This window comes from Phyllostomus discolor, chromosome 1 (genome assembly GCF_004126475.2).
Source record: "Phyllostomus discolor isolate MPI-MPIP mPhyDis1 chromosome 1, mPhyDis1.pri.v3, whole genome shotgun sequence".
NCBI classification, from domain to species: domain Eukaryota; kingdom Metazoa; phylum Chordata; class Mammalia; order Chiroptera; family Phyllostomidae; genus Phyllostomus; species Phyllostomus discolor.
In genome coordinates, this window is record NC_040903.2 from 26179070 (window position 1) to 26467427 (window position 288358).

At 41.4% G+C, this 288358-nt stretch overlaps 2 protein-coding genes, 1 long non-coding RNA gene and 1 pseudogene across 6 annotated transcripts; 2 read left to right on the forward strand and 2 right to left on the reverse strand.

Annotated features, from left to right (window-relative positions):
• Window positions 1-5448: 5448 nt before the first annotated feature.
• On the forward strand, window positions 5449-11947 carry SHISA3 (shisa family member 3). The gene is made up of 2 exons (XM_028506884.2): window positions 5449-7857; window positions 10476-11947. Exons 1-2 carry the CDS (start codon window positions 7581-7583, stop codon window positions 10913-10915), a joined length of 717 nt encoding a protein of 238 aa, XP_028362685.1. The 5' UTR covers window positions 5449-7580; the 3' UTR covers window positions 10916-11947.
• A 7850-nt stretch (window positions 11948-19797) lies between these two features.
• On the reverse strand, window positions 19798-236310 carry ATP8A1 (ATPase phospholipid transporting 8A1). 4 transcript variants are annotated; one of them, XM_028505406.2, is made up of 37 exons: window positions 235967-236310; window positions 206559-206673; window positions 205251-205350; window positions 204207-204305; window positions 197504-197549; window positions 183229-183269; window positions 173430-173503; window positions 170805-170874; window positions 168989-169116; window positions 166605-166716; window positions 165096-165261; window positions 163430-163557; window positions 161033-161110; window positions 159298-159386; window positions 151819-151863; window positions 143563-143635; window positions 140301-140406; window positions 138879-138961; window positions 134177-134226; window positions 129416-129485; window positions 123919-124003; window positions 121499-121638; window positions 106866-107004; window positions 103427-103491; window positions 85821-85993; window positions 67891-68074; window positions 67690-67800; window positions 61420-61494; window positions 61193-61315; window positions 57723-57801; window positions 52365-52426; window positions 50987-51043; window positions 49891-49998; window positions 33624-33712; window positions 32786-32878; window positions 25325-25416; window positions 19798-24128 (listed from the first exon to the last, which is right to left on the reverse strand). In XM_028505406.2, the coding sequence occupies exons 1-37, from the start codon at window positions 236013-236015 to the stop codon at window positions 24031-24033; spliced, it is 3495 nt and encodes a 1164-aa protein (XP_028361207.1). In that variant the 5' UTR covers window positions 236016-236310; the 3' UTR covers window positions 19798-24030. The 4 variants fall into 4 exon arrangements, with proteins under 4 accessions (XP_028361207.1, XP_035875981.1, XP_028361208.1 ...); XM_036020088.1 differs by lacking the exon at window positions 173430-173503 and adding an exon at window positions 176921-176994 and having other exon boundaries at window positions 235967-236309; XM_028505407.2 differs by lacking the exons at window positions 151819-151863; window positions 173430-173503 and adding an exon at window positions 176921-176994 and having other exon boundaries at window positions 235967-236308.
• LOC114493641 lies at window positions 183100-183195 on the forward strand (annotated as a pseudogene).
• On the reverse strand, window positions 183831-190315 carry LOC118499376. The gene is made up of 3 exons (XR_004901875.1): window positions 189809-190315; window positions 189629-189631; window positions 183831-186345 (listed from the first exon to the last, which is right to left on the reverse strand). It is a non-coding gene; the product is annotated as an uncharacterized LOC118499376 (long non-coding RNA).
• Window positions 236311-288358: the final 52048 nt, after the last annotated feature.

A 288358-nucleotide genomic window follows, 5' to 3' on the forward strand; every position in this document is an offset into this window, starting at 1 on the left:
TTACTATTAAGTATGTCTGTGTCCAGCTTACACTAAGACACTGGCAGAAAGAACCAGTAAATGGTGTTAGGAAAGTACCTGACCCTTGGGAAAAAGGGAAAGCTTGTGCTCCTCGGCCCCAGGGGAGTATGGGTAACAGAGGGCACACATTTAAGATGTAATTGGTGAGATAAGTGTGTTCAGGTTACTCCTTACCAATCCCAAGTCCCTGAGGGAGCGGGGAGGTGAGGAAGAGTCAGAAAATGCAGGGTTGGATAAAAAGCAGAGTGGGGTTGCTCCTTTCTCTCTTTGGGACTCTTGGCGGGGGGACAGCCATGGTGTGTGACCTTGCTCCGTGGGAGGGAGGAAGCCAGTTAAAATGGCAGTGAGAGGTGGACGGACAGAGAGAGAGGGAGTATTGTAGAGGGATCTAAAAGGTCTCTCATGCTCTACGGGTGACAAGGACAATAGCTGATGGTGCTGGTTGGCGGGGTTGCCACACTGAGCACTATTTACCCTGCAGCCGAGGACTGCGGATAGACAGCTCCTGACCAGCTAACCCTGAGGAGGGGAGCGGGAGGGTGGAGGATCCACAGCACCCATGAGAGCCAAGGCAGGGCTGGGAAAGGGAAGGTCATGAGCCCTTTCCAAGCTTAGAGAATAAGTCATGTGCTTGCCAACCACGCAGACTTCTGCTCAGGCCCAGAGAAAACTGAAGAGAGACAGAAGACATAGAGACAGAAAAATAAGCCCCGTGTGAGGAAGTAAGTCACTCCATTATCAACAAAATACACAAAATTTGGTAGCAGACTCTGTGACGTTTTATGCTTTCTTAGGAAGACCGGGTGGGCAGTGAAGATTTCCTGTGTTTCCCGTCTTCAAGAGAGCCGAGGCTGCCAAACGAGTTCTAAATGGAAGAGACAGAATGGCACGTGAACTGAAGAGTTACTGCATCCTGCTTTCGAATACGCAAAACTGGAACGGCCCTGCAGACAGCTCACACGTGATCCCTATTTCAAGACCAATTCAAGGGAAGAAGCCAAAAAAAAAAAAGATGCCCAGGATGAATTCTCTTCTTGTCCTTGATTATAAAAACTGTGCTAAAGAGGAATGAAGTGGCGTGATTGTATAAATGAACAGCTGGATAAAAGCTAGAGCGGGTAAAGCAGAAAGGATTCGATGCAGAGTTCTGAGGACGGGGTGGTAGGCACAGCGGTGCTCGATGAAGAACACCGACATTCGGGGGAATGACACTGTTGGCCGTTTGCTGAAGGTGTGGATAGCACTGAGTCCATTTTCCATGCTTCAGATTTGGTCTTGTCATTTCATCCAAATTCTCTGGCTCTCACCCTCCAATAACTCACAGCAGGTGTTTGTGAGCCAAGGTCAAGTGTGCATTCTGTATTCCTGAGAGAGAGGAAGCTTAGCTGACCCACAGAGGGTGGAAGTTAGGACCTTTGCCCCATTGGCCCCTGACGTTACCAGCAGAGCTAACCAAGTACAGGCTATTTGAAAAAGGAGAAAGAAATTAAAATAAAAGCAGCAACTTACCACTTTTCCAGGGTCAGTTCACTTTCTGTGCTGCTTTAAACCCTGCTGAAAGCCAGCTCCTTGGGGAGCCTCAGGAAGTGGGGCTGGCCTCTCTTCATTCCGCAAGCACTCAGAAGGAAATGCCCCTTGCTGAGTAAGGGGTGGCCTTGGGGGAGAATCCATCTACTGTCAAGGAAGTTTCAATTAAATATGGATGCCAATTAATTTAATTTATATTTCTGTACGAAAAAATGTCTTTCTATTATACATGCACTGGAAAAATGCCAGGAGCTCAGGTTAATAAATTACATCTCTACTGACATAATATGGAATTGCAGACTAACTGGATACTTATTAAATATTAAATGCCCACCTGTTCTTGGGGGCTACACCTTATAGAAATCCAGCTGTAATAAGGTCTGTCCAGCAGGGTCTGTCCCTACTCTGTGGTCATCTGACACCCACCCTTATCCTCCTCTGCTCCTAGCTTTAGGGCACGTCGCAGGAGAACAAATCTAAAATTGAATAATCAATATTCAATTGCTAGTGGTTATGAATAGGCATATTGAATGAATAAGGGAATGAATGATGGAGAACTGTAAATAATCCACTCAAATTAATCAGGGCATAGGCCTATTCTGGTCAGCAGGAAACTTACTGTGATTATTTGACTATAGATTCAAACCAGCTGGTGGTGGGTAATACCTACTGGTTCTGAAATCCCTACTCTGCATCAGACTTGCTACATGTTTTGTTTCAAATCCTACAACCTTCCCGTAAGGAAGAAGCCATTCCCTTTCACCCCCTTCATTTTAGAGCCACAGAAGTTGAGGTTCAGTAAGCTGAAATGACCTTGTTCAAGGTCACATGATCAGAAAGAGGCACACTCAAACCCAGGCTCGTCTGACTCAACACTAGAATATTCTTTCTGCTGTGCTGGCTGATTTTCTCTCCATTATAACGCTGTTCTCTCAGACAGTATCACCACCCTCTCCATGGGGCATCGAGGGGTGACCGTCCCATTTTAGCAGCACTGACACGCTGGATGGCTCTTGCTGAGCGACATTTACAAAGAAATCTTCAGGAGTTGACCTCCTGCCTGGGGAAGTCACCCAGCTCTCCACTGGCCCAGCTCCCAGAGACTCACTAGTGGCAGCTCTAGACAGCACAAGACGTGTGTCAGTTGTCACGGGTTCTCAGCCAGTCATCTGCTGTTTGTTGCCAGTTACTGACTCAACATTTACCGAGCACTCACTGTGTACCAGGTGCTCTGCTGGGTTCCAAGGCATAATAAGGAAGAAGGAGGTCAGACTAATGGGGAAGGCACAAAATTACAATGAAATATGGTAGATGCTGCAGAATTACTAAGGGAATGCACTGGTTTTGTCATGTATTCAACCGTTCACTGATTCCCTCTATGACTGTGTACTGAGTCCCTGTGATGTGCTAGGCAACAGGCCCACTCTACTACCTGCCAGGGTTAGAACAGCGAGGAGGCCACCAACCTGCACCTGCTCTGTCCCTTCCTTCTCATCTCCATCCCCAACTCCATCTTGCACTGCAGGGGACCTCTCCTGGACCTATTTGAGCACCCCCATCTGAGTTTACAAGTTTGTAACCACCTTCCCCAAGAACCACTTTAGACCAGGAAGAGACTTCTGCGACCCTAGAGGCAAGCTTGGGTTTATTTGAACAGGACTGCTGGGATCGCATGGCCCAGAAACTGGTACGGAAAGGGAGGGAATCGGCTTTGGGTGGCCATGTCCCTTGGACTCAATTCATTCCTTCCCTGTGGTTGGAGGCAAGGGCCAAGGGCACAGAGGATGGGCTCAGACCAGCAGCCTCCCCATCACCTGGGAGCTTGCTGGGAATGCAGAACCTCAGGCCCCTCCACAGACCCTGGGGATCAAATTCTGCATTTTAACAAGGTCTCCAGGTGATTCATATGCACGTTTGGTTTGAGAGACACAGCTCCAGGAGCCCTGTGTCTAATCCCCTCTTTATAAACCGACAGTGTGAGGCCGCCTAAAGCACAGGCGGGGGAGGGTCCAGCTTGTGTCTGGGAGTATGCTTCTGGGCACCTTGCTACTCCCTAGATGTGAATATGTTCCAAAGCAAATTTGAGAAGAAATACCTTTCCAGTAACTCAGATTGGCTTGGTCCCGGAAGAAGAAATTTAGAGTGAGTGATCCAAGGTAGAGAATTCCAGTAAGTCATGGGCAACGTGATTGAAGGAAATTTGGTGATAACTCATTGCTAACAGGAAGGAGGTTGAGGGAGGGTTGAAAACTTCTTGTTTTCTATTTTATTTCTGAATCCAGTGCAAATCAGCTGGAGGAATTTCCATAGTCAAAGTTAACTGTCATTTTTAATTTATTTTTTCACCTCAGTATTCCTGCAGCCTTTTCTCTCCCTTTCCTTAGTAAGTTTCAACCCCCTTCTGAGGCAACCATGTTGCCCTGTTTTTCTTCGCTTCTCTGCTTTTGCTTTTCTCAATTGTTCACTTTGCTCCAAAGAAAAACAAAGAGAAGTGAGTAAGACAAAGTTTGAAAGCGGTTTGGTGCTAGTTTCATGCTGTTGCAGATTCCTGTTGATTAACAATAAAAACATTTTAACAAGCATCTTTCATTCATACACAAAAAATAGAATTGCATGTTGAGTTTTACAAGTACCTTTCACCCAGCTACCATTCTTACCTTATTGCCAATTGTTGTGTTTCAGGTTTTTCTTCTCCATCTTCACACCTCCACCCCCCTACCTTTTCTTTTTCCCTTCCTCTCTCCCCTCCTTCCTTCCTCTGCCTCTTCCCCCTCTTCTCTTTTCTTCCTCTTCTCCTCCTCCCCCTTTTCCTCCCCTTCTTCCTTCTCTCTCTCCTTCCTCTTTCTCTCCTTCTTCTCCTCCTTCTCTCTCTCTCTCCCTCCTTCTTCCTGGCGTTTATTAAAGCAAATCCCAGACATCATATCATTTAACTCATTTCCTATACAATTTCCTGGAGGCAGGGCCACAAGAGAATGTAGGCTGAAGAAATGACCACTTATGATCGTGTTCTCCATCCAAATATGGCAAATATGGTATTTCTTCTCAAATTTGTGATAAGGAAAAATACAGAATTTCTAAAATCGCTATATAATACCCCAGATGGTGTCGATTTTGTCTTCCATCTCCATGTCCTCCCTCTGGAGTCTTTGAGGGCGGTCTATGAGAACTTTCTCATCTTTTCTTACTACTAAAGTAGTAACAGAATAACAGACACTTTGAGTATTTATAAACCTAAAAAGGAAGTATATATTCTCTTACTGTGCTCAAAGAGCATTCTGAAAACATCCCTTTTGCAGTTAAAATTTGCCAGTGTAGAGTTTGAGAAGACATTCTGGGTGAAGGAACCAAACACACTTCCCCTTCGCAGGCCCCTGAACTGACACAATAGGTGAAAGGCACTTGGGATCAGGACCTGGACAAGGAAGCATGGAGCACATCTGATCCACCAGGCATCCAGTCATTTGAAGGCCTGGTTATTTTCCATTTGTAAATATCCAACTAAATTTGAGTTAAATACCCTCTAAATAAGTCAAAGAGACAGAGGCTTTGAATGAGGGAATTAATTATAGCTGGTGTCCTAAGGAAAAGAATCCCACTGTGGCATGGAGAAGGTAATTAATGGGAGGTGAGTGCCAACAAATCACTCCTTAAAATATTAGTGCTATCAAAGAACAGCTGGATAATGAGAAACTTGACCCTTGGGGGACTAGCGAGGGTTGCTGCTTCAGAACTTTATGCAGTTGTGATGTAATGGAATTCCTCTCAATTTAACAAAAAATAATATTAAGAGGTGTGGTTCTGGGAAAGTTATTAGCCGTAAACATGTCTTTGTAGTTTTATCATCTTATTATAATCGCTATGTCTCACCTTTGCTGTGGTTCTAAATGACTTTCCCTCTTAATTGCTCAGGATATATATAATCCAAACAACCCTCCTAAAGAGCAACTTTAAAAAAGCCCTCCACGTCTGGCAAAACTTTTTCCTTGTAAATAAAAACACAGCGTCTAAGCAATTTCTGCAAAAAACAATTTCCATATGCTTAAATTTTAAGTCAAGAAAAAGTGTCCCATTGTTTGTGGATGAAAGCCTGAACTTAATTGGGCTTTACTTTACAGCTCGTTACTGTCCGGAGACTAGCTAAGAGAGCAGGACAGGCAAGCACGGACTCGCACAGCCCTCCTGCACGTCTCGAACGTGGGGCCTGAGGTTTGCATTCGCATGGCTAAATGCTAATCCCAGTGTTTAAAATCAGAAGTCATCCTTCACCTGGAATACACTTTAACTGAGGTTTTTAAAATCAGAAATCCATTTCCCTCAGAATTTGTTTCTCAAACCACCGGGAGCTGCGGAAGCTGCAAACGTGGTACGTGCTTGCGACCGCACGTTTTTATTTTTGGGCACAGCAAACGCGGACTCTTCCTGTTTCACTCAACTTGCCAACATCTAAATCAAGGACAGGGACATTCGGCGTGTGTGACACACAGACGGAGATACGCGGAACACATTCACTCACACCGGTGCCCGTTGAGAGGAAGTTCGGGATGCAGTAAAAGTACATTCTCGAGCTGAGCCCAGGTTTCAAGTAACGCCCGTTTCACAAGGCACTTACGCCTCTAAAGGAGCGGTGCCCCTGAAAATAGCACACCAGGGACGCATCATTTAAATAAATGCTTTTCTTTGCCCGAACAGAAGTTCAGATCTGCTCAATGATCATTAATTTTGTTCTTTGATTTCCTTTGAGAGCATGAACAGAGAGAACTCGTGCCCTTTGAGGCTGCTGGAGCTGCCCTCCGCAGGGTGGTGTGACCCGCGATTTCCGCCCCCCCCCGCCCCCCACCGCCGCGGCGCGCAGATCAGGGGATGGGGAAAAGAGTGCTTGTGTGTGTATATTTGTGAAAATGTGCCAACTCGCCTAGAATTAAAGAAAAAGTGGAAACGTGGGTGAAAAACTCAGTGCACATGTTGGCAGCATCTAAAAATGATGTTATCTGTCCAGAATCCTCAGAACAGGTGTCCCAGGAATGAGTCCGGAACCGTGCAACAGGCGACAGAAGAGTCCACAAACCTCAGCCACCGCGATCGTTTTTTATTACACCCATAAAAAGCAAACCCTGGGTTTCCACCCGTGCGCCAAAGCGCGTGGATAGACGCGGAAACCCAGTAGCCCTCTCCTTCATCCTGCGGAGTTTTCCAAGCTGTGCGAGAGTTGGGGTGTGTGGGGCAGGGTCTGCAGTCCTCAGGTTTAGGGTCGAGTCGTGGGGGAGCGCGGTGGGCGGGGGTGGCATGCGGAAGGCGGAGGATAGCGCGCAAGCCAAAAAGCGCAAAAGGCCCGGGGCTCACGCGGTACCCGTGGCGATTAGCTCCAGCAACGCTACCCAGGAGGGCGGACTCTTTCTTCACTCTCGCCGTCTCCCCCGCCCTCTTCCTTTTTAAAGGACGCCTTGCAGGCAGAGCTGTCAGCTAGCGGGAGGTCGTTTGTACTCGTCCGCAGTCAGGCTGACTCCCGCGCTCTTGATAGACAGGGGCGGGCACTGAGGGGCCGCTGGTCCAGGGACCAGCACGTGGGGATCTCAAATACTCCTGCCTTCCGGCTCTGTTTGTGAGCCGGTGACAGCCCCAAGTCCGGGCACTGTGCGGCCCGGGAGTTGTCAGCCCCGGGCGCGATGGCTCCCTTGAGGAGTGGAGAGGGAGGTGGTCAAGGGTTCCGCGCTCCCCTTGCGCTGGGAGCATTATGAGCCGGGCAAAGGACAGCAGCAGCAGCCCCAGCAGCACCTTCTGCAGGCGCCTCCCCCGGGCCCTAGCCCTCTGGCCCCCACGCGCCATGCCGACCCCTGGACTGCGGACCCCGCAGCGCAGTCCCTGCTGCCTCCCTGGCCCCTGCTAACCCACGCGGGAGTGGCCTCAGCCATCGAGGCAGCTGCCCACGCCGCACCCCGGGGGAGGCGGAACCGCTGTGCACGCAGAGCCTCGGCTCAGCAGCCCTTGGCTCTCCAGCTGCGTCCCCATCCCGGCCGCCCACCGCGCCCGCAGCCATGGGGCCGCTGCTGGCGCTCTACCTCCTTCTGGGCTGGCTGCGCTGGAGCCCGGCAGGCGCCCAGCAGTCCGGAGAGTATTGCCACGGTTGGGTAGACGTGCAGGGCAACTACCACGAGGGCTTCCAGTGTCCGGAGGACTTCGATACGCTGGACGCCACTATCTGTTGCGGCTCCTGCGCGCTGCGCTACTGTTGCGCCGCGGCGGACGCCAGGCTGGAGCAGGGCGGCTGCACCAACGACCGCGGCGAGTTGGAGCACCCAGGCATCACCGCGCGTAAGTGAGGACCCCCGGGCCGGCACCCCCGCCCTGCAGCTCTGGTTGCTGTGTGCGCAGGCGGGTGAGCGCGCTAGCGGGCGCCCAGGCCTTCCTGGGTCTTTGAAAAGTGTGCACAACGAGGTGGGGGGTGGGAATCAGGAAGGAGTGGGTGGTCTTGTTTCAGATCAGGGAGCCTATTCCTTTGCAGTCCCGATTCCCGCCACTCGCAGTTTCCGCAGGTCAGCCCCAGGGAAAGTTTCAGGGGACAGCGAGGACCAAGAGGCTTGTACAGGGTGACTCTGGGGAGAACAGCTGGGTCACCGGGCGCTCGGGAGGCTGCAGGCAAGGGCTTTGGGGGCAGCACCTGGCTGGGCTTGGCTTTTCGGGGCGGCCAGGGCGCTGCGTTGAGTGCCCTGGTCACTCCGGGAGCTCCGAGACGGGCCGGCGGCGCAGGAAACGCGGCGCTTGGGGTGCGCTTATCTGAGCCCCACAGGGCTAACGAACTTAAGCCACTTTCCCCCCCTTTTCTGGTCTTTTGGTAGCGTTTCCAAACCTGCTACTCCATTCCTCCGACTTCCTTTCACTTGCCTGCATCGAATTACCCTCTCTGGCCCACCCCCTATTGTCACGCCTTTCAGAAATGCCCAGGTCTTCGAGGTGGAGATTTAGAAACCGGGGTCGCAGGGGCTTCCCCGCCTCCTATTCTCACGTCGGAAAACAGGGGTCAAATTTCCGCTCACTTCAGAGCGGAATAAATCATGACCCCAGCAGAGGAACTTTACACGATTTAAAAAAAAAAAAAAAAAAAGCTTTCCACCTGAGTCAGAACATCAGGGAAAACCCTTTAGAGCCCGAGGTGACGGTTTTACGGCCTGGAAATCGGAGGAGCCGCTGAGAGCTGTAACTCCAGCACGGAGGTCTGAAGCAAGAGAAGGTCCCGGCAAGGCTAGGAGAGGCTGCAGAGGGAATTCATGGTGCTGGAGCTCATCCTCACCCGCCCCCGCGGCCCCCGCGAAGACACGGATAACCCAGAGGAAAGGGGAGCCTGGGTCTTCCTTAGAACTCGGACAGATTGGCAACAAATTTAGCTTCGGAGGTCAGAATACCCAACCTGACCTCCAAAGCGTTTGCGAAGTGGCTACTGGAACGGAGATGATCAGTGGAAGGGAGAAAAGTCTAGGCAGTTGTGGCCTGTTAGAAAAATACTCTTCTCACCATGGGGGACCCGGTTGCTCTCTACAGAGTTAGTGTAAGTGGCCAGTGTACAGCGGGGACTCCTTCCCGGACCCCCTCACTCTGCTCAGAGGGTTCAGCCTCCATACTCACTGAGGCTGGGGTCTGGCAAATTCAGTGGACTGTGGCTCTGACGCTTGCCAGCTGTGTAACCTTGGGCAGCTGTGCTCTGGACCTCTGCTCAACTCTAAAATGGGCATATTCCTCTCAGAGGTAGCTTGTGGTTTACCCGAGGGGGTAGGCATGCCTGGCACAGCGCTCAAGAAATGGTTGTGGGTTGCTTCTGCCCTGCCTTCCACAGGGTGTTACTAACGTGGGGGACTAGGTGGTCCACTGAAGAACTTACACCTGGGAGCCCACAGCACTTGCAGGTTGATAGTTACGTGTCATTCACTGTCTTTGGGAATGCCAGAAACTGTCTAATAAATTTCTACGTCTGGAAAATAGAGCTTATCATGCCCACCTGCGAGGGTCTCCATGAACTTGAATCAGGAGACAAATACAAAAGAGCCAGGCATAGGCAGGGCCTACTCAGTGCAGGTTTTCTGTCTTCTCCCTCTGAGCTGCAGGTTACCTGTGAGTGTGGCTTAACCAGGCAGGGAAGACAGCTGGAGAGCTGCCCAGGGGGAGCCGCCGGGGTGGGGAATTTTATGTGTGCCTTGTAGAAGGACAAGGAAGTTCGGGTTTGCTCTGTCTGAGGGATGCTGTCCCATAAAGTCCGGGCCACCAACACCAAGAGTCGCAGCATGATCTAAGGTTCAGCCCGCCCTTCCTAGAGTTTGGGTGCAGATGGAGAGGCAGATGTGTGGCAGCTGGAGTAGGCATCCCAGATTGTTTTTGGAAACATGCAGAGATGACACTTGGGATGCGACGGGAGACACAGTTAATTGGGGCCCACTATGGATTTCTTTACGCTGTTCTTTCCATAGTCTGCTAAATTCCTGAGGGTCTCATTTAACAGGCCTAGTTCTCTTTGCTTAGATTGGAGATTCTGGGATGGGAGATGGATTTTCCGCCTCAGATATGGGTCAAAGCCCTAAATGCCCCACCGTGATAAAACTCCTAAAACCCGGATTTAAAACCAAAGTTCTAGTAACCAAGGAAAACTCACTATTTCCTCTCCTCAGTGTATGGATAGGGTAGAGTCTGTTCCTTCTGACTTCCAGATGTGCAATATGATGGCTAATTGCTAACAGAGGCTACAGTATCAGTTTCCTTCCTCCCTGCTAGGAGTGAATGAATATTCTGATATCCCAGTTTGCACCCTAGAAGTTACCAATAACGAGGTCTGAGAAGCTGGGCTGGCTAGTGGTTGTATGGAGCCACTCACCTCCCACCCCTAAGCTGCCTGGAGCTTGGGAGACCCCTGTCCCAGCATCTGTCTGTCTGTTTTTGCCTTTTAGAGCCTGTCTACGTTCCTTTCCTGATTGTCGGCTCCATCTTCATTGCCTTCATCATCCTGGGCTCTTTAGTGGCAATCTATTGCTGCACCTGCTTGAGACCCAAGGAGCCCTCCCAGCAGCCAATCCGCTTCTCACTCCGCAGCTATCAGACAGAGACCCTGCCCATGATCTTGACCTCTACGAACCTCAGAGCACCTTCCAGGCAGTCCAGCACAGCGACCAGCTCCAGCTCCACAGGGGGCTCCATCCGAAGGTTCTCCTTTGCCAGGGCAGAGCCAGGCTGCCTGGTGCCCTCCCCGCCTCCACCGTATACCACAGGCCACCCGATCCACCTGACCCAGCCGTCGAGTTTCCTGGTGTCACCCCAATACTTTGCTTACCCGCTCCAGCAGGAGCCCCCACTGCCTGGGAAGACCTGTCCAGACTTCAGTTCCAGTTGACAGGCCACGGCCATAAAGCCACCATGTAGTACTGTGGCAGACAGGTGGATGCCGCTGCCATTGCCACAAGTGTTTCTGAGGAAAATCTCTTGAACCCAGCAATGGCATGGAGAGAGTGCTAAGAAAATGCGACGCCTTCTGGTCTTTAAGTTTCCTGGCTCTGATCACAGAGCAACTGGGTTAGATAATTGCTTTCTTGCTTTGAAAACATGGTGACCATTACATTTCAATGTATGCTACTTTTATTCAAAATATACAGCAGCTCAACTCTAAAGTTGCAAACAGGCTGAAGATTTTTATTGGACAACTCAGCTATACTGTTTAGAAAAGGTCTACATTTTTTTTTCATTAGAAGTTGTTCAGTGAGTTATAATACAAATATATACTTAAATAAGCAAAGGAAAATACCTGATTATAATTACTGAAGGTTCACTTAAAAGAATTAACTACCAAGTAGACGGAGTGGACCATGAACAACCTATTTGTGACTTTGGAAGCAAAACCTAACCAGGAGTAATGTTAGCATCATAAGAAACAGTTACTGTTTAATAACTACATTTTGTTTAAAATATGAGAGCTTTTTCAGAATGCAAGATCTCAGTAACCACAGGAGGAGTTTACAGTGTTAAAATATTTACTCAGATGCTCACTGTAGCACAGAGCGTATATCAAGGCATTTCCCTACCACCTGAGGGGATATTTATGGCAGACTTTTTGTTCAGCAATATTTCATGTTTAAATGAAAGTTGGACAGTTGGGTCTTAAAGCATTTACATGTAAAATGAGTTATGTACAAATGTAAAGATGTGTAATTTAATGGATTTACCCCATGGACGGTACTAATTATTTAGTAGTCACACTGTAATTTTTTGTATTAATAATAACTGTGGAGTCCAAAGTCCAGCTACTGGTTACAATCATCTAATATTGCGTATCACAAATGCCACTGAATTCCATGTCTGATGGCTACATATTTGGGCATATATCCTGCTGGGTGAGAATAAATAAAAATACTTTGTTTTCATGAAACCTGTTTGAAATTTTAGATCAAAGCGCTTCATTTTATCTCCTTAACAGTGGTCTTTGCTATTCGATAAAAGGAAACATCTTTACTTAACACTTCATATTTGAAATGCAAAGGAAAAAGATCTTACACTGCCTTGAAGTACATTATAAAGCTAGTTCCCGCACTGGGGCTCCTGAAAGCAGCAAAGGAAGTGAATTTTTCTAGAGTGCCAGCCTGTGGGCTGCTTGAAACCTCAGCTAGGTTGGCATTTCTCATGAGAATCTGGATTTCTGGTTTCTCCTGACCCTAGAAGATGTGGTGCCAGGAGTCCTGTACTGCCATGGGGTCACGCCAGCCCTTTTCGAACCGAACCTGATATTCACCAGCCTCCTGCCTGGTCTTCCCCGCCTGGCGCATCTCCCTCAGTTTTGTTACATACCTGGCCCCTGCAGGTGTTGCTTGGAATACAGGTTTATCTGAATTCATGCTATCATAGGTCAGTCACCCTTAGCAGCGCTTTTCAAATACAGCTGGTTAGAGGCAACATTCTGACCTAAGAGAGTCGTCTGAGCCCGCCTCTCTGAAACAAGCTTGGAGATATTGGGCCTGTGCCCGGCTAAGGGCCAAGGAGCTCTGACGTCCTGTCTCCTGCTTCCTTCGCATCTCAAAGTGGCCTGACTTCCAGTATCCCAAATTAGCCCACATAATTAAGGAACAAGAGGAAGAAAGGAAGAAGGAAAGGAAAGAAGGAAGGGAGGAGGGCAGCGAGGGAAGGAGAGAGGAAACAGAACAGGCTGAGAGGCAAAGGAGAACCATTTGAGAGATGCTCTGGAACATGTTCATATGTCATCAGGCTGGTTTTTTAACCATTTTGTTTTATTTTTGATTTTAGAGACAGGGGAGAGAGGGTGAGAGGGAGAGACACATCGATGTGAGAGAGAAACATTGATTGGTTGCCTTCCGTACGTGCCCTGACTGAACCTGTGACCCGGGCATGTGCCCTGACCTGGAATTGAACCTTCGACCTTTTGGTTTGTGGGATGAGGCCTAACCAGCTGAGCCACACCAGCCAGAGCTACACATATAATTTAAAAAATCAATACAATGCCCTCATGGTAAATAGGAAGGAGAAAGAAAGGGAAAGTAATTAATTTCAAAATATAATGGCTCGGGCAGACTAAACAAAGGATTCAGATGCAAACCATTCACGCAGAATCACTGACACATGACAATCCCAAATCCAGACCGAAGCAGGGTTGCTAGCCTGGCGGCTCCAACACCATAGTTGCGCTGCTGCCGTTAATGTGATTGTTGCGAATAAAGCAAAGTTTCATCTTCCTTTCATTTGCACAGTAGTTTTATATCTGGAAAATTCAGTGTATATTAAGGCGGTGCTTGTATTACTCTCAAGGGAAAATGGGATTAGGTTTTTCCGCTGAAAGGAATGGTGGACATTCCAAAGTCATGCCAATGGACATCAAGTCTTTTGATGTGCGTACTGTCCCATGTGTTGTGGGCGCTCTCCAGTGACCGCCCCTAGCACACCTGTCCCACGTACTCGGAGGCCAGAGGTGCACCCACACGATTTCACACTGTCCTCTAGAGGGCAGAACTGCCCCCATTGAGAACCACCTGGGTTGTCAGGTTTCTCTAGTAGCTGAAACTTTATTTGCCGTTCCTTTGGGAAGCAGTGTGAATCGATTAGGCAGAATAATGTGGAAGAACTCTGGAAGGTCCCGTCTGTGACCTTCCCTGCTTTAGCAGCATGCTCCCCTCAGCCCAGGTCACTGGCTGTAAACTGCTCAAAATGAAGGAGACATTGTGTACTTCATTAATCAAATCATATCCCCACGTACTTGCCGACGTATAGTACATGCCTTTGAGCTTCTCTCCGGAAGCTAGATAGCTGATAATATCATTATTCACAATTCCAGGGCAAAAAGGCCAGCCTGTGGCAGATTTGCAGATATCATCCCATTCAACAAGCGTGTGTTGGACACCACTGCTAGGTCAGGCACCGAGCTTGGGGGAGGGAGGACCAAGATAAATGGCATGCAGTTCTGATTCAAGGACCCACTTTTTCCTTGGACACAGTCATGACAGCAAATACGTGCGATGGTGTGCATGCTTCATAAAAGAAGTGTGCTATCTTCCCCACTCTCCAGGAGCTCACGGTCACGTAGCGGAAGATGAACTCATAAATCAACACTTAGACTTCCTGATGGTAATGGCAATGACAGGGCAAGTGCACACAGAGTGTGCTGGCAGCACAGACCCCTAGCCCCTCTGGAGAGGGCGAGGCTGGGCCTGAGCCCCGAGAGATGAATGGGAGTTTAGTGAAGACGACTGGATGGCGGGAGGGACAGGGGCTGCAAGTGAGGGGACGAGCAGCTTAGGCAAAGCACAGAGTTCACAGAAAGGCAGAGAAGCATCCACAAGGGTGAAGGAGCAGGGAACGTTCTGGAAACTAAGACAAAGAATTCAAAGAAGAGAGAGTGGAGAGACACGCAGGATCAGATCAGAGATCTTGAACACCACGGTGGCTGCACATATACCTAAAGCAAAGGGGCGTCTTGAAGAATTTGGTAAGAGAGAGTGATCTGACTACGTCTTCATTTTAGAAAGACTAGACAGCCAAGGTAACATTAAATCACTTGAAATTTCCAAGGAGTCGCTCACCACACCCTGCCACACTGCCAGAATGCAGAGACTTGTCCGGTTAACGCTTCGTCACCTTCACAAAGCATTTGAGTGCCAACATCCTAAAACCATGATCATTTTGAGAAACAGTTCTGTATTTTGAAAGGCAGTTATTCAAATAAGTGGCAGCATTTGTCAAGTACCACCTGTGTCTCGAGTGCTTTAGGAATGATATCTCTTAGTCTTCCCAACCCTGAAGTCGGGACTATGATCATGCCTGTTTTGTTGATGAAGAAATCAAAGCAGAAAGTGCCCATGGCCAGGGAGTAATAGCAGAGCAACTACTGGCTGGGCAGCTCAGTTGGTGAGAGCGTTCTTCTGATACGCCAAGGTCACAGGGGGTTTGATCCGTCAGGGCACATACACGAATCAACCAACAAATGCATGAAGAAGTGGAACAACAATCGACGTTTCTCTTTCCCTCTCCTTTCCTCTCTCTCAAATTGATAAATAAAAATTAAAAAAAAAAAGAGCAGAGCCAGCATTTAAACACAGAAAGTCTGCTTTGACACTCTACATTCTTTATGACATCTACCCAGACGGCCCAATTTTCTCAGGAAAAAATATCTAGCCTATTTTTCAGAAAATCTATCTGGGGGGGCAATGACTGGGGGAATCAATGTGTGGGGGAACACATCCTATAGAGGGGATTGTAATGGTCAGTGGAGTTTGTGCTACGTCACGAGAACCTAGGATGATACAAAGCACAAGCAGAACCATAGAAATACTACATGGCAAACACCTCTCCCGTCACACACGAGAAACTTGAGTCTAGGAGGCAAGTCAGCACGGATTTTCGAGTCATGGGGTCTGGGTTAGCTTTCTGCCTGCTGCTTATAAGCTGCGTGACTTTTGGCCACTTCCTTAACTTCACTGTTTTTTCTTCTCATTTGTAAAATGGAAATATTAATGGTACCTTATTGTAGGGCTGTCATGAGAAATAGGAGGTTAGAGTCCCTGTCTCAAATCACTTGCATCCTAGCGGGGAGGGAGCTGTGTCGTAAGTTAACGGTAAGTAATAGAAAGCAGATGACATACCCTAAGATAAAAATGAAAGGTTAAGTACTGTGGGAGGGTGGACGTAACTGTGGAGCGGAGTGCGGGGGAACAGAGAAAATGGTCAGGCAGTTTGACGGAGCTAGCCCAGGATAACCTACGGCCTTCCCTAATACCTGGCGAGTTTACTACCATTGGCTGGGACGGAGCACACCGCCCACCCTGCTGGTTACACATGGCCTGTGAATTAGTTTATCACCCGCATAGAAAAGCACATTTAATACAGTCAACTAGTTTCAAATGGGTGGACAGTTCCCTCTCATTTTTCCCACTTCTCTACTCTTCACTGATGTTATTATTAGTTTCTTCTCGTGGAGAATTTGCCAGATTGACTTAAATCCAAAGGACACTTCCTGCCTAAAATGAGACAACCAAAGAGGTTCCTGAAAACATACACAATCACAATTAGGCATGTAATAAATTTCAATGGGCCAGTTTATCTTTGCATAGCCTAAGTAAAAAGTTTACTTAGTGTGTGTTTAGGAAAATTAAGAATTTACAGGCATATTAAACTATTAAGGAATGACCAGTTAACATATTTTTATATGTACATGGACATTTTAAAGCTGCAATTAAATATTAGTTATTAATAAAATTATTCTGACACATAATTCTTATTTGAATTTCTGGTTACATAGTTTGAACTTGAAATAAAAACTAACTGTACCACAGCCAACATCATACTCAGTGGGCAAAAACTAAAAGCATTCCCCTTAAAATCAGGAACAAGACAGGGATGTCTGCTTTACCATCTTATTCAAATAGTACTGGAAGTTCTAGCCACAGCAATCAGACAAAAAAAAAAAAGAAATAAAAGGCGTCTGAACTGGGAGGAAAGAAGTAAAACTGTCATTATTTGCAGATGACATGATACTACGTAGAAAACTCTAAAGGCTCCACCAAAACATGATTAGAACTGATCAAAGAAGTCAGTAAAGTAGCAGTATACAGAATATTCAGAAATTGGTGGCATTTTATAGACCAATAATAAACTATCAAGAAGAGGAACTAAGAAAACAATCCCATTTACAGTGTCACACACACACACAAATAGGGTATATAACTAGGAATAAATTTAACCAAGAAGGTAACATATACTTGAAAAGTTTATATGATACTGAAGAAAGAAATTGAGGAAGATACAAATAAGTGTTCATGGGCAGGAAGAATCAACATCATTAAAATGCCCATACTACCCAAAGCAATCTATAGATTCAACACAATTCCTATTAAGACACTCACACCCTTATGGTTAATTAATATTTGATAGAGGAGGCAAGACATACAATAGAGTAGAAAGTCTATTCAATAAACAGTGTGGGAAAATGAAATAGGTACATGCAAAAAAAAAAAAGAAAGAAAAGAAACTAGACCACCTCCTTAATCCACACACAAGAATAAACTCAAATGGATTTAAAGAATATATCCTATGTTCATAGCAGTGTTATTTACAATAGGCAATCTGAAAGCAGCCAAAGTCCCCATCTGTGGATGAATGGATAAAAAAGGCTGTGGTACATTTACATAGTGGAATACTACTTGGCTGTGAAAAAGAAAATGTTACCTTTTGTGACATCATGGATGGACCTGGAGAATATTATACTAAGTGAAATAAGCCAGTCAGAGAAAAACAAGTACCATATGATCTTACTTATATGTGGAATCTGACAAGCAAAATAAACTAACAAAATAGAAACAGAATCATAGATACACAGGACAGACAGCTGTCAGAGGTGAGGGGGGTCTGGTGACTGGGGGGGAAAGGTGAAGTGATTAAGCAAAAAAAACCCCACCCTTATAAACACAGACAATAGTATGGTGACAGCCAGAGGAAAAGGGGAGGGGGAGGTGGAAGAGGGTAAAGGGCCATAAGTGGTGGCAGAAAGGGACTTGACTTTGGGTGGTGAGCACACAATGCAGTATGCAGACCATGTTACAGAACTGTAGGGTTGAAACCTACATGGTTTTAGTCACCAATCTCACCCCGATAAATGAAATAATTCTAAAAAACCTGAATGGTAAAATGCGTGATATTTTCCAACAATTTTTAGTAGGTTACTAGTGAAATTACCCAGGTTAGGAAGATCTTTCTTCTTTGTGAAAATGAGTGGCTTTGTGTTGCTGAAACGGAAGCTCCAGGTTAGAAATGCCATTAGCGTACAAACGCTTTAACATGGGGCTGATGTATTGAATTCATGGGAATGTGTTTTAAGGTTGCTCTTTCCTTACACTAGAAGGCATCATACACAACAGGGTCAGTATAAACAGTGCTCATTTTGAGGGCAGTAAAGTTGAACGTGAGAATCACCAGACATGATTCACAGGGAACTTTTCTGTGGGGACACTGTTTTGCTGTGGTGTTCCTTGGGGTGCCCTTACCCAGTTGCTGCCCCTGGGAAGACTGTGGGGAAGGACGGGGGCCTCAGACAGCTGAGCACACACTGCCTCCCTCTGATAAAACCAGGGGCTCCTCAGATGGCTTCCTCAGTGCCTCTCTGCGAACTGATCTCGCTCCATCCAGAAGGGTACCTGACTGCAGCTTTTGTCACCTCTTACTCAACAATGCTCGTTTTTGATAGAGCTATTGTCCTCATTTCCGATGTTGCCTGTACTTCTGTACCACATGGCTATTATATTATTTTCCTGGTTACTTTATTCAATTATTAATGGCTAAAATTGACCACATTCTCATAAACTTAAAAGAGTTTGGTGGATTTAGATACCCTAAGAAATTTACCCTACTTGAAAGATGGCACCATGAGTTAGCTGTTGAACCGTAGGCTGATTTAAATATCAAAGGGGGACAATCCTGGAAGGCTTCTCTGACCAAAGAATCAAACATAATAATTTCATTTAAATTATTCCTTTTTAGTAATTAATTATCAAAAATATAAAAACAAAAACAAAGCAAACAACTAGAACAGGAATAGAATCACAGAAACGGAGATCATATGGAGGGTTATCAATGGGAAGGGGAAGGAGGGGGGGAGAATGGGGGAAAAGGTACAGGGAATAAGAAACATAAATGGAGCCCTGGCTGGCGTAGCTCAGTGGATTGAGCATGGGCTAAGAACCAAGTGTTGCAGGTTCGATTCCCAGTCAGGGCACATGCCTGGGTTGCAGGCCATCACCCCCAGCAATCGCACATTGATGTTTCTCTCTCTATCTCCCTCCCTTCCCTCTCTAAAAATAAATAAATAAAATCTTAAAAAAAAAAGAATGCCTGTTCCAGCCTCAGGCAGAGGACTGGATATATATATATATATATATATATATATATATATATATATATAGAAAAGAAACATAAATGGTAGGTACAAAATAGACACGGGGAGGTTAGGAATAGGATAGGAAATGGATAAGTCAAAGAACTTACATGTACGACCCATAGACATGAACTAAGGGTGAGGAATGCTGGAAGGAAGGAGGGAGAAAGGGAAGGAGGGAGGGAGGGGGATGCAGGGTGGAGGGGGATAAAGGGGAGAAAAAATGGGACAACTGCAATAGCATAATCAATAAAATATACTTTAAAAAACTATCCTTCTTGCTATACTAGAGTTAATAATTTCCACTTCATGCTTGATTTAGCTGAGTAAAAATGAGGGGTTATTTTATATATCACTGGGATTATAAACAAAATATGTTAATAATGCCATTAAATAGATAATACCTTCTCAGGTTATATAGTAGAGTTCCATGGATTGGAAGTTTTATAAAACAATACAGTTTCTAAAACTAGCAATTAAAACTAACAATTTTCTTTATGTAATGGTAAAGTTTATTTTATTTTAAATAACAATTAGAGGACAAAATGTTTAAAATTTGCAGTTTAAAACATGCACATTCACAGAAGGCCAAGGACACAGAACGCCGCACCGAGTTGGGTATTACTCAACTTGAATAACTATTTACAAAACACAGTGCATCGAACACCGAGATGAACAGACCTGAGAGAACTACTACAGTCACAGACTCAGCACTCCCCACTCATGCAGCTTCACGACTCTACAGCAGTTTCAGCGGAATGGTTTTTCATGGAGCTGAAAACACTATTTTATCTTGAATGCAAACTGCACTTTCCCATGGTACAATAGCTGCCTTCCAAGGCTGCTTTTTTAAAAATAACCTAATAAACTTGAAAATGTGAAAAAGGAAGCTTCAAGTAGTAAAACAAACAACAAACAGTATTTACTGCATTTATGGCTTCTATTCTAGAACCATGAGATGTAGAAATATTTACTTCTTTAATATTCCACTCACATCTTTGCAAGAGGAGATTTACCTAGGGAAAGTTGCTGTTAATTCAAAGTAAGCAAGTACGAACTCTAGCTTTTTTCCTACTTAAGGGAGATTTATTTGCTGAGAAGTTCTGTGAGTTTTATTAAGAAAAATTCTCAGAGGTAAGCTAAACAAAAGTTTCAATTAAATTTGTTCAAATTTGTTTGTAAAATAATTTACTTATTAAACAAAAGTTGTGCAGAGGACCAGTTAATTTGTCCACTGAATATTAAATTCCAGGTAAGCCATGATAGAATTTTAAAAGGCAAAATAAACATCAAAATTTACAGCAATAGCCATGCATTGGCCTGGACCACTTTAAATATGAACTCATGCAAACCACAAGCCTATCAAAAACACAGCTGCTCTCCTACAGAAAATAAATCGAGATGGAAAATGGAAAACATTTATTTCCTTTCCTTCAACATTTAACTTACATTCCACTTTAATAGCTGTTGAAGGTTAATTAAAATGCAGAAAAGTATAACTAAGTTTCACAAGTGACTGCAGTCATTTTAATGTGAGAACAATCAGACTATGGTCTCTTTAAGAGGCATTATAGACATAGTCATCATTCAAAAGCATTACTTAGGTAACAGACTGCATGGTGTTACATTGAATAATCAACAGAAAGGATTCACGGGCTTGGCCTCTATGACTGAATGGGGTGGGCCTTTTCTCAGTAAATTTTGTAGATGATTATGAGAGTATAGACTTATTTGATAATATGCTTTAAAACTGGGAACTGTCAAAGGTCATCTGCACAAAAATAAACACTAATGATTATTCAGGTTTCATAACACTGACATTGTTATAGATAATTTGAAAACTACAAACATACAATCTATGACTTTCCGACTACCATTCCTTTCCTGAAAGAACGTCGGAAATGACAGACTACAGGTGAGGGACAGTGTGCAAAATGCTCCGCCCACTATCACATGACTCGCATCTTGGACATTTAGACGGCTGAATTGCAAAGTTAAAACATAAAATGTAACGATCGGAATAAATGCTGATTTCTTGAATTCATTTTTCCCCTCTGGAAATTTAGAGGAATCACTGGTTCCATTAGGTGACCATACAATTTATGTAAATGGCTGATATTATGGAGCTGAATACACATTCACCTGACTTGATTAGAAAAGTCTTCCATTAGCTTTGCAACACTGCCGAAGCAGGCTTACATCAGACAGAGCGGGGCGTGGGAGGGTGGGCAGCACATACATCCTTTCAAATTTACTACATTCCTGAGAAACACCATTTTCCTGCTAATAATTTCTACCATATAGCATCTTTCTGGGTGTGAAACACCAATATATTTCCATATGTTATATAAAACGTTTAGAAAGTTCAGGCACAATGTCACTGTGTCCTATTCAACATTAATGAAGCGACTCCCAGCTTTTCCACGCAAAACAAATGAGGATTTTCTGCTGTAAGTGGTATTTTCTGAATTGTAAACATTGTAAAGCAGTGGTGTTAGCAATACCATTAATTGAAGAGTGCATGTCCTCTATTTCAGAAAATACTTGTGGAAAGTCACTTCAACTGTTTATTGGAATCCTGGTAAAACTGTTTCATTTTTTTCTCCTTGGGAAGGTTGAAAAATCAGAGGGTTTTCTCTAATTTAACACCATAAAGTCATTGCCTTGCAATCTGTAAGTTCTGCCATGGAGATCGCTCCCTGATGCCCATCCCCCACTCCCACCAAAGAAGTGAAGAAATTGACTTAATATTGATCATTCAAGTAGAGAGCCACGGGGCAAAAAACACCCCATAAATTAGTCATATTTCCGATCCTGATTCTATACATTATTAACCATGAACATTCCACTCACATTGAAGAGCTCCATAGAAACAATCCATGTTTCAAGATAAAATAAAACTTTGTTTTCTTAAGTCATAAAATGCAGTTGTATTACAGTCATCCTATTTTGCTATTGAAGTTTTGGAGCAAAATGCCCCTGGTGAGGTGAGGGCAAGTGGAAGCAACTGTTGTCTGTATCTGCCATTGGGTTTTCTCTGGAGGGAGGCACGTCATTCTTGTTTTTTAGTTTTTGTGGTTTAACCGTAACCATCACCACTGGGAAGCCCAGAAAAGCCACTCTAAATATCCACTCGGTAGACAGGTCAAGTCTGTGACTTTGGAATTCTGAAGATGAGCTTACACCTGTGGTCTTGTGAGATGTTTTGATTCACAATCTCTTAATCTGAACCCCGAAAGGCAAGGGTCTGGGAAGTGAAGTATGTCAACTCCTTGCCCCTTTTAGGTTAGAATTATGTGTGTGTTACAAGCTCTCTTATTTGTAGAAAATGTGGGAGGCATGCTTGTAACCAAATAGCTAAAAACACTGAGAAGGAAATGATGTATAGACTCATTTTAAATCTAGATTGAGAAAAAGGGCAAAGAGAATGTGAAATTATTAACCTCAAGGAGTGATTTGGAAAAAATCACCTCTCAGTTCTAGTTGACTTTATTTTAAAGAGGAACTTCTATCCATTTTGCTGGTAAGTCCACTTAAAGGCAAACAGGCTTTTGAATAAAAGGCAAAAAGTTTGCTTCAATCTCTGAAGTGTATCTGAAATCTAGTACTCCTTTTTTATTTTTTCCTAAATGAAAGCATTATTTTAAAAATAGTGTAGAAAACTGGTTGTGGTTTCAAAACAGCCCCTTCACCATTTATTGTTGGTAGCAAAACAGGCATTTTTAGATGTCTTGAAAATGCAGAAAATAATCAAACTGAACATACATTTTAAAGCATATTAATGGAACCAACTCACGATGAAAAGTGTTCTTTGACTGTAAAGTCATAGGCTTTCTGAATACAATAGGTATTTTTTAAATGGGGAAAATGTACTATTTATTTGTTCCAATTAGCAGTATGTGACTGATTTTGGCAGCTGCTTGACAAGTGAACTGTGAAGTAATTCTCAGTCGTAAGTAGAGGGCGGTCAGCATAACACAGGGCGTGCTACATAAGACAGCAGGCATCTCTAGTGGGAACGAACAGGGAGAATCGAAACACAGTACAGAAGCCCATGCATTTACCCGACATGATGTTTCAAACATCTCGACAGACAGGAGCATTAGAAATGCCACATGAATAGGTAAGCATATTTTTCTTAAGAGAGAAAACTTTAAGACAAAATGACATCACCCGATCTACAGCAGAAGCCGGATCTTTAGTAAAATCTAAATGACGATGAAACCTCATTAGAAATGACTGAGACAAACAGTTTTAAAAATCAGTATTGTAACGACAGAATCACATCACCACGTGTGTCCTCTAACTTGACACATAAAGACGACAAACAAGTGAGAAGCATTTGTAAGGCCAAAGGTGCAACATCACAGATTTTAGTAGCAAATGCCTTGAAATACTCATTTTTTTTTTTGTTTGCAAATCAGTCTTATATTTGAAAAGTCAAGCATGCAGATCTCATAGCAGAATTGGAGGTAAACTTTCTCTCAAATTTCTGGGCAAATGACTACTGAATGAAAAATACATTTATTGAACTTCTTTGGCAAACATTTATCAAGATAATTTTTGACACAAACACTTATTCATGTCTTGTTTAGGAATTTTTCTCAGTAAGTTGAGTCAGTTCCTTAAGAATGCTGGTTTTCTTTTTTGTCAGCATATTCTGAAATCTAAGTCTGGATATCAAGAGTCCTGTTCACTTATTCCCATTTTAGAGTTTTTTTTTTTAAATGGTTGGTCATCGTGTGGTATATCCACTAAATTGACAGTTGCAGCCCCAGAGTAACAGCTTAAGAATACCGACCTATTCTCCGTTTAAGAAAGCACTCTGGCAAGATACAAGGTCATTTCCAATTTCTGTTTACAAAGGCTTAGCAAAAACTTTGAAAAATCTGAAAGAGATGGTGTTACAGTAGAGTCGCACAGTGCTTATGTCTATAATATACATGAATCTGAATGTCAGTCAAGGACACGAGCTCAGATCCACCTTCCGCCTCCATGGACCAGGCTGGGACTGGTCGCGGGTTCCGGTGGAGACGTGGGAGCTCTCCTCAGAGACGCAGCAGGGCCTGCTCGGCGGCCCCTCCCCATCACCATTCATCAGGCCTCTGCTTCGTGGTATCATAGGCCCTAATCACTTCTGACTGCGAGACGATTCCATTTTCATCTTGAGAGAAAGCATACCCGTCTGCAAGTTAAAGATAAAGTAGAAAGGATCATCATGAAGTCACTGGGAATCTCGGCTCCTCTGAGTTCTGAGTGCTCATTTTCTAACTTGGCACACTCATGCATTCCCCGCCACCCCCCACCCTCCGAAGCATGAAGACACTCATTTTTAATGTTGGGAAAAAAACACAGAGTCGAGCGTGCAGAATGAAGAGGGGGATGGATGACTGGCTTAGATCCTCCAAGTTCTGCTCCCTAGACAAACGAGCAGGCACTCCCAACCCCTCTCAATTCTCCGTTCAGCATCCCAGGGCCAACCCATCTAGTTTTTGCATCCCGGCTACAGGAGGGGCTGGAGGGCCGAGTCAAGTGGGCACATGAGTGCCTGCACAGATCAGGCAGATGAGAGGGAAGGAGGAATAAAAGGGAAGGGAGAAGCACCCATAACTACGAATGGTGGGAAATGGTCTCCTTCCCTCAGACAAGACCCTGCCTGGCTTTGGGCAACTGACAAAGAAACTCGCTCAAGCCCCAGCAGGGTTGGCGGGGGCCTATGGACGAGAAATGGCCCCCAAGGGGATCACATCTTGAGGAAAGGCCCCTTGAAGTATAAAGAGCAAAAGCCATTAAACACGAGTATATACAAGTGAAAATAAATTGTATGTGGAAACAACATGAAACAAAAGATATATTACTAACACAAATACATTTACTAGAGGGCTTTATATATTATATTCTTTTTTAGATCCTTGAAATGTTAACAGGGCATGATACCTAGTAATTTGTTACAACTCTAAATGTTCATAAATATTTTCAAAGGGGGAAATATATGTTTCATTGTTCTGCATGAAAGCTGAAAAGGCTATTGCAAAGTTATTCAAGTAGAAAAGATAATACAGAGAGAGCTTTTAAGACTTCAGATTTATTTTACCGGTTCTTTTTAAGATTTAAGGAAGCAAGGGGCATGTGGGAATATTTTTCTTTAAATGAAAGCTGCAAAATGTTACAGTGCTCTATCTCCTCTGCTAAATGTGAGAGGATTGAGGTTAAAGGACTCTCTAAACATTTGTTATTCACATAACATGCTGCAAAAGATGCAAAAGTGGTTTCAGGTGCTAATTTTAAATAGTTCAACATCCCTAAAGTCAAAGTACTGTTCTCATGAATGCCATGACGTAAGGTAGAACTTTTTATAGAAGTAAGAGTTCAGGGACTTACGGAGCAGGTTTTGTTGCAGCGATTCAGACCGGTACAGATTGACGTGGTTCTTCTTAAAGACGTTCTTGAGCAGTTGCGCCCTCTCGGTGAGGCTGCAGAGCAGGTGCGAACGTGAGAAGTGAATGATAAGCTCAGCAGAGACCCCCGTGTGCCCACAGGACCACCAGAGAGACTCAGGCTCAGACAAAAGACCGCCCGAGAAATCTGTAGTCTGCTGATTTCTTTTTTACCCCATTTTCTCAGATAATGGGATTTTGAGAGTTTAGATGCAGGGCTATTTTGCCCCCAATAATCCAGTCAAAAGACTTCCCCACACCCCAGTTATGTTATAGTCAAATGGAGCTATAGAACCTGCACAATACAATTAATAAGAAATTAAAAAAAATCTTCCAGTAGTTTATTAGCTTCTAAAATCTTAGTTGACTTACTGTGTATATTTTAAGCATGGAATTTTTAGAATTAAAAAAATCATTATATCTTTTTCCTGCTTTAAATATATTTTGGTGCACAGTATTTTTTTTTGTTATGTAAAGAAATCCTAGAAATTACACAAAGAAGAAATTTCATAGACTTTTTAATTAGAAAAATTCCATTACCACTAATATGGTATGAAATATGTCCCTTAGTTTCATTTTAAAATAAAAGAACTATTTGCAGAAAGTAATTATAGAGGTAAAATATGACAGCACAATATTTATTTTTCAATAAATGTTTAGAATAATCTTTTCCACAGGAACAAATTCATGTGATTAATTATGTAACTTCCAAAAGCACACTGTCAGAAATAATGCACCTATTTTTTTTTTCACTACATGCAGAACTGCCTTATACAGTAGGGAACTCCAATACTGGCTGAATTTGAATGATAATTCTGAAGTGCTTTTTGAAACACCATCAATCCTCCCAATCATGCCGTTTCTCTACTGGCTGATTTCTCAAGCCTTGCTTTGATATCAAAGAACATAATAAGCATGAAGAGCTAATAAGTAATCTATATGCGTTGCAACAAATGTTTATACAACTTTGTTTTAATCACTGGAACTAACTCAGCTGAAAATTTTCCATCTTGTATTTTCCCCACTATAAAAGCTCTGGTTAAACTGCTGTAAGTTATGCGAGGTCAGTATTTTGCCAGTGATTCTGAGACCCTGACATGGAACGATTTTTATCACACGGAAAACAGAGAAAGGGTCCTCTGCAAAACGAACTTGTAATTATACAAATATTTAGGCTTTGGCTAAAGTAAAATATTTAGAAATGTTGACATTTGTAGTAATCTTCCACACATATTTTTTAAAGTCTAGGGATGTTAACTGGTAATTATTAGACATACTTTATTGTCACTGGGAATTAGCTACATTAAGGCAAGAAAGCGAATTCATCTAAAACTCCAGTGGGTTTGCAAATATTTGTAAAACCTGTTTTTACCAGTGAAATAAACAGATTTAAGGGGAAGGAAAAGGGGCCATTTTTACAGTCACTTTTTAAAAAAAAATTTACTAACATTACAGCCCCGGGACCCTGAGGGGCATTAAAATATGTAACTGCTTTGGGGCAGTTGGGCAGCTTTAGCAGCAGGTGGTCAGATTTTGTTTGCAGAGCCTCGGCGGCTGGGGTGCTGGGAGGTAAAATGGAAATGACTACATTAGACCACAAGATCGTAATGCATCATTATAGAGCTGCCTCTTCCCAAAATACGTTTTCCAGGTTTCAGGCTGGCCTTTCTAGATGCATAATACTCAAACACGGCAACGCCGGAGTGTTAAGAAGGCAGACAGGAGAATTTTGTTTTTCATATTATGGCAATTTACCTACCTAAGATAATGCAATTTTGTTTGGTAACATTTTCATATAAGGCTACACTGAATTTTGTTCAGCTCTTATATCAAGCTCATGTTTAGTGTTCCAAAACAAAAACAAACAAACAACCCCCCCAGAACAAAAAAGCACTAAGAAAGTCTTTTTTGGGAAAGGAGCATATCACTGTGGAAAAAGCACAGGCTTTGCAGACTGACTTCGGTTTAATTCTGAGTCTGTTACTTATTAGCAGGGCCACCTTAGGCAAACTCTACTCAAGCATTTTCTGTACAACAGGGGGACAGTCCCCACCCCTCAGGCCATGGCGTGGCGTCTGGCACAGTGACGGGCACTTAGAAAGCACTCCACAAATGTCCTGCCCCTCACCACTCCCCGGATCCCCAAGAACTTACCTATAAAAAATCAACAAGAACAGAGATCATCACCGAACAAAAGATGCTTTGTGAGGATCATGATGCCTTGGTTTTTATTCAACACCAGATGGCTACTGCTACATGAGTTTAATTTATGATACCCCTATTCCACTTCCTCAGGAGAAAACTAGGTGTTTTTTTTCTTTCTCTTAGCTACCTATTACTTTAGTTCTTATGGAGCAGGGTCCCCTCTAGAGAACATAAATGTCACTCATAGGCAGATGCTTAATAAATAGTCAGTGATGATGAGTTCTATTTTTCTAGTGTTATCCTACCTAAATTAGGGAACTGCTCATTAGGTTGAAATAATGCAATTTTGTGCCACTGATGTTTACGGGTACTAATATTACTATCAAGTCACATATTATAAAATATACTGGTACCATGTTAACCATTAATAGATGTGTTAAAAGTTTTGTTGAATGGCTGAACATAGTGTGAGAAGAAAGTCTCTAGGATCCCTTCTCAGAAAAAAACGCACGTTCTTCCCGACTCTTAGTAGTTTCACTCAGGCTTGTGTGGTCTCTTTCATTTACATACCAAGCTATGCAAATTCTGAATTTGTTTAATGCGATTACATACATAACAACTACCACTTAATTATGTGACTTGATTTTCAAACCCACTACAATTTTGCAACTTAAGTATCTGGTGGAGGTGAGGTGGCAAGATACCATGTTTTAAAATGGTACTTCATTTTGGAACATTAAAAAAATATAGGTAAAAACCATCACTTGCCCTGGAACACATTGTCACAGGGTATTTTCAGTAATCCTTTAAGAGTGGCAAACTTGCATTTGTCTTTATATTGGGTCGTCAAGCTATTTTGGTTGACTCGTTAAAATGGGTAAAATGGATATCCTCTGGAAAGTAAATAACCCTTCATTCACGGGCTGTTTTGGTGTGCAGCACGTGACAGCTGCCCTGTGCAGGGCGGCATTATCGGTGGGGACGTAAACAATGAGTGTGTCAGGCCTGATCTCTGCCCTGGGAGAGAGAACATTTCATTGCTCTCTGCCTCTTCTTTGCAAATGCCGGCCAGGACCTCGGTCACAGTGACGGGAGAAGGCTGGGGAAACGTTTGACGTGTCTGCCTCGCCTAAAGCCCAAGAAATTGGTGTAACACTGGCATGAAATCCAGTGAGAAAATGGAGAAATAGAGTTTCTTTTCTATTAGTTCTTGGGCAATGTTATATTTGCTGTTTTATCAGGATACACAACACAGGAGAGACTGGGAGAGACCATCATCACCACCTAGATGGCCAAATTATGTGGCGTCCGTACTCTCCCATTCTCTTCTTTAAAGCCCAGGCTATGGACCAGACAGAGGTCCGTGTGGGCAAAGTAGGGAGAAAGGAGCTGCAGACCCTGGGCTACATCCTACTCAGTGATGGCTGGTGGTGACCTCCTGGTTAATGTCTACGGTGAGATATGAAAAATTATGAGTCTTGCTATCATATTTGCCTGTCTGTAGGATGTACTGCTTCATACGCATATAAAAAATATCCCCCAAATAACTGCCCTGTCTCCAAGGAACCCTGAGTCTACAACCCCTTATGTTAATCCTTTGGGTTTTGAATTTCCATTTTTTTCAACAGCAGGCAAGATGTTACACGCAATTTGTGGATACAATACCCTCAAGTGGGATCTGCGAGGCCCCCCCAATTTAATATTTCTGCTATAAAATGTATAAACATTTACATTATGGAGAAAATAAACACTATTAATGTCCTTGTATTTACAGAACAAATGTTTTTGTTTTTTTTTCAGGAAAGGTCTGCTATAAAGCTATGGGAAAAACTGATTTTTGACACAATTTTTTTTTGGATTTTGGAATTGCAGAGGTTTCTGCCCCTAGTGTTGGAGCACGTCCACGCAGAAGTTCCAGCAGAACCAGGGTCTCACTGACGGCCTTTCCTTATTTAAAAATAATTAGCCACCGCCACACCCTCATCAGGAGGGAAGTTTGCATTTATTCTGCCAGTACTTTAGGCTTAAATCAATTTCTACTACAACCCATGGCTCCAAAGCAGTATATTTAAAATGGTGAAACACACTTTCCCCACAAAGTGTTGATGTAAAATTTGAATATATCTAATTTGCTGGATGATATGGTAAGTGGCATACTATTTCCTCTAAAAAGGACTCATTATTTTAACTAAAATGTTTTAACTTTTGAGAGTGAGTAAAGATGAAAAATAAGTGATTGCACATATTGATCTGGATACCGGCTTACAGGTTACAGTTTCTCTAGCAGAGTTCCATTCTGTGTATAGCTTGACATCACAGCATCTCTTAGTGAAGATGAGAGAAAATTAGGGCTGATCGCCTCTAACTGAATCATTCTATGATAAAACATGTAAACCATCATTACTCTGGACATAACTTGTTTGGGAAGTGTAACCTGTGTATCAATAATTCTGTGTTCTTACGTATTCTATTTTTAAATTACTATCCACAGGTCAACCACCTGCTTACCACCCACTGCTGTGTACTTTCACCCTACCCTACCCTTCCCTTCCCTTCCCTTCCCTCCCTTCCTTCTTTCCTTCCTTCTCTTGACCATTCATTTATCCTTTCACCAAATGTTTGAGTCCTCCCTCCCCACCTCCTTCCCTCCCTTCCTTCCCTCCCTTGACATTCCTGGCACTGTGCTAGGTGTTGGGTTGAGAGGACTAAGACAGAGGGTCTCTCCTTCAAGGAATTCAATCCAGCAGAAAACAAACAAATACAGGGGAGACAAACACATTGTAATATAGGTAATAAATATAAAAACAGAAGAGTAAACAAAGTATGGATTAAACAGAGTAGCAATTAATTGTATTTGTGAAAAGTTGAGGTAATTGCACTGAACTGGGTTTTGAAGGCTAGGAATCAGACCGTCCACTCTGTACCAGGGTGCCAGCTTCCAGACAAGGGAACAGCACGGGCAGATAAACACTGGGAGGTGTAAAAGAACACCGTGTTTTGGAACTAAAGGAAGTGTGATACTGCTAAAACACAGAGAAATCACAATTTCTCCCTCTTTGAAAGCATAGATAAAATCAGTGAACTTGAAAAAGTTTGACATCGATATCATTGTGCAGGATTCCTAAAATAATCCTGGCGGTAAAATCAATCTGACAGTTTCTTTCTGCCTTAGAATGCAATTAGTGTAGCACGAAGACTTTACCAACTAGTTTAGATTTTTCTCCTTTCCCAGATCTTTTCCCTTCCCCCTCCCCTAGCGATCACCTAGCAGGCAGACACTGGGCTGGCTGAGCATCAGCATCCTTGGATCGGTAATGGGCAGCGGCAGCGACACGGGGTATGTGTTGTTCCAGGGGCTCTCGCCTGTGGTGTTCAGCTGACAGCCAACTCATTTCTGAGCTCTTGAGCTGAAGAGCTATTTTAGGCAAATGAGCTGGGCTGGAGAGTTCACTCTATCTGGTGCATCTTCCATGCAGAGGTTGGAGGTCATGTATGGCAGAATTGACTTCCTTCCTTTCAGACTCTCTTAGTTTATTCATGGGAGTGCTACATACATCACAGACTTACCACATCTTTAGAATCTAGAGGTCATCGCATCAAACCCTCAGCCTGATTTATGAACTGACTCTGATTACCACTACAAACCACAAAAATTGAAAATCACATGGAGGGTCTTAATGTAAGTTTTATTAACTTACACATATGAGAAATTTACTCCATAGGTTAGTGACAAGGACCATGAGAGGACTTTCCCTAATAATTGTTAATGAATGGTTTTATTCACACTTTTGTGAACTAGAACTCTCAGCACATCCTTTATATAGCTAGTGTGAAAGAGAGAGACAACATTTACTGAGGGGCTATTTATGCCAGGCCATTGTCGGAGCTGGAAACTTGTAGATGAAAGAACAGAGACTGAGGGGAAGGCTGAGAGAGGAGGAGAATGTCTCTAATATTGAAAACTGTACTATCATCCCCATCACACGCACAGGCACACTGACTCAGAGAGGTCAAGAACTCTGTCGGGTTGCCTGTTAGGGCAGGCTGTTTGTGCTGCTCTAACGCATTCTTGACAAGGTAGCGCGAGGAGGCAAAACAGTGAACAGTTGGGAGCAAGGGTCTGAGAGTCCACAGACATGGGCTGAAGGCCCAGCTCTGTCACTTCTGACTTCGAGAACTGAGTCTCTCCTGGTCCCGGTTTCCCCATCTGGGACACGTGGGGGTGATGGATTTGTATGCTGTTGCTATAGGGCCTCAATGAGAGATGAACATGCAGTGACGAGTGTAGCACCTGGCTCACAGTGAGTGCCCCACAGAAGCCAGTGCTAGTGTTTCCAGAGAGGCACAGGCGGCGGTGTGAGGGGCCCCTTAGGCCACGTGGAAGCAAGTGAGGCAGCCGCCGTCTCAGCCTATGTTCCCAGCCTGACACTCACTCCACTGAGTCAAACAACAGTGAGTCATGATGAAGGCGACACAGACCAGAGCAAAATATATCTTACGGTTTAGACAAAACTTTAGTGTGTTTTAGTGTGATGGAAGAGAGGAATATAAACACCTGGCATCATCTTCATATTTGTAGTTTATTACGGATGGCTTCAAATAATCTTACTTTTCTTTCTTTAATGCTTTGTGAATGTAATGAATTTGATTAGCTTTCCAATCGCTTTTTTGGAGGTGGTGGTGGGGAGGAAAGGACTGGAAAGACATTAAGTAAGTCCCTTCCCAATATATATGACAGAGGCCTAGGTCAGTTCTTACTCACACACCAAGACACACGTGCAACTGCAGGGCGCTCTGCCCTAAGTCAAGCTCTGATTTTCAGGACACATGAGTGTGTTCAGGACACATGGGTACTGTTTGAGGCTGAAAGTCTTTTTCCCTTTTTCAGTTCAGTGATACAATACTATCTGTGACTTCCACTTATTTACTGCTCATTAAGCACCCGACATTGAGCTATCTGCTTTATCGATGGTATTTTATTCAATTCTCACAACTAGCCTGAGGTAGGCATCATCTCCCCCATTGTAGAGATGAGGAGACTGTGGCTCGGAAGCACTAAGCAACGTGGCTAAGGCCACACACAGCTCAGTGAAATGACAGGTCCGATCCGAATCCACGTCTCTCTGATTCCCAAATCTGTCAACGACAACGCTGGCTCCTTGTAAACTGATAAAATACAAGTTTTACCACTGATTTCCAATCTCTAGTAAAAGGAAAACTGAAAGTTCACTAGGAAAAGACCACATTCAGTGTAGTTTACCTTTTTCCAAGCACGACTGCTCCTGGGTCTTGAGATTTCGCTTCTAGCTCCTGAACTTCGTCTACTAATGTTTTAAAAGCGGTCCTCTTGATACTGCAAAAAAGAGTTTGCATGGAAATATTTGTGTGAAGACTAAAGACCTCACAAAACTGGTGCATTATCATGCTTCTAAAAACAAGAGTAACCAGAGTAGAAATAATAGTTTTTCGAAAGAATCTAAAAATTGCAATGATTTTGAGCATTAATATAATTAAAGAAACAATAAAGTAAATGGCTCAGGTTTATAGCATTAAAACTCTCATAGTTATTAAGTAAGCATCCTGTAACTAACTTTAATGGTAACGTTTTTTGTGGGAAGAGATAACATATTCAAATTTATAATCCTTCAGTAAATTATTAAAGTTCTATAGTTCTATATTTTATATATGTTTAGAATCAGGCAAGCAAAAAAACCCTTCAATGTGTATTTATATATGTTTGGAATCAAGCAAGCACAAAGCTTCATTTCACAAGTATTGTTCATTAACAAGATATATGTACGTGTATTTGAAGAGAACAGAATTTTTCTTCTACCTTGACTGGGTTTTTCAGGGTAATTTCTAAGAGTGTACTCTCTAATATTAACTGAAACTGCCTGCTTTACTTCTTATTCTGCCTTTTAAACTCATTTAATTTTCTAGTTCTTCAATCACTCTTTTCTTCTTTATTTATGTAGAATACATGACTATTGCTGACTCCTATCCTGGAAACTTCCCATTCTCAGGTCGATGTTATGAGTAGAGAAATTGGTGGGCTGGCACCCATCTGTGTTTTTGTGCACGCAGCGGGCCCCACTTACACCTTGCACGCCACGTCGAGCAGCAGGGACGCCACGGGGATGAAGAGCAGACCCGTCCAGAAGACCCCGGAGCCGAACAGCATGGCTGCCTGAGAAAACCGCCAGAAACAGTGTGACTTTAAAAACCAGCAAACACAGTATTCGTGTTTAGCTTTATAGCATTTTAAGTAAAATAATTTTAAGAATCTCATTCTGAAAGAGAATATGATAACTCTAAATTTAAACTTGTGAAATTAAAAGCCAAATGTGTTAATCTATATATATACTGCATTTATTTTTTCCCCTTTGAGTGTCTAATCTAGCAAGTTTTAGCATGTGGCAAGTCTTGTCATAATTTTATGTGAGATTTTTATTGTTGTGGTCAATACATGGAGAAATAAACTTTGACATTCTCTTATAACTTAGAATTATCTCTGACCTTCGTTTATATCTTTATAATATAAACATCAATCTTTTTGAGAAAATTCAAATATGTTCTGGATTAAATTCTCTTATAATACAACATGTAAAATAAATCCTAACTTCATTAATTTGCAAATAAAAATTAATTGCTTTTATAAAATATGACACAATATTAAAAAATCATCTAGATAAATCACGAATATAGTATAATAAAATTAAGATATCTATAAAAATATTTTACTATTTTCATCTGGTATTATATATGATAATCTTAAATTTTGTTCAAAGATTTATATAATTTGTATTGCTACATTCTGTTACTGCTAAAGTCAACCCAAATATCTAGCATGTAAAACTCAAGTAGAAGTATATTAAAAATAGTTTTAATCATTATTTTGTATCAAATCCCAAACTGCTGTATCAATTTTGTGTTGCAAAAAATGTTTCTACGATTACGAAATTAATAAATTCTATGGGTTATTTGCAATTATAATAAAATGTCCTTTGTAATATAATAAGATTACACAGAAGTTGAAAGGAATATGTCATACAATGAAACCAAAAGGAATATTTTGTTTCACTTCAAGTCGATTTGTTTACTGAGAACAAATTTGCAGTACATGTACTGTTATAACCCCATTAAAGTGTAGCCCACTAATGCATGCATATTTACACTCTGCTAACAATCACCGACTTTTGTTTTTAACCATGTGTGGTTGGGGAATTAAAAATGATCTAGAGTTTAATTCTTACAGGCAGTTTCAGAATTACACACGAACACTCCTAATCAATCCTCATCACATAAAAATATTACGCATTTTAAATTATGTTTCAAATTACCTGTTCATTTTGACTTTCAACTGAAAGCCAGGACCTGCTGTTTAAATTTTTTTTACATAAACATGGGCTTCTCGATAGAGTGTTGGTTCAAGAATGCTAAGATTTTTTTTTTTCCCCTTTATAAGATCAAATAGCTCTGAATACCGTTTTCATAAAAATGTGCTATTACAAAAAATTTCAGAAAATAGACGTTGCCACGTGGATTCAACGACATAGCACCCACATTCTAGCCGCTGACACCATGAGAAATATTCACATAAAAGTCATTTTATTTTATAGGCAAAGCGTGATCTGAGACGTGTTTGCTGACATCCTCAATAGTGAAAACCGCAGTCACTGTGTAGTAGGAAATGTCTGTCAGCTCAGGGGGTTTTGTTTAGAGCGAAGGAAGCTTTTTGGTCAGGTAAGGGCTGTGAAACACCACATTTCTCTTTCCTCCTGGGGGGAAAAGGTAAGATTCGACATTCTAAGTCACGTCGCTGAAAATGCCTCATTGACCCGGCTTAATTTTAACCTCTTTTAATTGAGGGGGCAAGAGGAGAAAAATTTCTTCTTGCCTCTGCCACCTTGTATTAACTGTCCGCTGATGGAAAAGGCAAGAGTGGTGGAGGGGGGAGGCCGGCGGCTGCTAACTCTGACCATTGTGATGTTAACTGGCGCTCACTATTCAGGCCACCAGCCTTTGGCTTTGCAAACCAGCAACATGAATTGAGGGGAAAAAAAGTTTTTCTGTGTCATATCTGAAAGCCTGTCAGATTTTTCTTTTCTTTTGCAGAGTTAATCCAAACCTAAAAGATTTAAAGCTGGCATTCGCATTAAAGACAGAGAGTCTCTGTATTTTTTGGATGAAGAGCGGGGGAAAAAATCCCACAGAGGTATTTCCTTCCTTTCTGTACAAGAACGCTCCCCCTCCCTCTGCAGAAACCATTTTTGTCTCTTAACTTTTCACATGTCTCCACTCGCAGGCAGGTCAGCTGGGGAAAGGCGCTCGACCCCCGCACACAAAGGGGGAACAGGAGCAGCCTGTTCGGGGCTGGGCTCGAGCTCCCTCCGGGACGGGTTTGCAAAATGCTCCTAACGTGGGAGATCGGTGGGCCTTGCCAAGCGGCCCCCCCACCACTCCTCCAGCCCCTGTGAGACCAAAGGGAATGGGCCACAAAAGTGCCTCCCTGGGACTGGAGAAAGGATCATCCCAGGGAGCCTTGAAGCCGGTAACTGGAGGGCACAGGCCCTGGCCGGACAAACAACCACTTGTCTCTGTGGAGTGAGGCTGGCTCCAGCTCGGACCACGCGGGCTTCCAGAAATGAAGCAGCCCTGCCTGAAAATGCAAGATGCAGCAGAGGCATGAGGGACTGTTCTGAAATTTCCGTGTGAACTCGCAGAGAAGGGACGTTTGAGAAAATGTGAGCTCCCATGCATTTAGCTAGGCCAAGGGCCTTGACCAGATCAGAGGAGCTCACCTCTGAGCAACTACGTTCCCACACCAGAGACAACACCCAGTCCTTCACCTTCAGAGTCTCCAAGTTCAGTTGTGTAGGAGAAAGAATTTCAAGTGCTACCTGCCTACAGCCCTTCAGCAAAGGGTTCCTAGTTTACCCCTCCTTTCACAGCACACTAGAAATATCAGAGTGCTGCACTGTGACTCATTCTTGGACAGAGTACAGATACCGTCTAAACAAGCAGGCCCTCTGGGAACCAAAGGCTGTATCTGTGGACCCCAGCTGGAGCAGGACAAGGATGGCCAGCCCTGAACCCATCCATCCGGCTCTGCCCTTCCCAGCTCCCAGGCTTGGGATAAGTGACTTCCGAGTCTCTGCTTTTTCTCAGCTGTGAAGTGGATTGTAAGAATTAATCCGATAACATTGGTAAAGTGGCTGCTTTTATTAGTAACACTGGTTAGTAACAAACTTTTCCTTTCTTCATCTTAATTTTCAAATTTCTTTAAACACACCAGACTTCTTCCTAGTGGCCTCTCCCATGAGCTTCAAGGAAGGAAATTTTTATTGCCGCATCAAATTAAATGTAGGCCAGTTTATAAACATCATGGTTTCATCGCATTAACATCACAAAATATGCTTGTCGTAAGTCTGATACTGGCCAAAGTAACCAACCACTAATAAATTCTCATTTATCTCAATTTGCTAATTTAGGAAGTGTAGATAAATTATTTTCTCATAAAACTATTGAAGACTGCATGGTTATAATATATTAATTTGGAAAGGGAAAAGTATTCAGAAACAAGTGCTATAAAACTTAGTTTTTGGGGGGTGTGGAGAGAAACAAGATAAATTAATATAAATTCCAGAGGGGTTAAGAGTTAATGTGAATAACAACAAAAAACCTCCAAGAAGTGATTATTGAGTGTTTAAAGGTTTACGTAAGGACGTTCTTAGCTTAAAAACTGTGATGCTTTAGAGAACTGACACGTAAAAAATGTAGAAGGTCCACATGTTCAAAAAGAACATCACTAAAAAGCACATGAAAAACAAGAATGACTGCTATACATATATACAATTCTACCACAACATCGGATTATAAAAACAGACCACTTATCTTTTTGTGAGAAAGGACTCACAAAAGCAGCCGCAAGTGATCAGTCACTTGGAAAAGGGCTGAGTCTCCCGGCAGCTACAGAGACACAACCACATCAGGTCAGATTTAAATTCACTGCCACAGCTGAGGGGGGTATGGTGAAACAGGTCTTTGTAACAACTTATATATCAGCAATGTACTCGCCTTGGGGAATGGCATTTGGCAATATGTATCAAGGACAGACGTTGAATCCTGTTACTATGATAATGCAATTTCTGGAAGTACGTGTGGAACTTGGGGACAGCTTTTACACTTAACGTTTGTATCCTGTAAAACTATTCTGCTGTGGTCACTAATCCTGAAAGCATTTTCCCTAGAAAGCATGGCATGGTCCAAGGTTTAGTAGAGGTATAAACAAACACAGCAACACCCTCTAGGAGAGTCACAGCCAAGCGGCAAATTTAAAGCTTCGAGAAATCACAGTAAAGGACCCTGCAGAATAGTTTTTTAAACCAAGATTTCTAAATGTCCCTATCGACCTATGCACCCTTCCCGCACACACTGCTTACTAACAGTCCGTGGAGCTAATTTAGGGGAATGCGACTACTCATTGTGGGTTTTTTAAAATAGTAAAACTTCAGTGAAAACTAACAGGACACTACGTGGCTGTTATGTAAATGTGTATGTGTTAAGAGAGTATTATCCAAGCTGCTAAAGATGCTGTTCACAAACTGTAGTTAGAAAACTGAACTAAGGGGAAGGTAAGATATCTGGCTATCCTCTCAGGAGCCTTCTGTTATCATAGAAACACTCCTTAGGAAGGTTAGCGGCTTCTGTATTCAATGTAGGGATCAGTCACAACCTCTCTCTGTGGCTTAGATCTCTTGCCCATACTTTACACGTAACTCCCTAGCTGTGAACTTCACACGGGTCCTTCAGATAGACGCGCCCCAAAGGGAACACACTGTCTTCCCCCAGACCTGCGTTTCCGCTGTGCAGTCTATCCAGGGAACGGCTGCAGGGCCAGTTTAGCAGCTGAGACAGAAACTGGGTGCTATGAGGTGTCTCCTGACACCACATCCAGCGTATCCCCATGTCCTGTTGTGCCTATACTTTCGGAATCCTTCCTTTTTGCCAACCCTGCTGCCATGACACCAGTCCAAACATTTGCCTGTCCTCCCAACAGCCTCCTAACTGGACTTACTGACTCAGTTTGCTCTGCTTCTAGCAAGCAGGCACACTGCAGCCAGAGGGACAGCTCAGAAGTGCAAACCAGGTTTTAGCCGTCCTTGGATTAAACCCTTCCAATGGCTTCGCATCACCCTTACAGTAGAGTACAAAGCCCTTAATATGATTTCAGGACCTGTCCTAGCGGACTTCCGGTCACCTCCCCCACACCATCTCTCCAGCCAGGCCCATCCCTAACTGCACCACGGGTTTCAGTTCCTGGACTGCGCCCATGCGCCCTGCCTGAACTCTCAACCTCGGGCCACTGCATCTGTGCCTGCTGTCCGCTCCTCGATTTTCACATCAGATGTCACTTCCTGCCTTGGACTGCGGTTAGCTGACCCTGCTTTGGGCTTTCTTTTTGATGGCACCTGTCACCCATTTTCCAGTTGCTCCTTTGTCTTCCTGTAATGTAATCTCTGTAAGAGGAAGAAATATATCTTAATAAATTCTCACAACGCAAGTGCTCAACAACCACAGAGCAGGTGTTCAATAAATAATGATTGAATAAATAATGCCTTACAACCGAGTGTTTGGAGAGATTAAAGGTCAAAACGCCACAGCCTTGGGACTATGCTCCTGAGATGTGGTGGTTACGGCTTGATTGGTTTTCCCGTGTCTGGCATGGAATTATTCTGGGAGCAGTTGTAACTACATGTGACTTGGAGAGAGTGGGGAAGAGGCTGATCCAGCTCCCCAACTATCCTTTGCTAATGTAGGTTGTCTTTTCTGGTCAAAAAGCTGAGTGACATGTATTGAAAGCTGAAGTGTATTAAAGTACCTTCCTCTCCCTTCCACGTGAATAAAAAGAAATACTTCCATGAGCTAGGGAAAGGATGATAACTGGAAGCAATATAATTTGTGTGTGTGTGTGTGTGTGTGTGTGGGGAAGGGTGAGGTGAGGAGCAGGGATGTAGAATGGCCAGGAAGAAAAAAGGTCTCACGCTAGTTTACCTCTAGCATTTAGTTATCACGTCCTCTGATCAAAACCTTTATTCTACGGCTTCAAGTAGTTTCTGAAATGCTGTGTGGTTTGTAATGAAAAGTGATCTGTTATGGCTTCTAGCAATTATGTTAATGACATTTGGGAAACTTTCTGTGACCTGGTCTTTGTGTGACTTTTCAGTTCTAGCTCCAAACATCACCCGCCTAGGAAATCCCAAACTCCCTCTGCTCTCGCTGTTCTCTCCTCGGAGAGCCCTCCTCACGCTTTCCTCCCTGGACGGCTCAGGAAGAGCCGTCCCAAGAAACCTTTGCAAACTACCCAGAGCCCGGGGATCACATGCCCTCTTCTCCGAGGGCCCCTGTGCATCCTGATCATACTCATTAGCATCTTACATTCTAGTTATCTGTTAATCTGTTGGTTTACTCCATGAGACTCAAGCTTCTCACGACTTTTGTTTTTCAACTTTTGTGCCGCTGACACCCACTGTAGGCCCCAACACACAGGCACTCTGTAAATCTCAGCTGACTGGAGCTGAGCGGAACGCTGATACAAGATGAATGATTACATTCTTCATAAAGACAGACAGGACAGAACACCCAGAAAATAACTATGGAGAAGGGTGTTTCAGATAAACCCCAATGTGCTTGCAATTATTCCCAGAAGCTCTTGATTACTCAGAGACAAAGAAAACCCTTGGCTTGAATTATCCCAAACAAACAAACAAAAATCGTAGACAATATGCAAATTGCTTCAAACAAAGAAAATCTTAGACAATATGCAAATTAGATACCAGGTCACAGTATTTCTGTGCTTTTTCCCTGAGATATTTCTGCCCGTGCACCTGTGGGACCTCGAACCGATATTCCTTCTGGCTGTGTGATGCAAGAAATAATCTTTGAATCTCCACCCTCTGGCAAGGGAGTCAGAAGGGAAGGCGCAATGAGAAGAGATACTCAGAGGCAAAGGAGGAGGGCTGGCTGGGGATGGGGTCTGTCAGAAGTCCAAGCTGACTAGGGACCCACACACACCGAGACCCAAACATGCACAAGGAAATGGTCCTCCTGAAAAAGAAGCCAAGGGCATGGGGACAGGTGTGGCCCTGAAACTTCCTTTGCTGGGGACACAGTTTCCAGAAGAGTAAAAATAAGGGAGAGCAGAATTTGGTTTTTGTTTTACTTTAATCTTTTCTTATAGTGCTGTTAAAAGAGCTTAACAGTACCAGAAGAATGAGGATACAATTAGCACAAAATATCCTTTTTATTGTGAGAAATATGATTTTAAAATATTAATGGTGATGCTGAGTAAGCTGTGTAACATAGGGTGAGTTACCTCAGTGCTCAATGGGTTTACTTGTTTTAACATTCTCACGGGTTTTTATAATTTTTGTGATGGCTCTGTTTCTATCTTCTGAAAAACCACCTCCTAACACATCCAGTGCTCGATTACTAATAATTCAATCTGTAAAACATAATGAGCTACATAACGAATGACCTTTCAGATTGTAGGGAATTATCTTTTAAAGTGATTTTTAATTTATCTTCTAGCTTTATTAAGACATCATTGACATAAAGCAGTATGGAAGTTTGAGGTGTGCAATGTGATTTGACACATTTATATATTGCAAAGTGATTGCCCACATAGTTTTAGCTACCACCTCTATCCTGTCACATAATGACCATCTCTTTAAGTAAATTCTTTTTTAAAAAACTCAAAACTTCAAAAAGTACTTGGCTATAGAAAGACATAAAAGCTAATGCAGCTTATGTAGAAAAATTACTGGCTTTCAGAACAGAGACTTCTATTTGCCTCCCTTCTTATATGCAACCACTTGATTTGTAGCTGACGCCCTGTCCTCCAGCTCAAAGATTCTATTCCTCTGGCTCTCTTGCTGCAGCTAGGTGTGGCCATGTGACTTACTTTTGGCCAGTGAGGTTTAAGTGGAAATGCGGTGGGGCGAGGTCTAGGAAAGAACCTCAAAGAGAAAGAGTTCTTCCCTTTCTTGCTGGCTGGAATGTTGGTCAAATGGTGAGAGCTTAAGCAGCTATTTTGGGCTGTAAGGAAGCTCACTACAGTTGGCAATGCTGTAAGACAGAAGAGATCTGGTCTTTGATTGTTTAGCTGCCATACCTGTCCTGGCTGCCTGTGGCCACTGGATTTCTTTTACACAAGAGAAATAAAGTCCTATCTTTAGGACTTTAATGTGGTTACCTTTTTTTAAATATCAAAAACATGCCATAAACTTGCTTTGGATGATACATACTAGGGAGAGAAAGTAGTAACTGGAAATAGAGCAGCTTTTGACCACCACTTGCTAAAATTGTGTCCAGTTATGAGCTTTATTAAAGCAGATGGCAGTGACATTCATGCTTTCTTTCAGGAGCACTTCTGATAGAATCCCTGGCATACAGCTCAAAAAAAAAAAAAAAAAAAAGAAAGAAAAAAGCTGTATTGGTCTTATGGGCTAAAATGCTGAAGTTGGAGGGGTGAGCCACCCTCTGTCTATCTCACAGGCTCTTTCCCACCCTCTGCTCCATAAACACTGGCCTTTTATTCCTCGAACTTGCCAGGCTCATTTCTGCCCCAGAGCATGGTACCTGCTCCGACGTGCTCTCCTTCACCCAACAGGTACCCACCCCCACATTGTTTACGTTTCTGTTTAGTTGTCCCCCCTTCAAAGGTTCCCTGGAGCACCCACCATAGTCCCTGTTACATCATGCCACAGTGTTTTTCTTTGTGACATTATTTTTAGTGATGCATTTTTTAATCATTTGTTAACTGATTTAGTGATCATTTCTCCTTCCCATCCCATGGTTCCCTCAACCTGAATGTTAACAGGGACCCTGGCCAAACTAACTCATTACTTTGACACAGGACCTAGCACCGAGAAAGCACTTAACACGTATTTATGGAATGAGTGAATACAAGAATGAACTGACTCCAGAGAAGAGCCAAAACTCTGCCACTGTAAGAGCAGGCTTCGTCCAGCTTTCCGTGCCCTGGCACTGTGGGCACAGCACAGCAGGTCTCACATTAGGGCACCAACATGTCATCATTCACAACAAGATACTTACGGACAAGGACCAAGCCTGCCATCCCTGCATCCCCCAGAGCCTAACGCAGAGCCTGGCAAACATTCGATTCTCCGTGTGCACTTGCTCCGCACTGGAGGAAACGATGCTGCGTCTACACACGCAACGCCCAACCTCGCAGTGACCCTGAAGAGAGCTCCAACTCTGCGCTGTGTGCACGCGTCCCGATCCGCCCTGACATTTGTCACATCCGTGTCTTTCTTCCCTCACCAGCCTTTCCACGCCGGCTTCTCTCTACCAAACGGGCTCAGGAGTGGCTACACAGCCCGCTGCCCTAAGGACCGTGACAGTCTGCCTGTCTCATTCACTGTCAGGGCCAGGAGGACTGTGATGGTGTTTCCCTGGCCGGGCTCACAACCGCTGGTTCACTGAAGGACGCCTGACAGAGTTTAGGGTAGTTGCTCCCTGCAGGCCACTTGGCCAAACACAGCGATCTTGGATGAAACGCCATCATATCATAACACGGCCCCGGCCCATGTGCAAGGGCCGGTCTTGTGACCAATAAATTATCACATGCTATCTAGGTAATTAAAGGCTGAGAAATGAGTAAGGACTATTTTAACCAGGAAATTCCTCATATGTAAAATAATTTATTATGTCGGTAAAATAGGTAACAGCACCGTTTAGGAAAATCATATCACTAATGTGGTTTATTAATACCTTTCCTACGGGGGTGACACCAAAGGGTTCAACAAAGATTTTTATTGTTTTTTCAGAAAGACTTTACAAACCTCAATCAAGAGATCTGAAATTCTGTAAAACACATGCTTGTTGCTTAACTTCAATTTCCTTCAGTAGTTTTATAGATCCCTTAGGCCAGGGAGAGCAGAACCAGATGGCGCTTTTGGGAGGACGTGGCGGTGCGCGCCTGCAAACGCTGCGATAAATTTAGAGGTTTTGCCGATACTGCGCTTCTGGTATTAATCGTGATATGTAATGATCCTTGATGTGGCTGGCTTTTATTTTTTAATCCGGTGCGGTAATCATAGTGGCTAAAATATTTTCTTCTGGAAATTCAAAAAATACCCAGTAACATTATCTAGACAAGCCGGAAAAGCAGGCCAGCATATGTTTATATAACACAGCACTCCTCCCCAGGGTCTACCTTGCCCCATAAATTGTTGTGCTGGTGTGAAAAAGCACAAGTCAGGTCTGAAAAAGAAAAAAAAAAGTCCTCCTCTTAAATCACAACCATATTTGCGAGAGGAGACGAAGACAGAGACATATTTAAAGTCGCAGCCAAGCTTGCTACATTATTTTCTCTTTCTTAATTTCTTATCATCGTAGTTTCTACCTTTGGAGATCCCACTCCCCTGCCCCACCCCCGTCAGAAATCCCTTTGTTACAAATAATTCAATCGTTTGTGGTGCTGGGACACTTGTTAATCATTACCATTTGCATCATTATTATGGGATGTAGAATTACTGTAATGGAAACAAAGTGCAAAACTATAAGGAGGAATGTTTCCCAAATGGGAACACCCTGCCCACCAACTGAGCATGAGCTGCTCTAAGTGGCTGGAGGAACTGAAGTTTGCACGACACCGACACCATGTTTGGGGGTGGATTTCTGGTAACTTCAGGCAGCAGAATGTGCTGGAGTAAGGGAGACAGCTGAGCTCATCTGAGGACGCCGATAGTACATGCAGATAACCGGCTGCTTAGTTGCCCAACAAGATAGGAGTACTTGGGTGGCACTGGCGCTGAAAGGCCTCTACACCTGGAAAATTGATAAGGCCAGGAGGACAGCCTTTAGTGCAGAAGAATGAAAAGGTGAGACCAGAAATGTAAAAGGAACAGCAATCAGTGAGTGGGGTGGTGGAGAGGGTGGATTCTGGCTGGCTTTCAATCATAGCTCAGACAACTACACGCTGTGTGACCTTGAGAAAATGAGTTAACCACTCTGTGTCTGTGAAACAGGTAATGGGACAACCCTCACAGTCTTCCCACTAAATGTTCACAGTGTTAAATGAGTGACAGGTCCTCAGTAATGAGGCCCTGTTATTATCTGAGTGGCACCTGTCCATTCTCAGGATGTGGGATGACTGAGTTTTCAATTTCATGTATATATTTTTTAAGGAGATGGGTATTATTTAGGCTGTTAAAAAAAAGCAAGAGGCTAGGATATGTAGTGGATGGAATTTCTATCCATGTGCTGAGGGAGTTAGGCGGGTGTTGAAGAGGGAGAATTAAAAATCTGGGCACTTTCAGAAAGAGATGGGAACACCTCGCTACCTGGCTAACTTAGGGAAATAGCAGGGAAATCAATGCAAGGAAGACGGTTGCAACCAGGAAGAAAGAGTTCCCATCTGGGAAACAGGACTAGCAATGTCCCCCACCCCAGAGTGTTTAGCTCCTCAGGACACTGGAGAAAACCAATGGGAATTGAAAAAAACAAACAAACAAAAAACCTGGGACAAATTCTCTGGGCCCCTTGCTTTGCTTACCAGGAAGGTCTGTAATAATATGGATTGACAGGAAACAAGGACTGCCTGGGACCAAACAGTGCCTCCAGGCCATGGCGCTGCGCAACAAATAGTGATTCTCTTCCCTCCCCCCTCAGAGAGCTAAGATGAGAGAAAGGGCTCTGTCTTCAGACGGGGATCAGACGGGGACGGCAAAGATGAACTAAGAATGCAAACTGGAAATGACTGAAAAACCAGATCTGGGTGTCAATATGCACCCAGCCAAATATAGAAGCGTGACACCTGTACCCATAAGATGCCTGATTTGTGCATCATTCACACCCTGAGATCCTGTTAACCAGAGCAAGACAGTCTGTGTCCGATCAGTATGTAAGATGTGCCTCTGGGGAGGACACAGAGTAGCACCCTCGGGGGTGCAGACCAGCGACAGCTGGTGTGCCACAAGAATTTTTTTTTAAGATTTTATTTATTTATTTATTTATTTATTTATTAGAGAGGGAAGGGAGGGAGATAGAGAGAGAGAGAGAAACATCAATGTGCGGTTGCTGGGGGTTATGGCCTGCAACCCAGGAATGTACCCTGACTGGGAATCGAACCTGGGACACTTTGGTTCCCAGCCCGCGCTCAATCCACTGAGCTACGCCAGCGAGGGCTCCACAAGAATTTTTAAAACCTGCAGGACCTGACTGTTTAGTCAGGGGCACTGACCTCTTTTCCCTTAGAATGTCAAATCCAAAAATGACATTAGCAAATACAACAATAGCCATCTGGTATGAATGCCCTGTCTTGAACCATAAATATGTAGGTCACATAATGGAGTTGCATCTTACTGGCCATGTCCCATAATAAGGTTGCATCTGATGGGTTAAATATTGGTACCAGAAAGTCTTATATACAAGCATAGGCACCTGATACACTTTACTACTGTACAGCATGTCCTTGGGTGACATGCGTAATTTTTATCACAATCCGTCAAAACAATATCTGTTTTTGTCAGATTGGCAAAAATACATTTTTTGGTGTGTTGCAAAATTTTAGTAAGTAGTTTCTGCATGCCATGAGATGAATAAGGTTGAAAATTGCTGGTGCAGACAAATAAGGCTCTTCCTAAGAATCACTAGTGGCTGGCCAGCACAGAAAGGGTTGGTTAAGTGAGACCAGCATCCTGTTCTGCTGCTGGGAATTGCTGCATGTGGATCTCCGTATGTTAGAAAGATGTTCTATTTGAGCTGAAATCTGGCTCTCTGTCACCTCTACCCCACTGTTTCTCATTTCTTCAAAACAAACAAGCAAGCAAAAAATTTTATTTAATGGTCATTTACTTAATGCTTATTTACGGGGCTGTGGGAGCCCAACACTGCTAGGCTGGAGTGAATGAGTGAAGAATGGAGGGGCAGTGGACACTTGGGAAGGGCTGTAAGCATGCTGGAACGGTCACTGTGGCTCGGAAGAGGAGCGCAGACTGAGGAGGAGCGAGCCACCGAAATGTCTCGAGACAGAAGCAATGTGGCGGAGGCGGTGCCATCAGGAAGGCAGAAAGCAGAGGTTTCCCCTTCTACACAAATCCCTGAAATCCCTGCAAGGAGAGCTAGGTCCTTCAGATGTCCGACGTGCAGATGACCTACCATGGGTTCCTCAAACGACTGTGATCAGAGAGTGCACGGCCCAGCATGTAAGGCAGCGGACTCAGGGACCAGACAGCTGAGTCAAGTTCTTGCCTGTCACTTAGTGTTAGGGGGTGTCCGCGAGGTCCTTCACTTCTCTGTGTACGTTTTCTCCTCCGTAACAGGGTGATAACAACCAGTTTGCTGTGGGATGCAGAGTGTTGAGGACAAGCATATCTAATGATGTCTGTGGCCGAAGCCATGGAGTCTGCCTTGACCCGTCCTCTTACTGCTCACCGCCAGTCTGCCGACAAGTCCTATCGGCTTTACTGCCTGCAAAGTAGGTTCAGAATCTGACCGCTTCCACCACTGCCACGCTCCTGTCCCAGGCCACCGTTCTCTCTCACCTGGTTATTGAGACACCCTCACAAGTGTTCCCTACACAGCAGTGAGGGTCCTGCTGTGAACACCTAAGTCAGACCATGAGACCTCTCTCTCAGTTCCCTCCCACGGCTCTTGACCTCACCATGAGTACAAGCCACAAGGCTCTGTGGGGAGCCTGTCAAGTCAAGGAACGCTAATATTTATGTTCATCTTCGTATTATTGCACGAATACATATGTTGCTATATAGAATATATCTTATTATTTTAATGATTTTATTTATTTATTTTTAGAGAGAGGGGAAGAGAGGGAGAAAGATAAGGAGAGTAACATCAGTGTGCAAGAGATACATCAACTGGTTGTCTCATACATGCTCCCAACTGGAGACCCGGCCTGCAGCCCAGGTATGTGGCCTGACTTGGAATCGAACTGGTGACCTTTTGGTTCTCAGGCTGGCACTCAATCTACTGAGCCACACCAGCTAGGGCAATATATAATTATATTATTATATATGTAATACAGATAATATTATAATAGTACCATACTGTATATAATACATAATATATAATAGATACTATATATACAATAAATATATTACAATGGCACTTGCCATGGAAGTTAACAGATGAATCACCAAATTTTATTCAAGGTGGTTGGACAATTATATATATATACACACACACACAAATATAAATAAATTTTTCATATATATGTACATATGTATGCATGTAACTATACTTTTGATTAAAATATAGTTTTAAGATTAGAAAAGTATAAACCTAAGGGTAGTTACTTCTATATGAAATTAACTGGATTGTAACAGAACTAGTGATTCTCTACATATAAGAAAAATGTTCAAAAATTGAGTATTGCTATAAACATTTTTGGGGACCTTTTACCCCAGTGCCCAGGAAACAGTAAATGTAGAATAGCTGCCCCTGAGAATTTGAGTGGCATTCTCACCACCCTCTTTTTCTGCAGTTACTGTGAGACTCATTCACATATACACACATACATATATCAAAATGCTTTTCAAGCACTAAAGAACTACATAAATTTCAAGCATTATTCTTTTCTTTGAATAAATCAAACAGACACATTTTGGACAAGCTAGTCAAGCCTAATGCTGATTAATCTATTTTCACATTTTCAGTGGAGCAAGCTATTTAAACATTATATTCAAAGTATCAGAAGTAATAAAATACTGAGGAAAAGAACCCCTGTTAGCACTCCCCTCTGTATGTGACATGAAGAGAAACGTGATGGAATACGGACATTCATTCCCTCCGAATTAAACACAGCAACACCGCAAATCTCAAGAGATGAGATTAAGTTTTGTGTTTGGTTAATACTGGGAATTCTCTATAGGCGAGGGTGGAATTATATTTGGTTGGCAAAAAGCCAATCAAACTCCACACTTGTCATAGAAGTAGGTGGACAAAAACTCCATTCTTGTCATTGAAGCTACTGGTTACAGTTGCTTAAGCCATCTGGATCTCAAAATCTTTTGTGTCATCCATTTTGAAGATAAAACATCACAAAATGAGATAAAATTAGGCCAGTAAAAAGATATTAAGTTGGAATTGACCTCGAGGAAACAGCAGGTCCAGGAGACAGAGCACATCAAAGAAAAAGAAAGAATAGAACTGGCATATGCAGTCTTTGATTTTATTTCTTCAGGACAAATGGACTCAGAAACCAAGGTGAGAGGGGGATGCATGCACATTCTTTTCTCTGTTCTCAAAATACGTGCCGTCAATTTTCTAGAGTTCATAGCACGGGTTCCAGTAGAAGCCTTTGCCTTTTGGTGGAAGGAAGTGCATGCTCTTTGATATGCCTGGTTTTGCTGTAATAGTATATAATGTCTCTCTAATAAATTTAACCATGAAAAAAAAATTTTTAATGTGTCTGCATTCTGCTAATTTATAAAAAGCAGGATGCTGTCAGATAAAATTTCACGAACATGATCTACAAACCAGACTGTCAAAAGTGAAAGGTGCTCCGGCAGCACTCAGGGGCCACGAATGCATGAAACCGCTGGGAAGGTTTCCTGTGACTTTGGGAAAACAATGTACGGTGAAGGGGCTCACGTTACCTTGATTTGCAAGTTACTGTGAGGTCACAGGAAATCCTGAAATGTTTTCCACATTTTCTTTTATACATTTTATGTCAAATTTCCTGCAATTGAAATCATAAACCCTCCTACTGCTGGGATCTCTTCTGAAGGAAAGGCGATCTTGTGACATTCCCCCATGAACACCTAATAACTCAGTTCCTACTAGTGCAACAAGAAGCTGAAAGGCAGGACTGAAAATGGACGACGATAAGGCTGAAATGTCAGATGCCCTCACTCTTTCAACATGGAAACCAAACTGATGTCATTAAGACAACCCTAAAAGTGCATTTAATCTAATGACAGCTGACTTTTCTCTAGAATGAGAGATAACAGAAGAAATGATAGACTGTCCCACAGACATAAGCCTACCATTTCCCCAAATCTCTCATGCAAAATGTATTTGTGGATTTATGCTCTAATTTTAAAACGGTACTTTCTATACGGATATTCGTAACATGATTCACACTTCTGACAACCATATTTTATTGTCCTCATGATGTTTATGATAGGCTAAGTCCGATTTAAGTAAAATGTCCAAGTTTAAAATATTCCCTCAAGATTTATTACAATGGTGGAATTTAAAAATAGCTTTTAAATGGTCAAATGCTCTGTTCTACGATAAATCCAAGCTGAACAATTCAGGTTCATTAATGAATACTAATGTTTAAGGCTTGTGGCATGGTGAGTTATTAAGCTGCATTACCTCTCCTGACATGTCAGGGGCCATCGGAACAGCGGGCCACAGAGATGAGTAGATTCCAAAAAACACCACCCAGAGTGCGATGCTGCCCCAGATCGCTATGTGGCTGAACTGTGAAGGAAGGGAATCAGAGTCAAATGACTTTCAGGTAGACGGAGTACACAGACATGAATAAAGCTTTCACAAATTCCCTTATTAATTTTTTACTACAGCCATAAAATATTATCTATGGGCATTTCCAAATAATTGGGCCTCTGTTTTAACTGGATCTTTCATTAAGTGCTAATCTCTTTGCATAACAGTTAGGATGCTTGTGGTGCTGGCATTTGGGACTGGTCTTTCTCTACCTCCTTTGGTGGGTCTCTCTTCTTCTACTCTTATTTTTGTAATCTCATACCAGCTTTGAGCTTACTTGATTTTTTTCTGGGCATGTTCTCCCTGAAAGGTGTCAGACACTTGTGTGAATACTATGTGTATACTCACAGCAGTCAAGTCCAAATTTTTAGTGCTAGTCTTTCCCCTGAGTATCAAACTTAAATTTTCTTTTCTCTCCTCCCTCCCTCCCTCCCTCCCTCCCTCCCTCCCTCCCTCCCTCCCTCCCTCCCCTCCCTCCTTCCTTCCTTCCCTCCTTCCTTGTTTACTAGGTCTCTCTACCTGGATGTGAATATACTTCAACGCAAAGGTATCTAAAATGGAACTTGCTTTATCTATACTGGATATTTACAACCATCTGAGGACAAATCTTTTGCTAATATTATTATTAATCTCCAGAATCATTTTGCAATGGGTTTTCTTCCAAATGCCAGTCCTGTGACACATTCTATGAAGAAAAGCTTCCTTGCCAGAAAGCTTAAAAGCCTCTCCCCTTTCTGGGGTCTAAGAAGTCTTCTGGCAAATAAACTTGCTTTACTCAGTGTTTCCAAACTAGAATCCCCGGTTCTACCTCCTCCATCCCTGACCCACTGCAATTAGCAACCTCTAGAAGGAACTAGGGTTAAAGGATCCATAAAGTCAGAATACAAACTACAAAAATACTTCAAGTGTCAATAACACATAAGTAAATGTGACATTTCTTGGTTGCGATTAGAGGCACGCTTACCCATGTCCAATAAGATGTTTCCAATCCAGCTTTCAAACACACAGTTATCACCACAAACTACAACAGAAGGGAAAATGTTATTTTTAAGTAAATAATGATAGTTTGTAGAATGACTGAAAGTGAGATTTATAAGGAACAGGTATCTCTGAAGTAGACGATTGAACTAGATTGTTCACAGAACCTTGAACGTGTAACAAGCAAAGAATCGAGTGAACTAGCTGGTGGCTGAACGGTATGATTGTGACTGGCCAGAACTGCTGCCCATCGGGTAGCACCACACTCCCGCCTCCCCCACAGCCTTCCAGTCCATCCGTGCGGCACTGGGGCATGTGTCCGCCTGCTTTTGGACACTTCAGGAATGGTGACGGAGGTGACATCTGTAGGAACTTGCGTTTTAAAGTTTGCTTTAATTTTGTTTGTACCATCTTTAATATTTAGGGCCCCTAGTTTCTGAATTTTAAAGAAAATTCTAAAAGTAATATAACCGGATATTTAGAAACCTAAACACTTACTTTGACTTAGTTTGTAACCCTACTTATTGGAAACTCCTCGGAGCAGGATATAAGAGCTTGTTATGTGATGTAAACACCCACTCATCACTGTCGGTGACTGTGCTACTCATTCTGAAGCAAGGGAACCAGGTTTAACGGACCTCCCTCTTTTCCATAGGACGGCTAATGGTTAAGTAGACTTGGCCTGGAGTCAGACCATTTCTGCTTAAGCCTCCATCATTTATTAGTGGTTTTGGTTAAGGAACAAGGTAAGTTACTCGACATCTCTGTGTCTCAGTTCCTTCATCTGTAAGCTGGGACTGATAAAACCCCTTATTGGGATTTGAGTATAAAACACCAAGAACAGTGCTTAGCATCTACTATTATCATCTATTTATCATTAATGAAATTTCAAACACTGTTAGCAGTGAAGGGAACTCTGGGCACGTTGCGTAGTTTGCAGCGATGGGAATGTGACGTTGGTGAAATGTCCCCAAAGAGTGGAGATGTCTTTCCCATTATAGTCACAAGACTCTGGAATAATCCATGAATAATAGTAAAAGCAAAAAAGTGTTAACAAGGACAGTACAATAAAATTGAGGGAACAGGGAAAAGGAAGAGAAGAGGGCAAAGAGGGGGTAATATGAGTAAAGGGGGAATAATGAAAACAATAGCAACCAGAGTCCTATAAAGCCAGTGAACCTAAATGACAGTTTGATAAGCTAATATATAATAGTCTCTTACTAATCAAAACATCTCATTTTATTCTTAAAGGGAAGCACAGCCAACCCTTAAATCCAGAAATGCATGCATTTAAATTTGAAAATAACAGCACATACAAATGGATTCCACTTTACATGCAAACTAGGCAAGTGTCCTGCACTCACAGTGTAAACAAAGTTTCCCAACAGCAGATAATCCGAGGTTTTCCCGTTTCCAAACACAGTACCTGCACGCAAAGAGAGAGAGGCACGTTAGAAGAGAAAATGAAAGAGTTCCCTTCAGGGCTGGAAAGAAGTACTCGAAGTCATGAAGGGCAAGGGCCTATATGCAAGATTGATAACTCTATCATCTAAAGCTATTGTTTAGAATGGGAGGGCAGATAAACTGCTACCCAGAAAAGGTCAAGGTAAAGGAGTTCATCATCACCAAGACCTTAATACATGCAATATTAAAGAGACTTATTTAAGAAAAAGAAGGTCAGAAATACGAACAATAAAATGACAACTCACGACTATCAACAACTGAACTTGAAAAAGCAAAAATGAACTAAGCAAACAACTAAAACAGGAACAGAATCACAGAAATGGAGATCACATGGAGCGTTATCAGTGGGGAGGGGGAGGAGCAGAATGGGGGCAAAGGTACAGGGAATAAGAAGCATAAATGGTAGGTAGAAAGTAGGCAGGGGGAGGTTAAGAATAGTATAGGAAATGGAGAAGCCAAAGAACTTATATGTATGACCCATGGACACGAACTAAGGTGGGGGGATGGTGGTGGGGTACAGGGCAGAAGGGAATAAAGAGGAGAAAAGATGGGACAACTGTAATAGCATAATCAATAAAATATATTTAAAAAAGGAAGCGTTCCCTTGAGAATCCTTTCAAAGGTAAATCAACGTGGAAGTAGTGAATCAACAAAGGGAGCCAAGGGCCACACAAAGACGGAGCTAGAAATATGGCTAAAAAATACTGTAAGGAGTCTCACAAAGTTACTAGAAATCGGGGTCACACGTTAAACACACATTTCCAGTGGCCAATATGAAGAAGGGAACCTGACTTACTAACCAGCTCTCAGGGTCCATGAGATCAGGGAAAAATGAAACTGACTGTTCAAGCCGAGCTTGATGCTCTGAGCGCTGAGACGGGAGAGGCCTCTGAGCCCTCAGCAGAGAGCTCTGATCACAACGCCGACGAGGGGCTCAGGGGGCCTTTTTACTATCTCCTGATAAAGCCTGGCATTGGACCAAAGGGACTCGTAAGAGCAGCCCAGAGACAGCTGAGGAGCACCACATGATTCCAGGCGTACGGCTCTCAGAGGATCTCGCTCAATTTCGGGCTATAGCATAGGTATTTCATAATTCCAGTAGTAACGGATGAACATGGCTTTAGATGAAGGGAGTGGTAGCTCACGTGTGAAAGCACTAGTACTGATGTAAAAAAATCACATTAAAGTTAAAAAAATAACCGAATAATTCATTGGTATCACCAAACACTTTAAAACCCATAGTATGTGTGACATACTATTTTATACATACACACAGTCGATGATATTTATTCAAAGCCTGATATGTAAGAACAAAACACGTTAGACTGCAGTGGGGGCTGAGTCAGGGAGAGGGGTGCTGGGAGAGAAAGGCGAGACGGGTAGGCATCGGAGGCACAGAGTCTGGTCCTGTCCTCTTGGGTCCTCCTGGGTAATTCATATTCAGTCTCCGTGGAACTTGGTTTCTTCACGTAAAAGATGGGGTGAGACTCCCTACCTATCAGGCCTTTTTGGTTAAAATGAGGTGACATATGTAAAGGACCAAGCAGGATGCCTGGCACATGGTGGATGTTCCAGAATGTGACCCGTCCCTCTCTAAAGCGTTCAGGTCAAAGAGGCTGCCTGCCAGGAGCCCAGACATCCAGGAGACCACCTTTCTCTATGGGGGGATGCCATGATTATGGGCGTAGGGTCTGCTGTGCTACGTCTTGTGGGTATGTTGCAGACGAACTTGCAAACGTTTGCAATTAATCTGCAAATTTCCATGAAAAAAATCAACAAACTCAGAAATCTCTAAAATAACTGAAAATATCTTGATTACCTCTGCTGATTACTTTGGTTAGCTCCCTTGGCCAATGTAAGCAAGTTATCAAAAATAATCATAGTTGGGCCCAACTAAGCCTTCTAATCGCCATTGGTTCATCACAAGGAAAAAACAGAAATTCATTTCAAGATCACACTGAGGAAAAAAAAGCCTCCTTTTGGGTTTGTTAGGTATAGCATTGGGATGATTCAGGTGAATCATTCATTCTCATATTTTCTGGTCTCTGGACCCTTAAGAGTCTTAAAAATTATTGAGGGTGCCCAAAAGCTTTATGAAATTTCTAGCTATAGTTACCAAATTAGAAATTAAGGCAGAATGTTTAAAAATATGTACTGATATGTTTAAAAATAACAGTAACTAACCCAATAAATGGTACAATGAATAATAAATTTTATGAAAAATATTTTCCAAAATGAAAAAGAGGAAAAATAGACATGGTTTTACATTTAAAAAATCTCTTTAGTATCTGGTTTAATAGAACTCAACCAAATTCTCATTGTTTTTCTGAATATATGAGGGAAATCTAACTTCCCAGTGAGATAGTTATAAAGGCGGGAAGTATTTTAGCAATCTTTTCCAATAACTGGGCCTTCTTTGGTAGCAGATCAAGACTCAACAAGCAGTTTCTTAAAGAGGCAGAGATAGTTCCTTCAAGGTTAGTTGCAGGGTGGACTTTGGGTAGTCTCTTACATTAAAGTGCATCGGTCCACTTGGCACTCGGCATGGATCTTTTACCCTGCATGACACTGGAACCCCAGCTCACAGCTCCAAGGGTCCACAAGGCTCTTGACCCTGACACACCGTGGCACTTTGGTATCCAGCGGAAGTGCTTCAGGCGTACTTCCCATGTTGTCACACAGAATATGAGTCAGATAGGTACGAAGTGTAGAGACTTAATAAAAGTACTAGTTTTAGAGTATCTTCAAGAGTACTCTTAAAGTGAAACTGACCTTTTTAGTGGCTTTTTAAGTGTGGGTACTTGGCAATGAGGAATATGACGACTGTGAGTACAGTGGCATCTGTTGTGCCAAAATACCAGCAGTTTTACTCACCACTGCTCTTGTGTCAGCAGTGAAAAAGATGAATAATATCTTGATAATATTATAAAAAATGTGAAGCTATGAAATTCTGACCTCATGGACCTACCGGACCACCCAAAGGTCTTCGGTATTCCCAAGGGTCTACAGACCGTACTTTGAGAACTGCTGAAGTATGTGAATAAGTAAGCTTACTTGAAAAAATAAACTTTAACTGGAGAACTTGTCTAAGGTCAAGAAATTCTGAATTGTACCCTGGCTTTCAATATCCCATAGCTCCAAAAAGTAATCCGACTCTCCATCAACTGGTAACTGGGTAACAAAACACGATAGAGCCATCGAATGGAAAGTTTTTCAGTCACAAAGAGGAATGAAGTACTGAGTCACGCTGCAACACGGGTAGACCAAGGCCACACATCGCATGCTTCCATTTATATGAAAGGCCTAGGGCAGAAAACTCCACAGAGATAAAGAGTAGTGGTTACCAGGGCCTTGGGGGAGGGTGGGGAGAAGTGGGAAGTGACTGCTAATGGGTATGGGGTTTCCTTTATGGAGTGATGAAAATGTTCTGGCATTAGATAGTGGTGATATTTGCACTATTCTGTGAATATACTAAAAACCACTGAATCGTGTAATTTGAAAAGGTGAATTTTATGGTATGTGAATTGTATGTCAAGAAAAAAAAATCCCATTGTGGTTCTCCTTGCCTGTGGAGTCAGTATTCTATACTTTAATCAGATTTCTTGCCACACTTATTTCCATGGCCTAAAAAATGAGTGGTATTTACTTCTGTACTGCAATGAATAAAGGCACGAGATAAAAATCTCTGATGTCAATAAAATAATAAAAAAAATCTCTGACGAGGACATGAAACCGCCACCTTCTGCCGCAGGCTCTCGCTAACTAACTTGTTGTGATGTTCCAAGTGTCTACACGGAGCCGGGCTCTGGTTTAAGTACCGTACCTACAACAGGACACTAAATGAACAGCTTCCCGACTTTCTGGAGCTCTCGTTCTAACAGAGGAGGAAGACAGTAAGAAATAAGCAGAGATACCAGACCTCGCTAGACAGGTATCGTGAAGAAGATACAAGACGACAAGGGGAAGGAGGGACAGGAGCAGTGAGGACAGTGTTGGTGGCTCTTTTGGATAAAGGGGACCTGAGACGGCCTCTCTGAGCACAGACCTGGGGAGTGAGGGGGCAAGCCGGCAGGGCTGTCAGGGTGCAGAGTGAGGAAGTACACGGGGGGCCAGCAGGGGGAACAGGGAGGGGGACAGTGGGGGGCAGTCAGATGGAGGAGCCAGCCAAGGTTGGGGCTATGGATTCTGTTCTCAGTGTGATAGAAGTCTGTGGGTGTTTTAAAAAGTCCTCACCCGAGGATATGTTTACTGATGGGAGAGAGACTGTTTGCCTCCTGTACACTCCCTGACCGTGGATGGAACCTGCAGCTTAGGTATGTGCCCTTCTGGGATTTGAACCTGCAACCTTTTGGTGTACAGGACGATGCTCCAACCAAATGAACCACCCAGGCAGGGCAGTGTATGGGTTTTTGAGGAGAGAGGCACCTGGTCAGATGCACTTATCACAAGGACCACTTTGGCTGCTCGAGGAGAATCGACTGTAGGTGGGCAAGGACGCAAGGACCGCCCTGTCTCCTGTGGGCAATCATTAACTCACAGTCAGGGAGGCATGGCCTGTATCATCGAGGAGCTGACAAATTCTTGGGTGGAGTTTTCAATCACGATAGTTCCGGAGCAGAGGCCCTGGATGGTCGGCTGTCTTCCTCAGAATCTTAAGGCAAGGTCTGCTAGCAGCAGCACCAGCTTAAGCATCGCAGAGTCTTTTTCTAAAGTGGCTACTTAATCATTTTTATGTATATAGGAAATTCACCATGATCCTACCTTTCAAAACTGACAGAACAATGCCACTTCCTTAAAAGAACCAGAGGAAAAGCTTACGCTCCAAGATGAACACGAAAACAGATTGAAACGCTTGTTCAAGACAGCAGCTCCTGTCTACTTGAAAATATCAGCATGTCTGATTAGGTTCAGTATAGAGAGCGTGATACAAGCCTCATAGGTGTAATAAAATATTAGCACTATTTTCTTCAAACAATACATCAACACAGGACCAAAAAAAAGCCCTAAAATTTAATTCTCTGCAAGTTGGGAAAACATGAGAAGTAGAGAAGAAAGGCTTTGCATATATTAAATCACTTGGCTCCCAAAGGAATAATAAAAATCTTCAAAGTGCGTATGACTTTTGGATGCATGTATTTTAGGTTAAGGAATACCATATAATGAAACACTGCCATAACTTTTAACATATATTGACAATGAATTATTTTTCTAAAAAAAGTAAAAAGTCATCTCTTAGCATTCATATCCTTTCTACTTACCATACTGAAGGGCTTTTAGTGGAAACCAAAACAGAATAACTGAGTGGAAGAGGCCATTTAAACAATGAACCCAGAAAACCTGAGGGAAAACAAAAATCCATGAGAACCACTTGCGATCAACTAGCTCCGTGAACTCTGACCTTTCTTTTTATCCGGGAGCTAGATTCACAAAACGCGCCTCCGTCGGGCCACCACTGTGAATTCATAGAGCTGACAGGCACTTTCTGCCTCTTAGACCTTCATGGGTCATTTATTCATTTTTATGTTTCTCAAAATGTTTTTCCAGCTTCACTGACATTTTTTTCTACCTTTTAAAACCAAGCATTAAACATTTAAAATTCTGCTAAAAAAGAAAAAAAAAGTAAGATAATGCAGAACCTGGAATTCTTTTGACTGGGACTATTTTCACAATTTCAGAAGAAGAGACTTTTGGAAAGATCTCACTGGGTGAAATTCTTACTTTCTCTTTCCCATGTGCCGTAGAAGTGTAAAGTTTTCGATGGTAAGGATAGAATGCATTCATATTCTTTCTCTCTCCATATATGTATGTGTTTATGTATATATATTCACATATTATATACTAAAAGTAGCTGGTATTACATTTAAATTGTATCATTCCCCAGTAAAGCACTGTACTAAGAAAAAATATAACTGAATTTATAAAAGGCTTTCATAATTTTTAACACCTGTCAACATCGAACTTTGCACAATTATAATATCATTTAATAGTTATTCCTTTCGACATCAATTGTATTTTAAGAGTAAGAGAGCAAGCACCACTGGCACTTTCTTTTGCTTTGTAACCTGAATATGAAGGATTAATTTATAGGAACATTTTAGAATTCTTATGGCCCTTTGAACAATTGCAGTTTGTCATTTAAAAGTGATTCTTGCAAACAAAACTTATGCTAAATAAAACTGTCATGTATTAATAGTTTTAAGCTGTTCAAACAACAGAAATTAAGTTGCCTGCCTCCCAAAATTTTCCACTGTGATCTCAATCTCCTTTGTTAGTTCATACAGCCACACTGGATTGTATGATCCAATTTACGCTCCAATACATTACACATTTGAACTTGTGTTACTCATTAACCTTTGTCTCTTCCCCTCACTATGTCATTACCACAAGTTTTTATTTGACAGAAAGCACAGGTGGGTGCAAGAAAAATTAGTTCTACTTTTCCATTTTCCTGACCGCTACTTATTGTCACATGCTAATCCTTTAACCCCTGTCATGACCTCTGAACCTCCGACCCTTTTTACCATAACAAACGTAATCATCGTCATTCAGGGTGACAATGCCTCTCCACTGGGGACCCACAGCAACCGCCGGGTGTACAACTCTGCATTTTGTAGCCATTTGTCCCTGAATTTTAAAACACTGCCATGGGATTTAATCAAAGAATTTTCACTGAAATCATTAGAAAGATCCATAAACCCTATTAAAAAAATGGTGGGCAGCTCCTGTATATGTAAATACTGAAGTAGATACCGAAGTAGCGGGGTGGGCAAAAGTAGGTTACAGCTGTTCATATGGAGGAAGACAAATGGTAAGATAAATACAACAAGAAAAATCTCTAGCGGACTCACAACTGTGAATCTCATTTTGCCCAGCCCTGTGTAGTCTATCTGGACTGATCTGATGATTTTTGGTGATGCATGGGCTCTGATAACAATGAGATACTTTGTGAACAACAACAACAACAAAAAATAGTAAAGTTTGCAAGGACAATGCATCCACATTAAAACTATACTACCTGCTACACCTTCTCCCTGGCCACAAAACCATGTCGACACTGCGACATGCAAAGGGCATGAAAGGATGTACCTTTCTAGGACTGGCTTTGAGTAATCCTGTGAGAAGCTGTGATGATAAGTGAGAGCCCCATGGCCAAGTTTGCGGCTGAGAAGTTAACTCTCTAGAGAGCACTGTGGTGCCCGAGTCACAGTAGTTTGGGGACCTGGGGCCGAGGTGGATACAACATTCTCGGTCACTGAGAGTTACTGTTAGTACACCAGCACGGCTGGACCATTCCTGGTTCTTAGGTCACCTCCTTGGCTCACAGACCACTGTGGCCTGCCATTTAAAAATACCCACCATAGGTAATGGAAAACATTATGGCAAGGTGGTGGAATTTAATACAATTGGGTTTCATAAATAAGTTTAAAACATCCAGAATGAAAACATTCAAAAATAGAAGCATAGACATTGCATATCATAAATAGCAATAGTTTTAAGAGACTAATAAAAATACTTTTCAGAACCAACGGTCTAAGTCCAAGAATGCTTCATTTTTTTTAAATTAACCAAATTCAGGGATTTAAAATAATGCCGTGAAGTTGTGTGTATGCGCACACCTGGATGTGCATGCACAGCGCATTCATGAAGACCTCGTCTCAGAAGGTGAGTAACATCCTGGCTGTAAACTCAACACTGACATTTATGGCATGAGGTTAGAGGCACTGCAACACCTGTTTCATTTTATTCTCTTGGTATCCTGAGAGGAAATGTCCTTCAAGAGCTTTAAAAATTAATAAATATTTAAAGTATCCTACACTAACTGTCCTAAATTCAAAACACTGAATTGAGGTCACATACAATTATTACCAACATGCTAACGAACATAGACTATACTAAACGGGAAAAATTCAGGGAAGATGTATTATATTTGTTACTTTTATTATAGTTTCCAAATGGCATCTATTTAGGCTGTTAGAAAACTAAAAGTTTTTTTCCTCATACTAATCTGAAACCAGAATTACTAGAAAATGCGACTGGGAACACTTTCAGGGAAGTAAGCTGTGTGGAAAATGAGCAGTTTCTATCGCTGGGATGAACCAACCCCACGGATCAGGACGTAACAACAGCCCATGCCGCGTGAGGCCGGATGTAAACCCAGAACATGGTTTTAGATAAAATGGTGGGTATTTGATCTTGTATTTTAAATTTTATGGCCTGGAAATACTGAGAATGCTGACTAAGTGAGTTATGTTCCAGAGACTATACTTTTTAATGCTCAGTACAAACAATCTAGTATTCTAATAAGGACAAAGTCAGTTCCCACAACTGCGAAGTAACAGAGAATGCTCTGTCACCCTGCACCACTGTGCACATGTAAAGACCGTCCTTGCCTGTCTTGGGTGACTGACCCTTCTGAACGGCGGCCACCTCCCCACAGCGCTGCCAAGACAGACAGACAAGTCAGGGCTCCAAAGACACTCCCGGCTGTCTGCCAGACCCAGTTTCCTGCTGCCTGGCAAATCCCAGTGAATCGTGGTTACATTTTCATTTTATAACAAAATGCACCAAAATCTTATCTGTCTGTATCTGAACCTTAGGCAAATCTGCCTTGCCAGGGTAGACACCCTGGAGCTGCTCCCTTCACTTTGGAAGAGGACCAGATGCCCGAGCAATCTGAGCAGTAAAGTGAGACCCCTGTGCCCACGCGTGCCGGGACATCGAGCCCTACCTTGGTGTTGAAGTCCAGGGCGTTCTGAGACGTTTTGTACAATTCGGGGTACTTCAGCATGTTCTCTTTCCTGCACGATCTCTCAAAGATCCCGAGAGTTAAGGGAGGCATTGCTGTGAACATCTGAAGGGCACACACAGGTCATTACACCAAGCAGCCAGAGGCAGGGTGAACCTTCATCCCAAAGTGCTGGGTAAAACAGGAAAAGCCACAGGTCCCAAACTTACCACATTATAAAGACCTATACACCATCTCTCAAAGAGGATCTGTCCTGAAAAGCCATTAACGAAGGCGAACCAGATCTGGAAAGAAAGCCCAAAACCCCCCCAATTAGAACACACAGAAATGAGTGCATTGTGTTGAATCTGTTGTGTACTCAACACTGCATAACAGCCTAATATGTGCATGCCTGTCTGGAAAATGGCATTTCTTTGCTTTACTTTTTAATTTGAAGGAAGCTTTCACGAAGGATCTTGTTATTTAAGTCAAAATTGGTTCCACTTGTTGAATAAGAAAACCAACAACATCACTAGGCAATCATAGGTTTAAAAAGTTTAAATATAATCTCATTTTTAAAAAGGCCCTTCAGGGACTATGTTTTATGCCATTAAATTTTTAGAACTTTATTTCCCTTTTAAAATATGTCCTGATAGTTATTTGAAGATTATTGTTTTTTTATTATAAAATAACATGTTTATTTAGAAAGTAAAATAATTTCTGGTAATAATACCATCATCATCTGTTTTCTTCTGTGTTAACGGTATTCGTCTAGTTCATTTATGTAAGTTCAGAAACTGACCTGACAGGAAACCTGCCGGATGTGGATCGCGCCGTGTCCTGCTCCCCTGCCTCCTAACATCACGTAACACACGTTTTCTTAAGTTGTTACGTAGCCTTTAAAATGATGTGAATGGATGTATGATCTCTATAGAGGGCTATAACTATGTCTGGATATTTAGCTCGGTTCCAGTTTTTGCTATTATATATAATTCTGAACTGAATATTCGTATACAGAAGTCCCACACATTTCTATTTCTCTAGAATGAGTTCTTTTAGTTAATAAAAGGCAGCTTTATTGAAATATAATTGGTATACAAAAAACCACACACATGTAATGTATATACCTTGGCGAGTTTGAATATATATATATGTGCCTGTGAAACCGTCACCATAATCAAGATGACAGACATAACACCACCTCCAAAAATGTCCTTGGTGCCTCTTTGTTTTTGTTCATTTGTTTCTGTGGGTTTTTTTTTAGGATGAATTCTTAAAAGTAGAATTAATGGGTCAAAGTATATGGACTTTTTAAATAGTTCTTGATAATTACAGCCATCAGAATATGAAATATAAATTTATATGTTAAAATATTTTATAACAGATTTATGCTTTGATAAAAATAGATTTTTATAGAGCATAATGTTATATATTTTGTAATTCTCTTAAAAACAGAAATCTTAATGTTGGATACAAAATTAAGAGGGAATATAGAGAGATTTTACCCAATATGTTTAAGGCAAATGGTAGCTTAGAGTGATATTAGTAAATCAATAATTCCTACATTATTTAAAATGTAATTAAAATCACATTGACCTGGAAGACCAAAAAGCTGGCCCAGCAATGAGATTACATAAACACAAACACAAAACCAAAACATCAAAAACAACAAAAAACCTGTTTAGAGGAAAGCAGGCTCGACATGCCCGTCAAGTGAATTTTTGAATTGGAGTTGCAGGGACTTCGCTACACTTCACGTTTCATTTAACCTCATTATGGAAGCATGAATTGCTACAAATTCACCATTTATCAATATGTACCCAGGCGGGCCTCCCCATGAACAGTTTCTGCACCCACATTGATCTTTCTCCTTTTTATAGCGGAAAGGAATGATTGAGCATGGATAAAAAAACGAATGTTTACTTCATGTGATGAAAAAAAAACAAACAAAAACAAAGTAGCAGTAGCACATGAAAAATAAGCCCAAATTGTGTTAGGGTTGTAACACACACGCACAAGCACAATAACAAAAGCACAGAAACTGGAGACAAATCTGATGTTGTTGCTTGCTTTGCCACATATATTTACAGAAAATATTTGAACATTTGTCCTAAACAAGGAGCCACATCATTCATTTGTGCATGCAAACTTGGAAAGAATTTAGCATCTTCGTGTGAACTTAAATTTATTCTTTAGGGTGGTGCTGCTGATTTTACTCTTTTTTTTAAGTGTTAAATATACATAAATTGACAAGACAGACTTGCTATTGGGTTTTCACGTCTGGCCTTTGTGAGATGTGGATTATGTAAATACATATTTGTGATGCTCTGAGTGATGGTAATGTTCTCTCTGAAGGTGACTGTGATCTGTTGTGGTATCACACTCAAAGAAGCTCTTAGGGGTTTCCTAGGGTATGATGGAAATATAAGGACTTTTTAAACCCAAATTTTCAATAATGGCCTCATTAGTCATAAAAATGCAGCCTAATCTTTGTTGGTCTGAAGAAAGCCGAAGTTATGTGCACAGCAAATTAGTCTAATGGGTGTGCCTCAGCTCAAGCCATCTGCAATCATCATCACTGAGTAATGTAAAAATTTATGTTAATAAATTTATTGCGTGTGAGTAATATTCACAAATGTGAACAATCTCCCAGCTTCTTCATAAAAAAAACAGAGGTGCTGATTCAAATGTGCTACTATGAGCTTGGAATTTAAGAGCCTCCCTTAATCTATGACTATTTACAAAAAGTTTCAAACTCCAAGCAACTTGCAAATAAACCAACATGTCTGTTTTTCATAGTTCATTTTAAAAGTGCATGAATTTACTGCTTTATGACAGAAATGCAGAAATTTTTAAATGGGTAGCAACAAATACATTTTTACCTTTTTATTTTTCCTACTGAAAGATGAGTACTTTTTAGAATTTTTCTTCCTGCATTTTAAAAATGTTAGTATTCTAATTCCCTTTTTAAAGAAGGAGACACCTTCCAACATAGTACCCTACACCTTCCTGCAAACATTTTGACATTCAAAAACAGAAGGTCTTTAACAATGAAGTCTCCCAGAAAGCTGATTTCAAGTTAGTCTGAATTTGTAGTTAAAAGGTATATTAGAAACACATCTCGCACTAAATAAAACAACACGTACATTACTATAAATACATAAAAGCCCCTCCTCTGACTCAGCCAAAACCAGAGATGCAGAAAGAAGACATCAGTTCCTCTGGAGAGGTATCTATACTATTTAAATTCACAGGAACCCACACCCCAGCGCAATGTGTGGGAAAGATATCACCTCATTGACTTGAATCACAGCTTCTAGAAATTAGAAACACCACATTGTTTTGGGATCTTACCAGAAAATCTGAATGCAACCAATCGATTAAAAGAAAAAAAATCTTATTTTGGTAGGAAGGAGTCAGCTGTCTCAAAGAAATTGGACACAAACCAAGTTAGAAAGAGCCAGTCATATCAATGCGCACCTAAAGCGGCAGCTGGGCGGCCACCGTTAAGCAGGCGTCTTATTCATCCACCTGCCAAATCTGTATTTATTTGTTTGGCTGTAATTTATGGCCACGAAGTAGCCAGAGAGTGGCATTCCTGGCAACATGGCAATGGGAAAAGCAGTTTTCACAGATAATCTGTAAAACCCATAGTGTTCCAGACTATTCCTTTATTAGCAAAGCAACTTCAGACCTGCCCCTCCTGGTGTTATTTCCAGAGGTCCGCGTCCCAGCAGAGGCGTGGCCGCGAAAGCTTTACACACAGTTTCCTGATGGAGCATTTCTGCATATTAAACAGCAGCTTACACACAGTCAGCGACTCCTCTGCTCCCACGCCTGATCAGCACAAAACACTGAAAGGGGAGACTGGAGACTGGCAGTTGTCCTCACTAGGGACATTCAGTGATGTGTTTTCTGTCTATTCATTCCCAGTATTGACATGAGCCATTAACATCTGCAGGGCTTGTTTTAGCTGGCCCACGTCGGGTATCTGGGAATTGATGGAAAAGGTCAATTTGGTTCCAAGATAGTTGAATTCTATTCAAAGTACATTTCCTTAAAGTGCTAAAAGAAAAATAACTAAAAAAAAGAGAGTTTTCCAATAGAGTGTAGGACTTAACTTCTTTTTCAGCATTTAAAGAATTTGGTCAGTGTTAAATATGAAGGGGATTTAAAGGCAAAGCCAAGTGAAATTTAGGGCTAATCAACCACAACTCGTATAATGCTGGATGAAATGGAGAGTCAGTTTTCCATCTGAGTTTAGTATATTTTATTTCCACTATTCGTACATTAGTTTTACCCACTTCACTGCCGATTGTCAATGATCTAAATTAAAAAAAGTTGAATTGAGTACTTTTATTTCATTTTATAAAATTAAGTTTTTGTAAGCAGACTTAATTGTTACCCATGGCTTTAAAGTCCCAGTATCTTCAAAACTATATGAAAATAAAGTATATAAATAGACATTATTTTGAAAGAGAAAAAGTATAATCAAAAGTAATTATTTCAGGAAAAAATCACAAATTTATATATACAAAAATAATATATATTTATATATACAAATATATATTATAATACATATAATAATTATTATATTATATATAAATATTATATTATCTTTTATATATACAAAAATAATATATTTTGGATTTCATAAGCTATTTTGGAGGTACATTTTGCTTCAAAACACAGACCAGTACAGGCCAATTCAGTGCAGTGAACAGTAAGTTTACAGATTGTCCTGTTGGTGTTTCCAAGTATTTGATTATTTTACCTAATGGGTTGGAACCTAGTTACAGATTTTTAGTGACCAATCAATAACACTGCCCGCACACCTGACAACGAAGTTTCAGTTTACAAGCTGACTCACGATAACAACTGTGCCCAGTCAGTGATCTGACAAAGAGATAAGCACCCCGACAGAGGCGCAGAGAACAGCGGAACCAAACACATGGCCGTTCCAGCTAACCTGCCAACAGGGCACATGTGAAATCTAGATTTCTTTTCTGTTTGTTTACAGTGTTACTTCTCTGGTGTCAAGTATGGGATGCTATTTTTATACAGCAACGGTTAGGGTGTGTCTCTTCTGACAGATGTGCGGGAACACCCAGCCGGTTAGAAGCTGAGGCGGCATAAACGACATGGGCAGGGAAGCCCTGGGCATGTGCACCTCTGGCAGGAGGGGCGGTGGAGGGTTTTCTTAACAAGCTACGGAGAGCCCACCTGCGTGCTCCGAGGAGCTGCAAGAGGAGCACGAAACTGATAACATGTAGAGCTTAAGTATATTACAAATACTCCTTCTGATGATAAAGAACGCATTAAGAACTTTATAGTGATTGTACATTGAAATGATAATACCGAATATACTGAGTTAAATAAAATATCATTTAAAAGTTAATTTGGGCTTTCATTTTTACTTGCTACTAACATGGCTTCTAGAAAATTTAAAATTATGCCCGTGGCTTGCATTGTATCTCTCTTGGTAAGCACCTGGAGGACAGGCAACAGGCTTGATTTACTCTGTGGTTGCTGAACGGAGCCTGGTGCCCGGCACCCACTGGGTGCTGTGTGCAACACTGTAGGACAAAATACACCCCTTTGGAAGTGCTATTCCTGGCCCAGGTTAAGTTTTCACTTAAAAAAGACATTTAATATATAAAATAGAATTTGGAATTTCTTGCTATCCAGACACAGGAACTAAATATTCTGGTAATTTTTAGATTAATTCCTCGTTATCTAACCTCTTGCTACCAACCAAACTCAGAAACCAAAACAGATTGGTAGCAAGGGATCCTCATATATACAATTGCCTAAGTTTGAAACGTAAGAACTACAAGATGACCAATACTAAAAAATCTGCTGATGTAGCCTTTCTGATTCTGCTTTTGCTCCCCCTGCCCCCCTCCCCCCATAGAACTGCTATCCTCAGTTTTATGTCTTTCAGTCCCTTCATTTTCTTTTAAAATACAACTTCTCTGTATGTATCCTTAAACAGTATATTATTTTCTCCTGTATGTTTTTGAGCTTCATAAAAATTCTATATAGTTTATAGTCTTTTTAAAATGGAAAACAATATTTCATTAGCAATTCTAAGTCAACATTTCTTACCAAAGCAATACCCCTTTTTTAGCCAGAATTTAAACATTAATTATTCTCTGTGGCTGACAACCATTTGTTCCTGGGGTGTCCAACCTTCTGATGTGTCTGGGCCACACTGGAAGAAGAGTTGTCTTGGGCCACACATTCAATACACAAACACTAACAAAAACAAAAAAATCTGTTATCGTTTTAAGTAAATTTATGATTTTGTGTTGGGTCGCATTTCTGGTCATCCTGGGCCACATGCAGTCTGTGGGCTGTGGGTCGGACACCCCTGTAACATGTTTGGAATTTATATAAAGTGGGCAAAGGGATTAATTGAGATGAGAACATGTCTTTATAAGAAAACTTCCTTACATTCTATGCAAGTAGCAAGGAATTAAAACTTAACCTGCTATTACCTCGATGATGTAGAGGACTATGTTCTTGTAGAAGCAGTACAAAATGCACTTGGAGACTCTGTTGTAGTTCCAGGCACCATGGACCATCAGTAAATTCTTCAAATACTTGAACTAAAACAAAGTGGGAAATGTCAGTATTTTCCTTTGCTGCGTGTCAGCTGACTGACACGACCGGTGGGCTTTGCAGAAATGATGCTGTACCTGAGCTATGGAGTAATCGGAAGAATTGGCTGCCTGGAGGCCTTCGTTACCGCTGATGCCGACACCCACGTGTGCCGTCTGGATCATGCTCACGTCGTTGGCTCCATCGCCGATCGCGAGCGTTATGACTTTGACTTGTTTCTTGACCATCTCAACGACTTCAGATTTTTGAAGAGGAGAAACCCTTCGATTAGAGCAAGTGATCAATTAGCTCTGTTTTCTGGGAGGAAAAAGGCATTCTGAAATGTCAATTGTCTTGAAGGACAGAAGAAGCAGGAGAGCCAAATGAATATGTAATTCTATGAAGAACGATTATGTTAAAGTCTTAGGTTTGCAAATGTTTGGTCCTCTGTGAACCTGGATGCCACTTCAAGGGAAAAAAATAACACTGAAGTCTTAGAAGCAAACCTCTAGGAGGCAAACCAAAGCTATGATAGACACCTTGTTAAGCACTGGTGTACCAGTTTACCAGTATTAGTTTATTGTTTTAGCAAATTTGCATTAACTTGTTAGAGAAATAATATCTGAGTTCAGAAATTCCATTACTTCCTAACAACATAAGCATTGCTTATTTTTCACTTTTGGATGAAAAAAGTCAGACAGGCTGTGGAACCGTAGTCCAAATACAACTAAAGCCCATACCATTTATGGAAATCAAAAGCTTTGAGCCACTGAAAGCTGATCATAGGCAATGTAATACACATTTAAAACTACTTAAAACTCTACTTAAATTATCAGTAGGAGATTGGCTAACCTCTTGACCTGTTCTCAGACACCATGGCCAATCAACCACAGTAAACACCAAACGCTTGGTTATGTAGTTCATGCACCTCAATTTTCCTTCAAAGCTACTAACGGCCAACTAGAGCCAAACGACCTTCTGCGTAAATGTGGATCAGGGACAGAGAACAGCAGAGCCCATACTAAAATCATCCTTGGTATTAACTTTGGATCAACTTATCACAGACTCTTAAGAAATAAACCCCACAATGACAGAAGGGTTCAAAGACAGAGTGTGTCATTGCACTGAATACATTATGTACTCTGCCTTGGCGATTTAGGAGAAAGAAGGAAAACCAAACAGTAAACTGGCTCGGGAAACTATAAAGATAGTAATTAAATACTGAGAAACAACTAACAAAGAGTATTTGTGAACAAGAAAAAAGAACTCAGAGCTAAATTCTTCATCAAGTGGAGTAGGTGTCTCAGAACATCCCCCGGAACATCTGGTACATCAGTTACTATTCTGTTTAAAAACGAAGATCATTACTCTGAAAGAGTCAACATCTTGCTCACTTCCTGGATTATTTCTTTGGGACGAATCCCTAGCAGTGGACACTCAGCACAGACACGCACTTTCAATAGGCCCTGCGGCCCTTCCGAAAGGCTTCCTTCAGCAGGAGCAGCTCTGGGTTTTATTTCAAGTTTGAGAATCATCACCTAAGGCTCTGAGTTGCGTGCAGGGTGAACCAGTCTCCTCATTTTGTGTACCTAGTGCTGATCCAAAAGAGGTGCTCAGCAAAAGGCTGCTATACGAAAGACTCATTTTCAATGTTTCTTTGGAGTTCCCTTCCGAGTCTGGCAATCGTGCGAAGTGACACAACTGTGAACACAGTCGGATGGGTGAGTGTCAGCCCATGCATGGATGGGCTTTTTCACTGTTAGCCCCTGTGTTTCTTTGAAGCAATTTTCATGTCATTTCCACATTTTATTTAATTTTTCTTAGCAGGCTAAATAAACTGGTAACCCTACTAGCTCTAGGCCAATGTTGTAGACCTGGAGTGTAGATGACATTCAGTAAAGGTCGATACTTAAATGGACTAAAAAAACAAATGGGGAATGGGCATGAAAAGAGAGGCTCATTTGACAACATTCATAGAATTTTCTTCACAATTTAACAGCCCTACAGTGTAAACACATGTGAAGTCGTGTCATCCGTGGGGCTAGAAAGCAGTGGCATCTGTTTCCTAAGTGAATGTGTCACAAAGGAGCCATCTCCACACCATAGCTAATGCTAGTGGTTTAAAGAAGCATCAGAAAAGAGCTGGATTAAACTTTGTTTTCTTTCTTTGTGGTTACTATGACCAACCACTGCTTTCTCTGCTGGACACTGCAATTTTCAACCCTCCCAAATTTAGAACTGGCTGCAAATCTTCCCCAACTCTTGTGGGTGTGGTTAACTCAGGTGTTAAAAACAGAAAACAAATCCCGGTGGCAAGAACAAGGTCTATTTTTTAAAAAATATCTGATGATGAGGTGAGAGACATCCCCCAATCACACCGCTCCTGTTACTCACTAAGGCATCTGCTTCTGTCATCAAGTTAAAGGAGACAACCGGGTTGGAAGAGGACTCAAGACACAGTGGAAACCTCGTTATCTGAAGGGTGTGACGTAGCAGCTGGATGCTAAATAGATGTCAGATTTAAGTGGGGATTCATAAAAAATAAAATATACCTACTTCGAATGTTAACTCAAAATATAAATGTACTCGCATGTGATGCAGGGCAAAGAACCTGACTTTGCCTAGGGGTCTGAGTTTCAAATTCTGCATATTTTGGTTGTAGGAGCCTCCCTCATGAGGTACCTACCATCCATGGCTGCTTTCATTAAAGTGAGGACCAGAATGTAATGCTGCCCTTCGCCCAGGTTTATTCATCACCCACCCCAAACTCCACAGCAGATGTTTCAGCAACTCAAAAAGTCTTTCTAGACTTTATACCTGGTTTTCCTGGCAACAGTTTTGACCAGATTATTATTTTGAAGACTCAGGACATATTTAAGTAAGGGAGGATGACTTTAAGAAGCAGCACAGGAATAAACAGATTAGGGAAGAAGCACCCACTGATTTCCGGTGAACACCCTGTCCGCCCACAGAAGCCAAGGCAGGGGTGCACTAACAAGCACCCTCCCCACTCTGGCGTGATGTGCTGGGGGCACCCGCCAGCATGCCTTAGGAAGACCTGTGGTTTAAGGGGGCTCTGGGTACCCAAGCCAAAATCAGTTAAAATGATCCTCTATGTTTTCAAAGCATCCATTTAAAAACTTGTTCCTTGCTACAAAGGGGCTACAAGATGGCAAAATAAATGACAAGACATTAACAATGAGTGTGGCACAAAGATTTTTGATATAATTTGCAGTACTTGATAATGTTGGAGGACATAGAATTTAGATTGATGAGCTAGAATTTGACTTGGCCCTGACAAAGAAAGCTCATGGCAGGTAAAAGAAATAGCATATTGGCCCTGGCTAGCATAGCTCAGTGGATTGAGCGTGGGCTGCGAACCAAAGTATTGCAGGTTCAATTCCCAGTCAGGGCACATGCCAGGGTTGAGGGCCAGGTCCCCAGTGGGGGGCCACATGGGAAGCAACCACACATTGATGTTTCTTTCTCTCTCTCTCCCCGCTTTTCCCCTCTCTAAAAATAAATAAAATCCAAAAAAAGAGAGAAATAGCATATATTAAAATTTTTTTAACAACTCCATGTTAAAAATGGTCCACAATATATTCCTTCCCACTGTTTCATTCCTACCTCATAAAAGGTCACATATTTCACTCATGAGAGTTTCTTTTCTTTTCTTTTGTACACTTGCTTCCACATTTGTACAATTTCCATAATAGTCTAGAATGGCAATTTTCAACCTTTTCCTCCCAAGGCACACACAAACTAATCACTAAAGTCCTGCAGCACACCAAAAAACAGATTTCTTGCTGATCTGACAAAAAATAGGTATAATTTTTATTCATTCATACCAGACAGCTATCGTTGTGTTGGCTGTCTTTTTTTTTTTTTTTTTTTAATTTGACAATCCAAGGGAAAAGAGGTAAGTGTTCCTGACTAAGTAGCCAGGTACTGCCTGTTTTAACAATTCTTGCGGCACACCAGTTGAAAATTGCTGACCTAGAACACCCTCACCATGCAAGTTAATTCCTCCAAATGTCTGTCCAAATCCGCACATCCATGGTTGAGAATATTTAAAACCTTAATTTTATAAATACCCACAATGGCCTATGTAAAATCCAGAAACATCGTACAAGCACTGTTTTCTACCCTAGATATATGTATATTTACCACTCATGGATCTGCACTAGGATTTAAATTATTCACATCTCTCTTCTCTTCTACTGTTGCTCTTTATTCTCCAGGAGAAGTCAGAGCCTCTGTAGCAAAAGACCACGTACCCAGCATGTGCATAAAGGTCTGGTTTTCTTCCCTGTGGCTCCACAAACAGGGGGTGGTCCTTTGCGATACAACCTAGCCATGTACTGAGCGCAATGTGCTTTTCAGATATTATTTTGGCTGTAGTTTCTGCACATGTTACTCATTACTTTCCTTATTTGCTATGTAGTAACTCTCATGGCCCTGTGAACATTAGAATGTAGCACTAGAAGTTTTTTACCATTTAAACTAGAAAATACATAGATTGGCCCAAATTATATGAGCCTCATTTCACACTCTTTCAATGAGATTAGCTAAATGAATCACCCTTCTGAATGAAATATGGGTAAAAGTTATAATATGCAGGTATACACATAGACACATAATAAGGAACATTTTAAGGGACTTTCTATAGGTAGCCAAAAGGGGTACAATAATTTATCTTACTGTATTGTATTTTAGATTAATGACCTTAAAATATCTTCTACAGTAAAAATTATGCTGATGATACAATCTTACCTCAAAAACTTACACAGTGAACATAAAAGGTATTATAAAGTTGTCTTTAGAAGGTGAAATCTAGCCCTGGCTGGTGTGGCTCAGTGGATTGGGTGCCAGCCTGTGAGCCAAAGGGTCATTGGTTCGATTCCCAGTCAGGCACATGTCTGGGTTGAGGGCCAGGTCCCCAGTGGGGGGCGCATGAAAGGCAACCACACATTGATATTTCTCTCCCTCTCTTTTTCCTTCCCTTGCCGTTTCTCTAAAAGGCAATTACTAACTGGCAATTACTAGTTGCCCGAATTACTAACTGGTCATATTGAAAAAGGCACTAAAAAGAAAACTGCTAGTAGAAATTTTTATTGTAGTATTCATATCATAGAACAATTTGTCCAATTGTGCTTTTTATTTTTTTAATGAATAAACAAATAAAAGAAGTCAAATCTAGAAAAAAATAAAGAACATGGAGGGATACAGTAACTCCTTATTATCCTGAAGTGTTTTTACAGTGACTCGGTGCGGACAGAGCCCCTGTGTTTGCTAAGCTCGAGGCCTGCTCCTGGGGACTATTCAGAGATCAGGGTCATTAGCGTGCGGATCTGCTGCACTTTCTTTCGCAACAAACTTCCTAAGATTTCTCCTTGGGAATATCAGTCCATTCCCCATTGAGTCATATTCTGCTGACTAATAAAGAAATTATGAAAAGGGAGAGAAAAGCCTAAGAGAAAAACTTAGGAGATCTTACTTGATTCTTTTTTGAACTGAAATTTGTGAAGTTCTTAAAAAGTTTTAAACTGAGGAGGAACTAAAACATGGCAAAAAAATTATCTTCCAAGTACCAAAATTGCACAAGGGTTACAACCCTCCTAGAAACTCGCCACCAAGTTTATTACTGGCATGAAAACAGCCACTTACATAGCAAACCTGAAAAACAATACTTAGCATATGGGACCTAATGCAACGTTCAACCATTTCGAGGTCAGAGAACTGTGTTATTCCAGTGAACGAAGAGTGGGCGCTCTCCTCACCTCCAGAGGCAGCATCTGTGGGTACTGCGCTGCCAGGGGCATCGGGGGCCTCATTACATGGGGATGGAGGCTGCAGAAATAAAATACAGATGGCCTTTCCATGGGGTACAAAAAGGAAGGTAGCTTTAAAAAAGATTTCCCTTTGCAATGCGTGTTTAGACGCAAAACTTCTCTCTTATGGATTTAGGTTGTTGTAGGTAAACTACTACTCTTTTCCATTTCAATGGTTCAGATAATATTTAAAATAGTGATTGATCATATTGACAGTATATATTTGAATATGCATGAATGTCCCTGTGTTGGGTATATGTGCATAGGCACCTGAATTACTAACTGGCCATATTGTAAAAGGCACTAAAAAGAAAACTCCTCCTGGTAGAAATTTTTATTGTAGTATTCATATCATAGAACAATTTGTCCAATTGTGTTTTTTATTTTTTTAAATATGTATGTCAATCATCTAGTTTGTCTGGAACCTAGCACTGTACGCAGCACGTAACGGATGTAAAAATGGTAGTGGGACTGAATGGAAATTTTGCAAGAAAAAGAAATTCATCTCATCATCTCATGACACTAACTGTGTAACTCCTTCGTTTCTGACTGTTCGCGGTTAGGGGCAGTCTGAGTACTCTGTCTGGAGTATGGAGGGACTACACTCTAGGACTTTGAATTCTCCAGGCTTTCTCACACGAATGGGAAAGAGGTGAAAACTTATTAGGTGGAGAAGAAAACATACTCCTAATTCACATGGAAGTGGGTATATTCAGTAGGGATTAGAGCCAGATGACAGGGGCCTCTGTATGTCATGATGAGCGTGATTGTCACAGCTTCTAAGCACTAGATGTGAGGGGAGACAGGAAGTGGTGGGCACCTGTTAGAAAGCAAATGGCTTAGAGGGAGAGTGGTGTTTCGGGGACCGTGGGAACAAACAGGTGCACCGTCCATTCCCCACGGTGCCCGGTGAGGGCCTAGGCTGGCCAGTGTGAGGGGCGTGAGACTGGGCTGGCAGGAGCTGAGGGGCACCTCTCTCATCACAGCCGTAAACTCTGGCTTAGGCTTGGAGCTGTGAAAACAGAAAGTCCCCCAAAATAACATGCTTGAAGAATAACATCCCAGTTCCAGGAGTATCCCCAACCCCCTAAAGCTAATAAGGCCCCAGGAAGATTCCCATCATGCCTTGAAACAGGAAAATCAGAGGTTTCTGGGCAACCTCAGGGCATGCATCCAGGCAGGGACAGGTGCCACTGTCATGCGTGTGATGACGGACACTTGAAAGTTACCTCAATTCTCTCAGACTGTGGCTGCCTCTAATGACAGCTGTGGTGGGTAAAGAAGTAGGGGGAAACAGAGATTCACTGAGCTCAGGTTCAGCCCTGTTTCAACTTTACCTAAGTTAGGACCTAGATTTTACCTTTCTCTCATTTGGGCAAATGGAGAAACATGTTCTCACTAGGAAAACTTTCAAGACAGGAGAAGATCACAAGCACAAAGGCGATAAATGACTTATAAGAAAGTAGAACCAGTAAAACATGTATCAGAAGAATTTAAGAGAAGTGTGATGAAAAAAACCCTGGAAAGATATGGGAAGATAGAACCAATTGGATACTAAGTCATACAAAAATGTAACAGCTAAAAGAAAGAAGCCAATAGTAAAGTGAGCAGTGAACAGGATAGAGTTTAGAAGTTCAAACAGAACCAGAGACTTGGAAACAAAGAACAAACTGACAGTGATCAGCAGGGAGGGTGGAGGGGGATAATGGGGGGAGGAAGGGGGAGGGGCAAGAAAAGGAACAGGAATACAGGACTCACCTGTGCAGACAAGGGGGGGGGACTGACTGTGGGAGTGGGGGGGGCGGGGTAGGGGTGAGCAGTGGGGAAAAGGCGGGACAACTATAAGTGAACAACAATCAAAAAAAAGTTCAAATAAATAAACTATCCCAAAAGAGAGCAGGAAATTAAAGAAATTAAATGAAAGCTCCTTTTCATTTAAGAAAAATGAAAAGATACGAGGAATAGAGATGAGTGCATATACATAATGCGAGTCCAAGGAGAGAATAAAAAGGGTCACAATGAAAAAGAATGAATGATACTTTCTCAGGATTAAAGAAAGACACGTCCTTCAATTGAAAGCACTCATACAGTGCCAAAAAGGGATATAAGACAAAGGCACCTACTTGTGGACACATTATGGTTAAATTAAGGTTAAGAAAAATTTCCAAAAGCTTCTAGAGAGAAAAAGCAGGTTACTTACAAAGAAAGAAGATCTAACACTCGATGAACACACAAAATTACTTTACTACCTTTGAGGGGGCAGGGAAAGGAAGACACGGTAACACAGACAATGAGTAAATATGGTCATCAAAACTATAGAAATAACCAGGTAGAGATTGGACGCAGACTGTAAAGCTTTCAAACCAGCAGCAGAAAATCTGATTTAGACAGTGTGGGAAGTAGGGGGAAGAAAACAACAACAACAAAAAGCAGATACATGAAAAACAGAAAATAAGGTAGGAGAAACAAGGCCTAAAATAGCAATAATACAATAAATATACATGGGTTAAATTCATTGATGGAAAGACAGAGTCTTAGGTGGAATTAAAAACAAACAGCACTAGGGATGGTGTTTAAAAGAGACACACTTTATAACAACAGCTAGTATATGTAACACAACACTTATTTGATCACTGTGTTCTAAGCGCTTCAATTCTCAGAAAAAGTCTATGTGAGATACAAACGAAGGCAAAGAAGAACTGGATGGTTATATTGCTTATGGTAAAACAGCGAGTGAGTGGTGAAGTCAGGACTCAGCCCTAAGCAGCATGGATGCAGAGACAGCATTCTTAGTCACTATCTTATACGGAAGGATTGAATGTAAACACTTGGGGAAAAAAAAAAGACAAGGCACATATGAAACAAAGGAATGCCATGTTAGTGGTTTTAATAACAGGCAAAATAGAGTCTAGGACACAGGAGAGGCCATAAGGCTCAGAGAGAGATCTTTATGTATGATAATATTCCTCTTACCAAAAATACTCAAGTAGGCCACATAGGGGAAAATCTGATAGTGTTTCTAAGAATAACATAATTTTTAAGAATAGCTGCCCATGCTTTAGATACATATATTAACCCATTCATTCCTCACACCTTTATGATAGCAATTATTTTTATCTCTATTTCAAAGAGGAAGATGTTGGCCATGTGTCACTCAGCCAGTAAGTGGTGCAGCCTGCAGTTAGGTTCTGGAAGTCTGGCCTCGGAGCCCGAGTGCCGGAGCATGTGGCACCCCCGCCCAGGGCGTGGGGGGCTGTTGGTGAGCGGCACTGGGAGAGCTTGTTCACGGTGCGGAAAGGAAAAACACTGGATCCCTCTCCTTCATAAGATACACAAAAACAGACTTCTAATATGAACGTGAGACCTCTATGGAAAACAGAAAGCTCTGAAATTAACAGAAGAAAAAAATAGAATATCCTTGTGAGTGGGATGTTCTTGGTATTCAAGAAGAACAAACCGTAAAGGAAAAAAATTAATGAAATTTGACTATATCAGAGTAAATGATTTTTATTTTATTTTATTTTATTTTATTATTTTTTAAAGATTTTATTTATTTATTTTTAGGGAGGGAAGGGAGGGAGAGAGAGAGAGAGACAGGGAGAGAGAGAGAGAAACATCAATGTGCGGTTGCTGGGGGTTATGGCCTGCAACCCAGGAATGTACCCTGGCTGGGAATCGAACCTGGGACACTTTGGTTCCCAGCCCGCGCTCAATCCATTTATTTTATTTTTTAAAAATATTTTATTTATTCATTTTTAGAGAGAGGGGAAGGGAAGGAGAAAGAGAGGGAGAGAAACACCAGTGTGTGGTTGCCTCTCACATGGCTCCCACTGGGGGCCTGGCCTGCAACCCAGGCATGTGCCCTAGACCGGGAATCAAATCAGTGACCCTCTGGGTTACAGCCTATGCTCAATCTACCGAGCTACACCAGCCAGGGCAGAGTGAATGATTTTTAGTCAAGGAAGAACATCACAGGCAGAATTAAGAAGGGAGCCAGACCAGAACATTTTTGCCATGTCCACGATCAACAAAGAATCACTACCCTGAACACATGAGAAATTTTTGTACGTAAGCAGAGAAGTACGACAAGGAAACCCAACATAAAGTTCATGTCCTTGTCCCCCTTCAGTGTGCCACCTCTTTCCACAGCCACTGTTACCATTCACTTCACAGAAGTCTGTCTGACACATAATAAATCAATCGTCAACTCACACATGGCAGTGGCTGCCTTTTGAATGTGTATGTGTTTATTTTACTGAACAATAGTCACAACGTGAAGGCAAGAACTACTTTTTCCTCTTGTTCACTGCTCTATTTATGTATGGCACCTTTAAAGGTGCCTGGTACATAGCGAGTGTTTGGAAAACATGCATTGAATAAATGAAGGAAAGAAAGAAGGAAGGAACTTCCCAAGTAGAAATACAGAGAGGTGAACAGTTCCGTGAAGAGATGCTCCATCTCCCTTGTCTTCAGAGAAATGAAAATCAAAGCAACAAGGGGCCACTGTTCACCCATCACACCGACAACGTCATAAATTCAGGAACGCTGAATTTGGGGTGAGGTAGGGAAAAGCCACCCTCCTACGTGGATCTGGGAGGACACGCTAGTGCGGCTGTTTGGGAGCGATGTGGCAATTCTGATCGAAATGAAATACGCACGTAGCCCACAGCCAAGCACTCCCATTCCTAAGTGTGTAAGCTAGAAAAACACTCGCATGGGTGCATCGAGAGGATACTCATTTCAGCACTTTCCGTGGTAGCGAAGATTTAGAGGCGACCTCTGTGGCCATCGCTACGGTAATGGACAGATACAGTGCTGCCTGTGCGTTACTGTCATGTACGTAGTAGTGAAAACAGACAAACTCGTTCTGCAGCTAGTAACGTGGACAGGTCTTAAAACTGCAGAAAAATCAAAACAGCAAAAATTTATGGTGAAGTATTATTAGAAACATGTATCTATCCCTTAATTCAACACACATATAGCAATATTATATATTTTTGGTAGCTACATGTGTGTACAAGTGAAGTATGGAAGATGGGAACACATAACTACCTGAGATTGTTCTCCTAAGGCGGAGTGAAGAGCAAGTGAACAGAATGAAGAGAAAAATTAAATGACAAAGATACGAGAACTTGTTTCAGTTTCAAACTCCAGGGTGCTCGCAGCGTCGGGCGAAGGCCAGCTTGTCCGTCTTCCTGCCTGATCCCACACTGGCATTACCTGGTCTCACCTCGCTGGCCCTTCCAGGACAGAGGAAGGTTGTTTTGGGGACAAAGCAAGATCTGATGTTTGTGGTCCTGGGTTCCTCTTATTTTCCTGGCTGAGATATATACATACTTATTGACACCTCATTCAAAAACAAACTGACTGCTGGAACCATCCTCATTTTAGGGTGTTATCTGGCATCCAAGAGCACAGAGAAGTCTGATGGCATCTCTGGGCTGTGCAGCTGTCGCCACAGAAAGAGAGTCAGTCATTTTTGAGGAAGCATGGAGAAAGGGAAACGTGCCAGGTGAGACGGGGAAAGGTCCCTGTTTTCAAGTAAAGAGTCTGGAAATTACTGGTGAGGGCACTTGGAACAACGCCATCAATATGCAGGTGAGCCTGTCAGAACGAACTCCCTCCACACTCATTCGTAGCAGCCACAGACACTCCCCAGCAGGGGCTGGCTGGCTGACCTGGCCCCAGGGCCAAGTCCAGACGGCCGCCTGTTTTCTCCATCAGTTCACACTACAGTGGCAGAGTTGAGCAGCAGTGACAGCCACCGTATCGCCTACAAAGCCTAAAATATTTATTGTCTATCCCTTTACAGACAAGGCTTGCCCATCTCTGCTCTATATAATACTGCCCCACTCTAAGTGAATGCGACCTGGAATCCCCTCCTCTTTCATGCCTGAACTTGAAGCTTATGTCCATTACTTGTCTCTCTCTGTCTGACCCCGTGGTAATATGCCTTTGGCTCTCCAAGACCATCTCTGCCCTGGGATGCTGTCTCTCCTCTCCCTTTACTCCGTGGCTTGCGGCTGTTCGACACTCGTGGCCCACATCCCACCTGGTCTTGACTCTTGGATCACTAGCCTGGCCCCAGACACTAAGCCTTTAACGTGCCCTAATTCGGGCTGGCTCAGACAGCTTTACGAAATGGATGGTCATCACTAGGAACCACCGTGGGTTTAAGGAGAACCCGAAACGCCAAACTAACTCAATGCTTCCCTTTCCCTCACCGTCGGGTCAGCAGACTGACAGATCAGAGAAATGTGGCAGGTTCCGTATATCACATCCTCAGCAAACCGGAAAATGAAGCCCTTTCATTCTGTCACTGAGGAACTGAAGGAGAACTGTAAGCGGTCCATTAGGTGGATTTGCATTTGACTGGAGCATTAGAGTGCTGATGTATGGATTTATGAGAAGCTTTTGGGAGGCCTTTCCTGGAAAGCTGCAGAGTTCTGTGTGTATGATTGTTGAACAGAAAAGAATCATCAAAAATTGGAATGCAGTTATAGAAGATCTAGACACTTATTCCAAGTTAGGAAGACACAAAACAGAAAAAGGCTAAATGAATAACATATCATTTAAGAGGCTGGTGATGGAAATAGAGATAGCAGTTACCCTGGGGAGAGTTGGAAGTGAAAGGAGCGTTAGGGGGTTTCTGGGCTCTTGGCAGCTTTGGCTGCTGGATACGGGCATGTGTTCACTTTGTGAACATTCACTGACCTGCACGCTTACACATCATGTACTTTCCAGTATAGGTCTATTCTGTCTATCAGAAAAGTTATATAATCTGCGGTTCTGGTGTGTGTGTGTGTGTGTGTGTGTGTGAGAGAGAGAGAGAGAGAGAGAGAGACAGAGAGAGAGAGACAGAGAGAGACAGAGAGAGAGAGACAGACAGACAGACAGACAGACTGTGTTGGTCATGGTGGTCCATCCTAACTGAGTCACTTCTAAAACTATGTAATATCCAATTACAGTGAGATTCTACAGCGTTGAGATTTCTCACCTACTTCAGGTATGTTACTGTCAAATACGAACTTCCCCAGTGGTGTACATCGTAACTGTACACCACGCAGGTCCTTTAACGTCACTCAGCAGAGACAGAATAGCAACTAAGATCGACAGGGCTGAGCAACTTAATGTTATGTTAAAGAAAAATATGGGCATTTTAAGAAACCATAAAATGTATTTGTTATGTCCTCTTTTAGCCATGTGTGAAAGAAATACTCTCTCAACAATTCCAACATTTATTCATATTATCTTGGAAGCAAGTGTAGGGTTGACATTCGTTAATGGTCTGTGAGTCTTCTCACAGCCAAACATCTGCTTTGGCATCCAACGATGTTCTCAAGCTTTTTTTTTTTTTTAATTTAAAGGAATGTCTGTCAAGCATTTATTAGCGTCATTTGTGCTTTATGACGACTCTTTCTTCAACCAGAACATTTATTCAGAGAACTCCTTAAAGTTTAAAACAATCTCAAAACATTTTAGAAGCAGATTCAAGAAGTAAAGAAATCCTTTATTTAATGCACTGGAGCTACGACAGAAAGTATGCAACGTGTCCCCTCAGACCTCTTCTTGGAGGGTCCCTCGATGGGACCGAGGTGAAAGGTTTTGCCTGGAATGCAGCTCCCGAGTGACGCCGCTCACTGAGGTCAAGTGTTTTTTTATGCACTGTGGGGACATCGCCTAAACGGGGGTTAAACTTTGATTAAGAGATGTTGCAAGTAGGGAGAAATGCTCACTTCAATTTAACTCCTGCTTCTCAGAAGACATGAGTACATAAATTATGGAGAAGAACGGTGATTACTAGACAGTCTAAAAGCTGGAGGCTCTAGTCCAATTTTCAACCAACTGTCACAGAACATAAGTTTCAATATATGTTTAAACTAAACTGACAACTACAGAAAAAAATGTGAAATTCTTTGAGAGGCTGGGTTATGTGAACTGACGAGGATCTCAGAAACCACATGCGATTTAACACACGGCGATATTCCACTATGACGTCCCCACTCTCTTCTGGAGGGAGTATTAAGAGAGGGGGAACAGATGCTTCCCCAAATTAAGTTAATCCAAGCAGTAGACAGTCCTCCCAGAACAGAGTGGCCAACAGAAGTATGGTTCATCCAAAAAAAAAAAAAAAGGAAGAAAGAAAGAAAGGGTTCAGAGAAATCTTCTGGCCCAGAAGCTCCTGCACTAGAGGGAGGTGACCCGGGGAGCTTGTGTGTGTGCAGGGCTCCCCACCGCCCAAGCCAGAGAGGCCCCACTCTTAGCTGCTTCAGACGTCAGGCTCCCTGGAGGACTTGAATGACGGCTATATGCCACGCTCCACATTTCACAGGTCACAAAACGGAGGCCCGAGAGATACCATTAGGTATCTGCAGTGCCAGAGAGGGAGCACTAGAACTAGAATTTTGGGAATCCCCAGCTAAGATGTCAGGACACCAATAATATAAGCTGTAAGAATTTAGGCCATAAAATATTGGTAACTGAGAAGAATTATTTTCTCATAGTTACTTTGCAGATTAGCTCTTGACGTTACTTGTGTACACAAATCTCCATGACTCTTGGAGTGAGCCTTTTTCCTCCTCTACCCATCTGAGGAGTTTCAGGGAGTCTGTGAAACCCCCCAAATGGTGCATTTACTGTTACACATTTGTGTGCATGTGTACATTTTGGAGGAGATGGTCCTCCGCCAAAGGAGGATGCTTTCCTTTGTTCCTCAAAGCATCTGTGATCACGCCCAAAGATAAGAATCCATGTACTCGAGTAAGAGAACAGGAGGGAGGAGGCCCTCGAGGCGTAGTTTATGTTTATTACCAGGAAAACGGATCAGAAACTGCCCTGGCATGGGATGCATGTTTTCCATTAAACTGCTCAGGTTACACAGGTAAATGTGCACAGAGGTAAAAAGAAAGCTGCATGGTAGTCATGAACATACAGTACCCGGTAGACTGATAAAACCAGATTTCATTTTACTTCTTGGATTTTACATACTCAAAAAAAAAAACATTTGAGGAATAACATGCAACCTCCCCTTTGTAAACCAAAACCAGGACTCCAAAGCCCTGAATAATTTGGGGGCGCGGGCATTATTTCTGTCTCTGAATATTCCCTTCAGAAAATGGTGGTAAGAGACTTCGTGACTGCGACGGAGAACAACTGTTTCTTTCAATTCCACTGCAGACTCCTCAGGGAAAACGCTCATCTTCCATAACTGTGTCAATTAGGCGAACACTAAAAACTGCCTTCTGCCCTTTGTGCTGATAATGGCAGGGCAGAGAGAGGCTGACGTAATGCTGAAAGATGTCACTAGTATGAAGGGCCCCCTTCTCCATTACAGGAAGGCCTTCCCTCCACTGCCTTCCTGCACAGACTGACAAGGAATAGATCGGAAAGAAGTCTGAGGGAAAGCCCATCAGGCTAGAGTGAACATAAATGAATTTGGGAAACAGTACTGTGCTATATTTTGAAATAATCTTCAGTATTTATCGGGAGCATCTCTTATAATGAAGTAAAATAGAGAATTTCCTGAGGCTGGGAGATGGTAATCATCTAAAAATCCAGGAGTGACACTTGCATGTCACGGGAAAGAGTGAGCTACAGACTTTCTCACCTACGCCTGCCCAGGGGGAGGAGCATTATCGTGGAGATTACACTTCGAGGTCAGTAAGCTCAATGACACGAAGATGGTCTGTGCCAACTGTTAAATGCCAAGAGGCACCAGGCCAAGAAGGTGCAGAGACATAAATTGGGCAGGGGCACTGATGTAATTATGGGCTTAGATGAATTCTCAAAGCCAGACCGGAAGCTGAACCACAGTCCTTATGGGAAAAGAGAGAGTATGAAGGCAATTAGAAGAAAAAAAGCTGAGGAAAGATATTTCACTTAAAAAAAAAAAGCAAAATGAGAAAGCAAGCCTAAAACTCTAAATAAACCTCAGTGTCTGCACAGGGGCCTCCGTGGTCCTCCAATGCGCTTAAGGCAGGATGGAGGGAGGGAGGGGCCACACACATCTTTATGGGCCAGGCTGCAGAGCTGAGCTGCACGTGCACGGCAGGGTGTGAGTCCCTCCCGGGGACCTGGAGGAGCCCCGAGGTCCATGTGACTCGTGAGTGTCCAGAACAAGGATCTCGGGAGGGAATTTCACAAGCACAGAACATACTTTCCCTCCCTTGACGCTGCTTGCTAGTTTTTCTCTCCCTCTGCTATTGTTTAATTTGTGGCTCAACTTTCTGAAGAATGGTGGGAGGTACTGTGTTAAGCAATGCTGTAAGAATGGGGCTCAGCTGCTGGGACTGTGTTTTGAAAACTGGCCTCCCACGTCTTTCAAACCAATTGTGATTCTTTCTACTTGAACAGAAAGAAAGATACTGGAAGGAGAGCAGGCGGGAGATCTTATCCATCTTGTGTGTGCTCCATCCACATCTAGCACACAGTAGGCACAGGGCGGATGCTGCGGACTCAAGGGAACCAGTCCTTTTATCTAAATAGCTCTGGGCTCCGTTTTGTTTCCACACAGATGCCAACAGTCATGTCGCTTAATGTGTTTTCAAGAAAACTTTTCTTGATCCCTGTGATCCCATTAGTGACAATGATTAAACAACCCAGTCTGGCACAATGCCATCCTGATGAAGAGTGTCAGGGTTGCACATTACTAAGACTTCTAGAGATTAGCAAGGAACCAAGAAAAGTTACTGGAAACACATGTTTTAAAAAGCATGAGGTCCTGGCCAGTGTGGCTCAGTTGGTTGGAGCATCGACCTGTAAACCAAAAAGTCCCTGGTTTGACCCCAGGCAGGGCACGTACCAGAGGCCACCAATTGGTGTTTTCCTCTCCCATCGATGTTACTCTCCCTCTCTTTCTCCCTCCCTTCCCCTTGCACTCAGATCAATAAGCATGCCCTTGGGTAAAGATAAAATAAAAGAAAATGCATGAGGATACCAAAGTGAAAATGACATAGTGAAGATAAAATAATTTCTAATTCTTTCTCCATGATTAAGAGGGCCTAATTGTTACTAACATTAATTATCTGTGCAATATTTTCCCAGAAACGTTATAGTAATTTTTTAATTAATACATGCAACTGAGAACAAAAAGCAACTCAATTCTGTGATTATGATACAATTTTATAGGCTGAAATGGTGCTCAGAAAGGGTACTTATGGAGTATGATTTAAACTGTATTTCACAGAGCATATTTCAGTTGGAATTTGGGAAATATCTACATGGCGTGGCTTGTAAGTTTGGAGACAGTATTATTATACACGGAATATTTAGTGACTAAGCCTGGAAACCCCCCCCCCCCCCCCAAAAAAAAAACCCCAAAAGGTTGAAGACTCATAACATTCTTTTTAAAATAAATACATTTTAAATAAAATAATAAAAGCAAACAGTACAGTTTTAAAGAGAAAATTAAAAGCACAGATTCTAAGAAATTCTTCAGAAGCTAACAGTTCATCTCCCAGAAAAAGGGAGAGGAATTGGAGGAACTGCTACTCTGGACCGAATCTGACCAGTTTGGATGCTGAAGAGGAGAATCCTTAGGTGTCATGGTGACCAGACGGGAAGAGACTGGGCACAGTCACGAATTTACCTTAAGTTTTAGGAAGACATCGTTTAAACAGTTTAGAAAAAGAGATGGGCAAGAGTCTTTGACAAGAAGTTCAGGAAGGACAGGATGGTTTACAAAAAATACAAGTCTACGCATGAAGACCTGATAACTCAAAATAGATTTTATTTTAGGACACAGGCAATACTATAAGTTAGAGGGTGATATTATAAATTAAAGGACCGTGCTGTCAATAATTATTTTCCAAAGAGCCAAGCCTTCAGGAAAATGTCCAGCTATTTGGAAAACAGTTCAGTGTACACCACCCTTCATGCCATTCCCCAACATAAACCCTGGCAGCAGGGTCAAAGATTTAGGTGCAGAATGCAGAACCTCACAGAAATAACTCTAGTTGGGAACGCAGGTGAAAAATGGATTGTAAACAACAACAATAACAAAACAACAAGAAATCTGCCAATCCTAACTGTGAGCAGTAGGATTCTACCGCGGTCTGGGAACCTTGAGTCTGAGTTACTAATAAAGAACCTGACGTTTACAAATTCTGGGTAGAATAACTTTAAGAAACTTTCAGAGTCAGGGAACTTAGGATAAAGTCACTCTCCACCAAAATTGGACAGTATTCAGGAGAACTTACCTGCAGCAAATAACAGCTTTGCACGACAAAGCCAAGTCCAGGAAATAATGCCGAACCCCGAAAGTTAAGGCATACTTGAGGGTTTTCCCATCAATGATGAGAGCAAAGTCATTCTCCTTCCGAAGAGCATCGCCGAGGGTAACGCAGTGACGACTGAGAGTTTCCCTCGTTCCCTGAAAATTAAACACACGAACAAAATGCCCATTTGCTCCACATTAAGGATGTTCAGCAACCACATTTAGTTATTTTTAGTGCCTTTTCTGCTTCAAGAGGTTTTCATGTACCTCCACTCATCTAAATCCCCCAAAAGCCCCTCAAGGGAGACGGGGCAAACATGGTCAGGAGAAGCAGGTAACTTGCTTGCAGTCACACATGTGTTCCCCGCAGGCTTGGGACTAGATCACAAACCACCTATTCCTTTACGGCATTTGCTTAGCACTCTAACCACACACGCACGATCCTGCAAAGATATGTTCAGTAAATTGTCTTATTAAAAAACAACATTGCCCTAATTTATGAACTCGTCCAAACTGCTTGGCCAAAAATCCGGGAGAGAGCTGGGGAATATAATTTAAATAATTTATGGGTATTCTTTCAGAAATCCTCAATGCTACTGAAACTTAATTCCCAGTAACCAACAGGAGAAAATGCAGCATCTATAATCTCCTGCCACTTCATGAATTGGCTTCTGCAACTTTAATCATTATTTCATGACGCTGTGTTTTTGCTGGGGATGGTGACATATGGCTTGGTAACCTTGACGGCTCAAATAAAACCCCCTTCCATCAATGAAGAGTTCACGTTCAGGCACAATACAAACCTTTAGTGTCAAGAAATGCTTTGTTCACCCCAACTGCACAGAGCAGCTGTATTAGTCTCCCTCTGTCAAGAACTGCTTTCCCAGCTCTTCAAAGGCAAAATGTTTCAGGATATTTAGTTTTTCTCTCCAAATCCTATAAATTCTTCCTATAACCTAATGGGACCCATTTCCTGTTTCACAAAAGCCCCAACACTGTGAAGAAACCGAGCGCTCGCTCCGCACAGGGAAAAAGGAAGGAGGGAGTCCGTCCTACCAGAGTTTCGTTCTGAGTGCGAATATCTGAGCCTGCAGTTGCTTGCGTAATAAACACAAATATACATATGTCATATATTCATATAATAAACTACACCTTCAATGAAAATACTCATAATACTTTTTATTATGTTCATGGGAGACAGAAGTATTGTTCCAATTTAAGAATACGGTACAGTCATTTCAAAGTTATTTTCACAAGGAGGGAAGCAAAGGCACAGGTGATTAAAATTTTATATTGGGGATTTTTGAAGGTGTTTCCACAATCGTATTCAAATGTGGTTCACGCGATGCTCTGGAATTTCAGAACCTGTTTATGGAAGTCACAGAGGCAGACTGCAGTGTAAAGTAAGACCGCCCAATCTTCCCAGCATGGGGCTTGCCTTAACACTTCCCCCGTCCCCTGTCGCCCTCTGACACCGAGGACCACCTTGGTGTCACATGCACCAAGCGTCACATGGTGCCACAGCAGCATTCTTCACAAAATTTTCTGTTCACACTTCACACTGAGGGGAAGTGGCTGTTTTCATTTACAGGCTTCACCTTCTTATTTCCTGCCGGACATTTTTGGCCCAAGAGGAATTAAGAAAAGGAGGTAAAAAAAAAAAAAATGGCAGTGAAATGCTTCAAGCAAAACTTATCAATGACAATCTGTAGCAGATTAGCCTGGATTGTCTTAAAACTGGCTGTCTTCATATAGGTTAAATGAACAAACAAGGACATCAATGAACTGACAAACGATAAAAGTGAAATGAGGCGATATTCAGCATGGACCCCACCCTAGGCATGCTTCTAGGGGCTACACGTACAGATACAACGTTTCAGTTAAACTGATTACCACCGCAGGCAGAAGGCTCTGCTGTCACTCCCATTCTGCAGCTGGGAAACAGGAGACAAGAGTTCAATTTCCTTGCCCACGGACACACCACACGGCTACTAAGTAGTGAAATGAAACTGAGAATTAAATTTCTTTGTAAGCTTGTCCTTTCTCTGCACAATCCAGCAAAAACAGGTCCAACTTCAGACAGCACCAGGCCGAGCAAATTATAAGCGGAGGGCCCACGCATACCCTCTGCTGTTTCCCTAGAGGCCTCATCATCGGTCATCTCCTTACTGTCAACAGAGGTTTCTCCTTATAAAACAAATTTAAAACACAGATCATGCCTCTGTTTGTTCTCTTTTCCATGGCTTCCTCCTCTCTACACGATGTATTCCAAGTGCTTTAAAATGGCATTTAAGGCTTTCCACAATGGAAGCCCTACTGACATTCATTCTCCTTCCCTTCGCCACCTCAGCTCCTTTATTTCCTGTCTCTGGAATGCCAGGTCTACCCCCTTCCAAACTGAGCTCAGGCGACCGAACCTCCCACACTCACTCTGCACTACCAAGGCCCTTGGGTCCTGAAGGGGAGAGGCCACGTCTAACCTGCTTCCCAGCCACAAACACAGCTGGCCCGCGATTACAGAGACTGGGGAAACACAACTTTATTGAGTGAGAACACTGATAAACTCTGATTTCATCTTATTAACATCATTCCATTTCCCCTTTATTATCACTTCTGATTTGAGAGAGACAGAAAGACCGAGAGAGGGAAGAGAGAGGGGAGAGAGAGAGAGAGAGAGAGAGAGAGAGGGGGAGGAAGAGGTAAGAGGTATTCATTCCCTTACTTGCTCCTTAACTTTCTAGAGGAATAACTCATTATTACGATAGTCTTTCAAACCAATGCACTGCTCACTAAAATGCCACTGTATTTTTTTAAAAAGCTTTTGCCCAAGTGTCTCCTGAGTTGGAAACCCAAGTGAAACCTGAGATGGGCCTCCGGAGGACCTCAAACTGCTTAGAGATCGGCTGCAGGGCAAGGCTGAGAGTCCAGTCAGCCCTGAGCCAGGCCGGCTCCCCCATGAACCAGCCGTGAGACAGCCTCGTGTGCCCCTCTCCCGGCGGTGGAAGGTGCTCTCTAACACCTTAACATTCGTTGAGAATTCTCTCATTTGTGGCACCAGTACCCCTGGCTCTCCTTGGTGAATATCACAGATCTTCAGCAAATCAAGAGGTGTCCCGGAGATGTAACTGAGATAAAATTTCCAAAGGTGAGTCAAAAGCTTCTCACTGTGCCTTCTCCAGCAGGCCCACCTAGGGTGCAAGGTAACAACAAAAAAGCTGCAAACATTTCCTTATTTTAGTTCGCAGTTTTCCTTCTCAAGTAGCGCTGGTGTTGGCTGTGCATTGCCAGTTACAAGTTATATTTTACTCTTATTTATACTGCCAAGAGTATTTTAAAATTCTTTTATTTATAAAAGTTTATTGCTTCTCCCCTAAGCCCGGGAGCCGTACTTTATGGCCATATTGCATTGAAGCTTATCTCCTGTAGCTAGAAATAAATTTATTATGATATTAGCTGTTGCTGTGTTTTCTTTTTGGCTACTGGAGGGGGGAAATGTTTAAACATTTAAACTTAGTGTCATGTGAAAGTGAAAATATATAAATGAGAAGCTAAATCTGGACAAGAGTAAAACACCACATAGTACCACAAAATAAAAGCTCTGTATTTCCTCAGGCTACACAGTCTTCTTTGTGGGCTGAAAGAAAAGAAGCAGCTGTTGCCGTAACAGGGAGAGCCAGCGGTAAAGGCAGTTTGGGGAGACAGATGGGCCAGGGGACAAGGCTGGGGTTCAGGCGCCATCCCAGGCAGTGGTCCAGGTACGGGAGGGAGCCACAGGGAGAGGGGGAGTTCCTTGTGCCTCCCATGTTGACATGTCAGGCGAGCATTCAACCCTGCTCTCTCTACCCACAGACAAGCGCTCACGAGAAGCCCTCAGTCCCCGGACCCCCTCCCATGCTTTCCTGCCATGCGGTTCACAATGTAGGCCACAGCCAGCCCTCTCTTCGGTTCTGTCCTGACAATGAAGGAGGGAAAATGCTACCACCCCAAGAGGACAGGCTCTACTCCACTTTCTTCTCTTCTATGGGTGCTCGCTACTACCGAGCTCAACTTTTCTCCATGGCCACCGGACTCCATACTTCCCAGAGGTTACTCCAGATCTTCTCATGATCCCAAATTTGCTTCAGCAAACATCTACCTGCTTTACTGAGCACATTTATACCAGGAAGAAGTTCCTCAACGATCTCTTCTTAACCCAAAAACTCCCCTTTCCCTAATCATCCCTAATTCTTGAGCCAGGGGGAAGAACTCTCTTGCATCTTCATCTTCCCAATGCCATTATTTATTTTCTTCTTCAAGACTACATACTAAAAACAACATACAAATAAATAAACCAAGAAATGGTCCCCTGATCCAACTTTTCTGAGTCCTCCAGGTGACATGAATATTTCCATCTTTCAGATTCTTCAAATACTTTGTTTATACTTACGCAACATAGCATGATGTATAGATTGCAGCTTATCTGTTTATGTCTCTGTTTTTCCCTTCTGGAATGAGGTCCCCGATGAAGAGATGAAATAAAATGAACGAAAGCTTGGTAATGCAAGAAAAACTAAACTATTAATGAATGGAGAATATACCTTGTGGTAAGTTACAAGGGTTTCCTTGTGTGACCATTCTGAGGACTGCTTTTCACTGCCTATAAAACTCATGTATAATCTTGGATACCCTTAATAGGAACAATAAGAAAAATGCTAATATGCTTATCTTATTACAGGAAAAATGGAGAGCAAAGTGGAAGAGTGGAAGCTATGGTCCAATGCCTACTTCTGTCTTAAATAATATAAACTGTCTAAAGAATATGACAGAACGAACACCTTGACGAGCTACTTGGTGACCAAGCCAGGCGGTGTAACAGCAGGGTAATGGAAAGCAAGCAGTATACATTTGGTTTATAGGACAGATGCTTGGAAAAGAAAAAGAAAGAAAGGCATGTGGCAGATACTTAGGCCAAGCAGAATTCCTCACAAAGATAACTCTGACCAGAAACTTTTAAAAAAAGTTCCATTCGAATCTTCAGAGTATAGCCTGGAAAAATAGGTAACGAGTTCATAAGACAACAATAATCTTAAAGAAATCAGAGACGGGCAGCTTTATGGTAATCTGTTTCATTACTTTTACATGACCTTCACCAACAAAAAAACCCTTGATAAAAATCACAGAGGGCACCGAGACAATGAGATCTGACAGTTTTATAGTGAAATGAATCGAAAGCCCCGGCTTCTTTGGAAAGTATCGCAGCATGCAAGATGTCATTTTCACCTTGGCAAAAATCCTGCTTGGAACCGTCTAGAGAACCCGGAGGCCAGATGTGCAAAGAACATGCCAGGCCACCTAAGCACAATGTTTTTGATGGCCCAACGCACAATGCTGCGCGGAGCACCTGCATAAAAACGGCCCTTGCAGCTTCTAGCCTTTGGGGTTTTTTTTCCTGATTCTTTTCAGAAGTTTATAGGACAGACGGGCTTACTTAGGAAGATGTCCAAGGAACACCCTCGTAGAGAATGTGGAAATATCCCCGAGGAAAGGAAAAATAAAAGCTTCTAACACCTGACTAGAAGACTGGTTAGCCAAGTCTACAAGCAGAGAAGAGGTGAAGGTTACGGAGAAACAGCCCAACACGCAACACCTAATGGGAGCGGCTTCCACACCTTGCTCAGGGGCTGCGGTCACCTACAGTGACAGAACTGTGCGGTTACTAATCTGTTCCAGAGGGTGTCATCAGCAAGGCTCAGCCCAAACAAAAGGAGTTAGAGGAAAATAAAGTATTGTACTATCTAGTGCAAAGTACAGGTTGGTATTTGGGTCTTAATACGAATACGTACTTGGCATTTATATTTATTCCTGGGGATCTGTCATGGGTCTGCAGGTCAAAGGATAAACTTGTATTATAAGGAGGATTCCATTCCCAGGAAGAAAGAAATAAGATCAAAATTCTAAACTACACTTTGACTTCCAGAGACAGTATTTAACCATGTATTTCATTGTTCTTGGATTGGTTCTTTTCCGTCACAAGTTAGCCACCAGTTATGTGAAATAAGCCCTCAACTGGGGCTAATGATGAATTGATTTTGGGAGATACTCAGCTGTCACCCTTGACAGAAGGGACTTAAGTTTATGAAGCTTGTACTTCAGTGTCAGCACCACCAGTTTCAGGTTTCCATGGAAAGGGCAAAATGCGATACGGTATCGGAAAACACCTGCAGGAACCTGGCTGAGCAAAGACGGCGACTCTGCACAAACAAGAAGCCTGCTGGGGGCTGGGCCACTGTGAAGGGTTACTGACTCCTTAGAACTTGTCAGCGGATGTGCACCAGTCCCCGTCAGTGCAGAGAAAACCACTGTCCACAAAGAGCGCTCCCCTGTGCGGCCATAAACAGGAGGGATGTTAAGAAGTCAAGGCTGGCCACGGGGCTCCCAAAAGGATGGAGCCGCGTCGTACAGCACTCCAGTTCCAGAAGCCACAACACACCCTTCGGCTGGGCCCTCAAGGCCATCCGCGGCTCCAGGTGGAGGTAGGGAGTGGGGAAAAACAAACGAACCAAACGTTTTCTACCTTCTTTGAAAAGGAAATTATTAAATGTTTCATTTTGAAAAAAATTCCTCAGTGATGTAAAAGGAAAAAAAAACTAAATGAGAAATAAGAAACAGTTTCCACCACTAACTTAAGAAAAGACACCAAGAACTCCAAACCTCTTTTGGATGAGGCGGCTTCACAGGGTCAGTGTTCTACAAGACTTACATCACGCATTATATGAAAAGGCGTTACAGTTGAGTTTGTTTCATGGTCCATCAACACGCTTTTGCACCAGGAGTAACTGCACGTTCCCGTCTGCTGCCTCATTAGTTTTTCCATTTGACTATCTCTACTGGATGGTCAGAAAGGCTTGATTTGAATCACTGCTCAATCACCAAGCGAATCACCACTTATGGCTATCTTCCTTCAGGCAAGTTACTTAACTTCTCTAAATCAAATTTTTCTCACGTATAAAACTGGGTCCACACGTCTTTTGCAGGGTTATCGTGGTGACGAAATGTGCTAACTCCTTCGCTTGTGAGTCAATTGCCCTGTGCAGTGCCCTAGCTCAGAGTCGACATCTGAGAAACATTAGTTCTTTCCCTTCCTCTGATTTCAGGTTTGCATGCTCACGAGGAGAAAGGATCTGCATGCTGTCCAGCAAAGCACCACATGAGGGCAACCCAAGGGGTATATTACTGAGATAATTTTAAGTTTACTTTTGAAATTGTCCAATGGCTGTTTTATTTCAGTCCACTGCCGACACTCCACTCTATCAGCTACTTCTCCCACTACATAAAAAGTATGTGAAACCTGCCATTCCCTCTGCTCTAGGAGAGAGCATTCCCTCTTCTCAAATGACACATACCTTTTAGTACATGGTAGGAAGGCAAATAATTACTTACTTGAACTGTTGTCTTTATCTCTTAATTTTTGCTGTCTCTAACCTGATATAACTCTCAAGCTGAAAAGAACTGGAAAGTTACAAACTGATTTGGTGTTCCCTTTTTTATTATCTGTATGTTGTTGGCAACGATGACCATATTGATATGTATGTTAGACTTTGAGTGCCTATAAAAATATAAGATTGTATATATGAAAAATTACATAAAAGAGTATTACATATACGTGAGTGCTTCATAAGCACTAGGTTTAAAATAAGTAATGCTAAACAAAACACAGGGGACTTGTTTGCTGGCACGTTCTTCAGATGAAACACCATCAACTTACCTTCTTTAGGTACCGATTCTTTTTAAAAGAAGACAAGTAAATATATTTATTGGGGAATGGGGTTGAAAACATCTTACTTTAGTTTGCCAAGAGTCTACCATAAAAAATCTACTACCGATTCATTTCAAATGCCAACTAACGAGATAGATAAGCATCTTAAATGAATACCTATTTTATTAGTTGTTTTGGTGGCCTGTGACCCCCTCTCTTCATCATTTAAGATGTGAAATATTTACAAACTTTTGACCAAGGAATGCTTCATTTTTCTCAATTTTTATACTCTCCAAATGTTCACACCCTAAAATGACAAATTAACAGGCCAGTCCAAGAACTTTCTTCATAATACATGATGACCATATCAAGTATGGACAATGCTCGCACATTCTTGGAGAGTGACTTATGACTTCCATAACAGCAACATGAATAAACCACTGGGTTTTACCATTTTCCAGTGAGGTGTTGATTCAGCGGAACTCTGGGCATTACATACACTCCTGTGTCGCGCATCTACCTGCGGCTCCTGGGGCTCCTGCAGGCTGTGGTGAGTTGTGCAGAGTTGCTCAAGAGCGGAGAGAAACCACCTTTACACACAGCCAGTCCATTCAGCACTCATCTCCATTGGGATTGCTACCTCTCTCAGACATAGTTTTTGATCAAAAAGCTTTAGTGTTTCTGAGCTCCCAGCCTAGAAAGTAGCCTTTAAAAATATATTCTCATAGAAACAAACCAACAGAAAGTAATCTTTCCAAAATGGGTAAGAAAAGATAGAGGTGAAATCATTAAAAACATATGGCCAAAGAAGTCCTCCAAATCAGCTAGTGGAAGGCAGCCAAGCAAGTGCACTGAGTCAATGCACACTGCTAAATATAATGGCGAGGGGAACAGACAGAAAAACATTCCATGCTTTGCTGATACACAGACATGGGGTTCCTGGGATGGGAGCAGATATAAAGCACTGCAATTGAGGAAATGGCCCAATATCCCAGTGGGGTCATGCCATCTGAAAGAGGTCAAGGGTTACCAAATGGAGGAAGGTAAGAAGAGGAAGTTACGGTGCTGGGTAAATTGGTCCGGCCCCTGGGCAGAGGTTTGGGATTTGGGATTATGATAGGTTCCATCAGGCAAATAACTCCTTGAGAGGCGCCCAGTCTCACTCCGGGTACTGTGGAGAGAGACAGAGGCAGGGAAGTGTGGAATCTGGGTCCAAGTTTACGTTTCAGTGTTGGGGCGGGGGCATGCAGCAAACGGAGACAAGCCCAGGGGAAAGAAGGAAGAGTGAGGTAGGGGATATAATTGTATAATTTAAACAGTTTTGTGGATAAAGGCTTTTACCAAAGCCCTCACGGTAATTGTTTTAAACCACCACTGAAAGGCCCCTAAACACTTATTCCAAGCTTGATATTAAATACGCCCCAGCAGCGGCAGGGAGTCCGACGCAGGAGGAGGCACGCTGCAGGAGCGGGCGGCAGCCGTCCGGCCTCTCCTGCGGCCTTCAGTCCAGCCAGGAAGCGGCTGCTCAGAACACGCAACCAAGTTCTTGAAAATTAGCAAATTACCAAATCAATGGTTTGGAGACAGTAACAACTGGGGCCTGTGAGAAATTATCACCCAGAACCACAAAGAAAGCTAATGCTGGGCCCATTTTCTTAATCATTTGAATTAATTAATGTAGGAATACAAAAGAACATGCTGTGCATCAGGGCAAATCCCAAATGCACATCATTTCTGTTATCCTTGTACATGCATTCAATAAAACCTTATGTTCAACTGTATTCGTAAAACAAAATAGAGGGTCTTTCCTAAATTCCATAAATGCAAGACACTCCAAACCCACCCTTTTCCAGAAGGACATCCCTCGTTCAGCTGCTTTGCAGTCCTGGTGATGAGTGGGGAAGGAGGGAGGGGCAGGTTGGACAATGTGGGGGATGCCTCCCGGAATGCTTCCTTCTGTCACCGAGTCTCAGCCACCACTGGAGAAAGTGTAGCTATTTAAAAGCAAAAAGAACTACCAGTTTTGGACTTGGCACAATTTAGGTTGAGGTTCAGGCTCCTGCACTGGCTGGCCGGCTATGTGAACTCAAAGTCTCTCTGTGTGATTGAGCAAACCACACCAGCCCCACAGGGGCACAGACTAGTGTATGCAGATACACCGGGCACACAGAAGGTTTCCTATAACCTGTGCTGGCTCACCAAAGATATGGGATGCAAAAAAGTCACAAGGCATGGCCTGCTGCCCTCAGAAATGTCCACAAGCTGTGGGGTGACTGGCAAGGCGGCAGACTGGTTAGAAAGCATTTATCGGTAGTTCTAGGTCACAGGGAGCTCTGGAAAGAGTTCAGATGTTTAGAGAAAGAGAGAGAGAGAGAGAGAGAGAGAGAGAGAGAGAGAGAGAGAGAGAGAGAGAGAGAGAGAGAGAGAGAGAAGGGAGTGAGAAGGAGGGAGAGATAAAGAATATTCAGACTTGGGAGAGAAAGTATTTCTCAAAACAGAAACACTATGAATTTGCGAACAACTTTAGTTAAGGTTTTGCACACAAGCCAAGATGACTGGGTTTTGTTTAAGAAAAGGGACACACTCAGTTCTTAGGAGACCAAACAATGGGTGTGTGATGGAAGTTTTTACAACCACATACTTTGGCTTGTGGCAGACACCGTCTTAAATCAGAGGGAAAGAGAGGAGATCATTTTGTCCATGTTATTTTCATTTTCTGCAATGTTTACATTTTTTTACTAATCCATTTCTTTCGAATGTAACAAAGCTGGCTGTCTTCCCTGCGAGGCGCTTGGAGTCTCCGTGTGCCGGGCCGTCCTCAAACGGCCATCTTGCAACAGGACACGTCTTCACTTCTGATAGGGGATACATTAACAACTTCAACTAATATCTTAACATTTTCAGGCCTAAAAGCCAAAACAGCTTTGCTAATAACGGTAAAAGAAAATCCACGCTGCTCCAGCCCCGATGCTGGCAGTGGAGGAAAATGCAGTGTGGTTTTTTAAAACCTGCCTAAACTGTTTTTCAAAGCAGTACAAAATGTATCGCATTAGACTCGTGGGACGTATCAAGACAAAACCTGAAGTAGCCCCAATTCTCCTCCCTCCCCTCCTTTTCTGGAGCCAAGTCAATAACTTGCTTATTCTGGATTCCTTTCAGAGGCCACTCAACAGTGGCTAGTTCCCCAAACAGTGAGGTTTGTCTGCATAATACATATAAGTCGAACTTAAAAGGATACAAATGACAACTTCACCATTTATGCCAGAATGGTCTGTAAGTTATATCTGACGCTTACAGGGTGTTAGAAAACCAAACTCAGCTAGAAAAAAAATGAACAATCCTGTAAAGCCTTTCTTTTACCACAGCGTTGAAATCTATATATATGCTTAGGCTTGTTAATATCAAATGCTGCTAACAATTCATTTTCTGTAAAATATATCAGTGGAGGTGTGTGTGGGGGGTGGCAGCTGCTGGTATCCATAACCAATCTTAAGCTCGCTTGGGGTTATAGCCTCAAATTAAGGAGAAAATGTAAGTAAAGTACAACATCAAGGAACTTTCATCCTCTCTCTCTCAGAATAATAATGTATAAGAAATAACAAAAATAATCATGATCCATTTTTCTTAAGTGCTTACTAAAGGCTGGGTATTGTTTCTAAGTATTTAAAATATACTGCTTTGTTTGATTTCCATGACACCCTACAGATGAGTGTTATTATTATCCTTTTGTAAGAGTAGCTGGTGGCTGAGGCCCAGACATATCTGTCTGCTTAGCCTCTGGAACCCAAAGGCCAATATACACCCTCCAGTGACACTTAGCACTGAAGGTCAAGTTAACTTTTCTAGATTGGTCAGAATAGCGTCTGCTCACTAATGACTTTAGGTGTAAATGTGATCGTCCATGTCAAGTCCTTAGTTCAATGCCTAGCAAAAATATTAAGCGCTTCATAAGTGGAAGTTAGGAGGGTTCTTAAATTTAATTTAATTTAATTTTTTATGACTGAAATAGCAGTACATAGAACCCAGCAGGGATGGGGAGTTCCCTTTTCACAGAAAGTCAGAAACCTGCATTTTCCTTTGGGATCCACACACTGCTTCCCATACACGATGTGCTGAATCCTAGTCAGGCTGAATGTGAAGGCCGCAGTGGCAGAGACTGCCCGCAGAACCTGCGCCCAGATGGCGGAGGGAGAGGTGGGCACGGCCCTCCTGCAGGAGTTCAGCTTGGGAACCCTGGAGGCCTCTGACTTTGAGGGGAGGGAATTTACTTCTCCAAGGTCTCTACATACATCCTTAATCATCACTCCTGTGGACTCAATAAGTACACAGTAAATAAATTGTCCTCTCTCTTCTTTTCTTGGTTCCCAGGAGAGCCAGACAGGAGAAAGGAGGGGGAAAACCAGTAAGAATGGATTTAAGATCCAGCCCTACTGCCCGGGACAGATCCCATCTCTCTGTGTGAAAGAGATGCTAGGAGAGACCAAGCATCTAAGACTCAAGAAAGGTCGCTTTGGCACCTACCGGGTTAGTGACTTAAGAAGTTATGCTTCTTCCCACCTGCCCAAGACTTGACAGATGAGGGTAGTAAAATCCTGAGCTATCTCAATGAAACAAGTCTTCAAAAGATAATATTCTGAGTCACCTGAAAGTATCTGCAGAGGTTTACGGAGTTGGTATACTATGGGGCTTTGAATAATATAACAGTCATAGTCCTTAATGCAGCACAAGCCCAGTCCTGACAGAATTGTTTTAGAGCCTCTTGAGATGTTAGGTAGCCACTGGGAGCTAAAGAGAGGTCACACACGAGTCTCTAGTGCCTAGCTCAGATTTCTACATGTTTCCAGTCTTAATAGGCTTTAAACAAATCTGTTTGAACAAATGACTTCATGACAAACTAAAGCGATGAAATAGATGCTAGAACCATCTCCTGGACCCAGGTCATTAAGTGGAAGGGATTTCTAAGAAGTTCTGGGTGGAGTTCGGGAAGAAGTACAACAGACCCATTCAAGCCACTAATTAACTCAACACTCCTGCTGTGTTAGACCCTTAAGGAAATGTCTTCTACCAAGAACATAATCAGAATCCCCCAATAAAATGGTTCAAAGTAGCATGATAAAAAATTATACAAATTACCTTAATTAAATCATCTTAATTATTTATTATAAGTATCTAATAAATTTTGATCAACTTTAGATGATTCTTAATTATGCTTATCCATGAAAGTCTTACTTTCTAAATGAAAAAAAAGAAAAAAGCTCAGCTTTCTAAGAAACACTTTTGCTGACTACGCAACATTTGACACTAGCTCGCAGGTGCCTGCCGGGTGGGGACACCAGCTGCGCATCGGGTACCGGGCTGGAAGGGGCTGCCGCTCTTGTCACGAAAGGAGCCGGGTGGGCGGAGGAGGCAGGCCAGTCCGACTTCCTCGCTGGGTCTGCAGATCAAGACTTCCATTCTGTTTGTTTGCATTTCCAACTGTAGTTTGGTTTTATATGTTTATTTAAAGGTTTTTAAAAATGCAGCCCTGGCTGGTGCGGCTCAGTGGATGGAGTGCTGGCGTGGGAACCAAAGGGTCACAGGTTCTATTCCCAGTCAGGGCACAGGCCTGGGTTGCGGGTGAGGTTCCCAGCAGGGGGCTTGTGACAGACAACCACACACTGATGCTTCTTTCCCTCTTTTTCTCCCTCCCTTCCCCTTTGTCTAAAAATAAATAGATAAAACTTTTTTAAAAAAGTCAAACAGCCATTAATTTTTCAAGAAGGATAATCATATTGAAACTCAAAATGAGAAAATTAGAAAGTCAAGTGGCATTTCTTTTTGAGATGAGCTAGGTTATGAGAAGACAAAGATTTTTTTTTCACTGCCAGGAGAAAGGTTTATCTATTTGGAAATCTAGGAGCCTTAAGTAGGACAATGTATTTGTACAAGTTCAACATAATAGAAGAGTCTGCTTTAAAACTTGAACAGTATTAGAGGTAATATTTTGGTAGAAAATCTGACCACTTCATGGCAATATGCATCACTTATGCAAAAGAGGATCTACATTTATAAAGTGCTATCTTAGGAAAATAATGAAAAGATGGGAAAATAATATATTGTTTAAAATAAAAAGATCATTAAGCAAAACAATGTGTAAGCTATTGAAATATTCTTTTTCTACAAAGTTTCATAACATCTCATCTTTATACGTGCCATGTGCTGTACTAATTGTACGCCAAGGGTAACATTACCCATGCTTTATAGGCAGCGAAACTGCTTCAGAGAAGTTATCTAATTTCAGCTTGCCCAGGGTCCCCCATTCTGGTTAGGGCAGAATAGCGCTCTTAAACACTGTGTAATTTCAGGGAATAATTTGAGTACATTCATGAAAATTGTCACTTGACAAAACACACATCCACAATGTATTTCTCCTTATAAGATTTCCCGAGACATTATGTTCCTAAATTTATTATTTAAATGTTAATTATTCTTCTTGCTGATAGAATCGCAATCCCGTATTTTATCATCATCAGTGCAGTCTGAACACATAGGACACTCTGCTCATCCACGGCAATGAAGAAGTGAACGATCGTTTACTCGCAGGCATTCTAGCACGTCTAATGATTTGCCTGAAGTCTCAGCCGAGGAGTTTATGACATAAGATCTGAGGCGGCTATGCAAAGTGATGTTTCCTTTCCTGCTGGGAAGCAAATGAGTGCTCCAGAGCTGGCCTGACCCTGAACAGCCAGACTCACTGAACTCCCTGGGAGGAAAAGTCGACACTTCGCTCCCTGGGAGCACACCCTCCCCCAGGCAGCAGTGCCAGAAGGCCTGGCAGTCCGGGAGCTGGACAAATGAGTGCTAATCATTCAGCCAGAGCGTCTGCCTGTGATCTTCCACACCACACTGTCACTCGGATTGCAAAGGACATTGCTAATCACTTTACTTTTTAAATATCAGATATGGTTGGTTACTACCAAATTTAAAACCGATACACAACTTTCTTGTTTTTAAAGAAAGCCCCTGATTAAAATTACTCAGCGACTGACTTCTCCAGAGTTTATGGAGGACTTTCTGCGTGCTGGGCAATTTGCTGAGCACTGAGAGAGAGTGGTGAACCCGCGGAGAAAGACTCCGTTCCTGCTCTCCCCAAGACTGGGCGTTCCCCTGGGACCCCTATCTCTGTTTCCTGCAGTCCAGACACCTTTGAGGGGTTTATGACTTTGGAGTGTACCCTCTTGGAAACTTCAGAATAAAATTAAAAGCCACTGTCTTAACAATACATGATGCAGTACACTGAATGTTTTTGACATTTCACTTTTCCCCCTTGAGATTCCTATTTACATGATGCTTAAAATACTTAAAGAACACATTTAGCCAAGAGTTGCAGGAAAATGATGAAACAGACAACGATGAAAGAAACAAGGCCACCACTTTCTGCAGAAGGTGAAAACCTGACACCGAACCAAAGGAATCACGTGTCAGAGCAAGCATGGCTTGTCGCACCTTTGTCTTGATGTAATGGGTCCTACCTCTGATTTCTTTCAAGTGACAGAAAAACGGTGTTCTGTGATGACCCACGTTGCTGACAGAGACGTAACTAACTGCCTGCAGGGACTATGGGAATGCTTCTGCTGAGGTTTTTGCAGAGCTGTGAGCTATTGCAACCCAGTTCCAGAACCGCCTGGATGGCTCCTTCTCCAGAGGCCACGTGGGACAGGTCTGTCCGAATGTCTCTCACCCCACATCTTGGTGCCGGTGCCCCCATTTCTTCTTATTGAGCCCTCATCTTGGTCTTTTGCCTGCACCCCATGCCTCCCCACCCTTCCAAATATGCCTATGTACACTCGCTCATGTGCATCTTACCTCTTTCAAGAGGCTGATGAAGTCGCCCCTCTTACCTGTGCGGGCAAACTGTCAATGCTGGTCCAGCTTCCCACACCTGCCCTCGGCCTGCCTGTCCAATTTTAACTCCCTGGGCCACTTCTTTCCATTACCTTACAAATACTGAGCCACTGCTAAATAGAATTGGGTAGCATCATACGAACTATAATGGAACAATTGCTAAGATACGTTGCACGAGAAAAACAAAGTATACAGCAGTATGAACAGCACACTGTAATTTGAGTTAGTGGCAGAGGATGTGTGTACAGACACACACATGTCCTTAGATACGGCAGAGTATCTCTGGATGGACACGAGAGACTGGAACTTGTGGCCGTGCCTAGGGAGGTGAACTGGGTATACGGGTGGGAGATCCAGTTTTTTACCATCTGTACTTTTCCCTTTTTGTCACTTGAAGTTTACATTCTGTGCCTATATTTATTCAAACAAAAAATACGTAAAAAGTCACAATCTTGTGTTCAAGTTCAGCGTACCTCCTTCTAGCCCCAAGTATGCCTTGAACTTGCTTGCAATGACTTTCTGCTTCAAGTACTCCCCCCTTACTCATTAATTCACCTCGACCTAAATGCCACTTATTTTATAGATACTTCCCTCAACTTTGCGATATTTTCATAGCAATCTCCCACATTTTCATAGCTGTTTTGTACCGTTACTTGCATGCATTTTATTTCTTTGATTATTTATAAGCTTTTGGAAGGCTGGGTTTTCTTAAGTCATAATTTTTATAGCACAGTAACTTGGGTAAACAAACCCAAATTAACACATAGGAGGCGTGGAGTATGGAGACAACCGGAAGCCCTACGGGGGCAGAGTCCAAGGTTCCCAGGGCCTAGCAGGGGGCCTCCTGAAGGAGTAAATAGGGAGGCAAGTCTTCAAACAGCAGGCTGGCTTTCTTTTGGTTTGTGTTTTTAGGAATACAGCTTGGTTCACAAAAAGTATTTCTCCAATAGGTAAAGGTGTAAGCAACTTTCATGCTTGCAAAATCATGTACTATTCCTCAGGTGACAAGTTTGCTCAAAGATGTCACGAGAAAGGGCAAGGCATCCCAAGGACTGTTCTGAGGACTAATAGTGAAGAGACCATCATTCCAGTCTAAAAATCAGAAGCCAACCACTTCTTACACACAATTTCTGATCTACACTGGACTTTAAACATTCGCTTATTCGCCACCCCTTCTGCGTGCTTGCCTCTCGGCCCGCCCACACACGGACGGTCAGGTTTGCTCTGCTCTGCTCTTTGTGCCTCAAGGACTACTTCAAGCCCTTGTATAACCACTTCTCCCATTCATCCTCCGCCTTAAGTTACAAATATTCACCTTTAATTCAAAATATTTACTGGTCATTTGACCTACGTAGTTCTTTGTTAATGTCTATTTCGCCCTGTGCACCTAGCCAATCCTTCCCTCTTTCCCAAATATACATTCAGGTGACCACAGCCATGAAAACAGACTTCCCCGGAATTTAGAACATCGACAAAAACCCTGTAAAAAATGAAAAAACAAAACAAAAACAGAAAACCAAAAACCCAAAAGCTTTTCTATAAGCAACGGTTATTTTGTGTTGTTCAATAGTGCTTACAACTCTTTTAAGAAAAGAAGCAAAACGTATATTATCACTGACAGCTAAAGCAGAATTTTACTAGTAAATGCATCAAACACAAAACACCCAGACAGATAGGAACAAGTGGCCGTTGCTCAGCAGCCCCCAGCCACGGTGCTGCTGTAACACAGTGCTCGTGTCTCGCCACATGAGGCGCTCTCCTTTGGCTGTTGCGGGCATTGAGGCTAGAGTCCACTCACATCACCGTGGTTCACACGGTGCACATTATGTCTCAGCAGGACAGTGGTAACAAGGTATCTTTTTACCTCAGGAAGATAAAGTGTTCTCACAGCTATCTGAATATAAAACACAACACTACCAGATGACTAAATTGTTAAAGGATTTTTTTTTTAAAAAGATGGTTTTACTTACATCAAGCGAACCTTCATTTATAACAATCATTCCCATGTTCTTCCTCAGAAGTTTGCAGGAGTGTCCTGTGTCCAAACATAAAGTGAATTAATTGATGCCATTAATTTCTCTGGCAAGAAGAGATGTTGAAGTAATACTATAAGAGCAATACTATAAAATTGCTTTCTCATCTATTTTCTTATATAAAATTAAAATGTATCCCATTTATTAAGAAGATGCTAGTCGGGTCTTCTCCAGGTTTGCAGGAAGTTAATGAAGAGGTGCTCCAGCCTGCTGTGGGAAGGGGACGCTACCAGGACAACACCTGGCAGGAGACAGCTGTCTCATCAAGGGTGGAAAGGACTGTGATAATGATTCTCAGTGTCCTGAGAACTGACACGAGGACAAGCGACATCCTTCATGATGACCAACGTGAGGAGCAGAAGGTGGGCCGATGGCTGGCTGGAGAAGGGCGCAGGGGGGTCGTCTGGCTATGCCGTGGACAAATGCTCACACCACACCCTCCTCTGCCCTCCTGCCCTCTCCAGCTTTGCTCTACTGGCTGCAGGGAAAAATCACCGGCTGGCTAACCCATCCCTGCTTCCTCTGAATCCATCTGCCTACGGTTGACTGTGTTTGGAGAAAAACAGGCAGCCCTGTGGACTGCCCTCCTGTGTCAGGTACTACCACCACATTTTGAACAGCACAGTCTATACTCACTCCGTGATTTCTTTCCTTCCCATGGTTTTAAATACCATCTGAATGATGGCCATTCTGGAACTCCTGTCTCCTGCTAAAGTCTCTTCCCTGAACTCCAGACTCCACATCCCAGTGCCTACTCAACAGCAGACACTTAGGTATAGAATGGGCATCGGGAAGTTAACATATCCAAAAAACAGCTTCCTGAGTTCCCCCGGGAAACCTGCTCCTCCTTCAGTCTTCCTCATTTTGGTTAATGGCAACTACGTCCTTCAGTTGCTACGACTAGAAATCCTTGGAGTTACCCCGGATTCCTCTGTCTCGCACTCTGCGGGTAATCTACCAGTCAATCCTGTAGGCTCCACTTTTAACATACTGGGTCTGGCAGAAGTAACGCCTCCTTGAGTGTGGTTGGCAGGCTAATAACATGGGTGTAATAATGTATAGTTTTAATTTGAACATGTTACCTAAAATGTCATATGGTGTGCTTGAGTGTGATAGTGTTATGTTACAGAATTGCATGCTTATGATTTTGTAATAAAAAGGGGCACTATTTGTGCCGGTCCCTGTATATCCAGAATCTGACCATTTCTTGTCACGTCCACGGTAAACGCCTGTGTCCAACCCACCAGCATGTCTCACCTGGATTAATCATACAGCCTCTTCCTTGGTCTCCCTGCTTCCACATTTGCTCTCCTTTGAGTGGTTCTCAGTCTAGCAGCCACATTGACTGTTTTCATGGGAAAGTCAGATCACGTCTTTCCTCTGCTCAGAACTGTCCAGAGGTTTCCCGTTCACTCGGAGGAAACGCTAAGTCTGGACAACCTCCTGGAGGCCCCATCCAACCTGAGCTCAGTTCCGCTGCTGACCTCTTCTCCTGCTCTGCCCTTTCATATTTCTGCCCTTTCAGTCTAGAACAAAGGACAGCCTCCCCCAACCACCCAAGTGACAAGCTCCCTCTCCTCTCTTACGTCATTCCTCAAATGTCACCTTCTCAACGAGGTCTTCCTGACCTCAAGATTTGAAACTGAATCCCTCTGTGCAAGGCCCTATCTCCCTTTCCTGCTTAATTTTTCTTTGTAGCAGTTATTGCATCTAATATGCTATGTGTTCTCCTCATGTACTTTATTGTCTGCCCCTGTGACTAGGGTGGAAGCCCTCCAGGAGGGAAGATTTTGGTTTGCTTTGTTCCTTGCTTTTTAGCTGGTGCCTGGCATGGCAGGTGCCATACCCATTTGCCGAATGAATGAATCTTACCCATCCTTTCCTAGGGATTCTAGGTGTAACATCTGCCCGGAAACCACCATCATACTCTTTTCATAGGCTACGTATCCTGAGCTCTTTTACTCGATTTCTTCTTTCCCCCACATATCACTCTTAACCACCATACATTCTCCCTCTACATGTGGTCGGGCTCTGTCACATTCGTGTGTTTCAGGGAAGTCCCAGTGCAGACTGACTGCTTACACTTCTTCCTTCCATTTCGTCTCTGACACCGGTGCTGGTGTTCATCACCAAAAGGAATAATCTGTGTGGCTTGTAGATTTCAGCTCTTAGTGTTTTTGAAAATTTAATTTCACTCTATTAACATCACTCTACTGTAAATTTGTGGTGCGTTTATAGTATTCAGGGTGTGTTATCCTGAATACTGTGATCACTGACACTTCTGAAAGGAATATTAGCTAAATGTTTCTGGACAGACGATACTTAATCATGACTGTCTGAACATGCGGTTTCTTGCTGTGAACATCTCTGAAAGGGTCTGTTGAATTCTGGGGGAGTTTTGTGTGTAACCCGTATTGTCCCTGTCCAGAGGCTGAGTCGGAGTCAAGGTTCACGGTGCTCAGGAGACCTACCATTACCGAAGCTGGAAAGGGGGAGTGGCATTTCCCTGCATGTTACATGCATGTTACTGCATGTTCCCTGCAGGCCTCTAACGCCGAATACTACCACCGAAGAAGGTAGTATTCTTCTGAATCATGTCCCCCCGAAATTCACACACTTGAGCCCTAACCCACATGTGACTGCACTTGGAGAAAGGGACTTAAAAGTGTTAATTAAAGATCATAAGGGTGGGGCCTGATCCAGTAGGACTGGCGTCCTTGTAGGAAGGGACAGCAAGACTCCTGTGCGCTGGGAAGGCCATGCGAGGACACAGAGACAAGGGGCCGCCTGCAAGCCAGGGAAAGAAGCCTCAGGGGAGACCAAACGTGCTGACACTCCGATCTCCGACTTCCAGACTCCAGAGCCGTGAGGAAATTTATTTCTGCTGTTTAAACCACCTGACCTGTGGCATTCTGTTATGGCAGCCCGAGCTAATAACCTCTCTCCAAAACACAGAATTAACTGTAGAAGAGTGCAAACTGGCAACCTTCTTACTTCCTTTCTCGGAAATGACCTTCGGTCAAATAAACAAGCATCAGTACACAACCCGCTACGATCCCAATTTCTAGACTTTCACAGATAACTGCAGAAACGTTACCTACACATGCCAACTATGGATGGAAGGTGGGGGCAGGCAGCGACAAAAAGGGGAGAGCAGGTATTATGTGGCTGCAGGAGCGAGCTATAGTTAGGTCAGATATGTAACCACTGCAGTTTTAAACAGTCACCGGGGCCACACACAGATATGCCCAATAACATAAATATGGAAATCAAAATACCAAATCTTTCAAATCTTGGCAGATCCAAAATTTATCTTCTATAATGTATCAAGCTGTTTAAAAGCATCACGAGTTAAAGTTGGAATTAGGTGAATTACCAATGTTAATGGCAGTTTCTTGCTTGTCCCCTGTGAGGATCCAGATTTTGATGTCTGCTTTCATGAGAGTTTCTATGGTTTCAGGCACTTGATCTTGTAATTTATCCTCAATGGCTGTAGCTCCAAGTAGCTGAAGATTCTGGGGAAAATAAATGGTACACATTTTAAGATTAGACCAGTTTAGGTTCTCTAAGAACAAAAACACTGAAGTGTGCATATGCTTTTAAGACAAAGGTGAATGCTAATTCATGGCCACTGGTGTAAACTCCAACGAGCCCACGGAGTTTCCTCTCCTGAGGACCCTGGCTGTCCTCTGGGCTTCTGGCAGGAGACTGAGGCCACGAGTTTTACCTGACTTCTGTCTGAGGTAAGAAATGGATTCCAAAAACAGCAATAGCATACAGGGGCAAATCGAGTCAGTTTAAAAGAAGCAGGCAGTGACTAAAACCCCACCTTCCCCCAAACCCCAAAACTATTGAAGATCACCACAGTAATCTTGCGGGCCTGTTTGAAAAATAAGGAAATAAGCCAGTACTATTAAATTATAATTTGATGCAGTGTTTAGAAATATATACATGTTACAATCAGAAATGATGAAGAACAATAAACAAAATGATAGCATTATTAGTCTCTGTTAAAAAAAAAGGAAGGACAGGTTGAGTGTTTTTCAGATTGTTTCACATTTGCACAGTAGAAGGTCAGAGTCCATTAAAGATCTCCAGCTCACGAGACGGTACGTTTCACATGAGACTGAAGACAACTAGTATGCTCTGTGGAGAGTCGTTCTAACCTCTCCCGAAGAATGGCTTCGACTCTCATCTTCCTGAATGGAGAAAAAAGAGAACGACCTCTTGGCTGTGAGGGAGACCTGGCTTGCCAGGTAGACACAGGTAATGGTGTTCTTGTTCTTAACCACATAGGAATGCACTGTGATAGACTAAGATTTAAAACTTTCTCTGCGTCATGCGCCCAGCCAGTGAGTGGCACTGCTGCGGTCATACCCCATTTTCCCCAGTCCAACCTCCTGCATGACCTGCGTCGACGTGTATCTTTCTTCTCAACCCTTTTCTCCATTCTCGACTTCATTTTTTATTGAAAATACAAGACAAGGACTGAACAGAATCAAGGGAAAGGAAGTGCTAACAATAGTGGCCAGCTGGTAATAACAAACAAAGCATTGCATTTCCTATTTTCCTCTAATGTTAAGATCTACTTACTTATCACCAAATGGAAGTCTAAAATTAGTCCCAAGTCTTGCTAGGCATGGAAATAAAATTGAATACATATTCAAACAAGTAAGAATGAGTGCATGTGTGTTTACTGTATGAGCATATTAATTAGGAGTGGCTTTTGCTATACATAGAAAAATCTAACAATAGCCTTAATAAAATTTTAGTTTTCCTTATGGAAGCAGTGTTGAAGTAGGCAGCTGTGGCTATCTGTTCGGTGGCTCAGCCTTATCTCAACTCATCCTCTAGATCTCTCTCAATGTCTCCGGATGGCTGTCCGGGCTAGAACTGTAACAGCCACAAAGAAAAGAAGGGGGTAATACCAACCATATCTGTGTCTTCTTTGAAAAGCAAAAATGTTTCTAAAAGTCCTCAGAGTATTTCTCAATATGTCCAACCCTAATTATTAGTATTTAGCTTTTCAAGCTTCCATAGTGGAGGTGACAGGCAGAAGGGGGAGGGGCATGGTGATAAATTAGCCAGCCGACTGTCTCTGCCACATGTTTAAATATAGATGGGCGTGCACAGCATTACTGTTTGTGTGTCCACGTGTGCATGTGTGTGTTTGTATGTGGATATACACACCCACAGCTCCCATTGTCTTGTCTGGAAACACTTGGCTTGTTCTGTAAGGCTGAAGTCAAGGTTACTGCTTCTCTGAAGCTTTCTTTCATTTCTTAAAACAAGTTTTCCCCTCTGCCATGCTGACAGAACTTTGCTCTTCTTTACACATCTGAATTTATTATATTAAGATTAGCTGTTTAAGTGTATGATCCTGGTAGTCTCGTTCAAGATTGGGGGCCAGGTCTTGTTCATCTTTATACCAGCATGTGTACTGAGTGAGTGAGCAACCAAAAGAAAAAAATCTAAAATCCAAATGTTATTAAGTATTGCTACCCTCTAGACCATTTTCTTTCCAATATATTCCAAATAACTTATACAGCTATTTAGAAGCACTTGATGCATGACTTCTCAGTATATAAAACATAAGACAGGAAGGCAAATTTCCTTCATAAGAAGACAGGATTATTTTGTTATCTTTAATGGAAAGCAGACTTGAAATCTATCATAACCTGATGAATAATTATCATCAAGAAGTTCAAGAATGAAGGAGAAGGACAGTTCAGTATCAACTATGCCAACATCGCAATGGCTACATTTCAATGTTCAGACAATGATTCTATCAATTCCTTTGTCTACTGTTCGGGAATTTGATCCTGACTCATTCTGGCCCAATCCCAGGGATGGTCAGGGTACAGCCGTGTTCAAATGCCGTACAGTCTACTGAGGCCTGATAAGATTTTACGGTGATCATGGGGATAGTTTAGTAGTACAAGCACTGAAACTTTTCTAAACAACAAAAGTATTTTTTGTGACATGTTTCACAAATAGACAAGGTAGATAATGTGAGAGGCAAGATGTGAATACATTTGTTAGAAATACATAAACAAGTATATTCATATGTTTTCTGGTTCTCTGGGTGGATAAATAAGCTCAGGAAGCACACAGGTCTACACTACCATGCACAGATCTAATGAAAATAAAATGCACTGAGAAGGTAACATTGAAAACATATTTGAGAGAAAGAGAACACCTGGTTTCACACAGGTAAAAAGAAAAAAATGTTCAAAACAGGCAAAAATAATACACAGGACCAAGGAGGTTGGGCCAGCAAGGTATATGCTGATTCAAGTTACAGGGAAGGTGAACTTGAAGTCTGTTGGTGGCCAGAACAGGATTTCTGAAGGGTAACAAAATATTTCTGAATATTCAGCAAAACTGCAATGGGTTCACTTTGATGCTTATAAAGGAAATAATGTGTTCCAAAGCCTGCTAATTTTCCTTTCATCCCAAGAGCTCTTTGAGTCCAGCACTTACTGATTTTAGTGGAAGTCTCTCCGGCCTCCTTTCCGTGGGCCCTGGTGTCCCTTTTTGTGAGATTAGGATCTTGAGTGATAGGCTGTCCTGCTCTGGAAATGAATATCTTTAGCTACATAATGATCATTAGAAAAAAAGATGTGAACTTTGCATGCTTTTCCTGATCATAACACGGGAGTGTTTAGGCCATAATCAATTTCATCCCAAACATGTATTACCTTACACAGATGGCCACTAATGGGCACTATGGGAATTACATATTCAGCAAGTGTTGAAACATGATAAAATTCCCATGGCATTTATGGAATTAAAAAAAAAAAAGAACCAAACACTACTTTAACTTTCAAAATGTCACTCTGCCAAGAGTTATAAAGGTTTCAAGTTGATGACTCCTTGACATAATAGAGATTTACTTATCACTGAATAATCACAAAATAATATTTATTCACCTAGTAAAGCCCTCAATAATCTTATTTTCTTTTTCACATGTTCATAATATATGCAGAGTTCTTCAAAAGGCATATAAATGTAAAACCTCAGCCCCAGTGAATATGAAAAGCTTCACACAGAGTTCTTGAAAACTGTAGGGTGAAATGTATCATGATAGATTTAGATATTCTATTTTATACCAACACATGTATATTTTGCTAAATAACAGAACCTTAAAGTGACCTATTTCCATATTAGCAAATATTTTTTTAGTACCTTTTTTTTAAAGTTTGCGATATGTTCCTAAGTGGTGAAAGGTATTTTAAAGGTATTACACTCAGAACAACTTAGGCTTTGGATTGCAACGTGAACTGTTTGGCAGAAATCTCTTTAAAGACAACCAAAGAAGTAATATTGATGAGCAAAGTTTTACCACTGGAGTCAATAATGGGTAAAATGCTAGTACTATTTGGTGACCTTTTTTTTTCAACGTGAAATAAGATGGTGACTCGGAATACGACAAAATATTTCCTTACTAGGGGAAATGCACCAGACGCTGAGTGCTTCCCATTTATTAGTTCAGCTAATAGTTTTGGGAAGCCTGAGTAAATCATCTAAGGTCAAACGGAGGTACAGCTGAGCAACGATGGTAAACACAAAATCCCCGGGACCGACACACAGCCCGAGGCAGGGAAGGGGAAGGACAACTGAGGTTAAATGAAAGAATTTTATTCAGTTTTTAGACATGCCTCTGCTCTTCAGCCCCTAGTAATATCTTCTTGCTATAAATGGGTTTCAGCCTCAGTCCTGAGCCACACCTGCCAGGTGTACCTCTTTCCCTGATGCCACATGCTGGCCCCAGAGTCACATTTTGGGACCAGCCCCATTCCAAGCACGCATTCATTCACTCATAGACACACTTGCAGGTAGTGCTGGGACACAACGGTGAGCTCCTTCCTCCATGGAGTTCATGTGCAGGTGCATCACTAGAGATTCTCTGGATGCCCCTCCTCACACCCCCACCTGGTTTCCTGATTGCATCCCCTTCCTTTTACTGATCGCTGTTTCTCCTGGCCTCTGCCTGGGGGGTCACCAAGCCCACGTCGTGACCGAGGGGCCAGGAAGCCAGATGGGAGGGTTTCTGAGTCACCTGAAGGGCCCCACGCCCAGGGGTGCTCCCTGCATGGGTCTGGGGGTGTGCAGTGGCAGTGATGCTACCAGCTTGAGGACTGAACTCTGGGAACTGCTCTCTAGAGCAAGAGGGACAGTTTGTTTTTTTCCTGTAAAGTGACAAACAGTAGATATTTTAGAGTTTGAGGGCCGGAATTTCCCTTCTGCAACTACTCAATTCAGTCATTCAGCACAAAAATAGCCAAACAATTTGTAAACCAATGGGCAGAGCTGTGTTCCTGTAAAACTTTCTTTATTCAACACAAAGAGGGGCAGTGGGTGGATCTGGGTGCCACTCTGTGGTGCGGAATGCTTGTGAGGGGCTGTCTCTGCCCTGGGCTGGGCTGTGTCGGGAGAGACAGCTGCACACACACCCTTGTCCTGGCAGGCCCTGGCCTTCCCTCCTGGCCTCAGGTTTCCCGGCCCCTGTCCTCCTTCCTCTCCTGGCAATCCCAGACTACGGGCAAAGCCTTCCTGCCACGGGAGAGAAGCCTGCTCCTCTCCCACTGATCATACCACTGCACGGTACGCACGGTCTTCAAAGCAAACACAAACTTCTCTGTGTGGACAAAGGATAAGCACGGCAAAGATGTATCTTCTTGGGCTGGGTGTCTCCAAAACCTACCCAACGGGAGTTAACACTTGACCTGAAGTCTTAACTGAAGAGTTAGGAGTCCGCCAAGCAACCAGGAGAGGCGGGGGAGGGAGAGGGCAAGGAATTCCAGGCGGAAGAAATCGCACTGCAGGGACAGAGGTATGCAAAAGCATCCTGTGTCTGAGAAGTTGCCGAGTAGTCAACATGGAAACAATAAATGGAAGTGAGAGTGGCGCTGGCTTCAGTAACACTGCTTCGGCAGGGCTGTTTGGAGGGCGGACGAGGATCAGTCCTTTCAGACTTTTCTGGGCAGTCTGTGGGGAAAAGATGAGCCTACAGAAGCCAGCAGGGAACGGAAACTGAAGGGGCTGCATGTGACGCTGAGGATCCCCAAGCAGAGGCAAGGTAGGGAAGGGTTTTAGAAGGGGAGCGACAGAATGAGACGTGGGTTTCCGACAGCTCACTGGTGGCGCACCAGGGACGGATTAGGAAGAATGGAGGCCACGAGACCAGGTCACAGGCTACTGCAACCATCATCCTCTTTAGCTTGCAGATAAGGTGACCCTAGGATGGGGGTGTGCTGGTGGCTCTGCGATTCTCAGTCACTGTAAGAGCTCCTCCGAAAGGCTGGTGGGCTCCTCGCTGCTCTGCCTGCCGCTGGGCACCATTCACCCTTATGCTTTTCCTTCTCAACATCTTCTAGCACACAACGATGCGGGTTTACTGAAAAGAGGAGAACCTCAGACCTGGCCCGGTTAGGCTGGACCAGAGTACGCGCAGACTGACGGTGTCACATCGTGGGAACGGCTCACCGGCCTCTTTCTGGAGGATGCAATCGGTTAATGGCTTCAAGGCCAAGAAGTACATCGTAGCTTGGCGCTTTTTGAACCACAGAAATCACATTTGAACTCTCACACAGCCAAGGGTTTTCCGAATAAGGCCAGCATTCACACGCCCAGCTGAAAAGAATCAGGACTGGAGAGGCGATGGGTGTAGTCTGCAAAAACAACACATCCATCTTATCTGAGCTGAGGGAGAGGACAGTAATACCCAGGGTGCAAAGTCTGCCACGAAGCGCTCCTAACGAGAACTCTATCGGGCCAGAGGGGAGCCGCGTGTGATTAGAGTTCTAAGGAAATCTTACGTATTTTAAACAAGATTTTAGAGACAAGGGGAGAGAAAATTCTGAAAAACATATGTTCCCCTTCATTTGAAAGGAAAATTGCACATCTCACTCCATGCTGTTGAGCACACAGAGGCCGCCCCACTTACTGAGCGGGGCGGGGGGGTGTCCTGACAGGTCAAGGCCTCCCAGTCCCAACGCCCACCCAGGGACCCCACGACTCCCCATTTGGTTCCGTTTTGTTTTTCACGCTGACTACGCTTTACACACATTCTTGCTTTCTTCTAAACCCAGTTGGCAGAATAACAGGGCATTAAGACAGAACCGGGCTTTGAATCCCCCCTTCTCTGCCAACCTCTGGCTCGTGTGCTTCAGCAAGGAACTAACTTCCCTGATGGTCTCTGCACCAGCACATTCGGGCCAATGCTACAGATTTAGGAAAGTCGTTCTGAGGATGAAATCAGATCTGGCATTCAACGCGTTTTTTTCTGTGTGTATGGTATGTTTAGAGAAAACGCTGAGTACTTATTTGTGAGGTTGCGATGCTTTTGTGTAACATATTTGTTTTGCTAACATTACTAAATTATATACATCGCAAAATGCAAAACAGAAAGTATCAAAGAGATGAGATCGAGCTGAAGCAGAAACAAGCTGTCACACTTCCTTGCCCACCCCAATGGGTCATCTTGTGTGCACCAGTTCACAGGCCCCTGAACTGAGCAATCAGGGTAAAGAGCAGAGGGCCTGGAGCTTAGTCAGTACTCAAAAGGTTGCAGGTCTGATTAGGAGATGAGCCCACAGATCGCAAGTGTTCTTAAGCAAACAGTAAAATAGGAAACTACTGGAATTTTAAACCACCAAATCACCAGTACATCATGTAAATTTTCAGCTAGTACATTTCACGTCTTAGTACAAACGAAAGTGATATTTGCAGCTACTAAGAATAGAAGTGGTAGTTTTATCTGAAAAGGCATTGCATTCTCACACAGAAGTTGCTGTGGGCTTGGCAGTCATGAACGCTCAAGAAAAGCACTGTTTTCTATTAAGTTTTGTATTTCTTTAGGAATCCTCTAAACCACTGGCTGCCACGTGTTGTGAAGGGTGCTAAACTGTTGTACTTAGACACACTGAGTGTGATGGTTGATCTCTACTATGCCACATCAAAGCAGTCTTTAAAAAAATCTCAGAAATGTCAACCCTATTTTGGGGATGAGTAAAGGAACTAATGTAAAAAGATCACTACCTCACAGCCTGATCTTAGTGCTTTACCTAAGTGCCCAGGGCACTGAGCCCTGTCTGGAATTATATTTTCAGTTTGTAAGTTTACTGCCCATCTCCTACCAGCAAAATAAAGATACAGATTTTTCTTTCCTTCCCCCCTGCTGTGCCCCAGAGCCCAGAACAGAGCCTGCAAGGGTTTCGCATTGGTCATTGAATCTTTCTAACCATATGCTTCTCACATTCATACATGACATCACTTGAAAGACAAGTTTTTAAAACATGATTGAGTCTCAATTTCTAAAGAATGCATTCTTTAAAATTACTAGCTCCTTTTGTAACATGTCCCCAAATGAATCCTTAGTGGACGACACAGAGATGCCAACATCCTCCGTGTGCGGAAGGCGTGAACTTCATCAGCACCGGGAGTCAGGCTTTCATTAAGCGAACGCCCACTAAATACATTTAGCTTCTGAATCCATCATTTAATGGAGTCACTCACTCATTTGTCAGCTATCCAGTCAGTGAGGCACGCAGGCCGGAGCAGAGCAGACCAGGGCACTGGAGACACAGAAACGAACACCACGGAGACAGTCCCCGCCCTCATGAAGCTTCAGTAGATCAGAGAATACACTTTCATCATGTTTCAGAATGGGTGGAAAACACAATATTGCTATCGGATTCAAAGGACAGGGAGACGCTGCCGAAACGCAGCCCTCTGATTACAGGCATGCCAGGGAGATGCTGCGGGTTCGGGTCCAGGGCATCACCATAAAGTGAGTATCCTCACAAAGTGAGGCACATGAATGTTTGGTTTCCCAGTGCATATAAAAGTTATGTTTACACTGTAGTCTATGAAGTGTGCAATAGAATTATGTCCAAGAGACCGTGTCCATACCTTAAAAAATACTTTGTTGCTAAAAAATGCTAAACATCATCTGAGCTTTCAGAGAGTCGTAATCTTTTTGAGGGTCTTGCCTTGCTGTGGATGGCTGCTGACCGAGCAGGATGGCAGTTTCTTAAAATAGGACAGCTATGAAGTTCGCCGAATCGGGTGACCCTCTCTTCCATGTGAACACCTAACCCCTGCGGGGTTACTGGTTGACCTAACTTCCATACTGTGGTGTCTCAGGGAAGAAGAGGGCCAGAGGAGCGCGACAGTTGGGGACGGCTGGTTGGGGACACTTCCACGTGTCAGCTCAGTTCACTGCCTTCCACTGGCACAGTTCTCGGCACCAGAAACAATGACAATAATAACATCAAAGATTGCCGATCACAGATCAAATAACAACTGCTATAATAATGGAAAAGTCTGAAATACTGCGAGGACTACCAAAATGCAGCACAGACAGATATGAAGTGAACAGAGACCATTGGGAAATGATGCCAACGGACTTGCTTGACGCAGGGTTGCATGGACCTTCCACCGGTTCGAAACCGCTGTGTGTTGAATCTCCGTGAAGGGAGGTGCCCTAAGGCCAGGCACGCCTGTATGCTCTTTCAGCTAAGAAAGGATCCTCTGACCCATCATCTCTTTCAAAAAACTTTAACAGATGAAAGTATTGGATACATTTTCATTTTTTAAAGACATGTTTCACAATCCATTCCTCAGAACAAGAGGAAAAGAATAATTTCATCACTGGGAAACACGGCTTCAATCATTGCCCAGCCTAGACAGGTGTAACGTCTCACTCTGTGGTCTGTAATGCTAAATAATTTGCTTTCATAGACAGGAGAAGTGATTAATTCGTAATTTATGCAATGCTAAAGATACAATTGAATTTGTCTACTGAAGCAGATAAACATAACGAGGATTTCAAAAAGCTGTTTACCAGGAAGCCTTACCTTCTTATTTCAAACAATGATTTTTTAAAAATTTTATTTTAATCATTGTTCAAGTACAGTTTTCTCCCTTTTACTCCCATTCCAGCCCACCCATCATCCCTCCCCACTTCCCTCTCATTACCACCCTTCCCGTAGTTTTTGTCCATGTGTCCTTTAAATTTGTTCCTGTAAACCCTTTCCATTCTCCCCTGAAATTCCCTCTTCTCTTCCCTCTGGCCACTAACAGCTTGTCCTCTATTTCAGTGTCTTTGACTATATTTTGCTTGTTTCTTTGTTTTGTTGTTTAGGTTCCTGTTAAAAGTGAGATCACAATTTACAATAGCCAAGTGTTGGAAGCAACCTAGATGCCCATCAGTAAATGAATGGATCAAAAAACTATGGTGCATTTACACAATGGAATCCTATGCAGCAGAAAGAAAGAAGGAGCTCCTACCCTTTGCAACAGCATGGATGGAGCTGGAAAGCATTATGCTAAGTGAAATAAGCCAGGCAGTGAAAGACAAATACCATATGATCTCACCTTTATCAAACAATGATTTAATTATAATATCTTCCCTGATAACTAAGATCACAGCCCTCTGTACCACTGATTTTCAAAGGAACCTAGCAGCACAAGTATGAGGCAAAAAACAAACAAACAAACAAAAACTGCAAACAAACAAAACCCCCTGTGTCTCAAAAACATGTTGGAATGAATGGAAAGTGGCAGATCAAAGAAGGTGGGTAAGAAACTGTAGAGAAACCCTTGGTATTGAAGCATAAAGTTTCACCATTATTGTTACTCATTTGATATTTTTCCTGACATAGTACAAATAGATAAATGCTTAATTTAGTTTGAAAATATCTGAATTTTAAAAATACAGTCTACGGAAGGCATGGGGGGAGGTGGAGAGCAAAGCGGGGATGGGGACAGAAAGCGACTTTGCTTGGCGGGGCGCGCGGTGCATGGGGCAGAGGGCATTCTGCCGAGTTGTGCACTTGAAACCTGCGTGGTTTGGCAAAACAACGTCACCCCAAGAAACTCAATTAAAAAATACAGATGGACATGATAGCGGTTTCATAATCTAAAATTACAAGTCCAGATACATTAATTATCTTTCAAAAGAATGAGGTTAAAGAAGGAAAACAGGTCAATTGTGCTGCCTGCAGGCATGAGACAACTGTGAACGCTCTCAAGCTGGGACCGAGAGAGACAGGGAGGCGCTGCTGTCCCCATGCCCACAGTGAGGCGACAAGCCTCCTCAAACTGGGCCAGGTCACCTCAAGTACCTGACAGGCCTCTCACGACCTTTTTTCTTGTTGCAGTGTTCTCCTTGTTCCTGAATAATTCTCGTGCCTTCCTACTAATAAATGTCACCTCTTGGCCTATATTTAGGAACAGAAAAAAAGATGCTTCAGGAACATCTTGAAATAATATAGAATTTGACTTATTTTTTAAATTGCGAAACGTTGACCACTGCGATGAGCCCAAACTGCACAACCTGGTAGCAGAGAGGACATTTCACAGATGGATGTAGAAATCCCATCTCACGGTGGCCGTCAACAGGGATAAAAATACCTGGAGGACTTTTTCACAGTTCTCCCCTCCTTCCTTTAGCGCGCCCCAGGGTGGAGGGAGTGCGTGCTGGCACTTGGAAGTGACAAAGCTCTGAACCCAGGGACAAATGCCATGGTCTCCTGGGATGTTCTTGGCCTATTTGCATATTTTTTTCAGCTATGCTAAAAGTTATAGCCCCCAAAGGAATAAGGTTTTAACTACATTTCAAAAACTGAATTGCTGGTCTGAACAAAGACAGGAGGGACAAGATAGAGACCAGGGTTTAAAAGTACAACCTTAATCTTATGACAAAATTTTCACTTATTTTGCTACAGATGGAAAATACTCCTGTTCCCAGGAAAAGCGCCGCACGGCGCTCACACTGTGGATGTCTGTACTGCGGCACCGCCACGAACCAGCCCAGGGCACGCGGCGTTACTCCCTGAAATGGGCTCAGAAACACTGTGTCCAGCACAAGGATGTTCTGACCTTTTCCTGAAAAGTGAGGGAAAATGTCCATAGCGATTTTGAGAGCACACTTTCTAGAAACTTCTGCCATGGATGGAAGAGGCTTTGGTTTTTAAACTGTGCCAAGTGGACCCCAGGGTTGTGCTCGTGAACCACGAAGAGGGCAAGGGCAAGGTCGAGGCAGAGGGGAGAGACAAGCTGGGCTTCTCTGCACCGCCCCCCCCCCCCACTCCTTAACCAGAGCTGCCGTTCTTTCATCTCTCTCTCTCTATCAGTATCTGTAGATTAGGTATAAATTATGATTCAGGCAATATTTTGTTTGGAAAATGGGAGGGCGAGAGAGGGAGGGAAAGAGAGAGATTTGAGAACCACTCTCACAGTTTAAAATGCACTCTCTTACATGGTAAGTCCACTATTATGTTCTACATAAAAAAAAACATTCCAATTGCATTTAAAAAGATTATACAATCAGTATGTCTCAATTAAAACAGCCAAGGAAAGAGCCACAGTGGATGAATCGTGCATTGTGACAGCTGCATTTAAAGCCAGGGGACACACCGGCAGGGCCTGTGGTCTGACAGGTGTGTGGCACTGCCTCCCTAGGGTGGCCTCAACAACAGTCACCACCGTCCTACCCGGCTTTGAGCCCAGATGGGCTCAAAGCATGGAAGCTCCGACTCACGAAGACATAGTGTCATCCTGGCTCTAGAGACACTATATGATCAGGGTTGGAAAGAGAATTTTTCAGAGAAATGGCTGCCAGTTGCAAAGACCTCCTTCTTGTCACTGTGCCTATTCTCCACCCCCCCGCCCCCCCAAAAGGCCTCTGCTCCCCTGTATCTGGTAAAGCAATCTTCTGAGGCTCATTGCAAAAGCGACCCTGAGGAATCTGCTCAGACCAGGAATCTGTTTGGGCCGTGGCCCGCAGCTCCTTACTGACTTGTGCATACTAACATCTAGTAACCACCCAGTGTGAATAAGTGAATGGAACTATGGTGTCAGGGACGGATTAGGAAACCTGTCCTCCTTTGAAACCTGTTGGCTGAGTAAGAGAACTGGAACCTTTCTGGGTCTTCGATTTTTCAATAAAACTTAGAGACTATGGCTTACCATGAACTAAAGAAGAATCAGCTATAAATAACCCTTTCCACTTATTTCAGGTACCAGGTAGTTGTAAGCGAGACTTCTGTATTTGCAAACTTAAAATATACACAGAAGTGTCGTGGATTTCCCCAGGCAACCTAAATTTCAACATGACTCACAGTCGCCATCTGCTGGTGAAAGGTTGAACATCTACTTCATGTAGAGACGCAAAGCACAAGGCTTTTAATAACAGGGATTACAACACACACACACACACAACCACCACCATTGTTTAAGCAATAAAATTTAACCTACAAATTCTAGGGCATTCAGATTAAAATGTGGGGAAAATGAAACATCCAACTCCAGAGTTTTCTATGGTATGCTTGATAGAGAAACAAAATTTAGTATCTAAAATCCACTTTCAAATATGTTATTACATCACTTATCATATATCAATCCCACCTCATTAGTATGGAGAAAAAAGCTGGCTACATAATATTCAGGCTGTGTAGAAAGGAGACAGGAGCATTTCCAAATGGTAAATTTCTACCTTTTTACTTCTTAAAGGGTAAGAAAAGCAAAAGATTCAAAATCAACACTGGTAGTGCTTCAAGACACGTGACTTTGGCTGGAGAGACCAAAAGAGATTATAGTCATGGTCTCATAAATAAAATATGATTTTATTTCTCTACATCATATCCCAAGACATAAGCATTTATAAATATGTTCAGAGAGAGGGAGATTGATTCAGTGAGTTAATAGAATAAGCCCCATGCTATGTGTGCAGATGTAAATCTGGGGGTGGGGCAGGTATCAGGTTGAAAGGTACCTCACATGCTATCACTAGTGCTCTGAGAAATAAGCAGGATGCAAAAATAAACTCAAATATAAGGGAGAGATGAGCAATGAACCAGCTCCTGAAGTGACCATTATCTAAGGGCACAGGAGGACGGAACTGAGAGCCGCCTATGGCAACTGTAGGCAACACAGAGAACCACCTGTGGCCAGAGCCTGATGTCTCCCGGAGGGGTGGGTGCACAGGTGGTGGAGGGCGGAAGAGCATCCTTGGCTTTTACTCACCTGGAAGCAGATCAAATGACCTGCAGCTAACAGGAGGCTTGATTCCATGCAGTACAAACATCAATGCAGTCAAAGGAAGTTATTGAATGGAAAGTTAAAGGCTAGAATGAAGATATTTGAGTGGCAAAGAGCATGAACTCTGGAGCCACACTGAGAATACTGGTTTGTCCTCTTATGAGCTGTGCAATCTCAGCTAAATTACATAACTTCTTTGTTGCCCAATTTCTTCATCTGTGAAACTGAATTAAGGGTACCTACCTCGAAGGGATGTTGTGGTAGGTAGTTTTTTAAATCTATTTAATAAGTTAATAGATTCAGGTGCTACAAAATAGCACCTGGTGCACAGTAAGTACTATGTGAAAATGTTTGCTATTCTTGGTTAAGGAAGCAAGATTTCTTGGTATTTATACAGCATCAATCATAGTATGTCCATCATTTGGGGGCTGGACAGCCTTGGTCTCTTGGAGAGTAAAATGAGGATATTTTTAGTTGTGACAAAACTGATGGATGCATAATTTCTGACTGCCACATTCTTCATTGTTAGCTACAGAGGTACATAAGCAATATATTCATTCTATTATTTTGAATGACGTATTCTACTCCTTCCTTAACGATATGTGCATGTGCACTGTAGCTTGGCTGCCATGCCTGCGTGTGTGGAGGGGGCATGTGGCTCTCCGGTGGTGCAGAGGCAATGGACTCAGTGCAAGCGCAAGGAGAATGCTAGGCTACACTAAGTTCTAGTTTGAGCTCCGAAACTATGACATGAGGAAAGACCCATACGCAGTCATTCCAGAGACTTTTCAGCAAAAATGTTAAGTGGTATTAAGATTTGTCAGTGCTTAGACCAGAGGAGATCCAACAGTAAGTGTTATGTCAAGACATTTTGATTTCTAGTTTATTGGCCCCCTGAGCAAAGGCTGCAGTTGTCTGGAAACCATGCTTGCTGTCTGAGCAAAACAGTCTTCCACGTACCTTCTCAATTAACTCGTAACTCTCCTCGAGCTTGAGCTGCCTGTTCTGCACGGACGTCGACGCGCGATGATAGACCGCGCGCCACTCCTGAAAGTCGCTCTCCGAGATCTCGGCCACGGCAAAACACAGAGTTCTTAATCCTGAAAAAGGTAGCGTGCACCCCAACACCACATACAATTTTATTTAGAAGTCTGACACTTCCATTTTTACATAACAAAGTCTCATTTAGAAAACATTCATTTAATTGCAACAATGTGTTGAAGTCTGATTCCAGTACGACAAAACCTCAGGGTAAAATGTATGTTCGTGTTGCCCTAGCTTTTAAAGCTGGCACCCTGCTTCTAGTTCCCAGCTCCTTCTATCTGTCCTCTGGGCCTGGGGTGACTTTTTTAAAAACCTGATTTTACCAGGTTATGCCTCTGCTTGAAGTCTTCACTTGTTCCCCCAGAATGAAGTCCAAACCCTGAAGTCTGGCTCATTTGCCGTATAGCAATTGTTTTTCAGCCTTGCTCTCTGCCAACTACTTCCTGCACACCAGCGTCTTCGCACGTGCCGGTCACTTCTTCTCCATCCTGCCCTCTCCAACTCCCCTCCCCTGTCTGTTTTGCATCTACTTTAAGACTCACTTCCTAACATCACGTCTTTAAAGCACCCTCCTCTCACTCTGACCCCCAGGGCAGAAAACCCCAGACACTGCCAGGGTGTGAATGACAATGTTTCGTTGTTTTTCCTGTGGATCTCCTGTGGTGGCTTAGTTCTCCCGGATGGCAGGGGCCTGGCCAGACTGTGACTCCAGTGCCCAGCACAGTGGCTGGCTCACCACACTGGCTCCGCAGACACTGAGGAAGGGAAGAGACGCCGCTGAGGCCTCCTGGGAGAGCCGCCTTCCTCTCATGGGATATGGGGTTGTGTTTGTCACTGCTCTTTCCCCCCAGAAATTTGTAGTCATAACAAAGCTTAAAAATGGAGGAACTGCGACAGAAAAAACCCCCATGAGGAATGCCTTGGGGAGAATATTAAAGGTGACACTTGAGGTGACCTGCTCTCAGTCCTGGGTGTCCATCGACTTCGTAACTCACTTGGGGGCCACCTTCTGCCAGAAGGAAGTCGTGGGGTTGGGACAAGGAAGAGGCAGAGACCCTCCGTCAGCCACGACAAACACAGTTATCGAGGTTCCCGAAAAGACAAGGCCTTCGCTCAAGTTCACCTGAACTCTCGGAACAACTAGGTGCTAGCGATCTTAGGTCAAATAAAACACACCTGGGCAACCCGTCCGAAATGAGAAGCAAAGGACAGAGGACGTAAAGAACCCAGGAGACTTGACCTTCCAAGAAAGCTGTTGGGATGTCTACTGCCAGATCACGGAGAGAAGAACTTAAATCTTGGGGCCCACAGAGGAACATGGTTTTCTCTTTTGGAAGCTTGGCTGGAAACTCACTCGGGGGTAACTATGGGGTAGAAGTGTTGTTCAAACCTGGGCAAGAAAGAATGGGCGGAGGTGGAGGCCATGCCAACCTGAACCTGCCTAAGAGCCGCGTGCCTGTGACATCACAACCAGAGAGGAGGAGATGCGCCAGGAATCTGAACTCCACGGACGGGTCTCTCTGTGCTCCCGCATTTCTGGAGGCAAACTGGGAGGAGGTTATTTATGTCCTCGCTTTTCAGAGCCCAGTGCTTTGAAACATTCCTGTCTTTCCACAGTTTGGATTAAGAAGACAAAGGATTTGATCTGAGGCCAGGCTTGGTGTCACTGGCACCAGTTCCAGCCCAAGAAGATGGGAGTGAAACCTTAGACGGGAGGTTGAGCTACAGTGCTGGCCACTTGCGTTGAATGCAGAGCTGAGACTCTGCAAATTCCTGTATGACTGACCCTGATGTCTCACGGCTCTTGCTTCCTTCCGTCTACTCTAGGTCCTCTGCCCCCACTGTGCGCTGCCTTGTCGTGCGGATCGTGTAGGTGAGTGGGGAAGAGAGAAAGGACTAAGCTTGTTTTTCATGGATTCTTGGGCCCCACATGGAGGCTGAATAACTATTTAAATAGTTATACGGGTTCGCTTATTTCTTTTCTTTTTAATTCAGATTGGAAGACCCAGGTCTTTGCCTCTTGTTTCTTTTCCTTCTGCACAGCTTGAGGTACAAAGTGAAGCATTTAAACTCTAAATAGTATCCATTCTGAAAAGTGGACAAATTTATAGACCCTATACCATCTAACGTGAAAGGGAAAAATCTCTTAAAATATTAAAGTACAAGATGGTAAAATAAAAATAATTTACATTATATAGTATAATGTAAATAATCAAGAATTGCTACCTTGCTTTAGGAATCTCTGAGTAAAACAGTAATAATGATCTTGCAGGATGTCAGTAGTCTATGACTATGTTAAAATTTTTAATCGTGCTTTATCATGACATTACACTCACCTTCTGTAGCAAACTGCTCTAAATGTTTCAGGGTAATTTCTTTGTATTTTGAGGTCTCTGCCAGTCGATCATAAATGACGGTGTCCTGGAAAACAAACAGAAGGTACACACTTGCACTGAGCTTTCTGACTTTAATAAAGTTGACGTTGGCAGCATTATTAGCAACAAACTAGTATGACAGCAACTGTTTTTAGTGTTGGTTTTAAGGCATAAAATGTTTTCCCTTCTCAACACCGTTTCCCTAAAGACACTAGCCAATAAGGTTTCAGTCTGACATTTTTCATCTTTCTCCTCTGAATAGATCTGTAGGTACTCACTCCAGTGTTCAAATCTCGCATTCCGGCCACATCGCACCTCCCGTGTGCTGCGGGATCTGTGCCCAGCCCTGAGAGCTGTTGTGCGGAAAGAGCACTGACTGCTGTGCTCTCAGGGGCTACGAGGGAAACGGTCAACCTCAGGGAGTTTGAGGAACCGCTGGACCGGACAGAACTGAAGAGCCTGCCTGCTCACAGAGCCTTTCAAGTGCTGTCGTGCAGGGTGGTGCATCCCTAGGGGGGCCACGTGCATGTGCCCACACTCATTCACCACCGGACCTCTCAGGTGGGAGGGGGTCATGACCCGGCCGTGCTGACGGGGAACAAACTCCGAGAGGCACAGGTGTAAGTCTGCTGGGAGGGCTCATGGGCAGAGGAGGAGAATCTTGGCCAAACCTAGCTTTGCCACAGAGCTGAATAGTTCCGACTGTGTCCCTTTAGCTTTACGGCTTGATTTACTTAGCCTGCAAAAATCCGGTTACTGGATTATCTTTGAAGTTCTTTTCAGCTTCAGCTGTACACACCACTTATGTTTCTCTAACTTTTGGCCCTTTATAGACTGCCTATTGTCCCTTCAGCTTTTCTTTGGCTTGGGTTTAACATTTTCAGAATTTTAGTGCTTGGCCTTCATGGTTTTATTAGACCAGGAAAAAATAAATCATTTACCTGCAATTACTTTCTCAGTGGTATTACCCACTTCGGGGTCTCTCGTCTCAGGGCTGAGATGTGGAAGCAGACTAATGGACTATGATTTAGAACCCTTGAGAGAAACAGAAACCTTGGTGACCTCAGAACAGATGGAATATTCCAGGCCCCAATTATGAATTTCTTTTCATTTTTCAGTGGCAGAACAGGAAGGGGGGCAAAGCAAAGGAAATAATAATTTCCCCTCATGGCTCCTTCCTGAGAGTGCAAGGTATAACGTATGGACTATTTTTTCCCAGAGGTTAATGACATTTTCAATGAAATTAAAATAGGCCATTTAAAACTAAGAATGTTTTTTTTAAAAAATGAAAGTCATGCCAACAGAAGGGACACGAAGGCCAGGGGGAAGAGGCTCTGCAACGGTGGAAGACACTGATGCTCCACACAGAGGAGTTTTCTGCCTCCTTTGCAGATCGGACAGAAGGGGACAGACCATGACCTGCTGCATGAATCACACAGCATATTTTTAAATGCCACTCACACCTGTCCCTCCTTGCACATGAGAAAGACACACCTACAGGCACCTTTACGCCTGGAGTAGCACTCCTTCACTCAGGGGGCTGTATCAACTGATTGAGTGTTCGGCACATTGTCAGGAACTGAAAGAGGAGACTTCACAGGAACTAAAGCACGTGCACTGCAGGACCAGGCCTGGAACCCGCTGGGCCCACGTTTACAGCAGGAAACCCTAACTGCGTGTACGGACCCGGTGTCCTCAGCCAGGTCCAAGTGCAGACGCGTGGGGAGTGGATGCTGCCAGTGCGGCCCGGCACGGGGTCTAGTCACTTACTTGTGTGAAGGGCCTAGAGCTGCAGGAGGAAAAGTCCCAGGTGAGTTTTCATTCAAAAAGTTCACCGTTGGGACTGAAGCTCCATGCTGCTCTGTCCTTGTGTACCGTGAGTGCCCTGCACACGGCAGGCATTCAAAATATGTGCGGAATGTGTATCTGGGGTAATTGGCAATCATCCTGGAATTCCACATGCATGGAATACTACGTAATACAGTGCTGCCAGACAGAGAAGGGACTGTGCCATGAAACGCACGCGCCAACAATAAGGTGGTAGCAAGCAAAAAGGAAACCACAGAGATCTCATCACATCGTTACTTGTATAACCACTGCAATTTATACTGAGGTTACCTAGATGGTCGTGCTACGAATTAGCCAGTCAGCATCAAGGAATCTGCTTTTGTTTTTGGGTTAAACAAGGTGAGATACGCTTGGGCCCCCGTGGACTGGAGTGCTTGCTAAAGGCAGTAGACAGGCCTACATTTCACCACAGACCAGCATGCTTCGGGTCTGTGTGTGCCACTCCCGACTGTCTGTACTTTGCAATGACTAATGTCAGACATGGTCTTTTTGCGTACAGCGCCACATTTTATTTAAGGGGGCACGTTAGGTTAAAATTTTCAGTCACTTGAAGGTCCTTAAAGCATTCAGTGTTCTAGCCAAGTTTTCTCCTCTGGAAAGTAAGTATTGGAGCTGGATTTTTATTTTCTTGAATAAATTAAATTTTTAGCTGTGTAAATGTTACTTTTCATAAATTGGCTTCAATGGCAGATATAAGTTGTATATTGTGTACTTTTCCTTTTTTTAATTTAAAAATTAATAAAGCAAGACAACCTCACTGAAGAAAATCTGGGGAAAAGCAAGAAATAGAAGTCACCCACAAACACACACACCCCTCTCGGTGCTATGTGCCAGATGAACTCTTCAGCACTGTCTTCCGATTCACTAACTCCTCCCTCTACCCCTTCAACTCTGTCCAGAGTTTATTCCATTTACTGACGTTCTTTCTCAAATTTATCTACCATTTTTAGTTTATCCTATAGGTAGCCCCATTCTCTCCTCTACCTAATTTATTTTTTAGTATAAATCATGGAAGAAAAGTGATCATTTCTTTATCATGTTGAGCTCTAAACACCCTTTGTCAGACTGGTCCACACAGATGATTTCAACTGGAGTGAATCCACGCTCCAGCTGTCTGTGTTCTTGCTCTCTTGGTTTGACTCTTGCTTTCTCCCCTTCTGCCTGCACCCCAATCTAGTGGGTCTCTAGAGCCCCCACAGAGGTTGGCATGAGCTTTGCTTAGCCTTATCATGTGACTGGGAAGCTCACCGCTGTCTTAAGCTTCAAGGAAGGGAGGCTGGCTCCCGCCTGCATTACACAGGAAGCACTGGCTCCCGCCTGCATTGCACGGGAAGCACTATTTGCTCCCACTGCCCCACGGAAACCAAACCCCAGCCACTCCTCCCTGATTCCGAACCCAGGGCCTGGGACTCACACCCCACTCAGCTCAAGACTTCATTTCAATGTATCACTTTGATTTTTGGTTCCTATTTTGCTTTTGAGACTGGTTTTATCTTTGTTTTCTCCTTGTATTATTCTGTGATTTTGGAATAGAGGAGATACATCAAAGTGTGAACAGACTATGCTACTAATACCTTGGTTTCTCAACTGACTTTTGTGACTGAGTACTGTGCTGCCCTTGTCACTTTTGATTCTTCACTCTGCCAGTGAATCACCAGACTCCTTAGACTTTCCTCCATGTTTTAGTCACCCCACCTGGATCCCCTATTTTCACCTTTAGTCCTCCTTTCTTTTCATGTAATATTTTCCTCATGCGAGATCTCATCAACTCTCTGCTTTCCGTTTCCACCTGTACTTGTTGACTCCTAACTTTGTATCAACACCCCAGACTTCTTCCCCCAGGAAATCCAGGTTCTCAGAGGTAGCAAGTGGTATATATCACTTAGTAAACTCAGTTAACCAAGCAGAAACCTGGTAATTTCACCTCTCCCTCATCGTCCTAACTCTCAGTGCCCTCATTCCTCTCTGTGACTGTACTTGTCAGCTCTGGCCTGCACTGTCATTAGTGGCCTCAACTGATAACTCCATATGCCTCTCTTCTCTGCCTTATCTCACTTCCTAAATGACATCAGAACAATCCAGACAAAAGTAAAAATTCTCGGGCATGCAAAAAAATCTATGAGCTAATTCATGCCCATCTTTCCAGCTTTGCATTCTGCTATTCTGTGGCAAAGTACACGTAGTTCTCGAATGCACCTTGCTGTGTTATATATTTATGCCTTTCCAGTATTTAACCACACTTTATAGCCAATTTTAAAATGGGGGAAAACAATGCGACAAGTTAATGCATGCAAACCATCTCTGTGATTATTTTAAAAGGGAGTCCAATGTTTTTATTTTATAGTCAATGCTTTAATTCCCTAAATTTCTAGGCAGAAGATTCCTCGAAACCAAGAAAGATAGAATGTGATTTGGGTATAGTAAACTGGACACATAAATATCAACCATTTAAAGTGGGAGATCTTAAAGGTTCTCTTTCTCCCCTCACCACTGAACATCACCACTGAGACTGAGACGGAGATCTTTATGACATTCCTTTATCATTGTATCCTCATCTTCTCTTTATACGTATTTGCCTGACTAGCCTTAACAAGGCTTGGGTCTCATCTTCCTTCCTGTCTCCAAATCCATCTCAAAGTCTGGTAGATAAAATGCACACAGCAGAAAAATTTTAATTGTTTGAATTCACAACCAAAGGAATTCTAAAACTAAATTCTTGAGAAATCACAAAATAGTTCTACCAAATGCTTTACAATGAAAGCGTTCCAGAATTGCATTTTAATGTTTTAAAACCAAGGCACTGAAAAGCACGCTCAATGGGAATTACATAAAAATCTTGGGCTTCATAAGTTCGATTTCCAAGTTCCATGCAATTTTAAACCAACGTTGTTGATTATATTGAAAATTACAAAGTTCTAAGTTTGGTAAGTTACCTGACTGGGCTAAGTACACGAGGTACCTGGAAAGGAGAACTCAGAAGGAAAATGCTGACTAATTTTAAGAACAACAACAACAAAAAGACCCTGGTTAGTAGATTTCTTATTTTTCAATGAGTGGAAACATTTTAACTAGGAAAATTAAATTAGAATGGCATCTTACTGTTCCTGCCAATCAAACCTGCTAAAATACTAAGACTAACCAATAGTTAGACATTCTTTTATTATTTAAAACAGTGCAAGACAAATTGTAATCACCCCATGAAGAAATGAGAGCAGTAACTGTGATCCAATTTTCCCCCGTTTCAGCGGTATTTAAAAAATTAAATTCAAACTGGTGTGGATCACTACATTTCTAATACAATTTTAAAAATATTTTCTGTATTTAAGTGTTTTCTAAGTTATTTATATAATGTAAACTTCCAGTATTATGCATCAAAAATTAAATTATATAAATAACCTAGGCCAAACTTTTTCAAACACCAAATTTATCCAGGAGGAATTCCACATTTCACCAGGAGAGGCCAAACACTATTACAATAAAACTCCAACAAAAGTGGATGTCAGCAACTCCATGCTAAACATCTGTGTTACATTTCCATAGCAGAATGCTTAACATACACATTATAAACCATCATAAATCAAAACTGCGAAAGACAAAAATAAAAACTTACAGCTCCTTTGCAGTAAAGTCGTAACTTCCCGGATGGAGTGCGAACAATCACCGACATTCTTTTCCTAGCGCTGAAAGGGAAAAGGTTTTCCATAAGGTGTCCTCGTACCAAGAATATGCATCTATGTGTTTGCCATGCCTCACATATTTTAATGCTCACACTGAAAAAATAAATTCAACCAAATTATGAGCCCTAGCCTCCCACACATATAAACCCTCCCCTGGGTGTGCAGTTGGGAACCTCTGAGAGTTACTTTATGTTTTTAAGGTGCCAGGGTACCATCTGCTGCCCTGGAGGAATGCTCTATAAAACTGCTCCCTAGAGACCGGAGGAGTTAGTACCCACCAGAGGGGAGGAGAGTGCTGGCTCAGTGTATTCAGATTTTAAAAAACAACACTGAAGCCGGGTGTTGTTTTAGGATGCGTTGCACGTTACAGCTGTTATTAAAATCAGAAATGATGACCAGTTTTAAGTTCATGCCCCATCACACATAAAGGCAAACACTAGCACTTTGTAACTGACTGAAACATTCACAACTACTGATCTTCAGTGATTGCTAGCAAGCCACCAGCATCGTGTAAAAAACCCAATCGACATCACGAAACTAAGCTAATGAGCACAGTTTCACGCTGTATTGGTGATATAAGCAGTTTAGGGAAAACTGTTAGTCAAATATGCAACATCTTTCAAAGCATTAGCCAAGAGACAGCAAACACCACTGAACAGAACAAACTGGCACCGCACTGCATAGAGCAGGCTTCACGGAACCACGCATGTAACGGCCTTCTCTCCAAATATGAAGGGGAGAAAGGACTTCCCCTTTCATACACAGACAAATGCCTGTGTCTCTTTGCTGTACCTTAGAATGCTCTGCTGCTAAAAAACTGAGACAGGCCCAACATAAAGTAGCAGGGAAATGCAGGGTCAGGGCACATACCCAGGACTTTCAGAAGTGTCTAGAAATATTCAGTCTCCTTTTACTCCACCTACATTTCCACTGCATAGTCACACACCACACAGTGACATTTTGGTCAGTGACGGACTGCGTACATGATGGTGGTCCCGTAAGATTATAATGGAGCCGAACATTCCTGTTGCTCACTGAATCCATCCTAACGCCACAGTGCATCGCTCCCGTGTTGGAGGTGATGCCGGTGTAAACACACCTCCTGTGCTGCCAGGTGTATTAAAGCACAGCACGTGTGACTGTGTACGGCACAGAACTCTCGGTCATGACAACAGAAGGCTGTGTTTATGTATTTGCCACGCTATACCTTTCACAGTTATTTCAGAGTGCACTCTCTCTACTTGCTCAAAAAGTTTGCTGTAAACACAGGAGGTGTCATGCCAGCAGCACCTCCTCCATCTTGTGTTTACTGCATCCCCGGGCCGTTTGTTTTCTCTCATGCTTGACTTCAACTTGTGCCGTGTTGCTCATCACGGTGCCTGAGCACTCGCGGGAAGAGGAAACACCTCCTGAGGCACTTCCGGAGCACATCCCCGTTGTGAAGTGACGAATGGCGGTGTTAGTGCCTCCAGCCTCCTTCCCTGTTCCTTAGGAAAACATCTGACTGGGCCCCCGTCGTCATGACATCTGTACATTCTGTCTCAGCCCTTCTTTTTTTTTATTTGTTGAATTTATTAGGGTGATATTGGTTAACAAAATTATATGTTTCAGGGGTGTGATTCTATCATACATCGCTTCTATATTGTATTGTGTGTTCACCACCCCAAGTCTTCTTCCACCACCATTTACTCCCCATTTGCACTCCCCTACCTATCCCCACCCCCTTTCCCTCCGGTAGTCGTCGGTAGTCACCATACTGTTGTCTGTGAGGTTTTATTCCTTTTTTTTCCTCTTAATTCCCTCACCTTCTCACCCAGCTTCCCTCCCCGCCTCCCTGACAGATGTCAGTCTTTACTACGCATCTATGCGTCTGTTTCTATGTGGCTTGTTAGTTTATTTTGTTCATTAGATTCCACATATAAGTGAAATCATATTTTATTTGTCTTTATCTGACTAGCTTACTTTACTTGGCGTGATACCCTCCAGGTCCCACGCTGTCTCAAGGGGTAAGGTTTTCCTTTATCTCAGCCCTCCTTGATCCATGCCTTTCTTAATCTGGCTTTGATGACATGGTCCTGAACTCATCAACTTTTTCTCTTCTCTTGGCAAAACTCCCAACTCCTGGGTGAATGGGACCCCTTTCCGTGGTACAGTAGAGTACATGGGCATTGCTGGAGAAAAGTTACCCAGCCACAGTGATCAGTAATTACACGACAACAATGTCAATGGCTCCACAAGGCCCAGTAACCCACTAGAGTTTTCTAACAAGCTTGTTCTCCCCTCTGCAGCACTATGCACACCTTCTCCATGCTCCAAGTCTCCGGCGAGCGCGCATCACTCTGGACCCTTCGAATTTCTGCACTTCACTTTGAAGAAAGCCCCAGACAAGAAATCCCTATTCTTTCTGCAATTAAAACCTACACATTCATCTGCCATGCACCCTCCTCTCTGTCTCTTTTCTGGAAACAATGGAGGAAATGCTTCTTTTCCTATCAGGGACCTTCCTTTCACTTGTAGTGTGAACCTGCTCTCATCCTACTTCCGTCGTAACTTCACTCCTGAAGTTATGGTGCTGTCTCCTGAATCTTCATCCGCTCCTTCTAGGACAGATTCTTCTTATCAATATTTAAACATGGTCTCCTCTCTCCCTACAAACCTCTCCCCAGACCACATCCCCTCCCCATTGAACCACATCCCCTTTCAACAACTCATCTTTTTAAAACAATCGCTATAGACACTATCTCCACCTCCCTCCCTCCCCGCCCCCGCACCTCTTCCCATTGCCCTCTCTCCTCACCACTGCATGGAACGGCTGAATCCAACACCTGCTTCTCAGCCTTCCCCTTACCTGACTTTGCAGCCGTTTCTTACACAGAGGACCATTATCTCCCTGAAATCATCCTCTTCTCTGGGCTCTGTGTCATTTTTCTCTACTTCTGCCACAAAGCAGTCTCTTTGCCAATTCCTCTTTTTCTACTCAACCCGTAAAAGTTAGAGTCACTCATGGCTCAATCCTCAGCCTTTCTTGTCTCCCTCACTCTATATCATATATCTGGGAGACCCAACTCATCTTCATGGCTGTAGGTGCTGTTTTCAGGCCCATGACTACAGAACTTGGATTTCATCCAGGCCACTGCACCCAGCCGCCTACCCCTGACCCTCCATTCGTGCGTCTCACAGGCATCTAAAACTCCATTCCAGCATCTCATCCTCCACATCCGTGCCTGCTCCTATGTCTTCCATCTGTGTAAACAACATCTCTATCGACCCAGCTATTCACATGGAGGCACTTACCCCTCCCTCCTCTCTCCTTCCACATCCAATCCATCCCAAGAGCCCCTGACATCCCTCAAGGTACACGGATTCTGTCAACTTCACTTTACTTCCACTACCGTCATCCCAGTCTAAACCATTAATGTCTTTCACAGTCTGTTTTAATACCACCTTACTCACTGTTTTCACTTTCACCCTGAAGCCTGCCCCCATCACAGCACTTTGAAAAAGCTTAAACTCCCGACTGTGCTATATTTTTCTCCTTGGCATTTATCACTTAGCATAGGGCTTCTAAGTACAGGTTAATAAACATACCCACATGCGAATTGATATCCTATTTATAATATTTTATAGATATCATACAAGGGGGCTCAGGAAAAGTAGGCACTTTGACATGAACAAGAGAAGACATGGAGGGTACACTCTGGGAATACTCTGTTACAGCTACTCATCCAAGGTCTCGTGCATTTTCCCTTGAGCCGGTCAGTGCATACGAGTCAAGAAAACAGTGCTTAAATAATAAATTAGACAGACTCCATTACTTTTGATATTAACCACTGGCCTGTGGTCACCCCCAACCAACACAGCAACCAAAGTTGGCAGAGAGAAGGAAAGGCCTTTTCTTTCTAGTCTGTGTACATGCTTGTCTGAGGAAGGAATGACCTCAGGAAAAAAGGCGGACACTTATTGCATCTGAGCAGCAGCATTACTCCCTGCCCGGGGTGTAAAGAAACTCTGAAGTGTCTTGTGAATGGTGATGCAAACTTCAGAGACCTTCCTGTCTGCAGCCGAAGACTATTTGCCTGAAGAATGTAGGCCAGTTGGGAAACTACATAGTCACGTGGGAATAAAATGTCTAACACTCACAGAGATATCACTGATTATAACAGAAGGCCTTTGTTATTTGGCTTAAAGAAATGAACTCAGTAGAATAATCTCTTTGCTTTCTGTTCTTTCCTACCAGATAGTAACTGGTTTAATACCTAAGAGAGAGATAGATGTGGTTTCCAGAATCCCAAAGACAATTAGATATAATGAGCACATAATTAGAATGGTGGGCTCCTAACTCTCATTCATTTCCACTCCACATAAATCTTGGCCCCTCCAAGTACAACAGCGTTTCCAGATCATTAGCCGTCAGGGCCCTGGTCCTGCACCCCATGGCTAGGATGCGGACGGTCATGTTGAAAAATAGTCTCACAGTGTCTTCAGGAGTCATATCCTGCAACATTCTGAAAGAAGCTGTTTCTGATTTATCTACTATGAAAATGAAAAACCGTACTGAAGATTTTAGATTAACATTTTGTCAAAATAAATTTAGTCAAATAAAAGAAAGCTACTTTCTTACTTATTTAAGGGGAACCAATAGCAACAGACAGAAACTTATCTCGCACACACAAATCACAGAGCAGACGTTTTACCTGGTGAACTCCAGGACACTGAGCAGCTCGTATCTCTCCTCTTGCCCCAGCTGTGAGGAAAGGGATACATGATTACATAAAGGTGGAAAAATCTTTGGCTTCTTGGAAATAAATCTTAGTCATGAAAAAATTTTTAGAGATTTTGTTTATTTATGTTTAGAAGAGGAGAAGGGAGAGAGGGAGAGACATATCAGGGTGAGAGAGTAACATGGATCAGTTGCCTCTCATATGCGCCCAGAATGGGGATGGAACGGTATCCCAGACATGGGTCCTGACCGGGAATCCAACCAGCAACCTTCTGGTCAGGGTAGCCATGGAATTTTAATGTAACATAAATGTCAATACCAACACATTTTCCCTTTTAAAATCACCTTTTATTGAAGTTACTAACTTTCAGGTTAAGATGGAAACCTGGACATTCATTCACATTTAATTTTCATCCTTCCCAAAGCCCCACTAAAATGACAGCAAACACTAAAAACGAAGTGCCTTGTAATGGCAGGAAAATAAGAAGAGACAATAGCACCAAACATTTGAAAAGAGATCAATGAGTGGAATCTTACTTAGCAGACATGGCAAGGTCAAATGCTACAGTAACCATGGAAAAGCTGAGAGCCAAGCCGATCTGCACCACACTATCCTTGAAAGGCATGAGGAAGTGAAGTACCGGATAGCTCCAGAATTGTGAGGAAGAAGGAGGGGCCTAAAGTGGGGAGGCCTGGGTAAGAGCTACTTGAAAAGCAGCTCTCAGCACTAGCCTTTCCTGCACATCGGTGGAAGACCAGATGTAAAACAGAGGCTCATTTCTCTAGAAGTTGACTGTTTTTCAGTTGACTATGTGATATCGTTCTACTGATGCTAAATGCTGGGTCCCAGTGCCCCAACCTGCTTAGCTCCCTCCATTGTGGCAGCCACATCCTTCCAGGCAGAAATTGGAAGGTTACTCTCTGGGAACCCAACAAGCCCAAAAAATGCCCAAGAAACATGGACATCATAACTCCCCAAACTAATCCCACTAGAGCACCCCACCGTGCAGCTCATTGCTGGCACCCTCATATGCTCAGAACTGCCACATCAGCTTCCAACTTCCTCATTCCCTTCTTTTTTAGATTCCATTTATTTATTTTTAGAGAGAGGAGAAGGGAGGGAAAAAGGCAGGGAGAGAAACATCGATGTTTGAGAGAAACACTGATTGGCTGCCTCTGGCATGCGCCCCGACCAGGAATCAAATGAATTGAGCCACACCGGTCAGAGCAAGATCCTCATTCTTAACCGAGAGAATCCCAAAGATGAATAGGCATGTAAGGGAAGCTTGTTGACAGGAAACACAGCCACCCAAAACAAATGGATCAAAGCAATTCAGAGGAAAGAGAATTCAAAAGCACGACTTGGTGGCGGCCCACGGAGTTTCAGGTTCTGGGTTTCCTGATGGGCACTGTGTGGGTGGGGGGTGGGGCTGGAGAGCCGGCCCTGGAGGCCTCTTCGCTAGACTAGTGGAGACAGGCCGCTAGGGGAGCACATGCTTCACAGGGGACATTTTCTCTTCTGCCATTGGAACTGCACTGCCGTGGCTTCCTGATGGCAGAAAACTGTTTGCAGTGCTTTCTACCCTTGAAAATATTGCTGCATTAGTGAGCGTACGCTTTTTAATGGGATCCGTGAAGAACGTTTCAAACAATAAGCTTGCCTGTAACCATGCTTAAGCTTTTGTGATTGATATTTACAGCCTGTGGGCTGCTCTTTGGTGGTGTAGGAGAGGACTGGCCTTACATTCTACACTCTGCGGTTCCTGTCAACGATCTGGCATAGTCTATTATTTGCCATGTACAAGGCTCGTTTCTCCCAAGTAGGAAATGAGAAACTTTGAGAAAGAACATTTCAAAGTCAATGTTTAATTGTTGGTGAATATGCTTTTCCCACAATGATAATTACCGCAAAAGAAAAAAAATACCAACCACTGTGATAGTTTACATATACTCCACTTCATGTTCTCATAAAAACTATGGTTTAATTAAATTGTTATGTTTGTAAATGTATTATTTTTAAGTAAACTTCTTTTTAAATAAAAACTTCAAAAAAACACACCAATCATTATTCCTCTCAGAGAAATAACGCAGTATGACACGCATAAGACAAAAATGGGATACTAGGAAATAAGAAATATTGAAAGGACACACAGAACTCTGGAAACCAAAAACATGATAGCAAAAATAAAAAAAACCTCAATAGAAGGGTAGGAAGACAAAGCTGAGGAAAACTTCCAAAGAGTAGAATGAAAAGTCAAAGACCTGAAAAGCAGGAGGGAAAAGTTAGAAGATCAGTCCGGGAATTCTAAAGAGAGAGCAGAGCAGAAAGAGGGAAGGAAAGTGTAATCATTCTGGAAAATTTTCCAGAACTGCAGGACAGCACATCAGTTTCCAGATGGAAAAGGGTTCCCCCAGTGCTCAATATACTGGGTGCAAATATTCCCACATAGGCACACGATCACAACATTTCAAAACTCTGAGGACAAAGAAGATCCATCAACCTTCCAGAGAGAGGAAGGTGTCGGGTGGGAGGGGAAGTCACAGAAGGAGGGGAAGTCACAGAAGATGTGGAATCAGAATGGGTCCTTTTGTTCTGAATTAGGTGTCCTGGATGCCAGAAGATAGGAAAGCAATCTAAATTTTTTAGGAAAATGATTTCTGCCCTGGAATTCTATTTTCAGCCAGACTATCAACTATTAAGCATAATGGCAGGGCAAAACATATTTAGACTTGAAAGGACTAGCAAATGGGCTAATAAATAATTCCCCACGCATCATTTCTCGGGAGCCACTGAAGACGGTGCTCCACAAATCAAGAGAGCAAGCCAAGGATAAGGAAGACGTGGGGTTTGGGAAACAGAGGATCTAACACAGGACGAAGGGAAAGGAAGTCCCCAGGAAGACAGGACAGGGATTCCAGCATGACAAGCATGCAGACTGTGCACTGTCAGCCAGGATGTGGCAGAGCCCGAGAGTCAGGAGCTGGGTTTGCCGAGGGCATCACTGCTGTGTGCTCTGCTTCTATGACAACTTTTTAACTGGATGAAACTCACAGAGCAGGTGCTCCATCAAAACAAGGGAGCTCACTAAAAAAAGAAGAATTGAAATTTAGGATATAGACCTAAACCTGAGAAGATCTAAAGGAAGTTCAAATGCCATCGAAGCAGACCTTAGAATGAAACTGGACTAGCCCAAGGAGAACAGAGGACTTCAAGAAGGATGTCTCACAAATAGAATTGCTTACTACAGATTATCGGATGAAGGTGTACTAGGAGGTATGGAGACAATTGCTAAAAGGCAGAATAAATTAAGGAATTGAAAAAATATAGGAATTTATCTTCAAAAAATAAAAAAAATTATTTTCAGGAAACAATTTTATGTCAGGAAACATAAAATTAAAATAAGAAGATAATCACTGAATACCAACAATGTTCAGCTATGAATATCGCTACAGGCATTAATCATATAAACACTAAATGATTCTTTAATGAGCTATAATTTACATATACTAAAATACATATTCCTTAAATGTATAGTTTAAAGAAAATTGTATAGCCTGACAAAGGCAGAATTGGTGAAACCACGACCCCAATCACAAAGTAGAATATTCTCATCACCCCGTAAATTCCTTTGCACCCTTTTCCCATCAATCTCCTCCCTGACCCCGAGGCAACCACTCTTCAGAATTCTATCACCACAAATGCCTTTTGCATGATCTCGAGCTGCATCTGAATGAAATTAGAGTAGGCACTGTTCTGTGCCAGTTTTTTTTGTTTCTGCAACAGAATGTTTTTGAGACATACCCATACTACTGATGAATCAATAATTCATTCCTTTTTATCATTTAGATACTCTGTTGTATGAGTATGTCACAGTCTGTTTACCCATTGTCCTATTCGCGGACATTTGGTTTGCTTCCATTTTCTGGCTACGGTGAACAGAGCTGCTATGAGCATTCCATTAGACATTTGTTTTGTGGACATAAGCTTTAATGTTTCCTGGCTAACTATGAGTACAATTGCTGGGCCAGGTGCAAGCTTACCTGTATGAGAAAACTCTAAAAGTTTTTCCAAAGGGATGACATCATGTTACATGTCTCCTAGCAATACCTGGGTGCTCCACTTGCTCTATATTCTCATTAACAGTTGGTGCAATGTTTGTAATTTTAGCCCTTTTGGTGGTAGGCAGGGTACTTCTTTGTGGTTTTAATTTGCATGTCCCTGATGACTCATACTGTTTTTCACATGTTCATGGGCCACTTATATATCTTCTTTTGAGAAATGTTTGTTCAGGTCCTTTGTCCATTTTAAAAACTGAATCTGAACACTTGTTTAACCAAAAATGTAATATAATTATAATAATATTGGGAAGGGGTGGTGAGTCAGGAGAGATAAATCCTCATTCCTCATTTAACATAATAAAATAGAGAGTCAGCAGACATGTCTGAAAGTGAAGCACCAAAACATATACCATTCATTAGTCACATGTATTTTTTTTTTTGAAAATATGAGACGTACAAATGCCGGAAGAAGGAGTTAAAGAACAGAAAGTGGTTGCTTCTGGAGAGGGGACTGCAGTAGAGAAGTTCTATTTCATTACAAGCCGTTTGGTGTCATTTTATCTTCAAAGCTACGTGTATGTTTATTTTGATGAAAAAAAGACTTGGAAATAACTTACTGAATCTATAATCACTGAGTCGGGTGTCCGTCCCGTGAAAACAAAATTCAGTTGCTTGGCTGCTCTGACCAAGGCTCCCTCATCTGTTTTGGGAAAACAGGGGAAAGCAAACATGTGGTAAGACAAAAACGATCCCCAACACAAGAGAAACACACCACTGTAACTTGATTTGCTGTTTAACTTTTAAAAAATTAAAGTTACTTTTTTTTCTGGCTCCTGCTATTGAAATCCATTTCTTTTAAAGCTCTATGACAATGCCAAAGGAATGAGTAGAGTAACCTGAATAACCTGAGACAGCGACAGACCCCAGAATCATATTTCTGAAGGTGACGTCTCACTCTTATTCATACCCAAGAAAGAAAATTTACATGTACCCCTTGGTCCATCGTATTTTCTAGAAAACCTTCCTCACAATGAATGACATGCAACTGCCTTCTTATATTTCCTGTTTTTCCTCCTAAAATGTTCATCGTAGAAAAACTAATACTAGCAATTGCAACTTCAATTTAAATGGATATAAATGAATCAATGCTTTATTTTATCCCATATTAATGTCATCACCATTGACATCAAACCCTGTTGCTGAGGGTGGGGTGCGGGATAAGAATGTATTCACATAGTTTCTATCCAACAATGGGACATGTAACATTCTCATACTTATAAGGAACACGGTATACTCTACAAGGTCACAGATACTGGCTTAGACTACAGTTTAAAATACTTATAACAAAGTTCTCCAAAGTGTGTTCCTTCTTTCCTAAAATCTTATAATAATTGAACTGACTATATACTCAATTTGACATTGAGAATGGATCTAAAATTAAGCCTAAGATTAAACACAGCTAACTGTGCTAATAAATTATTTTACAGAATTCCTTCAGATATGTAAACTACCTTCATCCCAATAAATCACAAAAGCTCCTTGATTATCATCTCCAAAAAGGGAAGCAAGTTGGTGTTCTAAAACGCACACTGTTCAGGCAAACAGAGCTTCCTTTTCCTGTGCACTTCTGTGCAGAAACAGTTTTTGACTAAGTTTTTTGTAAAGAGGGAGAACTTACTATGTGCACATAAAAAAGTAATTCTCACTTCTGTGAATTTTGTTATTCAAATTTCTGTCTATGTCATCTGACAAAAATTACATATTCAAAGTTTTATATTTTAATATATAGAAATATTTAAATATGAAAACCAAGGCTTTTCTAATTAGTAAATATATTTTTTAACTAAAAAACGTAAGTAGCTTTGTGTAGTAGCAGTACTGCTGCCAATGCGGTTTACCCAAGGTGTGATTATTGCTAATTGAAAAACAGAAGTAGGTTATTTTACTTTTTTAAGTTAAATGGATTTTTTTCTTGACAATCTCAAATTTCAGAACAATCTTCCACTGAAAAAAATACATCACAACTGCTTCATTTGTACCTGGAGATGCTGCTTGATAAATAATCTTATCGCCTTCTCGCTCCGGCACTGCGGTGTGACAGACTGCCATCATTGTCAGAAACTCACATATTACAGGTGCAGTGGGCTGGAGGAAATAAACACACTTAGCCATTTAAACATTTTGACACTAATGAAAGCAATATTACTTCATGTCCATCAAGAGTGTAGCTGTTAAACATTGTGGGTATGAGGGTATAGCTAAGAAGACATCTATTATGAAGAAAATATATTTTTAACTAAATTTTTTTTAAAGATTTTATTATTTATTTTTAGAGAGGGAAGGGAGGGAGAAAGAGAGAGAGAGAGAGAAACATCAGTGTACGGTGGCTGGGGGTCATGGCCTGCAACCCAGGCATGTACCCTGACTGGGAATCGAACCTGCGACACTTTGGTTCACAGCCTGCACTCAATCCACTGAGCTATGCCAGCCAGGGCTTTTAACTAAAATTTTCATTCTCACACTCTTTCATTGATTTTTAAACATTTCTACAAGACAACACTGTGTTATTAAATAGAAACAACGCAGTGAAAAAGGTGGATATGGTCAAGTACCATGTTCAGAAGACAGAAGAGAAATTCTAAAATGTTCATTTACCTCTTCTAATTCCTGATCAGATATGAATTTTAGGCATTTCAATCTACTGTGGTTCACTATTTTGGGTTGGGGTGATGATGACAGAGGATTCCTCTGTAAGGCCTTGTCCTCCCTCTCTCCAAAAAGGTCAGCCTTAACCTGACTCGTTTTACCAAATAAAGAAATGATCGAGCAATTCCTATGCACAACGGGCTCATACGGCCAGAGGACGACATAAAAGTGAACTCGTTCTGCAAGGAGCTTAGAGTGTATAGGAGAAAAGATGCCAGAGCTCTTAAATTCAACATCTGCCTGTCTGGGTTCTGATGAAGAAAAATATCATCCAAATTAAAAAGAAAAATATTTCTCTATGCTGTTGGACAAAAAAAACCAGAACAAAACAAAAAGAACTGATTGCAAAACTAAATCAAGTATTATTTGAGAAAACTGCGTTCAGGCTACAGTTGTAGACAAAGGAAACACGGTCCCTGCCTTGTGAAACTTCAACTTAGGGGGAAAATAGCGCACAGATAAACATACAAATATTGTTCATTTATAGAATGAAAAAGGGCTACAAAGAAGAGAATGTGTAAATACACATAATGTGACTTGGGTGAGTCTGTGGTGGTTTTCACGATAGTGTTATATTTAAGCTGATGAGGTTTTAGCCTCATGAGGAACTGAGCATTGTTTCCCATCAAGCAGAAACCAAAGATGACTGGAAAGATCTTAAAGAAGGAAATAAAGAAACGTGTTTGAGGGCATAAAGGAAGGCTGATGTCAGGAGAAAGGGGGGAAGAGTGGCTCCGAGTGAGGGTCGGGACTCAGGCCGGGGCCAGACTGTGTAACTTCGAAGTTCAGAGGGAAGCCAGGGAACAGTTTACAACAGGGCAGTGATGGGATTTGATTTCTACTTGCATCGCTGCAGTTGTCTTGTGTGGCAAGAACAGGAAGGGAGTAAAAAGGAAACAAGGATAATGGTTAGGAGGCATCACCCTAACCATTCGAGCAGGAGATGCTGATTGTCTGGACTTGGGTAGTGAAAGTGACAAGAGAGTAAAGATGGCATTCAGGATATATCCCAGAAATCAGCATAGACAAGGTCTTGGTGACTCTATTGATCTGGAGATGGAGGGACAAGGAGGTATCAAAAACAAACTTTGAGTCCCTAGAGAGAGTAGTAAGATTGGTGATGGTGTAACTTGCTAAACCTGAGAACACAAGAGGAAAGAGGGGGTCTAGGTCTAGGTTTTGTGCATCCTGCAGCTAATACATGGTTGAAGGCTCTCTTATGAGAAAAGGACAACAAAACTGCCCGTATGAAGACACTGCTAGAGCTCCAGCAGGGGCACAGCTGGTGAGTCCACCTCTCCTTCAGAGAGAGCATGTGCTGGGTAATGAGTATGAGTTCCAGTTTTCACATATTGAGCTTGAAGCCATTGTGAGAAAAAGCTCTGGGGTTTAAACTCCAGGAAACGCCATCACCTGATCCGATGAAATTTTAATGCATCAGTAACTTCATAAAGATGGCCACTGTTCTTACTGTACAGACTTTCCCTGGCCTATCATTCTGAAGGGGTAATTCATTTGCATAGATATTTTGAAATTGTTAACAGTGAATCATTTCAAACAGGGTTCTAATATTATTTAACATAAAACATTTTGAAAAGATAGAATATTGATAATGATAATATTAAAGCTAAATAACTAATAATCATGAGTCATTGTTGACCAAGAAAAAAATAGCAATAGAGTTTTGAAGACCAGGAAGCTCAGAGAGTCCCAAAGAGGTCGGACTCAAGGAAGGGCAGTACATGCCAAGGCACATTGTAATTACATTATCCATGATTAAAGAGAAGGAGAGAATCTTAAAAATAGCAAGAGAAAAGAAGACAGTTACCTACAAAGGAGTGCCCATAATACTGTCAGTTGATATCTCAAAAGAAACCTTGCAGGCAAGAAGGGGCTGGAAAGTAGGATTCAAAGTCATGAAAGGCAAGAACCTATATCCAAGATGACTCTATCCAGCAAAGCTCTCATTTAGAATGGAAGGGCAGATAAAGTGCTTCCCCAGACAAGGTCAAATTAAAGGAGCTCATCATCACCAAGCCCTTATTATATGAAATGTTAAAGGGGCTTATCTAAGAAAAAGACCAAAAACTGTGAACAGTAAAATGACAACAAACTCACAATTATCAACAACTGACCCTAAAACAAACAAACAAAAAAAAACAGATTAAGCAAACAACTAGAACAGAACAGAATCACAGAAATGGAGATCACATAGAGGGTTATCAGTGGGAGAGGGGAGAATGGGGGCAAAGCTACAGGGAATAAGGAGCATAAATGGTAGGTAGAAAATAGACAGGGGGAGGTAAGAATAGTCTGGGAAATGGAGAAGCCAAAGAACTTTACGTATGACCCATGGCCAGAACTAAGGGAGGATAACACGGGAGGGAGGGAGGTGGAGTGCAGGGCAGAGCAGAATAAAGGGGAGAAAAATGGGACAACTGTAACAGCATAATCAATAAAACATACTAAAAAGAATAAAAAAGAAAACTATTAAAAATAGTTATCAAACTAAAAAATAAACATGGGACATAATTCAGAGAAATGCTCATTAGTTTTTACTCATTAATTGGAATACAATGATTTTATGTCACTTACATGATTATTTTGGAGATTTTCCAGCAGTGATGAATCACTAAATGTTTTTTCATCTCCAAACTGTGAGCTCTGCCTAAAGGGGAAAAAATCAAAAAAACCTGATTTATTTATACCAGCTCATTAATCTATTTGTAACTTTTAAAATATGTCTTTATGCCTGTAAACACCCCTAATAGATTAAATGTAATTTAGATTACATTACTGAATAAGACATCACAGATTTCATGATTAAATAATAAGTGTTTTTAAGCATTGTGAAAATGTGACAGACCTTTCCAGTGTAATGAAAATGGTATCTTATAGATCATTTTCCTAGAGTGAAACTACATTACAGTCACATGAAGTTTTAAAAAATTAATTAAAAAAATGTAACAAAACTGCTAAAATACCTGGAATTTCATTTCTTCTAATTCCATTATTTTTTTGTTTTAAGAATTCTGAGAATAAAGTTATTATTAAAAACAATACTGATTAACACTTTTATCATTGCCTATATCTTTATTGGTAGTACCTAAGACTACGTGATTATCATATGAAATATAAAAACACAAATGAACTGTTTACATTTTTTTATCATCACTAACAAATATCTGAAATACACACATATCACATTTGCTCTGTGTACTGAGGAGCACAGATCATAGAAGTGTATGGGGTTCTTTCGTGTGGCGGCTACTGTCAGATCAGCAAACGCATTACGTGCTTCAGAAGAAACAACTGAAGTCAGAACTGCCTCTGAATCCAGCTATTATTAGCCTCATAGAAATGCAACTTAATATTAAAATGTTGAGATTCAAAGGAAAAACAAAGACCATTTAAGTGGAAATATCAAACCCAAAGGGTATACTTTCCAATACTCAGTGAAAATATATTGATCTAAGCTTTTGTGCAGTGAAGCAAATTTCAGAATTAATTCACTGAGGGGGAAAATAGGTTTGATATTAAATGATTGTAATCCAGAAAGATTTTAACCACAACTTTCACAGATTACAAAGAGCATTAGCAATGCCACTGTGCCACATATCGGGAGTTTCATATTTGAAAGCCAGCCATCTAAAAGGAAGGAAAAATCACTGAAGAAAAAAAGAATTTGAAATAATTGAATGTACCCTATAACCTCAATGACATATTCTTCCCACAAAACAAAGGAGTAAGTTAGATGTTTATAATAAAATACACCTTTATTAACATGTAATAGTTTAGAATTCTCAAAACATCCCTGGGAAACAGAATAAATACATTACTATTGTTATTCCCTCTCCTCTAGTTTTAAAGACAGAGAGAAAAACCCTTGGACATTAACAGGCAAAGCAAGCAATTTAGCATGCATGTCTCCTTTAAATACTATCGTTTCTTAAAAATAGTTTACTATTTGGTGTTCCATAAAGACTCCCAATTATTAAAATGTATTCATCAAGTGTTCTTATATTTTCCTACTTATTTGTTACATAAATTGAAATGTCAAAGAATATTCACAGTAACATCTTGCCCATGGAGGTCTATTTTTCTTTTCAAAGAATTCCAGCTGAAAGCCATTATAAATCTCAAGATATGTTTTATTAATCTCACCCGCAATTCTTTCATTTTATATATTACAGCTACCATAACTGATAAAACTTTCAAGTGCATTTACAACAAATAACACTAACTGTGCAACTGAAATATTGATATGGACACATTGCATCCTCCATTCACCAAAGGCGGCTCCCACCATGGAAGAACTCTTCTTCTGGAAAGGGGCTTCCTTTCCAAGATCATAAAACCGTTAACAACTCTCCTGCTAATCACCTGGCCTGGGTTGGTTGGATAACTCAGGCATGGGGCTCTCACCACCCTCTCTAAAATCTTATAAAACATTTACTTTTAGTACATGTAAACAGGTAAAGCTAGGAAGTGCCTATCATTTCAAAGAACCAACTGCATTAAAAGTACAAGTAATACTGCCATAGACAATGATTTGACAAAACTACGTGAATTTGCAGACTGCTCACAAATAAAAACGCAAGCCAACATCAACGTTTCGTTAAATTTTTCCATGGAAATTTTCAAGTGGCACTTTGCTCACCAGGAGACAAAGAAATGATGGTGTTTTGCAAGAAGCAATGAGGCAGGGGGTAGAACATTAAGGAGGGCAAGGAAGCCCAAAACATCATACAATTTGCAGCTTCCTGCAGCTTAATTTAAAAGCTATGATGCATTGTAAATAATTATTTTCTGATCATACAAAAATGAAGAGTCCCCATAGCAATAAAAGGTAACAGAAAATTCAGAATGCATAGGGCTTAACTGGCATTAGCTGTTTTCATATACGACAATAATGGACTATGATATTTTTTAAAATTCAAAATGTATGTCAATGAGAATGACCAGAAAAAAGAAAAAGAAGTTGGACCAACACTTTTCACCTTAAACCAAAATAAACTTCAAATGGATGAGCATGCTAATAAAAGTACTAAAGATATGAAGAGATTAAAAAAAATAAATTCAGACTAGAAAGTACCTAAAGTATCACACATAATTCAGAAAAAAACAAACGTAAATGTGACTGCATAAAGCTAAATCGTTTCTGCAGAGTGAAATCTACTGCAAAGTCAAAAGCCAATGACAAATTGTGAAAAGTTATTTTCAATTCATATGTGGAAGGGTGATATTCATAAAATAAAAAGAACTCAGAAATCAGCCCTGGTGGTGTGGCTCAGTGGATTGAGTGCTGGCCTGCAAACCAAAGGGTCGCTGGTTCAATTCCCCATCAGGGCACATGCCTGGGTTGAGGGCCAGGTCTCCAGTAAGGGGTGCGCTAGAGGCAACCACAGAATGATGTTTCTCTCCCTCTCTTTCTCCCTCCCTTACCCCTCCCTAAAAATAAATAAATAAGTAAATATTACTAAAAAGGACTCAGAAATCAAAAGAGAAAGATCGACAATGAGCAGAACAATGAACAGAACAATGAGCAAAGGATATATACACAGTTCATACAGAAGGGAATATAATTGGCTTTAAATATAAGTTCAACTTTATCCCAAAATGAGAGAAATGAACTTTAGATAAGACAGAAATAAAGGTTTGACTACATTGTGTGGTCCTGATTATGGAAAAAGTTACATTATGTCTCACCAGTAAGAATGAAAATGGGTTCGACATCTACAAAGGGCGATTGGGTGATTTCTACCGACATTTAAAATGCGTGTATCCTATGAGCCAGTTTTCAGTTCTGGGAATTCATACTAATTATCCACCTAGTGCAAAATGCTGTGTGTATTCATTATTTGCAGCACATTTTTAATAGCAAAAGATCAGAAATAACCCAAGTTCCATTAGGGATGTTGCTTTAACAATTGTTAGTACATCCACATAACAGAATACTAAACAAAAAGTGGGTAGCTATTCACAGAATATGGACAAATCTCAAAGATGCATGGTCAAAAGAAAAGCTGGTACAAATCTGTGCAATATGCCTCACTTGCTATAAAAATACGAGCGGAAAAGTACATGAACGCATAGATCTGGAAGAATACACCTGGAATCAGTTACACTGGCTGCCTTCAGGAGGGGAAGGGGAGGGATCTGAGACCGGGAAGGCAGGAAAGTCTCTTCCTCTGCACACCCTGAGTTTGCAACATGCTGATGCATTGTGAACCAGAAAGTAAATCACATTTAAACTAAAAACAGTAACAAAACCCGCGTCAGCTACCTGAAATATAGACAACACCCTACATATACATGAAATGTATACATTCCACACCTACACACAGTACACGAATGCACACAGGAAGACAAAAGGCAGTGTGATTGTACAGCATTTTAGTTTTTGAAAGGATCTGCCTCCTGCTTTTGAATGGCTCTACTCATTTCAAATCAAAATTCCTTCAAGGGAGACTTAATTTTTACAAATACATTTGTTATTCCGAGACAGGTCCACGAAAGTTCAAGAATATGAACAAGTGTTTGGGTCCAACAATATTTTTGTTGGACAATGGTTTTATCCCAAGTAATGAGACCTGCTTTTTCCATGTGGCTCGTGGTGTCTCCAAAGGCAATCACAAAAGAGGAGCTCGGAAACACTCTCTGAAACAGCTGCCTCACTGGAATACACGAATTACCCGTCAAACTGACTACGCAGAAGGCTGACACTAACTGGGATGCACTGGATCTCATTATTACGTAGTCACACCTGGAAAAATGTTTTCGTGAGCCTCGCTGTTACAGCAAAATAAAGAAATAGCATTCATTGCACACATAATTATATGCTGGAATGAATTGCGAAGATAAAGGGGACTAGAAAGTAGTAGTATCCAATGATAATACTAAAAATCATGAAATAACTGACTAAGCACAGAACCCTTGAAGGTAATTTTTCTGGAGAATTACCCTCACTAGCATCAACTATAAAAAAGTAACTTCAGAATGAATAATGTGGAGCTACATTAAATAGTTAAGAAAAACAAATATGGTATCTGGAATTTGCTTTGAAATACTAGTGAGGGAAAGGTATAGGTTAATTGCAATTTGTATCGAGTGCGCGCTACAGAGGTGAGTAGGTGAGTACCTTTGTCTACATCTGTTTATCTTGAAATTTTCCATAAGAAACATTAGAAGAAAAAATGGGTAAAGAAATATATAGTTTTTGAAAATAGTTATATCTTAGGGCTACAAGGGTGCTGGGAGTAAGCAGATATTTTTCTTCCAGTGGTAGATTTTTAATAGAAAGAATTCATCTGTGAGGTTATATGTTAGCTTATGGTACCTCATAACAACAAGAAGGCCCTACTGATTTTGGAGTGAAGTGGCTACTGGCTGGGAAATGATTTTTTTCTCTGTAAACTATTTATATTGGTATATTTAAGGAAGTAGAGCTACAGCCATTATCCAATTATCTTTAATGTCAAGAGAGCTTGTTTGAAAGGATTACTACATTTTAGGTTTGCCTTCAAATTCAACTGACTGTAAAATAACCTACATACATTTAAGTGTTAAATATTATGTGTTTTTCTTAACTTGACATTTTTGTGGTAAATATGGTAGGGGAGTAAAATAAATACATAGACCACAGGCTATATGCCAGGTCTATTTGGGAGAAGTCCAGCTATTGTTTATATAACAAGAATAGTTTGCACGACATCCATGTAACCTGGCAGCCAAGGAGAGGGGACTGGAATGCGCAGGTGTGAACAATGATGATTTCACTGTGCTTGTCAGTGGGAGGTGGTAGATGTCCTTGACTGAGTACGTGTATGGTGTGGCTGTTGCATTAAAAAATGGCTGAGTGCAGCAACAAATCTGCATGAAATTTGTGTTAAGTTTAAACATTCCTCTGCAGAAACTATTCAGATGATTCAGAAGGCCATAGCTATGGGCAACTGGTGATGGGCAGCTTCATCCTGAAAATGCTCCTGCTCATGTGTCGTTTGGTGTAGAGTTTTTTGGTGAAATGTCAAATCACCCAGGTGAGTCAGCTCCACTATAGCCTAGATTTAGCACCCTGAGACTTCTGACTTTTCCCAAAACTCAAATCAATTTTGAAAGAGAAGAGATTTCAGACTGTCAATGAGATTTAGAAAAATATGATGGGGGTAGCTCATGGTGACTGGGAGAACTGTGTGAGGTCCTAAGGTACCTATGTTGAAGAGGACAGAGGTATCATTGTCATATGTACAATGTTTCTTATATCTCCTATCTTTTAAAATAAATGTCTATTTTTCACAGCACATGGCTGGATACTTTCCGCACAGACCTTGTACCTAGAATTCAATGAACTTCAACTGAAAAGTGAAGCTGTTAACAGACAGGAATAACTTTCTGGTTTTGGGTTTATCTAGCCATCACACTCTCTAGTTCAGCCCCGAACTAGCCAGCAGCACAAAGATGTGGTCAGGTGCGGGGAGCGCAGGATTCTACCATGATCACTCTTTGACATTGGTTTCATGAACCCAGTCAGATGAGGCTGGGGGGATGCCAGCCTTATGAATGTGCAAAATTGCTTCCCTTGTTCTACCTTCCCTCAAGTCAGTTACATTTCACCTGTTCTTCCTCCCTTAACAAAACAAGAAAGAAACAAAGAAAAAAAATAAAGTGACAAATAGCAAAGATATCTTGAACTCCAAAAGCAGTTACTTTCCAAAGTTGTTGAAAGTCTATGGGACATAATGTGAGCAGCACCTACTTTATAACCAGATGAACTGAGGCTTTTGCTCTGGCTCCCTTGTTTACTGGTTGTATAGTTTGGGGCAAGTTACTTACTAGCTTCTCTGCCTAACTTTCTCCACCATTAGAATAGTCACTCCACAGACATGCCAGGAGGATGAAGGAAGAGACACCACAGCTAACATTCTCTGTGAGCTGACTGGGTCCCAACATGATTCTGTCTAGAAACAGAACTCAGTCTTCACAACCTCCCTCTGATGTCCACATGCTCGCAGATGAGGACGGCAGGGAGAGGGACTGTGCAACTTGTTCGAGGGTACCAGTAGGATCAGGATGTGAACCTGGGTAGTCGGAATTCAGAGTCTGCATCCTTGACCCTGCACGGGACCCGAGACACAGCAGGAGCTCAAAAAGTATCTGTTCTTTCATCTTTGCAGGCCAATAGGTAACTATATGAGAGACGGGGAATCCAAGTATGTATTTAAAGTAAAGCTTATTTTACTATGAAAGTGGCAAAAGCCTCCCCTAGTGTTTATTTAAAAAAATGTTGTTAACATCTAAATTTATATGTAACCACAAGTGGAAATGCAAAATTTATGAAAAAGCTGGCATTTCCTATTTGGAATTACCTAGTTTAGAATATCAAATTTTCCAAAAGGATGCTCTACAAAAGGAACTTATTAAACTAGATAAAATAACACCCTCTCTTCCCAACAGTGATAAAAGCTATGAAACAACCTTTATCGAAAGTAGGATATTTTCAATGACATCGGTAAACAACTAATAATCTTTCCATTCAATCTTAGCAAAAATATGGTAAAGACAATTTCCTTCTCTTAAGAATAAATGAGTTATCTTAGAAAAATGTATATTAATTCTTCTACATCAATAGTGTTTAAAATTAATAGAATTATCTTGATTTTAAAGAAAAGCAACCAATTAAAAGATAAAGTTGAAATTTTAACTACATTTTTGAAGGATTAAATAAAAGGGAACATCTACACCATTAAACTGGAGTTATCCACCAATAGTAAGATGTTTTGGCACATTTTTAAAAACACTAATAATTACTCAGTTGTGTGCAGGTGTTCAAATCCATGATACTGCAAGCAATGGGCATAAATGGAAGGATTTAAATCATCACATGAACCAAACAGCCGACTTTGTCCTTAACCCCCAGGTATACTGAGGTTTACCGCAAACTGTTACAAAATCTCTTCTTTATTGAAATAAAATCAAAGTTGAATAATATTAAATGCTATTGGAAATGTGGCTTAATCATAAAAAACATGTGTAACCTGAAAATGTAACCACTTGTAAAGCCACAATGTTTTCTATAGTTACCATCATTGAAAGAACTGTTTCCTGCAGTTTTATTTGCCACAAAATCATGATGAATTATAAAAATATCAAAATGAACTTACACTATTCTAAATGGCAATGTAAATCCATGGAGGAGGCATTTTATTTTATTTTTAATTAAAAAAATTTGGATGGAGGATTTTACATTAAAGTAAAAAACACCACCACCAAAGTATTGAAATCAAACCTATGAAATGCCATCTCTGATAATTCTAAAGGAAATTACATTCCAGTTAACTCCAGTTTTTGATAGCATAGTCTGTCATCATCTGTTCTAGACATTTCGATTTTTTAAAAGTTCATTTTCTAGCCCCCAAACAGGTTTAGTATTAATGAAAAGAAACGCAAAGGAAATCTCCACTGCTTGGGTGTGTCTCCAGCAGCGTCTTCTGTAGATTTGCAGAGAATGTGTGTAGTGGCAGAAGGTGGCAATGCTGAGCTAGAAAACATCCCGTTTCTAGTGCCGAGACTGAAATCTTCTGTAGTCCACAGCCCAGGGACCCCAAGTTGATCATTACAGACTTTATTAGAGATACATAAAGTAAAACTCTTGACAAGCCTAACCTTTAAACTAAATGTTTATAAAACGACTAAAGGTTATTCAATGAATTTCAACCACCACCCACTTTACAGCATGCCACCATCCCTGATCGGTAAGGCTTTTTCAAAACAGGTGAACTGTGTCTGGAAAAATGATAAAATGCAAACCCTTTTTAAGGGGCTCAGTGAGAGAGAAAGGTCCATGCAGCTTACCATTCCTCAGGAGAGCAGCCATAATCCTCGGGCTCGGGGACATGGCTTCAGGAAGCAAGGAGAGGGGCAGAAAGAGGAAAAAGAATCACAGCAAGGCTGGAAACATCAGAGTGTACATAAGGGAACTACAAAAAGATGGATCTTAAAATCAGTTAAGAACATGGATTTTTAGCTGATTCTGAAAGAACAGCAGTTAGTACAGTAAGTAGAATGATGATTTACATAAATCAGCAGGTTTACAAAGTTATTCTATAACTGGATAGCCAACTCACCTCTTTAACATGAAATTTACTGATTTTATGCACAGAATCCAGTATTCAGTAGGAAACATTTAAACTTAGCAGTTTAACTACAAAGCCAATAGAAAATTTATCACATGCTATATAATCAGAATAAAGTGTTTTAATGAAACAAACATGCTACTGCGTAGGAACAAACTATCACACTGTTAAAATGTATTTTAGAAATAAATGTGACTATCACGAGTTTCCTTAAGTGGGCGTATTAAAGTAAATTTAATTGCATTTATATACAGTAAATGGAACCACTTTAAGATGAACTCATTTTCAAAAAGCTTCACTTCAACCGTAATTCAATTATGAAGCCATTTATTATCTCAGACAGAAAGCACATTCGTCAGTACTTCATCTCACCCATTAGCTCACGTGAGCACGTGGCAAGTTTGATTGATGTTCAGCTTTTATTTGAACCAGCCACTCATATATTTAGCCAGATTTTCTTTTATGAACAGTTTTTTCACTGTTCATTTTCCCCAGTTTTACTGATACATTACTGACATATAACACAGTATTTACGGTATATGCACAATGTGTTGATTTGACACATTTGTATGTTGCAAAATGATGAGCACCAAAGCATTAGCTAACACCTCCATCTCCTCACATAATTATCATTTTTTTTTTGTGGTGAAAACATTTAAGATTTACTGTCTTAGCAACTAGAGCAGATTTTCTTATCTCCCATTTCTTTCACTATATATGTCCACTCAATCTTTCTCCTTTAAATTTAATATATTAGATATAGGTAATTTTTTTTAAAAAAATACCAAGCTTAGTACAAATGTCAAATCACTGTTATTTTTGACAAATGTACAACAATTAACTTCAGTGGAATCCTTTCGCTCCCCAAGTGACTGCCCCACTCTCTCTACCCTTTCAAACTGGCCATGACTGGGCCTCATCCGTGCGAAGCACCACACCATCTTCATGCCAGTCACAATGGAGGCAGTCCCTTCGACTTCCTCTCTATTCTCTCTCTACCAAAGGCCTTTCCTAGAGGCCAGAGAGGCAGGGTTAATCATCCCCTTGTGGGCAGGACTCCCAGAACAGGCAGTGGCCTCCTGCAGTGCTTAAGGCAATCAATTCTAACCAGCCTCAAGGCTTAGACTTCAGACTGGAAGAGGCAGGGGTAGGGGGTGTGCTACCTGCACAAAAACACTGTGCCAAGGTCCTGCCAAGTTGCACAGGTGCTGAACAACAGCTCCCTGATCTCACACAACTGACTTGCTTCTCAAGTTGGGCAGCTTAAAAACCGAAGAGCTCAAGGCTCAGGGTCCCTCTCCCCCAGTCTGGCCCAGCCCTGGGAGATGCTGAGCATTGTGAGGTGTGATGAGCAGCAAGCTGCCCCACCATTGGGCCTGTCTGCAGGAGTTTCCCAGCCATCACCACTCCAGCAGAGCTGGTGTGTCTGCACGGCTGCTTGCCTGTCTGCCTTTGTTTGCATGTCAGTGCTGTCACATCCGCCTGGTAAGTTCCTCACTTAGACCCATTCTCAGATCTAAGCTGGAGCACCGCTTTTTCAGGCTGCAGTCCCTGGCCTCCGTAATTAGATCAACCCCAATCACAGACTCACATAGACCTTTGTATTGTGTAAGGATTTTATATTTGTCTTTATGATTACTTAATTAACACCCATTAACCCCCAATTAGATTATCAGACGTAGGGGGTAGGAATCATGGGAACTTTGGCTGATCATCTATTGCCCCATCATCTAACGAAGTGCTACCTACACAGGAGAAGATAACATTCGTTGAGGTAAGGCAATTCATGGTGTTCACCCAGCTTTTAACACCAGTCACGGTAAGCAGCGAAATAAATTTATTGGTTCTAACGTAGATTGGGGGCTAATATTAACATCCTTGTGAAGTTTCTCATGATGCATCTCTTCTTGGTGTTAAAGTAGTCAATCCTTTCAGCAAACATATTGCTAAAGAAAATATTGTAAAGAAATCAAAAACTTATTTGAAAAAATCATGAAGGAGAACTTCCCCAATCTGGCAAAGGAAACAGTCTTCCAGGAAGTACAGGAAGTTCAGAGAGTCCCAAAGAGGTTGGACCCAAGGAAGCACACACCAAGGCACATTGTAATTACATTCTCTGGCTTTCATCAGGTTGAAGGACCAGGCAAGTCTCTTGACAATATAAACTTTGCCTAGCGTTAGAAGATAATATTAACTCTTAAAACAGCGTTTTCACCAAGATGAAAGACAAGGAGACGATCTTAAAAGCAGTAAGAGAAAAGGGGACAGTAACCTGCAAAGGAGTTCCCATGAGACTATCAGCTGATTTCCCAAAAGAAACCTTGCAAGCAAGAAGGGGCTGGAAAGTAGTATTCAAAGTCATGAAAGGTAAGGACCTGCATCCAAGATTACTGTATCCAGCAAAGCTATCATTTAGAATGAAGGGCGGGGTGGATAAAGTGCTTTCCACATAAGGTTAAGGTAAAGGAGTTCATCATCACCAAGTCCTTATTATATGAGATGTTAAAGGGACTTATCTAAGAAAAAGAAGAAGATCAAAACTATGAACAGTAAAATGGCAACAAACTCATAAATATCAACTGATCCTAAAAAAACAAAAAACAAAAACAAAAACAAACTAAGCAAACAACTAGAGCAGGAACAGAATCACAGAAATGGAGATCACACAGAGGGTTATCAGCAGGGAGGGTGGAGAATGGGGGCAAAGGTACAGGGAATAAGAAGCATAAATGGTAGGTACAAAATAGAGAGGGGGAGGTTAAGAATAGGATGGGAAATGGAGAAGCCAAAGAATTTATATGTACGATCCATGCATGTGAACTAAGGCCAGTGGGGAGAATTCTGGTGGGAGGGGGGTGCAGGGTAGAGGAGGATTAAGGGGAGGATAAATGGGACAACTATAATAGCATAATCAATAAAATATACTAATAAAGAAAATATTGTCAAGTAAAGCCATTCATATGCTGTACTCATACATAAAGACTGCTTTTAAGAGCATTCATTTTTCACTTAAAGAGAAAATATCTATGAAATGGTTTTAATACTGATTAAATGACTTCCTGACACAAAAATCCCTGTTTAAGGTTGCTTAATGAATTTTTTTTTAACTTTAGAGATTATACACTTTTCAGCCTAGTCTAGCTTGTCAGCTCATTCATTTGAATAGAACAGTCTAATTTATCTACAAAGATGGTGCTGACACTATAGCCTAGAATATTCCCTATATTGAGAATCTGAGCCATTGAACATAAACCTATTCCTGGCATTCAAGTAACTGATAAATCTGACTTATTCTCTACAGGAGGCAATTTGCTATAATCTAATTGATCAACAGTAGCTATCTAGTTTGTAAAGGGTTAAAGTTGTAAAGGACATTATAATTCATTTACATTTAACTAAAAAGATCTAATACATTTAAGCATGCTGCTGTCTCTGATACAAACGTGATCTCTACAAAAATAATCATGGTCTGTGTGTGCAAATTCTTTTTATTTCATTGCCCATCATAAATCCGATGTGGACGAAAGGTTACCTGAAATGAGAGGAACTTCAGGGTAAATGTTGAAGCGCTGTTTTAAGAGTTAAATATTATCTTCTAACACTAGGCAAAGTTTATATTGTCAAGAGGCTTGCCTGGTCCTTCAAACTGATGAAAGCTGGAGAACTGACCTTTGACTCTCTAGGGTAAACCAAGGCTTCACCTCACTTGTTAAACATGGAGGGAAAAAGCATCAGCTCTGAAATTGTCGCCCCAAAGGCATTTGCTAGTATGTGAAGCTCTGTGTTATTTTCCTTTGTTTTGCCACATCCTGGGGGGATAAACACCATGCTTTCTTCTGCTGGGGCTGGGAGTGCACCTACCTAACAGTCCCCCATATTAAACAAGTGTTAAACACAGCTGCGGGGCAAATGGGTAGGTAAAGCGTGTGATTTCCCTGTCTGGACTCCTACAAGCCAAGAGTGCCCGGAGGAAATTCCCACAGAGAGCTGGCTGACAGTAATTACTTTTTCCTGTGGAGTTTGGTAGAATTAAGTAACGGTTTCTCTACAGCTTTGTGTATTAACAATGCTCTATAATGCTGACATTCCGATTGTCCAGCGGAGTGTTTGGAGGGTGTTAATAAAAACTCAGTCATGGTGAAGGGTCCTAAAATCACATACACAGCCAACACATGATTATTGGGAGCAGTTGAACAACTAGCCTCACTCAACAAGGCGCCTGGAATTTGTGAAAGCATAATACAACACTACGACACCCAAAGGAGAAACACATTTCTGTTGATATAGTTAACACTTGCAAACAAAGCTTAAAATTTGTAAATATGTTAGATATTTATATCTGTGAAAAAACTTTAAAGATCGTATGCTTTTGTAATAACTCTGGAACTGAACTCAGATCGGTGGGGGTCCACCCGGAACAAAGGGATTTAGAAATTTTGTACTTTTCCTGGGATGACCCCTTTGCTGTCTACAGTCCCCACCCACCTGTTCACCTCACCCTTCTCCCTTCCCTTGATATATAAAAGGCATGAATTTTGAGTTCTGTTAGGATTGTTATGCCTAGAGGGGAAACAAAGGCAGGAGGTGGGATACATGTCCCACCCACTGACTCAGCAGTCCTTGCAATTCTATGTATTTATTCCACTATCTGGGAAAGAAAACTTTTGAAACTGTGCTTTCACCCAAGGCCTGAAAGGTGAAAAAGGGCCCATAGTGCCTAATGGAAGAAGCCCACTGATACCTTTGGGTACTCAGGCCCCATCCTGGAAAGCTGGCACCACCTTTATCTGTCAATCAATATGTAACTTCTTCCCCCTCCTCTGTCCAGCCAACTACATAGGTCCTCAGCACAAAGAAGTCTGGGGCTTGGTGCTCTTGGCTCTCCAGCCACTGGGCCAGGCTGCCTGGCCTCAGGCCACCTGACCTCTGGCCGCTTGTGTGCTTGCCACCCCAGCCCTCACCCCCTTGGCCTTTGGTCACCCTTACCATCCTTACCCTGCTTTCACCCTGAACCTGTGCCTTTCACCTTCCCCATCCCCACCTTAACTAGGCTGTTCTCTTCCAGGAGAACAGGTCACCAATAAACCCTGCTTGCACGCTAACAGACTTGCTGATCTTTAATTCTGTAGTGCTGCACTGGTGAGAGGAACTGAGTTTCTGGGAGTTTCTCCTATGACTGGATAGATTTGAGAATTAGTTCTATCACCTTCTTTAGCCAGGCCTTCTCGATCAATAAACCCTTCCTTGCCCAAATCCTGAAAAAAAAATCATCTGCTCTCACCATGGTTATTCTAAAGGGTTTGAAATATTGGAAAAGAATTATCTGGAGTCACATGATGAATTAGTGACAAAGCGACAACTAGAACTCACGTTTTATGACTATACCCGACATTCAGAGAGGTGAGTTTCCAGAGAGGAAATTTGTTTCACTGAAAACTTAATCTGATGACAATTCTTAACTCGAATACTACTTTAATATTCACCAGCCCCAAACCCACTCTACCATAATATAGCTAATGACAACATTGCCAACAGATACAGGAAGGGCACTGTTCTTTAGAACTACTGCATGCAAGTGTTTAAGGACTTGTTCCAAGGATTAAAAAAACACAAAAACAACCCTGTTAAAAAGCAGAAGGAAGAGTACCTAGGTATCATTCTACATTTTTGTTCTGTGAAGTTCACCATCAATCATTACTAATTTGAAAAAATTGCTTATTCTACCGGAAACTGGACCAAGTTAAAAGGGATGGCGATTACCAAACAGATCACTCTAAGAATCACACTTATGAATGAATGAATGAGTGCAGAATTTGTGTGAAAACAAACATCACCATAAGTCCACCAGCAAGTATCATACAACAAACTTTAGAACCTCAACAGGCCTTTCCTCCTCTGGTCAGGGGATACTGTGGAGGACACACCATGTCCAAAGTGGCCTGCACCTCTCCCGCTCCAGTGCTGCCTGGACAGTGAGGCCAGCAGCAGTTTCAGGGTTGCAGTGAGGAGAGGCCCTTTTTCTAAGATTATTAGGAGATCTTCACATAAAGAGGAAAAACGCACAATGGCACCCAACCCTAGAAACAGTAAGCAAGCTTGTCAAGGTAACAGCCTGGCTTTACCATGTGAAAAAGCCATCCAACCAAATGTCTTTTTAGCTTAACGGTGTGAAGTCACTTTTAGTCACATTTGCTGCTAAATCACACTTGTCCAAAGAACACGGACATCTGCCTCCACTCTTTGTCTTTGTAGACCCTGTGTGTGGGAGTCACCATACACTCACAGAATTGTTTACCAAATGGTTATTTACTTATGATTTAAACCGAGGCATTTTTGAAACTCAATACACTCTTTGTATACTAGCTTGGTGCCTGGAGGCAGAGTGTGAGTGGGCAGAGTGGACACATGCCAGACACCCCAAAAGCAAGCATCCTGGCTTGCGTGGTTAAGGGGCTGATATTTACCAGTCTCACTTATGTGGACCAAGGTGGTTGGAAAATCTGGTAACAGCACAATTCAAACAACAAAGAGGGTGTTTCACTTTTTGATCATGTCTTTTTAGGAAACGCAGAATTTCTCACTTTACCCTACAAAGTGTCTCAAAAAGAAGGCTTCTGAACATTTCAGGCAGGCACACCTGGCCACAAGAAATAAATGAGGGCTCAACGGCACATTCTGAGGGACATTAACACCCTGGTGAAAGTTTTTGATGATACTCATTATGCTCTGGATTTAAGTTTCCCATTCCCTACTTCTTTCACATCATCAGAAATTTAAATTGTTCTGTGTCTCTAAAGAGGAGAGATGATGAAAGAGAAAACATATCAAAGGACTAAGTATCAGAGAAACAACTTTTTAAAACTTGGGCACTTGAGAACTGCCCAAGGACAGGCTCTCTGTTCCCACCACACGGCACCTGTGCTCTAACTTAACAGAGACACAGAGGGAAGAGCATCTGTACTAGATAGAGACCTTTGAGGTTCCAAACACCAAAACATTAGCAAGCAGCCTGGCCATACAGGTAGTTCCAGATGAAAAACAATGCCTAGATATAAAACACAATACCATGCATCTCTGCTGAAACAACTGCTTTTGAGATTAAAAAGCATTCTCCACTAAAAGCACTCTCAAACTGTACCAAAATGTTAGCCCCAATGAAATGTGTATTACATATTCTCTTTAAAGGGAAAACACTTACCCATAGGCGACTCCAGCTATGGTGCACTTCTTAAACTGCATTACGTTGCATGTCAGAGTACCCGTTTTGTCAGAAAATATGTATTTTACCTAAAAAAAAGAGTTTAAAATTTCTCACTAAATTTCAGAATTCTTTTTGTGCCAGTTTCTTACATGGGGGGAACCCTTAAATTATTCCTTTTATCAATTTTGTTACAGTGTAGGGCCACAATGGAATGTTATTAATTGACTTCTGTCTGCACATTAAGGAATATGTTCCGCTATAATTTCTCAGTATTTTAGCATTTCATGTATGAACACTGAAGACTATCAAGGTATTAGAAAACTATGGTCATATAGAAATCTGCCTTAATATGGTCTGAATTTCCACGAGAAAGTAACTTTATTGCTCCATAACACTCATAGAGCACTAAAACATCTATCAGCATATTGGGTTGGCCAAAAAGTCTGTTTAGTTTTTTCCATACAATAAAAGACACATTTTTCATCTTCACTAACATCTTTATTGATTTGGATATTCTGAGTATCCAAACTGATTCTGAATATTGGCTGTCTCCCGCATGGAATAATGTGGATTGTTCTCAAAGTTAATGTCTTGAATTGATCGCTATCAACATCACCTGGGCTGCCCGGCCGTGGAGCATTGATCGTCCAGTGAGAAATGTCCGGCACGAAACTCCCCAAACCACTTTTGACACGTTTGATCAGTCACAGCACCTTCTCCTTTCACTGCATACATCTTTTTATTTTGCATTTCAGTTATGTTTTTACCTTTCTCAAAATAATAAAGCATAACATGCTGAAAATGTTGCATATTTTCTTCTATCTTCGATATTAAAATGGCTACACAAAAATCCACCAACTTTGATAAGTTTTTTTTAAATGCATGCTGATGACAGCTGTCAAATACAACCTAACACAATTGATTTGAATGAAGTTAAAGACAACTAAGTGCTACTAGAGCCATCTTATGGAAAAAAAAAACAACTAATTTTTTGGCCAACCCAATCACAATTATAGACAGGCAATGGCTTCTGAAATGAACTTCATATAACATCTGAACTGGTAAGGAAAATGATATTTCTGGTCTAAATGCTATTTGAAAAATAAGTTAGCAAATAGCAATGGTACAAAAAAGAAGAATGTTTTCTTAGCCAGTACAGGGTGGAGCAAATGTAGGTTTGCAGTTGTTCACATAGAAAATAATACAATAATTAATAAACAATAATATAAGAATAAATTGTTTTGTGTACTCACACTGTAAACCTACTTTTGCCCTACCTTCTGTGTATAAATGGATTACAAATGTACACATTTGTGTGAACACTGTATGAATTATAAATCTAAGTTTCCTGTTTGGTTACTATTACACCTTAATTTACATAACTTCATTGATTGACATAACTTTTTCTTCCTTTCTGGTTAAAAGCTATGAATGACTTTGAAACAGAATTTATAACTCAAAAACTGCCAATGTTTTGCTACTTGTCAGATTATGTACTGAAGAACATCTCTCAGTGCAATACCTTATTTAAGGGCAAAATAGGCTCTAAATATTTTTAAACCTTCATTTACTAAAAATTAAAATTCATAGTTATGTACTAACATGTATTTATGCTAATTATTCAACCAACAGAAAATGAGAAGCTGTTAATTCATAGGAAGTTGCCACATGTGGCAGAAACGACAATGAACCCGACCTCCATGACACCACATCAATGAGAACTTCCGTTTACCTGGCCAAGCTCCTCATTCAGGTTAGATGTTCGAGCCATAGCAGCAGTGTCTGTGGGCTCATAGTGCATGTCGAGATCCTTTTTAAAAATAAAATAAGATAGATCATTGAATGCAGCTGGTGATATAAGATAGAGTGAAATTTTATTTTAACTGGTAAGCTGTGTAATAATCATTCTCATCTCTTGCCACCCCTGTACCATTTCGGCTAATTCCCCCGAGCAGTATCCAACACAGAATGTTCTGTTCCACAGCAGGGGCAGAACAGCGTGGCAGTTAGAGCGTGCCTCTGGAATTCAGTGATCTTGGTTTACTATATCCCATCATTTCCTAGATACTGAAATAACTGTAGAGATTACATAAAATAACATATTTCCTATGGTGTCTGACACAATGCAAGTGCTTACTGTGAGCTAAAATAACAGCAACTAAACATGGATAAAGTAATTACAACTTCACATCCTTGGGAAAATGACCTAAAATATTTTATCTGGTTGAACTTTCTTGGCCAACTTCCTTATGCTGTATATACCTGAAAATACAATGAGTACATTCTCAAAACCCAAAGAAAAATGTATAGCTTTCAGACCAATTTGTACTTATTTTACACCTAGAATTATGACTATTAACCTTACAAAAATTAATATTTTCTATAGTGGAACACTTTGCTGACAAGTCAGAGTTGACTGATGTTCACATGTCAGATGAAAAGGCCAAATCTGGTTTCTCCATGGCTGCACTGCAGACTGCTCAGCATCGCTCCTGCACCAGGCTGTTGAGCTGTAGGTGCCGTGTTTTAAGAGGAAAACTAAACAACTGGGCAATGTTCAGAGAGCAGTGACTAGAATGGGGACTAGGTGGGAAATTGTGTCAAATGAAGACCAGAAGGAGATGAAGGACATTTAGCTAGGAGGGGGGATATGATAGCAGAATTAGCATGGTAGTCAAGTTCAAATGTTTTACAAGGCTAGTGTTTGGAAACAAGATTAGACAATGTTCTTAAAGGATCTACTGGGCAGAACCAGAATCAAAGGGGGCAGTTACTTATCATTCTTCCACACAGAGAATAAGCCGCCTGGTAAGGGAAGAGCTCTTCCGTCAGGAATGTTATGAAACCTCTGTACATTAGAAAGGTGGTTGGAAGGCCTGCTGGGTTCACTCAGCACTAAAGCTATGTAATTATTTCAAGCAAATATTATTTTTAGAAATCCAAATAAAAAATAAAGTGATTGACTATTTGGTTTTCACAATGAGTTATATTATTATTTCTTATTGTAAGTGGGACACCTTCAGTAACTTTTAATTGTATTTATATAAATTTTATTACACAATTTCTCAATAATGTATTCCCTGCATGAAATGAGCTATGCTTGCAGCTCATTTTAGATTTCTGAATTGTACTGATCTTTTACCCATGAATTAAGGGATTGGCAGTGGAGATGGATAATTTACCATGGGAAGATCATAAGCAGTTACTGAAGTATCATCACTTATAGTTTCAAAAATCCTAATATTGTTCTTAGTAAAAAACTTTTAAGTGATTTAAAAAGAAACATCAAAAGATAATACCAAAATTTCTCAAAATAAAAGCAAAATTAAACTTTTAGTCAGATCAGGCCTAGTGATTTATTAATTTACATGAATTGATTAATTTTAACTTTGGTAACAATAAACCTGAGAAAAAGCAACATATTTTATAAACAAAACATTTAGAAAACAGATGTCCAGCACATTTTCCCAAGAAACAAAAAAAATATTTAAGGAAAAAAAGGGAAAAAATTCAAGCACAGCGAAGTTGTTTATAGTGTGGTAAAATAAACTACATAGATGTATAAAACATGACGGACACTCTGGTTGTTACAAGTAGTGAATACAGTGTTATTTTTCTGGTGCTCAAGTGTTTATGAAGCTGTCCGCTATGTTGTGAAACTCCTTTGATGTATGTAACCACTGGGAGACACAGGCAAACCACGTTTATCATTGCTGTGTGAGTGCCCAGGAAAATACGTCTCAAAGAAGTCGAGTGGCTCGCCAAAGCTCACACAGCTAGTGAATTACAGAACTAGAACTACAAGCCAGGTATTTTTAACTCCAAACCCCATGGTTCTCCTTTTCCCCAGGACCACAGCGTAACTCAAAATAAGTTTCCTGAACTAGAGACCTATTTTCTCTAGATGTCTGGTCTGTAGACGTGGGTGATGTTGTGATGACTCTGTTACTGATTTTCACATGTCAAGTGAGTTTATTAGAATTATATTAGGCTCAAAACTATTTTTAAATAGTATCCGGTACTCAATAAAAGGTACAATTAAGATTTTTTCCTTTGAGAGATCAGAAGACCCTATCAGAAAAAAAAAAACATGTTTAGAGTGATAAAAACAATAATAATTCATATTTACCCAATTTATGAAGTATGCCTGAGTAAATTTCACCACTTCCAATGTAACCAACAAGCTGATAGGAATGAGATTATTGAAAAGGATGATGAAGGTCAAGAAATTCAACCCAAAATTATTAGCGCCACCGTCTATTGGGGAAGATGGGAGGAAAAACATTTATAGTTTTATATATTTTATTTTGCATTGACCAGAACTTTGTGCATAACAATTTTTTTTCATACTGTATAGCATATCATAGATAGTTTGGGAGGAAGACTGTGTTGATAACATATCCTTACTCTCAAATACATTCTCCAAGATGCAATAGCATTATTTGTATTCAATATGGTATAATCCTATTAAGAACTGCATAATGGTACCAAAAAGTGAAAGTACTGTTAACTATTTCAAATTCTGTTCCAGACACAAAGTTTAGATATCATAGAGACAGGACTGAGAGGTTATAAATGAAAAATCTTATGTGGATAGAATCACTTTTATGTAAGTTCTTAAAAAGCACCTCTAATTTAAAGCATGCCTTGAAAACAAGCATACAAAATAGTGCCAGGAAAACTAACCCGACAGCCAAGACAACAGAGGGCTAGACCCTAGGTAAACCCAGCCCCAGGTAAACCACACTCTTCTCCCTCTTCAGCCATGGCAATCAAGCAGTTGGCCCAGACATCATGTAAAGTATGTGACGAAACAAATTGATGGTGGTTGTAACAGTTCTGAAGTTGAAAGAGTAAATCAATGACTGTTAAAAAACAAAACAAAACTTGGAATAGCTGCAAAGCCAAATCAGTATAATAAAAAAAACGTAAAAAATCAATTTGGCCGTAAGATTTTACTAGAATTTGTCTTTCCACTTTTGAAAATTAACTCTTTTATTGGTGAAGGACTCATCAAAAGGCAATGCACCCTTACTTCCCCGAAGTATTCAGGGGCGGTACATTAACCCCACAGCAGTGAAAGGACACATGTTCCAAAAGGAAACTCTTTCATAGCACATGCCTCAGGCAAGGTGGCCATCAACACAGAATTCACTGCAGTCATGAGTTCAAATGAAAGCACATTCAATTTAAGCATTTTAAAAATATGGAAACTACTTTTTGGCGGTTTAAATATGCTCAATCTGCTTTCTTTACCAGTTATCTAACTTCCTGCATTCAGAAATTAAAATATCTTTAAACAAGTGAATAGGATTGGTTAAAATAACATTAATAAACTAACATTTTATAATATTATGAAGTACTCATTATAGTTTTAAGGATTCTGAAATTAATTAATTAAGATGAGAGAGACAGAGAGAGAAGGGAAGAGAGAGAGGGAGAAACACTCATGTGAGAGAAATATTGATTGGCTGCCTCCCACCCATGCCCCAACTGGGCACTAAATGCACAACCCAGGTATGTGCCCTGACTGGGAATCGAACCCACAGCCTTCTGGTGCACAGGATGACGCTCCAACAAACTGAGCCACAATGGCTGGGTGGATTCTGAAATTTTTAGAGATTCCACATTTTACTTACTTTTACTGGAAACTGCAATGAAAATTAAAGCCTAAATGCCTAGTTATCTGGGCAAAAATGTTTTCTTTTACAAGTAATAGGAAATTCCAAGAGCAGCTGTGAAACAAATATTAGTTTTAATGAAAGAAAAATGTCAATAAGCCCCTGAATACTTACAATTTAGATTGAGGTACCAGTCCCTTCCAGAATGCCTGCGATTCCAAATGGCTGAGCCCACAGAACAGACAAGGGACATGGCAATTAAGATACAAAATAAAATCAAAATCTGTACATTTGTAATTCGTTCCACATTTGAGAGTTTAAGTGGTGGACTTGTTGAATTCTGTAAAAAGAAACAAGATGAGTAATAAGAAACGTGTACAGTGACTTAGTAATAGGTATCTAGTATATTGATGAGTATGACAAAGTCCTCATCAAACTCAAAATCTAGACGGCAGTAGACATCTGAAAATTATGCAGACAGCAATCACAGATGTAATGTAAGCTGTCAAAGGTTAACTAGCTGCCTCTTTTTCTAAGGACCACCATGTCACCTAAGCCTTTCTGTAGGATGTCAAACAGTATTAAGAGAAACAAATAACATTCCTTTTGTAAACATAGCTTTGGCATTGTGGAAGGCAAGACGAACACTGTACACTGGACTACTTCACTAAACTGGGTAACTAGAAGCACCCGGCTTGCATCTCTGCTTAGGAAGAGAGGCAGGGAAGGTAGCCTGTGAACCCACAGCCTGGACACTCCAAAGTACGAAGGCAGCATTTTAAAGGACTCCTGTGTTCCAGATTTTTGGTGGCATTTAGTAATTGTTTTTACTGAACACAGCAGCCATGTAAGCCATCCTGGCTATAAAGAGTAACACAGACAAGTTTCCTCAGATACATTTAATGATAAAAAATGACTATGCTGGATTTTTGCTAACCATGGCATCCACAGGACACAAAATTAAATCTGTCATAATCGATATAAAATAGTCAATATAGAATTTACAGAATGATTAGGGGTGGGATCATTAATAGCAGTCCTGCTTGCCTACCGATTATATCTTCATGCCTTTACGATATACAAAGTTATTGATCAGCCCTGAGAGCAGATTTTCACATTGCATCATAAAACTGACATTCCTACACCCATGTAAACACCGAATACTGATGACACTATACTGTGGAGAAGAAGCAACCACAGGCATGTGTAAACACTGCAGGTGGCTAGGATTAAGGTTGATTACAAATGGCCTAATACGAAAATGCTACAAAGCAATGGTCAACTTTTGTTTTACAAGTTTTTCTCTTAATTTTACAAAAAAATGGAAGTTCTAACATTTCATCATTCATATTAAAATAAAATTATAAGACAAATGCTTGAATGCAGAGCACTCATCATCACCCAGATGACGTGTGTCCATCACTGCAGTGGTTGGTAGACGCCACCAATGGACTGATTCGCAAGACCACCGAGAGCGTGTGCACCGGGTGATCTCTGCTGAAACACTCCCATGCTCTGGCCACAGCGAACTCACCAGAGAACGAGATTCTGGATGTACAGAGTGGGGCTTGGGCGTGTGTAACAGACGGTCCACTATGTTTGGGATCACTGAACCGAAAGCTAACAAATGGCCCATTTTCAAAAGCTTTATGTCCAAGAGGTTTTCACAGATAAAAATCTCACCTGCATCAGCTTGGTGTCGTGCCCAGTGTAGACGACGATTCCAATCACCCACTGTGTGTTCCTCAGCTGAGCGCCCCGAAGGAGAATCTGATCCGCTCCCAGGGGGACCGTGCTATGGCAGACAATGTTGACATCAGAAATGAAATTTTCTAAAATGCTTAAGAATTCCACAGCCACTACCTAGTTCCAAAAAAGACTCTGTTATGAAAAAAACCCTTCTCACGTTTACTGCATTTTTAGAAAAGTCATTTCTCCACCAATAGGGACAGTTTTCTTACACAAGAACAGCTGGAGCACAGCATTTCAGTTGCTTCTCCTTAAACATCTAACCAGCCACTTCCTACAATTTCACAATCCAAAATAGTAGGCAATGTTTTGGAATTCAGAGGCTAATTTTCAAATCTTATTTAAGGCTTTTCTTGATTTAGTTAAGTCCATTTAGGATTCTGAGATGTTTGGGAGTGGTGAGGAAAGGAAAACTGTCTCTCCCCCCACCTTCCTTTAAATTAAAAATAGCTTTGTGCATAATAAAGGTTCAAAGAATATACAACGTTAAGATAAACATATAGATCTCATCACGTACTTGCACTGGCATCTCTCTCCTTCAGAGATAAGTCACTGTATCTAAAATCTCTAGGACATTAATTTTATTGTATTTGAAGATGGGTTCTCTAAGAACTGTGAATATATTTTCCATACATGGTAAGTAGCTAATAAGTCTTAAACCCTTCAATGAAATGACAGCAAATCGAGGCTATTGATTCCTTGTAATCTAAACCATGTTTTTCATGAACACTGGGTCTTTGTGGGTTTCTTGCAAGGCAATCCACTGCAGTGCATTGCTGGTTGACGTACCAGAAGGTAGCTACCACAGGTATAGTGGGATTCTTGATGGAAATGTACTATCCAAAATTTAATGGTTCAAGGATTCTTATCACCAGGTTTTTGTTTCAGTAAGAAGAAAGCAAAAGAAGAAATGTCAAATATGAAAACACACATTAAAAAACTTCTGGAAAAAGAGGGACACGAGCACCCAAGAAAAGTCTCCAGACGACACAACCCCTCTGTCTGTGGAGAGTGAGACTGCAGCTTCCATTGCTGGCGGGCTGCTACGGCACAGGGGCATCCAGGGCTAGCAGCTGCCTGGGCCTTGGCCCTTCTCTCAGGAAATACACTTATGTCACTGGTTCTGGTGAGGCCAATGCAGATAGGTGGGAGATAACATCACCTGAAGTTTTCCGTTTAAAACAGTAAACCCTTAAGAAACAGTGTATTGTAATTTCCAAAAAGAACACAGCAACTCTAACTCTCATTCTTTATAGACAAACTCATGGCTTTCAGACCCAACTGGAAGGGAAACCCTCCTGTGTTTGTCTCAAGATTTGGGGTGTACTTCAGAGATGGGGGGGCTTTAGGACTATAGCAGGCTTCCAAGAAGTTCTTGGGAAACTGCTGGACAAGGGTCTAAGGCAACGGCCCCCAACCTTTTCGGCACCAGGGATCAGTACCATGGAAGACAATTTTTCCATGGATTGGGTTGGGGAGGATAGTTTTGGGATGATCCAAGAGCATTACATTTACTGTGCACTTCATTTCTGTTATTATTACACCAAAACTGTGACTGAGACAAGTGACCAGTGAGGGAAGGAGACACAGATGGAAGTGTTAAATAAAATAATGGATGGGCCATGCATGGACTGAAATAAATGTTGGATTCTGACTGAAAGCCTGCCATCAGATGCAGCTTAATTGTCACTTGCCACTCACTGAAAGAGTTTTGATGTGAGTCTGAAAGCAATTGATTTATTATGGTCTCCTTGCAGTCAAACCTCTCTGCTAATGACAATCTATATTTGAGCCACTCCCCAGGGCTGGCATCACCACCTCAGCTCCAACTCAGACCATCAGGCATTAGATTCTCATAAGTGCATGCACCCTGGATCCCTTGCATATGCAGTTCACAGTAGGGTCTCCGTTCCTATGAGAATCTAATGCCTCTGCTGCTGATCTGACAGGAGGCAGAGCTCAGGCAGTAATGCAAATAAGAGGGAGCGGCTCTGAAAACAGAAGCTTGGTTTGCTTGCCACTGCTCACCTGCTGTGCAGCCTGGTTCCCAACAGGCCAGGGACCAGTACTTGGGGGTTGGGGACCCTTGGTCTAGACCACCTATGTGCCAACTGTTCCTCACATATCCAATTGGGTATGATGCAGCCACTGTCACCTTATCATTTGTAGTGTAGATTGATTTGAATTAGATATAAACACTTCAAAAGCAAAAAAATACTACTTTGCAATTACAGGGAGTCAACATGTCCTAATGAGCTTTCATTAGAGTTGGAATTTCAAAGAAAATATGTGCTTTTATAAAGGCCAATTTGACATACCCATGTCCATCAAGTCTTATGTTTCCAACAAAATCGTAGAGATGTCTGTTTGGACTTTCACACTCGACTCTGCCAGAAATTCTCATCAAATTGTCAATGTCTTTTATATCCGACGTTACTGGTAAGCCCTGTTCAGAAATTGATACATACATACAGACTATATTAAATATATTGCATGGGAAGGGGAATTCTGAATCCATCCAGGTCTATGATCTAAGAGATCCTCTTATTTTATAAGCAATTCTCCCCCTTACACAACAAATACACTTTCTGTCAAATCATAATTAAGGGATACCTTCCTCTCCACTGGAACACAGGTTTTTAACTCAAGAATAGAGCAACTATTGGAAAGTTCTAAAATATATTCAAGAGACTATACACTAGTCTAAAAGGATATTTTAAAGTAAGTTCTTAAAAAACTGCTTCTAAAAATAAGTAGTGTGAATCTGTCTGCTGAATCTCAGAAAGTGGCTAAAAAAAATGAATAAGACCTATCTCCGAAGAGAATAGTTTGTTCCTTCAGTTCACTGAGAAGGAAAACTCCACGCAGTTCTTCCGTCTGGCCAACCAGGACTGTCTGGCATGGAACAGGCCCCTGCTTGCTGCGACGCTCTGCGTTCAGGCGCTCTGTGATGGCCTGTTTTCTTCCCTCCCAACCTCCCATGAGTCGTTCTCACCGTTTACCTGGAACCCAAGAGAACGCAGCAGTGTGCTGCTTAGCAATGTTCCCACCAACGACTGAGGACGATGGATATGACAGTGGTTCCATAAGACTGTCATGACTCTGAAAAACTCCTACAGCCCACCGACATCGTGGCTATCTTACTGCCACGGTGCAACACATAACTGACGTGTTTGAGGTGATGCTGGTGCAAACAAACCTATTGGGCTGCCAGCCACATACAGTGTGGCGCACACAATTATGACAGTACATAATACTTGGTAATGAGTATGCTACTGGTTTATGTATTCATTACACTTTTTATTATTATTTAGAGTGTGCTATTTCTACTTGCACAAAAGTTTGCCGTGAAACTGTATGCTGTGTTATTCTGGCAGCAGCCTCGTACACTCAATGTTCACCTCTCTTGCCTGCATCACTTACTCTGGTGCATGACTTAATCCTGTGTTCTTTCATACAGTACCGTGCTGCAGAGGCCAGCGGCACGGGAGTCCCAGGCTATACCACACTGTCTAGGTGTGCAGTGGGCACTGTGTGTGTTCGTGTGAGTGCACTCCATGATGTTTGTGCTGCAACGAAATTGCCGTGGACAAGTTTCTCAGAACTCTCCCCGTCTTTAAGTGGTGCGTGACTGTACAGTTTTTAAAGGCCTTTTTGAAACTTTAAAAGTAAAAACCTCACAGTTGCTTTCTGTTAGGGATGGTATGAGAAGTAAGTATAGAAATCTAAATTTTCCCAGGGACCAGTGAGACATTTAGCATGTCAATGGAAACTATGGCAAAGCCAACTCATTTGGGCCAGGCGAATAGGAAAAATAAATAAGCTAACACATGTCAAAGCACTTACAATTACTGCTATTATTATTACCATCAGAGTGCTGCCTATGCATAAAATATTAAAAATATTACAAATAGTATCTATACAAATGGGACCATATTTAATCAGGCAAATACCATAAATCTAAGTGCTCCATTATACACAATGATACTAATTTATAAAACCTCTTCATAGTGGCTAAATGAGGAAATATCTTCAATTGGACAGAATTACTTCAACTCAAGACAGTAAGAAATAAAGCTATTGATTCCATGTAATAAAACAGCAACAATGACATAAACCTGTATGAGATCTTACCTGCCTAATTTTCAGGTTTGTTTCACCATCTAAGTTGGATGTTTCAATGTAGCACATGGCCTGGGGCTCACTGTTGTTTAAAATTCAAAAGCAAGATGATTTAATGGGGGTAGGAAAGCATAATAATAACTTAGTTAATGCTCAGACTCGCTGAAGCCTTTTGGTCTAAACAACCTTTAGTTGCCTAGTTTCCTGACAGTTTCCAGTCTAAGTGCAAACCGCTGTGCAGTGGAGCCCATGCATGCCAATTAACGGGTCAGCATTTCAGCCAGAAGGACCCTAAAGCAAGTTCCCAGCAACAGCCAGGATAGATCTTCAGGATACAGTAAATGATTCAATTTGTTGCATTAGACTTAAATTGTTCCTCCATACAGACACAACAGACTGTATCTGAAATACAAAGCCGTTTCATGTCCAGACTGATCTCCAGCTCAAAAATAGCAATGAGACTTCATGCTCATAGACACATGTAAATTGGTTAAGGAGGGCGGTTGGTTAGAGAATTCCAGATTGCTGCTTCCAAAAACTTGCATTTACTATTCCCTTTTAGAAAAGATGAATAGGATCACAGGAACCACAATATTTAAGTGGAAGCCTATTTTCAGAAACTGTATGAACAGATTTTGCAGTGAAAGTTGATACATGCTTTTCTCCCCCTAGCTCTTCTGCTCCTATTCTATTCCTTAAAGTTGTTTTAGAGACTTTTGTGACAGCAAAAGCTAAAACTAAAACCAGCCAACTTGGCTGTATTGCTCTTTGACCTGAACCTAGGGTCTCCACTGGGGACCCTTTACAGGTCCCCAGTGGAGATGTTTTAGTGGAGTTTAGTGTGCAGTGGCTGGTGGACGGGTTCCATGTTCTCCAGTCCCTCCCACAGGCACCAGGCCCTGGATCATCTATAACCTCCCCTTCGTATATGAACTTTACTTGTGTAACAATGAGAGACAGGGGAGTGTGCTGTCCCACTGGATAAGCTAATTCAAGAAGCATTCTGAAGTTAAATCCATCTCGTTAGCACTTGGTTATATACATGTAATTAGCAAACGTCATGTAAGTAACTGTGAATGTAATCTCTGATCAGCATGTGTGTTCAAAGTTTTGGGAAGACATTTGTAAGTTACAAACACCTGGAATTTTCTAATCAACTTCCATCTGTGTATGAGCAAAACAGACTATTCTGAGTCTCAGATAGGGGCACGTAGCTTAGTTTTGTGCCCTGAAGATTTGTGAAAATTATTAAACCACCTGGTCATAAAATATATCACAGATTCCTTTTAAGTAACTTTGCATGTTCTTCAATTTACTCTGTGGGTTTTTTTTTAATCCCATAAAAGCTGATACTTTTTCCCAGCTGGAGGTTTTCAATATTTATGTTCTCACCCTATCAATTATTCAAAGTTTTATTTTTTATTACTGTCACAACAGTAATGTGGCTCTGGCAATTGCTCCCAATGTGCAATTTACTTATGTATATATTTGAGACATAAATGGTTTACGGATTAATAAGGCACATCTTCTGATAACATAGAAGTATGATGGCAAACAAATGCTAAATGAACAATGTCGATTCCATATTTTGGCATTAAAATGCATTAAAGTGTTACTTTACATATCCAAAGCCATTCTCATATTAAAATGAGAATAACATTCTAATTCTATTTATACATTTTTTTCATAAAGCAACTTTTTTTAGGACTTTAAATGGCTAGGAAATTAGACAGTTAAATGGCTGATTTCTACTTGAAATGGGGCAAATAAAATATGCATCTAAATTCAGAACATACTTAGTCCCTTGAGACAGCTGTTATTGAAGCAGCTCTTAACAGCGCTATGAAAAGGCAGCAAGATGTCTCAGATAAGGAATCATGCTAGATAATAAGTATTTCAGCAAATTATGACGACGTCCAAAACACAAATTACAGTCAGAGAAGCAAAGCAGGCTTTGGGGTTAGTAAGTGGAGAAACGAAACAAGATGCATGTCACGGTCCAGACACTAGCAGACAGGGGGATGTTTACCACGGGAACGTGCACTCTGTCACCAGTTACACGGGGGACAAAAACGGATGGCGAAGCATGCGGTGCAAGATGCGCAACAGCGAGCTTTGTGCAGGGGGTCCTCCATAAACCCTAGACAAGCCCAAATGACAGTCAGGATTGCAGAAGGGATTCTCTAGAACTTAGAGAAGATGTCAAATATAGGAATAAGACAAACATTTAAAATCTTCAACATTTCTCAATGACTTTGTTTCATGGAAAGCTGATTAACATTGTTCAAAATAGCATTCCAGAGCGATGTTAAATTAAGCCTTGGTATTTAGGCATGTTGTTAAATATGAATGTATATTAGTGATGCCCAGGAAATTGAAATCGACCTTTATGGGCATGCCTCATGGGCTCCTGTTGATACAACAGGAGCGGAATCTGCCCACTTGAGGGCTGGACATCATCCAACACTGAGTTTGTCAGAGGCCTTTAGAACGTCGGTGAATGTCCATTACCAAGGAGTATATGAAAGTTTGTGTTTTAAAGGAAGAGACGTAGAGCTCAACCATCTTTGGGTGTAACTGTTCTCTGGTGTAGGGTGAGGATCCACACACACACATCCTGCACGACTCGGGTCTGACCTGGAGGACACGCTGATGAGATCTGCTGGGAGGTGTTCCCCATTGGTCACTTTCACTATTTCCCCTACTGCCACCTACAGGTCCCAGTTTCAAATAATTAAAATGGGGGAAAAAATGAATAACAGAAGAAAAACAAACAAACAAAAACAAACAAATGGACAAAGGAGACAGAAAGTTTGAAATTGTTATAGAAAATAATACATGTTAATAAAAATGTCTAATGCCGATTTTTTCAAAATTTATTTTGATCAGGTCTCAAGGCACAAGAAAACATGGGACATTTAAGGATTACAAATTTGCTTTTAAGCTCAATTGTCAACTTTTAATGTATGAATTTTTGATTTTTCAAAAGTTTAATCACAGCACATCTTATCATATAAATAAAAAGATATTTTTATAGAGAGCTACTTTATCTGAAAAATTTTCCTCTCTAATTCCTCATTCTCATGCCATCTGTTCTATGTGCACTGCTTGTCTGGAAGAAAAGAAATAATTGTGGAAACTACTTTTCAGGAAACTGCTTTTGAAAAACAAAGTATACTATACTAACTTTTCCTCTACATATACTCTAAAAAATAACTTTATTTAACATTTTGATTCCAAAAATTTAATTGCATAAATGTGAACTTTAATGCAGGCTGCACAGACATTGATTTTAGAACGTTAAAAGGCATAATTGTAGCCTTTTGAGTTATTTAATAATTAATCGTATAGGTAATACATTACTTTTGGATGGTAATCCTTTGAATTTGGGAGAATTTTTCAAAGGCATAAAGCAGACATGCTAAGAACCTGCTTGGATTTGAATTATAGTTATTTTATTCTATTTTATACTTTCTAAACTCATGTACCTATTTGTTATATGATAAAATTTGTTTCATTTTAAAATGAAAATCAACAAAACACAGTAACTTTCAACCACGTTCATGCTTTAATTTCAAACTACTTCAGAAAGATGTACTATTAGTAATCAATAATTTCAAAACATTTAGGAATTAAAATATAATAAGCTCTACTTCTAACTTTTGGTAACTACAGGTGAAAATCACCATGTACTTATTTTGATAGCAAACAGTAAGGTCTAATGAAGATATTAGGTTAGGAATTAAGTATTCCAACCTTGACCTAGTCATTAAAGTGGCTAAAAAAAAAGACTTAAAGTCAAAATTCCTCTTTCTGTAAAATTATGATAAAACTTCACTTACTTCTTCAGTCTAATGTAGATTCAAAAGAGCCAAATAATGCAAAAGCCCTTTACAGGAAAAAAAAAGAAAAGAAAAAATAGAAAGGTGGTATTTTGCCTCTTGGACAAAGATATCTTTCTAACAGCATAAACATTTACACTTTATTTTGAGTCCTACTAAATTACAGAAAGCAAGGAGTCTGGTAACCTTTTTAAAAGTAAAAATCACTGGAGGACGTTAATCACTGTGGACGGGCTATTAAGATACAGAAACAAGGGTGGCTCCGTGGCACAACGGATTGCGCGCTGGACTTCTAAGATACAGAAACTATTTTGACTTACCAATATTGGCAGCCACCAGTGAATGCTTTTAGTGTTTAGAAAATAAATCATGTGAAAATGCTCTACAGTTGAAGAAATACAAGCATAGAGCTTTATGGAAACTTCTGGATTGCACAGAGGCAGAAAAGATTTTGACAACTTTTAACTTAGAAATAAGTATAAATTTAGGGCAGTATAGTCAGTTCCCTTCCTATTTTTGAGTATGCAAAATTTAAATATTATAATTAATGGTTCGGCATCTATGTTTCTCTCTAAGATAATGGCTCTATGATATGTTTAATCAGGAAAACATCAATATTTTCTTCAATTGCTGGAATGTTTTATTATCATTTTGAACTTAACTATACAAACATCACATTCCCATGGTCAGTCATCCATTACATTTCTCAGACTTTTACTGAGCACATTGTTCTGTTGGCTAGGCAGGCTTAAAACTTAACAACAATTAAAATAAAAAAATAATGAAATACTATTAATTTAAACAAAAAAGGAGAATCAAAGAATATGAGAGCTTGCTCAAGTCATCAATTTTCCTCATTTTAAAAGATATGAAATCAAGTCCTGAGAGATTAAGATTTTGTTCAAAATCAACAGGCCAAGGAAAGAAACCTGGTTTCCTGCTTCGTGAGCAGTGCGGTCTTTAATGCTTGTGCTACGTATCACCTGATACAAGGACAATGAACTCACTGTTAAACTCATTCCCACTCTGCTGCGTGTGAAGTTTTTACCTCAGATGTAGAAACCTACCCTGACAAAACCATAAGTAAAAGAAACTACATAAATGTTGAATTAAAAACCTCATAATTTTGCCCTGGCTGGTGTAGCTCAGTGGATTGAGTGCTGGTCTGTGAACCAAAGGGTCGTGGATTTGATTCCCAGTCAGGGCACAAGCCTGGGTTGCAGGCCAGGTCCCTGGTGGGGAATGCACGAGAGGCAGCCACACATTGAAGTTTCGCTCCCTCTCTTTCTTTTTCCTTTCCTCTCTCTCTAAAAATAAATAAAATCTTAAAAAACCCTAATTTCAATTTTTCTGAAAACCTATAAATAAATGGCATAAAGAGCTCTCAGCTACAAATACGTAAATATAACTACCTATAGTTACCTTCAACTACTTATAGACTTACTTCTATAAGTATCTGGAAAACTCTTACTTGCTCATTTAAATTTCACTAATTTGTCATATTTCCAATCACTTTTAATAATGACCTGATTAAACAGATTTTGAAAAAAGGACAATGTCCATATTTATATGTGATTTTACAAATAAAACTGTCCAAGGAAATGATGATAAACAACCTCTAAAACATTAAAAGCATTTTTTATTGTTTTATATTAAGACTAGTCTTATAGTTTTTAAACCTAAAATCACTTGAAAGTCACATTCTTTAAATGGTAACAGTGCCATATGTTCTGAATACCAATTCAAGACTGTCTTAAATATGAGTTAAACAAAAATTATCTAAATTCAGTAATGGAAAGAACTTTAAAAAAGCAAAATAGTTTAATTTTTTTGTTGGAAGAGTATGACATTTCAAAAGATCTCATGACAAAAAAAGAGAAACTGTCCATTTTCTTGTACCAACGCACCACAGAGATCAAAAAACTCTGAAGGGATATACCAATGCATCATAAAGGAATTTGTCATGAACAAGGACTGCACGGTTAGATCAGCAGAACCCAATCCACGTATCATATAAAATAAATGACAGGGAGTCATTTATTTTAACTTTACTCTTAACTGTAATGATAACTTTTGAATTACAGAATATAGTACCTATCATTTATTTTATATGGCAAACATGAAAAAGTCCTTTAATCCAATCAGTTTTTTTAATGCCTGATTCAAAATCAATAGAGAGGCTTAAAAGTCTTCGTTTATTCCTTATTTCCTTGGAGAAATCACAAGGTCAATGCAGGGTAGAGAAACCATCCTCTACACTGTTTGAGCATCAGTAGGTATCTCTACCTTGATGAGAGAAGTACAGTGTCAGCAGGTATATACTCTTTGCCTTTTATTATAACTATATCTCCAACATTTACCTGAAAGAAAACTGGGAATTGGTTAATTAACTGCATTGAAAGATAGGTACAAATATACAACCCATTGTATTTAAATATAGAATACAGTAAAAATGGTTATTGGCAAATAAGAACCACTTATCTTCAAAATGGCATAAAATTATCTAGCAGTGAGGCTAAGGATGGGGCTTCCTTTTAAAAATGAACACTGTGTTTTTATCAGCTGTATATCATCTGAATAAAATAAAATCTATCCATTTTATCCATTTATTGACATCTCAACTTCTCATATTCTCTCCCTTTGACATAAAAATAAAAAGAGGACTTTACCAAATGAAATCTTTACCCTGTTTAAGGAAATATCAACACAAGTGGCAAACCATCATTTATATATATAAAATAGATAATCATTATTCCTTACGATGACTTTAAGAAACAGGTATTAGTTATAACTTATAACTTAGAGAGGAAGAAAATGGGTTTGAGGGTCTAAGCAATTTGCCTAAGATGAACGTGAGATGAAGAGCTGTGACTCAAACCCACATTTCTCTGCCTGCAAACCCTGATTTTGCATAAGTAAATAGAATGAACCAATCACTGTATTTTAAATAAAAAATGTAGCTTAATCTCTTTCTCATTCCACTACCTGTCAGCATTTTTGTGAGCATGGACTGAAGACAAATTAAAGACATACTGCGTCAGAGACTGTTAGAAGTAATTTAAGTAACAGGTTGGTCCCAGTGCTTTCCGCAAACAATTCAACCTCAACTCGGTCACACTGATGGGCACTTCCATTATATCATGAAGGTTACCCTCTCTTAGGAGCCAAATGATCATAAAAGTTAGTTTCTATTCTTAATCAGGAGAAGAAAAGCCTTCTTTTGTTATAGCCCCTTATTTTTGGTTAAAGCCTTTTTGTTATTTCCCCTTCTTACTTTCCTTGAACCTGAAATAACATTTTACTGCATGGAGGAAAGTATGGTATCCTCAGTGGGAATCACAGTAAGAAGTTATTGCTGGGACAACCCACTATAGTTACTTCATTTGCTGGGGGAGGAACAGGTTAGAAGGTTAGAGGGGGACTTCTGACCTGCAGTGTGTATGCTGGTTATCCAGGTAGGAAGCTCTGGATGCCTTGATTCAGAAGACATGTGCTACAGCTGAACTATGGAGTACCTGAAACTGACAAGTTGCCAGGGACCTTGGAATCCCAACAACCCCCTCCCTCCAACTGGGAAGACAAAAAACAGCGAGTATAGGTATAAACTGGTCCCTAAGGTAATGTGTGGTATTAACACTCTGATAGCACCCATGAAAGCAAGATGAAGAAATATAAGTCTTCGTGCCATGGTACTTAGAGAGGGTTAGTTTAATTGCTCTTTAATCACTCTCTTTGTGTTAACATTTACTCTCTAATTGGACTAGATGCTTCACAAAATCAGGATCACAGTTACCTATATAATACAGTGTCAGAGTCTAACAGACCAAGGAAAATCTCTAATTGATTGCACTCTTTCCAATATCTTTATTCATCATAAGACAAAGAAAGGCTTGTGGTTATTAAACTGAAGACTAAAATAAAATATTAGCACCTTACATGGTGCAACGTAGTTACCTCGGGGGCCTGGGAAAACCAAGGGCTCCCCAAGGGCTAAGGTAGTTCTCCCAGGGGAGCAGGGAACTCACTTCCTCCTTGTGATGCCCATGTTTTAGATCACGTTCTCAAACACAAGCAAGCACCTCTTTTTCTCTCTGAGTTCTGAGCTCCTAAGGTGGCATTCCCGCTTCCAGGCTGGTGGGCGCGTAACAGGAATGGACAGAGGAGTAAGTCAAGGTGGTAAAAATTCTTTGACCGCATGTTCTCATTGGAAAATATCATGACAAAGCAGTGTTAGTCCCCAAAATACTGCAGTTATGGAAATATTTAGGGCTTTAGGCCACTCACTCCCTCGAGCCTTTTCAAGTCATGGGCATTAGTATTACAGTTGGGGGTTATGTAAAAGGGCAACCTTATCAAACGATAACAGACTGATTTAAAATCTATCTTTGTCTAATTGTAGGCTTCAGCATATTTTTTTTTGTTACTAGGGAATTTTTGGAGATATAAATTCTTAATCCAAAGAAACGCATTTCATGGTGGAAACTTGAGGCATTAAAGCAGCTTTATAGAGTGACTGTACACATGCATACAGCGACCACTCCATGTTTCTCTACAAAGCCAGAAGAATGTGTTGACTCGAAGATTCTTTACCTGAATTTTCCACCTGCAACTACCTCAAAAACCTGTGAACAGGCTCAGTTGCTGACTGGTCTTTGAAGAAATGGGTTTTGTAGTAGTGCAACAAAGATAGCTCTTTATATTTCAAGAGTGGAGATGCAATGCCTTGCATAGGTCTTTGTCATTGCAATATCTATAATTTTTAAAAACCCAGATACTGGCTACTTAACTTTGAAAAAAGGCTTCAGGCCAGTAACTGGAGAGGTGACCGCTAATGTTTGAGAGCTGAAGTCTGCCCATCTGTGAATGACTGGATGTACGCTATACAAATTTGTAGGTCCTTTGAGAGCCCTTAAAAAGCAACCACAATAGCCACACATTTAGAAAGACAGAGAAAGAAAGAGCCCTGAACTAAAGCCCATTTGCACTAAGTTTTATTATATTACCTTGGCACGTGAATCTGACTCTTGGTTTTTGGTTTATTGATTTTATTTTTTAATTGTACAAAATATTACATAAGCTAAAGAAAAGACTTGCCTCACAATCTGGCTAACCCAACAAGCAAGTCTGCTTTCATGCCTGTCCACTTAATATACAATAAACCATTTTTACAAAGCCAACATCTTAGTGTACACAGCTCTGATCTTTTCACCTGTGATTCTATTTTGTGACACAGGAACCCTCATATGTCTTGCTTGCTGCTGTTAGCTCACTGCTTGGTGCATATTCTTGATAAATATTTGTTGAACAAATGGTATAAAATTTTTCTGTGTTGGCACAGTATCTGAAATGATAGCTTTTACTTGTCACAAAATATACCAGGAGGTAGGGTGTCTTGATTTGTTTATAAAACTCCCTATTGTTGTGTATCTACATATTCTGATTTTTCAGCATTATAAGTAATGCTACAATAAAAATTTTTGCACATATATAGGCTTTTTCCTGCGTTGTGATTATTTTCCTGGGATAAATTCCCAGAATCCTCTTTTTATTATTCTCAATATGAAAAGCCAAACTGCTAATCCACAACAACATGTGAATGAAGTACTTCATAAAATTAAAAATTATGAAGTACAAAGGAGTTTGTTTTTATTTACTGAATAGACAGCAACTGGGAGTTCAATATTGTTTAAATTTACAACTTTTCTTAGTAGGTTGAATATTATTTGGAGTATGGTTGTTTATTACAGTACTTCTTGTTTACTGCCAACTTTTATTTCCAATTTATATAATGATGACTTTAATCTTTATCATATTTGGTGTAAATGTTTTCCATATTTCACTTCAGTTGTGGTAGTCTTGTTGTATGGTAGTTTTAAATTTTGTATAATCAAATTTCACAGATCTTGAGATCTTGCTCTTTTCCAAATATTTATTAAAGTCTTTACTCTGTATGTTTTTCAAAACCAATGTTTTAACACTTAACTCTTTTAGCCAGCTGGAATTTATTTTAGCATAGGCTGTTACTTAGATACAAACTGTGTTATTTCTTGAAACTGCTAATATGTGATCCCAAATAGTTTATTATATACTCCCTTCTGTGATGATTTTTGCCTCCTTACCATATACAAAGTGGGCTTCATTTCAGGGCACTCCATCTTCTGTCGTATTCTGTTCTACTCTATTTTACTTCAGTCATCAATATCTATTTTTACAACAGATAGACATTACTTTAATAACTTTTTCCTTCCATTTTATAGCTAGTCCTTCCACACTGCTCTTCATTTTTCCAAAATATTTTTCTATTTTCTCAACCGTTTATTTTGAAGTGAAGAGAAAAATTTAGTTAGCTGTTAAGGAACTGAACAGTTTCTCTAGGATTATATTACATCAGTACTTTGAAACAACTGCTATTTCTAGTTTTTTAGGAATATGCTGTACTTGTACATTTATATGAATCTTTAATACCTCAAATTTTGATTTTTCTTTACCACGGTCATATACATATTTTAAGTTTATCTGTAAGTATCTCACATTCTATTGGTAATGCAACCTTTTTTTCACCACATTTTTTGAATGTGATATTGTCAACAAAAGAATGGTTAGTTTTTGAATTCTTAGCTTGAATTCATCATTGAACCAGATTTTTATTAATTCTAGTTAATTAAGAATCTAATTCTGACTACTAAGAAACATCAGCTCATGTTGGCTGGGTGACTTCTGGCGACACTCGTACGTTCTGTCTCCACTCTGTGTCTCAAAGTGGGGTCTGGGTAACGTGGCACAGGTCTCCAAGAGGAGTGAAAATGCCATCATTATGGGCAATTTGGGGCTGGTAATTTTTTTTGTCTGTTAAAAAACTGAAAAAGTAAGAGTTACAGTCATCCAGGTAGATTAGCACAATCTTGAAATAATGGCTGCTTATTAGGAAAATGAGACTTCCTAAGAGGTTAATGTTAAGAATGAAGTAGTAGATGGTTATCCCTGTAACTACTTCATAACTACTTTTGACTTCAACTACTTCATGACTTCATAACTACTTTTTTTCTGAAGAAGTATGCTAGGTGAGAAGGTAAGAAACTGATCTTAATGTGCCCAAATACACTGAGAACCCTGGTGAAGGAAATACATAATAAAATTCAATTTATCACACTTGATTATTTCCTGTCTTCTCTCTAAAATGTTTATATCCACAAATGCCAGACAACAGCATAAAAGTAATAAGAACAACACAATCAAGGTACTTTCCTCTTTGTTACTTTTATGTCAAACCAAAGAGGGAGAGAGTGATGAGTTTTCAAGTACAGCAGTACCTCAGTACTCGTCGTTACTTCATTCTGGAACTTGGGAGGAGTGCCCAAACCGACGAGTACCATGTGATGAAGCATCTTCCCTTGTGGGGCAGTGTCATGACTCACACAAGTTCTAGCAAGTGACACAAGTCCCGAGCAAGCACGGAGTGCTGAAACACTTTTATCTCATCAAAATGTGACGAGTACAGGGTCTGACAAGGTCTGAAGCTGAGGAGTACTGGGGTACGACTGTACCTGGAAAGGGAGATGTCAATCTCCTCTCTAGCCACTAATTTAAAATACTGAAAATGCACTTAATTCAGAGGGAATCCTATTCTGGGCAGAGACACAAGGTTAACCATGGACATTGCAAGGTAGAATCTGGGGCGAGGCCCTTAACTGGCTGGGAAACTCTGAAGTACCATCAAGTAACTGACGGTGAGTCCCATCTCAGCTAATCTCAGGGAACACATCCCTGGGAAGAGTGGCCTCCCCTCCTGAAGTCTTTTACCACGTGACAAAGGTTACTATTCATTTGTGGAGACTAGAGGTTAAACGTTCTTCCAGAACTGAGGGAGAACCAACGACAATTGCTTACCTTTCAAGACTGAAGTCTGAAAAGCGTATGAACATTCACAACACTTGTTAAATGGTGTTTTTACTCACTAACGACCATCTTACAGGTCTTGTGAGCATATTAACTTCTTGATATTATGGAACTGATTCCCAGACCCTTAAATGATTTTATTTAGTAAGACTTTAATTTTTTTCCTTAAGGAATTAGCAGCGCATAAATGTGATTTAGTCACAATATATGAATTTGAAGTAAAATATACAAATGTGAAATATCAGAATTTGAATTTTTATTTTTACTTGGGCAGTAGATGATTAAAGCAAAAGTTACAGTACAAAACAGTTCATAGTTAAAGGAAATCTGTGAAAACAGTACTCAAAATATACCATAAAGAAACAAAAAGTTCTACATATTACTTTTAAAGAAAATAGCTTTTCTAGCATACAGCAAAAATATTAAATGGATGTGACTAGCTGAAGACTCTGTGTATGCTTGCAACATTAATTATTTAATAGCCTTCATATCAGTGGAATTCTTGACATTCGCTCATATTATATATAAAAATTACATCTACTGGAGTAAACCTCTATGCATTTTTTCTCCTGCAACAAAGTAAAAACCTGCTAAAGTAACTGTGGTGATAGAAATGTATTAGCCTCAGAAGCTCCCGAGGTGGTCCATTCTATCCTAGGACAGTGTAAAAAAAAAATAAAATACAAACCAATGCATACCTTTTCCCAGTGCACAATTTCCCAAGCACCATTTCTCAACACTGGAAAGAGAAAATGTTACATTTTAAAGACCTTTTTTAGTACTTATCAAAAAAAATTGACTTCTGATGAAATGATCATTTAAAATAAACAGTAATAGCTTCAAATAAATGAACCAGTGGTAATTCTTACAGGCCTAAAATTTTGACCGCAGGCAAATGTAAAACTATGTAAAGAACTGGAAACAACCTACGTGCACTTCAGACCCCACACTAACCCGTCCCCGACAGAGGGGACGCCCACTGCGGCTGCTGAGGACTTCCCTCAGCATCTGGAGGAATGAATGAGAGTGCTCGGCTGGAGGAGAAAGCCGCAGAAATGATGTGGAAAAGGGCATGACATGCTTAAAAACATGTCAGAAGCCATAACAGTAGCAACTATTTGTTTTTAAAGCCATAAGCATGGAAGAAATAAAGTTCTAATTGGTTAGTAGGCATTTAATACAAACCAACAGATAAAGAACCTGCACCTTTGGGTTTACAACAATGCAAAAGAGCAAAGGTTTCCACATTTGGTTTACTGAGAAGTGAAAGAAAGGAGAGACTACTATTAAATTATGATAGAAGGGTTGATATTTCTTAGTGTTTCATTACTGCTTTGCAAAGTAATGGTACTCAGTGCTTTGTTTTTCTTCCTGCTATGTGTCCGTGGCTTACTAATGAATACACCAACAGACACTAAGAGATAAAACAAACAAATGAAAACAGGAGAGAGAATAACGTGAGACAGATAGCTCAGCACTTAGTACTTAAAAAAAGGAACTTCGAGATCAGTCAACAAATTATCCTGATAGCAAATTCCATGAGGGAAAGCTAGTATTTGCTTTAACACTACATTTCCTGGAAACCACGCAGGACCAGACATACCGTAGTTACTCAGCAAATATTTCCAGAATGAATCATTTATAGGTACAAAAACATCAGATTCAGTTTCTTTCAAAGAAACTGAAGTAAATCATGATAATAATCTTTTCAATTTTAGATAGCAAATCTAACATTAATTACAAGCTAAGTCTTGAAACCAGTGTTGCAATATAAATTATTTTAATCTAAATATAATCTTTTCGTGTCCTGAAGTTCCCTGGCCACAGGGACTGTCTTATCATTTCTTTATCTCTAGTACCTCATAGCACTCCTGGCACATAAGACACTAAAATGCTTGTTAGACAAATAAACGCAATGATGAGTATCTTATAGTGCATTTTGGTGCATCAACTTCATTAATAAAAATAATTCCAAGCTGAAGAGCTAAAATAAAACTATTTCTAGTACAATAATGTAACTAGTGAACAAGTTCAAGTTTCAATTTTTATGGTATTCATGCAATTAGGAGACAAGGATCTGAGCCACAGGCATCTAAAATTGATCACTGTACCCTAATATACAAAACTCTGATGCCTGCAGTTTATCCAAACTGACCCAAGGAGTAAGCCTGCTCCTCGATGTTGCTCCCAAAGTAGTCAGGTTCAAAGCATAAGATTTATAGTAAAAAAACCCCTGGGTTAGATGCCGTCTGTCATTACCTAGCAATATCTTCCTCAAAATCAGTTGTCACAAAGAATAAAGAATAAATGAGCTCTTGGCCTTTCAATCACTTACCCCAGTGGCTACAGTGTAATAAATCCTCAACGAACAGAGCTGACAAAGTGCTGTTTATGTCAACCATAACCAAGATTAAGTGACATGAAAAGATTTGCTAATATTTGCATTAACTTATACTAGAAAAAAAATCCTGTTCAATAGTACCTAGAGAGAGCTTAAACACTTCCTCAATTGCAATATTTAGTTTAGTTTTTTTTTTTTTTTAAAAAAACAGTGTTTAGTGTTTCTAAAATCAAGAGATATGACATGAAAATGAAGACTTCAGGCTTTTTGGAAAAGCTCAGAAGGTCAGCCAGTCAGTTCCCACACTGCAGCACGTGCCTGGGACAGAGCAATGGCCACGGCTTCCGGTGGGGCTCACCGCCCCATCACCGTGTTCGTGGTTTCCTGCTGCTTCCCTTATGCACCGTCTGCCTGGCTCGAGTCTGTGAGGTTTTCTGTTAATGGAGGTGTAACTTACGATAAAACGCACAGATCATCTTCAGTGTTCTGTTCAATGAGTTTCAAAAAGGGCAAAAACCTGTGAATCCACCACTGAGAACAAGACACAGAATTCCAGAAAGAGTTCTCATGCGCCTTGACAATCCATCCCTCCTTCCCCAGGGGCAAACATAAATTAGTCACTGTAGATTAGTCTTGTACTTCATACACACCAAATCACACCATATGCATGCATTTTGTATTGAGCTTTCAATCAACCTACCTGAGATTTTGTTTGAAAGCTGTTTCCCTCCCCCATTGAACTGACAAGGTAGTAAGGTGGATTGTTGCTGGGACTCTATTTATTCCCTCGATTGATGTGCATACCTTCACACCATTACGTACCATCCTGACTACTGTGACTTTGTGGTAAGTCTTGAATTGGGGGAGTGTAAGTCTCCTCACTTTGTTTTTTTCAATATTGTTTTGGCTGTTTAAGCTCTTCGCATTCCGTATAAATTTTAGAATCATGTTGTCAATTCTTAAAAAAACCCCAAAACTCCCAGGATTTTGATTTGGGGATCAAGTCTTTTAATTCATGGATGAGCTGCACCTCTGATTTTATTTAAGCCTTCATTAATTTCTCTCGGATATGTTTTTATAGTTTTCACTGTATAGATTGTTCATAAGATTTCTTGATATTTGATATTTTTAGCTTATACTGTAAATGGTATTCTTTATTCCATTTTCGATTGGTCACTGGTAGTATATAGGAATGTATTAAATTTTTGTACAATGACCTTGTCATTGACATTTTGTTAAATTCACTTATTAGTTAGGGTGGTAGATATTTCTTTCTTGTTGTTTAATTGTTCTTTTTGTGGCAATACTTTCTAAGCAACTTAATTTCTATGAACAATGCTGCATTATGATTTTGGCAGTTTTATTATGCTCTTATGCCTGTTCACTGTTCATCTCTTCATTTTAAATTCTTTTGCTATTGTTAAAAAATAAAACCTTTGAAAATTGAGAATGATTTTTACTAACTAAACAATGTCTTGTTGGTTTTATGACCCAGGCATGTCAAATTCTGTTGGTTTCCTTTGGTCTTCACTGCCACCCACACCAGCACCCCTATGTTAAGCATCCATCAGCTCCTACCTGGAGGTTTGCATTAGCCGTACCACTAGGTTCCTGTACTCACTCTTCATCTCTTTCAAATTCAGTTTCTACTACAGTGACTACATATAATGATTTTGCATATGGATAGTCATGTATTCTGATGTATCCCTATTTGTCTGTATATGTGCACACAAGCAGACTTACATACAGACATACATACAAGATTAGTTCACCTCCTGCTTAAAACTCTTTGTCAACTGACTTCTGTTGGCTCATAAAGTAAGTCCAAACATCCACAAGGCCTTTGATGAAGCAGCTCCTGCCTACTCTCCATTTCTACCTCCTGTTACTCCTCTGCCCTCTCCCCACACCTTCCTGTTTAAAATCCATTGCACATGTTTCAATGACTGAAATATACTTAGATAACTTCTACGTATTTTCCAGATCTCAGCTTTAACATCACTTATCAGGGGACATTTTTTGACATCCACTTCTTTGCCATTAACCCCAAGTGTACATGAACTCCCTGTACTTTTCCCTCAGAGCACGGACTGCAGCTTTAGTACATGTTTAGTGGAGAGGTTTAATATCAGGGCTGCCTCCTCCCCCAGACTGTGAGATCTATGACAATGGGAACCTTCTCTACTCTGCTCGCTGATGTATCCCCAGGCTTATAGAGGTGCTCAGTAATTACTTGCTGGATGAAAAGCTGGATCCACTGGTGTTATGTGTCCAGGACCATATGAAACCATAGTAACAGTCACATGGATTTACTAAAGGTGCACCTCTGCTCCCTAGTAAATCTCATATTAAAAATGATGCCCTGGCTAGTATGGTTCAGTGGATTGAGTGCTGGCCTGTGAACCAGCGGGTCACTGGTTAGATTCCCAGTCAGGGCACATGCCTGGGTTGCAGGCCAGGTCCCCAGTAAGGGGCGCGCGAGAAACAACCACACATCGATGTTAGTGCCCCTCTCTTTCTCCCTCCTTTCCCCTCTATCTAAAAATAAATAAATAAATAAATAAATAAATAAAATCTTTTTAAAAATTAAAATGACATTTGCATGGTATTAGAAAAAAATGGCTTAATAGCAAAATACTTTGGCAGCTCCTCAAAAAGTTAAGCACAGAGTTATCATACAATCTAGAAATTCCAGTCCTAAGTATCTATCTGAGAGAACTGAAAACATGTTTACACAAAAACTTGTACAAAAATGTTTATTATAGCATTATTCATAAACTGAGTAGAAACAATCTAACTAATGAATGAATAAACAAAATGTGGTATATCTGGAAAACAGAATATTACTTAGCCATGAAGATGAACAAAGTGCTGATGGGTGCTACGACGTGAATGAATCTTGAAGTTACACTAAGTGAAAGAAGCCAGATGCAAAAGGCCACACATTGTATGATTCCATTTATATGAAATGCCCAAAACAGACAAACCCAGAGAGACAGGATGTAGTTCTGTGGACATCAGGGACTCATGGAAGGGGGAGTGGGGATTGATTACTTCCATGTATGGGGTTTCTTTTGGGGTTGATGAAGATATGCTGGAACTACATACACAAGCATATATAAGCTGGTGAATACACTAAAAACAACTGTATATTTAAAACAATAAATCTTATGATATGTGATTATAATAAATAACAGCCACATAAAAAGATGTGGATGAACTATTTAAACACTTGCTTAAAATAGACTTGTCTGTTTCACAAAGTTCTGGAACAATTCCAGAGTGAACAGTTGGAAATGCTTATATAACCATTGGAAGCACCCACATGCCTGTCCCCTGATGTCAGCTCAGGGCCACCCCTTCCCGCTCTGTAATCTCAGCTATCCATGCTTGCCACTCTGCAGATGATTGCTAGTTCACGTCTAAAAATACCCAGAACCACTCTACCGGGTTCCACTCCACAGGGCAGAAGGGTCCCACAGGCTCTCCTAGTTCGGCAGATTATGCTCCGCTAACAAGGGAGAGAACCAGTGGCACTTCCACAAAACCACGGAACACAATCCACAAGCCTGCCTCACTTCTCCGTCTTCCATCGCTGCTCATTTCCCCTCAACCATCCATCGCTTCTTTCTGCACATTTGAGCCCCTGCTGCCTGTCCCTAACCACGTGTCTGTACCTCCCTCTCTATGGACCTGTCCTAACGCTGTCCCCCAGGGAACCTCCGCCTCTAGCCCCACACACATTCTCCTACTCGTCTCCTCCCCAGTCTCCACCCAGGCTTTCCCTCTCAAGTCATCACTGCAGAGATCACTGGGAAATGTGTCTTACTGCAAAACTTTATGTCTAAAACACTTGAAATATATATTCAATCAACAACATTTTCTGCCAAGCCACTAAAATCAATGTTATGTTTGCAACAAGCCAAAGTGAGGTACAAAAAAAAAAAGCTGACATTCTCGCCTGATCCCATGCCACTTGCTCAAGGGGGGATAGAAACTGATGCATCCTCATATATAACAGCCTTCTCTAGACAAACGTGTGTGTATGCACCTTTTTTCTTTCCTTGGAAAAATGTATTTCTCTGCAACTTTGTTTTCCACTTACTCTACATGCTTTCAGGACAAAGCATAGAGGCCTAACTAATTCTTAAAAAAACAACCCCATTACATGGTGCATCCATTAAAATGGGTCAAACACAATAACTGAATGGAGTCACTAGATTCACCTCCAGAACGTATTCACACAGAACTTTAATGAAAGTAGGGGGTATGGTACAGCAGGCAACAGAAAGCCCAGCCAAGCATCAGGCGCCTGAGAAACTTCTAGGCACAGTTCCCCAGGGTTCCTTCTCATTACGTTATAACATGGACTTTCAGTCTGCACTGTAAGCACGATAAATCTTAATTTGGGGAAGGCTGGGAAAAAAATTTCCATGGGTATTTTATACCCCTTAGTCAATTAGCCAATCCAAACTGTGTAATATGTTAAAGCAGCTAAAGTCATCAATCTATATACATCCCTAAATGAAGTGCAGAAGTTGGTCTTGGGTATCTCCGGGGGGAGTGTCAAACCCTGTAGAGCACATTATTAAATCACCACCTAGTCCCCCTTGTCCTTATCTTGGCCCAGGTTCAGCATCCCACTTCCAGGGGTGCCCGAGATAAGCAAAGGGCTGCTCCCATCCAGCTGTAAAACAACTCTGTTTCCCACACAGCTGTATCATAATATATAATGTATTCATAATGAATTCAACTACCCACTTCCTGATGGAAATTCAGACTTCAATTTCTTTTCTAACTCCTCAAACAGCACTGAAATATATTGACATGATTGCATTCTATGGGGCAGGATCCTAAAGGGAACATCCATGGCTCCAGGGTATTTGTAGCATTTGTACTTTATCAGAAACAGCCAGGGCATTTCCCTAAGAATCTACAGCAAGCCGCACCCTCACTAGCTGCGTATGAAGCTCCGCTGACTATGAACCTAGAGAAGCACAAATTGTTTTCAATCATTTGCATTTTGTCAATCTGATGGGTGTTTGGTTTTTATTCTGATGGTGACAGTGGATTAATCAATGTGTGAATCGCCTTTATGCCCCTGCTGCATTAGATTCTGCCTAAGCAGAGAAATGTTCCTTTGAATGTACTTCAGACACCTGCTCCTCGGCATCTGGTCCAGGGACCTGCCACCCCTGCATCACCTGCAGGCTTCTTGGTAGGCCCAAGGGTATGTGTCTGCCCATAGCCAATCCCACCATCCAGTTCTTTTCTAGAAATACAAAACTGGAATACAGAAGTAAAGGAAGAAGTACCTAGCTTGTTTAAACTCGAGGCTAAAGCCATCTTAAGAAACAGAACACAATACAGAATTCTGGTGAATTTAACAATCAGCTCACCACAAGTAACAGCTTTCTGTACAAATCAAGGCTTGAATACTGGCCAGAGATGAGGCCAGTATATATAATACATACATATACATATGATTCATTGCTGCCAATACATATAATTCATTGCTGTCTTTACTTCGGAACTGGTTCCTAAACATCCAGCTGTAGGACAAGTAAAATAAGCAGTATCATGTATTACGCTGGTGAGCTGAAATAGCAGCCTGGTTATTTTTAATCACTGACCTCCTCTGACCCAGATCAACCCAGGTTAGAGGAAGCAAGTAATGATGCCAGGTCCTTTGCTGAGCTTTTAGCTTTCTGGGGCCAAAAGTATACTGACTTTATACCTCCAGAATTTGAGAGTTCAAGAAGGCGACCCTGGAGGAGATGATTAGTGGTACCTAGTGAAGGAGAGAGAGCAAGCTGGGAAAAAATGATCAGGATGGTCTGTCCCATGGTGTTTTAAGAGCCCATTCTTTCAAACGCAAAACTCCTCCACCTCTCCCCGGTTCTAGTCAAATGCACCTGCTGTAGTTTCTACAGGTCTAATTAGTCTGACAGTATGCAAGGGAGAGCTCAGACTCTAAACAAATACCTCAAATATAACCTGTTTTCACTTTAGCAGGATACTACTTAACAGCTTTGTTGTAATGGGTTTCCTTTTTGAAATGAAAACATTCTGTCAGAGCTGGCTGGGAATCCCTCAATCAAAGGCTCTGCAGAAATTAGCAGTCTCTCAGGACCCGACCGGCCGTGCGCAGGTGGAGGCGCTCACGTCAAGTCTAACATGGGCGCCACCGCAGTCAAATGGTCCACCTCTGGGGCCATTCCTGAAAGTCACTGGGCAATCCACCCACTTCCTGAAGTGGGTTACAGGAGGCAAGATGTCCTAAGGGACAATGGGCGCTACCCATGTGACACAGGACAGCGAAACCACAGACAAGGCAGTATGGTCCAGTTCCTCTGTGGGAGCACGTGTTGAAAGGAAACGTCACTGCATCGAGAAGAGTACAGCTGAGACTACGGGTTTGGACGAAGAGGGAAAACCAGCCCACCCATATTGAAGCACCAATTCAGTCACCGGGCAGACCCTTACTTCCAAAGACGATTTTAAGGCAAGGAGCTCATCGGGGCACACACGGACACTGCACAAATTTCTCCCGTGTCAGCTTGCCTATAAAGGCCAAATGAAACAACAATCTGCTTGGAGTCCATTCACACAAAAGACGAAGGGAACGTCCTGCTCTCTCTTCTCGTCCACATTCTACATAAAGGTATTCAGTTAGTTGATGCCACTTCTATCAGTTCTCTTACAGAGCTCTTCACCATGGCCCTCACCCTGCCAGGCCTACATGTGATCTAGGGCGAAGTCCCAGAAAGTTGTTTGAGAAGCGGTGGGGTGGTGTGATCACATCACGGGGGTAAGCTATATCAGATCACTGAGATAAGAGCACGTGCTGATCTGATCTTTTTCTTGATGTGTTCTTTCTCAATCCTGCTCACAGAGTCATGAATCATTCACCTTTTCCTTTCCTTCGCTGAGCGATTCCTTGAAAGGAAAATCTCCCTCCACTGCCTCAACCAATCAGGTGGAACCTTTATTCCACCATTCCTTGCGCTGGGCTTCAGTGTTCCCAGCCTCACAACTGCTTTCTGTTGTTAAGAACTGGAACTCCAGGGATGAGATGTTCCTTCTTAAACGCTGGCTTTGGTGAGAGGTGCAGTCCTGGTCCTGCTCTGATGCAGCAGCATTTGGTGTCTGGCAGGTTTTCCTGCCTTTGCCACATCCAGCTGGATCTATCCATCGTGTATTTCCATTCAGTTTCTCATCCTCCCCGCACTAGTCCCCCTCCCTAATTACCTACCTTTCATGTTCTTCTTTCAAAAGTACAACTGGGAACCTAGCCACACACTTGAGTCATTCTCTCCAAGTTCTTCCCCCTGGCTTTCAAAAGCCTGCAAAATATGACTGTAACTTGGCTTCCCATCCCTTCCCGTTGCTCTTTGACATACAGGCTCTACCCTAGTCAAAACAGAACACTTGCTCTTTCAGGAATATGTCTCATGACTTCCCACTTCCTGCTGGATCCCTTCCCACTGCTATCAACCCAATAACTTTGCTTATTGCAATTCCACTTGTCCTTCTAGAACCTTGCAAATGGTTTCCTGAATCCCCACTTCTCTCGTGTGGCCCTTATTAGCTTCCCTACCTTGCATTAAATATGAGTGAGCATCTTACCTTCCCTACCAGATATAATTCCTTTAGGAAGAAGTAAGACTATTTTTGTTTTTGGTTTTTCCCCTGCACTGGCTCTTACACAAGGTAGATGTTCAGTGAAGAGTTAATTAAGCGAAGTAACAAATGTTCTAACTTTGAATCACACTTGTTTTTATTCTTCCACTTTATGTCCTTAAATTTCCTCAGTAGGTTTTGCTCCTCTTTGTGCAACTTGTACTTATAGGCCAAATTAAAAACAATCCAGGGTTATATTTTCCCACAAATAAATACCTCCTCTCCATGCACAGCGACTGTTGAAAATATCTAACCAGTTTGACTTGTATGATCCTAAGATCTTTGGAAAAATTTGAAATCATTACTTTTACAGGTGTCCAAAATTACTTAGGCCATATATGTGCTCAGTTTTGAAACCCAATTTTTAAGATCATGGAACCAAATATTTTTTAAAGAGCTCTTCACAATGAGGTTGAGGTAGATGAGGCAGAGCTCCTGTTCGGGATCGAGGGATGAGTGAGAGATGGAGATGCCGCCAGGGAGACAAAAGGGCAGGGCGGCCACTTTTGCACTGAGCCAGGAAAGTGCTGCTATTTTCAGGCCTTTGTATAATGCCCTGGCCCCCCCTGGCTGGCACTGGAGTGAACAGGAGCCGGACGAGCCCTGAGCCCTGTTAGCAGGTCACTTCAGGTTTATAGCCTAAAACATATTGAAACCATGCCAACTCAACGCCTTTTTCAGCAAGGACTTTAAAGGTAAAGTGGTTTCCAGTGGGAGATAGGTAACCATGTGCCCTGCAGGGAAGGAGTCTCGCTGGTGGCTATCAGCCACCACCAACTTAATTCCACTTTTGAAAAGGCTGGGAAAGGAAGATGTAGGTGGAAGTGAGATCCATTATTTTTAGCTACGTGCCTAATTGAAAAGAATTTCATGCTGCCTTTTCCTCAATTAAATGAAAACAGGGAAAAGTTGCTTTCTTAAACAAAGGCTTATTCTATTCTAACACCTGCTACCAAAATATAACAAAGTGTTAAACAGTCTGATTGTAGTAAGGGTGGCCCTCATTTAGCCACAACATCAAAGCAGGTGACCAATGAGCTGTCAGATGTCACAGCTGGATCTCTCAGCCATTCTCACCTGCGGAATGTATACACACCTTTCTGTAGTGACTGTATCCAAACCTGGGGTTTTACAAAAGCAAATTTAGCCCATCAGGGGGCATTTTTATTTTTCCCAAATATCCTTCTTAGTCTGTACCTGAACCCCATCATTTCCCAGGTCTCCCTATCGTGATTCTATGTGAAACCATCATCCCCCTTGAAATACTGGCACATGAGCCATAGCAGCATTTTGTAAGAAATAGAAGCACATCTTTACAATTTAAAAAGACAACCAACTCAACCACAATACATTCATGTGGGGATTGGCTTCCATTTATGTATTACAATAATCATTATGAATTTACAATGACAAATTCCTGCAGAGTGAAATCTGGCTGAACAACCCAGTTCAGGGAACACAGTGCGAGACTGTCAGCGGTGTGTGTTCCACACACGGACAGTATGTTACACACCGAGGGATGGAATCAGAGAAGACGGTCAGTTGAGATACAAGGAAAGCTGGGGCATTCTGCATATGGCAGTGCTCTGGGGCTCCGGGTAATGGGATTGGTACGTGGCCGCAGCATGGGGTTCACAGGAGGCAAAGCAGGGTACGGTGATGTGATGACTTCAACAGAAAGGGGAAGGGGGTGGCCGGAACACCTGCCACATTAGTGTATTCTCAGTGCTTGAGAAGCAGCCTGGGATACAGTGTTATGAAAATATTGCGTTTCATCTTGCTCACACCCCAGATAATGCATTTTCAAGAAGGCTCCTTTTACATCTAATTTCTTCTTCCTTTGTTATCTAGACTCAAGCATCTGTATGGAGAGTGGTTCATTTACCTGCTCATTCGCCATGCACACACAGAGCACCTGCGGAGGGCAGGCCCCTGGGCGAGGAGCTACAGGGAAACAAGGATGAGTAAAAGGGCAGACCTGCCCCCTGCGGTGCTGCTGCCTAGTACCGGCACTCTGGCACACAACTAAAGGAGAGGAGCCGAGAAAGGTGGTCCTGATTCCTTGGGAGGAGTGGGCCGCATAACTCTTCAGGACTCACTTATGTTCCCTGGGCTTCTGCGCATCGGTTTACTCTGCCCTCCCTCAACAGCCACACGTTCAGAGAACAAGACAACATTCTGAACTTGCCAGCTCGCAAAACCATGTATCTAACCAAAGCACACACCTCCAGGAGAAGAAATGGCTTGTTTTCGGAAGTGTTGACAATAGACTCAAAATGTAACGTTTACGAAGACCTGAGTTAGGCACAAAATCCGTAATATGATGCATGGCTGAGTGCATTAGTTGGTAAAAATGAGGCATTAGATAGGCATCAGTCTACAGTTAAATGATTAGAAATGTTGGAAAGGAAATTATAAACTTATAAGTCTGAAGTTGTTAGGGCATGACAGAAAAAAGACATTCCAGTGCCTCAATGCCAAACAAGAAGAAATATTCATTTGTCTAAGAATACAGAAAGGTTACTACTTGAGTCTGAAGGAAAGGTGTCCTTTTACACATTACACTATCTTGGTAAACATTTAAAAAATTAATTTTAAGCTTAATACTTCAAATATCTGTCAAAAATTAATTATCTGTCAAAAATACCCCCTTCCCACTGCTACACCCACTCCTGCCTGAATTCGGCAAAGCAAATTCAAGTTCACTCTCGTCTAATGGCAACAGATGGCTTTCACGTTACGCAATTTGAGTTATGTGACAGCAAACAGTATCCTTCCACCAACATTTCTGTTATCTCCTATCAATTACAAAATCAAAAAGATGAGTGATACTCAAACTAGACAAAGAGAAAAAAGGCCTTCTCTTAGAAAACAAGTTGCAAGTATCAAACTGAAAGCCATAGAGTCTTACATACGGGGTTACCAAGCATTCTGCGAAAATGGCTTTTATAGCTGTTAAGCCCTGATATTTTATTTCCGACGTGAGTTTTACATAAGCCATCTCTCCCACTCGTCTATTCTTCTTTTATAGCTGCAGAGCTAATCGTATTTATCCACAGCGAACTGATAAATGAAGAATGAAAACCAAGAAAGAATAGTTTCTCTGAATAGTAGACAAAAGAGTTTTTTGGGAAGTAGGTAAGTATCTAGAAGAAAGCAGATCATATCAGTTCAAGGTGCGGTGCACATATGTGATTCAAACAATCATACATGTCACAGCTGCTCTTTCGCCGTACAATGACTTCTCGGGCCAAGGCTTAGAAGTAAATAACTGCCCATCCCTGAAGATCAGAGCTCTCAGTGGCAAGATCCTTTATGTATTAAAAAATAATTACATATTACTGGTTGAATATTCTGACCAACATGGCAACAAATGCAAAAACTATGTACTGCCAAAAATATTGTACTGGCACCTGAATCATCTGGGATTTTCCCTTTCAATCCCTGTGGTTTTCCCTTCCCACCTTCCTGGAGTAACTCTGTTCCCAGACTTCTAATAGCCCCCTTCTCCAACCTGTCCTGCTCCCCATCTTCAATCTGCACGTTCGTACTCTCTCTTTTGGCTCGTAAACCTTCAACAGTTAGTTGGCATAATGAGAAAAGTCAGAATCCCTTGACTTGGCATTCAAGGCCCTGTGAAATTGGACCCTGTCCCACCTTTCCATCTTGTGTTAGCTTCCCTTTGACATGAATTTCCTGTTGCATCTGAGACTCTAACAAGGGCTCAAAAAGGCAGCCCAAGAGCCTTCTCCATCACTGTTCAGGGTAGCCTCATGTGATGTCTCACCCAACCCACAGGAAATGTCTTCTCCACGTGCCTCTGCTCATCCAATGTCTTCCCCAAATTCAACAGTAGCTCCAGTTACCACCCCCCTGCCATTTTCTTTCCTTCTTGACTGAGAAAGCATTTGACGTAGGAACCATAATTCACCACAAGATCTAGAGAGACGCTGAGATCACGTAATCCGAATCCCCCATTTTCCACATGAAATCATCTTTTACTTTGTGCTTTTATCTAGTTCCCGCCTTATATTTTTCCATATGTCCCACAGGAAACAGCATAATGTAAATACTTTGTTAACTTATTAGGTGGCACTTTAATAAATTTAGCTTCTTTAAATGTATCAAAAATCAGCAGATAATCCCAGTGGTGGAAGGTGGTGAGAAGAGAAACGGGGCACTTTGAGAGGGTCCTATAAATATCATATCAGCAAACAAAAATACTGTTTTTAATTGCCAGCTAAATTTGGCAGACATGTCTGTCTGACCCCCACACATCAGGGGCTTTCAAAGAGAGATGACGCTTTCAGGTGGGGTGAGCCGGGGGATGGAACACGATGTCTGCCTCACATGTCCCTGGGAATGTATTAAAAAGCTGAGAGCATAGTGGTCTGTTTGCTTGTATGGAAGGTTTTGGGCTGCATCAAAATGAGACCCACGACAAAAGAGCCACGTCACAATGCCATGCGCCTTCCAAAGCTGGCCTGGTTTTAAGAATTATATTTATTTCTGGAGCATATATCATCTGCATGTACGGTATAATCAAAGTGCTTCCAACATACCTTTTACCACGCAATGTCACATCAGGTTATTTTCTATAAATCTTTTCTAGAGTAACAGCTACAGATCACAAGCAAAACAAAGACATTACGCAACATTCAATACCGTCAAAACCACTGCAGATGTTATGGACAGTGCTTCAGAGCACACGGCTATGAGGTACTTAAATATGCTACAAATGTTACTTTTCAAAAGTATTGCCACTGTAAATCACTCTAATGCAAATTTAAGTAGCATTCTAATAAATGCTGCAAAACAAGAATCTGCACTGGAACAACCACTTCAGAAATATACAGTGTTTTCAATGGAATTACATTGAACTGAAGTGATTATTTATATTACTAGGAGTGCATTTGACAGATGCGAGAAATAAATTGTAGGATTCCTACCTTGTGTCTGTTTCTTGTTCACTGCATTGTCAGCTTTATGTCGTTTCTAAAAGTTTAAAAGCAAAAACAAAGACTGTGAAAAAGTGAATAGGATGAATCAAACAAAATAGCACCTACAAAAAAAGAGAGAGATTTCTTTAAGTTATGTTTCTCAAGGCTTTTATCCTTTCCTGCTTGGGAATTTGAAAACTGAGCGCCATCCACAGCATCTCTGTGCAACAGGCCTTTCCGGGGGGAACAGGTGTGTGGTCCTCGGACGAGCTTACATTACCAATGCAGGTAAAACTGAAATGTTAATGTATTAGAAGAGTTGAAGCTGAAGGGTTGACCCAGTCTTTTGCTTAAATAACTCACTTAGAAAAGACTTCCCAAGATAATTACTATGACTACTGAGATATTTTCAAACTATGAAAATATCGATTATCTAATTAAGCTGAGGATATTGTCTATAATTTCATGATGTGCAGTTGTCTGAGACTAGAAACAAATACATCCGCTGCTTGCATACAGCCTCTTCCATCTACTGCTCCCCAAGAGCCACCAACCCCCCCTATCACAAGCCACTGATCACAGGATCCTACTCTCCTTCCTCCCAAAAGTGCTGAAATAAATTAATAAATAAACAGTAAACAGGTGAGCCCTCTTTGCTTCTCACTCTGTACTCGCTTAGTATTCGTCCAGGTGGGTAAGTTGGAAGAGTTACATAAGCAAAGGCTTTACAGTGGTAAGAAAAAGAAACAAGAGATCAGAGGAAAGGAGAGAATTTGATTGGCCAGGGGAGACTAGAGGTTTTCCATGGCATCCGTCTAAACTTACAGCATCGCGTGTGACAAACACTTCAGCCTCCGATGACACTGGAGTAAAGTGTTGAGTGCCACACACTCTGTGCTCAAAGATTCTATTATATAAAACCCATGATCAGATTGAGCTGCACACACCTGACTTACGTAAGGTAGGACGGAACACATGCAAAGAAAATGAGTTCTGAAGTTTTCCATTGAGAAGAAACGGGGTTTTTAGGACCACAATGCACGTATGAAAACACTTTCTAAGAGAAAAGCCTGGAGCTGTGGACTCGCACTCCTCCGAGACACAGCAGCACTCAGGAGGAGTGGCCTAACGACTGGCAGTGTGAGCTCACTCCATCTCAACCATCAGCCCCAGAGCTGCACAGAATGCAAATGAGCATTCAGGCCACTCTTGCAGAGGGAGGGCTTGTTGAAAACAATTCTGGTCACATCCACATGCGGGAGCACACTACGATTCTTTCTCAGAAAAACTCTCACTAATAAAAGCATAATAATGGAGACTTTTAATTGGCAAGACAGTGCTTCCAAAAAAAAAAAAAAAAGCACATGATTTGCCAGCAAATATTCTTAACTGAATTTTTTTAAAGTTCTGTTAAATCTGTAGCTTCTGCGGAGCATATTTTATAACTGATAAAACTCTAAAGTGCTTATTCATTTTTGTTTGTTAATAAAGATCTTCAGATCAAAAGTAACCACAGATAAATTTTAAACCAAAATAGTGATTCAAGGTAAAATTAGATATTCAGAGCAGGTGAAAATGTTTCCGAAACAATGCGCATCTACGATATAGAATAGTTAGACTTTCAACTGAAGGAGAGACAAAGAAAGGCTAATTAACGAAACATTCCACTTCTGCAGGAAATTTAACCTTAGTGAAACCTAAGGAGTTCCTGAACATTTCTTTCCATCCGCAGAGAATTCTTGTACAAAAAGCATCTCTTTCCTCAACCTTTCCACCTCAGTAAACTAGGTTACTTGTCAAGACAGTTGTGCTGAATATACATAAGGGACCCACCCACACAGGCAGATTCTAATCTCATGACTACAAAAAAAAAAAAAAAAGGATCTTTGAGTCCTAAAAAGATCATTACTCCTTCTAAAAGCAGTAGTTCAGAAAAATTAATATAGTTATTCTCTGAGTTCAAATACCTCCACTGCCCTGTAATCAGAATTCATTAATACCACTGAGAGCAAGTGAATTATTTAATATTTTAAATATTTTCAATATTTGGTTGACAGTGCACCCAGAAACCATGCTATGTAAGTAGTCCCATGAACTTTAGGATGCTGAAGTATATGATAGTGACCAATCCTCCTTCTGGGAACTCTTCCCTCCCTAGGCAGTGCCTGTTGCACCACTGTCCAGGTGTTCCTGCACCTGGGCCCCTCCTCCTCTGTCTCCTTGCTGGTAATTCAGTGGTAGAATTCTGGAAGGCTTATTCTCATGCCCTCTTTGCTTCTCATCCTGTACTCTCTTACTTCATTCATACTTGCAATTCCAGTGATAAACAATACATAAATATATACCAGCCAAGACTCTTCATCTGAGCCCCAGACAGTTGTATCTAGTTGCCTCCTTGGGCATCTCCAACTATATCTAAAAACAATCTATGACTTTAGCCCCCAATACTTCGTCTTTGTCTCAGACAACAAACCATATACCATCTACTCATACAAACCACGAACCTAACAGTTATCTTTGTACTTCCTTCTCCCTGTCCTTCCCATTCAATTAATTTCTTCACTCAATAAATGTTTACTAGCCTTGGCTGATGTGGCTCAGTGGACTGAATGCAGCCTGCAAACCAGAGGGTTACCAGTTCGATTCCCAGTCAGGGCACATGCCTGGGTTGCAGGCCAGGTCCCTGGTGGGGGGTGTGTGAGGGGTAACAACACATTGATGCTTTTCTCCCTCTCTTTCTCCCTCCCTTCCCCTCTCTCTAAAAATAAATAAATAAAATCTGATAAAAAAGAACCACATATTGTATGATTATATTGAAAAAAATAAATGTTTACTAAACACTTAGTAAGTGTCAGGCCCTTATACTATAGCTGAGGATCCATCAACGAACAAGAGACAAAAACCCTTGCTCTCATGGAGCTTACATGCTAGTGGTTAGAGACAGAATCTGAACAAAATAACTAGGGTATGTGGCACGTCAAATGATGTTAATTAAGTCTGGTCACTTTACTACTAAATATACATTGAATTAATTTTTCCGTATTTCTTCATCTTTACCATACTACTCAGTCTACAATATCTTCATTTTTTCATACTTGCTACTAGAATACTCTTCTAATAAGTGTACCTAGATCCTCTCTGTTTTCCTTCCAATCCAGTTTCTACATTTTAGTCAAAGGGATCTTGAGATGATGATAATACAGTTAATAGGTATTCAGAACTTACTATACACTTGGCACTGTCTGAGGACCTCACGTGCCTCATGAAATTCTCACACTGGCTGGCGTGGTCACTCCGTTAACGTCTGTCTCCTTTGCTAGACTGAGGGCTCCATCAGGGCTACCTTTACTCACTGGCATATACTGGGTATTTGATCTCTGAACCTTGTAGACTTTAAATAAGTATTTGTTTCATGATGAATAAAGCTTATCAGTGTTTAAGTTAACTAGTTTATAGCAAAGAAGGCATGTTTTTAGTGGTGAATATTATTATTATTATTTTAAACATTTTATTTATTTCTTTTTAGAGAGAGGGGAAGAGAGGGAGAAAGAGAGGGAAAGATCAGTGTGTGGTTGCCTCTCAAGTGCCCTGCACCAGGGACCAGGCCCACAACCCAGGCATGTGCCCTGACTGGGAATCGAACTGGCAACCCTTTATTTTGTAGGCCGGCGCTCAATTCACTGAGCCACACCAGCCAGGGTCAGTGGTGAATATTATTAATTAGACAAACAACCTTGACCCTGACCATAAGAATTGGCATTTGACAGGAAGCACCTTTTTTATTAAATGAAGATTTCTCCATCAATTTTACAGCATTTTCAAGTAAGGGCATATCTCATTTGGTACTATGCTTTATTCTAAAATTTAAAAAAAATGTTTAATAGAATATAAAGGATGTTTCAGTAGAACTCAAGCTCTGTTTTATTCACTGATGTAAGAATGGTACCCATAATTATGAGTCTTCATCATTATCCAGTTTTCCTCTACTTGTGTGAACTTGGTAGATTATACCTCCCTTCTGCCTGTCACTAGTTCTGATATTAGGCTGACAGCGGATGTGACATGCACCATTTCTGGGCCAAAGCACAGAAGAAATGAGATCTCCATTCTCTCTTTCCCTAATCCTGTGACAACCAGCACTCCACGTGGCAAAGCCTAGATCCAGTTGCATCCCCAAGCGGCTCTGTGAACATGGGTGCCGTCTGTTCTTCCCTCCCCAGTACCAACCTGCGGTGTGTCTGAGACATGGAAAGTGAGCTCATGTTTATGCCACTGACATCTGGGACGTGATTAGTACTGCATCGAAAGTGTAACGCACCTTCATACACACCTACTGACTGCCTGCTATCTAAGTACTGCTTCACATGTTTTTGTTGAATGAATAAAGGAACAAGTGTATTCATTATAGCTACTGATAAAGATACTCTTTGTTCATCTATCTAATCTGTTATTTGATTTTTTCTTTTCTAGGAAGTAATATTTCAAACTTTCCATCATCTTATATACCTTGATATAAACTTCTTGTTACACCAATCTTACAGGCCATTTTTATTCCATTTCTTAACACTTATTTTATTAGAAAACAACTTCAAATGATACTATTATTAACTCACAATACTAATAATACTTCCCTCAGAAACTGTCTAATTAGCTGTGTTCTAGTAGTATCCAATTATTATACCACACCAATAGGGGTTTTGTTTAAAAAACGAAAAGGAAAAACAAGATCCAAAAAACCCTTCTTGGCTACCATTGTCATACAAAAGGGTAGTGAAATCATAGCTAGAGAGCTTATAGTTTTGCTAAGGAAAGGAAAAAAATAAAGGCCCTGGCTGGTGTGGCTCAGCTGGCTGGGTATTGTCCTGCAAACCAAAAGGTAACCGGTTTGATTCCCAGTCAGGGCACATGCCTTGGCTGTAGGTCCAGTCCTTGGTCTGCGTGTGTTCAGAAGGCAAGCAATCAATATTTCCCTTTCTTATGGGTGTTTCTCTCCTTCTCTTTCTCCCTCCCTTCCCTTCTCTCTAAAAATAAATATAAATGATGTTTTTAAATAAAAAAAGATAAAGATAGGAGAGGCAGTGTAGAGCAATGATTATAAGAAAGGGGTCTGGAGCCTTGTCTGAATTCTGACAGCCGCACTGAAATAGCTGTGTGACCTTGGACAAGTTACCTACTACTCTGTGCCTCTTCACCCTCGTCTGTAAAATGGGGATAATATCGTTTGTTCTTTAAAGGGCTGTTAGAAGATTTAATAAATGTAAAGGACACAAAGAGAGTACATGGAACCCAAAGCTCACTAACTGTTATTAATAGTATTGCTAGTGACTTGCCACAGAAATAAAGGGGCAGAGCACACCGGATGGGATAGAAATCCTATCCATTTCTTGGGCAAGTTGCACGACCTCTCCAAGCCTCAGCTTCCTTACCTGTAAAATGGGGTTAATATCCAACTTTCAAAGTTATTGAAGGAATTAAATGAGACAAGCATTTGTAAAAACAATAGGACAATGCCTAGTAAGTACCAGATGCTCAGTGAGAACTAGGTTAAACAAAGAAAGAAAAGGAAGTATAAAAGGAAAGAAAGAGACAGAACTGCTGCAGAGGCCAATTCTGACGGGGTGCCAAACCCAACCATGACTGAAAAGCTGGTAAGTCTCGTGGAACTGTACAGGTGAGAAGGGAGCCCGTGAGATTTTCAGCGAGTGGTCCCCAACAGTATGCCACTTCCAGCCAGGAGGAGTAGGCTGTTTCACACCTGAGCGTGTGCATGCACCCCCAACCTCTGTTCCTACTCATAGACACTTGGATATTTTTGAGACTGATGATCTAAAGGTCAGCTGACCCATGCCTGATGGGCGCAGTGGTGCTATGGCTCATGTATTCTCGGTGAGGTCCCAATCTGATCCCACACGTCCATAACGGTAATGTTTGTGCAACTTTAAATCGGAGCTTTCTGCAGAATGGCTCAGCCCTTCCTCCCTTTACCATCTGACTTGCCTAAGGCTTCACAAAAGGTCATTTCTGGCAAGCAAATTATTTAAAGGGCATTGAAAAAAAAATACTGGTTTCCTCAACTAAAGTAGTTAAAATAACAGTTAAAGTAGAAGAAAAAGAAAAGCCTGAGTTTATTTTGGGGAATGTACTTTATAAAGGGGAAATTGACTTCCCCTTTTCTCTGCTACTACAGAAAGATAAAAATAGAAAATTTGCTGTTACTTTCTTTTAACAAAATAAGATAAAAGAAAAGGAAACTCAGAAGTACTATTAGAAGATGGAAAGGAATCATAGGTATTTAATGAGGTGAAAACTAGGGTATAAAAATTTAAAAATAAAAAACACAATAAAGCCTCTTACATTTAGATAGTCTGGAGTTTCTGTTTAATGTAAAATTAATGTGCAAATTGAAAACTGGACATAATTAAAAATTATGGCCAAATATATTTTTCTCTCTAAGCCAATTATTAAATTTGAATTAATTTCTTCCATTTATAGACTACTAACACAAGGAAACACTGTCACGAGCATTTTGCAGTATTATTCCCATAGAAATGAAGAGAAGCTGACTCCAGAGGTAGGGGCATATTTTATATGCTTTTAAGTTGAACGGGCACCCCAAGCAGCCTGTGACAGGAATTAAAACACTTAAATAACATTTTAAAATTTTTATATAAAATAACAGTCACATTTATTTATAAAAGAATTAAGTACTTACAATGTCTTCTATTATCTCTTTGACAGCTGCCACAGCTAAAATAAATAAGAGAGGAACCAGTGTTGTGTAGCGACCTGTTGGCGATACATCAGGTATTTGCTATTGGAAGAAGGGAAAAAAGAGAAATCCAGTGAGAACTACCAAGTTGATAATACGTTTAAAAACAACAGAATCTTAGGGCCTCTTAACATATGCTTCCTTCATGTTACTATCTGGGCAGACTAACACCAGATGAGGTGATCTGCTTACATCTAATAAGTAACTGGGACAGTGTGTTAATCAGCTTCACGGCAAGCAGTTGTGAGTGGAACTAACACCTACAAAGGGGGATGGGTTAAATGAATTACAGCAGACCCATATAATAAAATATCAGGTGACCATTAAGAATGATATTTTTAGATACACAATAAATCACATAGGAAAATATCCACATGCTACAAATGGATAAGCAGATTATTAAACATATATACTCTAAAATCCCCTTTTTGTAAACTAAATTAACAACCAATGCTTGGGAAAACAGAAATAGAGCAGGAGGATGTACACCCAGATTTTGAGAGAGTAGTTGGCTGAATAAGTCATAAACATTTTCTTTATATTTTGTTGTGTTTTCTAATTCTTTTTACAATGAATGTATGCTATTTTTTAATAAAACAGAACTTTTTTTCTGACTACAACTAACTCAAACACAAAGAGAAACAAGCTTAAAGTGGTAATTCTTGTATTCTAAGGTTCCAAAATGACAGCTTTATTGTTACTAAAATAAATTAATATTATAAGAAAAAGTCCCATCTCCTTTAGCACCCAAACAAATGGTCCTTGCCACATAGAATTCACAAAACATTTAAAGTAAGCCAATAAAAATGCATCAGAAGGCTTAAAGTGGCAGTGGAATTCTAACACTGCTTGTAGAAGGGGCCAGAAATGTCCACCCGAACTGGCTGATTTCTCTGTGTTGGGGTAAGGTTCAAAACCCTTGGTCACGGGCATTTTTAAATGTCTGAACAGGTGATGCTGAACTAACACTTGACAATGTGACTTTACCTGAAGCAGTGCAATAAAGAGGAAAAATGAATTGGCGGCTCTTCTGAACTGAGAGTAGAGGAATCGTGGGAGGAACGTGATTATGTTGTATTTTGCAGTGCTAGAAAACAAAATGAAAAGTTGTGTAAAAATTACTCCACAATTAGCTCCAATGCTGACAAAATTCTACTATCACCACATAAAAAAATCAGACGATGAACATCTGCCTTCTGTTTCAAATTGGGAGAAGACTGCAAATGGTCACTACCCTACATGAAAAAGAGCGAAAGGAACTGTATCAATAATAGTAAGACTTTAGTTCTCTGCCTCATATCTTTTGTTCTCATTGGTCAATCATCCGGTTTCCCATAACTAGGAGTAGCTTACAACGAAGGGCAACTTTCGTTAAGGTCATTTATAATGTGTTAATGGAGAAGAAAATCTTGCAAAAAAGGAATCAGCAATTTGAGCAGGACCAGAAACTTTACATAGAGGCGCCTTCCTTGGATGACTTCAGAGAAGTGGGGAGTTTTCTGGGTTTCTGTTTGAATTTTCTCTGTGGCCCCTCTACGAACCTGGCTAGGCCTCCACACTCACCACGGCAGACACAGCCCGTCAGTCAGACACCACCATTCGGGTCTTGGGAACATCGGTCTCTTGTCAGTTAAACAGGGGGGGAGTTAAAGGGACACACACCACACCCCCAGACTGGGAAGGGTTACTCTGGATTTTGAAGTTATAAATATTCATTTTAAGTGGGCGTGTCTCAAATCTATGACTTCTGCTCCTGGAGAAACACGGGACGGACGCGGGGGGTGCTCACCTGGTGCCAGAGGCCACTTACTGAAGAGGGCCTGCGCCAGAGATACTTTTTATATTATTGTTGGAATGAAAATAGAACAGTGAAGTAATTCTCACAGCCCTCCATCCCTCGTCACCATGCTGAATTCCGCAAGTATCAACAGGCAATAATTAAAGATTATTTAACCAAAAGGAGTTCTCGGTGAAGAACTGCAAAGACCTCTTCTAACATGTAACAACATGTTAACTCAAAACAGTAACCTACCATTTTATAACAGCATTAAGACAAAGGGGTTTACCCGTGAGCAGCTACTTATCCTTTCTGCTTCTTTCTGCTTCCAGATTGTCACTAACATCTCCTGATCGGCTAGATGGAGAAGGAGCCGATTCACACTTCCTCCAGTAGGCTCTCCACGGTGAGCTGGTTTACCTGGAAGCTCTGTGCGAGCATTTTCATTCTGGCTGGAAGACGGCCGGGAAGGCTCGGCTGGGAGAGCTGGCCCCACACCGTCCTTCAGCAGTGCCTACCTGACGTGGTTGTTGCAGAATTTTGTCAGCTGGGGCTGGTTGATGAATATAGTCCGTATTTCTTCCTGGTCTGCCAATGAGGTCTTCTCCGAAACATCATCGGTCTTCTCATAACCTTAAAGAGAGAGAGCCTTCTTGATATGAAACATTTCACTTTATTATCTGGAAGGAGTGTCCAACCCGTGGCCCACCAGGGTGGCTATGAATGAGGCCCAATGTAAAATCATAAATTTACTGAAAATCTTTTTTTGTTGTTGTTCATCAGTTTCCGTTAGCATTTGTGTATTTAACATGTGGCCCAAGACGACTCTTCTTCCAGAGTGGCCCAGAGACGCCAAAAGGTTGGACACCCCTGACTGATTCTAGACCAAAACCACACTCCATAACTATTCCATAATCTAAAATCTGTTATATGTGACATGCATTTCCCTTACTGGTATTCTTGTTTCTTTCATAATAAAAAAAATCTCCACATTTAACATCTGTACTAAATTTAAAAGGCAGCATTTAATAGTCATGTAAAGACAGACCTATTCAAAAACAGTGACATCAATTTTCAATTTCTGTTTGCCTTTCCCCCACACACGTTCAACTTATTTAGTTTCCTCCCATTACATACGACTATGTCCAAAAATAACAAAAAAGGTTAAACTGGTTGAAATTACAATTTTAGACAACACTAATAAGACAGAGGTAATTTCAAATATATATTAAAAATTAAGCATACATATTTAATCCTTTTGTTTGTTTTTCTTTCCTTTTTGTATGAAGACAGAAAAAGAATGAACAATGAGGTTTAAAAAGGAAACCGCCCCAATTATTTAACTCACTATGATCATCTTACTCTTCTCACTAATTAGAATTTATGTTCACAAACAAATTTAAATGTTTTTTAAGATGAAACAGTTCAAGTCATCTCACAGTCATTGTAACAACTCAATAGATGCAGGCAATTTCTACTAGGTAACTAGATTACGGTAAAGTTGACAATACTTTAAAAAATACATAGAAGTCCTAGTAAGAATAAAAAAAATAACTGCTATTTTACCCTTGCAAGAATTCAGTGAGACTGGATGAAATCATTCCCTTAGCCCTTTCCTACAAAGGCTCACCACCACTACCTTATCTCCAGTACCTTCTCCTCTTTTCTGCCAAGCCAACGCCAACTCCTCCTGCAAGCTCTGCAACACAGGGTCCCTCCTGAAGCCTTTCAGGATGCGAAAGTCAGTGAGCCTTCTTTGTGACCCTGCAGCCCTCTGCGCTCCTGGCCCTCCCCAGCAGAAACCTGCTTCTGAGTCTACCTACTCCTGCCTGAATGGGAAGTCCCTGGGGCCTCGGGTCCTGCGTTACTCATCTCCTGGTTACACCAGCACCAGCAGTGGGTACTCAGTCAATGTTTGCCAAGTGAACAAATACCAAATGATAAAGGGGTGGTTATTTGGCCGTTGTTTTTTTTTTTTTTTTTTGAGGGCAAGCAAATGCTTCTCCACCCACTGATAAGGACACTGAAGCAGCCAAGAGCTGGTAACAAATTGTGTAAGAAAAGCTTGCCTAGGTTTTATTGTTATATGAAACCAGACAATCATTTAGGTTTTCTACAAAGGCGAGGAACAGGAGTACAGGGGCCACGGGACAGGGACCGGGGTAGTGTGCAGCAGGGAATGCAAACAGGGTGATAGAGCTGAAGCGCAGACCAAGGGCAAGGGAAAGACAGGAGAGATCCGGCACGGTGGAAGCACAGAGGCTGGGTCTCGGCGGGCCTCTCAGGCCTGTGGACAAGTCTGGATCACATCCCCTGGTTGGCAGCGGGCCACTGAAAGCTTTCCAGGTAGACGGGCACACAGCGCGAGTCATATTTTATACTCATCGCTCTGGAGGTCACAGGGCTCCACGTGATACCGCTGCATCCGTCATTTCACAGTTTCAGACACACCAGCAGCTTCGCCCGTGGTCATGTGGTTAACAATTACCCTTCACTACATTATGTTTTGGATACCACACAAGCTTCCCCCCTTCCCCTTGTTTTATACAGTCAAAATTTCACACGTGCATTGTTATCGACCAAATGTTTTCGTGTCCCCTCCAAAATTCGTATGTTGAAATCCTATCCCTGAAAGTGGTGGCATTTGGAGGCAGGGCCTTGGGAAGGTGTCTAGGACATGAGAGTTGAGCCCTGGTGAACGAGATTAGGGGCCTTGTAAAAGAGACCCCAAAGTGATCCTTCAGCCTTTGCATGACGTGAGGACGCAGCGAGGAGACGACTGGCTCTGAACCAGGAAGTGGGTCCTCACTGGACACTGAGTCTGCTGGTGCTGTGCTCTTGAACTTCCCAGCCCTCAACATTATGAAAAATAAACTTCTGTTGTTCATACGCTACTCAGTCTGCGGAATTTGGTTACAGCAGCCCAAACAGACCAAGATATGGATTATCAAATAGAGGCATATCAATCTTAAAAATTCTTAAAAATCTTTTACTAGATTTTCCTTAAGGATAACACAAAGACTTAAAGGGAAGATTCGAAACCATATAACTCCTTAGAAGAAAACATAGGCAGTAAAATCTGACACTTCTCTTAGCAATATTTTTTTGCTAAGAGAAATATCTCCTCAGGCAAGGGAAACAAAAGGACAAATAAACAAACGGGACTGCATCAAACTGTAAAGTTTTTGCACAGCAAAGCAAACCATTAACAAGATGAAAAGACAATCTAATGAATCGGGGAAGAATTCACCAATGATACATCTATCTGATAAGGGGCCAGTATATTCCTGAGAAAAGACTACACATGCCACCTGCTCTAGAATCTGTCACCTTGCACTGGTGACTACATGTAAGGAAAATTTTCTTAAGTAATGCAAATGAAAGTTGCCAGTGAATTTTTCTTTCCAGAAGTAACAGTGGCTTCTCCTCTGACATTTTCTGCTCTCCTCAGGGCTACTATTTTGGTGTGCCTCCCTGCCCCACCGCCTTGGCTTCTGTATTAGTTTCCTACGGTTGCCACAGCTAGGTAGCAATTTTCATCTCTTATTTCTTCTGGGTTAGAGGTGAAAACACATTCCCCACATTCAATGTGACAGCCATTCAACATGTGCCAGGTAACTCTACATTTATGCTTTTTTTCCCCTATTTTAAGTTTCCTTTGCAAATTGCCACCTTTGGCAGCTCTGATGACCACATAAAGAGCCCTGGGTTCACACCTGGGCAATGCCTGCACTGAGGCATTGATGTACAGCAGTGGCAGGGGTAGCTGGGGTAAGAATCCACCCCAGCTACCCCTGCCCCAAAGGAGGTAAAACAAACCCGGCACACTTGCCACTCCTTCCTATCCAGGGGTGTCCAACCTTTTGGTGTCTCTGGGCTGTACTGGAAGAGGAGGAGTCGTCTTGGGCCACACAGCAAATACACTGCGACATGCAATCATACACCCCCCCCCAAAAAAAACCCCTCATGTTTTAAGTAAATTTATGATTTTTTCAAAAAAAGTCATTATTTTTTGTTTATGTATAATTTACCCTCATAGTTTTTTTAAGATTTTAATTATTTTTAGAGAGGGGAAGGGAAAGAGGGAGAGAAGTATCAATGTGTGGTTGTCTCTCAAGCTCCCCCTACTGGGGATTTGGCCCACAACCCAGGCATGTGCCCTGACTGGGAATTGAACTAGTGACCACTTGGTTCACAGTCCAGTGCTCAATCCACTGAGCCACACCAGCCAGGGCATATTTACAATTTTGTGTTGGGCCACAGTCACAGCCATCCTGAGCTGCATAGAGCCTGCGGGCTGTGGGTTGGACACTCCTGTGAGTATATACAGTTTATTCTGTTCTAAGGAAGGAAGCTATGCCTGTTGGATTTGTTTAATAATGTAGAGGGCTTGTTCACATAAATCACTCAAGTTGCCCAGTAGCTCCTCATCCACCTGTCCTGCCTTCTAAAGACTTACTAAGAACCAAGCCAGCTTTTGTGCCTTCCCCTCAGAGAAGGCAGAGTGGAGGAGGGTGAGCCACGGATCTGTCAGCAGTTCTCACAGGGTCTTCATGGATGGTGGGGCCTCTTCAGAACCTTTGTCCATAAGTTACACAAAAGGTTTTAGCTACTGAATGTGCCAGAAGAAGATATGACACTGTAATACTGGGTAAGGCTATACAAGCAACATCCTCCTGGGGACCATTCCTGCTTCCAGCAATAACTTTCTTGATGAGAAAACACAGGATGATGGTGGGTCAGCATCCCACTCACGGCCCTGGAGTGAACATGTGTTTGTCTTCCCCTAAGAGTGTTTGACTATTAAACCTTCTTAGTGGTTGTGTGGCAAGCTCTGGTTCTTCTGGTGATTACTTCTGTGGCCCCCAAGCAAGCCACTTACTCCCTGGGGGAGTTATTCTCTTGCCTTATAAAGTGAGGAAGGCAGGCTAATAATCTTAAGCTCCTTTTCAGCTCCAAAGTCCCATGACATTCGTTAACCGCTGGGCACCAGGAACAAAAATGTTGACATCTCATTTGTTCAGAAAAACAGGAAAATTTAAAAACAAAAAAAATTCCCTACTTGAGCCCCACGTTTCACTGCAATGGCTGCCCGACACAATCTGCAGCCAGAACTCAGCCACAAAGGCAAATGGTGCTTTGCGGTCATGGCTACACCTCCCTGTTTGAAAAGAGCAGTAGTGACGATCATCTGTGGCCCCCAACTGCCGTCCCTGGGGCTCACCTGTTGACCACTGACTAACGGGTTACTGAGTATGTTGACATGTGTCTTCCTGTCTTCCTCTGCCTAGATTCATGATCGCATGCATATGTCCACACAGAATAAGGTAACTAACAGGGAAGAAAATGCTCAATAGCTATTTCAGTGAAAGGCTTTTAGCCTTTTCATACAATTACAGCAGAATTATCATCTCTGAAGTTTTCCATTTCTCATCACAAATATCACGACCCGATCAGTAAAACCCACTGTTCATTCGTTCATTCAACACAGATGTTCAACAGCGGTGCCTACTATGTGGCAGCCATTTTTTAAAAAGCTGCACCAACAGTAGAAAATAAGATAAGGTCCCTTCTTGTTGGGGACTTCTTCTCTGGAGAACAATACAATTATGGGTCATGGTAAGTGTGATGAAGAAAATAAGCGATTGATAGAATGATTGCTAGAACCCTCGGTGCTTCCATTCGCCATCTATATATAGAAATGATAATAGTACCCCCTGCCTCAAAAGGGGTTGTGAGGACCCGGTGAGTCAGCAAGTGCAGAGAACAATGCCCAGCACGTAGTAAGAGCTCCAGGAATGCTAGCTGCAGTCATTGTGTAGTGTTATCACTGCTGTCGTTGCTGGTTTACACTGAGTGGGAAGGAGAGGCCTCTCCGAGGAGGCTCCAGCTGAGACCTCGGTGAGGACTTCAGTAAAGAAGGATGAAGGACAGTGTAAACCAATGGGGGAAGAGCGTGAGCAAAGCATGGGAGGCAAGAACGAGCTTGGCATTTGCAGGAACATGAGGAGCAGTAACAGTGGACAAGAGCATCAAACAAGAAGAGGCAGGGCCAGATCGGGAGAGACAACAAGGAACTTGAATTTATATCTTTATGTGATAGAAATCCACTAGAATTTTAGTCTGGAGGATCATTTTGGGGCTACTGTAATAATCCAGATAAAAGCTGATGGGGCCTGGGTGAGAGGTGGTGACAGGGATGAAAAGAAGTGGATATGCATGTGATATTTTTGGAGGTGGAGCTGGTTGGACTGTTCCAGTCTCTCCCTGTCTCTCATCATTCCACCACTGTACTCGTATGATGACACATATACCCACTGCCGGGTGCTACTCTGAGCAAAAGTCCAAGACTTAAAAGAACCATAAGATTTTAAATACAACAAATGGGGAGCAGGGAGTGTAAGGGGACTAAGAGGTAATGTAAAAAAATACAATAAAGATTAAATAAAAAACAAATGCAACCAACAATTAACTACTTTTGGAATAGTCTCCACAGCCGTAAAACCCTATCCTTAGATATCATGCATCTTTTCCTCACTGTAGGATGGTAACCGATACTGTTGAGAGCTCAGGGTACAATCAATGAAGGCATTACAGAGTCGGGACTGGGAGTGCAGACCAGGGGGAGAGAGACAGACACGGCTTAGGCCCATGAGTTACGTGCTATGGTAACCTTAGACCACTATTTAACGTCTAGCTGCCCACCTTCTCTCACAGGTTTTTGAGGGGATTAAACGAGATGATGCATGTGCCAAGCACTTGGGGCAGTGTCTAATTCCTCACACACACACAAACATTCTAGCTATTATTTGTATTGTTGAAGTCAAAAAGGCAGCCTGTGGGGAGAGGGAATAGGCTTTGTCATCAGATCAGTGTTCAGATTCGGATCGTGGCGCTTCTACATGACACTGGGCAAATTATTTTGCACTTTGCACCTCAGCTTCCTCGTGCATAAAACAGGGTTAATAGGAAGGTTACGTGATATTAGGTTAGCAATGCAGCACAATGCTTGTCACTCAAACAGTTCCAGTCACCTTGTTCTCCCAAGAGATTATAAAGGCAAATTCCCTTTGAAATCTTTGAGGTGCGAAAAAGTCTTAGAAACACTAATATAGGGATTAATATTTTTTAACAGGATACTATTTAATTACAGCTGTGACCAGTGAATGAATCTAGACAGTAAAATAATGGATTTGACTCTACACTTAAATAAATTAATTTTAAATAAGTACATGTTTTCTCCAAAATTGTTACCTGTATAGAGGTTATGCAACAGAAAAGCAGGGGTGGCTAGGTGGGAGGGAGAAGAGAATCAGGTACAAAAATCGTTCTGTTGCCTGGTAATGCAGTGACAGAGAACCGTTACATTGTTGTAGACTCCACATCACTGCAATTGTAAGTGAGGCTGTAATTGGGATCAGAAAATCTATTATATTAACTCCCAAGCATATTCAGGAGAATTCAATTACACATCCTTTTTGCTCAATGGTTTCCAATATTAGACATTAAAGGGACCATGTTAACTGCTCACGTTTCTTGACCTAGAATGAGGTCATAAGACAAAGAGCCACACCGGCAGCAGACGCAGAGTCTAATAAAAGAGAATGAACTGGAAAACTAACCAGACACTTAATGACACAAGTGCAGAGCTTAGGTGTGACTAAAGGTTGCTGTTACTCACCTTAGGAAATTATGAGCATTGTCCATGGTCCATTCTAGAGGTTTAAACATGTTTTTATTTTGTGCTCTTGGAAAAACAATAATAAATTAAAAGCCCTCGTCTAAATTTTTTTGGTTCAAGTTTCTGGAACAAAACAATCTTTGGCGAAATAATTTAGACGTTTGTATTTTATTTATCATATTTTTAGTGGTAGCTTTATAAAATGGCATGCACACACACACACACACACACACACACACACACACGTGTAGTGTATTTAATCAGAAACACAGAAGCAGTTGGTAGAGCTCCCGAAGAGGTCTGAAGTCCCAGGCTGTGCCTCACGGCAGCAGAACGCTCATTTGCGACGTTCCACTGCGAGCCGACTGTGGCTGTTCAGGCAGAGAGGGCACAGAAAACCCAGCACTCCACACACAGTGAACCAGGAGCTTTAAAGATCGAGATTTACAACTCCATTTTCAAGTATGGCAGCGATTTTCAACCAGTGTGCTGCAAGAATTTTTAAAACATGCAACACCTGACTCTTCCGTCAGGGGCACTGACCTCTTTTCCCCTAGATGGTTAAATGAAAAAAATGACATGTTGGGGACTGCCCTGCCTGGTCTCAGGAAGCTGTCACCCCCCGTGACTTAGGTTGAGTCAGAGACCTCCAGACCAGGAGCCACTAAGGAGACAAAACTTATTTCCCTGGCATGAACGCTGCCTGTTCTGTGCCTGACCTCCTAGGCTGGATCAGTTAGCCAATGATGGGTAAGATTTCCCATGGAGGGAATAGCCTAAGACAGGCATGATCACGTGGAGGCTTCTGGGAAGAGATTTGGGGCTGTGGAAATGAAGGGGTGATGGACATCAACCCCTATCCCCTTGGCTTTGTCAAAGCCTGAGAGATGTGAGAAATCCAAGTCTCCTGGCTGCCTTTGTCTCCTCTGCCCAACTCAGGCCTGTGGAAATAGCAGGGGCGGTGCAGCCCAGACCAGAGATGGCAGACCCCCAGGGTAATCAGGCCTGGGACACAGAATATGCAAGATCCTGTGAGATCTGTTTACTGGAGGATGTTATTACATTAGAATATGAAGGCACAGACAGGAAACCAAAACTAGTCCTTTGAGCCCTGTTAGACCTTTCAAATGATAAAATTCCAAGCTCTGCCCAGAATCACAGCGGGGGTTCTGTCTGCACCTTTGTAAGTCACCTACTTCTTTTGATCTTTTCTGCCAGACTGTGAATCCACAAACTAAGTCTGGATTCTCAATAAAAATCTGCTTGGGAATGGATACAGCGTGCTCTCCACTAGAGAGAGTGGCCATTCTGTCCCTATTTCCCCACAGGACCTGGTTGTCTCTGTGCATGTTTTTCTTGTGTTTTGATGAGCATCCGCAGCAGAGATGGATACTGCTGGCCGTTATCAGCCACAACAATAGCCAACCCAACAATAGCTGTCTGGTGTGAATGAATCAAAATTATATCTATTTTTTTGTCAGATTGGCAAAAAATATATGTTTTGGTGAGCTGCAGAATTTTAGTAGTTAGTTTACACGTGCAGTGGGATGAAAAAGTTTGAACTTGCTGAAATATGGCACTGCAGAAGTCAAACACTTCTAAAACATGGAAGTGAAATAGAAACTATTCAGCAACATGTTTCAAATGTCTAGACCACGACTGCAATAGTCAGAGGGGAAATGAAATTCTAGATTGCATCAATATACCTTCCCTGCTCAGCATATACTGATTCGGGCTCTATGCTGGGGACATCTGCTGTTCATTCCAACTCAGTCTGCTTTTCCTGAAAACGATCCTTTGACTTTCTTTGGAAAATAGCTCTTTCCTCAACTGTAGGCAGTCTTGAGGGGCTGGTGCATCAGATACAATTCCCCTTTTTGACTCAAAGGTGGGCAGATGGTCCATGGTAGGCTAATCACAATGTTCAGTCTGGACATATGAAAAGGCTGAGCATAGCCCTGGTTGGTGTGGCTCAGCGGATTGAGCGCTGGCCTGGGAACCAAAGAGTTGTGAGTTCGATTCCTAGTCAGGACATATGCCTGGGTTGCGGGCCAGGTCCCCAGCAGGGGGCATGCCAGATTGCAACCACACATTGAAATATCTCTCCCTCTCTTTCTTCCTCCCTCTCCTCTCTCTCTGAAAATAAATGAAATCTTTAAAAAAAAGGTGAGCACAGATTAAGACTGATTCTGTGGCATCCTGAAGTACCTGCCCATTAGTCAAGTTGCCTTGGTTCACCCTTGACCTTCCTGTAAAGCTTTTCATTTGATTCTGGGAACTACCCTACCTGCTTAAAGGCCATTCAGCTTCTATAATACGGAATTTCAGTGGAGGCATTCCAGTCCTCGGCTGGAAGCCAAGCCCTGTCCCAATGCCCATCCAATGCAGCTGGGCAGTGACACTGTACCTGGACCAGGCCAGTCTTCTTCCAGGCGCTGAATTCTGTTCTCTGTACCCCAGTCACTAGCTAGCTTTTCTGCTCTGCATGGAGTGATGACAAGAGCCACAGTTACTCTGCTCCCCCTCCCCTACCCCAAGTCACCAGGCTGCCTGGAGCTTTCCCTCACAGGCCCTACTTGTAGCTCAGGTCTCCTTTGATGTGAACAGCTGCCCCAACCCAGCCCTGAGCGCAGCATGTTCTGGGATAACTACAGTTGCACAGCAGCCAAACAGCTTTCCCTATCTCTAGCTGCCTCTCTTTTGCCCTCTTGCTCATGCAACTGTGACAAATCTGTTACAGCATCTAAGTTATAACCGATGTGGTAATAAAGAATATCCACTTACCCTGATGAGGTAAAACAAGGGTTATCTCCTTCAAAATTGGTTGTTTTTCCTCTTACAAAAAGGTTCACTTTTTAAAAAATACATAATTATTCTAAAAATAATGGAGATGAGGACATTTTGCCTCTCATATGGAGAACCAGTCATGGTCAGAGAGCCAGCGGGTACCAGAGTCAGGGCAATGCTTGGAAATCGATCAAGTGCAGCCCAGCTCTAACACTGACGGAGGGATGCATTCATTCACTCGGCAATGAAGCTTGACCTGACCTCTCCCTGTAACTACTTCTCCTCTACTGGCCCTATTCTGCCTCACTGCAGTTTTCCAGCCACAGCCCCCTCCGACTCTCATGGCCTTGTCAGATGTCACTTCGATGTTAAAGCACCCTCCCTGACCATTGTTCCTCGAAGTGTCACCTGCAAAAGTCTTGAATACCTGTAGCAGTCTTTTACCACTACAACATTAATCTTTTGATCTTCTTAGGTATATAGCAACTGAGAATAACAATAGATGTTACAGATGTACCTAACTTATATACTGAGGACAGGGCAGACATAAGGGAACACGTAAGTATCATGTATGTTACTCCAACATGGACAAGAAACTTAACACTTCAGGGAAGTCCCTTGCATGCAATAAACGTTTCCTCGATTCTTTGTTTTAATATCAGATATTCAACAATTCCCAGAACTTTATAGTCTTGTCCCTATCCTCCTGATACCCACTAACATAGTTCCCTACCAGGACCTGTCACTACCATACATGGTAAGTAATATTTTTCTTTAAGTGTCTTTGTGGGAACTGATGTAAAAATAAACACGTGTGAGAACACAGCACCAGCATTTCTGCCTGAAACAGGAAGAGATAATGACGTAACACTTCCTGAACTCAGGCTGAACTGCAGCAAGTTCCTACAGCGGCACTGCGACCTCTACGTGGGAGACACTGAAAAGAGCATCCCTGACACTGATGGGCAGGGTCACCTTGAGAAGAGTTCCAGGGAAGGCTACGGCATGCCTGGTGGTGCACCTCTCACACAGTGAGCACTCCAGGTTCCTTGGCCGCCAGCCAGAAAAAGAACTCAGAGAAGTAATCATCTTAGGCATGAGGAGTTGCTGAAAATAGTGATGAAAACATTTAGTAATGCCCAATCACGCTTAACAGGAAAAGGAAGAAGAACAATGAAAGACGAAAGGAAACTTATGATATTGCCTTGGGAATATCCCACAGATCGCTTGGTCAGATAGAAGAAATAAATGGTTTGTTCCCCGTATAGAATTAAAAATTGGCCCAGAAACAGACTGCACTAGTGATGGGGGGTTTCAACTACCAGGCATCCCCTAGGAGTCTCAGTGGGCTAAAAGCATCGTTAACCTGTCTTGGCATCCCATTCATTCAGGAAACAAGATGAGGAATCGCTGCTGTGTACTGGATTCTGATCGATGCAAAAGGGAAAAGGCAGTAATGATTCTCCCAGAAGACGTAACTGTGTGAAAGGGCCTTTGACAGCCAAAGATGGAAAGACCAGGCTGAGCCACACATGCCTTCTGGCCTTCCAGAGGGCGCATGACAAGTTATCAAGACCCGAGAAGGGTGGATGTTTGGAAGACCAGCTACAGCAACGTGCTGATCCGTTAGGAAAGGTCCTGACAAAGGGGAGAAGGGAGGCGTCGTCTAAGAGGCCCCTGCTGCTGCACAGAAGTCATGGAACAAGTGGAAGATCAAAAACGACCACGGGAAAGGATGGAAAGTGGTCACACGTTCAGCAGTGAATAATAACAGATGCGCAGACATCTGAGAAGGGAGGACAGATGTTGTTTTTTTTAAAATGTTAGATTACCAAAATGTTTTCTCCCTTCCATTTGGAATGCCAGGCATCGATGGCACGGGTCTGCTGCCTGCATTAGAGGGTGTGATGTTAACAGATGCTAAAATAGAAAGCAGAATGTCTCAACTCCTACTTCTTTGACTTCACCTCATTCTCTATCAAGGATAATCACCTTAAGACTGGAAAGGTTAGAACCAACATTATTAGTTGGAAGAATGTTAGGATGTTAGGGGACTATTTTTTTAAAATATTTTATTTATTTATTTTTAGAGAGGGAAGGGAGGGAGACAGAGAGAGAGAGAGAGAGAGAGAGAGAGGGAGAGAAACATCAATGTGCGGTTGCTGAGGGTTATGGCCTGCAACCCAGGAATGTACCCTGGCTGGGAATCGAACCTGGGACACTTTGGTTCCCAGCCCGCACTCAATCCACTTAGCTACGTCAGCCAGGGCTGGGACTATTTAAAAGAGAAAAAAGAAAAGGCAGTGCCCAGTGCTCTAAATGAATTCATATCTTACAGCATTAGGTAAAGTTTTTAAATCTATAAAACTGTCAGAACCTGCAGGACGGTGACACTAACGGTCACTAATAGAAGAACCACGGTGAATAAAAGTGGCTCCAAAGGCTGAAGATGAGAAAGTAAGGCCCCCGTGTTCTAACGAGGGTAGATGATCGATCCTGTACATTTTAAATAACTGTTTATGAACATGGTGCTCTACTCATGTGTTTTCAGAGTTCCTAGACTTATATAAATGCATTCTACAGCTTCTAAAAAATTTATGTGAAAATTTTGAAAAAAATCAATTCACAAGTTGAAAGAAACTATCCTTTTTGATATTGAGAATTCAGTTACCATTGAGTAGGACTTCAACGTTTGAAAAGTGGTGCTCATCACACACAGGATGTATAGTCAGAGACGAAAAGGGAATTTTTCCCTTTAAAAAGTTCTTTATGGCAATTAGGTTGGAACAATGTTATTGACCAAATCCTTCGCACTTTGGATTTCAACAATGCTTTCAGCTAGGCCCCGTTCTTATACAACCGAGACATGATTCTATGATTATGTAACAACGTGGATTTACAACTACAGGACGAACATCCCAGAGGAACTCAAACGGACACTGCCTCTACCTGCAAGCCCTTCTGAAGCAGCTGCCCCTGGGACATCCTGGGCTCTTGCTGACCCCCCACCCCTGCCTTCCACTGGCTCCTGGCCTACTTCCCCGCCCTGGCTGTTGGGGTCAACAGGGGGCACCTGACCAGCAAGGCTAATCAGATTTCCTTCTGGGAATGTGGACTTGAGATCCAGAGACACAGGCAGGCGGACTTGGCACTGAGCAGAAACTGTCCTGGAGAGTGTGGCGGGAGGGGAGTCATGGCTCCCTGAAGCCACGCGAGAGGTACAAAGTGGAGAATGGAGTGGTTCCCAGAGGAACAAACAGGGCAATGACACTAGGCCGAGCAGAGGCCCCAGGGCCTGAGTCCTAAGAGGCTCTGCCCCGCTCCAGGAGGATCTCCCAGATGGTTCCACACATAACCTCGTGAGGGCTCTGGAGCCAGACAGCCTGGGTTCCAGTAACAGGACAAGGACAGAGGTGGCAGGATTAATATACGTACAGATGACATGAAAAGACTCAGAATTCAGGGAGGTTTTAAAAGGTTGAATAAGCTGGAGTTCCAATACTAAGGCCTCAGAAAAACCAACTGTGCAAATACAATACAACCCAGCAAGACATGTAGAATATAAATAGTTTTATTGCTTTCACTGCTTTCTATAGCAAGAAAGAACTTGTGAAGAATTAGAATTGTCTGAGAATGAAGCGGGCTGTTGTACAAGGGGGTGTGAGTCTCAGACCTGAGAGGGATTCGGCAGGGGCTGGGTTAGCCCTGGCCGGCAGGCTGTTTCAGGGGCTTGCTGCACTAGCTGGTCTCTAAGTTCCCTCCAGCTCTAGAGTTCCATGGTGTCCTGTTTTAAAAAGATTTTTTTAAAAAAGACAATTACGAGGTAATCAGAGAACAACGCCAGAGTGCAGTGCCAATGCACGAGTGAGTTTTAATCACTTTGTGCAATGGAAGGAAAAAAGCAGTATTGAATTAGTTGGTAAAAATACGTTTAGGGTAATTAACCCCGCGGAGTCCAGTAGCAATGCATTCATGAGACGCTGCAACTGAAGTATAGCTCTGAATAAGCCAGCCCTTAAAACATACCAGTACAGTCATTCAAGTTATCTGAGTTATTACAACTTCATGTTCAGAGCTATTTATGCACTTTACAACATAAAAAAAGGGACAGGCAGGACTGGTTCAACACACTCATGCCATTTTATTAAAAGAAGCAGAAATACCCAAATAATATCACTTTGCTGCTGCATTATTCTCAGAATGAGTCAGTGGAGTTTGACAGGCACCTGCTGTTTATCACCATTGTTATTTTGCAAGAGGGAAAAAAATTATTCACCTTTATTTTTAAACAAAGCCTCAACCATCAAAAACACCTAAAGCCTACCAGCTAATTCTGGCTTTGACGGAGAAGTCAGGGTGGCACGCACAGCAATATAAACTGCTCACAAACGAGACAGCCTTTATTCCATAGAACCAGGCACTACCCCAGATAAGAAGAGGAGTGACACACTCATTTGCCATTGATGGCATGTAAAATATCCAACATGTCCACGAACAAAGCTAGAAAAGTAGGAAACCCATCAAGGTGCAGTGGAGAACTCCCCCAGCTCCCAACCTAACCCTGAGAGTGGGGGCGGCCCGGGGAGGCTGCTCTGCCCTCAGCGCCGTGGGCAGTATTAACAAACCCATTAAGATCGCTTGGGCAGGGTGGGCTCCGAGATTTCGGAGTCACCTGCACAAAAGCAAGACATGGCTGGCACCCGTCAGTGTGTCAGAATGTGGCTGAAAAGGAAGACAAACCTCCACTGACCAGAGTAAGTTAGGATGTGTGAATGGCAGCTGGTGGGCTGCAAAAACTTAAAAAGAGGCAATGCAGCACAGTGCTTGGTGACATGAAAACAATGACACCTACCTGTGTGTGAAATTGCCATTAGTTTTACCCAATTCATAGGTAGGACAAGAACAATGAGAGGAGAGATTGGACAGATATTTCAAGAACCTTCTAAAATCATAGGTAGAAAACACTTAGTGAAGAAAGAGTGCAAAACACTGTTGCCTCCAGGTGATACGGCCACTACTGAGAACCATGAAATCGGTGTGGCGGTGTGCGGGCACCTGGGACCGTTGTTGAGTGAAGTGCAATGGGCCTACTACGCATGGTAAGGGGGAAATGCCACAAGACTTCAAAACCAGCCTGCTAAAGGCTTAGCTTCCACAATTTGAACAGCATGATCTTATCCCAAACACTACCCAGACGCACATTCCAGGAACATTTGCTTAGCACCCACTTTATAGCTTTCATTTCATTTCTCACTCTGAAGAACACTCCTGCAGTGTGGAGCACCTTGAGAACCAAAAGAACATGAAGATGACATGAAAGGCTATCCTTATTTCTGATGACGGAGCAAAAAGTCCTGCCTCTAGAATTACACGGTTCCTAGATGTCTAAAATCCACAGCAGTGCGGAACAGGTAAGACACTAATGGAGATGCTTACTAAAGTTCCAAAGAATATTTGGAGAAAAGAAGATAGAGAAAATAGAGGATGGAAATCCTGATTTTAGGATAAATGCAATAGTCTTTCTAAAAAAAAAAAACCCCAAAAAACAAAAGAAATGTGCACAAACACACATATTTTGGCACGTGTGAATCTTCACACTCGTTTCTAAGGTGCCAACATTCTGGGCTCAGGGCCCAAAACTTGAGTCATTTTCAACTTCGCCTTCCCTTTAACACTCGGCATCCTACTCATCAACAAATCTGTTAGACAGATATGTACTCAAGCTACATCCTGAATCGGACACTTCTCATCTCTGCCACTGATTCTTAGTAGTCCGAGCCACTATCATCTCCCCTTGTTTCAACCCCAATGCCCAGGATGAAATCACAGTCTCTGGCTGTGGGACCCAGGAATCCTCAGGAGATTGCAATGCGCAGCTAGGCTTTGTCTACTCTCTACCCAAGAGGCATGTGATTCACTGGTGTGTATCACTACCATTTTGCCAAAGGAAGACAAGAGTCTCAGAGGGGTTATGTGACCCACCCGAGGCCACACAGCTGGGAAGAGCCAGAAGTCAGATATCACGCCAGGCCTATTGAGAGCCCCAAATACCTCCTTTCATTTTCTCTCAAGTCAGTTATTTGGGGCACGAGCTTAAGAAGTTGAGAAGAGTGGAGACAGCCCTGAGTGAGTCATAGTCTCAGGTTCTGTTGTCTCACAGAACAAAAGCACTTGACTTCTCTTAAGTGGTTACCATGTCAAACAGACGGGCACCTCACGGGCTAAAAGCACAAGAAGTATAAACAGTAAAGACGGTGATTCTAGTTTGCACCAAAGGAATTTAAAGGATAAAAAAAAGGGCAATTCCAGCTGAAAGCGCAGAAAGATGTCTGACACAAAGAAACCATCCATTCGGACTGAAGACTCTGGTATTCAGACTTAGGTAAAATTAACACACATAGCATGGTTCACCAGCCAGAAGGAGAGAGTCCACAGGGAAAGTCACAGGGAAAGTCACTTAAGATCAAGGGACCTTCAACTTGGCACCTAGGGAAATTAAGAGCTTTTTTTCTTCTTTGCTAATTGTAATTACTTGGAAGTCAACAAAAGGCCAACATGTGTTGTGTGTGACTGACTCTTTCACGGAACTTCAAACGAAAAGATAAGAGTAAGTGGCCATGGGTGGGGGGTAAGTCGAGCTGAGTCAGAACTTTCCCTCCCGTCCTCTCTCAGATTTTAGCTTTTTAAAAAGATGATTTCTATCTGTAGAGTGCAAGTCACGTTATCACCTAAAATAGCAAAAATCTAAATGCAGAAACAATAAGGATAGAAGAGAACTCTCAAATTTAGAAAGAAAGACAATGGTTGAACACAATGCACTCCATCTAAGGCACGGTGGAGCTTCCTTTCTAATCCTCACTGCATCCTGAAGCCAGACGCCCAGCACCCATCCATGCAGCCCCAGAGAACCACACTGGTTAAGAGTCTCAAAAATGACTTCCTCTCAAATCCCTGGTTGGGTGGCTCAGTTGGTTAGGGCATTGTTCTGATATGCCAAGGTTGTGAGTTTGGTCCCTAGTCAGGGCACATACAAGAATCAACCAATGAAGGCATAAATAAGTAAAACAATAAATCAATTACTCTTTCTTAAAAAAACAATAAATAAACAATTTTTTAAAAGTGACTACATCTCAGTAGCTAGGGAAGGCATGTAAATTGGGACTGTGGTAAACTTTCCATTTCTACACATTTAAAGACTATTTAATATCATGATGGAACAAATCAGTAATTGTAAACTAGAAAAGATAAACCTCTTGAAAATAAAGTTGTTACAGACTTTTTCGAAGTTGCTAAAATCTTTCTTCCAGATGCAAATGACTCCACATGTGGGCTGCAAGTACAGGGTGAATAAGAGATTAATTACTACAACAGACTAAATGAGCAAGTTGGCAGAAAACTAGTGATGACACTGTGAAAACGCTCATATTATTCATGCTCCCAGAGTAGACACAGTACCAGCTAAAAACAAGCTAAATGTGTTTACTCTTTTTTTTGATGGTATTGAATTGAATGTTTGATTCAGAATTTTCAAGAATGTCTTCAAAATCTAATAATCAAGTATTTGCACATGAATTTTACAATTTCTGAGAAGGGAAACTAAGAAAAATATGAGCATGCCAAGACTCATCAAAGTAACTGGGCAACAGACAAAAGTTTTACCAAAAATATCCACATGTTCTTGATTCTTTGGCTGGCAACCTATAAGGCTTTATATGCAATCCATTCCTCCTCTCTGCAAGCAAGTAAAAGCAAGGGTCTGCACCGGTGTTTTTTTAGCACTGCTGTTCATCAGAGTTACCTGGGAGATACAATGCCAGTGCTTGGCCCATTGGCCCAGCGACCATGTGCCTGACAGATTACACTGGTCTGGGATGAGTCAGGTCTGGGATGGTCTGACCATGTGCCTGACAGATTACACTGGTCTGGGATGGGTCAGGTCTGGGTACTGCCTGAAGCTCCTTATCTGATTTACTGTGACCCCAGGGTGGAGCACCACTGAGGGATAAACATGGCTACAAAATAACCCACATTACGCCGGCCTCCCACTGCCCTGTCCTCATGGAACACACTTTGCATCAAAGATGGCAGATAGTCTTTCTCCTCATATCATTTCTCTAACTGTGAAAACAAAGTTACAAAAGTTGAGTAAATCCACCTGAGGGCATTTATTACAACTATTCTGCCATTGATGGTGTACTGAACCCAACCTAAGCTTAAGGTTATAGAGCAACACATCAAATCTGGGGAAAAATATAGCTCTGGCTGGTACAGCTTGGTGGATTGAACAAGGGCCTGTAAACCAAAGAATCACAGGTTTGATTCCCGGTCAGGGCACGTGCCTGGGTTGAGGGCCAGGTCCCCAGTTGGGGGCAGGTAAGAGGCAACTATACATTGATGTTTATCTCCTTCTCTTTCCCGTCTTTCTAAAAATAAAATAAATAAAAACCCCAAATCTGGGTAAAACATAGAGAGAGAGATTGGTTTCATTGTTTTGGTCAGAGGTAGAACATGAGTTTGAAAAGGAAAAATACAGACTGAGAGAGACTGGGAGAAGACTGCTTGGAAAGGGTCAGCCAGGCGCAGCCATTAGGATAACAATGCAGTAGCAGAGCAAGAGACCTAGAAACAATGGTCTCCGGCAACAGGCGCACTCAGACCCAGAGATCTCCCACACAGAGAAACGAGTTTGTCCAGATGAGCTGGCCAAGACCCACAGTGGGGAAAGCACAGCGGATGACATTCAGAACCCTTGGCTGCCCTGGTGTGACATCAGAACTACTCACAAGTGCAGAGCTTGTGCGTCCGAACTAGGGCCAGGGACCAGGGTCTCCTCTCCCAGAGCAAGGCAGAGCCCCGAGTCCTGGGCTCTAGGAGTTGCTGTGACAGGCACTCGGGGTCAAAGAGATGCTGACAGGGTGATTCATGACATATCCCTACAGAGCTAAACCAGAGCCCCTTAAATGTCTCTGACTTCTCAGGTTTTCAGGATTGGGGCAGGGCTAAAGCTACATGGGGTGAGGGCGGGACTATAACAGGGTGCAGCCAAGAGGGGGGCCCCAAATAGGGATTTGGAATGGGGTCCAGAGCTCAAGGTGTCCAGGAAGTATTAGGATGTCCTCACCTCTTCCCCCACAGGTGTGAGTTGGGGGAAGGGACACAGGGAGCAGAAACATGCAGAGCTGCAGCTAACCTCTGGCATGGTCATTTAACACATCTCTAACCTTTAACTGGTTTCACAGATAAGCTAAACAGCTGTGGCCATGCTTTGAGCCAGGGAGAAGGGAGTGACTTCCACCCAAGAAGTAACTGGGAGGCAACTCCCCCTGGTTACAGCGCCTATGTGAAAGCTTGGAGATGACTGGCTCCATGTCATGGGACCACGCCTGCCCAGACTCACTATGGCAGCCCAGTAAAGCTGGAAAGATATGAGAGTGCTGGCAAGTGTAGCCGATTGTGGGAGGAGTCAGCAATGGGGCTGCAGAGGAGGATTGGTGCAAGGATTTAAACCCAGACAGGGCAGCCATTGGAGAGAGAACCACATGGCTTTGGCAGAGTGGAGACCCCCTCGTAGCTTTGCCAAAGAGAACCATGTGGCTCTGGCCAGGGTGGAGACCCCCACAGCTTTGCAGAGGAGAACCACGTGGCTTGATCCTGGTTGACGACACAGCTGATGGTGTCGGGAGCCTGAATCTACTTCTTTTCCTGTGATACGGTACCCCAAATTAGGGCAGGGGGAGAAGGAAGGACTGTGTACACATGTGGGTATCCTAAAGGACTTTGATATTTTAATGAAGACATTAGGTCACTACTTTAAGTCTGTATAACTTTAAATAAACATTCCTTTCCTTTTCACAAATCTCTGGCATTGAGAGATGTCTTTCCTCTGGCGGTGGACAAGCGAACCTGGTGGGGGGGTCCTTTCAGTAATAGTATATAGTACCCCCCTGGCCTGTGTTCTGTAGCAGGAGGGGAAGAGATGGGCTGCAGACTCCGGAACGAGAGATCTTTTACACCAAGTTGGCTTCACTCTGGGACCAGAGTTAGCCACAGGGACCTGAGCCAATTATAGAAGCTCAACTATTCTGGATGGGGGTCAGAACAATTCATCTCTCTGATTAAGCCCTGGATACCAGTACATGTTTGCTTCACTCATGAAAGCAAATCGTGTATGCTAAATCGGTCTGGCCCACGAAGTGTTGCTCTGGAGCCTACACTGGCTTTGGTCTTCTCTGTAACAGTCTCTGCTTAGACTGTCACGTGACTAATCTGATCTCATTAAGGGCAGCCCCAGATGGTTCGAGATCAGTCCTCTCCAGAGATGGCTCACACAAAATAATGAACAGAGGCTCAGCTTAAAACACACACTTTCATTTGCCCAGTTAGCTGTCTAAATGACCCATGGAGCCAAGTTCTAGAGTCCCCTTAGATGAACACAGCAATGGCAACATTGTATATCAAAGCATGCTACTCAAAGTTACTATCTACATACACACATTTCACCCTAACATGTAACGAAAATGAACAGGAAGGTAAAGCAGATGATTCTTGCTTAGCAAATGTATTTAAAATGGGATTTTTGTTGTTGTTATTAAATGGGGAGGAAACAACAGGCTTCGACATGATATACTTACATAAACTTCTAAAATGCCCCACGGGCCGTGTCAAAGCACCACATCTAAGCAGTAATGTGATGTGTGAGGTGTGACGAGGACAATGGTGACGGCCTTCTATCATAAGGAAGGAAGTCAGAGGCTTAAATTTCTGTTTCAGTGAGCATATCCACAGATGCGTTTGTAATGAGACATGATTGGAATTACACAATTTTAGATTCTGAGAACTCTAGTAGACCCCAACATGGATGCAGCCATGTGTGGCACCTGAGCACGTGAAGCGGGACTAGTCCAAATAGAGATGCAATGCAGATATGAAACACAGCACACTTGGAAAAATCAGCAGAGAGAGCACATGCAAACCATCTCACATTAATCTTTATATAAATAACATGATGAAGACGTGTTTTGGATAGATTCAGTTAATATTACTAAAATTAGCTTGATCAGCCTGTTTCATGTTTTTAAATGTGGCTTTCAGAATATTCAAAGCTACACACACGTCTAGCACTTGTGGCTGACATCTTATTTCCCTTAGTGCTGATCCGAGATGTATGTGCCAGTTAGATCTACACAGATTCCACGGATCCGTTAGTTCTTTCCTGGCTGGTCTGAGTTCTGACTTCTGCCCCTAGTAGAAAGCATAAAACACAGCAGTATCTTGGCTAATGTGTAAAGGCTACTATGTGATACCTTACAAGTAGTAAGTTGGAACCACAGTCCACAGTATTTCAGCGGTAAAAAAATGAACTGATCTTGCTAAATTAATATTATAACCAACATATACCTGGTCAAGTCTGATGAACTGAAAACCTTGTTTAAACACATTCTGCCTTATGGTATGATTATAATTTTTAAATGTATGGTGATGAACATTAACCAACAAACTATTTAAAACGAAGGAATTCAGCCTGAATCAACAGCTTCCACCTTACAGGCTCTAACAGTCACAAACAAGAACACATACTTTTAGAGAGGATCACATTCACAGCACCTTCATAAAATACAAATCATCTAGGAACAAATCATAAAGTGCCCAGGATTAATTTTTAAGAACATTCTCCCCAGCACATGAAAGACATACCAATAAATAGATAGAAAAATTAAGCTTAAGTGACTCAATATATCAAAGATGTCAATTCTCTTAGTGTAAATGTATAAACTTAATGCAATCCCAATAAACAGCCCAATACATTTTTTAATTTGACTTACATTGGTCCAAGCGAAAACAGTAAACAGAACTAGAGCTGGATAAAAATGTGGGGAAACAGCAGTTAGAGTAGGACCACTATGAGGATATAGTTTATTATCTGCAACAAAGGAATTTGATACTAGGGTCCAAGAGACAGACCAAAACTGGGGATAGGGGGGAAGGAGGGGCAGTAAAAGAGGGAAAAAGAGAGAATAACTCCAGAAATGATGAATTATGTCTGTAAATTTTGTATATAAAAGAAATGCCCAAGTCAGTATTGAAAAAATGGATTATTAAATATGTGGTTATCATGTCAAGTAGATAATAATTTGAGAAAAAAATAAGATTCCTACCTCACATCTCACAACAAAATAAAGCCCACAGAAATTACACACTAACTGTTTAATTACTGAACCTGAAAGTACAAGAAAAAAAATAAGTAATGAATAATCATTACCTTGAAATGAGAAATATGACAAAGGAAAACTTTAAGAAAAAAGATTATACTTTATAAAAATTAATTCACATACATGAGAAAACACTATAAGAAGATACACTATAGAGAAAAAATTACTGTCTTCCACATGTGAACTCTTAAAATTCAATACAGAAAAACTTCATAAAGGATCTTGAATAAACAAGTCAGAAAAAAAATCACTAAACTACTGAATTATATCCAACCTAATAAGCAAAGCAATGTGAACTTAAACATTCATTGTTGTTCACATTGCATATTCACAAGGATAAAAAAGACTATCCAGTACTAGAGAAGGGGTAGGGAAATAGGCACTGGTAATGATCTTTCTAGTAACTTTGAAATAGAAATCAACAGTCATTAAAAAGATATACTTTTGACCCAGTAATCCCTCAAGGCTTTTTACAAAGAAATAATCAGAAAAGTACACACAGATGTTTAAAGTTGTTTCTTCAAGAGTGGTTTGCTTAAAAATAAAAATTGAAATGACTTATATGCCTACCTTAGAGGATTTCTTAGTAAACTATTGCATTGAATACATGAGCATAAAAATACTAAGCCGCCATAAAATTAATGATCTGTGCATTTAACAAAGAGTTATTGAGGTCCTTCCAAAAGCTGGACACTGCTCTAGGCACTGAGACCAAACTCCCTTCCCACCCGTGACGGTGGTCAGAAGATACACACTTGTGGTCACAAGGTAAATGAGTTCTGGGAACATACTGATGTACAGCATGGTGACTACAGTTAACAAGAGAGTATTGTATATTTGAAAGTTGCCAGAGAGAGTAGATCGTAAAAGTGCTCATCACAAGGAAAAATATTTTGAAACTATGTAAAGTAGTGGATAGTAACTAAACTTATTGTGCTAGTCATTTTGCAATACTTACATATAGGATATCGTTATTATGTTGCACATCTGAAACTACATTATTATTATGTATCAATTATATCTCAATGAAACTAGAAAAACAAATGTTAAAATCCCATCCTTATTATGGAGGACACACAAATCTATGTGATAGGGAAACATCCATGAAACAGTAAGAGGGAAAAATATTATAAAAATAATGTAAAAAATGATCTCATTTTTTTAAACAAATAATATATTTCTCCTCTTTTGGAAAATAGTTGGAAGCACATTTATTAAAATGCCATCATTGATCATGTTCGGATGGCAGACTTTGGGGTGATTTTTACTGTCTTGACACTTTTTTGCAGTGTTTCTCCAGTGAGCTGGTGTTCTTTCTCCAATCAAGAGGACAAAGTTAGGTTCTCCCATTAAACACACTGAGTTATCCATGCATTTGACAAACATTGAAGGTGACTGTGTGGTGGGCAAAGCTGTAAGAGCAGAGCATCAGGCCACAGAAAAACCCTCCCTTTGCAGTGCTCAGGTTCCTACAGGAGGATATCAAGCAGTGATCATATGGTGTCTCTAGGTCATCTCCTCTCCAGGTCAAAGGATTCATTCATTGAACCAATATCTGAGTGCCCACTGTGTGCTAGGCAGTGTCCTCCGGGAGAGCAACAGATCGCTATAGAAAACAAAAATCCCTGCCCTTGGGGAACTTGCTATGCAGAGGAGAAGAGCACTGAAAAATGTGAGCTCCACTGAGGAATGAAGAATGAAACTGTTGCCTGAATGATAATAATGAAACTATGTGAATAGAAACTCACAGAGCCAACATTTCAGTCATTCCAAAAGTAGATTTAACACACTTTCCTTTCGCTTTCAGGTAGGCGCATGATTCAAGTCTCGGTTTTTGAAATGAGATCTGAACAAATGAATGATGTACTACAGATCAGAAAACCTAAAATAACGGAGTTCTCCCACATTTAATATCTTGAGAATCACACAAAGCAAAATGACATGTGCTGGGGATTCTCAAATATCGATTACATGGAGCATCACGACACATACACACACCTTTCCTCCCTCACAGCGCCAGGTCTGTTGTAAATCTGTAACCCAACTCCATGGGACCTTCTCCACCCACCACACCTTTCTGTCCTACGACCAATGAGCTGGCATGCAGCAGGTGCATAATCCATGATTGTTAAAGAAATGAAGAATCTTGGTCATTTTTTACCTAAGTAAATGAAACAGCCTCCTAAAATTTTCTGTTTAGCAATTCTTGCAGAAATTACTTTAATGCCACTTTTTTATCTTTTAGGTAAATGAAACATCATATTCCACATAATTAAAAACATTTAAAAGTTGCCATTTATACAGACCAGTTTAGAGAATGATCCCTAAAACAATTCCTGCATTTATTACTTAGCCCATGTTTTACATAATCCAATGAGTGCCTGTTATAACAATTTAGCATTATAATATTCATCCGAAGAAAACACAAATATTGAACAGGTCTGTGTTTTGGGTGTATTTCCTTAGTTTTGAACAGTTTGATGCTTATTACTTTGTAAATTATGAGCTCCTGAACACTTCTTGGATTCCAGCCAAAGCCTCTGGCAATCTGAGTGTCTGACAGCAGCTGTGCCTGTGAGCTGCCCACCAGTAACCATCCTTCCCTTTGCCTTTTGTAATAAAACACCGAGTAGTGTGTCCAGCGAGAAAACTCCACTTTCCAGCTTCCCTTCCATACGGGAGCCGATGAGAAACAAGCCCTCACTCAATCTTTGTTCAGCACTGTGTGTGTGGTCTCTCACTCTCCCATTTTTTCACGCCTGGAACCCCAGCCCTCAGACTGCAGGGAGTTATGAGCTCAGGATGGTGAAGCAGAAAGCCATCGGGAGGCCGTGTCTTTCCCAACTCCATGTGGTGGGCACGCCTGGCCCGGACTGCTCACCTCCACGCTAGCTGGAGAGGAGTGAGCACAACCACTTTGTGTAAACCACTACGGTTTCAGTCCCTGTTTCAAGCATTCCCCATGCTGTGTTCAGAGACCGATTTGATTTAGCTGGGGTGGAAGTGAAGAGATCTCAAATTCTTAGCCCTCTGCTTTACCTGGTCTTGCTTCCTGGCCAATTCATCTGTCAGAGTTTCAATGATCATCTCTGAACTCAAGATTCCTGTTTGATTTTTTCCTCTCCATATCGAACCTCCAAATCTCTAAGTAGCTTCAAATATGTCCATTTGGATATCCCCCAAGTACTTTAAAATTTGAATTTATTTCTTTTATTGTTTTGACCCTCCTCAATTTCCTTATCTTTAAATATATTTTCTCAATCAATCAGGTTTAAGACTGTAGGGTTCCTAAAAAAAAAAAAAAAATCTACCAAACAGGATCTTCCTGACCCAGCCCTGGAAACTGAAGTTCTAATGAGATACCTGGGAGCTTGCTTGAGAATCTCCTGTTATTTTAATTCATTTGCCTCCTGCCCTTATATTCACTGTATCTTGGTGTCCCATGATGTGGCCTTTGTGATCTCATGTCCCACTACTCTCCCCTCACAGTTCCTTTAACATTCCTGACTCTGTGTTGCCTGGAGGCCTTTGCCGAGTCTGTTCCTCTTGGCTGAAACACGCTTCCCCCAGGTCCCTTTCAGGTTAACTCCTTCCCCTCCTCCAGCGTATCAATAAGGGCTAGCCTAACCAACCTACATAAAGCTGCAACCCATCCACCAAGCTGAAGCATCTTAGCTGCTCTTTTCCCACGGCCCTTACCACATAGGTTCTATACTGTGCTAATGTATTGTGTTTCCTTTGTCTCTCTCCTCACTGGGATGTAAGCACCTCCAGGGCCAGGCTTTTTGCATTCTACTTGCTGGAGCTGCCCTGGTAAGAGTTCACTAGATAACTGTTGAATGAGCTAAAGATTTTCTCAGAAATATCTCTGATGTCCTCCCTTCCCATTCTCACTGTTCCACTCCAATGCTAATCCTGGACTTCATCATTTTTGGATTTTTTAAAAAATAATAGAATCTACTCATACTGTCCTTCTCTCCAAACCATCTAACATACTTCCAGACTTAATCTTTCTAAAAACGCTTCTTTTGGGGGTAGGGGTCACTCCCCTGTAATGATTTGGCTCCTAACTGGCCCAAATAGAGATATTATCCACTGGCATCATGCTTGAATGAGAAAGTGGATCAGACAAGCTCTAAGATCCTCTTCAAAGAGTCGATGCTATATCCAAATGACTTATTTTGGCATTCAAACTGCTCTGTAATCCAGCAGTGCCTCACCTATCCAAATGTACATCCTGCTCCTTCCAAGTTTCCCCCTGCTCTTGGCCAGCTCCCCTAAGAACTCTCAAAAACGCCATACTCCCTTTCACTATTTTTTCAATGGGTTACTCTATCTTAAACATCATCCTGACCATTAAAAAAGATGGCAATGTCCTTTAGAATCTTGCTACTCAAACCGTGATCTGTAGGCCAGCATTAGTATCACCTGTGAGCTTGTCAGAAATGCAGCAACTCCAGCCTCATGGCATACCCACTGATCTAACCAGATCTCCGGTGATTCGTGTGCACTTTAAAGTTTGAGAAGCACTGCGTGAGCACTCATCTCAAGGCACTCCTCAGTGAAGTGTGCTCTCAGCAGGCCTCATGCCTGTATGCCCTGACTTTCTGTAGGACCTAAGTGACCCACAGCAAGCACAATATTCAATGAATAACATCCCCTGGTGGGCTGTTTATTCCTTATTTCAGGTAAGTATTTTCTCCCCAGTTTGGTTGTAAAATAAGTTGCACCGGACAGTCATGCATCTGGCCAATCTGGATGCAGAGAACAGAAACCCGTTTGAGTTACTTCAAGGAAAAAGGAGCCAGTCCTAGTGCTATTTGGGAACTAAGACTAGAAAACTCAGAGAGGGTGGGAGGGAGGCTCCAGGGGCTGGCCACCCTCTTGACACCTGTGCCTCTCTGCCCCACTCTCTCCATCCAGGGCTTTCTCTCTCCTGTCTCTCTGTTTACTCACAGTTTCTGCTTCCTCATCTGTAGCATTTGCATACCCATTATAGCTGGCCACTCTCTTCTGTCCCAGCCTATACACCTCTGTCCTTTTCTGCTTCAATTGTCACTCTAAGTCTCTAAACTTAACTCATCTCATATGAGAGATAATCACCACAAAGAATGTTTTTGAGACAAACCACAAGGTTACAAGTGTCTGAACCACCTACAGATCGTCTACCTTGGGCTGGAAGCCCACCCTGCTCCAATCAGCTGAGGCCAAGGAGTTTCTGCAGGGAACAAGGCCCTTTAGGCAGCGGGAGCCATCAGGAGACTGTTCCTCAGGAAACAAAAGTGTGGGCAGAGCAGGCAATGAGCCACATTGCCAGCCCACAGAGTCATTATTTATGTTGTCCTCACCACAGACTGGAGCAAAAGGCTGAGCACATAATAAACAGAAACCAACCAATATGGCAGGGAAAGATCATTCACCAAGTGCCACTGCCCCTGACACTGTGCTGGATGCGCAGAAGGCACAGAGATTAAGTAAGAAGTGGTCCTTGTTTTCCCAGAGCTCTTCATCCAAATGGGTCACTGCACTAGCTACTTGACCTTGGACAGGTACCTAAACCAGCTGGGCCACAGTTTCCTCAACTGTCAGATAAGATCACCTTCATGAGCCTCCAAGGAGTGTTGTAAGGTCCTATAAGGTAATCTTTATGAAAATGCTTTGCAGAACACATACGTGAATTAAAAACAATACTGTAGCCCTTCACTAGGAATAAAATCCACAGGTTTGGCATTGTTTTCTGGTCTTTTCTCTCAGCCTTATTTCCCACAATATACGATTCATCAGTTGTTACTATTTGTAAGAACAATCCCAGCTGTCACCACTATATTTTTCATTACCTGTATGGCTCACTCAAATGGTGATTAGGAAAATTCACTCATTTCACTCAGAAGTATATGAAAAAAGAATGAATATATTTTTATTTTGTACATGTTTATCACACTATCATCCATTCCACTGTGCATCTAAAACTAAAATGCCCTATACGTGTTTTCACTACATTACAAATAATACATACTAAATTCCTATGCAGGGCACAGGTCAATTTTGACTCTTGTGTGGCCTTCTCCCCAGAACAGTTTCAATTAGTATTTCCAAAGCAATGTAGATATTAGAGCACAGGGCCCCCCTTTTTTAACATGGGGAGTGTGAGGAGAAAAAAATAATACAATGGCTAGTCTCAAACCCCTGAATCCTATTCTCCTAACTTAATTAATTAATTAATTAATTAATTTCCCTAAAACCACTTTACCCCCTGCCCCACATTAAAGGGTGGGGTGTGGGTGAGGGTGGGAATCGGTGATGATGGCAATATAGACCAGTTCTCAAAAACATATTGTTCCACCCTTTGCCAGATTCAAGTATGGGTTTATGGGAGAGAAAAACAAAAGAAAACAAAACTTGAGATAAGTATAATCTTCACTTTGCCATGAAGAAAACCAAGGAATATTTACAGAGTAACTGCCACATGCTAGGCAGGATGCTGAGGGCTCCTTAGACAAGATGGAGAGTGTCTTGGCCTCCAAAACTCACTTGCCCTTGGGCATCTGTTGCTCCTGGCTGACAAGTGTATTCATTCAACAGCTGGCCCTGGGTGGAGCAAAGAAAAGAGCTTCCACCTTGCTAAAAAGTCGTCTCAGCTAGCCACAGTGCGGGTTTCAGCAAAAAGGAAAAACAAAAACAAAACCTCTTAGGGAGCTGGGTGAGACTCCGCTGCAGGAGGCAGAATTGCAGAGACCATAACGTACAGTACTCGCTGAGCACCCAACCTCAGTTAAGGTTCCTCGCGCTCTGGGAGGCAAGGGACTGTAGATCAAAGGATCCTGCAGCCTGGGAAAACAAACCTGCTTCTCGGGGAGTCGTGATGTGTGGGGTGCAAAAGGTGGGCGGCAGGCTGGGAATCTGTTCACTAGGGTGGGGACGCCGAATGGGGACGCGGAGGTTCGTGCGCTAGTGGGAGGGAGGTGGGTTGGGCAAAAATGACAGCGACCCAACGATCGCGCTGCGGTGTGAAGCAACCTTTGGGTCTCTGGAGCTGGGAAGGGGTCTGCGAGTGTACTGGAGGTGCCGCAGAAAGAAAGGTGCGCTAGGGGCGACAGCCTGGGGCAAGAGGTGGTCGGACAGACATCTCTTCCCCCCGCAGGAGAGCGCGCGCGCGCGCGCGCACACGCACACACACCAGACCCCTGGCTGGCCCGGAGCCGCTCCCCCTGCGCTCCGTACACAATTCCCCGCTGCGGTGGCCACTCACCCTCCGCGCGGGAGCGGATCTCCGACACGGTCCTCCGCATGGTGGACATCGCGGCGAAGGCTGCAGGTGGATCTTCAGTCCAGACTCTGCACCTGTCACTACTCCGCGCAGGCGGGAGACCTGGCTGCGCCGCACCGAGCGCTTAGCTGCCGCGCAGACCCGGCCGCCCACCCAGGGCAGCAAGGCCGCGGGGCGCAGCCCCGGCAGGCGGGCGACAGGAGGAAGAGCCGAGGAAGGTGGCAGCGTCCGCAGAGCTGGGCGAGCTCTCCCTGCAGACTCGGAGGGGGCGGCTCGGCGAGGGGCGGAGCTGGGGCTCCGGCGCCAGGGAGGGGTCGCCGGGGCGCGCGTTCATTCGCTTCCGCGGTGGCGCCGGCGAGCAGCTCTGGAAAGGGGCTGGGAGGCAGCCGGGTGCACCTCCTTCGCCCCGCCCCCGTTCGGACCGTACCATCCCTGAAGGGGGGACGGCTTTCAGCTTTGAGCCTCCTCCTCACCCGGTTGTCGCTCTGTCCCGGGCTTCAGCTTATCCTGTCTTTCTTTCACGGCTTTCTGACTCTCTCAATCCTTGACCAGAGGAGAATGGGTGCCCTGGTTCCAGCATCTTTGAATAGCCCCTCCCGTAACCTCTGGCTTTTAAAAACAATAAAATCGGCTGTACTCTGCAGAGTGGGGTTGGGTCTGAGTGGGCAGGCGAGGGGCGAAAAGGGCTGGAATGCCAAGCGTAAGTTCTAGCCCCTATAGTGGAAAGGGACCGCGAGTTCCCCACCCAGAGTGCAATTCTGGGTTCCCTGTACCGTCAGCAGCCCTGTCGGCCCGAGTCCTACTTGCTCTCTGGCCTGGCCCACAAGCAACAGGCTCCGAGGCCAAGTGCCCGGCCGCGGGTCTCCTGCCTTTGGTACTTGTGTGCGTCTTGGGCTGGCCTGCCAGTGGGTCTGGCACATCTGCCTAGTGCGTGCTCTGCAGCCTGACAAAGTTCTGGCATTGCAATAAAATCAACTACTGGGCCAGGTGGTGCAAAAAGGAGTTTTTTGTTTTGGGTTTTTGCGCTTAGTGAACCCTGCAGGAAGTTGGGTGCTGTAATTTTAACTGAAAAGAGGAGAGCGGCCCTTGTATAAAATTTACAAATATATTCAATTTTTATTTTCCCCATATCCCAAAGATCATCGTAACCTCGTTACCTTTTATTTTGTATACAAGTTATAAGAAGTACGTTATTTTGTATTTTATTATTGGTTTCATCTTTTTTTAAAGATTCTATTTATTTATTTTTAGAGAGGGAAGGGAGGGGGGGAGAGAGAGAGAGAGAGAGAAATATCAATGTGCGGTTGCTGAGGGTTATGGCCTGCAACCTAGGCATGTGCCCTGGCTGGGAATGGAACCTGTGACACTTTGGTTTGCAGCCCGTGCTGGATCCACTGAGCTACGCCAGCCAGGGCTTGATTTCGTCTTTTAAGTTAGAATGTATGTTACTAAATAGATTCTGGTGAACCGCTTAAATGATGAGAAAGGAATACATTAAATTAGAAGCAATCTTCCTCATCTTGTGCTCTTTCTCCAGCACCGGATGTAAGAGGGCTTTATATGGAGGTCTTTTACGTGAAACTGCTTTCATATTTTGAAGGGAGAGATCTGGAAACATTTCACCTCAGAGCTAAGTAATTATTCCCAAACCTCAAGAAAAAAAAATAAAGTAAAATCTACTAATAGCATTTTATCTCCATCTGTGGTATTTCCTCTGCCTCCTGCAGGTAGCGTTTGCTAATCAGAGCCCTGCCCTACATTAATACTGAGTCAGGCAGCCCAGTGCATATTTATGAAAAACCTACCCTACTTGACTCTGATTCAGAGTCTGGGATTAGAACACACACAAAAAATGCATTTCCAGTTGAGGAAACATCACAGGGCAGAGCAGGACTCCAGCTAAATGTGCTTGTTTCAGCGACTGATGGTCACGATTTACAAGTATGTTCTTCTGAAAATAAGAGATGAGCACACAGCTTTGTAAGGACCGTGGCGACTGGCTATTTTCATTCCTTCCCTGTGTGGGACCTCCCTTTGTAAATAAAGCAGGCTTCCTCTGGCTCCATGGGCATGAATTTGAAACAAAATTAAAAGGAATACAAGAAATAATAAAAAAAATCAGCTTTGAAATTCAGTGACTAGAGACCAGAGAAGACACAGGGCATTCCTGATGAGTATCTCAGGTGTAATGTACAGAAAGCAGGAGCCGGTGTGAGTTCAAAGGCGGTGCACAGCAGCGTGGCAGTGCTTCCTTCATGAGCTGTCGCCTCTGTAATTCCTCGTGAGCCCTCGACTGAAGTTCAGGACTGCTTCTTTACAAATAGTAGTCATTTGAAGGGAGTTCCAGAGACTATCCCTGTTTTCTGTAGAGCACGTCACTGTATATGTGCCTTTGTGTGTGTGTGTGTGTGTGTGTGTGTGTGTCCCATTGATAGTCCATCAGCAAAGGTGACAACGTGTGTCACTCCTGCAGGAAATGACAGCAGTCTTTCATACAGAGAACACTGCATGATACAGTCTCTAGTTTACTGTGTATCTTTCCCCAGAGTAATTCTATCACTGTATCCATACTGGTAAGAGTGTCCCAGCCAACTCATTTCTGAAAACCACTCATTTCTGACTGCTAGGGATCACACACATTTTTATTGGTTCAGAAACCTGACTGACGTTCAGTCTAGCGCTGATCTGCATCTGTCTGATTTCCAAGTCCTCTCAGGTCTCCTCTTCCATTGTTGTAAGAAGCACAGTGTACCAGCCCCTGGCAGGGAACTTGGGTTCTAGCAACATGAGCTTGTCACAGAATCTAGAGTACAATTCACGTGTCAGCAAGATCATTTAAAACTTGCAGGTCTGATGACTCCATGCTGATGGACTAAGAAAGAAGAGGATTATTCAAGGGCAGCTACTCCAAGGACCAGGTTTTATCACCCCCTACACAATTTACACTGAATGCATAATATGTACGAGGTACTGAGCCAGAGTGCTATGTTATACGAAGACACTTTGAGCACATGCAAAAGTCAACCAGCAATGTAACTAGATGGCTGATGCTTAATGCCAAATGGACAAGAAGCAACAACTATAGACGTCGAGAGAAGGGGAGAGTTCAAGAACGGGGGTGATCTACATAGTCAAGCCAGGTCTTGAACTAGGGGTTAGGCTGTAGAAGTGAGCCAACCTTCCAGAGGGGAATGTTTGGCATATAGTAAGTACTCAATAATTGTTTAACAAATATTTAATGTAAATGCAATGCTGAAAAAGCACATTGTTGGAGGGGGCCAAGAGACCAATTTGACTGCAACACAGGTTTTCATTGCTAATCTGTACACTTTGCATGGGTCAATTGTATGTTGTACGGACTGCATGTTAAAGCTATTAAAATTTATCTCCAGAGGTGTCAGGCACAACATTATGAAGTCTATAAAGTAAAAAGATGTTAGGGATTTTCCTATCTTGCTGGGTTTTCACTTAGTAAGGGCCTGAGTTGGTTGTTGTTTGGGGCCACCAAGAATTAAGAATTGGTCCCCTTTGGTTGGAATCCATAGCCAAGTAGGTGAGAGAAGCATGCTCACGAATTCACTAACTCGTATAATGTTGACAGAAGTCCTTTGGAAACTTGTGGCTGAAGGCATGGAGACAGGCCTGAGAACCCTGCTTCTGGCTGAGCCCGAGGCATGGAAAGGTGGTTCCCACACAACTATAAAATACAGATGCTGAACAGTGCTGGCCACTGTAGTTTAAATTCTTTTGCAGAAGCACAGAATAATTAGATATATTAATCTAAATTTTTGGATAATTACATTTTTTGTTTAAAATTGAGATGAAGCTACAACATAAAATTCTATCAAGTCACAATGCTATCTGGTGACAGAGAGAAAAGAAACGTATTACCTTTGGCGCACAGTTGGTGTTACGTTGATTTGTTGGATTAGTGGGTGGGAGATTTATTATTAGACTCGTGAGGCCCCTCCCCCAAGTTTTCCCACCTGGATTGCTTCCTTTCTGTCACCATTCCTTGCAAGTGTTCCCCTCTTAAGACACCAGCAAGTTCTTTCGACTCTGTTTCCAAAATATGTGTTAAGTTTCTACATCTCCACCTCTACTCCTCTTTTGTTTTTAAAAATTTTATTTATTTACTTTTTAGAGAGAGGGGAGGGGGAGAAAGAGAGGGAGAGAAACATCAATTGGTTGCCTCTCATAGGCACCTTGACGAGGGACCAAACCTACAACCCAGACATGTGCCCTGACCAGGAATCGAACTGGCAACCTTTCGGCTTTGCTTTGTGGGATGATGCCCAGCCAACACACGTCAGGGCCACCTCTACACCTCTTGTACAAGCCACTGTCACTGCTCACTTATAGTAGCCTCCTATCTAATCTCCATGCTTTTATTTTTGTCAGCCGTTCATCTTACAGGAGCCATAGTAATTATTTTAAAACAAAAATCAGTTTATGTCATTTCTTAAGACTCTTCAGTGGCTTTCCATAGCACTTGGAATGAAACCCAAACCCTTTACGGTCTTGTCCTTGATTGCCTCTCAGACTCCTCTCTTTCTACCACCTCATTGGGTCATGGGCTCAGATTATTCCAGCCCCACCCCACCCCCCACCCAGCTAATGTTGCCCAGCATCCCCCAATGCCAGCCAACACCCGATTGCCTTATTCTGTTTTTCTCATAGTGCTTATCTCTATCTGAATTTTCTTATTTGTTTGTTTACCTGTTTGTGATGCATCTGCCTTGCTCTATTTGTCTTACTACAATTTGTCTACTTTCAGAACAGTGTCTGTTATATAGCATAGGATCAATAAGTATTTGTTGAATGAATGAGCTGAAAAATGTGTGTGCTATAAATGATCTTGTTCCCTGAGGATGAGGACTAGAAATGAGCAGGGAAATAGGCAGCATTCTGTTTGAAGAGGTGATAAGTTTGCGCCCTTCATAAGCATGTATACAGGAATATGTTACTTTGCCAGAATTGTTTACATAAAGTAATTTAGAGTCTATATGCTATGAAGTACTTGAGATGAGAAAAACATCTTGTCTTTGGCCAAAGTAAAGTAGTCAAATTTTAAAAACAAATTTTTAACCCAAACTTCTAAACCCATTATTGTGTAAATAATCCAGGTACATATTTTTACTTATAATGATAAAAATCAGCGTGATAAAAATCACCATTATTTTCCTCATGCCTGTGATTGATCTCCCATGACTGTTTTATTGATCTCTCTTTAAGTGCCTTAACCAGGTTTTAATTCAAAGTTACAATGTCTTTAAAGTTTATTATCATCATATGCTAGAAATCTGCAAAAACAAAAAAGTGCAATGAATTTTTCTTCACTATAATTGGAAATTGTTTGCTACTGTTTAGACGAAACTACACTTTTGAAACATGGATTTCTATTATTTAAAAAAAAACTCTTAAAAATGTTTAAATACCCTCCAGCATATTTTACATAACATTCAATTCTTACACAATCTTTTTGGAAAACATTTACTGAATGTTTTATTCAAAAAGTAAAATGAATAGTCAAGGAGAAACAATCCTTGAATGTTGAGATACTGAATTCAAATTTTTTATTTAAAACCAATAAGATATGATTTTTAGTTAAAAATTTTTCTTTCAACCAGAACCAACAAGTGAAAATTAACGCTTAATGGGAAGTACTCTTTCTTTTTCAAAAGTGAACAAACAACATTCTAGTAAAGATGGTCCTCTATACAATATTGTAAAATACTTAATGAAATTCATGGATACATTTTAGTGTAGTGTTCCCATGAATTCTGCCATTTTAAAAAGCAGGTTTATTGAAGTATAATCAACATACAATAAACTTCCTATGTTTAAAGTGTTAGAATCTGGTAAGGTCGGACATAAGTACGTACCTACAACTCTGTCACTATTCTGAAGATAGTAAACACACCCATCACTTCCAAATGTTTCTTTCTCCTCAGAGGGCTGTGATGTGTAACTACAGTTGCTTTTTTGATATACATTCATCACAATTTATTGAGCGCCCACTGTATTCTAGATATTGAGCTGAGTAATAGCGATTGAGTGGTTAGCCAAAGCAAAGGCTCTGGTCCCATAGAGCACTCACTTATGGTATTTGTCAAACAGTTACATAAGTAAATAAACATAAAATCACATCAGTACCTTATACTCTAAACGAAAGATAGTCTACAGCTGTAGATATTAATGGTACTTCAACGTATTTCTTGGCTTTCACATTTATATCTACAACTCTGCCAACTTGCTTATATGTGCCTTTGTAATATATTTGGAAATGTACATTAACATTTTGTTTCTAGTGGATGTTTTGGCTTTTGTCTTGGAAAGAGTGTAATGTTTGTTATGTAGAAAGGAGAACCATTGAAGACAAGAAATTTTATTTAGCGTACTTCTTTGGTGTTGACCAGAAAGCCAATATTATAAATGAAAAGATGCTTCCAAGTAAATCTGACTTTTATTGCCTTGCCATGTCATATGAAGGGCTATTTCAGGGCGGAAAGGTGACAGTAATGAGATAAAAAGCATTGAAAGAGACCAAAAGCCCCAGAATTTTTATTAAAAATTTAGTATGGCAGCAATAAGATACATAAACATTATTACTTTGTAATCCCATGACTTTTAATTTAGATAAAGGCCAGACTTCAATAAGGTGGTTTCCTGATTGACTGAAATAAGCCACAGCTTTCACATATGAAATACTTACTGGTTGTGTTTGGGCTTCTCGGATGATGTATCCCCTGCTCAAGTTTGTAATTCACTGCAGTGTTCAGCAGATTTATTGGAAATTTTCCCCCCAAAATGCTCAGAAAGAACATATGCTGCAAAGAGGAATCATTTATCACCGTAGATTCTTTCCAACTTCAAACTCTGACCAAATCTATGAAATGGAGAAGGAGTATTAATACTTAATCTCAATTACATTTTAGTATTTGCCCCCACAAAACGAAGCCAAGGGGGAAGCACTGTACAGAAAAAATGTAAAGGAAGGAAACTGACGACAGGTTCAAGGTGTATGGAGCCGGAGACAGCGGTGGTGAGAGCGAAGCGACCTCAGGCCAAGGGCAGGAGTGCAGGCTTGGAGCTTTCATGTAGATCTGCTTGCCTATCTCGTACTTCAAGTGCCAGCTGCTCTGCCCTGCTTGGTTTTCCAGGAGGGGGGTGGGTGTCTGTTTTTTTAATTGGCCTGAATTCCTAAAAGCTGACCTCAGCCTGCCAAACATGGGACCGCTTTCCTCCTGTCCCTGGATCCTTGCTTTTCTGACTCCGGCTTACCTCCCCTGCTTTCAGAAGCCATATAACCAATAATTGAAACAGCTATAATCTGTTGCCTTGCATAGCCCCTCAGAGTTTCCAGTGCCCATTGGTCTCATCTTATTACTAGTTTTGGCTCCTGGTGGCTTCTGACTTGTCTTTGATCTAAAATGACAGAATAGGAGGCAAAGGAAGTTGTGTAGGTTGGGAAATTCTGAGAAACGAATTTGAATAAGTACATGGGAACCAAATTAAGGCGGACTTGCAAAGCAGCAGCGGTGATGGAGTGAATGCACAATGTGAAAGGGAGTTGCAGGACATGTTGTGTTTTAAAAAGATTCTGAGGTGGTAACTGAATAAGGAGCATGAATGAGAAGTAAAGAGACCAAGTTGGAGATGGCAAAGATCTGTGTAATTAACAGAGGAAATGGTGATTTTTTTAAATAAAAGTAAGCTTGAATATCATATGAGACAATTTGAGTAACTCTTATGAAACTCCAGAGAATAAAAGGCAGTAGTCTGTTTACCTGGAAAAAAACAGATAATCTTTGTGTAATTATAGATATAAGTATAGATATAGATATAGTCATATTCACAATTTTTAGACGTTGGATCAATTTCTTACTGAATTGGAAATTCTGCATTCAGAGAGGGGAGATAACCTTTGTTCCTTTGGAAGATGCTAAATTTATGTTACATTTGAGCACATAATTATTGAAAAGGTTTTATCTTTTCATGACAGTAGAGCTTTTAACAGTCTGAAAATATGTATGATTAATTTAAAACCTCATTGGTATTAATTTTGATTAAATGAAAAAACTGGAATCAGAAGACTGTCTCAATCTTAGCCCGATCTACTGGCTTGACCTTGAGAATGTGGTATAAACCTCCCTGACACTCTCATTAGCGTAATGGGTTACCGTGCAGGCTTTGTGATCAAACAGCTGGATTCAGATCCAGGTTCTACCGCTGACTAGTGGTACCACACTGGTCAACTGACTTCACTTCTCTGTGCATCTGTGAAGTGGGGAATAATTATAATGCCCAGTTTATAGGAATGCCATTTTATAGGAGCACATGAGAATTTACTGCTATGTATTATATAAATTTTAGCTATTATTATTTGTTGCACTCAGTGTGTTTTTATACTTACAACATAAAATTAAATGATTTTTAGGGACAAGATGCATTTTCCTTAATAATGCTTTGTACAGTCAAATAACAGCAATTTCTCATTTCTATGTCAAATGGCATAAATGTTGGATGTGCAAGTTTAATACAGAATTCTTTTTATTGGTTTCAAGAGACTTGTTACAAAAATGCACATTGGTAATATCTATTAAAATAGTAAAACAAATATACCTCTTTATATTATTTAGAATAAGGTTCAACTGCATAGAGTGAGTGGATCACGCCAGAATAACAGTGGTTTGAACAAGGTTGACGTTTCTTCTCTGTCCTGTAGAAGCAGGCTGAAGATATGTTCCAAACTATCATGAGAGGTCCCGGGTCTTCCCTTTCTGCTCTGCCCTGCTAACGTGTGGCTTCCCTCCTCAAGGTCAGCTCACAACCCTCACTGGCTTCTGGCATACCAGCCACAGGATCCACACTGGAAGACGGGAAAAGGAACAAGGGTAGAACGGGACCCCAGCATGCTGAATGAGATCTCTTTAAGCACCTCTTCCTGAAGTCTCACGTAAAAGTTATTATGCTCCTATCTTATTGGCTGAAAGGGTGGCTGATAAATTTAGTTTTTGATTCAGCTGGCAATGTGCCTACATAAAATTTGGGATTTTGATACCCATGAGGAAGGAGAGAATGGATTTGAGTGTAGGCAGGCAGCCAGCATTCTCAGCCACACTTTCCCATGCATCTCAGAAATTCTTCTCAAGGTTGCGTGATTAAAGTGCTGGGGTTCTTCATGGACATACTCAATGAAAGTACGTATTGTTCAAATTGTGTTTTTAAAATATATTTTTTAAAGATTTTATTTATTTATTTTTAGAGAGGGGAAAAAAGGGAGAAAGAGAGAGAGAAACATCAATGTTTGGTTGCCTCTCATGTGGCCCCTACTGGGGACCTGGCCCACAACCCAGGCATGTGCCCTGACTGGGAATTGAACCTGCGATGCTTTAGTTCGAAGCCTGCACTCAATCCACTGAGCTACACCAACCAAGTGTTTTTAAAATATTTATAAGAAAAAAGGAAAAGATTTTTCTTCATCTAAGAAGCAGGCTTGATGAAACAGGTTTTAGTCTGCTGGGGTTTAGCAAAGCACTTATTGAATGCTTATTGACTATGATGTTGAGTTGAGCACAGTAGAAAATAGAGGGGGAAATTAATTTAATGAGTTAGTAACTTAGTTATTTAAGGTGACTTCCTGGTTAAAGCAAATAGAATCTTAAAGGTGAATAAGACTCACAAAGCAATGGATAAACTAAAAACATAGTAAAATGTTCTACTGCAATTTTTCTCTACTTAAATCAGAAGAGGGGTGAAAAGAATTAGAAATTTTTGTGTAATAGCATTTTGGGAGCATGGGTGTCTCAGCTGCACACAGATTGCACTGTGCAGGGAAGGCCCACACCTGTTTGTTAGGTAGCCACGGGGCTGTCTTGTCGAAAGGGGTTTCCTGTGTTCTTGTGGACAACTTTTGGTGCCTGAAAAGATTATCCAGAGCAAACTTTATTTATTTTTATTTATTTTTTAAGATTTTATTTATTTATTTTTAGAGAGGGAAGGGGGAGGGAGGGGGAGAGAGAGAGAGAGAAACATCAATGTGCAGTTGCTGGGGGTCACGGCCCGCAACCCAGAAATGTACCCTGGCTGGGAATCGAACCTGGGACACTTTGGTTCCCAGCCCGCACTCAATCCACTGAGCTATTCCAGCCAGGGCTCAAACTTTATTTTAAAAAATTAATATTCAGTTTATTTAATTTATATGTTAAAAACTTATTTCTTTCCTAAGCATCGAAATTCATTTTATTCTAGTTAAAAAATCTAGCAAATTTTAAGAATTCCTTTTAAGGAGGTAGTTGATTAATGGTGGAGTCCACTCATAAACTGAAACACCCTTAAACATTTTAAACTACACTTCTGAAGTTGATAAAAATTTTAGTTTTTTAGTCATTTGAAAGAGACTTCCAAGTACTTTAATCATTATAATAGGATAAATTTAACTTATACAAATAAGTCCTACTCTTTCTTAAACTTTCTAATATGGATAGATTTCAATATAAAATCTTTGATACAAATTAATGTTTTTCAGCCTTGTCAATTTAATTTGGAACCACAAGAATGAAATATTTTTGTAGTAGATCAAATTCTCTTAAACACATTGAGAATAGAGATGGGACCTTAAGGTTGGGAATATACAAAATCCTCATGAATTTTTTTTAACAACTTTGACATATTTCAAATTTACAGAAAAGTTAGAGCAATCTACTTTATTTGCTTTATCATTCTCTCCTTTCCCCTTTAATGTTTTTTCCTAAGCCATTTGAATGAGTTGCTGGCACGATACCCCTTGCTCTTAAATCCTTCCAAATGTATTTTATTACGACAAGCACGACACAATAATTAGGTTCAAGACTTTAATATCAAAATGATACCAGTGTCTCATCTGCAGACCTTATTGGGATTTTATCATTTATCTCAGTATCGTTCTCCATGTCGTGTGTGGCAGTCAGTCGTCACATCCCTTTAGTCGCCTTTAATCTGGACCAGTCCTTCAGTCTTGCTTTGTAGGTCATGACATTGACATCTCTAAAGAGTACAGGCCAGTTGTTTCGCAGAATATCCATTAGTCGAGTTTGACCAATGTCTCCTTGCCGTTTGGACAGTAATGCTGCAGAAGTGACGTTGTGCCCCTCCCCCAGTGCATCCTACCAGGAGTGACCAGACGTGGATGCCCCATTACTATGGACATTAACTTCGATCACTTGGTTAAGGTGGTGATTGCCAGGTTTCCCTTTTGTAGGTGATTAGCAGCAGTATGGGGAGACTAGTTTTAGTGTGCATTTAAAATTGTCATACAGTGTAGTTCTACTCTGTACACTTGGACAAGAAGTTTTGTTGTTTCTTTTTCTGATTTCTCCCCAGAGTTATTGCTTAATCTTCCACTTGCCTGCTTCATCTCTGCCACCGGTACCCACGCTTCCTCTCTCTGGTCTAGACCTGTCCACACTGGCCTTAGCAATGGGGAAAGGACCCACAATTCTTATTACTTACTTCCCCATCTCTTCAATTCCCAGAACATGGACGTAAAGACTACCTGAAATGTACTTCATGGAGGGTTTTTGGGGTTACTGAAAGGTAATATTAAAAATGGAGAATAAGAGAATGTTCCCTTTTTCAATTTATGACTCTTAAGGAAGGTTTTTTTGCTGAATAATTTACCTGATGCCATTGTTAGAAAAGACACTGAAGCCAGCTTGTACTGTAGGCCTTACATACTTTTGTTATGCAGGCAGCTTAGTTCCTATGTGAAAAGAGTCACTAAGCTTAACAAAAACACTATTATTACAACTAAAATTAATATTTATTCTTTAATATTATTGTACGTCTAGTAAAAGCTCAAGATGCTTTCACTTTTAGCAGTTCTTTGCAGATAAGCTGGTTGTAAAGCTGGGGAAATTTTTCTCATTGTAGAAAATTGCTTTATATTGCCATAAGTGAAAAGTGATAGTGAAAGGAAACATTTTACTCTGACCTATGAGAAATTTTGTTGCTCCTAGTTTTTCTCTATAGATTAGATAGTTGAAACATTTATAGAGTAGATAATAAGCATGTCCTTTTCAGTATCTGTTCCCATAATGTATTATAGAATGTTCAGGAATACGTACGTGAGAAATAAGATGCCATTTTCATTGAGAGGTAATGAGAGGAGTAGTGTGCTTATTGAAGTTTTCCTTCTGCCATAAACCTGGTCCAGCGAATATTTTATCCTGTACAATAAAAGGAAAAGCGAATCTTACATTTCTCAATTTCATATTAGATTGTTTTCTGACATTAGGAAGTAAATAGGGAGATTGGTTCTTGTTTTTTTTCCTCATCACAGTGTAGTGTGTCCCGGAAGGGAAACGGACCATTGAGTGAGTGATGAAACAGTGAGTGAGTTATTTGGGCTGGTCACCTTGAAGAAACTGAAAAAATTGGCAGCTGTTCAAACACAGAGCTTGAACAAGTTAAGGGTAAAACAGATCTGTCTTGCAGCTTTCTGTCCAAAAGACTGTCTCTTTTTGTAGAAGCTTTGGAGCCTGAACTCTCTTGCTTTAAACTCTGAGATGCTTTGAAAGCCCTGACTGGTATCCAATAAAAATCTATCAAGCAAGGTCAAGGGACCTACTTCCTCCTGTTGGGACGTAGGCATCCAGGCGGCATGCTCAGGCGTTTGGAGTGCAACTTGGAGCAACGCGGCCTGTTCCCCTTGAGTTCCATGCTCTTATTTCCTCATAGTACATTCCACTGTCTGAGCATCTGACTCAGACACAGCAGAGATGCTGTTGCTGCCGGAGGATAAAGGTTTGTTCTGTTATCCTGGAATGCCCTTGTACTCACAAAACGAGAAGCTGGGGAACTCAATGAATTTTCCCACTGTGTGCATTTCTCACTAGCTCTTCTTGCATATATTTCTTCCTCCTATTTTACAGGGAACAGCCACCCCACTTTTCAGGATTCCAGCTTGTCTACGGAATCAGTTGGGTGCTTTTAATGCACACAGAAGAGATAATTACGGAGCAGGTAGTGGAAATAAGGATAGTAAGTTACATTTTTTTCTGATCCCTTGGAGAATGAGATATTTCATGTGAGTGTATTTTTCTAGAGAGCTGAAACTTCTGCCTTAAACATCAAAGTTTGTATAGCCTAGTGGTTAAGCATGCAGACTCTGAGGTGGATTGTCTGTATTTTAATTCCTATTCTACCACTTTCCGACTCTGTGACCTTGGGCACTGCACTTGACCTCTCTTGCCTCCATTTCCTCATTTGTAAAGTGATGTTAATGTCAGACTCTACCTTATAGAGTTTTTGTGAGGATTAAATTGGATTCAATGATTTAATATATGTAAAGCATTCACAACAATGCTAAATATGTTCAGTCATAAAAGAGTTATTTTCTATTTAATTCAACCATTCATACTAAATCTTGCTATAAAATGTTACCTATCTTCTTGCTTTATTTTATGGACTACATTGGACATTGAGTGTTCATTGGTTTCATATACAGAGAAATAACTTAGTCGTGCCTTCAGACAGCGCCGTGAAGATGTTTATGATGAAATAGTCACAGCTCAGTTCTCGAACAATTTGACTCTCCACCAAGTTGTTCATGGAAAAAATGTCTCAGTTGTTGAACAATGTTCAGTTCTCAACCTGACTACCCTTTAATGCTGATACAGTACTTCTAGTGGAAAAAAAATGATTTGGCTTTTTTAAAAATCGCTTCTTGAACAGGTTTCTGGAATAAATTAAGTTTGAGACCTGAGGTTCCACTGTAATAGTGAATACTGTATACTGAGCAGGCTTCATGAACATTGTTGGTAATCCCTGCAATGAGTTCCTAAGATAGGCATACTTGTACGTATGTTTAGAGGATTTCTGTACTTGCCCAACTTCATGCATCTGCAAGTACAAGGTCTGAGATACAGACTTAAGGCTGTGTGACCTCAGAGCTGGTGCTCCTGGTCACCTGCCCACACTGTCCGGTGGCTAGGACTCTTTGTCCCCACACCAGTGTTTCTCAAACTTGATTACTCATAAAATAATAATTAAGAATCACTAAAGATATGCTACAGAACTGCATATTCTGAGGACTTACTTTTGTTTTACCTTTTGAATCACCTTAGCATTTTAGAGAATAACTCCATGAGAGGGCAGGTACATTTATACAAATGCCTGAAAAATGAGGGGCTGCAAGGAATGAGAACAAAGTGAGATGGTGTGACTTCCTAGCAATGGTTCATTTTTGAGGTGGAGACTTGAGGTGGTTCTTAATTAAGTTTTGCAGAGCCTTGCTGGGCGATTTGATCGCAGCCCTTAGATTCGTCCTGGCAGGAGCTCCTGAGCTGCGGCGGCTCCTAATGATGCCTGAGGAGTCTGGCATCCTCAGAACAGGAGGGCTGGGTGGAAAAGAACATAAAGAAGCACCCCAGGATTTTGTGATGAGAAGATAATGTTTTTATATTTACAAATGAGTAGAACCAGGTAAATGAAACAGGAAAAAAATCAGATGGCCCTCTCTGAGCAAAATTATGAAACAGACAATAAGCTATACATGTTTATTTTGGAGACATCACCTTTAAAAGATGGGCAGACCGAGTACAGCTCTCACTCAAGGCAGAGTTAACCATGACTAACTTTTGCCTCATAAAGACAGTCCCCCACCCCCACTGGTAGTTGTTCATGGTGGCAGTCTGTATGACATCTGTAAAGATCTGCATTGGCATATTTAATATGAGATGTGCCCTTTCCCTTAGTCTATGGAATTTAAGAATGTTTTGCCCTTTTCAAAAGTCATTTTTAAAATACTCCAGTTCTTGTTAGATAGGCAGGCAACTACAAAATGCTTTAATGTGCTAGACCCACACAACTCTTTAAAGCAGTATTTACCTATGTATCACTTCACATTTGATCATTTTATTTTCAAAATTTTAACATGTCTTTATAATTTTAACCAATAACATAGAAAGAGCAAATCAAGCTGGATTTCCTCACGGAACATTTGGGCAGGAAAAGGACCTCTTGTTTGCCCCCCTGATAGCCGCACTTACTTGAAATACCCAACCCCACTCCAGACTTGTCTGCCAGGCGCCCTGTGGCCGCACCACCTAATGCCAGGACATCCCAATTCTCTTCTAATCAGACCTAATGCCAGGACACCATATCCTGTGCTGTAGCAGCTAACGCCAGGATGCCAGACTTTTTCTAATCTAATCTAATTTCTCTATATAACTATATATGGATACTGGGCTCAAATTCAAGCTCTGCCCCCTAGGACATGTGCGACCTGTGTTAAGATATTTAGTCTCTCTGTATTGCAGTTTCCTTACCTATAACATGGGAGCTAATAATATTACTTATCTCTCAGAGTTGTTAGGAGGATTAAACTAGTTAACAAGCAAAGTCCTTGAAACAGTGTCTGGCCAAATAAGTACTCAGTAAGGATTAGCCTATATTATTCCAAAAATTATATAGTAAACATTCAACACAATATGATTCTTACTACTGGCAAAAGCTGAAAGATGGCTGGAGTCTGTTAAAGATCTTAATGGAGGCTTTGGCTGTTTAGCTCAATTGGTTAGGGAGCTGTCTGAATATGCCAAGGTTGCAGGTTCAATCCCAGGTCAGGACACATACAATAGTCAACCAATGAATTCATAATAAGTAACTGGAGCAACAATTTGTTGTTTCCCTCTTTTCTCTCTCTCAAGTCAATCAATAAATTAAAAAAAATTAAAAATCTTAATGGAGAAAATTATGAAGCATTAAAATATTTTATATCAGATATTTTATATGTATTAAACATAAAATACTAAACATAAAACCTGAAAGCGGAGAGATGTTATGTTCATAGATTCAAAAAATGCTATATCATAATGATATAAAATTCCTAAATTAAATTATAAATAAGTTCATTTCAAGACAAAGCATCAATGAGTTTTTTTTATTTGCCATGAAATTTGGTGAGCTGACCCAAAATTCATGTGGAAGAGAAAAGATCCAAGAATAACCAAGACAAAGAACAAGATTGGAGGAAGTGCCTTACTGTGACTCAGTGCTCATTATAAAGCTGTATTCATTGAAACAGTGTGCTAATGGCCAGAAAAAAAACAAGCAAAAAGAGCTGATGGAATGGTGAAGATAATTCAGGAGACACAATATAAGTAGAAAGCTTTATTTTAAAAAATGTAACATTATAAATCAGTGGAGGAAGGATAAATAAACACAGGAACAATTGGATATCCACATTTAAAAATTAAAATATTTTTCTATTCAAACACTATAAGAAAGAATACAGGTACTAGATGTAAATGTAAACATATTTTAAGTAAGAACTGAAAGCGTGCAGCCCAATGTCATGATAATGAGGAGATGGTGGGGGCGGGAGATGAAATGGAACTGGAGAAGCTCGACTGGACTTTACATCTCTACTGATTTCCTGTTGAAAGAGACTGGAAACAGCCACCAGCAGCTGGAATATGGATGTTGCTATCTCAGTCATTATCTTTTTGTGTTTTCAGAATTTCTCCAAATGTAAAAAGTGACAAATAAGAAAACTCTGTAATAGCCCTGGCTGGCATAGCTCAGTGGATTGAGCATGGGCTGCGAACCAAAGCATTGCAGGTTAGATTCCCAGTCAGGGCACATGCCTGGGTTGCAGGCCATGGCCCCCAGCAACCGCTCATTGATGTTTCTCTCTCTCTCTCTCTCTTTCTCCCTCCCTTCCCTCTCTAAAAATAAATAAATAAATACAATTTTTTTAAAAGAAAACTCTGTAATTGAAGAAATTTCTCGTATTTTTAGGATTGTATTTTGGGGGACTTTTACAAAAAGACACTCCTCTGCACACGCCACATCAGGATTTAGAATAGAAAAGGATAGTCTATACCTTAGGAGTGTCCACCAGAGAAGAGGACAGCTGGATAACGAGGGCAGAGGGTCTGGACCAGGACCGAGACGAAAGCATCACCATAGTTGTTCCTGGCTGAGGATTTTATCACTGGTCTTATGAAAGGAATTCAGGCAAACACTGCCATCACGTTGTATGCTTTCTTATTTACTCAATCTGTTGCACACATATTTCCTGAGTGTCTGTCGTTGTTAGGCCCCAGGCCAGGCCCTGATGACTCTGCAACACAGGACAAGATCTCTGCTCTCAAGATTAGTCTCTAGTGAGAGAGACATAATTTAAAATACTAAGTGGCCAGACACATACATTATTATACCATTTTATCTTGCTATAGAAGAAAACTAGTTATAATTATGTGTTAACTGGGATTTTCTATATCATCAAATTTACTTAACACTTTATAGTTGAAAACAGTTCTTTGCCTGTTATCAATTTATTGCCTTTAATCTCCAACTTCACTCATCATAATCCTGTCTACAATTGTGAATAAAGGTACTGCATGTTTTCTTACTTTGTGATTCATTAAAAAGAAAAAGACTGATCCTTTTCCCAATACTTTGTCCTAGAGTTAAAGTCTGAGTAGTAGTCATTTGAGAAATGACTCTCAAAGATATTCCAGGACTGAATCTTGGAAATAGTATAGTACAGCATAATCCAACATGACTGGCATCATTATAAAAAGTGAGAAATTTGCATAGGAAAATCTCAAAACACTTGGAAACTAAACAACACTATAAATAAACAACACATTCTAAATAACGATAGAGGAAGTCCCAGAGGAAATTAAAAATGTATTAAACTGAGTGAAAATAAAAACACAACGTATCAGAATTTGTGGGACACAGCTAGAGCACTCAGAGGAAATTTTGTAGTACTAAATACATACGTGGTAAGAGACGAAAAGTCTCTAGTCGATAATCTAAGCTCCCACCTCAAGAATCTATGAAAAAGAAGAGTAAAATTAACCCAAACCAAACAGAAGGAAAGAAATAATAAAAATCAGAAGGCAATGAAATTGACAATAAAAGGACAAAAAAAGAGAATCAGTGAAACAAAGAACTAGGTATTTGAAAAAAATTAATAAAATTGTCAACCCTCTCAGAGAAGGCTATCAAAGGACAAAAGAGAGAGGCCATGACCAGTGTCTAGAAGAAAATAAGGTATATTACTAAAACCAATGTGGACACAAAATGATAATAAGGGAATACTACAAACAATTCTACTGGCAGAAATTTGACAACTTAGTTGAAGTAAACCAATTCCTGAAAAAACACAAATTACAGCTCATCCAATATGAAAGAAACAATTTGAATAGTTTTATGACTATTAAATAAGTTGAATTTGTAATGAAAAAACTCCCCTGAAAGAAATCTCCAAGCCCTGATGGTTTCACTGAAAAATTCTACTAGCCATTTACAGAAGAATTAATACTAATTCTATAACATCTCTTTTAAAAAAAAGAAGAGGAGAAATACTTCTCAATTTATTTTTTGAAGCTATTATTACCCCCATAGCAAAGCCAGACAAAGTACCAAAAAATGCAGTGTTTCTCATTAATGTATATGCAAATATTCTTAACAAATGTTAAAAATTGAATTAATCAATGTATAAAAGGAATTATACTTCATGATGAAGTAGAGTTTAATACAAGGATGCAACAAGGAATTTAGAACTCTAATGAATCATTTAATTTTTAAAAAGATTCAAACATAGAATAATTTCAGAATAAAATACAAAATGATAAAAAATTTTAGCATTTCCTGATTTTCTTTCTTTAAACACATAATATACTCAATAGGACTATAAAGCGCATCATGCTGTTTAGTTACTATGTGAGCTGCATGCACCCAGGAATATAATCTACGGCGTTGATTCTGCTTTATTTCACTAGTTGTACAATTTCATCTAAAGCAAACTTACGGCTATTTTGTGTGAGTATTTTCATAAACAGCATTTATAAAAAGTATCATTACCACACTTCAAAAAAAATGACTACCTCAAGTTACTGCATTGCTTTATTAATGCTATGCTCATTTGGCTCATTAAAATAATTTCTTAGTAAACTATTACATACAAATATAAAGTTGGTTGAATTGTTGACTCTATTGAATACCATATGATCAAGCATTGTCAATTTTGAAAGGCGTTTAAATCAAAAACAGTTTTCTTGTACTCGCTTTAGAAACAAGTTATGAAAATGAAAGGATGCGCAATGAGTTTTTTAAAATATTTTATTTATTTATTTTTAGAGAGGGAAAGGAGGGAGATAGAGAGAGAGAAACATCAATGTGCGGTTGCTGGGGGTTATGGCCTGCAACCCAGGCATGTACCCTGACTGGGAATCGAACCTGCGACACTTTGGTTCGCAGCCCATGCTCAATCCACTGAGCTATGCCAGCCAGGGCTTGCAATGTGTTTTTATCTCATATGAAATAAATATATCTCTAGAAAATTATTTTTAATATTCTACAGAGAGTCTCACTGAGATCAAGACCAATGCAGTGTGAGGGCTGCCTTGGAACCTGACGCCAGTACCAGGCGTCAGTTCTGCTCTCCTGTGTGTCTGTAGAGATATCATTTCCAGAAGTGTCCATGTTCTTTGTGGTAAGGTACCTAGACTACATCCCAATGATTAGACCTAGACGATGAAGACATAGTTCACTCAGGTGAATGTTCTCATTTTGCAATGGTAGAAAGTATAAACAAAATGAAAAAAACAGTAAAAAGTGAGAGAAACAACAACAAATAGCACAAATTTTACATCTTAAAAATTATATTTATCATGGCAAGGGTTATTTGTATAGTTTTATCTGGAGATGAGCACAGTATTGGTAAGCAAAAATGAGAAATAGTTTATTATTGTGTTTGGTACTCCTTTGCATAAAACAGCATTGGAATTCATATTCCGAAGACCACTGCGGTTTTTACTTTTATGAAGACCCAATAGCAAGCACGTTTGTAACACGACAGACTTGGATTTGACTTTCTTTATGTAAAAGCAACTGCCTACACAGAACTTGTTAATCTTTCCTCTACCAATGTATAAATTGTTGAACTAATCTTGATTTGCCAGCCAAATAGAATATGAGATCTCAACGGGCAATATTTATTCATTTCTGTGAGGCTTTATATATTTTTATCCTACTTCTAATAGATACAAAGAGGAAATTGCAGTTTTTGTGGCTTATTAAGGAATTAGTATAATCCAGTTGACCCTAAACTTCAAAGTAGAAGTTAAATTAAGATTTTTTGTGTGTGCTGGTTTACTTCTGGCTACTTCATAAGAAGAATATGATTTTTTTGTTCACATTTATACTAAGAGATGTTGATTCATCTCTTTCATTCATTGATTTTGTCTTTTTATTTAAGAAAGTATTTTTTCTATGAAAGATTGAATTGTTAGGGTAATTCGTTTGCTCTTTCTCCTGATATTACAAAGACTTTTTTCAGCAAATGGTATTACGAGATAAGTGGCAAATGATTGGACTGATAAATAATTCAGGTGGGTGTGAGAATATTTATCATCAGTGTAAGAAACATCCGAACATGCAGATGATTTTAGTGAGTTTATTTGAGCCTAGCTGATGACAATTGCCAGGAAGCAAAATCTCAATGGATTGAAAGAAATGCTCCAGAAAGTGGCAGTTTTGTTAGGAATGAGCGGACAGAGGGAAATGAAGGCAGGGCCCTTGCCATTACAATCTAACAAAGAATTTAACACAGGAGGAGAGGAGCAAAAGGGAGACAAGTTTCACCAATTAACTCAGCAGTCCTGAGCTTGGATTGATAAGATTGGCTATATCCCGAACCTAACAAGCAAAATGGTGCAGGAGAAGGGGAGTCCCTGAGACTGGGCTGGGAAAGGAGGCCTCTTTAACGATGTCACTGACTAAGACAAGGAGCCTTTACTAACTGAGAAAGAAAGCCTTTCTAGCTGTACATTACTCCCAATGGGAAGAAGGAGGGGGCACCTAGAAGCTTACTAAGGTATATAACCCCTGAACCCCAATAGTCTTGCATTATTGGGATTAGCTTGGTACCCATTTGTAGCCTTGGCTCAAGAGTGTAGAACAAACTCACTAACTTCCTAACAAACTTACCAGCAACTTTGTTTCCCCTGTGCATGTGGCGTTTGGACTAGGTGGGTGCCTGCCTGCAGCTCTGTGCTCATGTGTTCCATAAGTAAACTTGCCATCTCATTCCCACCACACCTGTTTGTCTCCTGCTTGAGTTCGTGTGTTGTGAGTGACACAAGAACCGAGGTGGGGGCGGGGGGCCTCCTGATGCAGGTCCCTCTCTCCCCTCCGCAGCAGTGTTACCACTTCTTTTATACATCAGAATCCAAGGAGGGTTAAATGCAATCCGTTGATGATAGATTAGGGGGGTGGGAGAAAGCAAAAGGAAGGGAATCTCTCGGACTGGATACAAAAGTAAAGCAGCAGACACATACTTCTTCTACATTGGTGGGTACAGGAGAGTTAACGATGAACGGTCACAGCACACAGAGATGGTTTGCGTGGAGGCAATGCGGGCTCTGTGGTCTCTGCTTTGGTGGGAGATTGTGCCTGCAGGGTCTGGCCAAAGGAGGTTACTCTGACATTCCAAAAGTATGTTACCTTAGATGCAAAAAGGGAATAGACAGGCTCATGTAAGGTAAAGACTGACTTTTGTGAAGGATGATACCGGCCTTGGGCATGACTACCCGCCATGGCCTGCTTTTAGTTAAGCTTTCATTTTAGACCATCCTACGCAGTTAATTTATGTCTCTGAGCTTATAAGGCTGTACACGCAGGCCTCCCCTGAGCTTGTTGGGTTTAGTGTGTGACCTCCTTTCCACCCATAATGTCAATAACAAATTGGGAAAATTCAATATATAATGACACCAAGCATTAAGGAAGGTATGGGGAAAGATGAAACCGCACGTGCAACTGGTTGGAGTGTAAAGTGATTTGATGACTTTGGAGAGCAATTTGGAAACAGGTGAAGCTGAAGATGCACCTCCTTCACCATCCCACTATTTCACGTCTCTACCCCGGAAAAACTCAGGCTATTCACCCAGAGGGTTTCATGGGCAAGTTTGCAGCAAGGGAAATAATCCATTTAACGGTGAATGAATATATAAACTATGGTTTACTCAAATAATTTCTATGCAAGATTTATAGTGAATAGTCTAGATCTATAAGAATAAATATTAATTTTAAAAATGTATTGCCAAGTAAAAAAGGAAGTTGTAAAGGATACTTAAAGTATAATCCATTTATGTAAAATTAAAAATATTACTATTTATGGATGCTACGCACGTAATAAAGTTGAAAAACATCATGAATATAACACACACCAGCATTAGGGTAATGGTGAGTCCTGGGAGGGACTATGCCAGGCGGAGCATGTAGATGTATCTGTAGCATCTGACTTTTTCAGAAAACAGAGTGGAACACTGAAGTTCAGAAAGCAAAATATTAACAAATACAATAGATTAAGCAATCTTTGTATGTTAGCATTGTCACATTTACAGGTGTCTTTCAAATGGTCTTTTGCACTCTTATATGTTTAAATGGTTTCATAGTTAAAAAGAAAAAGAATTCCTACTCACCCACAGTGAAGGGCTGAGTTCCCCATAAGGGTAAAACTGAAGCAGGGAATTGAAGAGGTTTTTCTCCTAAGTAGGGGACTGAAGAAGTTTTTCTCCCAAGCTAGCCAAGGGAGTAGCAAAAGGAATTAATTTGTCAAGGAATGAATTGAGAAAATCGACCAGGATAAATTGCTATTCTCATGGGAACATACTGTCTTCTGATACATTCTTTAAGAAGACTAACTTCTCCAATGCTCATATTTTCTCTGAAATAAAAAAAATAGTGATAACAACATTGCATAAAATGTAATAAGCAGATATTATATTCCTATTCAGCTAAATAATCTAGGCATTTCCTCATCTACTACTCACAATGTCTGTATGAAGTAGGTATTATAAACCATAGTTAAAGGTGGGCTAAATACTTTCCCTACTCATGTAGCAGAGCTGGTACATTGCTAGCATGGTTAACCATTAGAATCATTTACTTTCTGCAAACAACAAATTATTAAGTACATCAGTGAAACATTTAAGGTAATGGGGAAGGTCCTTTCAACATCCTTCCACTCTCATTTTATAGTGGAGTGCCCTACTGAGTTGCTATCAAATAGTTTGATAATTAACTTAAGAATGATTAATCTTATGTACCAAAAGACCCTGCACCATCCCCTCTGAATATAACATGTAACAGTGTTTCTTTTTGTTTCAGTGGTAGGAACTTAAAAGTGAACTTTTTGAATTTTTAAACATGAGTTTATATTAAAAGGTATCTGAATAGAAAAGACGTTGTTACTTCTAAATTTCCTTCCAACTCAAACATCTCTGTGTTTGTATAATTAGATTGAATTAGAAGATAATTCTACTTCAAGAAATAATAATCTTTTTATTAAGAAATAGAAATTGCTCATTTGAGAATTTAAAACATGTTGAAATTGAGAAATTGTGTAGGTAGAGTTTTGATATAATAAAATCAAAGCAGAACCAGTGCCTAAAATAACTTCAAGTAGATCTGCTTCTCTCGGAATGGGGAAAGGCCGTTAAGGAGGAGATGGGGTTTTGTACTGGACTGACAGAGCTAAGTTCTGAAATTGTTTGGGGATAGGCTCAACTTTTATTTTAGAACTAATTACAGTTGAATCTATTGGGCCATCAGATGCTCCAATAAGAAATTATTGTTTTCCTCACATTGAGCTATGCCCCTTGACAAGCAGGATCTCATTTAGTCCTAACAACATTGTACACTCATTTTGCAGATGAGCAAACTGAGGTACAATGAGAGGTTGAGTGAAGGGCTTCAGGTTGAACGACTTGAGAAAAGCAGAGTTGTAATTTAAAATAGAGGAGGATTTGAATCCATTGGAAGCAGCTTTGTTTTTCTGCTCTTAGGGTGACTCTGTGGAAACCTCTCTAACTGGTTTTAGGAAGAATCAGTAAACCTGAGTTCTGCAATCTCAACCTTTTTTAAAAGGGTTAACTAATTAATTTATTTTTAGAGAGAAAGGAAGAGAAGGAGAAAGAGAGGGAGAGAAATATCAATATATGGTTGCCTCGTGTGCGCCCCCCTACTGGGGACCTGGCCCAAAACCCACGAATGTGCCCTGACTGGAATCGAATTGGCAACACCAACCAGGGCGCAAACATTTTTTTTTTAATGTCAAGCTGACCCTCTCTTGCTTCTGAGAAATAGTCACAATTAAGTACAATAACATAAGGGCATCTCAACAAAGGAGTTTTTGAAGACTGGGATAGTTTAATGGAAAAAAAACGTTTTTTTCTGGAAAACATGCTAGGGAACAAGAATTGGGTTTTCTCTTTTTTACCCATAAAAAGGGTAGATATGTAGTGTTCTGAATTATTTTTCAGGCAGAGAAACTGTAAAAGACTGTAAGACAGAGAAGCAAAATTCAGAATTCAGAATATTGTGTTTTATTTATTATTACAAATCAATACATGCATAAGGTAGAAATGAGAAAATGCTGATAAAAGAGAAGAAATTAAATGTATAACTGTCACTGAGCAATAAACACCATCATTACCTTGGAAACACCACTCTCTCTATGTTCTTTCAAAATCAAATCAAGACATGTAACCTGTTTTGTTGCCTGATTACGGCTTTTTTAAAAGTCAAAAGCATTTATACTGTTCTTTAGGGCATCAGTGGAGCTATAGAATGTCAGTCCAATTGTGTATGTTGGTGAGATTTTTGACTACCTACCACTTCAATGCAGCATCAGTTCCTTCTGTTCTTTATTCGCGGTGCTTCATTACGATGCCATAGTTCTCGATACCAGCTACTGGGTGACTGTCAGGAATCTCATGAATTCATCTGTGAGGTTGACAAGCCTACAGGTCAACCATGTGGTTCTTTTTACATACTGGAAGATTAATCCAGGACCAAATGTAGAAGAGAGATAACCATACTTTATGAGAGTCTACAGAGTCAGTTTGCATCTTACACGTGAGGAAAGTGAGGTCCCCCAAATAATGCCCAAGGCCATACAACCACTTACTGGCGAGAGATCATGACTGAAGCCCAGCACTCCTAACTTCTAGTCTGTTGTTCTTTCATCTGCTGCATATCATCTCTCACTAAGGACCCCATCTCATGGAATTACAAACAGAGCACCACGTGGTCTAGCTTTTTAAGGGGCAACGTTGCCAAGCTCCAGATACATGGCTGTATGTAAAGAGAGGGTCCTTGGGATGCTGTCCACCATGAAGAAATTCCACGAAGCACAATAATCGTCCCTATTACTCTTTAAAAGAACTTTTTACCATTGGAAGAACAGAATGTCCATTCACAGATCTAAGCTCTAAGATCTTAACCCATTAGAAAACTAAAATTTAGTTTTTAAGAAGTCCTGTTACTGGACTATGAGGCATGGTGGAAGTTTAAGTATGAGGAATAAATGTAGGGCAGAAGCTGGCCGGGGCATCTCCAAAAATGGCCACCAGTGGGGATGTGTTTCTTCTTGGCCCTCCCTGATCAGTTTCTATCCTCTTTGTCATCACTATAGTTTTTTTTTTTTTAATCTAACATATTTCACGCTTATGGCTGAAAAAGTTCAAAAGAGGTCCAAATCAGTATTGGATAAGTGGTTTAGATACTGGAAGTGTGTTTGCAAAACTAAAACAAATCTGTTCCTTTAAATAAAGCTTCCAGGAATTTATTTCTTCAGCTTCCCTTCTGATTCTTCCATTAAAGGGTGTGTATGTGCAGAACAACCTGTTCTGTGTAGCTTACTTAGTGGAAGGCAGTTCTCAGAGTTTTTCCTTCAGAACAATGTGGAGCAAACCGTCTTGCTCTATTAGGTGCAGGCAGGGCCACCAAGGACTGGTGGACACGTTATGCCCCGCCCTGCGGCTCCTGGCCAGGAGGAACGTGGGGGCCATGCTCTGACTGCTGAGCCATGCGCTGTGGCAAGGATCAGAAGGCTTCACTCCAGGAGAAAGAGTGCCTTTCGGTAGTTTGCACAAGGGGCCGCATGGGCCAGATTAACCCGACTGCGGTGGTGTTGAAATCTGGAAATACTCTGCTTTGGGTGCTGTTCCCACGCGTCTGAGTCATGGGGGGAGGTGGGAAGGGACAGGTGAAAGTATAAAGGCTACACTACCTGATTAAGATGATAGGCAGTGATTATAATTTGTAAATCTTCTCTGATTCTTCCAGAAGAGGAAAGTGATCTTTCAAATTCCCTCGCAATGAAAAATAGCACTTACATTTAAAGAAATATTTCTATTGTCCAAAGTCAGGAACACAGTAGCAAGGGAATTTTAGTTTGGGGAACTTCTACTTTGATTTTGACTTCTTAACCATTAGAATTTCAAAATAAAATTATTAAAATATCTTTGAACTACCTTAAAGTTTCTTATTTATTCTTTTTTTTATCCACAGAGTCACCTTTTATATTTTTTAATGTTTTAAAATTATATTTCTTGATTATTCTAGTTTCTTATTTATTCTTTATATTTATTCTCAGAAATTATGTTAGGATATTTTGTAGTAAATGGTTTTTGTAAGACCATAAAAACTTAGCCCCAAAAGGTTACAGGATCAAATAAAAAGACCTTAATAGCGACATTTATTTCTATTTTTTTCCTCATTTAACTGCTAATCATTATTAATGTGGCTAATTCTCAGTGCTATTTTTTAATTTTTTGCTGAGAGCTTTTAAACACTATTCCCTCTGGCAAAACAACAGTTAACTACAAAGCAAGAGATTTTAATATTTTAACAATTAAGCAATGTGTATGCAACTTTATTGTTCTGCTTAGAGGGATTGCTCATATGTTCAGCAATCTCTATTATCGTACTGAAGTTCATTGTCTTTATATCTCTTAAGGAAAAATATTGGAAATGATGGTGAATGATTGAAAATAGTCATTCTGAGACCAACAGACGGTCTCTCCGGGCCTCTGGGAGAGAGCTGAGGGTGGGGAACAGGAGCGGCCTCCATGGGGAGATGGGGCTAGGCCGTGCCAATGGAACCTGGGGGCCACTTCTGCACTGAGCCACACTCCTTGGGGCACAGAGGGCTTGCCATCCAGCCAGATGGCACCTACCAAACCACCCTGGGCCATGGCCAAGACATTGAGTTCTGCAGCACTTCCGCAGGACTGCGAGGCCGCATTGAACCTAACTGGGTCTTGTGGACACTCCACTCTGGGTGCAGAGGTCCTGCTCCTACAGGCAGATCCCCCACTCTTCCTGCTGAGGCCATCCTCAGAGCTGCCTGAGAGGCTGTGCAGTATTTTCATGGTCCTTTTACTAAGGCTTTTGGTCCAGGCCATTTTTTTCTGGCGAGCCCCAAGTGTGGGCAACTTGCTTCATACAGGGCCAGAGGGGCATGAAGCTGATGGAATGCCAAGGGAGTCTCCCTCACCCATGGGCAAGACGGTGGCAGGAGGAAGTTCTTACACTGAGTAGGGACAAGGCTAGCAAGATAATTGGGTAAGACAGAAGAAGCCCTTCTGGTACCAGATTGGTCTCCCAGATTGGTCAGCCTTCATAGAAACACCTTTCCTTTCTCACGGCCTCTGCCTCTAGAATTTGGCCTTTGGAGATGGCAGGCAATGGAAGCCCATTTTTTGTTCAGTAACAATCCTTTTTTTTTGAGATATGCCTGTTGAACAATTTTTTTTTCACTTATGTATACCTGAGTGCCAACATTTTTAGGTATAGCTCACTCATAGCTAACTCCTGGCCCACCCAAAGCTTTTATACTCCCCAGTAGTAGCTGTGTGTATTCTATTTCCACACTCACCTCCACCTAATGCCTCATTACCGCCCCAGGTGGGCCAGATGGCTTGTTCTCTTCCAGTCCTCATGTGCTGCCCTGGAGCTATGCCTAATCTCTACCACTGGCTGTAGCTTTCAGTGTATCTTATACCTAAGGCAAATTGTTAGAGTAACTAAGAGTAACCTTTTTCAGCAGGCAATTTCTCTCTAGTTCTCAAGTATAGAGACATAGGAAATGTATACAAACCTCCTCTTCTCACACTGCCTGACTGGGGCATGTTTTTCTGGTTAGAGTGAAATATTCAATATGTTTCAATCTGGGCCAATCGCCAGATTTGCTATGGCACTGTAACACTTTACAGTTGATTTTTGAAAGTAGTATATTTTAAATTTTTTTCTTACAACAGCAGAGGCTAAGTTAGTTCTCCAAAGTACACTATAAAATAACAAAGTAGTGATTCCACTGCCTTTCTGAGGAGTCAGCAGAGTGCCCATGACCGGCAAACCCACACGGGTCACAGGATTTACAGTTTGGAGAAGTCAAACCGAAAGGAACTACTTATTTGTGAGGTGTTATGAATGTTGCTGATCTGTGATGCTGACTCTCATGCTGAAGTCCTCTAATTATGCATTTATTTTTTCCATCATAGTAGGTTTCACACTACCTATAGTCCTAATATTTTTGAGAATATAGAACAATGATATGCTTTGGATCTTTGTAACATTTGGGTTGACAGGCACCGCAAAGTCAGAGCAGCCTGAAGAATGCAGAGATTTCTCTTTCTCAGAAGCAGGCGATCCATAACGGCTAAGGAGGCTCCATAACTGTGAGGGACTGAGGTTCCTTCTGTCAGCCCCACTGTCATCTTCCAAGTCAAGGTCCCAGATGGCTGCCGCAGGTGCTAACCTCACACCTGCTCTCAGCTGGCATGCAGGAGGGAGGGAACACCCCACCCTCTAAGGAAGCACACTCCCTGGAGTTTACACAGACTACTTCTGCATATATTTTATTGGCCAGAATCGAGTCACATGACCATGTCTAGCTAAAAGGGAGCCTATAAATTTTATTCTGAGACACCTTGTTCTCAGCTAAAAATTGTTGATTCTATCACCAAAGAGGTTGGTGGAAGATGCATATTGGGCACTGTTAGAAATCTCTGCCTCCCCCTTTTAATGGTTTGCTCTAGGGGCTGTATTTATCAATGTTTTTCAGAAGGCCATCATCAACTTGTACACTCTTTGAACAGTTGACAAATTCTCCTTAAGAACTTAATCTGTGCTCTGGAATAGTCCAATGCCTTTTGTTATGACACCATTTTAAATTATAAGAAAGGGAGACCCTGATCTTCCTTAAGTGGCATGAGAAGAATGGGACACAGAAGTGTATGCCGTTTCTCCTTCCTATGTTCTGGACATAGGACATAGGACATAGGACAATGGACATCTGTTGCATAGATGTAACCAAACCTTCACAGGTGTGTTGCCAAATTTTGATTAGTGAGCCAAACGTGTTAATTTTTGCAGCTCATCATGCATGTAGTTATGCAGTGTTATTTAAAACATTGAACTGAGTGGGTGCCTGAGGCTGCATACAGCGGGTCCGCCCTGCGTGAGAAGAAGTCAAGGGCCCTGCGGGGAGGTCTCTGTGTGGGGGATCTAGCCTGTGGATTTGTTATTATCAACATGGGCTCATGGGCTTCCCATCTTCCACCGTCACTCCCACGTCATAGTCAGCAAGAAGGGGAGAAGTTCTGGAATCCATGCACATTACACAGGTGGGTCTTTTTTGTGTGTGTGAATAGAATTACCTCTTACACTCAGACTTTTGCATTGATTACATCTAGGATGACTACATAGAAATCAGTCTCTCAGGCTTTTATGTTTGCTATTTTCATGATGATAAACAGCAGCATATACATTTTGAAGTATATAAATATTTAAATGCATTTAAAGATAAATATTTAAGTGTTTAACAGTATAAACTATTGTCTGTATTTTTAATTGTTTATGTGGATTGTAATATGGGGATTGGGACAGATTTGATAAATATTGCCAATTTGCTTTTTCAAAAAAAATTAAACATTTACACTCTTACCAGCTAATTGAGAGTGTCTATTACAAATTACTAGCATTAGGTTTTCTCATTAAGTTCTATAAGTATATAATTTTTTTCATTCTAAGTGAAGATATATATTTTATTGTCTATCCCTAGCTTTTTCCATTTTGTTTTTTTACTGGTTTTCTTAAGAAATCATATTAGATATTTATATGTAAATAGTACTATTTTTCTGTCATATTTGTTACATATAAATTTTAATATGTTTTGTCTTTGAAATTCACTTAGTGCTTCTTATGGAAAGACATAAAATGCTTCTGTAATCAAATTTATTAATTACATTTTGATTTTTTACATTGTTTTTAAGGATATAAGATATTTCCCATCCTGAGATCTATAAATTGCATAAGTATTTACCTCCATTTTCTCCTATCTTATTTTTTCTTTAATTTAATTTGGTGTATGGTATGATATAAGGCTCTAAATTGGTATATATTCTTCCAAATAATCAAGTGTGAATCCCTGCTATTTCTTAACTAATCCTTTTCTGCATTAATCTGTAGTGTCTCATTATATAAATAAACAGACAAAAATAACACATATTTTTGGCCTATCTATTCTGTCTTATTGGTGCCAGACGTGTTTTTGTAGCAGGGTATTTGTATGTGGTGAGAAATTTCATTTTAGAAAGTGGATGTTCTTACAGCACAGTCATTACCATTTGGAGCCTAGAGATGAAAAAAAAGCAATTCCTTTTTTTAAAAAAGTGTGAGTTAAGGAAGTGCTTTTCTCCACGAATGGCCTGCAGGCCTTTCAAGCTCAGTGTGCCCAGAGAAACGCATACCTGCGGCTCCATTATGACCGTCCTCTCCTACTGTTTCTCAGCGTGGCTGATGGCTTAGCCTGCATCCCGCCCCCCACCTGCAGACCTCGGCAGCATTTCTGACTCTTTCCTCTGCATTGCCCCCTGTGTACAAGCTGTTCCCCGTACGTTCTCACTCTGTTCTGAAACACTGCTGCAGTCAGTGCTCTCCCTCTGGCTGAGGAAACACGGCTCTACCCCCAGCTCTGCCATCTCTCAACTGCACATAGAGAACAGCTCAGGGTCCCCCCTCATTCGTCTAGCTGTCCACTCTCTGTTTAGTATCAATTACTTCTCTAAACTACATATCCAAACACTACTCCTTCTGCTCTTACTGCTTAGGTGGCTTCCCACTGTCTTCAAAATAGAGTTCAGTTCATTAACATGATACTCACAGATGAACAAAAGATGGATCTCTACCGAATTTCCTTTTTTTTCTACTCCCTTCACTCCTGGACACCCATGAATCCTCTGTTTCTGACACCCTCAGCTTTATTTCCGTATTTTAAATATCCCCTTCCCATGGGCTATTTTGCCCATGAATATCTTTCTCTCTGTTTTTGTAATCCACACTTTAAGTCCCAGATCAAGTATCTTTGGCTCTGGAACGCTCGCCTTATCTGTTCGGTCAAACTTAATTGCCCTGTACTCTGTGCTCTTATTGAATTTGTGCCCACATTCATCACAGCCCAGATTACTTTCTAAATTATTTAAGATGAAGTATATTTGGTAAGACTACGTATTAGGGGGATCCAAGAGGCCATCTGTCTTTGTAGACACAGAATATGACCTTGTAGCCGATTTTCTTCGTCCTGGGAGAATAACTTAAGCGTTCCCTCCTAGTGGTATAGCTGAAATGTGAAGTTGTATCTACAACATAGATAGTATCTACACCCCCCACCCCCACCCCCACCCCCCACCACATCTAGGATCCCTCAACATGCAGAATCAGTCCCTTGGAGGGGGGGGGATTTAGGTATGTTTTCAGAGAGACCCAAGAATATGAGAGGACATGTTGAGGTGCCATCCTCTTTCCTTCTGAAGTTCAGTGGGGTCACTTTTCTGATGGCCTGCAAAGGTCCTGACGAGCCCTGTCACAAAAGCTCATGAATGACCTGAAGGGTAGCTCACTATGAACGCAGGTGGATGTGACTAGTGACTCAGATTTCAACTGACACCCTGGCGTCGTGGGCTTGGGAGTGCAAGCTAACAAAGACAAAACTTTGGGAGCCTAAGCGTGAGGTATACTGTAGCCTCTGCAAGGATCTGGCCCAGCAGGGATGACTGAACAGTCCAAGTCGAGGACTTGTTTCCAACTACGACACCAGGTGGTAGCAACAGAAGCAATGACAATCATACCTGAGGCTCATGGGGCCCTGATCAAACTTTTCAGCTCTATCTCATTAACTACAAATAAATGGTCCTTGAATGGAGTAAGCCCTTCTCCTGTCAGGTGTCTGCTGGAGAAAGAGCTCAGATAATTCAGGCACCGGCAGTGGGATTATTCAACATGTGAACGCGTTTGTACTGCAGGCTGGTCAGGCAGGTTATCCGGGTTGTGCTTAGTTACAGTCTCTGCAACGGCACTGTAACTGTGTGTAAGGGGAGGCTCTTGCAGAATGATTTTTATATCTCCCTGGTGATAAGAACAGTGATTTGAACACTGTAAACACTTGAATTGAATTGCTTTTACCCTACGTTTATTTTAACGTTTATAACTGCAATCAAAGAGGTATTTTGTGTTTGCAAATACTCCTGTGGAACATCGTGTGGTGTCGCCTCTGCTCTTTGGGGCCTCGAGCTGCAGTCTCGATTGCATGTTGTCGTTAGCATTGTAAGGGAGCCCAGAGATCTGCAGTGTCATTGCATTTTTGAAAAACTCATGTGTCTGTTCAGGCTGGTACTGGGGAGACTGCCTCACAAAACCAGCCTCCTGTCCTCTAGTTGCCAAGTTTTGCAAATTGACTTGGTCTTGTTCCCTTATGTAGAAATTGGTTATCCTCCATGGTAATTTAAAATGTCATTTTTTTCTTGTTTAGAGAGGTGGTTTCTCAGTGCATCCTACCACTGGAGAATATTTATGCTGATCACCTATACTTTGCAATGTATAAATGTGCTCCCTGGTCATTGGGCTGGCTCGGCATCCCCCCCACCAACTCTTCAGAAAGACTTTTGTGCCAGTTCTACCTGGTTTGTATTGTTAGTTCCTTCCCTTTGTTGTCTCTTTATGGGAAAGGAGGTTCAGCGGATTGTCTGAGTTTTAATTTTCATGCCCTGTATGAAACCATATGTATTCCAATAGGAAATACATATAACATACAAGTAGTTTAGCTGACATTCACGAAAGCTTTTGTTAAAAATATAGAAGATTTCTATAAGGAGAATAGTGTTGATCCACCTACATATATAGATGTATGTATGTCTCTATATGTAGGTGTGTAGGCATGAATACATGTATGTATCTATCTATGTGTCTATCTGTCATCTATTAGCTATCAAGCGCTGTACTAGTAAATGTTTAATGATAGGCTCTCCAGGGGGAAAACGCCTGAACGTTCCAGGGGGAATGTTTGCTAATTTGCGTGGCATAAATACTCCCACTATGGCTCGTTTCCAGCTGCTAGTATAATGTCACTTTTATGTGGTTTCAGCATGAAGAAACAATAGATGCAATAACTTCAAGAACCCAAATAGTAGTAAAATATAGCAAAATAACTACAAAGGGATGAGCCTTGAATATTTATCATCTTATTATCTTTGTTTTAATGCAATTTACTTTACTGTAAGTTTATGTAATTTAGTTTTTACTGGCTCCAATATCAATGCTGTATTGGTATTCACCTCTGCCCAGTCTCTTTTCTGAGAAGAAGGGGCGCCTGCGGCTGGGGAGATGTCCGTTTGTTGAACCTGTGCTGGGGTTTTAAGCAGGCAGGTCTGGAGGCAGAAGCAGCCGTAAATTGCAGGGTGCCATAATGGAGAAAGGCTTCTGTGTGCGGAGTGGGTGGGAGCTAAGATTACAGAAGACGGGAGGCCAGTTGGCTTGCCCTAGAAGAACAGAGAATTCCTGCTTCTTCATCCTCGGTGAGAAAGCCGCACGGAGGGTATGCACGCTCTATACGAATTTGGACTACTTAAATTTGAAAGTGTTACGGAGAAGTATTAATAACCCTTCCTGTAATAAATATTTTCAAACATTGTAATCTGACTTGACACCTGTTTGTATGATGGGTAGTTGTCTTTCAAGTCATCAGAGCGGACTGATTGGCGTCCTCAGGAGCGTCCCTTGCAAGAATGCGGTCGTTGCTGCGGAGTATTTGATGCAAATCACTTTTCCGCTTCTTTTAGGCAGACTTCAGTAAAATCCACGTTGCTCAATAATGTCTTTTGCGAGAATGGTTTCTTTTTGGTGAGGGAAATGATACAGAGTTCATATATTGAAGTTGAAGCAGGGCAAAAATTGATACTCTATGTCGGGTTACACAAGGTATTTGAAAATAGCATGTCTAAGACCGAAAATGAAATCACACTGGATGAGGGGCAGAACAGTTGGGTAAAATCTAAATACAGGCAGCATGGTGTGGTGCTTCAGAGTATACATTCTACATTCTACAACAACCCAACTTCTGGAATTTGATGATAGATTCTACTACGTATTGCCTGTGTGTCTTTGGGCAAGTTATGTAATATCTCTGTGTTTCAGTATTCTTGGCCATAAATCTTAGTAATATATACCATATTGGTCTGAGGATTAAATGAATTACAGGTAAATCACTTAGAATAATTCCTGGCACACTGCAAGCTATAGGGTTAGCTATTATTTTTAAGTGACAGTGCCTTAAGAATACAATTATTTCGAATATAATATATAAACATTATATATATAAACATTAGGTATACTGGGTTTCTGAGGAGATCCCAGTAAAGATCCTCTTCCCTGTTTAAGAAGATCTTTAAGTTCTGAATTACCTGGGATATAAGAAACAGAGTGATTAGAAATGAGGGAGTCAAAATATTACCTTTACTACTGACAATGCATCAGATAATAGCACACTGCGCTTGCATCTGTAGGCAAGTGGGTTTCCTAATCCGTAAACTTAAAATGAGGCAGTTTATCCAGCTCTAGGCAGTCCTGGAAACCCGCAATCACCCTCGTTAGGGCCAGGCCCTCTCACCATGCGGCCGAGGGCAGGGTGGAGCAGAGCCCACATGGACTGAGGGTGGCCGACTCCAGAGGAAAGGGGAAAAAAAGGAAGGGGCTCTGCATGCCTGGCAGAGTGAGATACTGACCTCTGATCTCTGACCTCTTCCTAGTGCCTTTCATTGGCTGACCTCAGCGAGCAGCCAACCCCTCGACAGGGGAGTCTGGGAACACAGCCCTACTGCTCTGTAGAGCAGAGAAGGAAGGGCAGGGAATACCTCCGTGTGCCTGCGTGCACCTGCACATGCGACATGCATGTGTACGCACCTCCTCTCTCTCAATACTACTCTGCTTTAAACTCTTTGGACTGTGTAGATCAAAATACTCTTTCGGATAGTGTGATTTTAATGTTGTGTAGGGATACTGTCTATGGAAGTAAATTGAAGAAGGTTAAGAATCAATATGCTATTAGATACCCTAACAATTCTGGCAAACATCCTCCGCAATATTCCTAGATAATAGATTTCCAGACTTCTTCCTGACAGCGTTAGCTTTTTGTCCAAATTCTCTGTTTTTTGTTGTGCTCAGGGAGGGCTCCGTCATTGAATCTATCGCACTCACGGTATTTTCTGTTCCTGCCCTGGGCAACTGTTTTACGTGTCTGATACTCTCTGTCAGTCTCCTTAAGACTTGTCTGTTTAAAATCCCCAAGAAACGAGCTAGTTAAAGCCGAATTCTGCAGGTCTCCTTCAGAAGTCCATTCTTACGCTGTTGCTGACCAAGGTTTTCTTGAAAACATTTCATGTTCACACCTGTTTAGTGTTCTAAACCAAAATCATTCCAGAAATGAAAGACTCAGATCGCATTTGCTCTCCAGAGAATTCTGAGGACGCCACACTGGAGCCGGTCACCTTCCAACTCTGGCGGCAGAGAGAGGAAGAGCCAGATGGCTTGGGGTTAGAGCCTGGGATTAGAGCCTGGTGTAAAGGAAATGAGCGAACTTGGTATAACCTCTGTGTGCCTCAGTTCTCTTACGTGCAAAGTGGGGAGAAAAGCAGGACCTCACCCGTGTATTATATTGCTTGCGTCAGTGCCTAACACTCAGTGTTATTTATTATGATTTGGTATTCCTGTTTTTTAAAAGTTCACTTTTGGAAAAAATCTTCAGAAATATAAAAATTAAGTTCCTACTATCTGTACAGTGTATATCTCATATGCCCCTTTCCAGAACTGTATCAGGGAGCAGAGAAGCTGAGTCCTGGGTGTCAAGGGTGGGAAAACATTCCTGGAATTAAAAAAAAATTAATGGACTATATGAATATTATATTCAATATTATTTTGTATTAGTTTCAGGTGTACATCCCTGCAATTTAATGCCATGGATTAGTAACCTGGGGGAACTTGTGCATTATATCAACCAGGGACCATGTGATGTGAACAGAGAAATTCCATATAAAAAATTGTTAACTAGGTATAAAGTTGTCAACTCGGTCACGGAAAGCACCAAAAGAGAGTTCTAAGGTGTCCTGGAGGTAGCAATTGCAGGAAGCAGCTAGGGCCGAGGGGACAAGGGGATGAGGCTGGGATTATTAAAATTCAGAGTCCTGGAAGACACGCCCTGGAGAGCTGAAACCCAGACCTCCGAGGAGGGGCTGCTGCTATGCTGGCGCTGGTGTCTCTGAGCTCCACGAAGAGGCCTACCAAGCGGTGATGGCCCGGCTAGTGCTGGTGCCGGAGTCTCAGGATGGGGGGGCGGGGCTTGAAGCCGGTTTTTCAAGTGCTGGAAAAACTCCCAGCTGGGTTCAGCTGCTGCTACAAGAAAGAACTGCAGACCCAGGGTGGGGAACTGTTGCAGGATGATGCTCACTGCAACAGGAAGCAGATAAGGAAGAGCAAGTTTCTTCTTCCTTCTGGAGCCGCGCAGTCTTCAGTATTGGAATGGCCGAGGCCAACGGGAGCAAGCTGATGAGTCCCAGGTGGCAAGGCAGAATATATGAAGAGTGCGTTACTTAATAAGAGAGAGTTACTTAACACGAGAATGTTACTTAATAACTTGGACATAAATATTGTGAAACATAGGACAAGTTCCTTAGTAGATATTAGAGACTGGGTCTTGAGCAAATTCATGGATTTCCAACCTGTGACCCGTAGGCCACATGCAGCCCAGGATGGCTGTGCACACGGCCCAACACAAAATCATAAATTTGTTGACGACATTATGAGATTTTTTTTGTGATTATGTGTCACAACGTATTTAATGTGTGGCCAAGACAATTCTTCTTCAAGGGTGCTGCAGAGACGCCAAAAGTTTGGACACCCCTGCACAGCGTATCTCGCTCTCTCTCAAAAAACAAAAACAAAAGCAGCAAACAAAACAACACTTGTATTTTTTTCCCATTACCATTTAGTCCCTTTATATTCCCCTCCCCCCCACCCCCCCGCAACCACCACACTAGTCCATGCCCTTGAGCCCTTTTTCCTTTTTGCTCCATCCCAACTCTTAAGTATAGAGCTGAATAGGGCTTGTCTCTGCCCTCCAGGAAGAGGAGAGGAGGCTGATTTATAGGATAAATTACAGTATCATGTGATAAATGTTCCAACACAATGATAATCATAGTACTATGCAAGCATAGAGAAGGGAATGAACCAAATAGGTAGTGAACCTAATAATCTCTCCTTCATTAATTAGGTGCCATGTGGGTAGCTTAATTACATGAAAATAGAAGATCAGCATCAGTGACAATGGCAATGTAAAGGTGATCGGTAAAAGTTGCCTGGCACAGCTCTGCCCGTTTTCCTTATATGTAAATGTTCTCTCCAACTTTATCTTCCCCAGCACAGTGTGTTTGTGTTCATTTGATTATTTTTAATTTCAAAGCATTCCGATGCTATCCAATTTATCATGTTTCTTCATTCAAGGAAATCATTATAAATTAATTTTATTGGCTCTTACTTTTTGGTATTCTACAAAATAGGACATTTCCTAATTCTTGAATAATCTTGGTGCAAGTAATGTGCTGGCGATTTTTTGCAAAGGTATTTCAATATTTACTTTTATGTATTCATCTGCAAATATTTGCTTTGTACTTCACTTGATTCTGGGAAAGTGTAAGCTGAGTGGACGTGATGTGGTAGACACTTGGTTGCTAATATCTTAGCCACTCCTGCACGCTTTCCTCGCCAACAGAACCGGGGTTTTGTCCAGGTGTTGGCGAGCAATAAGTCCAACCCAGGAGCAAATCATACTTGGTTAAGACAAATGATGGAACCCTGGCTGGAGTAGCTCAGTGGATTGAGCGCGGGCTGGGAACCAAAGTGTCCCAGGTTCGATTCCCAGCCAGGGTACATTCCTGGGTTGCAGGCCAGGACCCCCAGCAACTGCACATTGATGTCTCTGTCTCTCTCTCTCTTTCTCCCTCCCTTCCCTCTCTAAAAATAAAAATAAATAAATAAATAAAATTAAAAAAAAAGATAAATGATGGTGATCCTACTCCCCTTGCTACTGGTTTAGGGAGGGGTTTATGACCAGTTCTGACCAGTTCATTGTAAGGTGGATTCTGCTGTGGGCTTCTGGGAAATATTCTTCTTTGAAAACATGTCCTTTTGGGCATTGTTGTTTGAGGACATCATATGTGGAGGTATGGTAGCTACCTGGAAACCTAACAGAACAGCTCCAGATGTCATGGAAATGCCAGCGGGAGTCCAGTCATCATCGGCCCATTGGATTTATCACCCTGGACCAGCTTCATCTGATCCCTTTTTTTTCCTTTGAGATGGTGATACCCTTATTGTTTAAGTCATTTTTAATGGGTTCTGTTTTAGATCAAATCACAGTAATCCAAAATAATGACCATGGTCTCTGTCATATACAAATATTTACTTTTTTGAAAGTGTTCTAAAAAGGAGTACTATTTTGCTGCAGTATGTCATTTGAAGCAGGCAAGTAGAGTCTCAGGGAGTAGATATGAGGAACTACTAGCAGGGTGTCTTGCTCAGTAGGGACATATATGACATATATATTTCTTTCATGACATACATAGTTTTTTTCCTTTTAATTGTCAAATGGGAATTTTTGACCTGGAAAAGCCACCTGGAACTTTCAACACCCCTCCCCTCCCCGCCAACTGTAATTCCATGTTGAGTTTTATTTATATGAAACTGTCATTTTCCTTTATTTACTTAACTACTTCTAAGTAAAAAAACAAAACAAAAAAAACTGCCCAAGCCCCCAAACCCAATGCACTTGTGACATTATTCTTAAGTGAAACCAAGCTGTTAACACGGTGAAGAGTCAATTATGTAAAGTATTCAGTGAAAATTACACAAAGCTACTCTAAAAATATCATTTATGCAAATTCATTGCAATTTGCATTCTTGACAACATGTGGTAAAACTCAATGACCAGCTCTTCTGCCTGCTATGGTAGCTCTTAGGGGCCCTCTCTCTCAAAGGAATCACCTCCCTGGACATCCAGCAGCTGGGGAACCCTCTCATTTTTGTAGGGTGTGCTTGGTTCTCCTCTGCCCACTTTCCTTTCCTTCTATTATTGATCACCTGGATAAAGTGCATCTGGACTTCCTCAGAGCAAGCAGCTTGCTCCTAAAAGTAAGAATTTTTAGGAAAATGCCAGCAAGTGACTTATTGCTTGCTATTTGCAAGACATTTTTTAGGAGTACAAACACTTAGGGTTGAGATGATGTTTGGACCGTTTTCCTGGAGGCACAGGGCAGGGCCTTGACAGCATGTGGTTTCCATTCCTTGCTGATCACAGAAGATGCTCTTTGATCTGATTGGAAACCAACCCTGTAATGAACTATTTGCTTTTGTTATTCACTCGGTATCTCCATCCTGTTGCTGTAAACGAAAATAAACTAAAAAACCAAATGATGTGACTAGAAAATATATAAAAGAAGACATATAAATAGAAAGTAAACAATGTGTTTAACCTAACTAAAAACAAATTGAAATAAATATAAGCAAATATTATTTTCTTGGCTTAAAAGTAATAATACTCAGTGCTCAAGAGAGATGGTAATATACACTGTCTCAAGTATTGCTTGAAGATAAATACATGCATATTTAGGAAAAACTTTAGCAATATGTATTAAATTCTTTAAAATATTCTTACATTTTAGCTGAGCTATTCCACTTCTAAGCTATTCTATTCACTTATATTGATCCTTAATTAGAAAAGTATTTATGTATAATGCTGTTTGTTGTAGCATTATTTATAAATAGTGAACAGTTAGAAGCAACATTCAACATTAGGGAAAGTGTAACAATGTTTTAGTATCATTCATACAGTGGAAACAAACATGAAAATTATGCAATATAAAAATTATGGTTATGGAACTTCCCATTCCAAATTAAAGGCTCTTATTTTAATGTTAACAGAAAGAATTAATGTTAAAATTGTGTATTCTACATATTATACTATGAAAAAAGCCTATAAAACTGGAGGAAATATAGCAAAGATTTTAGCAATGGTGTCCTTCTGAATATGCGTGATTAATATTTTCTTCTATGTACTTTTCTGTATTCTATAAGTTCTGTATGATAAGTATGTATTACTTTCATAATCAGGAAGGAAATCAACAATTTAAGTAAAAATTAGTTACACTTTTCTTGTAAGACCTACTTAGCCTCTTTTTTCTAAAGATGATTTCTCCAACTGTGTTTATTTTTCATCTTTAGGAAACATGAAGCCACCACAATGAAAAGCTTTCTTAGGCTTCAGGGTTTCAAAGGTGGAATGAAGTATAAAGGAATTCCATGCAATTTGAGTTCCTTTTCCAACCATCATCATGACGATGTGTTTTTAATGGGCACACTTTCTGTCCTCTGGTCAAAGAGGTGTGTCACATTAGGAGGAAAGTCCTGTGTAGTGTCTCAGAACATTTCTTGCTGTTCGGAACATGGTGTTGCATCAACACATATTTTTTGAAGTGTGTCTTTCTTTTTTTACGGTTTGACTTTCTTATATCTCATTAAACCTGCATCTCCGCTGAAGGCTAGATATGGCAGCCCCGCCTGCTCTGTGGTTCTGCTTTCCGCACAGTTTCAGTGACCTGTGGTCAGTTGGAATCTGAAAATATTAATTGGAAAACCCAGCAATAAACAATTCCTAAGCTTTAAATGGGTGCTGTTCTGAGTAGTGTGATGACTCTCTGGCTGCCCAGCTCTGTCCTGCCCAGGACGGAGTCACCCCTTTGTCCAGTGGCTCCATGCTGCATACTCACCGTCAGTCACTTGGTCTGAGCCTTCTTGGTGCTCAGATTGTTATCAGAGCGAGGGAGAGTGATAGAGATGGGGAAAGAGGGTACAAACAGAGACAGAGATAGAGGGAGATAATATTCACCTAACTTTTATTACGTTATTTTACTATAATTGTTCTATTTCAGTTATTATTGTTAATCTCTTACCCTATGCTTAAGTGATCTTTATCATAGGTGTGTATACACAGGGAAAACATAGTACATACAGGGCTTGGTTCTACCCGCAGTTTTCGCGGCAGTTTTTGGCAGCCTCTAAGGGTCTTGGACACATGCCCCGCAGACAAGGGGGGAACTGCTCCGTTATGGGCCGCCTGCCGCCTGTGGAGCTGTAGACAAAGGGCTAGGGACTGGGTAGAATGAGAAACCACAATACCGGAAGGATGGGGGCACACCCCCGGCCTCTTTGTGCCTTTTGAAGATTGCTCAGGTGCCTTTTGGCCATGCGTTGGAGTGATTCTAAACTAATGGTGTCTATCATTTCATATAAACCTTAAGCAAATGTAGTTTAGTGCTCTGGTTACATTTCTAGATTGTCTGTGTGTATAAATTTTTTTATATATATATAAAATTTCTAAAATCTTATTTTTTTCCTGATTGTTAAAATAATCTAGTGTCCTCATTTAAAACATAGGGAATATATTAGTTTTCTGTTGCTGCTATAACACATTACCATAAACTTAGTGACTTAACACAAACTTAAATTCCGGAGGCCAGAGACCCCAAGAGGCGCCCACTGGGCTCAGCTCGAGGAGCGGGCGGAGCTCCGTCCCTTTCTGGAGGCCCCGGGGCAGAAGCAGTGTCCTGCCTTCCGCAGCTCCTGCAGGCCATCTGTCCTCCTTGGCCCCTCTCCTTCTCCGCCTCCCGCAGCCAGCAGTGGCCAGTTGAGTCTTTCTCACACAGCCTCACTCTGACTTTTCTGCTTCCCCTCCCCGCATTTAAGGACTCTTGTGATTACATTTGGTCCACGGTAGTTCAGGAGAATCTCTCTATTAAAGTCTGCTATTAGCCACTGTACTTCACTTGCAACTATAGTTACTCTTTGCTGTGTGACTGACAAATGGGCTCCAGAGATTAGGACACAGACCTCTTGGGGGGAACGTTACGCTGCCCACCACAGAAGAGTTCCAAAAAGAGTGAAAGCATGTAAATAAACATCTTTAACCCAATCACCCAGAGGTAACTACTGTTAACATTTGGAAAAGGTTTTGCCTTGTAATTCTGTGAAATCATAAATCTAGCTGACTTAAATGCATAATAGGGACTTTAAATGGCCCTGTCTCCATACCATAGGTAGTCACTTTCAGTAGTTTCTTATGTGTTCTTCAGGGTCTTTTATGTAAATATATGGGCAATAACATCATTGTTTTTATCTCTGTTCCATAGTGGGAGTGAGAGCAGGGATAATAGTACTATTTATTGAACTTTTACCATGTGCCAACTTTGTAATAAGTTCAAATGCATTTCACATTCACCCCCGTGTGAATAGGTAATGTGCCTGTGGTCACTCACCTGATAAATTATAAGCTGAGATCTGAACCCAGCCTGTCTTTAAAGCCCATAGTCTTAATTACTATTCTCTGTCCTATATGATGAACACATTACTTGCTAATGGAAAGAGCTGGTTGAAGTTTCTCAGTCATCTCTAAAATCCCTTACAGAATAGTGACCACATCAATACATCTGCCTCAAAAAATTATGTGTTTCTGAGGAGGTGTGTCTGACACTCTTGGCTGAGTGCCCAAGAACTGGACCCACCACCAATTCCCAGTTCCTATTTTCCTTCCCAGTGCCATGCCCACAGTAGAGCTGACAATGCACACACATATTTTTATAGCCCCTGTGGAGCTAGGGGTACCTATGTGGCTCACTCTTGGCCAAAGATACTGTGGAAAAATTTTCTGAGGGATTTTTGGGGAAATGTTTTCTTGACATGAGAAGGGCAAGGTAGGAAACTCTCACTACTCGGTCTACTCCTTTTCCCTCTTGGGACATGGCCACATAAAAATATGATATTCAGAACTAGGGAAGACCTCTTACAACCGCCACAGGGGAAGCTAAGAGAGAGATTTGGACACCACACCTGGCATTGTGGAGTTGCCAAACTTTGACCATCTCCAGACTTCTTATTAAGCAGAGCAATACATTGTCTTGCATTTCAAGCCCCTGTTAGTCAGGGTTTCTATTAACTTGCAGCCAGACACAGCCTCACCAACACAGGACTCAGTACTGCTACTCAAGAGAAAACATCTGGAGTGTGTAATAAAATCCCTACCCTGCTTTTTCGGCAGGATATAAACAAATCGTAATACAAGGAGACAACGGCCTCATTGCAAGGGGTTTTGAGAGCTTGTTACAGAGACCAGAGGAATTATTCTGGAAAGGATGATGAAGGGGCAAATGTCCTGCACTTGAAGAGCTCTCTGGTAAATTAAAAATGTGGCCTCAGATTCTTCCCATCCCTGCTTGCATATCACTTCGCAATGTGGTCTTTCCGTTCTTCTTACTTAGTGGTGAAATTTTTCCTCCATCCCTTAAATCTCGGCTTGACCATCTGTAGTAGTTTCCTAGGGCTTCCATGACAGACTACCAAAAACTGGGTGGCTTAACACAACAGAAAGTTATTCTCTCATACTTCTGGATGCTAGAAGTCTACAGTCAAGATGTTGGCAGGGCCTGCTGTGGCCAGTGTGGCTCGGTTGGTTGTAGCATTGCCCCATAGACCAGGGGCGTCAAACTCATTTCTATGGGGGGCCACGTCAGCCTCAAGGTTGCCTTCAAAGGGCCAAATGTAATTTAGGACTGTGTAAATGTAACTCCTCCTTAAAAGTTAAGTGAGAGCTCAGTGCTGCTGCTGGGTAGAAACAAGATGCCGGGCCAGATAAAACAAGGTGGGGGGCTGGCATTAGTGCGTGGGTCTTGTGTTTGCCACCTGTGCCATAGACCAAAGGGGGTCACAGCTTTGATTCCTCATCACGGCACATACCAAGGTTGCAGTTTCAATCTGTAGTTTGGGTGTGTACGAGAAGGCAACCAGTCTTTATGTTTTTTGTGTCTCTCTTTTTTTTTCTTCTTATAAGGATAAAAGTTATATTGGACTCAAGACCACCTTATTCCATTATGACCTCACTTCATCTTAAATAACTACATCTGCAATAACCCTATTTCCAAATAAGGTCACATTTTGGGTTGTGGGAAGGACTTGAACTTGGGGGTTGTGGGCACTGTCTAACCCAATACACCCATGTGATTTTCTGTGGCCAAAAGGATATGAGAGAACTTCAGAATAGAATAAATTACTACTCTCTGGCACCTTAAGACCACCATGTGAAGAAGCCCAGGCTGGCTTACCGGAGGAAGGAAGGCCATGTGGACCAATGAGGAATGGTCCCAGCTGAACCCCAGGCCTGGCAACTGCCAGACGTATGGATTAGACCTTTCTGGATCGTTCAGCCACACACGAGCCAACCACATTGGAAGAATTACCCAGCTGACCCACAAAATTATTAGAAATAATAATGCTTGCTATTTAGGATGTTTGTTCTCCAGCAAACAGTAACTAATACAGGCTTTAAGGTGGAAAAGAGATTTAATTTATGTGCGGCAGTTTTAGAGAGCAGAATGGTCTGGAGATTCTTGCCAACTTTGAAATGCTGTGGTTTGGGATTGACTTTCTGAGCAGAACCTGAAAGTTACAGTCAGATTTCAGTTAAATGTGACTCAGAACTTTCAAATAACTGGATTTGTCAAACAACGTATCTCACTGCCACCTGGAGGGAGTGTCATAAAAGTTGATGTCTTGTTTGGGAGACTGAATTACAACCTCTTAATATACATTTGAAGTCTAAGGCTTCAAGGAGAAGAATTTTAAATGTTAGAGTGTTAGGAATAGGAAAGACTTATTGACGATTTAATATTCTTTTAATGCATTGTTCATGCCAGCAATTGTGGGAAGGCCAACCATTACTCAGCACACTCTGCGAAGTTCCCAGTCTCTCAGCACACACACTCTTCCTGAATTGAGTCTTTGGCCAGGGGTTGGAAGGGAGCCTGCAGCTTCGCGTCCCTGCACGGCCATCTCAATTTCATTTAATTGTTTGTAGCTCCCAGGGCTAGAAACGCTTTCGTTTCTTGCCAACGGGTGACTCAGCACGTACTGTCTTGGGATTGGGCCAGGACTGAATGTGGCAGAATGAGCTGTGGAGCCACCACGCTACCCTCTGGAATAATGTCATTTATCTCTTGACATAACACCGAGAGGAGGATAGTGGGAAAAGCCTGGGAAACATGGACAAGCTAAAATAATAAGACACCTGAGATGGCTTCTAAGAAACACAGGTGTCTGGGATGGGACACTCTGGGAAGTGGTACTATGCTAACTAAAGCCATGAAGAAGATTTACTTCATAAATGTGCCAGTTCTGTTTTATTGGCTGTTATTAGACCCTTGTCAGGCTTTAGCAATAAGATTTTCTTTGCTCTCTCAGGCAAACCAAAAACTTTTTCAAGCTTCAGGTTCTTGGAGAAATTGGTCTTAAATTATCTCTAAATTTTTATCTAAGGGTAAAATTCCATTGCTGTCTAGAAGCAACACTGTCAGATATTTAAAGTGAGGGCTAAAACATTCTTGAATTAATTTCTATTTCATTTGGAATGCTGAAATAATAACTGATGGACTTCTTCATGAATGCCTGGCACTGAAGAAAAACACTTTCCACCCATTAGCATATGTATTTGTCACAATCACCATATTATACAAGGGGAAAACCTGAGGCTTAGAATCATCACAGAAGTACAAAGTAAATAGTTTTCTGAGATTCAGTTTTCTCATCTTTGAAATAGATATTTATCCTACTTAAAATTAGCTATTTTGTACATATTCACAATCATTGGCAAAGAATACACAGAAAAAACACCCTAATATTTTGTAGTCTGCAAATTATGTTAAAATTCTTTTGGTATAAACAGTGTTATCTGCATGTTTGTACAAGCAAAGTCTAACCTATGTCTTAGGGCTGGCGTCTTAAGGACCCTGAGAAGAATCAACAACCATCCAAAGGTAATGACTTAGTGTCTTAGTTAATTTGGGCTGTTATAACGAAATCCATAGACTAGGTGGCTTAAACCATAGGCATATTTCTCACAGCATTGGGAAGTTCAAGGTCATCATGCTGGCCTATGTGTTGTTTGTTGACAGCCCTCTTCCTGGTGTGCAGAGGCTCACCTTCTTGCTGTGTCCTCACATGGCAGAGACAGAGGACTCTGGTATCTTCCTTTTTTTAAAAAAAATGATGGCACTAATCCCTTATAGATGTCATGGGCTCTACCCTCATGACCTCTGAACATAATTATCTCCCAAAGGCCCTCCCTCAAAATACTATCACACTGGGGATTAGGGTGTCCATATGTAATTTTGGGGGGACACGTCATTTAGCCCATAGCAATTACCATTTTCAGTATTATTCTTAAAATTTGTCTGAGAATGTTACAGCCACCATGGAAAAAAGTATAGAGGCTCCTTCAATAATGAAAAATAGACATAGAACTACCTTATGACCCAGCAATCCACTCCTGGGTATGTATCCAAAGGAAATAAATCCATAACTTGAAAAGATGCCTGCATTTCCACCTTCTTTGCAGCATTATTTACAATAGCTACGTTATGAAAACAAGCAAATGTTTACCAGTAGATGAACGGACAAGGAAAACATGGTGTTTGTATACAAAGGAATGTTATGAAGCCATAGGAAGGGAAGGAAAGCCTGTCGTCTGTAAAAGCATAGATGAACCCAGAGGGTATTACACCAAGTGAAATATGCCAGAGAAAGATGAACACTGTGTGATGGTGTACTTCGTTGTGGCACCTAAAAAAAAAAAAGAAGAGAAACAAAAGAAAAAAGCTCCAGTGTTATAGAAACAGAAAGTAGAATGGTGGTGGCCAGGGGCTGGGAGAGTAGGGGAAATAGGGAGATGTAGGTCAAAGTGTCCAAACTTTCAGTGGAGACATAAGTAAGTTCTGGGCCTCAATGTACAGCGTGGCTACTGTAGTTAACAATACTGTATTGCACTTGAAATTCATCGACAGTAGATCCTAAGCATTCTCATCACACACACACGCACATGAAGAGTTAACTCTGTGAAGTTGTAAATGTATTCATTAACTTGATTGTGGTAATCATTTCACCATGTATATCAAATCATCATGCTGTATACTTAAATATATACACTTTTATTTGTCAATTATTCCTCAATAAAGCTGGAAAAATATTTATGCCAGAGAGTGTGTCAATTGGCATAATGATGGTGGAACTCATTCATCAAGGGAACATTTTCCCTTGATGAATGAGTGACATTCAACATAGATGACTCATTGAGTTTGCACGGGCCTGATACTCTTGCACTGGCTCTGCTGTCCGATAACATCTTCAGCAGTGGGGGGCTAGGTTCTGGCCCCTCACCCACCGTGCAGCCCTCTGATCCATGGACGGTTCTGGCTCCTCACCCAACTTCAATGCTGACCGGTTCTCCTTTCAGAATACATTTGGAGCACAAGCAGTCCTCAGCGTTCTTCAGGGTCACGGTTGAGCTGCTCTCGATCCTCATGAAGGTCAGAAGATTCACTACCCATAGTCCCAAAGTCTCTTCTTGTTCTACTTTTGTCTTAGCCAGTGTCCTCTTGCTCAGTGTCTGAAGCACCTGTGCCCTTGACGCTAGGAGGTCCTGCCACACCCTGGGACATTAGTGAAACAGGGGAAGGGGTCGAAGCCTCTGTTGTTTGCAGAGTGAAACCTCCTCACAACCCCTTCACTCTTTAGGGGATCAGTCCTCCCTGGAATGGACTCTTTCCATGGCACTGTGGAAGCCCTTCCTCTCAGACAATCAGACCTTTGTACCTAAGCTTTCAAAGCAAAGGCTTGTTAACTTTTTTTTTCCAGTGCAAAAGATGGTTAATCCTATCAAATTCCTGTGCTAGGTGGGTCTTACAAAGCATAAGGATGTGAAGTGGGAGGGAAACTTTTTTCCTTCTAATTTTCACATTCCTTACAGCAGGCATCATGAAAATTCTCTCTCAAGAAAGACTCTAACCCCACGTGTAAAGCCATCCAAAGGCAAATTTACATGACCGTTGGTTTATTTGATGTTTGGTATTATCCATGTTCCATTAGAACAGGCAAGTCCATCCCAAACGAAATGAAATGAAACAAAATTAAATGAAACTAAACGAAATGAAACGGAACGAAACCAAACCAAACCCTACCAAATTCTCCACATTCTGCTTTGCCTTAGAAGGTATCAGCAGCTCTTTCTTGACTATAGGAAACTTACAAATTCCTGAGCTTGGCTTTTAAACCCAACCAGTAATTTGATCAGACCCTTATCTTTGTCTTCTCCATTACCCTCTTTATCTCTTAATTTGTAAGTCTCCTGACTTGGCTTTTCTCAACTGTATTCTCTCTGTCTGCTTATTAATTTTTAAAGCTAAATAACATCCATTTTTCAAGTTCTAGCCTGAGCTCCTCCTCCTGTGACAGAGTCTACTTTTGTCCAGGCCCACAAGGCTTCCCTCTGTAGTACGATGGCTTCTAGCATTCAATTTGACATTGACTTGTTTACCAGCCTATGTGCTCAGTGCTCGCTTATTCTTTCACAGAGGCGTGTCTTACCATCTCAATCAGACTTTAATCTTCTGAGAAAGGGGCATGGAACTAGGCAGCACGTGTTACCTTTCTCCTATGTCTTCAGCAGCATTTATCCCATTGCCACACACATAACTGAATTAGATCCTAATTCATAGATGCATGAATAATTGAGAATTAATTGTGCTCATCCCTAACCACATGCACAACCCATGTGGGAACAAACAGGCAATAACTCCACACTTAAATATTTGCTGATGTCGAAAGTCGGGGGCAACCCTTTCCTTGTGGGCAGCTGTGTTACTATGCCTCTGGGCACTGCAGATCATGCTGCTAACTGACAAAGCGATACAAAGAGAAACTGAATTACTGTTGATGATGCAAGATTGCAGCCCAAGTCAGTGGCAAATTAAAAGCACACAGTGTAAAGATGTGAAAGATAGGCCATCGTACATTTGAATACTTTCATGATACATATTTTCATCTTTTAGTCCTAACCGTGCAGTCTGTAATTCTGTGCTCACGTCTGGTGACACAAAGAACACGTGTCTGTGTCCTTTCCATAGTCTCTTCCCCCTACATTAGCCGTCCTGTAGAAGACGGTGTGCAGTGGGCAGTGAGCGAGCGAGGGGTGCATTTGTTTTCAAGCCATCCTTGCCCCTCTCTTCCTATTACGCCCGGTTCTCTCATAGTCACTGCTACTGTGAGCTATTTTTAATGTAAGCAATGGGTCTGTTCCTTCCTCTCTTAGGGCATATCATTGTCACACACTCTGCAAGATCCACTTTAAGCGCTTCTTCTGGAGAATCTTTTAAACCTTTCCTTTCCCTTTTCTGCTCCCTTCAGGACATGGTTCCCTGAAGTCTGCGGTAATAGCTGAAGTTCGGAATGGTGCAGTGCTCTTTCCGAACTTCATGAGAGTGAATGATTTGTCTTATTATTTAATTTTTGAACTGGTAAGTGTGCCTCCCCAAACTGCACCTAGTTTGAAAATTGCAAAAGAAAACTGAACACGATTAAGAAGTACGGAAAAGTAGAAACTATTTTGCCAACAGGACAGCCAGAAACAAACCAAGAAAGCCTCTACATATGTGTTGAATAATTAGCTGTAAGTCTAGCCTTGTAATCCACTTTGATCCTTAATGAGCATGCATTGTTAACATTATCTAATTACGAATGATAGAGAACTGTGAAAAAGAAGAATTTCCCAAATAAAAGTAAATGTCAGTTTTAGGTTTCATGCATCGTTTTGAAATAAAGTATATACTTTTATTTATAGGATATCAGTTTCTTTCCACTGTCATTAAGTAAACATTGAACAGCATTTTAAGGATTATCAGTCTATGCAGGGTACAAAACACACGTCAGATGTCCCTAATGGCACGTGAGCTCTTGTATCTATCCATCGTGAGCATTATTCAATAAGCCTTCTTGAATGTGCACATACATGAATTATTGAAATGTAATAAATCCATACACATTTGATATGAAGAGTTCCTCTAATTTGATTTTTTTCCTGCCTACTTTCCCTGGGTGATTGAGTATGTATGTCACCTGAACAAATGATCTTAATTCCTGTTATGTGTTATTTATTCCCAAATTCACATACTGAAATCCTAATCTCTTGTACCACAAAGTGCAACTGTATTTGGAAACAGGGCTGTTGTAGAGCTATTGTAGTTAGCTAAGATGCGGGTCTACTGGAGCAGGGAGGGTCCTAATCCAATATGACTGGTGTCCTTATAAAAAGGGGGAATTCGGATATAGCCATGTGCGGAGGGGGAGTGCCATGTGAAGACAAGGCAAGGATCAGGGTCTACAAGCCAGTAAAAGCCACAGGTTGTTTGCAAACCATCAGAAGCTAGGGGAGAGGTGGGAGCAGATTCTTTTCCACAGCCAACAGAAAGAACCCTCCCTGCTGACACCTTGACGCTGAGCTTCTAGCCTCCCAAACTGTAAAACAGCACATTTCTGGTGTCCAGGCCAGCGAGTTTACGGTACTTGCTTTTGGCAGACCTAACACCTGATGTAATTTCCATCATTCGATGAAAAGAAGATAGAATCATGTAGTTGAGATACAACGATGCTAAGATTTTCTCTTTATTTTGTCTGGGACATCACCTGCTCACAGCACTACTTTCAAACAGCCCTGGGTTTTAAGAATTGAAGCAAAACAAGGTGTATATACTTAGGTGGACTGAGTGCTGTTGAGTGAGGCTTTTGAGGTTGAATGTTTAACAACATGGTTTTATTTTCTATGTATAGTTACTCCAAAATGTTCTAGCATTGTGTGTGTGTGTGTATATATATATATATATATATATGCGTGCAATATATATATATATATTAGGATGTATGTATAAAGCACAGATACTTTGAAGTCTTTGGTAATTTAAGTTCTGATTAATCTGCTAAAAGTAAGAATGTTGGCTGGTGAGTTTCCTTAATCTTCCTGGAAACACAGTATTTCAAGTTGTTTATCAGCCTGAATAATTTTATGGACTGTAATGTTTAACAGTGCCAACAATTTGCATCGGAAATGTATTTTTAGCATGTGCGGTCAAGGTCTGAGGAGCCCGCAGAACAAAGAGTACACCACAGACCGGTTTTTAAAAGTCCCCTGAGAACACCTGGTGTTTTTGAGGGCTATGATTAGTCAGCACGGATCTCACGGGAATTCCTCGGGTTTCTTCCAAGATTGAACAAATAAAGCCCACCCTCCCAATTACACTTTAAAAATAAGAGAAGAGTGTGTACATGAAAAGACTTTGGTTTCCCAGAAAATGTCTGGCCTGCGATGGAAAGAAACAGACGCTCCTCTTCTTGATGCACGTTCAAGACCTCAGCGTCTATAATGAACAAATAATGTGTCCCTGCGTTGTGATTTTTGACTCCGGAGCTCATGTTGGAACTTTTGATAGTGTGAATCTTGCTCAGTGGCTATGGATTCACCCTGCAAGGAGCGCGGCACGTTCAGGATTTTCTAAATGACGCATTTCACTGTATACATTAGGTGCTGTGCTTGTACCTTTTAAAATTTTAATTTACCGCCTAGGTATATTTACTGGGTTTGTCTAGGTCTATTTACTAAAATTTTAACTTATTCTCTAGGAGACCAATATCTGTCTCTACCCATTCCTATCTACGACCCCTCTCCCCTATACCTTCTAGTTACTTTGAGGAGAATCCCAGACTTTATAGCATTTTGTCTATGAGTATTTTAGTTTGTACTGATAAAATATAACAAATTGCTTAAAAAAATAACCACAACACTATTGCCACACCTTAAAAAATGACTGTAACCTTTTAATATTAAGAAATATCTAGTCAGTGTTAATTTCCTTGATAGTCTCTGAAAGCTTTTTTAATCTTGGTTTGTTTGAACGTTTCTAAACAATGTTTTCACATACATTTGGCTCTCATATGTCTTTTAAGTCTCTTTTGATCTATAGATTCCCTCATCTCTTTTTTTCCCTTAGCAATTTGTTGAAGAAAGCAAATAATTTATCTTGTCAAGTTTCTTGACTTCTGGAATTTGCTAACTGCTTCCTTGGAGTGTCATTTAACATGCACTTTTGTCTCTTGTGCTTCCTGAAAATTGGCAATTAGATCCAGGAGGGGTGTCCATTCTTTTGGCCTCTCTTTGCCATGCTGGAAGAAGAAGAGTTGTCTTGGGTCACACATTAAATGCATTGCAACATGTAATCA

Coding starts and splice junctions, on each gene's coding strand:
- SHISA3 (XM_028506884.2), top strand. CDS start 7,581: ATGGGGCCGCTGCTGGCGCTCTACCTCCTTCTGGGCTGGCTGCGCTGG. Junction 7,858..10,475: donor GCACCCAGGCATCACCGCGC/GTAAGTGAGGAC, acceptor TTTGCCTTTTAG/AGCCTGTCTACGTTCCTTTC.
- ATP8A1 (XM_028505406.2), bottom strand. CDS start 236,015: ATGTCCACCATGCGGAGGACCGTGTCGGAGATCCGCTCCCGCGCGGAG. Junction 163,558..165,095: donor CTGGTACCTCAATCTAAATT/GTAAGTATTCAG, acceptor CTTCCCCAATAG/ACGGTGGCGCTAATAATTTT. Junction 67,801..67,890: donor CCGATTACTCCATAGCTCAG/GTACAGCATCAT, acceptor ACTTTGTTTTAG/TTCAAGTATTTGAAGAATTT.